Source organism: Nannobrachium achirus, assembly GCF_963921795.1.
Source record: "Nannobrachium achirus genome assembly, chromosome: 10".
Taxonomy (NCBI): domain Eukaryota; kingdom Metazoa; phylum Chordata; class Actinopteri; order Myctophiformes; family Myctophidae; genus Nannobrachium; species Nannobrachium achirus.
The window spans coordinates 35,817,016-36,047,121 of record NC_137819.1 but is presented as its reverse complement, the minus strand read 5'-3'; the positions used below and the strand labels follow the sequence as shown (position 1 = coordinate 36,047,121).

At 41.1% G+C, this 230,106-nt stretch overlaps 18 protein-coding genes across 25 annotated transcripts; 5 read left to right on the top strand and 13 right to left on the bottom strand.

The window, feature by feature from the left end:
* Positions 1-2,610: 2,610 nt before the first annotated feature.
* LOC308293012 (ATP-dependent clpX-like chaperone, mitochondrial) lies at positions 2,611-5,289 on the top strand (the record flags this gene model as incomplete). The annotated part of the gene is made up of 2 exons (XM_080735437.1): positions 2,611-2,665; positions 3,920-5,289. 2 exons carry the CDS (start codon positions 2,611-2,613, stop codon positions 5,287-5,289), a joined length of 1,425 nt encoding a protein of 474 aa, XP_080591563.1.
* Positions 5,290-6,863: 1,574 nt separating this feature from the next.
* On the bottom strand, positions 6,864-19,686 carry LOC308293011 (cyclic GMP-AMP synthase; the record flags this gene model as incomplete). The annotated part of the gene is made up of 9 exons (XM_080735436.1): positions 6,864-6,911; positions 7,660-7,906; positions 9,020-9,142; positions 9,270-9,369; positions 10,018-10,171; positions 10,885-11,015; positions 15,399-15,624; positions 16,162-16,409; positions 19,596-19,686. 9 exons carry the CDS (start codon positions 19,684-19,686, stop codon positions 6,864-6,866), a joined length of 1,368 nt encoding a protein of 455 aa, XP_080591562.1.
* Positions 19,687-22,366: 2,680 nt separating this feature from the next.
* On the bottom strand, positions 22,367-30,359 carry LOC308293253 (elongation factor 1-alpha-like). The gene is made up of 8 exons (XM_080735698.1): positions 30,187-30,359; positions 29,356-29,508; positions 26,473-26,652; positions 25,930-26,226; positions 24,657-24,807; positions 23,979-24,235; positions 23,472-23,706; positions 22,367-22,789 (listed from the first exon to the last, which is right to left on the bottom strand). Exons 2-8 carry the CDS (start codon positions 29,497-29,499, stop codon positions 22,665-22,667), a joined length of 1,389 nt encoding a protein of 462 aa, XP_080591824.1. The 5' UTR covers positions 29,500-29,508; positions 30,187-30,359; the 3' UTR covers positions 22,367-22,664.
* A 134-nt stretch (positions 30,360-30,493) lies between these two features.
* Positions 30,494-34,827, bottom strand: LOC308293254 (elongation factor 1-alpha). Its single transcript, XM_080735699.1, has 8 exons — positions 34,771-34,827; positions 33,786-33,942; positions 32,799-32,978; positions 32,323-32,619; positions 32,069-32,219; positions 31,574-31,830; positions 31,091-31,325; positions 30,494-30,953 (listed from the first exon to the last, which is right to left on the bottom strand). The coding sequence occupies exons 2-8, from the start codon at positions 33,927-33,929 to the stop codon at positions 30,832-30,834; spliced, it is 1,386 nt and encodes a 461-aa protein (XP_080591825.1). The 5' UTR covers positions 33,930-33,942; positions 34,771-34,827; the 3' UTR covers positions 30,494-30,831.
* A 9,025-nt stretch (positions 34,828-43,852) lies between these two features.
* LOC308292453 (sialin) lies at positions 43,853-58,013 on the bottom strand. 2 transcript variants are annotated; one of them, XM_080734786.1, is made up of 12 exons: positions 57,846-58,013; positions 55,023-55,122; positions 54,229-54,398; positions 52,045-52,262; positions 50,709-50,942; positions 49,039-49,213; positions 48,102-48,220; positions 47,849-48,010; positions 47,392-47,524; positions 45,765-45,912; positions 45,505-45,595; positions 43,853-45,175 (listed from the first exon to the last, which is right to left on the bottom strand). In XM_080734786.1, the coding sequence occupies exons 3-12, from the start codon at positions 54,311-54,313 to the stop codon at positions 44,999-45,001; spliced, it is 1,542 nt and encodes a 513-aa protein (XP_080590912.1). In that variant the 5' UTR covers positions 54,314-54,398; positions 55,023-55,122; positions 57,846-58,013; the 3' UTR covers positions 43,853-44,998. The 2 variants fall into 2 exon arrangements, with proteins under 2 accessions (XP_080590912.1, XP_080590913.1); XM_080734787.1 differs by having other exon boundaries at positions 54,229-54,394.
* Positions 58,014-58,579: 566 nt separating this feature from the next.
* On the top strand, positions 58,580-60,774 carry mycbp (MYC binding protein; the record flags this gene model as incomplete). Its single annotated transcript, XM_080734470.1, has 5 exons — positions 58,580-58,594; positions 58,960-59,032; positions 59,145-59,193; positions 59,846-59,975; positions 60,730-60,774. 5 exons carry the CDS (start codon positions 58,580-58,582, stop codon positions 60,772-60,774), a joined length of 312 nt encoding a protein of 103 aa, XP_080590596.1.
* A 1,209-nt stretch (positions 60,775-61,983) lies between these two features.
* Positions 61,984-63,444, bottom strand: gja9b (gap junction protein alpha 9b; the record flags this gene model as incomplete). Its single annotated transcript, XM_080735874.1, has 1 exon — positions 61,984-63,444. The coding sequence occupies one exon, from the start codon at positions 63,442-63,444 to the stop codon at positions 61,984-61,986; it is 1,461 nt and encodes a 486-aa protein (XP_080592000.1).
* A 4,638-nt stretch (positions 63,445-68,082) lies between these two features.
* Positions 68,083-75,032, bottom strand: srsf10b (serine and arginine rich splicing factor 10b). Its single transcript, XM_080735770.1, has 6 exons — positions 74,792-75,032; positions 73,091-73,194; positions 71,751-71,855; positions 71,187-71,367; positions 70,840-70,893; positions 68,083-68,842 (listed from the first exon to the last, which is right to left on the bottom strand). The coding sequence occupies exons 1-6, from the start codon at positions 74,854-74,856 to the stop codon at positions 68,620-68,622; spliced, it is 732 nt and encodes a 243-aa protein (XP_080591896.1). The 5' UTR covers positions 74,857-75,032; the 3' UTR covers positions 68,083-68,619.
* Positions 75,033-77,274: 2,242 nt separating this feature from the next.
* fabp10b (fatty acid binding protein 10b, liver basic) lies at positions 77,275-88,691 on the bottom strand. The gene is made up of 5 exons (XM_080734493.1): positions 88,631-88,691; positions 78,210-78,380; positions 77,793-77,965; positions 77,586-77,675; positions 77,275-77,415 (listed from the first exon to the last, which is right to left on the bottom strand). The coding sequence occupies exons 2-5, from the start codon at positions 78,277-78,279 to the stop codon at positions 77,365-77,367; spliced, it is 384 nt and encodes a 127-aa protein (XP_080590619.1). The 5' UTR covers positions 78,280-78,380; positions 88,631-88,691; the 3' UTR covers positions 77,275-77,364.
* Positions 88,692-88,753: 62 nt separating this feature from the next.
* Positions 88,754-109,696, bottom strand: slc9a1b (solute carrier family 9 member A1b). The gene is made up of 12 exons (XM_080734492.1): positions 109,019-109,696; positions 105,196-105,656; positions 102,009-102,259; positions 101,025-101,242; positions 100,546-100,742; positions 98,769-98,858; positions 98,309-98,379; positions 97,916-98,086; positions 95,448-95,562; positions 92,926-93,030; positions 91,572-91,644; positions 88,754-90,019 (listed from the first exon to the last, which is right to left on the bottom strand). The coding sequence occupies exons 1-12, from the start codon at positions 109,302-109,304 to the stop codon at positions 89,799-89,801; spliced, it is 2,259 nt and encodes a 752-aa protein (XP_080590618.1). The 5' UTR covers positions 109,305-109,696; the 3' UTR covers positions 88,754-89,798.
* Positions 109,697-112,611: 2,915 nt separating this feature from the next.
* Positions 112,612-126,995, bottom strand: cfap69 (cilia and flagella associated protein 69; the record flags this gene model as incomplete). The annotated part of the gene is made up of 23 exons (XM_080735435.1): positions 112,612-112,761; positions 116,309-116,392; positions 116,551-116,637; positions 117,048-117,245; positions 118,418-118,494; positions 118,712-118,849; positions 120,082-120,274; positions 120,461-120,542; positions 121,231-121,349; positions 121,538-121,650; positions 121,752-121,916; positions 122,862-123,093; positions 123,614-123,735; positions 123,851-123,899; positions 124,015-124,138; positions 124,241-124,418; positions 124,685-124,837; positions 125,118-125,216; positions 125,311-125,387; positions 125,499-125,608; positions 126,432-126,497; positions 126,691-126,750; positions 126,909-126,995. The coding sequence occupies 23 exons, from the start codon at positions 126,993-126,995 to the stop codon at positions 112,612-112,614; spliced, it is 2,763 nt and encodes a 920-aa protein (XP_080591561.1).
* An 805-nt stretch (positions 126,996-127,800) lies between these two features.
* Positions 127,801-142,948, top strand: kdm1b (lysine demethylase 1B). The gene is made up of 21 exons (XM_080734533.1): positions 127,801-127,945; positions 128,623-128,765; positions 129,151-129,272; positions 129,476-129,565; positions 129,832-129,943; positions 130,364-130,477; positions 130,810-130,848; positions 131,388-131,580; positions 133,726-133,910; positions 134,538-134,708; positions 136,157-136,231; positions 136,317-136,451; positions 138,881-139,052; positions 139,572-139,699; positions 139,825-139,956; positions 140,058-140,132; positions 140,352-140,468; positions 140,632-140,757; positions 140,853-140,975; positions 141,268-141,420; positions 141,624-142,948. The coding sequence occupies exons 1-21, from the start codon at positions 127,930-127,932 to the stop codon at positions 141,705-141,707; spliced, it is 2,505 nt and encodes an 834-aa protein (XP_080590659.1). The 5' UTR covers positions 127,801-127,929; the 3' UTR covers positions 141,708-142,948.
* A 448-nt stretch (positions 142,949-143,396) lies between these two features.
* On the bottom strand, positions 143,397-157,275 carry LOC308292681 (putative C-mannosyltransferase DPY19L4). Of its 2 annotated transcripts, none has more exons than XM_080735083.1 (19): positions 156,837-157,275; positions 156,054-156,269; positions 155,416-155,540; positions 155,236-155,326; positions 154,922-155,043; positions 154,269-154,414; positions 153,797-153,920; positions 152,834-152,968; positions 152,409-152,540; positions 151,373-151,474; positions 150,715-150,788; positions 150,161-150,319; positions 149,523-149,642; positions 148,882-149,002; positions 148,146-148,202; positions 147,925-148,007; positions 146,654-146,783; positions 145,859-146,017; positions 143,397-145,682 (listed from the first exon to the last, which is right to left on the bottom strand). In XM_080735083.1, exons 1-19 carry the CDS (start codon positions 156,913-156,915, stop codon positions 145,518-145,520), a joined length of 2,340 nt encoding a protein of 779 aa, XP_080591209.1. In that variant the 5' UTR covers positions 156,916-157,275; the 3' UTR covers positions 143,397-145,517. The 2 variants fall into 2 exon arrangements, with proteins under 2 accessions (XP_080591209.1, XP_080591210.1); XM_080735084.1 differs by having other exon boundaries at positions 146,654-146,780.
* A 568-nt stretch (positions 157,276-157,843) lies between these two features.
* LOC308292221 (uncharacterized protein) lies at positions 157,844-168,240 on the bottom strand. Of its 6 annotated transcripts, none has more exons than XM_080734517.1 (21): positions 168,108-168,240; positions 167,574-167,693; positions 166,501-166,587; positions 166,271-166,399; positions 165,324-165,437; positions 165,104-165,223; positions 164,679-164,783; positions 164,454-164,576; positions 164,051-164,155; positions 163,666-163,785; positions 163,181-163,282; positions 162,946-163,065; positions 162,451-162,591; positions 162,234-162,353; positions 161,445-161,585; positions 161,197-161,316; positions 160,766-160,888; positions 159,736-159,831; positions 159,310-159,420; positions 159,079-159,192; positions 157,844-158,472 (listed from the first exon to the last, which is right to left on the bottom strand). In XM_080734517.1, exons 1-21 carry the CDS (start codon positions 168,139-168,141, stop codon positions 158,189-158,191), a joined length of 2,529 nt encoding a protein of 842 aa, XP_080590643.1. In that variant the 5' UTR covers positions 168,142-168,240; the 3' UTR covers positions 157,844-158,188. The 6 variants fall into 6 exon arrangements, with proteins under 6 accessions (XP_080590643.1, XP_080590645.1, XP_080590647.1 ...); XM_080734519.1 differs by having other exon boundaries at positions 161,197-161,313; XM_080734521.1 differs by having other exon boundaries at positions 162,234-162,350.
* A 76-nt stretch (positions 168,241-168,316) lies between these two features.
* ints8 (integrator complex subunit 8) lies at positions 168,317-186,467 on the top strand (the record flags this gene model as incomplete). Its single annotated transcript, XM_080735038.1, has 28 exons — positions 168,317-168,428; positions 169,695-169,849; positions 170,321-170,495; positions 170,862-171,002; positions 171,491-171,562; positions 171,711-171,762; positions 172,133-172,315; positions 172,823-172,930; positions 173,513-173,665; positions 174,060-174,160; positions 174,440-174,581; positions 174,798-174,868; positions 176,705-176,880; positions 177,623-177,753; positions 178,031-178,141; positions 178,318-178,522; positions 179,072-179,193; positions 179,789-179,964; positions 180,947-180,980; positions 181,083-181,142; positions 181,260-181,321; positions 181,939-182,057; positions 182,346-182,449; positions 182,798-182,848; positions 182,943-183,016; positions 184,824-184,888; positions 185,980-186,023; positions 186,351-186,467. Exons 2-28 carry the CDS (start codon positions 169,696-169,698, stop codon positions 186,465-186,467), a joined length of 3,003 nt encoding a protein of 1,000 aa, XP_080591164.1. The 5' UTR covers positions 168,317-168,428; position 169,695.
* Positions 186,468-187,250: 783 nt separating this feature from the next.
* LOC308292595 (G1/S-specific cyclin-E2-like) lies at positions 187,251-191,957 on the bottom strand. The gene is made up of 11 exons (XM_080734979.1): positions 191,928-191,957; positions 191,756-191,813; positions 191,514-191,564; positions 191,008-191,156; positions 190,063-190,198; positions 189,676-189,822; positions 188,816-188,911; positions 188,388-188,522; positions 188,007-188,118; positions 187,706-187,863; positions 187,251-187,390 (listed from the first exon to the last, which is right to left on the bottom strand). Exons 1-11 carry the CDS (start codon positions 191,939-191,941, stop codon positions 187,292-187,294), a joined length of 1,155 nt encoding a protein of 384 aa, XP_080591105.1. The 5' UTR covers positions 191,942-191,957; the 3' UTR covers positions 187,251-187,291.
* A 9,464-nt stretch (positions 191,958-201,421) lies between these two features.
* LOC308293009 (scavenger receptor cysteine-rich domain-containing group B protein-like) lies at positions 201,422-209,638 on the top strand (the record flags this gene model as incomplete). Its single annotated transcript, XM_080735434.1, has 11 exons — positions 201,422-201,440; positions 201,937-201,987; positions 202,283-202,429; positions 202,705-203,019; positions 203,609-203,923; positions 205,043-205,159; positions 207,761-207,883; positions 208,090-208,158; positions 208,730-208,807; positions 209,199-209,309; positions 209,520-209,638. The coding sequence occupies 11 exons, from the start codon at positions 201,422-201,424 to the stop codon at positions 209,636-209,638; spliced, it is 1,464 nt and encodes a 487-aa protein (XP_080591560.1).
* A 17,723-nt stretch (positions 209,639-227,361) lies between these two features.
* On the bottom strand, positions 227,362-228,987 carry gdf6b (growth differentiation factor 6b; the record flags this gene model as incomplete). Its single annotated transcript, XM_080735433.1, has 2 exons — positions 227,362-228,281; positions 228,648-228,987. 2 exons carry the CDS (start codon positions 228,985-228,987, stop codon positions 227,362-227,364), a joined length of 1,260 nt encoding a protein of 419 aa, XP_080591559.1.
* Positions 228,988-230,106: the final 1,119 nt, after the last annotated feature.

Below are 230,106 nucleotides of genomic sequence, written 5' to 3'. Positions count from 1 at the left end.
ATGCTGGGGCTCGGATCAGTGCATGCTACTGCCTGACATGCCCGTACATATCACCACTGCTGCTGCTAGTCGCTATAGCTAGCTGCTAGATCGGACATCGTATTTACAAAACAACACGCAAGGCAGAACAATTTAACGAGCATGTTGGCAGTTTAACCAAGTTGTAGCCATGTCAATGTGATAATAATGTCCTTCCCGGCAGAACGTACATACGACATGAGAGAACGTTTAAACCAGAAACGTCTATGCGGCTGTTAGCCCCTGCTAATGTTGATTTCACCAAATATACTATGATGTTGTGGCCAAAATACGACATTGGGTCAATCGTGAGTGTCAACATGCACACGATGGCACATTCGTTATAAGCGAGTGTGATTTTATAACGCCGATGATTGTAGATTTCAATGGCAAATTCACGTAGCTCGCCTTCATATGATTGTACATATTACTCACCGCCATGTTTGATCACTAGAAGAGGACGTTACATTTCCGGCGCAGGGTATTTATAATGGAGTGTTCGCTACAAATATGCCCTAGGAAACTTCGAACTGTGTGCCACAGGTTCCACTTTACGCACAAGCATTGATAAACATTCCCAATAAATGTTGATTGATTGAAGACTTTATTAGAAGTTTGCATAGGAAAGGGTACAGTTTCATGACAGTACAGTTCACTGGTACAAGGTCTACTAAAAGGAGATCCTAGAAAAGACTAAGCTTATTTCCACAGGAAACCATTTAAGTATCTCATGACATATAACATTGAATGACGAATAAATAAAATAAAATGAAAGAACAAAAAAAAAAGAAAACAGTAAGTCTAAACAAACAGTAAGTATATACAAAGAAGGGTTCGAGTCTTTTTTTTTAGCAAGAGCTAACTCAAGTAAAATACACAGCAGTGGGCACTGGGCAGAAAGGAGACTGTCAGTTGAATAAAAGGTTGAGTGGGGCAGGGCACCTACAATTAAATTGGCTATTTTAGTTACATTTGCAATTGTTTCCAAAATGTAAAAATAATTTAAGAATAAATATATGCACATATTTGTGTGTGTATATATATATATATATAAATATAAATATAGACATATATATATATATATATATATATATATATATATAATATATATATGTGTGTGTGTGTGTGTGTGTGTGTGTGTGTGTGTGTGTGTGTGTGTGTGTGTGTGTGTGTGTGTGTGTACTGTGTATATTATAAACTAATGAGCAATATTGTCAAGATTAATATCTAGTCATATCTATATATTATCTAGGACAGACTAGGAGACCTAGAGTAGACATGACAAACCATTTACTTCAACCTCCAAATAATTATGACTGCTAGCTAATTCAAAAACCAAATTCATAAAATGTAAAAGCTTTGGAGCTTATGCCAAAGGCTACTGGGATAGGTCACAGGCACACCAACCAAAAGTGATTAAAGACAATGGCGTCATCACGCCAGTCTTGCCCAAATATTGAGTTGGGCACATACATACAGACAGTACCTATACATACAATACATGCAATACACACAATAATATACAATACATATTTGGGTAAATATTTGGGGACATAGAGACTGAGGCTGACCCCAAAAAATGCACAACAGACATAAATTGACCAACCACACAGATCTCCTTAGAGACTGTCCATGGTTATTCAAATGCAGTGTTTCTCAACCACTGTGCCTGGGGACCTTTGGTGTGCCCCTGAGAAGGGTCAAGTGTGCCCCTTGAAACTGCTTGAAAGCCAGTATTGTATTTATCATTTTAAAAATGATTTAAACTAGCCGATCTACAAGCACACAATGCCTCGCGGTACGAGGCGTTGTGTGCTTGTAGATCTGCTGTTTTCACTACTGTTGTGCGACGGCCTTGGATGATGAAGCAGGTCTTTACTTTGCGAAGAAACGTACACATTTGAAACTTGGAGATACAAGGTTTCTTCCCGACAGTGACGATATTTACACCCCCGTATTATGTTGGTGTGCCCATGGATTCTTGGGACATGAAAAGTGTGCCCATGCAGAAAAAAGGTTGAGAAACACTATGGTCTAATGTGTAAGGGTTAGGGTTAGAGTCAGACCATTCTCTCGAGACAGAGTCATGATAGCTTACGCATCAAAGGAAGAGGGACAACCCGAGTGGGCGTTCCCTTTTCTTTGACGATGGCTAGCCAGATTGGGATTAGACTAACCAATGGGCCAACCACAAACTTCAGCCCAGCCAATCAGATTTTCTCATACAAAACATGATAAATTGTGATGTTGTCAACTCTGGCTGACAACAGCCAATCACAGGGATTTGAATTAGGTGACATCATCAAAGTTATTTCATGATGCGTTGAATGGTAGAACTGTGGATGCAGCCAAATACTTGCTTTATTTCACAGCCTCACAGGGATTATGTTGACCTACACGTTTAGAACAGCGATGGGATTGTTTTTAGTCTCTTCGCGCATTCGTTTGCCCATTTTAGGTAGGCCATGTATAGGCCTACCTGAAGTGCCACTGACCAGAAAAGTGCCAGTGAGATCATTCTCAGAAACATCTGTGTATTTTTCATCAAGAGGCAAAGATGGTTTGGAAGGTGGCAAGAAATCGGGTGGTGAGATGAGGAAACAAGGGAGATCTGGTGGAAGCCAGCTGCGCTGTCCTAAATGTGGAGGTACTAACATCATTTTAATATCCTCAAATGGTTTTGTGAAATGTCTGAAATGCCATCATTTGATTGTTTTGCTGCCAGAGACTAACCCCAAGAAGAGTTCTGTCAATAGTGGCGTTTCCATAAAACTACTTTTTGCGCATTAACGGCTGATTCGCTAAATGTTTTTATGGAAACACTTCAATTTGCGAATAAACTTTCATTATCCGCAAAAAAGATTATACGCTTGGAGGAGGAGGATTTTGAGGCTTAATCGGATAAACTAAATGCCCAAAAGTGAATGGAAACGGGTCAGACAATACATTCGAATAAAGTATGACGTTCTGGTCCATATCGTCCTCCTATATAACACTTTCCCCCGCCGCTTAATTAACGTCCATTGTACAGCGTTCGTCAGAGAAAGACAGCTGCTGATCGACAGATCTCTCTCTCTCTCTTTCTCCCTCTCCATCTCTCCCTCCCTCCCTCTCTCTCTCTCTCTCACTCACACACATGTACAGGCGCGCGCACGCAGCCACCCACGCACACACTTTTCATACAGGTTTGTTTTATATCAGCAGAAATATATCCAGATAGTCCATAGACTGTAGAAAAATAGAGATAGTCACTACCAGCATGGGAACAGCGCACGGGTGACGGACTGACTCGCTATATGTTGCTCTTGCAAGTACACGCCCACTGCCTGATCTACAAACCCTACAACGTAGCGTGGAGGGACACAGTTTGATCTTGGAAATCTACTGTTCCGTGCGCCACACAGTCATACGACTAATCATAAATCAGGCACCATGGCATGAGAAGCAGACAGCACGCAGACCAGTTTAGCAGCGGAGACGGAGAGAGAGGGTATAAAAGTCAGAGAGAGTAACAGAGGCATGGATGGAAACGTGTAAAAGTGAACTCATCGTCAAAATGGGACACAAATTCCTTATTGAAGCGTTTTTTCCTCCATTGCGCGAAGCAATGCGATGGTGTGTTGTGTGGATAATACGTTAATGTGTTTGTGTGCGTGTGCGTGCGTGTGTTGCAAGGCGAAGCTCTCAGAACAGCCCCGTGACATTTTGTATTCATTATTGTGTCGCTTGTCGCTCTTCTTCTGCAGTTATAGAATGTCGTAGGACTGAAAAGGTGCGCCACCTATTGGTTTTCCAAACGAACTACTACCCTTATTCGAATGACACCCGCAAATGGAAACGGGCTAAATTCACTTAGTCTAAATGCGCATTTCTGATAATACGCTTCCCTAATGCGCTTAAGTTTATGGAAACGCCACTTATGACGCTGTTAAATTTGACTTTCAGCAAAAGAAACCTCCTCCGCCCAAAAAGATCTACGCCTACCTTGATAAACATATTATTGGACAGTCTTATGCCAAAAAGGTAATGGCGGTGGCTGTGTACAATCACTACAAGCGCATATACAACAACCTTTCTGACGCTAGTGCTCAGCTACAGCTGGAAACAGAGAGACAACAAGCCTTGACTCAGGTGCTGCTGGCAGCTGGGATACATCCCATTCCCTATGGCATAGGGAACATAGGTTACCAACACCTCCCCCAGGAGAAGAAAGGGATAGAGATCCTAGACTCCCATCCCACTGATATTAAACTAGAGAAGAGCAACATAGTACTGCTGGGGCCCACTGGGTCAGGCAAAACTCTCATAGCTCAGACGGTTGCCAAATGCCTAGACGTGCCTTTTGCCATCTGTGACTGTACAACGCTAACTCAGGCGGGTTATGTTGGAGAGGACATAGAATCTGTCATTTCAAAACTTCTCCAAAATGCCAACTCCTCTGTTGAGAAAGCACAACAAGGTATTGTGTTTCTAGATGAAATCGACAAGATCGGCAGTGTCCCTGGAATGCACCAGCTGAGGGATGTAGGCGGAGAGGGAGTACAACAAGGACTACTGAAACTCCTGGAAGGCACTGTTGTCAGTGTCCCTCAGAACCCCAAGAAGCTGCGCGGAGACATGGTCCAAGTAGACACTACAAACATCCTGTTTGTAGCTTCTGGGGCCTTTAACGGACTGGACAAGATAATCAGCAGGAGGAAAAATGAAAAGTCTCCACTAGGGTTCGGTGCTTCGCCTGTCATGGGTCAGGGCCGGGGATTGGCAGCAGGGGTTGCCAACAGTGCTGGAGAGTTGGACGCAGTGCGGGAGAATGTGGAGAAAGACCATCTTTTGAGGCATGTGGAGGCCAGGGACCTGTTAGATTTTGGAATGATCCCAGAGATTGTTGGCCGTCTGCCTGTAGTGGTGCCCTTTCATAACCTGGATGAGGACACCTTGGTGCGCATCTTGACTGAGCCTTGTAATGCTCTGGTTCCCCAGTACCAGGCCCTCTTCAGTATGGAAAAGTGTAAATTGATTGTCACCCCTGAGGCCTTGAGGTCCATTGCAAAGATGGCTTTGGAAAGAAAGACTGGTGCTCGTGGTCTTAGGTCTGTCTTGGAGAAGCTGCTGCTCGATCCAATGTATGACGTGCCACACTCTGACATCATGGCTGTAGTACTGAACAAAGAGGCTGCTGAAGGGAAATCTATGCCCAGATATATTAAAGAACAAGTGAACGAGTCTCTGAAAGAAAGAGAGCCAAAGCAGGCAGATGAGGCCAAAAACTGATTATGCTGAGGAGCCAAACAAAAATCGCACCCGTGCGAAGAGAGCGGTGCAAACGAATTCCTGCAAGGGCGCATGTGAAAATCAGTGTTGATATGATGTGTTGATATCAATATGACTTGTGTATGATGTCAGACTAGAGGCCTGGTCGGATTATATAAGGTTTTGTATGCTGTACATTTTTTTACATGGAACATAGATGAGATGAAGTTTCAATTTTGTTGAGGTCTCTGGGATATGGGATAATAACATGTCAACATAGCACGGACCAATCAAAGACAGTGAACGGTTCTAGTTTTTAGGATAAACGCGCTTTAAGCTTATGTGAGCTATGTGTTACCTGAGACCTGTGACAATAACCACAATCTGTGCGAGTGTGGTTACTATCTCAGATCAAAGGTAATATTCAGCTCGTATGAGTTGAATTTATGATGGTCCGTGCTGACGTTATGATTGTGGTTATAACACGGACAAATCAAAGGCCGTGAACGGTGCTAATTTATTTGTTAAACGCGATGTGAAACTGGCGAACCAATCACAAGCCTCTGTGTCCATGACATTATGGTCAAACTGGTGTTCGATTGGTCTGTTCTGTTTGCCAGACCCATGAAATGGGTAGGCCTACATAAGCAAATGTCGGTCCGGGTTTTCTATATAATATATGATGATGACATGATGATGACATGCCTACAAAAGGCATGATGTCATAAATGATGATGACAGACAGGGGGTTGGCAGAACCGGGGTCTGGCACAACCAGGTTGACCTGGTCTAGTTTCTTAACACATGACATCGTGATCAGAACATCTTTTGGTTGGTCCGTGCTGACGCCATGGTTAACATGAAGTGAAACATAGGAGCAGTTTGCACCGCTAAAAAAATACAGTGTACCTGTCCTGTACACAAATGTTTTTTATAATAGATAGAAGTGAATTGTATTTAAGGGGAACTTGTTACACCTGCACCTCCTGGTTCACTAACATCCTTAAGAATAGACAAATGTCCAGCCCAGATCTCATCTTCTCCCTGCTCATTTTATTGGAGGTTCTAAAAAGTGTATGATCCAGAGTGTGCAAGTACTGCGTTCGGTGGCGTATCTGTCACGTATCTGTCTGTGTTTATGCCCGTAGCCAATGAGGGACCAGCATTCTTGGTGATGTCACCATCAACAAGTGCGGCCTGATATAAATAACAAGGTGCGCTCTGCTGGCGCACAAGTAGGCCATACTGTACATGGCCATGAGGGCACAAGACGCAAGTTGGCACCTCGACAGAGTGCAGTCTAGTTCCGGACAGATTTGTTTCATAAAGGTATCGAAAACATTTTAGGAAAGGTTTTTACAAAATGTTATTTACGTTTTGTGGACACACTTTACATTTTTTAAGTTTTCTCGTTTCTGATCAAACAAGATCCAAATCCTGCTTGCCATTTACAAGGGATCAGCCTGGGATGAGTGAGGGATCATTTTGATATTTTGAATGTAGACTACAGAATTAACAAAAGTGCCATTAATTTAAATAAACCTCAGCAAAGTAGCATACAGGTAAAGCAACCATTTGAAAATAAATCTTAACCCCTAGCCGGCCCCTCCTAAGGCTCCTCTGTGGGTAGCACTCAGGTGTAGCTGAAAACAGAATTTCCCCCGCGGGATGAAGTTGGTCTAATTGTTATTATTATTATTATTATATGCATTGCAAGGTTGCTTTCCGTGCTAATTGGAATTCTTTATTATTAGGAATAACCCCTTGAGGTGAACCTCAAGGGGAAAGAAAGAAAGAAAGAAAGAAAGAAAGAAAGAAAGAAAGAAAGAAAGAAAGTCAACACTGCCATCTAGTGAACTTCTTTAGAGCATTTCAGGACTGTAGGTTTTAGGCATTAATATATTCACTGGAGTCAGAACTTCTATTCTAAGTTATCTTTATTGCATTTCTTGTTGGCTCTTAACTCATATTCCTGTGTTTCACTGTTGCTGCTATGACACTTGACTTTCTCCCCAGGAAACAATAAAGTTTTATCTTTTATCTCATATTCAAAAATACCATACTGTACCAAAATAAATCAATAAAAAGACAGATTAATATAAAGCAGCTGAAAATAAAACACAGACAAATCAACGTCAATGTAATTGTCAACTGTCTCTGATATGACAAAAATGAATAAACAGAACAAATGTATTTAATTGTAGAAAGTAATGGAATATTCATCTCGATCCGTTACACAAATAATAGGACAGAGCTCAAAATGATGACAAATGTCACAAGGATTTTCATCATGAACCCAATATTAAAACAATTGGCCGTGGCCACAATCTGGGGCTGTGAACTGGGAGTGGGAAGGCTGTGACTGGTTATACATGCAGTGGTTTTCACAACCAGTTCCACCAGTGGCATTGTGGGAGATGGCAGCTTTAGGAGGGGCAGGCCTTGTCTCTTCTGTTCCTCCAGTGCCTCAGTTAAAAAGGCCAGCGTTTTGCGAGGGAAGGTGGATGGCGAGAACAGATTGCAGCTTGGCACAAAGAAATGAGGGAGTAGACCGCTCCGGGCATGGGCCTGTAGGGCCCAAAGAAGAAATAGGAAGCAGGCAGGGAGCTGTTGGGGAGCCCACTGGGAGTCTTTGAACCTGAGGGGTAGGAATAGGTAAGTAGGCAGGTAGGTAAGCAGGTAAGCAGACAGACAGACAGACAGACAGACAGACAGACAGACAGACAGACAGACAGACAGACAGACAGACACACACACACACACACACACATAGGAACATTTATTATGGCAGCCCAGGAACTACACACACAGTAGCTGGTACCTCACACACTACACAGTATTCATAGTACTAGTAAGACGCCTCAGGGCGACATGCACGCCAATTCTTAGCCATCTGGCCAATGATGTATATCAGATCAGTTACCCATATATGGAGACCCCTGGTACACATATATGGAGATCCATGTACTGTATGGTTGGTACATCAAACAGAATCCCCTTTATGCCCATATATGGAGATCCCTGATGTCATCAATATTAATATTTAATTAACAGGACTTCATATGGGAATGCCCATATATGGAGGGAGACAGCCCATATCTGTGTGGCTGGTTCAGACAGGGATCTCCATGTATGGGCATAAAAGGGATTCTGTTAGAGTTGTTCCCATAACATCACAACATACAATCCCTTTTAGACATGGAGATCCCTATCTGAACCAGCCACACAGATATGGGCCATGTCTTGGCCATCTGGCCAGTGATGTATCAGGGACCTTCATACGGTATGGGCATAAAAGGGATTCTGGGGAATACCCATGGACTTTTACATAGGTGATGTCACCTGTGATATCATATACCGGTATATGATGTGTCAGGGGAACCTGACACAACATGACATGACCTTCAGAGATACACGGATACGTGGACAAGATGTGCCGGTTTTCATAGTAAACTAAATGCTCTACATATACTCACACATACAGATACATGTGTACACAGACACCCACACGTACACAGAACACGCACGCACAGTATAACATTTAGACTTAGGTAGTAATATGCAACACAGCACCTATAACAAAGGCACCTACAGTACATGGAGCATTTTCTCATGTTGCTGCAATGTCAAAAAGTCAAAACCCAATAGAATATGTACCAATCCTGTGTTTCTTACTGCTGTTGCTGCTATGACATCTGGATTTCTCACCTGATCGAACAAGGTTTATCTTATCTTATCTTGGACATGGTACCTTATGGATAAGGTGTGGAGGAAGGCGGTTTTCCCGTGGTAGGAGTGGAGAGCATCCAGCTCATCAGGGAAGCGTTGCTTCAGTCCTTCAATCAGACACTTGAGAAGCTTGAAGCACTGTTTACTGTTGGAGACAGGAAGAGAAGACTAAGAAGAAGACTAACCACAGTGAGTTGGGAGCTATGTGTGCAGCCTTTGTTAAAAATCATATAAATAGACCCAATGACCCACGCAGAGCGCATGAATCTCACCGACAGCATTTGGTGGCAGGTGTCTCACAGCAGGTCTTTTTGTTACCATGGGACTTGATTATATCTTTCTCAACGTGAGAAAATGATATCCTCCAACTCTCTAATAAAGGAAGACAACAAACAAAATCAATAACTATGTTCTGCCCGAGGTTCCATCTGATTCTTCCTAGCAAAGGTATGAACATAAATAAACTAGTAATACACCTGAAACACACATGCAGTGACCTGAATAGGAAACTATTCTGTATTTTTTGGTGTAAAATCACACTTGCTTTAGTGCTTTAGTTAAATAGGATCGATGCATTTGTGAAGGATGAAGAAATTGTCTAATGTGAATAAATGTTTACTGGTTCAAATCCTTTGTTGATTCTGGGAGAATTGCTTTGGGGATAATGAACAGAGACTTGCTCAAAGTGCCATTGAGTAAGACTCAGTAGCCACCAGTAAAGGACCATGGTTGATCTTGGCAGCTCTCAGTTGTGAAAATGGCTTTTTCTGAGCGTTTATTTGACAAATAGTGGAGAGAGATGGGAAACATATGAGAGAGAGAGAGAGAGAGAGAGAGAGAGAGAGAGAGAGAGAGAGAGAGAGGGAGAGCAGGGGACTAGGGGAGTGACATGCAGCAAATGGTCTGGCCTGCTCGGATAGAACCGAGCACTCGCCACTAGGTGCCAGTCCCGGGATCAGGCTAAAGGGACGCCCAAATACCTCTAATTTCTAAGAGATAACAGTAGCAGATTGGTCAAACCTTTGGCTGCCTCACTGAGGTTGCGGCCCTTAGGTCTCTTAGGTACAAAGTAGCAGATATTACTGGTTATAACGCGTCGGGCCTTCTTTCCTAACCAGTTGTCCACATCAGGGCCATTGCGAAGATCAACAGGCCAGCCCTGTGAAGGGTGGATCTTCAAAGCACAAAGAATGTAAATTACTGTTCCAAAGTAAAATAACTTTATAATTTTCCTTCATTGTCACCCAATTTACACTTGCGTGATCTTGTCACTGCTGACTCCTACTGGTTGATCTTTGGACTGGTTGATCAGAGGCATGGTATTGAAACCACATGCCTCCTCCGATACATATGGAATCACCCACCTCTTTTCACCTGCCAGTAGAGAAACACTAGAGAAACACTGTTCTACATGGCCTCCTGGTGAAGCTAGCTTCAGCAGGAGGCCATGCAAAACAGTGTTTCTCAAACTTTTACATGTCAAGGTCCCCTTAACTCTGACAGTATACAAATGTGTACGCTGTCAGAGTTACAGACTTGTATGGGTCAATTTAGACCCCCATAAAGGGACCCACAGAGTCCCTGGAATCCACTTTGAGAACAACATGTGGAAGAACACCCTTTGTCTTATAGTTCAACACCACTGCTTACAGACACCCTTGACCAACCCGTAGGAGTCAACTCAAGTCCAATTTATTCATAAAGAACATTGAAAACAACTCTTGTTGACCAAAGTTACCAAAGATAATTACTCTACATTCTAAAACATTGTTACAGATTAGATTTTAATTTAATTACACATTTAATACATTTAATACATTACAATTAATACATTTTAAAATAATAACATTTCATTTTACGTATAGACCCCAACACCTTAATCCTCACCCCCATAGCAGGAACCACATCCACAGAGAGCAGCTCCTCACTGCGATTATTGACCTCAAACAGAGACAAGGTCACAGCTGGAGAGTGGATCCGTTTTCTGTTGACCACCCAGTTATAGCATTCATGAGGCACTAGAAACAAGGGGCAAGAATTGATTCACAGAATTGCAAACTTTGGAGGTGTAGCAGATTCAAAAAAGGATAACATATTACTGTTCCTTTTCCCTGCCTAAGAACCCCTTTTATGCTGAATAAAACACTGAAAATTGGAGGTGTAGAAGATACACAAACAAGTACACAAACCTTACTAATGGTAATCTATCTATCTATAAATGCGAGAAGTCTCTGCGTGTGTGTCTGTCTGTCTGTCTGTGTGTGTGTCTGTAATCCGCGTATCTCGAGAACCGTTCGTCCCACCGGCTTCAGATTCGGCGCGCGCGTTCCCCGCCGCGGCACGGAGTGCAGTGCCGGGTCTCGACCCGACCCGACGCGCGGTTTTCCCGAACCGGCGCGAAACGTTCGGAATCTCCTTATGCGGGGTTGATTGTTGACATCAGGCTGTTCCGGAGGAAATCGGCGCAAGCGCTGACTCATTGTGACATCACTCATAAAAGGCTCTGACATCACGTACGCCACATGAGTCAACAAAAAATCTCTGAATATCTCCATATATAGCATATATGGGCATAAAAGGGCATAAAGGGACACAGACAGACGGATACAGAGATCTCCATAAATGGGCATAAAATGGACGCAAATGGCATATATGGGCATAAAATGTACGCAGAATCACAAAGATCTCCATATACGGGCATAAAGGGACACAGACAGACAGATACAGAGATCTCCATATATGGGCATGAAATGGACGCGAATAGACAGATATCTCCATATATGGGCATATATGGGCATACAATGGACCCAGAACTATATCTGCAGTGATCTCCATATATGGACATAAAATGGACGCTGACAGACAGACAGACAGATAACAGATATCTCCATATATGGGCATAAATGGACACAGGCAAACAGATGGTCAAAACGGGTCCTATGACAACAGGTATAATGGGGTTTGCATTAAAGGGCGGGGCATTCATTCCCTATTTACATCGTTCCCGAGTTGGCCAGGTCCAGCTTCTAGTAATGATAATAATGATTGCGACCGTAGGTCGCATTTACTACCAAAACCTCCACGGGCTGTCTGTCAGTGAGTCAGTCAGTCCGTCACACTTTTGCCCTGCTCATATCTCCACAACCGTTGCCCCCATCCATGCCAAATTTTGCACACACACTCCTTGACTGCCAAACTACAACCTCCAAGGACCCCCGGAGCCCCAGGGACCCCCAGGTCCCTGGGGGACCCCCAGATGTAAAAAATGACCAAATGTGCTCACACGTCACACTTTTTCCCTGCTTATATCTCCGCACCCGTTGACCCGATCCATGCCAGATTTTACACACACACTCCTTGCCTGCCAAACTACAACCTCCAAGGGCCCCCGGAGCCCCAGGGACCCCCAGGTCCCTGGGGGACCCCCAGATGTAAAAAATGACCAAATGTGCAAAAATGACCAAATGACCACCCCAACGGGGCTGCTCACGGGGAATTCCCGGGGACCACCGACTCCTGGTGCTCCAGAACGGATGCAAAAGTGGTGGCGCCCCCAGTGGAGGACCCCCTGCCACTGCAGCGCACATAAAATGCCGTAACTCGGGCTAGGAGCGTCCGGGAGAGCCGGGGCCGGTACCTATTCGTCCGCCAAGGCAACGCGGAGACCCCACCCCTCATTTCTCACATGGCCCTATTCTAGCGCCACCTTCAGGCCGATTTTTAAAACACATTTTTGGACACTGCTCCTACAGTTTTTGCCCTAAAATCACGAATATCACTACACAGCATGTCTACACTCATGTCATCAACATGGATCAGGAAGATTTGGGAAAAACAAATTTTTGCCCTATTTGTGGAGATAAGCCACCTACGGTCGCTTATCTCCCGATTAGGGAGTCTTACTGGTAATAATAATTATAACTAGAAGCAGCGCTCTTCCGAGCACAGGTCTCCACCAGGCCAGGCGTCCTGGTGGTGCTACTGTATAATAGGCCAATGTAAAAAGGGTGGCATATGTTCTTCACCTTAGACCTTTCATTGCAATCTAATTGCTAAAGTCTACCTGCTGGTGGCGCTATAACAGGCCAATGTGAAAAGGGTAGCATTTGTTCCTTGACATAGTGGGAATATGTGTGGCAAATTTCACGGTAATCTCAAGCTGCGTTGATGATTTGAGGCATTGATGATTTGAGGCATTTTGTTCAAAAACGGAGCAATCCTGCAAACTTTGGAAGCTAATATTAGCCAATCAGGATAGAATATGAAATATCAGACGGATCAGACTTGATCACATGACTATAGAGATACTGTGTACCTATTTGTGTTATTTTTGGATAAAATCTGAAGGAGTAATATCCAAAAATGTGTTTTACATAAGATGGCCTCAAACGTGGCGCTATAAAAGGCTGATGTGAAAAATGCAGTGAAAAGGTTTTTCCTTGGCCTCTAGGGAGTGCGCTTACAAAGTTTGAAACTGATCGGTGGAGTTATAGGTAAAACCACAAATCGGCCTGTTATAGCGCCACCATGAGGCTAATTTCAAAAATTTGAAGTGGCATTTCTTCCTCGACCTAGTGGGAACGTGTGTGCGATTTCATGATATTTGCACTTTGCGTTAAACTGATCGGTGGAGTTATAGGTAAAACCACAAATCGGCCTGTTATAGCGCCACCATGAGGCTAATTTCAAAAATTTGAAGTGGCATTTCTTCCTCGACCTAGTGGGAACGTGTGTGCGATTTCATGATATTTGCACTTTGCGTTTGGGATTTGAGGCATTTTGTTCAAAACGGCTCAATCCTACAAACTTTGGAAGCCAATCTTAGCCAATCAGGATGAAATATGCATGATCCGTGTCGATCACATGACTGTCGAGATACTGCCTACCGATTTGTAGGATTTTTGGACAAAATCTGTAAGAGTAGTGCACAGAAATGTGTTTTGCGAACATCGGCCACTAGGTGGCGCAAGAAAAGGCCCATTTGAAAAAATTAGGGCAGAGGTTCTAGATTGGCATCCAGGGAATGTGTGTGCTCACTTTGGCAGCGACCGGGCCAACGGCGACTGAGATTAGGTGCACACAAACCTGCGAGGACACACGGACGGACGGACGGACGGACGGACGGACGGACGGACGGACGGACGGACGCACGGACGGACACACGGACGGACGAAGGGGAAAACATACTCTCCCCCATGCCTTCGGCTGGTGGAGACAATAATAACCAGTAAGACGCAGAAGGTACCCCCTGGTACCCATATATGGAGATCCATCACAAATATGGGCTTAATATTGATGACAGGGATCTCCATATATGGGCATAAAAGGGATTGGTTCGCCTGGCATCACAGGGATCTCCATATATGGGCATAAAAGAGATTTGGTTCCCCTGGCATCACAGTGATGTCAGAGTGTGATGTCAGAGCGTAAGACAAGCATTAGCCATACATACAGACAGTCACCATGTGACAGGTTCTGATTGCGACCGTCAGGTCGCAGTTACTACCAAAACCTCCGTCAGTCAGTCAGTCAGTCAGTCAGTCAGTCTGTCTGTCTGTCCGTCACGTCACCCTTTTCCCCAACTCATATCTCTGCCACCGTTGCCCCAATCCATGCCAAACTTTGCACACACACTCCTTGCCTGCCAACCCACAACCTCCACCCCTCCAGGGATCCCCGGAGCTCCAGGGACCCCCAGGAACCCCCTTCCGCCGCCGCCAAAAAGTGCAAAAATGACCAAATGACCACCTGTTCACAGGGAATTCCCAGGGACCACCGACTCCTGGTGCTCCAGAATGGATGCAAAAGTGGTCGCACCCCCTAGTGGAGGACCCCCGCCACTGCAGCGCACATAAAATGCCGTAACTCGGGCTAGGAGCGACCGGGAGAGCTGGGGCCGGTACCCACGCGTCCGCCTCGGCAGCGCCAAGAGAGCCGTCAACATGAATCTGTCCCATATAGCGCCACCATCAGGCACATTTTTTCAAACACATTTTTGGACACTGCTCCTACAGATTTTGCCCTAAAGTCACGCAAATCGGTACACAGTATGTCTACACTCATGCCATCAACATTGATCTGTCCCATATAGCGCCACCATCAGGCTGAATTTTTCAAACACATTTTTGGACACTGCCCCTACATATTTTGCCCTAAAATCACGCAAATCGGTACACAGTATGTCTACACTCATGTCATCAACATGGATCTGTCCCTTATAACGCCACCATCTGGCCGATTTTTTCAAACACATTTTTGGACACTGCTCCTACACATTTTGCCCTAAAATCACGCTCGCTTATCTCCCGATTAGGGAGTCTTACTGGTACTAAACTATTCAAATCCAGGGCTTTTCATCTGACTTTGCAAGGAGGTAATAATTAGATCAATAATCAGAGAACCTTGGTAGGTGCGGAGGAACTTGCGGACCAGTCGGTGTATCTCATTTAGGAATTTGCTTGCTGAGATGGTGAGTTTGTTCTCAAGCAGAAAGGCCTGCATGGGACTGTTTGTGGCCTGGGACAGATCGAGCTGGTAGAACAGGCCAGTTGAGTCGACCTTCGTCATTTTGAGGCGTGAAGTAGGCTGCATCTTCAGCATCATGTCAAACTCATTTGGGGTGTGTATCTGGAGAGGAGACAGAATTGCAAGTGGAGAAAACATTTAAGGTTGCAAATCTTATATTAACCTCCTGTTCTCTCTCAATATGTACTCTGTGTGTGTGTGTGTGTGTGTGTGTGTGTGTGTGTGTGTGTGTGTGTGTGTGTGTGTGTGTGTGTGTGTGCCCTTTTAAACCCTGTGTGTGTCAATAAACTCCACCCTTAATTGAAACAAGGATGATACTGCCCTAGTAACAGGTCTCTTGTTCACACTTTGTCTTTCGGGTCTATTGTCAAACTTGTCATGTTATACTCACACTCAAATAAACCTGACCTAAAAGAGAACAATACGAGCTCTAATCCTGTTTCCATGAAAAGAAAAGAAAAATGGATTTCCATGCCATTCAATTCTATTTTAGGGCCGGCCATGTACATTTTTTCTATTTCATTTTGAGACAGGCTATTTGCCTACTATATTATACATCATATTAGAGTAACCTGATAGTCATAAGTTTCCTTCCTTCTTGCTTCATAAAATCAATAATGCTTTATAGAGTGCATGAACCTTCACGATCTCAAAGTAGCTGCCAGCATTCAGGAAGGCAGGAATGCATGACTGAAAATAAGGCTGGTCGTCATTTTTCTTCAGGAACTTCAGCAGGTTGGTACGGAAATCTTTGATGATTCCTGCGGCCCACTGGCGGTCTCTCTTACGGATCCTGAGGTCTTGGGCGCTGAGTCTAATCCAACGGGCCAGCTCTGGGGTTATGGCCTCAACAGGCTCATATGCCAATGCCACACTCGTCTTCTCAGCTAGGAAGAGAAGCACAAAAACAAGCACATTTATTTTTTTTAAGATTTGTTTTTGGGCTTTTATGCCTTTATTGATAGGACAGTAGACTGACAGGAAATGGGGAGAGAGATGGGGAGTGACACGCGGCAAAGGTCATCCGGAATGGGAATCGAACCAGTGGCCGATTATCAAATCAAATACTTGGGGACTTTGACTTCCCTCCTTGGGAGTTCAGACTAGCAAGTTATCCTTGGGAGAAGGGACTTCTGAGGACGGGAGGACGGGAGGAGGGTAGTTCTGCTATTGGTATAGCAGCATACTCAATGATGTCACAGTCTCAGCTTGCTTCAGGGCATTCCACTGTTTCTTTGAATAGGCCTATATTCTGGGCAGATCTACGTCGGACGCATTCAGCAGTAGATCTGTTCTTTTGTTCCAACAGAGGATAAAATGTGCTCATTCAACAGTCATTGTGCACTTTACAACTAAACATATTAGAAAAAAAAAACTAAAAAAAACTAAAATAAAACACAACACTGGCTCTGTTCTTTCTTTCCTTTTTTCGAAATGTCAACCTACTGTTATACAGTATATTGTTTTTTAAAAAGCGTACAGAAATGTGCATATGAATATCCTATATTATTAGCCGAATTTTAAATATAATATAGCCCACTGTGTGTACAGCCCTGGGTGATTATCGTATTATGCCAATTCTCACGGAAATCTTACTGCAAGTGGCCAAAAATGTAATAATGAAAAATAAAGTCAGATATAACATCTAAGCTACTCTTCAATAAATGACTTTTCAGGGCTTAATTTGCATTGACAATAAAACGAAATATGAAATACTGAAACAGCAATTCATTTGTTCATTCAAGTGTAGCCTATATTAGGTCAATATAATTGTAAAATTGATTGATTGAATATAATGAAATTAAATACTGCAGAGTATTTTAAGCATCAAAGCCAACAGTAAAAACAAGTTGTGGGAGATTGCACATACTGTAGTGTAGATGGTGCTGTTTAACAGTTTATTGACAGAGAAGCAAGAGAAGAAGAAATGGTGAAAGGCATTGTGGGTAATTTGCTATGAGAAGTCTGTGCAAAGAGATTCTATAATCTCTTTGGTCTGTGCAAGTCTTGTCCAGAGCAGACTTGGTAAAGTGGGAGGATCGGGGCGGATCAAGTCTACATCCTGGTATTTTGCAAAGAAGGTCTCAGCAAGAAGAGTCACCAACGTCATTTTCGTCATTTTAGGCTCCATGGGACGCCGCCATGACACTTTGGGTGGCGGAAGTGCCACCCAAAATAACATTAGCGTCACTTCCGCCACCCAAAAGTGTCATGGCGGCGTCCAGGCGGGGTCCCATGGTGTGCCAACTTCCGGGTGTTGTCCCTTCCTGCCTAACCTTCCTTGGTATTTTGTCTCTACTTGCTCAGATGCAGACTTGAGGATTGGAATGGTACTTGGCAGCGACTGATGACGTATCACAAGTTCACAAGGAGGCAAGTAGAGACAAGTAGGGATATTGAGAAAGACCCAGTGTCATTGCCAGGCATCCATGCCTATGTGGCAATACCTAAGTGGTATGCACCTGGACCAGTAGGCCAGCGGGCACCCCCCAAAAACCAAAAAAACAAGCAATTTATAATGCTTATGCTTAAACTTTTAAGGGGGCATTGGGCCTTGCTCAAATACAGTAGTCAAAGGTTGGGCACAACAATGTGATCATGAACAATTATTTGTTCGTACCCTCTACTACAAAGTTCTGTGTTTGGGTTTTGCATTTATACAGAAAATCAGTTATCTTCAATCAGTGCCACGGACATATGTCAAAGTATTGATTAGCCCTCACTGTTTACTGTATGATCAATCAATCAATCAATCAATCAATCAATCAATCAATCAATCAATCTTCATTTGTCACATCACATTACATGTAATATGGGTGAAATTCTTGTTTGTGCAAACCCATCATTCCAGTGAAAAACTCCCGATGCACCTGTATCATTTGCCTGGTCGGAGGTGTGGCAGTGGTTTGAACAGATCATGGCTAGGGTGGTGGATGTCCCTGATGTCCCGGCCGGTCCAGGCCGGCCATTAGGAAAAAAATGAAAATAAAATGTCGGCCTTCGTTCCATTTTGGGGGCTGGGCGGCCAACAAAGTAAATCGTCACTGTCGGGCAGAAACCTTGTATCTCCAAGTTTCAAGTTGATACATTTTTTCGCAAAGCAAAGCCCTGCTTCATCATACAAGGCCGTTGCACAAAAGTAGTGAAAACAGCAGATCTACAAGCACACAACGCCTCGCGGTGCGAGGCGTTGTGTGCTTGTAGATCGGCTGTTTTCACTAGTTTAAATCATTTTTAAAATGATAAATACAAAAGAAACGGTTTTGGAAATACAAGTTTTCCACCCGACAACGACGAAATATAACTCATGTACAGTAATTGGCCCACTGGCTTGTCATGATCTGAAATGGCAAATTTTGAGTAGCAGCAGCGCTATAGAGAGAGATCGCTCTCTATAGCGCGCAATGATCCAACCTCTCCAACTCTTTTTTTCCGGGCTGAATCAGGGGCCCAGCATGTCCCTGGATCCTGGGACCCCCAGGGGTGCTTTGGGTGGGTGGTTACAGGGCAAAATCCCAGCAGGGATTACATGGGTTACAGGGGTTACATGGCCCCCAGCAAAATCTGTAACAGTTGAACCACTTGAACCTTATTTTATTACTTTGGCTATTCAGAAATAGCTGACCTACAAGCACAACGCATCGCTACGCCCAGCTTGTAGATCTGCTATTTTTGAAAATGTTAGAAAATGTGTGAAACGTGTAGAATAATTTGACACCCTTTAAACCCTATACTTACTTAGTAATTTAAAGTTTATCAAATGTAATGTTACTGTGCTTAGATAAACAATCCAAATGATTATATATTATTACAATTAGAAGAGGATATCTGTCATAGATTTTATTTCAAAAGTAAACTTCCTTATCCTGTGTAAACGGTTGCAATAAATATTTTCATAATAGCTTGTTGCAACTTGCTTGTCAGGACAACACAAGGTTGCTCTTTAAAAAAGATAGAGCTTCTAATCTAACTTCTGACATAATTTTAGTACTTTATATGTTACTTATATGGAGTCAAATAGACTCAGTTTACATGGTTGCAAGCTGGTACAGTATACAGTACATGGCACCTACCCTCCTCAGCCTCACTACCCCGGCTTGGCTGAAGATCTTTGGGTGCAGAGGAGTCTTTGGCTCTCCTCCGAGGTGGGACTGTGCTGCTCATGGTCCTCTGTAAACATGAATGCAGGCATAATAAATATTACAGAAACAGACTAATTACACAGGACATTTTGAAAATGACTTTCCAAGGATTTCCAAGGAGGAGACATCACCTTTATCTATTGCATTACATAATAAACTATACAAACAATAGAACTCAATAAATAAATACAATACAAATATTTACATTCAACGATTAAAGCGACCCTCTTCAGATATGAGACACAATACTGTCCTTGTGTACTCTATTCTAGAATAGTGATTTTTGAAATTTCCTGTATAAATAACCTGTGTCTCATTACATTAATTTGATATCCCCCTTTTTTATTTAACTCATTCATCGTTTTCATTTGTAACATGATGAATCAACAACCTTCTGCAGCTAAATGCACTCACCTCTGTTTTTTAAGCTTTTACAACAAATAGTCCATCAACAATCCTTAGATTAATATTCCAAACTCTGGGCTGCTGCGTCTGCTAGCGTTCACTTTCATTTCTCCAAAGATACCTGGGCAGGTAGAAAGTGCTGCCTTATGTAAATGAAGAACGTTAGTCTCGCCCACCCAGCTGTAATCAGCTATCAGTCAGCTCCTTTTCCTATTCGTCATTCACAGATCTGCTGATCATTATATTACACAGCCTCAACCTTTTGACCAGAGTCTGGCATAGGCTCAAATACGTAAGCCATTTACCAGGAGAGGGAGTGGGTTGTTGTCTGATTTACCACTGTTTCAGGGTTGTGGCACGAGGCGAAGCCAAAAACCCACAACCCTCGAATGGTAAATTGTCTTTTTCTACCACTTCTACCATATAATTGAAAGAAAACACAGTTGTAACTTGCAAGTTTATTTAGTTATACAACTGCAACACAACAGTGGACGGGGTCCATGAGCCAACTCAAGGTTGTTGACTGATTTACCACTGTTTTAAGCCAATCAGAATCCAGTATCTGAACATGTGACCACAAAAGTGGTAGAATTGTGATTTTATGTCTGTATTGCAGTTGTACTATTGTATCCCTATGGGAGGTTTTGCTTAAAGTTCCCTGATGCTTTGCTTAGCTTGCTTAGCAATCATGCATTTACAAAATTCAGAGAACATTTTTAAGTTTAACCGTATTCCATTTGTTGCAATAAATGGTTAAATCTACTTTGACGTGAATGTTCCTGACATCACCTTGACAAATACCTTGGTTGGGACTTGGGGGGAAGCCTAGAAGCTTTAGGCTATACACAAAAAGGTTTGGCCACTTTTTTAGAAATGTGTTATTCAGTATTATGACCAGTTTTATGTATGCATTGCTTTTCTTATGTTTCAATTATTCTACTTGTCTACATGGCTCCTGCCATTGAGCTTTAAACTATGATGCCCCTTGCTTCCATTTTCATTTCTGATGAAAGATATGCTGTAATGCAATGATGAAAATGAAAGCAGCTGTTCATGCTGTTGTTAATTATCTTCATCTGCAGATCTATCCAGAACCAATTTGTCTACAATGTACCCTGGTTTAGATCAGCCCTGCCTTATAGATGTAGTCATGACCTGACCCTCCTTTGTCATATTTTCTGAGAATCAGAAATATTTCATACGCTTGTGTCTTACTTACTAAAGTGCAAGAGGCATGGTGACACAGGGTGGACTTTTCGGTCCTCAGACCATCATCAACACTGAATGGAAGATCTTTTTTTTTAAGATTTGTTTTTTATGCCTTTATTGATAGGACAGTAGACTGACAGGAAATGGGGAGAGAAAATGGGAGTGACACGCAGCAAAGGTCGTCGGGATCGGGACTCGAACCCGCGACACGCTGTCAGGAATCAGAGCCTATGTGGTATGCGCCTGGACCGGCAGGCCAGCGGGCGCCCCCATGGATCTTTTGTAAGTAAAATACTTTATTTTTGCACTCAAAGTCTCAATATTCGTCCCTTTATGCCCCTAGGCACTGTGTGTTTTGGTCTGTGTGGGTGGGTGTTTATGGGGTGTGTGTCTTAAATGTAAATTAAAACATTAAAAATGTTGTAAAATAAAGAGAAGAGAAGTAAGAAGCTAGAGAAGAGAAGTAAGAAGCTAATGCTTTGTAGAGTTCTGTTCGGTTTTGCCTATTTTGTTCTTCATCCGTGTGGTTTTGAAGCTTTTATATTCAATCCATTCTGTCCTGCTTCTACTACTTCTCCACAGATACCTGGTAGACAGTTCCGCCCTACTTTAAATATCCAGGTTGTATTAACCTATTGATTAACTGCTATGAATGTGAGACCAGTTGTCCGTAACTAAACTGTCACTGTCAACAGTGACAAACACAAGCACATACAAACACATGATGAGAGATCAAGTTCTTGTTTGTTTCAAACCTGGTTAATGCATAGGAGTGCTATGCTTGATTGATGACGTACTTTCCACCTCAACACTTCCCCTTTTAATTATTTATCCACTATAAAAAATATTTTAATTCGCTGATTTCGCTCAGCGTGAGTGATTATTCATGGGAGTGAAAGTGCTTTACTAGTAATAGTCCCTTGGGACATTTTATGATTGTGCTATTGTCTTCAATGTGCTTGCAGTGAGCTGTTCAGAGATACACCCTTCTGTGAGGATCTCAGCAAAGTATTAGTTAGAAAGGAAAGTATAACAGGTATCAAAAAAGTCAGAACAACTTCTTGATTTGGCAATGAATGATTCAAGAATTTATTTTTCTTTTGGTTTGGCATAATTATCATAATTATCGTATTCAACATAATCATGATTTTCCCGAAAGCAGACGGTTGGTTGAAACACAAGCCCTCCTTTCCTGCGGAAACTCTTGCGGTGGGTTTTGATCAGCATAAGCCAGTCCTTAAGTAGAGAGCCGTGCCACAGGGACGACGGTGGCGAGTGGACGGAGGAGGGCGGAGGAGGAAGATGAGACGGAGGAGGAAGATGAGGCACCGCCTGCCACGGCTGCGGCGGAGCCACGTCTGTCAGCTGGACGTCCTGCACGACAATTCATTTGGTCTTTGCGGCCTTCTGTGCAGACTTGGTCACCTTACCACCAGATGCAAGCTTCTTGTCCACAGCCTTGATGACGCCGACCGCCACGGTCTGCCTCATGTCACGCACAGCAAAACGACCTGGAACCGGGGGAGGAGTGGCAAAGGGAGGACACAGTCTTCATTAAATTCTGAGAGTGTACAAATGGAACCGAAATGGTCCATAATACTGAATAACAAAATATAACACTCAGGATTTTACAGTGTAAGAGGCCATTGAGTTAGGGTGCGTGTTGATGTTTCCGACGCGCATTACTCCGACATTGCGTTCGTCCGATTCTCCCCATTACTAAACCTATCCCTAACCCTAACTGCACGCGTAGCCACCTAGTCGGAGTAATGAGACATCTGACTGATGTGTGCTCCCTGTGTGGCGTTGTTCTGACGTGTCATTAGTCCGACGTTGTGTTCGCCGTGTTTCCCCATTAACTACCACGATCTCTAAACCTAAGCCTAAGCCTAACCCTAACCGCACGCCGGACTAATGGGACATCGGACAATCGAAATGTCCTGAGTTAATTCAGGGAGAGTGTTACTAAATGTTAGTGTATGTTAATTCTATTCAGGGCAATTATAATAACTTCTGTCTGACTGATCATTTCTAATTTGTTTAACTAGGATTCAATATGCACCTAGAACCTAGTATACTTGGTATGGATAGTCCTAGTGGATAACTGGACCTCTAGCCATGCTACCGTGGTGGGTGTTATACTTAACAGACTCAAGTGGGCTCTAAGGGACAGTTATGTAATAATGTACTCACCCAGGGGAGGGTACTGGGCAAAGCTCTCCACACACATGGGCTTTCCTGGCACCATGATGATGATAGCAGCATCACCGGACTTAAGGGCCTTGGGGTTGTCCTCAAGCTTTTTGCCGGAACGGCGGTCGATCTTCTCCTTGAGCTCGCTGAACTTGCAGGCAATGTGAGCAGTGTGGCAATCGAGCACAGGGGCGTAACCCTGGGCGATCTGGCCAGGGTGGTTCAGGATGATGACCTGTGGAGGGAGGAAGAGAGAGAGCACACGTGTTTGTTGGGAGGAGAATGGGAAACAGAAGAGGAGGTGAAGGAGGAAGAACCGGATTCGATTTTTACTTCAAACTTAAATCACATTAGATGAGACACAGTGACTCATAATCTTTTTCTACTCACTACTCCTGCAGGGTACTCTACTTTTTTCTTTTTTTATCATTTGTTGTCTTCTCAAACCTCTTCTCAAACCTCACCCCTTCCTTCTCTAGCTGTCATGTTCCTATTCTCGGGATTCACCTGGGCAGTGAAGTTGTCAGCCTGAATGGGAGGGTCGTTCTTGCTGTCGCCAGCCACGTTGCCACGACGGATTTCCTTGACGGACACGTTCTTGACGTTGAAGCCAACGTTGTCGCCGGGGGTGGCCTCGACCAGGGTCTCGTGGTGCATCTCCACGGACTTGACCTCAGTGGTCACATTGGAAGGGGCAAAGGTGACGACCATACCGGCCTTCAGGATGCCAGTCTCCACACGGCCCACGGGGACAGTTCCAATACCTGAGGGAGACGAAAGCCCAAATGAGAAGGATACAGCAGATGGGAGGCAAAGGAGAATGACATCCAGGATTCTACATAATGTGGATCCATAGACAGCGGTCCACTATCACTGCACATGAATGTAGAAGTAAAGCAAGAGAACGCCTTACATTAAATCTATATATGATGTCATTATGGGAAGACCGTGATAGAAGTAGAATATGTCATATATATGTTTCAGTTAAACTAGACTGTCCTGCCACAACTGAGAGAGAGAGAGTCTGTCTAAATGACATTGAATCATATTTTTATTTTAGAAAAAACTGTCTATCCATGGGATATTTTGTGCATTATTGGTTAAATCCAAAATAAATTAAGTATTGACCACGTAACATATACATCTTCAAATCAACCTCAATTAACTACTGTATGTTTACTTTACCGCCAATTTTGTAGACGTCCTGCAGGGGCAGGCGCAGGGGCTTATCGGTGGGTCGGGAAGGGGGCAGAATCGAGTCCAGTGCCTCCAGCAGCGTCACACCAGCGCCACCGCCCTCCTTACGCTCAATTTTCCACCCCTTGAACCAAGTCATCTGTTTCACAATGGAAATAATTTGGTGTTAGTTTAGTTTCTTCCTACATTCCAAGACAAGTTAAACTTTTGACCAGTTAAACGTTCAAATCTCTCAACATTTCACCTTGTCGATGGACTCGAGCAAGAGACATGTCTGATGTCATAACGGCAACGCTGAGCCATTTCCCATCACACTACACACATATTCCTACTGATAGGCTGTAAGTGTCAGAGAGAGACCCTGCAGAGACCTGGCATGTGATGTTCAAGGAATGACAACTACAACATGTTATGTAAGATATGTGTCAGAGAGGAAGAGGTGGTAAAATTGCAACCTTTCCTTTTTATGTCAATCCTCTTACTGCATTATCTACTGGTTATACATTATGGGATTGGCAGCAATTCCCCTCTTTTTTTCTTTTTGGTACTTTGGTACCAAGGTAAGACCAACGCAAAGTACTTAATATTACACCTTGAAGGGTGCTACAGAATAGTGTGTATAGTCTCAATGTACAGATTATTGATTTTCTTGATATTATACTGTTTAGATTGAGGATTGGTTCTTTGTTTACCTAGATCACTATTTCTATGCATTTGATGTATTACCTTGTGTTTTCCTTGCCTAATTTAAATTAGTCTGGATTGAGAGCGAAATTGTAAATTGTAATTTGAAGAACCAGGGACACCATCACACTGTCTTAATTTGCTCAATTAAGGTTTAGGATAATAGGCAGCATTTTGGTCAGGGATCTTCTTCAGGCATAGTATATGCCTATGAAAAGATCCTTGACCAAAACACTGTATAATAAATCTTTATCTTTAAGTATTTTATTCAGGACATTTTTTATATTTGAATACATATGCTGAGTTTTCGGGGGGGCTGTAAGAGTAACTTTAACAAACCATAAATAAATAACAATGATTATCTTTCACTATGCAAAGTAAAATGTTTTGTCAAAATTTTAAAAGCAACACAAATCTCCTGCTAATCATAATAAATTATGTAAAAAAATGTACACCACATTAATCTGTGTTCAAAGTTCTATACTTGGTTATTGAAAGGCCTGCTATCATGTTACATCTTCCTTTTTGTGACCCCGCTCAGATGAAAGGTCAAACTCAGCCCATAGTGTTTACTCACATTGCTGCTAGGCTCCAGCATGTTGTCTCCATGCCAGCCAGAGATTGGCACAAAGGCCACGGTGGCGGGGTTGTAGCCAATCTTCTTGATGTAGGCGCTCACTTCCTTGGTGATCTCCTCAAAACGCTTCTGGCTGTAAGGGGGCTCAGTGGAGTCCATCTTGTTGACGCCAACAATAAGCTGCTTCACTCCCAGGGTGTAAGCCAGCAGGGCGTGCTCGCGAGTCTGACCGTTCTTTGAGATACCGGCCTCAAACTCACCAACACCACCAGCGACGATCAACACAGCGCAGTCAGCCTTAATAGGAAAATATGAGTTGGAGCTTAGTGAGAATCTAGGTAGATTCAAGTCGGTTCTTGAATGACTAGGACAGCTTATATGAAATACTGAATGGAAACTCAATTGTCCATTAATGAAGTTCTAGCTATGGTCTGTACCTATGCGTCCTAACTACAGGCTACTTGTAATTGTTTCCAATTTAAGAAACAGAATACTGTGACTTGGTACAATATCATCCTAATGTATTTGAAATAAAGTGTTCACCTGAGAGGTACCAGTGATCATGTTCTTGATGAAGTCTCTGTGTCCGGGGGCATCAATGATGGTGACGTAGTACTTGGCTGTCTCGAACTTCCAAAGAGCAATGTCGATGGTGATACCACGCTCACGCTCTGCCTTCAGCTTGTCCAACACCCAGGCATATTTGAAGGAGCCCTTGCCCATCTATAGAACGATGATCACAATAGCAAGGAAATAAAAAATTGTAAAACAGGAAAGGCAATTAAATGGAAAGCTCCAGAACAAGAACAGTTTCTCCTCCCCCCCCAAAAAGCCTGAAATATTGTTTATTAAACTCCCATTCCACCATAGAGGAAGTAGATGAACCTAACTAGCCCCGAAAGAAAAAATAAATAAAAAAGGAGTGTTGGGAAATTCGAAAATCATTATTATACCAAACTATGTTAATTTTCCTCATTTCTAAATGGACAAATATTGGATAATTCTTAAAGGTGATACACCGTGAAATTTCACTTTTCCTATTTTAAAACCTTTTTTTGGGGTCCCACTAGCACCTTCTATCCTCACAAAGTCCCATTTCAGACCGATGTGTCTTTCTCTGGTTTTGAGAAGGCGAAGGTTAAAAGTATCCCACGGGTTCTCAAAACAGGCTGTTCAGATTTGCTGCCGATTGTGACGTCATCTGCCGATTGTGACGTCATCACAAAAAAAAAAAAAAAAAATTGGGGGGGGTGGCGCAGTTCAGGCCAAAGGTGGTACTGCAGCTGAAATGCTCTGAGAGCCATTCAAAAATGAGAGAGGCTCTCTATTCAGGAGTGGTAATTTAGCCTCAAACCTTTTGAAAAACGTTTTTGGGACATAAACAATATGACATAAATACTTTTTAAATGCATGGTGTATCACCTTTAAGTGCCTAAAATGCCAATATTAAAGGAGTAGTTCACCCCCAAAATGACTTTTTTTCTATTGATTACTCACGCCATGGAGACTAGAGTTCAATAATATTTTTAGTTTTTTGTCGCATTCCTGTGACAAAAATGTCATAACAATAAATTTACCCCCATTCGTTCCGGATGGGGACCCGTTTCGAAACGGGTCCCCATCCGGAATCAATGGGGTAAATTTACTCGAATCAAATTTTTGTCTTAGGAATGTGACAAAAAACAAAACATATTATTGAACTCTAGTCTCCATGGCGTGAGTAATCAATAGGAAAAAAATCATTTTGGCGGTGAACTACTCATTTAATTACTCTAGGCCAACCTTGCATACTACTAACATTATTTTCCCCACTGGATGCAGATTAAAGGTCCTGTTTTTTCTAACACATTGTCATTAGAAAGCAACTATAGCCCAGACTGTTATGATCTCTTGTCAGATTGAAAATAATTCAATTAGTGGTTTTGATACATCATCACTGTATATTTACATGTTAAATATAGATTTGTGCAACAATGGATGATATTCATATGTAGGCTATGTTTCTAGCCTAAATCTTTCATAAGAAAGAGATGTAATTAGTTGTGCAAGTGAAGTGAGGTAAGAAACCTTAGGAGGGCTTATAAGGAACCTCACCAATACATTTACTTAAACTTGAACTGTATAAACAAAACAAACAAAAGAAATACACAATTAAATTAGTTTGATGCATTATGCACTTTTAAAACTATAGAAACTATTATCAAGGCTACTTATGAGATATTTTCCTTATATAGCTTGTTACGTCTGTATGTAATTATTAGGCTTTTATTAAAGGTGCCTCCCAGAAACATGAATGTTCCAATATATTTGTACCTGAGTGGCACTGTGATGGATCATAACAACCTATTACTCAAGTCTGTTTCTTGTTCATTCTGTCTTTGTCTCTCTCTCTCTCTCTCTTGCCCTCCACTCTCGTTCAGAACAACAATTGATGTACTTTTGATCTTAATTATGCAGTATTACTTTATTTGTTTATTTATTTTTGTGTCAGCTTGTTGGCACTGGGAAAAAAATGTATGTGAAAAAGAAAACGTTACGTAATTGTGTCTGAATAATCCCGTAAGGGATGGGCTGCGAAAGGCAGCCAGACACGAAAATAAAATCATTCATTCATTCATTCATTGTACCAATAAGAAACAAATAACTCAGCCTGACAGTGATATTACACTGTATAGGCTATACATTCTCCATTTTCAATAGTTTTTATATTTTGACTCTTGCTTTGGCAATGTAAACATATGTTTTCTCATGCCAATAAATCTCCCTTGAATTGCACTGAAATTAGACTACTGGCTCTACTCAATTTTCAATTCAATTGAATTTCAATTCTAAGGAGCTTTATTGTCATGAGAAAACATACGATTACATTGCCAAAGCAAGTGTCAAAAATAAAATAAAACCCGTTGAAAAGGGGGAACATACAGGCCTATATACAGTTACTCATTGTTTAATAATAAATTGTGTATTTCTAGGCAAATCTATCTATTTTCCAATAGTCTGCTCATCCTATTTTCTTCCTTAAATATATTTTCATAAAATCATAACGGATCTGCACTTGCCTAGTTGATTGTGGTCCAATTTTAGCAGATAAATAATGGAGGAATCGTTTATGATCGAGTGGATTTGCGTTCCTATTTTAACTTTAAAATTGGTTTAAAAGTACGGGTCAATTCCTAGTTTCGACTATCTTCTTTTAACTACTTAATACAATGTAAAACTATTTATGATGTACATGTATTTTAAGTTTGGACCATTTAAGTGTCAGAGCATGCTTTGTCCAGTGGGTGGCACTCGTGTCAAGGCAATGACACAGCTTCCATTCACCACGCCCGTTTCTCTCATATGGCACTTTATACCGTACATTTACTTTAATGTATAATTACACATGGAATAATGGCCACGGATAGAAGGCCCATACAAACCAACCTCGGCGGCTTCCTTCTCGAACTTCTCAATGGTTCTCTTGTCAATGCCTCCACACTTGTAGATCAAGTGACCAGTGGTGGTGGATTTGCCAGAGTCGACATGGCCAATGACCACGATGTTAATGTGGATCTTTTCCTTCCCCATTTTGATTTACTGGAAAGAAAATACTTGAGTCAGTCATCGTGCTGTCTTTAGGGCCCAGCTTTTAATAACGCTATAACCCAGACACGTTCAATGAAAGAATGTTCTATCATATTCGATGCTGTCATGCGGGAGGGGGAACTGGTGACTCATGCACCATGTGCTCGGTACCGGCGTCCATGTTGAGTCGGTGATGCAGCGCCGCCATGTTGTCTGCAGCAGACACGCGCTCGGTGACCGAGCAGCCGGGTGAACGCGCGTGCATGCAACTCAAAGCCACTATATTGAGCAGAGGCGAAAATGGCTCGTTTGACTGACGCAATATCATACACTGATACAAATCTGATTCAAATGAATACACAAACACATCGCATTACCGATCTAAATGAAACACACGCTGTAAATGGAATATAATGGCTTGGATATACCGTTGTCAATAAGCAAGCATAGCAAACCGTTATTCAGCTTGACAAAGAGCACACAACATGGTTATGACAAGGCACAATAAACCTATACAAAGCTTAAGTCACTGATGTAGCTTTAAAACAAGCCATGTTTATACCAGCAGCAGCAGCCAACAAAAGCCCAATCCCATGAAAATCTCAGCCTTTAAAATACCACAGCCAACAACAAACGCACATATTTTAATAATCAGTATAGCCAAATTACAAAAGCCCAGATTTTACTGACCTGTGCCCAGAGACAGTTAACGGATTGTCCCTTAGACCGGAGGAAAAAAGGACAGAATATGATCTGGGATGAGTTTTTATAGCAAGCCGAGGGAGGGCTGTGCATTCTGGAGCTCTGCTGTCAGACTAGAATAAGGGTGCTATTGGCTGGTAAAGTGTGCCCCCACCAAGGCGATTGGACACTAAGGAACACTTCACTGTCACAGATAACATGTGGTTAAAAACAGCTGCAAGTTAGGGTGGACAAACCAAGGCTAGTCTGAGACAAAATCCTCACCTAAAAGCATAAGGAGAAAGGTAGGTCAGAATAATTTTTCAAATACTTTTATTAGTTACACCAGCAGCTTTTCTTTCCAAATTTGTGTGGCATCAACATCAAGAACAGTTCGAAACCATTTGCTGTAACTTAAACTTTAAACTGAAAAGTAGGCACTGTCATCTTGTTGATTCAGGTGAAGACGACGATGCCACAATGTTGTAAATTTTTCCAAGTTGTTGTTCCTTTCCTGCGAAAACTTTTTCGATGAGTTTTAATCAGCATTAACCAGTCCTTTAGTAAAGAGCTCAGGTTCTTTTTCTGGGAATCTTCGGCAGGTTGATAAGCTGCAGGCCCTCCAACCCGAGGGGCAGCTGACAAGAACAGAATTCACTTCTTAGCGACCTTCTGTGCAGACTTGGTCACCTTGCCACCAGTAGAAAGCTTCTTGTCCACAGCCTTGATGACACCAACAGCCACCGTCTGCCTCATGTCACGCACAGCAAAACGTCCTGTTGGAGACAGGGGAAAAGTTAGAATAGGGAGAGCGACATGTACCCAGTTAGGTCGATTTCTTGCTACTGCTTAACAGGTGAAGTGTACATGCAGCAATAACCAGATGTGATGTGTACACACAGCAATAACTTACCAAGGGGAGGGTACTCGGAGAAGCTCTCCACGCACATGGGCTTCCCAGGGATCATGTCAACAATGGCGGCATCACCAGATTTCAGGGCCTTGGGGTTGTCCTCAAGCTTCTTGCCGGAACGGCGGTCGATCTTCTCCTTGAGCTCGCTGAACTTGCAGGCAATGTGAGCAGTGTGGCAATCGAGCACTGGGGCGTAACCCTGAGAGATCTGGCCAGGGTGGTTCAGGATGATGACCTGTGGAAACAAAGTCAAGTGGTTAGATAATGTACAAATTTTAGTCATTTGTTAGAGGTAGTGCAAGTGATATAGAAGTTAGTTAAAGCTCTATAAAGAATTCACATCTTATAGTTATCTTTAAGTGAGGACATAGTAAGCGGAAAACGGGACAACAAAAATTAAGCGGCTTAATTGGTACCCTTTCCTGATTACCACCAGAACATTGCCCCATTTAACATTTTTAAGTAATACATCTTGCCACCAACCTGGGCAGTGAAGCTGCCAGCCTGAATGGGAGGGTCGTTCTTGCTGTCGCCAGCCACGTTACCACGACGGATTTCCTTGACGGACACGTTCTTGACGTTGAAGCCAACGTTGTCGCCGGGGCCGGCCTCGACCAGCGTCTCGTGGTGCATCTCCACGGACTTGACCTCAGTGGTCACATTGGCAGGGGCAAAGGTGACGACCATACCGGCCTTCAGGATGCCAGTCTCCACACGGCCCACGGGTACAGTTCCAATACCTGATGACAACAGTTTATACATTACACAAGAAATTAGTACCGAGTGTCACCGTGCACATTATATTTTCACTTTATGCCCATTTAGGCCCGACCTATGTTTTCTGAAAAACGTCAATTATTCAAACGTACAAAAACAAATATGTTGCTACATACAAATATGTTGCTACATACTGTACAACCCCAATGTGTGTTCCCAGCCTGAATGGAATAACTTAATAGCATATCAGAAAACACTTACCGCCAATCTTGTAGACGTCCTGCAGGGGCAGACGGAGGGGCTTCTCAGTGGGGCGGCTGGGAGGCAGGATGGCATCCAGAGCCTCAAGCAGGGTGGTTCCGCTGCCATTGCCTTCCTTGCGCTCAACCTTCCAGCCCTTGAACCAAGCCATCTGTTGTACAAGGGAATAACTTAGTGTTAGCTTCTTCCTACATTCCAGGACAAGTCATTTTAGTTTTAAGACAAGTTAATCTTTTTAATCTCTAAAATGTTACCTTTTCACTGGCCTCCAGCATGTTGTCTCCATGCCAGCCAGAAATTGGAACAAATGCCACGGTGGCGGGGTTGTAGCCGATCTTCTTGATGTAGGTGCTCACTTCCTTGGTGATCTCCTCAAAACGCTTCTGGCTGTAAGGGGGCTCAGTGGAGTCCATCTTGTTGACTCCAACGATGAGCTGCTTGACTCCCAGGGTGAAGGCCAGCAGGGCGTGCTCGCGGGTCTGACCGTTCTTTGAGATACCGGCCTCAAACTCACCAACACCACCAGCGACGATCAGCACAGCGCAGTCAGCCTGAACATTTAAAAAAACATTTGTCATTAGAACAGTGCTCATCTGAAGTGCACAGCTCCTACCACTGAAAATAAACAATGACACCCAAGCAATATCCTTGTGCATTAACTCCTTACTACTAAACTAAAATAAATGATTTAAGCACAAATGTTTCAACAGGTTTAAGGGTTTGTCGTCACCTGAGAGGTACCGGTGATCATGTTCTTGATGAAGTCTCTGTGTCCGGGGGCATCAATGATGGTGACGTAGTACTTGGCTGTCTCGAACTTCCAAAGAGCAATGTCGATGGTGATACCACGCTCACGCTCGGCCTTCAGCTTGTCCAACACCCAGGCATATTTGAAGGAGCCCTTGCCCATCTGTAGTGGTAAGTAAACAGGTTTGATCATTAACTAGGCTGATCAAAATCATGCACCAGAATAAAACTACAATAAATAATCTGTCAAGTTGACGTTGAATTCAGTATACACAGCATCACATTCAAATGTTTTCTCCATCACTACATAATTATGGCAGTCATTCCAAGTATTTTTTGAATTCTAACATGAGCACATGTCAATGGGGTACTGGTTAGGGCTTCACCTGGACCAAATCTTTTTTAACTGGCTTTGATTACCATCACCTTGCAATAAAACCAGCTGGATGACAGGATGGCAACGTTTCCATAGACTAGACATTACTGTAAATAATTCTCTAAATTACAATATAATTTCGGAGAAATCTGTTCATAGAACAATATCTCATTAGCACAAATTCTCATTTTACTCATAACATAGCCCCCGATTGGTAGTAACATTTCCCATAGTTCTTAGTACAAAAGCCAGCTGTAGAAAAATACTGTGAAATGCCAATTGTTAAAGTATAAACATGTTCAAACTTCTAATTTCATTCAATCAAGTTCCAAGTGTATAAAAGTGGTAAAACTGGTTTAAAAGTAATCATATCCAGACAGGCTTGAGGCCTGGGGCTGCACTGAACAAAGTGCACCGCCAGTTAACGCGCTGCTCGCGCAAGCCCCACCCCACTTGCGCGCACTCGATACCCAACAGTCCCACACCCTTGTGCCGGGCTACTGGGTACAGAAAAAGGCATGCTGGCGTCGCCATCTTTAATTTTAAAGTGTTGCAAACTTTGACACAGCGAATCGAGATAAAAAGAGCGCTTACCTCAGCGGCTTCCTTCTCGAACTTCTCGATGGTTCTCTTGTCAATGCCCCCGCACTTGTAGATCAAGTGGCCGGTGGTGGTGGACTTGCCGGAGTCGACATGGCCAATGACCACGATGTTAATGTGAAGCTTTTCCTTTCCCATTGTTGCTTAGTTTCTGTAAAAAGGGGGGAAAGGCCCATTGAGTTTCATTTACACAACCGCCACACATACTCGCTTTCATTACGGTTAACTAACAGACAATATCCCGTTAGTTGGCAGCCATGTCACAGCATTTGACCGATTCACTTGTAAAAACGTACAAAAAAAACAAGCCACCCAAAGCCATTGGCACGTTTTAAATGATAAAACAGGGCTCAATACGTGGATGAGTAAATGTTCTAGTTTACGGGGAGGGAGGGGTGAGTCACAAACAAGTGGTCGCTAGCGGACTGCTAGGCCTCAGTCGGCGACAGGCCAGGCGAGACACGTGTTACTTCATGGGCCACGTCGTTTTAAGTTACACAAAGATTCCTAAATATTCACACCACATACCGGACCCAACACTTGTCACGTATGACTTTATGCAGTAACAGTTGTTCAGAGTTTAGAGGAAAGACATTCCGTTTAAGCATCCTCTTGTTCATCGCTTCCAAAAGCGCCTTTGTTCCATTTCCCACTGTCTCCCCTCCCCCATTTTAGCGGTTTTCCCCACAAATCTTACAACACATAACTACTCAAATCAAACTACACAATAATCTCCCGGTGTTCTCGTTGTTAACAGTTTAAAGAAAAAGTTAAGGAGAAAAATAAAATCACGTCCATTCAAAGCCACAGGTTAATTTAACCATTACATAACCGAGAAGTCCACAAGTTTAGGAAAAGAAACAACCAAAAACATTACGTTTCACAAAATCGTCTAAAAGTCGCCCGGGAACGACACGCCAACAGATAAAAGCTTCCAATCACGCTCCAATTAAAAATAGCATCATCATGGCAGACTCACCGGTGTTACTAGTTATTCACACGGCCACAGCAGCTGCCCCTAGCCAGGTAACAGAAAGAGGAAGACAAAATGCTAGAGATGCAGCTTTTATACACGGGGAGGCGGCCACGGCAGGGAGCACCCCCCTCAACCCAACCCGCAAATCACACACATTCCTCACAAAAACGTCATCACGTCGTATGACCCGAAACATGTCACTTTCGGCATTTTATTACGCAAAATTAAATACATCTTCATGTACATGCCACAAAGTAAACGGATAGCTTTTTGTGGGTCATGGATTAGAACATGTATACAACAGAACTACACAACTGAATGTTGTTAAACTACTTTTTGGCTTTATTTTACCCTCACTTCCTTGTTGTTCTTCTATTGATGTTGTTCTAGAACGTCGATGATCAGCTGATCTCTCAACGCTTGAGGAGACCACTCTGATTATATGGAATTCATGATTTTCCATCTGACTGATAGAGTGGTTTATTTTATTTTATTTGCGGTTCAACAATTTTCCACTCCAATGAAATTGAGTTGTTTAGATATGACTGATCAAATCATTATACTTCCCTACAAGCCTTGGGGAGTGTTGTCAATAAGCCATTATGTGTATCTGGCAGGGTCTATAAGCAGCTTGCCTTGTAGACGCCTCAGACTAGTAATTCTCCAGATGACCCCTCCAGTCTATATAACAAGATTATCGAAATCCTGAACATTAAGTTAACAGTGCAGTTACCGTTGTTTCTAGTCTACCATATTATAGGCATTCACACTGATCAGTTTATGAATTTTGAATACTTAATTACTAGTCAGAAATGTAAAAAGCATGATGGTGCAGTAATAAGACATTTAGGCACATTTCATTCATTTCACTCAAAACCATTGTAGACAAGGTCAAAATGAATTATCCATTATGCCTACAGAAGATGGAGAGATTGTTGTGCAGACTTTCTTGGCTTAGGCCTATAATAATTTTCTTTCAGGTGGACACAGAATACCTTTAACATACATAGTGCACACTCATAACACTCATAGTGCAATTGGGATGCCTTGCTCAAAGGCAGTTAATGGATGGAATTTGTTGAGTTAACCAGTCAGAGTCACAGTGACTATAAAATAACAAAATAAAATGTAAATGTTTAGTGGACTGCACCCCCGTTGAGAGATGAGAGATAAGGGGCAGAAGGTCAAATTAGGCAGCCTGTAGCTTGCTCTTCGCCAGCACAGTGTGATACCCGATATACATAGGCAGCTGGAATCACTGCGCTGAGTGTCTCTGGTCCTCCTTGCAACACAGACAGACACACACACATGCACAGGCACGCATGCACGTACATGCACAGGCACGCACGCACGTACACATGCACACATACTCTCTCACAGTGCTGCTATGAGTACTACTGACAGTGACGGACACTTAGTATACACCACAATACAAACATACACAGTCTTTTCTGTCATGCAGTTCAGGTAACAGGCACTCCAGATTGGCAGTTGCTGCTTTCAATCTAGTACTCACTGTGTGAGAGAGAGACAGAAAGATGGACAGAGAGAGGAAGGGAGAGAGAGAGCAAAGGGGAGGGGGTGAAGGGGAAATAAGGAGGGAGACATAAACAGATAGCAGTGTAGAAACAGAAAGGTGCGTATACTGTATGACAAGCTGTTTCTATCTCCCGTCTTTAAGAACAAAATGAAGACAACACGTGCTGACAGCTGAGGTACAAAGGAATGCAGCGGAGCCACCTGAAACAAACTGGAGGAAGTGGAGAATGGACACATTCAATGTAAAGGTAATGTGTAGTGCGTTTGCAAATCATGCAAAATATTGCAGGAATTTAGTTAAAGTGATCCCTGGCTAATACGACAAATATGCCTTAATACATTATAATTGTCCTCTATAACTGCAAAGTAAAATTAAAAACAACTTAAATATTTTATTTCTTCTAGAAATAGCTAATCTTTCACTCAACAGGGGAAATGCCCGTCACAAGTTGATGATGTCATAAATGTCATGTGTGATCTATCCCTATGGAATTTATGGCATGCATGTGAAAATAAAAACGAACTTAATATTTACTATGGTTAATATGAGCATCAAATCAATATTTCAAATGTGTTTTTTGCACATGCATGCCGTAAATTCCATAGGGATAGATCACACATAACATTTATGACATCATCAACTTGCGACAGGCATTTCCCCTATTGAGTGAAAGATTCGTTATTTCTAGGAGAAATACAATATTTAAGGTGTTTTTAATTTTACATTGTAGTTATAGAGGACTATTATAATGTATTAAGGCATATTTGTCGTATTAGCCAGGGATCACTTTAATACCCATGTCAACAGTAGGTAAAGTCCATGTCCTAATTATGGTAATTATATGGATTCAGGTACAGCAGCTACTATATACAGCAATGACTGAGTTGGAGGTAACGGCTGAGCAATTACCTCAAAGCTACTTATTTTGACAGACAAATGACAGAGGGCCTCAGGTAAAACTGGAGGCCAGACACAGTCTGAAGATAACTTACAACTTCTTAAGAAACATACCTGCAGGCACTTTAACAAGGAGGTTTGACCTTAGTTATTTGTTTATGTGGAGAGGTGTCAACTGGTGTTAACAGGTGCAGGGAGCTAAAATAACGGAAAAGGGCTAGAAAGGAAAGAGGAAAGGGGCATAAAGAGAGATGTTTATCTTTACAGAGAGTGAGGAAAAGGTGACACTGGAAATAGTTTGTCTGGTTAGCCAGAGTGACAGGGAGAGGCATGCCAGCCTACAGAGAGGTGGGGCATAACATTGGCAGTAGACCAGAGTGAGCTCACTCACAGTGTCCTGGAGGGCAAGCAGGCAGGAAGGCACGCCAAGCACGCACGCACGCACGCACGCACGCACGCACACACACACACACACACACACACACACACACACACACACACACACACACACACACACACACACACACACACACACACACACACACACACACACAAGAACAGGAAGGTCGCAGTGGAGTGGTTAGGGGTGGGGGTTAACTTGAGCAATGAGTTTGGCCAACCGACTCTCTCACACACACACACACACACACACACACACACACACACACACACACACACACACACAATTCAATTTTCAATTCAAAGGGCTTTATTGGCATGAGAAAACATATGTTTACATTACCAAAGCAGAAGTGTACACAAGGATCTCAATACAATACAATCAAAACAAAATATGTACAATTGATGGGAGTTTTCATGTATCAAGGTTACTCAATGCAGACAGTGCAGGGATATTATTATACACAATGATTAGTAGTCTTTAACATAGTTGAGTTCCATTTGATATATTTTATCACAGCAGCTCACGAATCTTGCTGCTGTGTTTGCACATTGTTGTACATCACCCAGCAGATATGGGAGTTTTTTGTTTTGTTTATCATTGGTCACTCTCCTTGGGTGGTTATGATCTGTGGGAAGTATGTGTCTCTGATGTCTTAGTACAGTGGACAGGCGGTTAGGAAGTGTAGCTCAGTTTCCACTTCATCAGTTTACACGCACACACGCACGCACACGCGCGCACACACACACACACACACACACACACACACACACACACACACACACACACACACACACACACACACACACACACACACACACAGGGCATATGCTTTCCCTGTCACTATTATACTCAGCATGCCTGATAGGCCACACCACGCACCAGCATTCAACATCACACAACCTTTGTTCCCGAGCTTAACTTCACAGGTATTGGAAAAGTTGATAAGATACTCATGACTTGTTTCTCACAATCAAACTGAGAGACAGATTGGCACATTCAGAAGCTTCACTGTGTGCAAACTATGTCAACTAATAAATGTTTCCATACCACAGCAAAACGGATTATTTTTACAGTAGTTTTTGTTTAGGTAACTTTAGTTGTTACATTGTTGTCTGGTCAGGAGTTATGTTCAACAGCTGTAGTAGTGATGCGTGCTGGGGGTTTCGCGTGTGAACCGTGACGTGTGAGTCTCGACAACCTGAATGGCAGCTCTTCCTGGCAGGACGTCAGTGATGAGTCATTGAAGGGTGGTGGTTATAGCAACCAAAATGCAGGCGACATAAATACGTACTACTGGCTGTAGTAGTTTATCCCCACCCTTTGTGTGTGAATGGGGCTGATGTGTATTATAATACACCAACAAGCATATGGCAGAATTATAATCAACAACCAAAATCACCTTCATTTATCAGTTACTATTTTACAGTGTCATCTTTTGGCTTACATTCTTATCAATATCCACTTACGTCAACATAATAAATGTTCAGAAGACAGATTCTCAGTACAAGCAAAATAGCAAACAATAGTAAGTAGTGCTATATACTCTTATAACTGTAGTGCTGTGCCCAGTGCCACAGTAATCATGTGGCCTTAGAATGATCTTTTAAGACAAAAGTGCTTGGATAAGAAATAGAGGACAAGAGAAAAGAGGTATGAGGATACCATCATACTGTCGCTTTCGGACAGAAACCTGGTATCTCGTGCATTGTTGTTCATAAATTACCTACCGTACTTCGTCACACTACAGTATGATGGCGCGTTTTTTAAGTAAAAATGAGGGTGGTTCAGTGTTCATGGGTTTTTATGATTAAACAAGAACTTGAGACAAAATACATTTGGCTCCATTGGAACACAAGTCTACTTTCTGGCCTTGACAGCCCAAAGATCCAAACAGAAAAGTTGTATCTGATTGCATTTAACGACATTAAATTCACTTTGCCACTCACTTTGTTACTCAATTCGCCATTCACTTCATGCATGCGCATACCCTCTATTATGTGCATTGCGACCATAGGTTGCAGTTTAGTTGCGACCATATAGGTCGCAGACTCGCAGTTTAGTATGTGAACGGTCACAGCTTGTCCGTATGTATCTCTGTCTAAAGGTGTCTACACACCAAACAGCCTACAGGAGACTCCTTCTGACTGTACACAGACTGCAAAGAACTGCAAAAAACTAAGCACTTATTTTTTTTTTTTTTTTTTTCAGACGACGCCGACTGTAGTTACTGTATGGCAGTGGTGCCAGGTCTGCTCCTTATAAGCAACGTTGATCCTGTTTTCCTATAATGTTGCTAGTTGTGGTGGGTTGCTTTTGTTTGGGCTTGTTTCTGAAGTGTAGTTGCTTATTTGGCCTTGCTTTCAACATTATTTTATAAAATAACTAATGTAATAGAGTTCAGAGGTGAAACTGGTCGCGCTTTTGGGCTTATTTTTATAGACCTGGTCGCGTATTTCACTCACAGAATCTGGCAACCCTAACCCGGCCGGAGGCAGCTCTGTTCTCCGTGCAGAGGAGGAAAAAAAAGAAAACAACAACACGGGCACTTGATGGACTATTACTAGCCTAGTAAGCCTACTACTAGCTTTGCTTTGGATCCGATTGGAATAGGAATTGAGAGTTGAGATTGAGAATATGGTATTTAGTAAAAATATGCGACGGGAAAATGTCTCTGGCTTGTTTTGGCTTGGTTTTGGAGCAGTAGTAAACTATTCTACAACTCCCTCAATCTTACCGACGGCGAGGGGCGACTGAACAAAACTGAGCAAGTCCAGTTTTCCAGTTTTCGGTCGATAAGGTTCCCGACCCGCTGCCGAAAACCTGACGATGAGCTCCCGTTCGGCAACAGACGCTTTCCGCCGCCTTCCGCCGCCGAATCGTCGCCGAATCTGTGCGGTTAAAAGTGGCCTTATGACGCCTGACACTGTGGTTCTATGGGTTTGTCGCTCTGACATCATCTCTGACGTCACTGTGATGTCAGGGGAACCACTCTTAACATAATGGGTTTGCTGCTCTGACATCACGCTTTGGCTTCACTGTGATGTCACACTAACGGAATCCCTTTTATGCCCATATATGGAGTTCCTTGATGTCATCAATATTAAGCCCATTTCTAACAGGACTTCATATGGGAATGCCCATATATGTAGGCCACATCGGCCACCACACTAACTGCTGGTTCTACAGACAGGGATCTCCATGTATGGGCATAAAAGGGTATGATGTCAGATGTCATACATCATAGGACTTTCACATAACGAATAACTGAGTAAGCATGTTTGGGCTCTTACAGCATATCTCCATATACAGTACATGGATCTCCATACAGTATATGGATACCAGGGGTCTCCATATATGGGTAACTGGTCCGATATACATCACTGGCCAGATGGCCAAAAATTGGCGCGACCTTTAGGGCGAGGTTGAATGTCACCCTGAGGCGTCTTACTAGTATACATTTTAGATAGAAGGGTTATAGGGTGCATGATGATGACAAGTTCATTCAAGTTTATACAGGCAGACCTTATAGGACTGTCAATCACATTACCAAGTCAATATAGGGTGAATGCAAATCCCATCCTACCCAGAAGCAAAGTGTAAAATACAGAGTACATTTGCAACACAGAGAAGGCCCTCCTCCGTCTCCTGTCCCCTGTGGCAATCACATCGTAAGCAAACAGCACAAGATAGCAGATGTTCCCTTTTAGTGACAGATCTAATTGTCTAGATGGGTCTCGGGCTGAGAGTTAAAAGAGAGTTAAGAAGAACATTTTAACACTTGCAGAGTGGGTTGCAACAACCCACCATACTGTAGGAAGACTCACACCTCAGCCTGGGGCATTGCCCCAGGCTGATAAACAAATATGTATAAAACGATTATGTCAAAGATGTGGAGGGAGTGGAGAAAACAAGAATCCATGCATGAATGTATTCAGGAAAAAACATAACAGTTTGTAGGCCTACTTGAGCACCACATAGGTAATATAAAAACAGAGAATCAAGATTATGGTAAAATAATTTATGTTTGAAAGAAAGGGGTAATCATCTCTAAGTTTAATCAAATAAATAAAACAAAACAAACATGAGTGAATGTATCGTTTCAGGACATAATAAATGAAAGGGCTCTTGGTCGATAAAACTGGATCAGCACTCCTCAGACAGGCTTGATTAACAAGGCCCAGTGGTCTGCTTTATTTTGAGGGGGAATGCAAAACCAGAGAATCAGCAGCCATTGCTGTGCTTCTCCTAATAGTTTTATTTCCGTACATTTGACGATGTGAAATTGTTCTGCATGAACATGCAGACAACATTTCTTTCTAATTCATTTGCAAATGAATTAGAAAGAAACTGAAAAAGACTATATTGTTTACATGTAATTTCTTAAATATCTTAAAGGAGTAGTAGGAATAGTAGGCTTTGTTCTATTGATTACTCACGCCATGGAGATTTGAGTTCTATAATATGTGTTGGTTGCATTCCTAAGACAAAAAACATATAGGCCTCTGGCCTACAATAAATGTATCCCCACTGATTCCGGATGGGGACCCAAATGCATTTGGGAGTGGGACTGGGTCCCCATACTATACATTGTTGAGCGGTGGTCACAACGCTCCTATACGTGGCCGTGTGTGTGGGTCTGTCTGTCTGTCTGTCTCCGTGTCCGTAGCCTGCAGTAACCTTTTCTGACCACACATGTTAAGGGAGGGGCGCTGTTGCACACACACACACACACACACACACACGCGCGCGCACACACACACACACACACACACACACCACCGCTCAGTTCACACGAGTGTGATTTTTGTCTTATGCCGACAAATACAAAAAAAAACATGATTTAACTCAAGTCTCTATGGCGTAAGTAATCATAGAAAATTAGAAAACGTAATTTTTGGGGTGAACAACTCCTTTAATAACAGGGTTTACCACACAATTAGTAGCCTAAAGGGTATTTGTTTAACTTGGTATTAAAAAAAGGTCGGACAGTTTAGATTAGAAATGCTCTGAAAAACATGGGTTGCAATTTATAATGTAACTGCATGATGACCAGTAGTAGCTGATAAGGAATGAGTCTGTGCATGCTCCACATTTTACAGTCTTGTAAACTCATGGGTAAACCCGCCTTAACCAGGGGGGGAATAGTGTTATTTTGGCGAGAATAATCTAGAGTAGCACTCGACTCTGCATAATCTGTGGTGGAATGATAACACTGGGGCATAAACCGGATATAAATTACTGGAAAGTACACAGGACCTGCGCATAGAGTTATAATATATCGGATCTGCGCAATGAAAAACCAGACGGAAAGCTGACGCGGTGTGCCATGGCATACATAACAGGAACAGTAAAAAAAACAAAACAAAAAACACCCCCACACACGACTGACCCTGGTCATGTACATCCGGATCACTAAAATCTGATGCAAGTTCCACTAGCCTATCAAGAGCCGCCCAACATAATAGTCATCTACCCAGCTAACGCTACCTGCTGGATGCAGAAAGTATGATACTGTAACAGTGGACCCCGGTGCCCTCTGGTGGCCATTTAGGCATATAGCCTTTTAAGCACAGGGCCCATTGGGTTTTGATGCCATAAATGCATTAACTCATTTTACCAGCCTATTCTGAACTTACAGTGTACATCTATTATATTGATAGAATTTCATTGAATTCTATTAAGCCATATTGGGATATTGCGACCAACCAGAGAAACACAACTTTAATGTGGTTTTCTTTGTGTCCCACGTGAACACTTTTGTGATGTTTTACGCATGACGCGTTGCAGGGATTTGTAGAGGTGACCAGTGCTATGTTCACACATGTCCCCCAAACAATGAAAGCAAAGCATCTCGACCCTGCTGCGGGAATTCCATACAAAACTGCTGGCAACAGAGAACACAGGGATGAGAATTTGGCTCATTGGAACACTTTCCATGTACATGGCCTTCTAGAGTTGAGCATGACTGCAGTTGAAGAGCCTACTTCTGCATTTCACTAAGTGCTTTACTAAACAAGTGATTGAGCAGCACTGTAAACAAAAGCAAAATGTGTAATAGGATAATAGCATGACAACACAAATCTAAAATAAATAATAGTATATAATTTTGCTACGAAGCGAATAGTAATGCAAGAAGATGGGCACGCACACACACACGCACACACAAAAAAAACAAGAATACATTTTTGTTTGAAAACGCACTCACTTTAAAAGTATAAACTTTTTTCCACAATAAAATAGAAGGCATACAAAAACGTTGCACAACATTATAATTCCAGTGCATTGACAAACTATTTGAATTTGAATCCTGAAAAGTAACAGTTTTGTACTGATGACAGATGATTTGTAGAATCAGACTCTTAATGGGTTAAAGTACAGACACTGCGATCGATTAAAGCCTGGCACATTTCAAGTAAGAAGAGATTAATTCTTGTTTAGAAATGAATACAGCTGTAAACATGGCTGGTTGACATTGCAATGCAGTGCTTCTCCCTGGTACTTTCAGGTTTATTGTTTGAGAATAAAACTCCTCCTCTCAGTGAGGTAAGGACATTACAATGTTGATTCTCTGTATCCAAAGAGGAGACCAAAAGTTGTAGAACATACAAAGAAATATTCCTGATTGTACCAGCCGTTTTAAAAGGTTTTGTACTGTTATACAGTATCGGCAAGTATATGCAACTATTAGTCCAGAATGCAGCAAAATTTAGCATATAATAATAATAATTTAGCAAATACCATTTGCTTTAAAACCATTTTGTGTATAGTGAGAGAGAAAGCTCCTTAAAAAACAACGACGTCACTGAGAATCTTCCCATCATATATCTTCCATAAACCGTATACTAGTGCAAAGCACTCCTGGTCAATACATGTAAACAAATATTATATACTCAGTTTGATATGTAGAGATGTACCGATACCATTTTTTCTTTCCCCGTACCGATTACAATACCCATAACTTGCATATAGCCTATAGGTCGTTACTAATAAACCATCCAATACACTATCCGATATCCTTGTGTAAAAAAAAAGAAAAAGAAAACTGGTCCGTTTGTGGGTGCCTGAAAAATAATAATAATTGAGAACTGATCCAGGAATAAATAAAAATGCCATTAATAACTGTTAAAGTGCTGCTACAAGTTAGTAAAATAATAATGTAAATAGTACAGTAAAATAATAATGTAAATAGTACAGTAAGAGTATAAAACAGTAATGCAACATCAGCTGAAGCAATGAAAATATATTACCATTATGAAATATCATCATGTGATAAATGACGTGGTATCGGATCGACAGACTGGCATTTTGGGCTGTATCGTCAGCTTTTTCGATACTGGCACATGGGTATCGGAACAACTCTACATGTAAACAAATATAATATACATAGTTTGTCATATGTCGCCTATATTCACAGTTCTGTTATTCTTCCTCTCTAGTTCGGCCCTGTCTTCCTCAGTTAGGGCCCACGCCTGGATCTCTCCACTGCCAAAAATGGTGTAAAAGACGCCACCGAATGCGTTGACGACTGCCGCAACCCAGAACACATTCCTCCAGCCTGCAATGGAGTGCTATCAACAGGATAGGATATAACAGGACTATTATAGTTTATTATAGGACATCTTCAAAAACATGATGCGACACATTGTTAACTTGAAGATCAGTTATTTTTGGCAAGCTACAGAACACCATCATACTATCAAGTATAAATTAGGCAGAGTGTTGCTTTTCAATGACTGCATGTTTATTGGCCTTTCTGTGTCTTATGGTCTTACAGATGTATCGTGTGTTGTAAATGAGAACATAAACGCATGTGTGTGTATTTCAGGTCAATACCTCATGTCTGTCTGCTTGCTATTATAATTCTAGTTGTATACTTATATGTATTCGGGTGTCTTACGTTTTTGGTCAGGTAGCCTGTAACAACAGGTGCCACAACACCAGGAATGGTCCCAAAAGTATTAGTGATTCCCAGAAGAACACCTGCATACCTGGAAAGGAGTGAGGAAGTTCAAAGTGATAATCAACCATTTGGAGGGGAAAAGCAACATTTAAAAGATTAATGATGACAGTAATTGTTATGTGCTCTCAAGTTACACTTGATAACATCTTCATTTAAATGTAAATGTACAATTGAAATGTTTCTATTATGATACAGACCGAGGTGCGATGTCTATTTGGTTCATGAAGACTCCTGCGCCACTGGTTCCTCCGATGGTTGTGCAGAGGGAGAGGAAAGTGACGGCCAGGATAGCACTGCAACCGGCATAGGCCACGGCAACCAGGAAGACCCCAGGCAGCAGGAGACCTGAGCAACCATCCAAACAGATGGAGACATATAAAAGAGACGTTGAGAACAACATGCACGTCCACTGCTTTACTGGAATCCAAAGACCCCAAAAGTACATCCAAAAAAAGTTAAAAAGGAGTACCACACACAGTCACACACCTCTGCATTGTGTGCCTCTGCTTTTTAGACATCATGTAAAACTAAGACTAAAGACTAAAACACTGAATCAACTTTATTGTCACATCACTTATGGATGTAAAAAGTGGGTGACATTACTGGGACAGTAATAAAGAGTAAAATACATAAAGTACTTGATATTTCTTTTTGCAATGGATAGACAGAACTACGGAAGTCAGTATTGTTTATTGTGCAAGTGGAAAACACATCCAGCATATAAAAAAGCAGCAGGTATATCAAATAACAGTATCATGAATCACAATATTTTGTGCACGATTGAAGTGGTATGGTTAAGTTAAGGAATGGTGATATAGCATATAGCATATTCCTGAATGCAGGGTCCCCATACACTGTACAGGAAGGGAAAGTTAGTTATGTTCCAACACTGCTCATCTGACCAGAGAATCAGCAAATATGCCATAGTTTGTAGCTTTTGACAGTTAAATAAGATTACAAAATAATCTGTGTGATGGGTTGATACAGGTATGAGGCTCAGGATAGGGCCAAGTGACAAGGCCACTTTTCAAACAAGCATGTCTGTGTGGCATAATAAAATGCTGCAATTTAACCATTTTGAACCTGGTGTCCCCATTTATGGCATGTCATGAATAGGAACATAATAGGCAAAACATGTATAAATAGCAAAAATGGCAGATCTGCAAGCTTGTACATCGGCTAATTTAATCATTTGTTGTATGTATATGCTATATGGCTTTAGTGGTTAAAAGAAATGGCTAAAACAGTGTATTCTGCTGTGCATTTACTTTCTAGTTTCTCATTGTTCTACACTTCACGTGCAGCCATGTTGCAACAAAGCATTGTTAACTTTGTGTGGAAAATAAACAGAGGGGAGCCAATTCTGCAGTGCAGTCAGACATTCTTTTCCTGTTGCTCTGCACAGGAAAACAATGTCCAGAGTAAAAACCTATGGACGCCCTTACATTGCCACTTGGTTAGGGTTACTTGTTTTTTAAATAATCTTTAAATAACCTGTTGAACTTTCTCTTAACGTTCCAAGCCTTTTAAAAGAGTTGATAATACAGAAACATACAAGCTCCTTTACTTATTTATTTCATCATTTTACTTGTTATAATATTTTTCAGTGCAACTGTAATTCGTAGGGAACTAGCACAAACTATTTCACCCACTCCTGAAGTTCAATGAAAGCAAACAATAGCGTATTTGTAACAAATGCCACAAGGAGGCGGAATTCTTCAATTGAAATCTTAAATTCCATTTGTATATACAGATGGGAAGTTAAAAATGAAATGGTGCATACTGAAAGTGCTGAAATAATAAAAGTAATAAAAGTTCCCTTGCCTGTGAGTGTAAATATTTTGCGTACAGCGGTGACGCTAAGCTGCTTTCTCTCTATAAGGCTGTCTGCTGCAAGACCTGAGAGCACAGAGAGCAACCAGGCACCCAGGTAAGGCACTGCTGACAGAGAGGCATTCTGAGGAGGGTATGGGAGAGAGGAAGCATGAGTGGAGGAGAGAGATAGATAGAGATTAGAGAGAGAGAGAGAAAAAGAGAAAGACAGAGAGAAACGTATTATTCCTCCATTTGTGCAATTTACGCATCTATTATTATTTAAAAAAAGCACTAGCATTACCTGCAACCAAGCTTTAAATTAAACACAGCTTTTAATCATATACTGTACATACACAAACCCTTTGGGGAAAAAAGGTACGTAATGTTTAAACCTCATAATGTTTCTGAGCTTTAGAGGGAAATGATCTGTGTACATTCAGAGAAAAACAAAACATTGTTACATTACCGATTTAAGATCGAAGTGCAGCACATTGTTCATGTAAGTGGGCAGGGAGGTGAGCAGGGTGTAATACGCCCAGTTGTTGCACATCTGTGCTATGATGATCGCCCACAATGGCACAGACAGCATCATGGGTAACAGCGGCATGGACCAGCCATGACCTGTGCCCTGCAGGTTGGGGTTCGTTCAGTTTTAAAACATTTCGAATTTAAGAGTATTTATTACCCCCCTCCAATGTTTATGGTGACTTTATGGGTACCTGTGGGCCAATAGAGTTGATGATATACTCTCTCTCTTCCTCGCTGATCCGACGGTGGCTGCGAGGGTCATCTGAAACCAGAATAAACCAAAATACAGCCCAGAGACAACCAGCACCTCCTAAAACAGAGAGAGAGAGAGAGAGGCCTGTTTAATCATAAACAATGTCTTTGTAATAATCACATAAAAAATCCAGAGGGTTCATTTAATTATGAGTGTGTAAAAATCTACCATACACAAATTAACACTGTACAGATTGTACTGTGTATTAATGTGGAAATTAAAATTAAATTTAAAATTAAAGAAAATATATATATATACTGTGTGCATATGTTCCCCTGTTTGTGTGTGTGTGTGTGTGTGTGTGTGTGTGTGTGTGTGTGTGTGCATGCGTGCGTGCAGAGGGGGCCTGGCACATAGCCATAGCCTACATATGCGTTCATTGAAGGAAGTTTACATGCGTTTGCTGCCGTCAACCCATTGTGCAGAGAATGTTGTCTGTTGTCTAAGATAAAACAGCTGACCCAAAGTCGCACAATTAATTATGGATTAGTATTCTACACAATGAGCACTGAAAACCCTAGACGAAAATGCACTGTGTTTTCTGTGTATGTAATAAATGCATGTATGGAACTGCAACTCTACTAAGGAGTGTCCTGTGTGGTTTGTGTAGGTTCTCTAAATCAACAAGCTCATGCAGGTTTATGGCTTCTTCACTGTGAAATTATTCTAATAAGTCTTTGTGTTGTTATTTATCATTTCAGAGAGAGAGAGAGAGTGTGTGTGTGTGTGTGTGTGTGTGTGTGTGTGTGTGTGTGTGTGTGTGTGTGTGTGTGTGTGTGTGTGTGTGTGTGTGTGTGTGTGTGAGTGAGTGAGTGAGTGAGAGAGAGAGAGAGAGAGAGAGAGAGAGAGAGAATTCCCGAATTCCCCTCTCTCACCACATATGTAGAAGACAGCAGGCCAGCCCAGGGTTTGGCAGATATAGGCAGTGATGGGCAGAGCCAGAAAGGCCCCAAAGTTGGCCCCTGCACCAGACAGGGTAATGAGGCGGGAGCGCTCCAACGGTGGGGCCCACCGTGCCCACATCGCCATCATGGCTGGGAATGTCACGCCCTGCAGAGAGGGCGACAGATAATAAGACCACATCAAACAGATAAGCAAAACTATTGTATTGAGGCTGTCAGTCTCTTTGACATGTATGTCACTCAAATCTGTCCACCAGGGGGTGCTGAAAACAAAGCACATCTATGCAGTGTACTGTGCACACCACACAATTTCTTGACCTGACATGATGTTTGGTAATAAGTGGTAACAGTCTGGACTGGTTCTGCTGTCTGTCGGCAACGTTGCATCACGGATTCGCGCCTTTTGCGGGAAATGTAAAACTCCGCGATGGTACAGATTTAACCACATATGGATCCGGACCCGGAGTAATTATAACAAAACACACCCGCTCATATAATTCCGAAGTATATGATGAGCCGCTGAGCTAATTATCAGCTATTCTTGTGTGCCTCGTCTTGCTGTTGGAGGATAGGCGGTGTGTGTGTGACTGTGTGAGAGTGTGTGTGTGTGTGTGTGTGTGTGTGTGTGTGTGTGTGTGTGTGTGTGCGCGCGCGCTCGCGTGTGTGTGTGTGTTTGTGGGTGAGTAGTCAACAGTCAAGGTGTCCTCTTCACATGGTTGCGACGTTCCTTTTTTCCCGTTTCCTGATACAATATTTTTCTCATTGGGACACATAGTTTGAGAACCGCTGTCATAGAGCAGTGGAAAAGTAATTTTCCTCACTACTGCGCCTACGATTGACAACAGTGGCCACGGGTACTTCTTGCTACGGATACATCTTGTATGTTCAGTCCGTCCAGTTGGGAGCTGTACGGAAGGGTCCGTGTACGGACCTAAATCATCCGGACGATTACGTACTGGCAGTAAGACCGTACGTACGTAAAACGGATGAAACGGTCCAATTCTCTCTCACCCTCCGTTTCTTGTGTATTCTTGCGGTCCTTATGTACTACTATGCATGGTACTACACAGGGGAACTGTCCTCCATTAAAACATCTCACACACCGTCCCCCGTTATTGAATCACCAATATGTAGAAACCTTGGTATCATTGAAGGTCCCTGTAAAGCCAATTAAGGGCCCTTGAAATCAGCCTAAAGTTTTTACCATATTTAGAACCAAGGTAGAAGCGAACAACCGTAAAAGAATAGAGTTCGCACACTTCCTCAGAGGAAGAGCCACTAGGCTCAAAATGTCATGCAAATGGTGGTAATAAAAAAAAATTTCTTTGGGAGCATATTCTATCATTCAAAACGCGCTAAAGTTGGGGCAGCAGTGGCCTAAAGCTTAGAGGAGCACACTTGCTGCCAGAAGGTTCCCGGTTCGGCAGTGAAGGGCACTTCAACAGCGCTGAAGTTCCCTTGAGCAAGGCACGGAACCCCTAACTGCTCTAGTGGAGCTGGTCAGTGGCCAACAGCATAAGACTGGGGTTGTACTGGTCAGCTCCCAGGTTTTAATGTGTGTGTGTCTATGTCCAAGTGCTTGCGCTCAGCTACTACCCTGGGTAAAGAAAGAAAAAAATAAGGTACTTCACGGTTTTTCTTACCTCCCCAAACCCCTCCAGGGCTCTTAGGGCAAACAGCCAGTAGGACCCCCACTGGGCGGCCAGCGGGGTAAGGATGGTGAGGGCAGCGGTGCCTAGCACCCCTACCCCCAGGAAGAGACTGCCCCCATAATGACCCGACAGGTAGCCCCCTGGTATCTGCGTGCACAGGTATCCAAAGAAGAATGCTCCCAGCAGCCAGCCCTGGGTCTCAGTGTCCCAAGAGTACTGGGGAACCTGGGAGAAAGCGGGAGATGCAATGCTTTTTTTTAAATATATTTTTATTGATTATTTTTTACATACAATAAACATACAATACAATACATATACTCACATACATTCACTCACATTCACACACACATATACCCCCTGCACATGTTATTGAAAATAATAATACAAATTAAAATAGATAACTTCTTTCTTCCATTTTTTTTCCTTTCTTAACCATATGTTGTTATTACAGTACATTTACGTAGCTGTCTCCATGGCACCCACATACATCCCCCAAAACTGTTCGAAATCACTCCGTCTACCCCTAACTATATATGTCAACCTCTCCAGCCTGATGGAATTCAAGTTCTCGGTGCCACATCCTCAATGTTGGGGCTTCCACACTTTTCCAACATAATGCCACAGCTCTTCTAGCTTGAAGAAGACCAAAGTCAAACATTTTAATTTGAGATGCAATGCTTAAGAGAGTGACCATGAGGGCGAGGAGATGAATTTGCTCCCAGTGGTGGAAAAAAATACTCACATCTTTTACTTAGGTAAAAGTATCAATACTGCAATGTAGAAATACTCTGTTACAAGTAAAAGTCCAGAATTCAGAATGTACTTGAGTAAAAGTAGAAAGGTATTGGCATAAAGATTTACTTAAAGTACCAAAAGTAAAAGTACTCATTGTGCAGAATGTCCCATTTCACAAGTTCATAATGTATCCAAATATTTTGAAAATAGCAGATCTACAAGCTCACAATGCGCATTGTGAGCTTGTAGATCGGCTATTTTCAAACTCTATATAGGACTGAAGTGGTCAAAATCTATAAAGTAACTAGTAACTAAAGTTTTCAAATAATTGTAGAGGAGTAAAAGTACAATATTTGCTTTTAGATGTAGTGGAGTAGAGGTAAAAGTATAGAAAATTGGAAATACTCCAGTAAAGTAACAGTACCTCAAAATTGTAACTTAATAGTACAGTACTTGAGAAATGTACATAGTTACTTTACAACACTGTTTGATCCTCATCGGGAAATAGAAAGATGAAAAGGATGAGAGAAAATAGCAAGAGAAACAGAGCGAGAACAGACAGTAATGTCACATATCCCCCCAACACTCATACCCCATCAGGCTGGTCTGGGGTCTGGGTGCTGTTCTCCTCGTGTGGAGGTAGGGGACACTCGTGGACTATGGAGCTGTTGGCGGCTGGCTCCGATTCGGTGGCGTTGACCATGGCCACCATGGCGACGCTGAGGTTGACGCGGAGACCGTAGACGACGGCGAAGCCGAAGAACATCATCATTGCCAGGCCGAGGCGAGCTGAGCAGCACTGGGGAGGGACTGATATGGGCAAAAAAAATCATTTTAGATTTCAACCACTTGATCCATTAGTTTATACTTTGACTATTCAAAAATAGCAGATATACAAGTCACTTTTTGCCACGTAAGGCCAGCGCTATGAGCTGGTAGATCTGCTATTTTTGATATTCTTTTTTGGTGCAAATGTTTGAATATACGTATATATTTTTTAATGTTTTATATAACATTTTTAACTCAAATCTTTGCTTCTCCCTGGTACAAACTATTTTGAGATGGGTTTTGTGACCAAAATCATCATTTTGGGGGTCTTTGACATTAAAAGGTTTTGAGCGCCACTGATATAACCTAGCAATATTAAGCTTTCAGAAAAAAACTTTTAGAAGACATTTGTAGAATTGGCCATAGGTCTTAATGGGTTAAGGTGCAAGAGACTGGTTTGGGGATTGGAGATCCCACATCAACAGGGTCAATGACATCATCATGAGTGCGTCGCCAAAAAAAGGATGAATGACTGAGTATACTTCAACACCACTAAGACTCCCTAATCGGGTGTTAAGCGACCGTCAGATCGCATACACAAACTTTAGAAGGCAATCGTAGCCAATCAGGAGGGAATATGGGTAATGGGACAGATCCATGTTGATGACATGACTTTTGAGATACTGTGTACCGCTTTGCGTGATCTTTGGGCAAAATCTGTAGGAGCAGTGTCCAAAAATATGTTTTGCAAAAATCAGCCTGATGGTGGCACTAGAAGAGGGCCATGTGAAAGATCAGGGCTGGAGGTTGTGGTTTGCCAGCCAAGGAGTGTGTGTGCAAAGTTTGGCATCAATAGGGCCAACGGTGGCAGAGATAAGAGTAGGGACAAAAGTGTGACGTGACGGACGTGACAGACGGAGAGACAGCCGGTGGAGCTTTTCATAGTAACTTGCGACCGTCAGGTCGCAATAGTGTTAGGAGGACACTCTAAGTTGCCTGAATAATTTGAATAATTGACATTATTACACAGCTTTGTTGAATGCTTGATTCTGATTGGTCAATCGCTGAAATCAACGATGTGATATTTCTAACAGAACAATGCCTAATCAAAGGCTCAGAGCGCCGCCTGCTGCACTGCAAGAATTTTAAGCTGTTTCCAACATGACAGCCATGTAGACACACAGTGTCATTTACAACTAAACGTTGCTCTCAAGAATGTTTTTGAAAACATTTGAAGCGAGAAATAGACGATGCAGTAACCAAATATGGATTCTATTTGATCAACACTTCCTTGTTTGCCAAGGCGACGTTGCGCTCGGCGGAAGCCCAATGCTGTAAGCAAGGACATATTCTGTTAGTGTTTTGTTTTTACTTTTGGGTCAATGTTAATGTATTTATTTAAAAAGAATAAATGTGTGACAATAACTATTGTACTATTGTATTATTATTTTTGTCATGGAAGTCATGGATCATTTGCTTGAAAAGACACCTGCCTCCTGCTCTGACTAACCCAAAACCACAACAAACCCTAAATATCTATTCTGCTTTTCCTTTTCCTTTCTCTTTTTTATACTTCTCTTTTTTACCTTTTATTTTTTTAGAGTATGTCGTGCAACCGTCCTGGGGATTGATGGTGGGGGGAGGGGAAGGGTTTTTCATTTTCACTATATCTATGTTTGCTCTGTATCTGTTATATACTGTATGCAACTTGAGACTGGATACCCGCCCTTGGGCTCTATTTAATCTGAAAAACGTAATAAAAAGATTTGGGACTCTGTCGAAGTGTCCTTGGGCAAAACACTGAACCCCACATTGCCTCCAATGAGTCGGACGGTGTCAGCTTGCCACAATTGGTGTGTGAATGTGGGAAGTGAGGACGCTGGCGTCGACTGTTCGCCGCTTCACCTCCCAATGTATGAACGAATTAACCATTGTAAAGCGATTTGAGCACTTGGAAAAGCGCTATAAAAATGCAATTCATTATTATTTGAAAAGAAAGAAAACACACCTGCAACAGTCTCAATGAGGGGCTCAGTATCTTCACTCTCTCCCAAACGGGCGGAGGTGGTGGAGCACTCATCCTGTGGTGCCATGTCAGTTGGTCAGGGAGGAACACAATGCTAGACTGGAGCATGGGTGGATGGAAGTCAACAAGCTATCCTGTCCATTAAACTCTGTCTGAGACACAAATAGGAATATAAAAGGGTCAGGAGGATGATGGGATCAGAGCGTTACGTTGAATTTAGTCCAGGTCAAGTCACAGACACATTCACAAAAACATACTGTATAACTTTAAAAATACAAAATAAATAAAAAGCTTATCTTTATAAAGAATAGGCCTATGTGCTGATTATAAAAAAACAGATATGCAGAAATATAAACAGGTACATGCCTTTTAGCATAGTAAAACCTATTTTTGAGGACATGCGCACACTTATGCACACACACTTTTGCTGAGCCACAAAAACAGGATCACATGCTGAGCATGATCAAGTGCGCGCATGCACGCACGCACGCACACAAATTGAAAAAAGTGATACAAGATTAGCAAGTGGCAAATCAATGTGCAGGTCAGGTCAAGTGAAATGTCAGGGAAAATTGAAAAGGAACTGAAAAACAGATCAGGCTTACACTGCGAAACAATGATAAGGTCTGTGTATACAATGTTTTAATGTGTCAGGGAAAAAGTATGTCACAAGATGACTTAGATCATGTGGATGGGGGGGGGGGTGTTAGAGAGAGGAAAACACAGGATGACAATGTTAAATCATTAAGCTAACATTGAACCACATGAGAACTCACTTTATGCTATTGATGTCCAAAGTTACTGTGGAGGAGTTTCATGGTGAAAAGTGATGAAGAGAACCGTTTTGGCTGAGCATGTGCCTCACCTGACTGCAGGCTGTGAATTTGCACCAACACAAACACAAAACGTGACATAAAAATAAATATTAGCACAATGAAAGAAATCTTAAAGGTTCTCAAACCTTTTTAGTCTGTGACCTCCAAAATAAACATATTTGAACTGGGGAGTGGGGTGGGGACCTCCACCCTGAAAAGCACTTGGATTTGTAGGTATTACATTTAATGTGACTCGGTTCCACAGATAAATATTGTACCACAACGCCTCGCAGTGCATGTTCGCCTCTTGCTTACTTAATATTTGACAGTTTGGCCAGTTTGGTATTAAAACGGTCTTGAACATCCTTAAATTATCACTTTATAAATGTGCAGATACCCTGTATATGCTTATGTTGGTCTGTTTACCGTTGAGCGAGACGTTTATTTACATTAAGCTAATCATCTGGGGACCCCAGAAAATAATTTCGGGGCCCGACCACAAGTTCGAGAACCACTGGGGTAAAGTAACAGTCAAAAAGACCCCGACATGGATGGTACAAGGATCCTCTTGAGCTGCTGTAGTGTGCAGAGAACCAGCTCATGGCTTTAGTTGAGGTATTCAAAGCATCTGTGTGGAATGAATCACAATGTGCTGGTCTGTCTGCAAATTCTGGGATTAACTGAGCATACCGGACGGTGTTCCATAGCCGTACTCTTATTAACCACATGGACCCTATCATCCCTATTCTGGGATCTAGGGTTGGGATCCGTTAAGATTCGAACGATTCTAGTTCCTCTCGCTCTCTTAAAACGGTCTGATTCCATAACGATCTTTTTGGATAAAGACAAATTCAATCATACAGGGTATTGCATGCTGCATATTATTATAGTTGTTCTCAAAGTGAGGTCCAGGGACCCTCTGGGTTACTTGAGGGGGTTCCCAAAAACTCTCAGAGTCAGAGTTATGGTGCTTGAAATTTAAAATTTGAGAACCAGTCACTCACAGACAGTGTAATAAGACGAGGTGATGGATCTCAAGGGGTTTATCCTCGAATCAAATTTCAATATGAACCAGAGGAAGACTGTCACAGTTGAAACGTTGGTTGATTTGATTTGAATACATTCTTTCCACGTGGCTGAGAGACTCATTCTTGTCAAACAAGAAAAAAGGTAGGAACAACAAATATTTCACATTCCTGTGTGTTCATACTAGTGATCTGTTGAATACTCAATGTCAAACTCAAAACAATTGTTTCCGTGTATGAGTGGATCATCAAAATAGGCTGAAGAAAATCCAGAGTGAGGCTGTTGGATTGCATGAATGTACATCATTCATTATGTCTCTTTTATATCTAAGTAAAGAGGCGGTCGATTGCATTAGAATGGAATAGTGTTTTCACTTTAGTGAAAGTGCAAGCGGGGTGACATTTACCAAACAAGGACAATCCAATTGTTCAGGTGTCTACTTTGTATAATATCAAAGGTCAGCAAACAAAACTGACACACAGAACAAATTACTTCCCTGTTCAGTCACAGTGGATTCATTATCCAAGTTAGTTGGTCTTTCCAAAGACAGAATTTACCCTTACGCATTTATGTATTTTTCACCTACCCATTGTAAAAGTTCAAACTCATATTAAGTATTTTCTTAGGCTGTGTTACTGGATCTCGGTAAGCCTGTGTGTTTAACCATTTTATTTGTTCTTGTTTGGTAACAACAGCAAAGTGTCACACAGAATACATGTATACAATGCGATACAGTATACATTTAGATAGCCAGCTTGACTGAGAAACGTTCCACAAATTTAGTTGGCTAAAAACTAAATATTTCAAGACAACATTGAGCAAAAGAGACAATAAGGGCACGATCACACCTGAATAATATTCTACCTATGGCAGTGGATTCTGTCAATGCATTTCAATGGGATTGGAGCATAAATTCACAACTGGCAGCAAACCACTCCATTCCCATTGAAATTGAGACCCCCAAATGTAGTTGACCGTGTACCAGGAACTGTACTGTCCTGTACCTTTTCCTATGAAAACCTCTAATAAAATCCTCAATCAATGAAAATGCATTGGCAGAAGCAGAATCCGCTCTCGTAGGTAGAATATTATTCTGGTGTGACTGTGACCTTGCCCAAAGAGAAAGAAACAAATGGTTGGACAGATTTAGCAACATTATGTCCCCAATAGCAGAACTGAATTTAAAGTGATTTTAAGTGAAACAATACTATGACCAACTGGATGCAGGATCCTTTTGACAACTTGGGGACAACTTGGGGAAGTCAAACTTAATTAGCTTTTTCTATTTCTCTTTTTGCTTGCACCCAAACTTAGTTTAAAGTGTGGCACCACAAAACTACCAGCTGGGAGATCTCTTCCGTGAACAGAAGTGCAAATAGAAACTGATCATTTCCCCTAGTCTAAAAGTCAATATTAGCAGGCCTTAAATATAAGTCACCACAACCACATTTCAGGTATCCATCCATAACATTTTATAATAAAACAATAAGTAGCATTAATAGCCAGTGATCTCTATTGGGGTCCTTTCACAGTCTACAATTTTAAAATAATAAGGCAGAAACATATATTAAAACCGAGGACACGTGATAACAGGCAGCTGTCTTCTGGTTCTGGAAAAGCTGAAATCATAGGCTGAAATAACAGGTTCAGTGTGGGTCTTACCTAACCTCGCCTCACCAGGCTTTCCTGAGAGAAAGGGTCTTACCACACTTACATGGCTGGGGGACAACTGAAAACATTGTATACTTTGCTAATTACCTTGGCTTGATATGTCTTTTCAGTTTAAGTACGTGGGCTCCGGCATGATGGTCGTTTTGCCCCGTGGATAAACGTCAAGTGCAAAATCTTCCCAAAAAAATCTCGGTTTATATCCATATCATCTGGCGACTGAAAAGGTACTGTCTCTATTATAACTATGACTGTCTGTCTGGCTAAGCTATTCTCACAATAACACAAGAGCAGGAAAAACAACAGTCACGTGGGCTAAAAGTTGATTCAAAGTGTAGATCTTTAGATTACATGGACACACTGTTCTTTCCACTTTGAATGGATCGGTCGTTCCCCTTGTTGTACAGATCAGTATGTTGAGCTGTGACGTTCTAGCATGTGATCATTTGGCTCCGCCTCCCCTTTCCTTAGAGTTTTTGCATCATGGTGATGGGACATGAAGGACATGACATGAACCAATAAACGATTTACTTATAATTTATTGATACGCACATACGGTGTGTTTTAATATATTGTACCAATGTAGCCCTGCCATATATGGCCGTCATGTTAATTTCAGGGCTAGCCTAGTACCAATGAACAGAAACAATATTTCTCCTCTGTAACCTCCAAGTTTTCATGTGTTGCTATAGCAACGACCCCACGCGAGGCGGTGCAGTGGTGTAGCTTTGCAGAGTCGCTCGGTTCTTTTGGCGTCGTTAGTAAACTACACTTACCGGTACTTTACTTTGATGACTGTTTAGCTCACGTGCGTAGCATTTATAATGGCCCATTACAGAGTAAGTATTCCTTCAGCTCATATTCGTAATTACATTTTGAATTGTGCACCGTTTAAAGCTATAGGCCTTATCGGCTATTCTGCACTAGTGCCATATTAATGTGTAGTCTAGTCATTAAGTCTTCCTCTAGGGTAGTAGTCAAGAATGACTGTCTATCATCATAGATGTATTTTATCGAGTCTGACTTTTACTTTCGTATCTATGCAAATCAAATGTCAAAATCTATCAAATACATCTATGATATAGTCTTGATCCAAGGGTTAATGAAAGCACAGTTGTTTCAAACCATTTGCAGCACCTGTGAGGCTGTGTCAAGAAACTGTCAGCAGTAATAACGCCTATAATGAACCACATTTATGTTCCAGGCAGCAGATTCTAAACGTGAACAATTTAGAAGGTACCTGGAAAAATCGGGGGCCATTGACAGTCTCACCAATGGTACGTATGTATTTCAAAAATGTAACAAATGAGTTGATGACTAGATGGTGCATTATGATGCATGCCATTAACTGTATCATCTTCATGTTCAAATGTATTTTCTTTTTTGCAGTACTAGTAACCCTTTATGAAGAGCCAGACAAACCTAATAATGCTCTGGAGTATCCTTTTCTATGTTGTGTTGCACACATGGCAAGTATCTAAAACAGGGGTGGGAAAATTTGATGATGGAGAGGGCCACTATATTTTTACACTCCCTCCAGTGGGCCACATTGTCGGCAGAAACCTGTTATCTCCATATTTTAACTTTTTTCATAAATGAATGTCACCCAAACGTAGCAAAAATATCCGATCCACAAGCTCCAAACGCGACCTGTTTTCAAATAGCCGATCTCATCGCCACGTTGTGAACTTGTAGACTGGCTATTTTAACTATTTATTATTAATTATTTATTTCATTTTTCTTCTCCAAAATTTTAAAAAATGGCAGAAGGTTTAGGCCTTGCCCTTGACTAAAAAATAATGACATTGATAAATTAAATTACAAATATTACCAAAGTATTCTGAGGAACCCTTGGACTTCAAGGCACCCACTTTGAGAAACCCTGCACTAGATGGCCACCATTTTCAACCACCTTTATCACAAATTATTAAAAATAATAATAATAATAATAACATGGATGGCTGCATGTAAGAATCGAACCACTTTTAACTGGGGATGTCAGTGCCAACAAAAACAATGACCCCATTGATCAAATAAAGAAAGGAATACATGTACAGAGAATACATGGTTTGACCTTCACTCACACACAGTTTCATAAAGCTTCACCTTGGAGCGTCAGGTCCAGAGCCGGCTGATGTGCAGACACTCCGCATAGAACTGGCTGAGCTGCAACAGAAGTGTGACATGCTGCTGGACGAGAACAAAGAGCTGAGAAATAAGGTGACCAGTGGTGTAAAGCAGTGGTTCTCAATCTTTTCAGGCCACGACCCCCAAAATAATAATATTTTAACTGGGGACCCGGACCCCCCGCCCTGACAAGCACTAAGAGTTGAGGCATTACATTTTGTATAACACGGTTCTATTGTGAAAATAGCTGATCTACATGCAAGGCGTTGTGAGCATGTAGATCTGCTATTTTCACAATCTCTGCCTCTAATATTTGACAATTTGGCCAATGTTTAATTTGTCATTTTAGAGGTATTAAAACGTCCTTAAATTGTCACTTTAGAAATGTGCAGATACCCTTGATACACTTAAACTTTATGTTGGTTTGTTTACTGTTGAGTGAGAAAACAATGTTGCACAGTAAATTAATCATCTGGGGACCCCCCAAATAATTTGGGGACCCCTCTGGAGGTCCCGACGCTCAGGTTGAGAACCACTGGTGTAAAGTAACTAAGTACAATTACTTAAGTGCAGCACTTAAGTACAATTTTCAGGTATTTTTACTTTACTTGAGTATTTCCAATTATTTTACTTCACTACATCTTAGATCCAAATATTGTACTTTTACTCTACTACATTTTTCTGAACACTTCAGTTACTATAGTTACTTTGTAGATTTTGATACAAATCATACATTACTTTTACTTTCAACCACTGAAGGTGACAGTTCTTCATTAAGTAAAAAAGAAGAAAAAAAGTACAATGGCTCAATTAGTCAAACACTTATGATTGACACTTTTTCCTCTAGCTTTTGCAGTATGAACCCATGCCTGAAGAGGGAGCTGAGGAATAGGAGGAGAGGCCAGGAGCTGCTCAGTCATACATAACAAAACACATTTCTGATGTATAGTGACTTGTAAAATCAAATCACTGCGGATTTTGGACATTTGTTCTATTATACTATTACTGCTTTCCAATAATAAAATAATTGCCTTGCAACATGTAATCATGGGTCGTTTTATGAGCAAAAAGTACAACAGTTCATTGTATTCATTAAATAACTTGCAAGATTGATATCAACTGTGTGGATTGATGTCAAGTAAAAATAACACATTTTCAGATAAAGGCAACACATTACAAATTAACAAACAGCTCAACCTGATAGGGAAACCAACATCTGAGCAGAATCTGAACACAATGTACTTACATTTTCAGTCCAGTTTCAATTCAAGTTCTGAATTTAAGTATACGTATAACCATCAACAACGCCAAATATTTGGATACTTTGCCTATAGGTTTGAATGGCAGTTTTCTGACAGTTAATATGTTGTGTTTTATAGTGTACTGTTTTGTTGAATTACTTGAGTGAAATTGAACAGAATTGCATAAAACAGGTAAACAACTACTGTAAGAAGCCGTATAGACTGTTTGTTAAAAAGAAGTTTACAACTCCATTTGTAGAAGAAAGTTAATGCCTACAGCAGTCAGGGATCCCAGGAAGAGAGTTTAAAACTGTTGCCATAGGAAATTATAGTGATGGTGAAACACATGCCTTCCAGTGGGAACCAGACTCAACGAATAGTATTGATGTGTAGACTAGAGCATCATGTTATGTAACAGCCAATTGCCGCCTAGAGCTGATTTGCAGTTACATGGATTTTATTTTTCAGACATCCATTACTCTCTGGTACTCTTTCATTTTTACTGACTAGGTGCATGCAGAGGTCAGCTTGATCTCTGTAATAAAATCCATACATATATGTAACAAACTTTGAAACAAGATACAGCTGGCCCAAGACAGTCATAATGTGGTTTAAGTATGAGCAACGTAGATTAACATATATTTAATAAAATCTGTTTAATAACTGGTTGTGAGAAGTATAGCATAGTGTGTGTAGTGCAATGCATCCAATGTTAACACATCTAGTGTCCTGTGTTACATAACAGCCTACTGGTGTCCTTTGGAATGTATGGCACAGCAAAACGACTAGTATATATACTGTAGTATCCAAACAGACATTTCAGAGTTTCTGGTGTCATGATAACACAAGTTATTTCATGTTTAGATCTGCAGGTCGTTTTGCCTGCTACTGGCGCTGCTTGCTAGCGATATTCTGCGGTTGGGAGAAGAGCCTATGGGACTGTTAGTCTCACGACTGTGTCGTGAGACAGTGCTCAGCTCTCCCGCTGAGTCTGGGCTCTGTGGTCTGCTCAGTCTTCTGAAGTCCAATTTAGAGGGCGTCCTTGTTTGGGGAGCCACATAGATGCTTCGAGGCTTCGTGTTTATATTCCCAGTGCAGGAGTCCCCACTGTCTGAGCTGTTGCTCTCCATCACTGTTGAACATTGCCATGTTGGACTGACCCTCCGTGACTTCCTTGCGATGCCTGTCCGATTAGGGCCTGGGGAGGAGTCCACTACAAGGAGCGTGGGATAATCCGTGCTGCCACACTCCAGGTCACTGTGATGGGTGAGAGACTGCATGAGGTCCTCTGGCTTTTCCTGTTCGTCCACAGAAGGTGGAGACCGTGTCTCACTGCTGGTGTTATTGGAGTTGCTGTTGTGCTCAGCAGAGCTCAGAACGACCTCCTTACTGTCCTTGTGGTCGTCTGAGCTCGGCTTGGCATCAGGGTCCCCCTGAATCGGAACAAAGGCAGAGGAAGCGTTTAATAGAGGGAAAGTAGGGCCATTGCCCTGCTTTTCCAGCAGCAACGTGTATCCACTTGGTGCTGTAGGAATAGTAGCCTTGTGGCTCACAGAAGGGCCTGTGGAATCAGGGTCTTCCTTGAGGTTGCCCTTTTTGACCTTCTTGAACTTCTTGTAGCTCAAATGCACAATCTCAAGCAAGCTGAGGAAGAGGGAGATGCAGGCAATCACCTGCATAAACATCATGAAGACTGATTTCTCTGTGGGCCTGGAGACATAACAATCTACGACATTGGGGCACGGTTCCCTCTCACACTTATAAAGAGGGTCCAGGTGTAGTCCGTAGAGGATAAACTGGCCCATCATGAAGGCTAACTCCACCACTGAGCGAGTCGCAATGTGAGCCACGTAGGTTCGCAATAGAGACCCTCTCAGTGGTGCCTTGTTGATCTTGCCCTGATCCATCTGTCTCAACTCACGCTCAATCCGCCTCCGTTTCTCCACCAGCTCCACATCCACTGATTCAAGTTCCCGACGCAGGGCCACTTTCTTACAATGGCGCTCCTTTTCAAGGGCCCGGAGCTGGTAGATGGCATGACCCATGTACACCAGTGAGGGAGATGACACAAAGATGACCTGTAGCACCCAGTAGCGGATGAGGGAGATAGGGAAGGCTTGGTCATAGCACACATTGCGGCAACCAGGCTGCTCTGTGTTGCAGATGAAGTCCGACTGCTCGTCGTTCCAAACATCCTCTGCCGCGACGCCCAGCACCAACATCCGGAAGATGAAAAGGACGGTGAGCCAGATCTTGCCAACTATGGTGGAGTGGATGTGCACCTCCTCCAAGATCCCACCCAGGAAGTTCCAGTCTCCCATTTTCAAGCGGGAAGTGCTGTAGAAAAATATAAATTATACAAGAAAAATGTATATCATATATAATATAATTGTAAAATTATAACACAAAACTGAACATCAGAAAAACAACATTCTTTATTTTTGAAATATTGATTTTACTGAGAAGTATTGAGTCTGGTTAAGTCACAAAACAATTTAAACTGAAATATAAAAAGCTAATAGAATCAGTGATGCCTTTCATAGACAAATTAGAAGAGAAAGAAAAGGAAAAAAAGAGAGGGGACTAAACCATTATCCCAGGCAGAATGTGCCTTTTAATGCTTCTGTATTTTATTGACCTGGACAAAGCAATAAAAGAAAGCAAAAGCTTATACCATTATCTAATATCAGCATCTCACCGCAATGTCATCTGCTAATCAATGAATATTGGCAATCATTAAATGTGATCTGTAATCATTACAAAATTGTCTAATGGACATAATGGTAGCCCATGATGTAATAATTCTTGACTTGTTTTGCATTGCTACTAGAGGACGGGAAAAGGACATCTTGTATACTATAACTGACAGCTGTGGCCTAATTGCAGCACCTACTCCAAAACAGACTTAGAAATGTAAATTAAAATGAAACTTACCTTTCATTTTGGATATGAATGGTCAAGGCATTGCAACAAAATCTGCCACTGAATACAATCGTATGAGCATTGTAAATGCTGTAATTATCCTCTTAGAACACTAAAAACAAACAATTCTAATGATCCCTGTGATCCCAGGCTCCACTGCTGGTGCAAACTAGAAAAACAATGATCCCTGTTGGCTGTAGTTGTTCACAACTTATAGGCTGCACAGAGAAATCAATGGTGTGTTCTGTTGCCAATTGCCATGTACCTTGCAGCAGCAGGCCTACGGATGCTCGGTCGCCGGAGGTGGCCCTTTCGAGTCATTGGCGCGAAATGTGCCGCCAAATATTCCATGCCCTCTGTGGTGTGGTGGGGTGGGGTAGCTACTGGTGGGGTTCCTGCAGTTGGATAGATATGGATAGAAATGCTTCTGAAATGGTACACCATGCCATACACATTATTAATATTTGACAGAATTCCACATTAGCATATTAATGGCACTTCCCCAATGTTCCTAATAGTTAGGATATGTTAAATGCTAAAAATATGTATTTAATTACATGTTATATGATTGCAACTGTATAGGTCGCAGTTTTTTATGTGAACGGTCACAGCTTGTCCATATGTATCTCTGTCTATAACGCCTGACACTGTGGTTCTATGGGTTCGTCGCTCTGACATCACTGTAATGTCAGAGGAACCACTCTTAACAGAATGGGTTTGCTGCTCTGACATCACACTCTGGCTTCACTGTGATGTCACACTAACAGAATATCTTTTAAGCCCATATATATGGAGTTCCCTGATGTCATCAATATTAAGCCCATATATCTAGGACTTCATATGGGAATGCCCATATATGGAGGCCACATACCACACTAACGGCTGGTTCTACAGACAGGGATCTCCATGTAAGGGCATAAAAGGGTATGATGTCAGATGTCATAGACATCATAGGACTTTCACATAACAAATAACTGAGTAAGCATGTTTGCAGTAAATGGATCTCCATATATGGGTACCAGGGGTCTCCGTATATGGGTAACTGTCTATTTAAAAATGGCAGATATACAAGCTATACAATCTTGTAATTTTTGGAAAATGTTGAATTCTTTAACACAAATCCTCTCTTCTGGGGGAGGTCCCTGGCACAAAAACAATCAGGCCAAATATATATATATATATATATATATATATATATATCAACTTGGGGGTCCACTGGTCTACATTACATCTGTTATACAACAACATGTTTATATCTAAACAAGTTACAGTGATGGCACAAGTACTTGTGTCTCTGCTTGTGCCTGAAGTGCAGTCAGACAGCAGGGGGCAGATTCATTGTTTATCTTTGGTGTGGTTGTATTTCATCTCACACACCTATGTTCCTGAATTTAAAAAAAAGCTTGGCAAAATGTGTCACCCAGGCTCATGACACCAGACAAGGTTGAAGTAGCCACAATTCAACATGTGAACCCCAAAAATCTAAATGGACATCAGCATTAATAGCATTCCTGACAATAGCAAATACAGTATACTTTAAAGGTTTTATGTATGCTAGAGCTAGAAAACAATAAAGACCTGATATGTTACGCCTTAATTTAAAATAAAACCTTTTCTACTGGGAGCTACAGAACAGTGTGCAGACTTTTCTTGTTCTCCAGGAAAACAATAAAAACATAAATATGATTTCTTACCTTGAGGTAATGTCAGGTTGAAAAGCCAGCTAAGGTTATATACTTTTAGCACGATCTTGACTTTCCCTTCATAAGTGAAATAACACAACCCATCACTGTCATACCACGTTTCCATGGAGTAATTTCTGATTGCTTTGATGCAGCTGTCATATATAACCACAACAAAGGCTGGGAGACCACCCACCACTTATGTCCATCATGTGCATTAGGCCACTATATTCTCGCATATATTCCTGCATAAGACCAGTCAATGTCAATCACTAGATAGTCAATCAGTTTCCCATATATTTGAAAACCTGCTTCTGTCCACCACTTACCATATTGTAGCTGGCATGCATGTGTTATTATTCACATCCAATCCCCGAATGGACATGTTTAAATATGTTATATATAAAAAAATATATATATATATTTGTAATTTGATTTAACAATTAACAATGTGGTTGCCAATTGAATCAAAAGCACTGTGCAGTATTATGAATGCATACGTTAGTATGTGTCCCTAGAAGGAATCAAACCTAGCAGGTGACAGTGGAAATGGTAGTACCTGTTGAGCTACACACAGAACCACAAATTGCTCCCTTTCCTGTCAGTGAGGTGGATGTGGCCTGAGCTTTCCATTATGTTGTTTTTTTATCAATCACACAGAGACTTGATCATTCCTTGAACACTTGTCTTGAACCCAATATACTTTGTTGACTGGGTCCCCAGTGGGCTATCTTTGCACCCCCCCCCCCCCAACAACACCTAAAATAGCAGATCTAGTAACTCATAGGTCCTATTTTTGCAAAAAAAAAGGGATATTTCACTATCAAAAAACCTTTTTTGGTCATTTTAGCGTCTAATCAGGCTTTCATGAACACCCTGAACATATTTGAATTTGCTCGATTCAATATAGTGTAAAATGTTGAGGCCCTCCAGGGTCTCCCCAAGTCCCCATACACACCCATATTAACTTCAAACTCCATTTTAACCATGATAGATTCATTAAAAACACCCATTATTATTTTGGTGACTCCCTGATAAGTGAGCAGGCTGTGTTTTTTCCGATAACCTTTTTCATTTATTTTTAATAATTCCTTTTTGTATTACATTTTTTCCATTTTCCCAAATAATTAAAAATAAATTAAAAAACGTTATCGAAAAAACACGGCCTGCTCACGTATTAGGAGGGTATTATGAGGCACCAGAAAAAAATAATGGGTGTTTTTAATGAATCCATCATAGTTAAAATGGTGTTTGAAGTTACAATGGGTGTGTATGGGGAGCGGCCCTGGAGGAGGGCCTGAACAAATATCTAAAATTGAATTAAGCAAATTAAAAAATGTTCAGGGTGTTCATAAAAGCCTGATTAGATGATAAAATGTCGAAAAGTATTTTGAAAGTGAAGTATCCCTTTAAGCTAGTTTGACATGCCCAGAATAGGGATGTGAGTGTTCAAGTGTTTAAGAGAATTTGAGACCTTCAGTGTGTTCTAGGCATGCTAAAGGAACTCCCAACAATGAACCAGCACATTGCCATTCCAGTTTTTTGATCATTGCATGGTTTTCAATAGAACGGTCGATAGGGCATGTCCGATTGTGTACATGGTTGATTTACTGTGAATCTAATCAAGTCATTCCTCCCAGCTACTCTGCTTTGTATTCCATTAACAGAAAATCAATTGCATGGCTTGCTTGGAACAAACTCTATAGGTTGGTTTTCTGAAGGCATGCTCACTGCTACTCTACATTCTTAAACCAGCTACGCTTCAACAAGGTACTAAATCCACACCTACTCCATTGGCATTGCTCAATGACCAACAGTGTGCATGTGTCATAACATTTTAGAATACAGATGTGCATGTGTCATAACATTTTAGAATACAAAAGTAGAGTCTGCACACTCCTATAGAGAAGTGTACCCTCTTAATGGAAGCATGATCCAGTGTGCCAGACTACCTTTCTAATATTTAACACCTTCTTCTGTCGAGCACCAGGGATTTTATCATTTATCCACACTTTCCCATTTCCATTACATTTCAGGCATTAGGCGGACACTGGCCTTTAGTTTATTTGTAACCCAACTAATGGAATACAAATAAACTACATTCCATTGTAAAACACAAATGAGAGCATGGCCAGACCTACACAACTGCAACAAACGTTCATGTTTCTCTAGATTTATTTTTGAATGAGATTAAGATTCTATAGAAAAGTTCCATATAGACAAACCGCATCAAGTACAAATAGCAATAGTGTTCCTCCTCATATCATCAACCTAGGTCCAGGATAAAGCTTACACATCTGTATCAAGTTTAGAATGTATATTGCAAACCAAAAACTTTGATGCCACAAATGCGTGTTCCTGTACAAGAAATGCATTTATTGCTTTTAAAATAATGGCATTTTATAAAAAATAAAATAAAAATAAAAGTGAGTAGAGCGTAAAACATGCAAAAAGTTGACATTTATTTAGGAAACCCACTGATACAATCATTCAAGTAAACATGACAGAGAAAGCTTTCCCTTTTCAGAATATCTGATGCTTATACGTCAGTAAGAATTCCTATTCGCTAAACCACCATACATGGAATAAGCTACTGAAATATTTCTGATAACCCTTTCAACAAATCTTAACCCAAAAGTTTTTCCTAAAATCAAGGTCAGGACCAGCATATTCAACATGGCTGAACAAAATTCACATGCGGTATCAGTGGAGTGTCACATTCCCCTTACCCAAAAAAAGAAAAAGAAAAACTAAAAAAAAAAAAGAAAATCTCAATCTCAAACAATATTTCTTTTTTTTTGTTGCCAAATGACCAGTCCTTTAACAAAGCATATCCCAGCCCCTTCCCCTGACTGATCCTCGGAAGGATTCCGCATTGGTTTCCCCTGCTGCCTAGTGTCCTCCTGACTTGCGTCCTGTCCAAGAGCGGGACCGAGACCGTGAATGAGATCTTGATCTTGACGCAGACCTAGACCTGGAACGGGAGGGCGATCTACGCACTTCCTGCTGGGGCCTGTGAGCCGCTGGAGCCGCGGGGACCTTGTCTCGTGGGGGACTCTGGGACCTGGAGCGGGATCGAGACCTTCCTCTGTAGCCTTGAAGCCTCTGTCTTTGACTGAAAATGGCGTGACAGAAAGACAGTTCCCTTATCAATACTATTAATATACCGGTAGATACTGCTTATTATAGCTTCGGTAGTTTTTAACTGAACTCTTTTCAGTTATTTTTGATTACAGGGCAAGAAAACAATTCAGTGTCAGGAACATGGCTTTATTATTCTCTTAAACTATTTAAATAATTCGAAATTTGTGTGCAAAACAGTTATAATTCTGCGTGATCACGACGCACGGTCGCAGCGTGTGTATGTCTGTCTGTGCCCGTGACTGCTTCCACACAGAACTGCGACCAGAAACATGTAATTAACATTAATAACTTGGTGAAATTAGCGTGTGTGAATGAATGAATGATTTTATTTTCGTGTCTGGCTGCCTTTAGCAGCCCATCCCTTACGGGATTATTCAGACACAATTTACATAAAGGTTGTTTTTTTTTCCAGTGCCAACAAGCTGACACAAAAACGAATAAATAAACGAAATAAAGTAATACTGCATACTTAAGATCAAAAGTTCATCAATAGTTGTTCTGAACGAGAGTGGAGGGCAAGAGAGAGAGACAAAGACAGAGTGAACAAGAAACAGACTTGTGTGTGTGTGTGTGTGTCTGTGTGTGTGTGTGTCTGTCTGGTGTGTGAACTTCCTGAAATGTAATCATTTCAACTGCTGCGCGGATTGGATCTTCGTTAGACCCACCCCCACACCCTGCACTCATTGGAGAAGCCGCAATTTCGGATCGGTAAACTGCCGATTCATTTACTCAACACCAGACCAGAGTCCACTCTGAGTGTGGGCGGGCCACTGCCGGGCCAGGGTCTATGGGCTGGAACCAGGCTATTCCTTTTCAGGATTCAAATTCAAAGGTTCGTGCCGCGGGTTGAGCTTGTGGATCTGCTACTTTTGACATTGTAGTATGATGAAGTAAGGCTTTAATTTACAAGACAACGCAAAGTTAATATGGAGATAAGGTTTCTGCTCAACAGCAATGAAATATAACAGGTTTTTCAGAAAACTTAAGATTTAGAAGACATTCATAGAATCTGAGTTTTAAACATTAGAACTGGGTCCGGATGGCATCCCTATGCATAGGGATACAAATTAGACAACAAATTGGGATGTTATGACGCACAGTCGTACTGCGGTCATTATCATTTAATGATTTTGCGTACTTGCTCTCTTCCCCTCGGTCTGTTTCTGTCCGACCCCGTCCGGTGTGTTGAGTCAGAGGGCAATTAGAGGATTGCTAGTGGCTGGTGACTGGCTGTGTGTGCATTCTAACTGCAAGTGTGTGTCTATCTCTGTTGTATTACCCTCCCCAGGCTACGCTAACTCTCCACGTGCTTTACATCGTCATCAGTTCTGGCACTCCACGGCTAATGGATGGACAAATCAGATGTCCAGAAACCACTGCCAGCTGCTGTTTTCATAGCGTGCTAGAGCATGTGCGCCTGTGTCCAACGCCGTTTTTTTAATGTGTTATACTGGAGTAGTGTGGAGTCTGAAAAAAAGTCTTGTCCATGTCTGTCCAGTAGATGTCAAACGGTTCAGTTAGTCCAGTTAGGTTCCTCCTACCTTGGTTTTTGAAACGTGTCGAAAATAGTTAATGCAACATTGTATTGCAAAATCTAAAATCTGCAATTCCCAACTTGTACATAACCGAGAACTGCTGCAGCCTAGTTTCCAGCACTGTTTTAGTTATTTTCTTATTTGGCTCTGGCTATGTTGTACCTTATTATTTTATGTCTTAATAAATTAGGTTCTCCCCTTCTGCCTCTTCCCCATACATGCTTAGAAATATAACAGGGAATACAAAAACAAAAACAGTACTGCATACTAATTGTGTGTCTAAACATACAATCAACTAAATATTAAACTAAGATAATACTTTTCTGTCATTGTCTAAACTTTCTGGCACTCAACAAAACGCCATGTATTCATAAATATAGAGATGGGTGCTGCTAAACAAATTACATCCAATGGAAATTATTAGCAGGCTCACTTTTCATCCTCTCGAGTCCTGCTTCTCTCTCTCCTTGGCATCCTTCCACGAGAGCTAGAATGAGGAAGAGAGGGAAAGAAAAATAAATCAGACACGCCCCTACCTATACAAACCCATAGTAACCCCAAACTTTATTTTAACCATGATGGATTCATCAAAAATACCCGTCCTTGGTTCTGGTGACTCATATTGCCCTCCTAATACATTAGGGGGCCATGTTCTACCTTTTTCATCATTGATGACTTTTTTGAAATTTATTGTTTTAATTTTCCCCCAAAAAATAAATGAAACAAGTAATTGTTAAAACGGGTGAAAAACACATGACAAGGCAGTAAGAGAAAACTCACCTTCTTGGACTGTCGGAGCGTCTGGGCCGGCGTTCATGGGAGCGGCTGCGTGAGCGATGGCTTCTCTCATAGCTGCGGCTACGCGAACGTCTACGGCGACTGTCTCTGTCGTAGTCTCTGTCATCGTACCGTGAGCTGCGTGGAGATGGAGATCCGTCCTTTGTTTTCATCTGACCTGGTGCTGTTGAATAACATTGGGGATGAGGAACGAGTCAACCAAAGGGCAAAAACATACTGTACACCTTGAAGGAGTACTTTCTTCATTCACTGTTAAGGTTGAGCTACGAGTCAAAGACACCACTAGGTAGGTAAATGAAATAGCATTTTTTTTGGGTCAAGTAATCCTTTAAGGAAGCACTTCAACCCATTTTCAACCTATCTTCATATAATTGGTCCTCACTAATGCTCATTATAAATATGGTACCATTTTTGTCTACTCAGTCTGTGTCTAAGGGTTGAAAATGGGTTAAGTCAAGTGCCACCACTATTTTTATGTTACATTCACAGGGGATATACAAGTGTGGGCTATATATAGACTTAACATAAATGAATAAAAATGCTTACTCTTTCGGTCACCCTGTGCAAACTGGATTTCGATCTGTCGACCAGACACCCATTTCCTGTCAAGGCTGTGAAGGGCATCCTCTGCATCTCGCACATCCTCAAACTTGGAGTTCTGTTAAGGGTTCTTTGTCTCTTTTTGGGGGGATATAATCATGCAGGCCATACAAATCTAAAGAAATACTTAAGGACTTCTCTTATAAACATTGAGCTCTGCTCTTGCGCAAAATGAACAAACAATACATGGGAGAAATGCAAGTTATTCTCATAATTATATTTTAAGGATCTTATGGAGTGGAGAGTCTGGAGACTTGTCAAACAATTTGTTTGCTCATTTGGGAGAGAAGTCATTAAACATTCAATTTGCAATGAATATATGCAACAAAGAAATTGAGGAATACAAGGTAAACTTGTACAAAACACAAGGTTAGCAACATTTTTGAACGGGAAAAGGCAAACATTAAATAAAACTAATGGCGCACCAGTCTACAAACATAAAATATGTGGATTCAACAAATGCATCAAATAGAATTTTCAATTTAAATTGTGTCCAAGACGATATACTGGCAATGGATTGTCGTCAAATGTGTGGATTTGTTTAAGGATACAAATTAATATCGTGTTTGTTACCTTAAACAACCTTGCTTGACCTTTGCCTTTCATCTTCATCTTTACTTTCTTTAAAACGACTCTCATTGGGACTTGGAGTTTCCTGCTTGTTTATTCGTCTTTAACCTCTTTTCCTCATTCTTTTGACGCCATATCCAAGCCTTTTTCCTCTTCATGCTTTAAATGTTCTTTCTTTAAACTCCCCCTCACACTGTTTCTTGTATTTTGACATCCTGAAGGTCTGTGTGGATTCTCTGTACAGCTATTCTACATGGCTTTGTTCTCTGTGTGCGCCGAGCTCCACAACAGGATGCTTTTACTGTCTCTAAAGCAACAACAGAACAGAAACTTTAAGTTAGAGAGGCCGATACAAAGACATACATGACACATACTTTACAGTTAAATGATGGGTTAGAAGAGTGGTTCTCAAATGTTTTCATGTCAAGGACCACCAAATTGATTTGCATTTAGCATCAGTACAGCATATTTTTCCAGATTCAAAAATGTTCACCCATTTTTAACAAAATAACGGATCTACAAGCTCACAAAATTTGGAACCTGTGTGGGATTATAGATCAGCTATTTTTGAATAGCCAAACAGTATAAAATGGTTTGAATGGGGACCCCCCCTGGAATCCCCTCTCAAGGACCCCACTTTGAGAACCACTGGGTTAGTAGAAAAACATCAAGCAACATTTCAAGTCTTTTGTTTTCATTTTCAAGGAAAGGATATTGAATGTATGCAAATCCTCTTGGTTGTCGTGTATAGAAGTCAAGCGGGATGTAGACATCGACTATCGGCCCATAGCGGCCAAACTCACGGCGCAAATCCTCAGGCCTGAACATCCGTAAATAAAAGTTTGATTCCAATTACCCACAGAGACTAAAAGCTTTTCCAAATGCTACAGTGATTCCCAAACTTTTTAGCTCCAAAAGAAATGTTGACATTTGCCTGGGACCCAAACTAGTGAAAATAGCAGATCTACAAGCACAATGTGTCGCTTGACGCCACGTTGTGAGCTTTTAGATCAGTTATTTTCTCAACTTCTTCAAATATTTATTTTCTGTTTCTTGGTTTTTCTTTGATTTCTTCATGAAATTATTGGGGGGGGGGGGGGGATACATAAAAAGGGACCCACCCAGTGTTGGGGAAACACTGTGGTTTAGTGCAACGGTTCTCACCTCAGGCCCTGTGGCCCAAGAAGACTTATCAAGGCAGCAAGGACACCAAAGGGCAATGGTGGGAAAAGTACTCAAATGTTTTACTTAAGCACAAGTATCAACACTGGAATAGTGTAGATGTACACTGTTACATCTACATGCAAAAATAAAGAATTCAAAAATTACTTAAAGGACGACTTCAAACTATCTTCACATAATCGGTCCTCAATGGCTTCCACTTTAACATTGCAACTTTACAGGAATAGAAAGCCTGCATTTTCTATTAGCTTGGATTCTCCATCGATGATGTGACAAGAAGCTGGGTTTCTGACCTGCCCAAAGCCCTCCTCTGAGACACAGACCGAGTAAAAAGAAATTATGCTATTATATGATGAACATGAGTGAGGACCAATTAAGCCTATATTATGAAGATAGGTTGAAAAGTGGTGAAGTTGTCATTTAAGTTAAAAGTACAAAAGTATTGGTACCAAAAGCAGAAAGTACTCGTTTGGCAGAATGTCCTATTTGAAGTTAAACATTTTTTGAAAATAGCAGATCTACATCATGTATGTTTTGTAATAATCAAAATCCACAAACTAAATAGTAACAAAAGTTGTCAAATAATAGTGGAGTAAAAGTGAGAGTTCGGGAAATTGGAAATACTCAATGTAAACAAATACCACTACATTGTACTTAAGTAAATGTACTTAAATACTTCACACCACGTTCAAAGTGGGGAAGGGGGCGTAAGGACGACTCAAGAAGACTGGGGGCCCCAGTGGAGAACCACTGCACTACTACTACTGCAGCATAATATTAACAATACATAATAATACACCATAAAATAAAACCTGCTTAAAACGTTGCGTAGCTTATCTCGAAAAACAACAACAAAAGTAGACGTTCATTCATGGGCAAACACGCAGTGCAATGTGAAATATTTTCCAAGTCTACCGTTCGTTAGCCTTGTGCACGCGTGCAATGCTAAGTTACCGAGCGTGCTAGTCTGTTGTCTGTTCATTTAAACATTTTACAACTCATAGTCTCATACATAGCTTCAAATTACAGATAGTTTCTGGCATAAAGCGACAACTGTAAACACGCGCGTTGCTTTACAACAACAACAACACGTTGCACTGGTGCTGGTCAGAGGTAGCTAATGCTAACGGAACAACGTTAGCCGCATCAAGCTAACCTACAAGTAACACACTACTTTTACTCCTGACTTTAGCAGCTCGAGGTGAGCTGGTTTTCCTGCTCAAACGCAGACTCACCTGGAATCGTCAGCGATGTTTCTGACGAAGAGGGACGAGTTTGGAGGCCTCATGTATCTGGCCATGTTTGTATATATTCAAACCTCCGTCTCTAAGAACTAGTTTACTGGACTAGTTTAACAACAGCTGAGGATAACTTTAGCTAACGCAAGAAAAGAGGGGGGAGGAAACTAGTAGGAAGAACCGGGCATGCGCAGTATTAACCAAGTGAAAAAGAAAATGGTGACGGTGGCAAGGGGAAAAAAAGAACATCACCGCCCTCTACCGGCAGCTCCACCGTCTAGTGCTCCTCAACCTTTTCAGGCCGAGACGAGACCCCCAAAATAATCACATTTTAACTGGGGGCCACCGGCCACCACCCTGACAGGCACTAGAGTTGAGGCATTACATTTTGTATAACACAGTTCTATTGTGAAAATAGCAGATCTGTATGCCCACAACGCCTTGCAACATTGTGATAATGTAGATAGGCTATTTTCACAATTTTCCGGTATTATATTTTACAATTTGACCAATGTTTAATTTGTCATTTCAGAGGTATTAAAAAGCCCTTAAATTGTCACTTTAGAAATGTGCAGATACCCTCTATACACCTAAAGGGGCACTCCACCACTTTTCAACCTATGTTCATATAATTGGTCCTCAGTGCTCCTCTTTTTTTATTTTTTCTCAGGAGGGCTGTGGGCAGGTCAGAAACCCATCGTCTTGTGACATCATCGATTGCCAATCCAGCTTATAGAAACTGCAGGCCATTGTTCTCGCGATAATAAAAATCGAAATATTTAAAAAAATATATTGATTAATTTTTCTGAACTTCCCACAGCTCTCCTAGGAGACTTGGACTGAGTAGGAAAAAAAATTGTGATATTTTATCATGAACATTAGTGAGGACCTATTATATGAAGACAGGTTGAAAAGTGGTGAACTACTCCTTTAAACATTATGTTGGTTTGTTTACTGTTGAGTGAGAAAACAAAAATAATTTGGGGATCCCCCTGGGGGTCCCGACCCATAGGTTGAGAAGAATACCACTAGAATAGTGGACACCAATATTCTTGCTGTCTCCAGGGATTAGAGCAGTGGTTCCCAAACTTTTTAGCTCAAGACCCAAAAGAGAGACTGCGTTTGCCTTGGCTTGGACCCAAACTAGTGACAATACAGATCAACAAGAACACAATGCTTAGCTTGTAGATAGATTTGTTAGTTTTTTGTTTTTAAAATGTATACTATTATTATACTTATACTTTTAAAGAAAGAACATCTTATCTTTTGAAATATGTATTTTTAAATGTAGGAAAAGAAAATGGGATGTTACTCGAGTCGTGACCCATAATAATCGGTCTGTGACACACAAATGGGTCCCGACCACTGTTTGGGAAACAGTGGATAAGAGGACTAGATGAATTGCAAAAAATGGTAGGATAAGTGGCCTTGGGAACAAATCCTGTGGCCTATACAGTAGGTCGACCTATTTTCTGTAGCAGGGGTCTTCAACATGGCATGTGAATCTATAAAAAGTGTGTGGGGGTCCCTGCTTCATTTCTCTCTCAACTAGGGGTCCTTGGCCTGAAAACCTTGAAGACCCCTGTTCTGTAGGTATGTAGCATGAGGCAGCTTGATGTACAAGTAGCCTACAGCCAATCAACCCTTAATTCTGTGTGCTAAAGGAGGCACTGGGTGGGTAGGGTACCATTTTTGAGCGGTGGTCACAACGCTCCTATACGTGGCCGTGTGTGTGGGTCTGTCTGTCTGTCTGTCTGTCTGTCTGTATGCGTGTCTGTATGTAGCCTACAGTACCTTTTGTGACCACACATGTTAAGGGAGGGGCGCTGTTGTTCAGGCCAGGCCAGACACACACACACACACACACACACACACACACACACACACACACACACACACACACACACACACACACACACACACACACACACACACACACACACACACACACAATATATATATATTTGTTTTGCTGTTGCGCAGCCTCCACGACCACCGCTCAGTTCACACGGGTGTGATTTTTATAGTCTTTGGTGTGACAGGACAAACACTCTAACCACAAGACCACTGAGCAGGTCAGAAAACCTAAATCTCTCATGGGACATAGGTAGGTACTGTAGGTAGGTAGGTACTTTATTGATCCCAGAGGGGAAATTCAAGCGTTCCAACAGCTCATAAAGACATCAATCATTGTATGACCACTGACAACTTGGGTTCATTAGTTGCTCAAATCAGGTTAAACTTATTTGCCTGCCAAAGCCAATTCAGAAGCTTTGCACTTTTTTTGTTTCACAACATCACTGCAGATTTTTTGTAATTTTATTTTCTGTATTTAGGGACTGTCATATTTTATAGATACACTTTGTTAGGTAGGCTATTACATTTAACACATTGAAGAGATCTGCATTTATGATCATCTTTTGTTGTGTCAGTCAGAAGCAAACAAAAACATTACAAAATCTTATGAGAACAATGGGCAGTGTGATTTTACTTTACTTTATTTCAGTATTGTTCTGACAAAACATCAACCCGGCAAAGGACATGTCTTGGGAAGAAATTAGGAGGATGCTTCAGATCCGTTTGCTTCTCCTGACAAGGGTTACAGAACCGGCTGTGAGAGTCTGTGAAGGTACAGACACATTATCACCATCAGCCCTACTATTTCAACATTTATGTAAATGGTTATCTTTCGTTCCTACTAATAAAATAAAATCACACCACCTGAATTGAGTGGCATGGAAAATATACAAAACAATCCATCACGATTGAGTGAATGCTGCAAATCTCTGACCTCAACCATATCCTCTCCTTGGATCTCTCGGACTGAGGTGAACTTCTGTGTTTCAGTTATGAGCTTCCCATTATCTGCTCTCATGGTGCACTAGTGACCATAAACATAACGTCATGACAAATATAGTTATAATGCTTTCTGTGAACAGTCCTTAATTCACATATTTTGCTTGATAATATGCATACAGGGCCAATTAGAATGACTCACCATCAACTTTCTCCCATCAAAAGCAGTAACCTCTGTCTCTTTGCCAAGAGTGAATGAGGTATCTATGGTGCGGAGAGGTGTTGTCACTTTGATAGTGAATTCACCACCATTCTGCTTTATCACGGTCACAGGTTTGATGTCCCTACTCATCTTGATCACCATTTCAGGAACATCTTCATGAGAAATAAATAATTACAATACGCATTATGTATAGACTGGTAAAAGTCAGAATATGCTGGAACAAGAGATCCAATCTAAAGTGCTATATCCATTTTGGGTGTACTGTATGTATTCTGAAGGTCAGACATTCCAGGCACTTGTTTTTCAAACTGCCTGCATACAAAGTACTTTTTCAAATGGCAGATATCTCAATTTGTAGCAAAACCCATAACATATTTGATATTTCATAGTTCTTACCCATTGCTTTGAGGAACTCCTCAAGGTTGTCATCAGAATATAACTTCCATGTGCCACTGAATAAGTCCATGTCTGCTGGTGGCTGAGGAGCTGTCTGCCTGCATGAGGATGCTGTCTCTTTGTTAATCCCACCCCAAACATGTGGTTGTCATGTTAGGGATTTCCAATTCCCTGTTATTTGAGATACATTTCCAATTAGATCTATATTAGAGGTAGCCACCATGGATCTATTTGAAGTAGTCGAAAGCTTGTTATCAGAAAAAGGTGTATTACAGTATGGTTTAATGCATGCACATTTATGGTAGATATTCACATATTTTATTGTTGTTTACATAAATGGTGCATTATCAGGGACGTGCAGAGAATGCTAGAGGGGCTGAAATTTCTAAAAGGGCCTTTGGTGAAAATATTGAAAATAGCAGATCTCCAAGAGACGCGTTGTGAGCTTGGAGGTTGGCTACTTAACCACACTAAACTAAGCACCAGTAAGACTCCCTAATCGGGAGATAAGCGACCGCCAGGTCACAGTATACACAAAGAGGCCTGTAAGTGGCATTGGTTCCACCCACAAGTTTGTACGGCAAATGGTTGATGACTAAAGCCAAATAAAGTTTCGTCCAATCAGAGGAGGGGGTGGGGCAAAGTTAAACCAATTAAGGTGAAGGACTCTTAATGAAGTTAATTGACACCACCCGCAAGTGTGTACGACAAACAGTTAATGAGTTAAGCCAAGTAAAGTTTGGGCCAATCAGAGGAGGGGGTGGGGCTAAGTTAAACCAATTAAGGTGAAGGACTCTTAATCAAGTCAATTGAGACGACCCACAAGTTTTACGACAAAGGGTTGATGAGTAAAGGGCAAGGCAAATAAAGTTTCGGACAATCAGAGGAGGGGGCGGGGCAAAGTTAAACCAATTAAGGTTAAGGACTCTTAATCAAGTCAGTTGACAGCACCCACAGCTTTGTACGACAAACGGTTGATGAGTAAAGCCAAATAAAGTTTTGGCCAATGAGGGGAGGGGGCGGGGCAAAGTTAAACCAATGAAGGTGAAGGACTGTTGGAGCAGCAGGAGTGGGTGGTCCCCGGGAATTCCCCGTGAGCAGCCCAGTTGGGGTGTTGATTTGGTCATTTTTGCACTATTTGGCAGCGGTGGCAGGGGGTCCCTGGGGGTCCGTGGAGGTCTGGGGGTCCTGAAGGTTGTGGTTTGGCAGGCAAGGAGTGTGTGTGGAAAATTTCACATGGATAGGGGCAACGATGGCAGAGATATGAGTAGGGCAAAGGTGTGACATGATGTGACGTGACAGACTGACGGACGGACTGACAGACAGACAGCCGGTGGAGGTTTTGATAGTAAATGCGACCTGACGGTCTCAATAATCAAGTGAATACTGGAGATGTGGTGTAATGGCATGGATTTCTACACAGAGATGGCAATTCTTTCAACATAAGATGCTGCAAGTTAAGGAGAGTTTGGACAAGGCGATTCTCTTCTTCAGGTATGGCATGGAAAGAGGGCATCTGCACTTCTTTCACCATAGTGAAAACGGCATTTATCTGGAGAGGGCACTTTTTACAGAGGGGTAAAAGGGCAGGGGCTCAAGCCCCCTTTGATGTCTATGTGTGCACGTGCCTGTGCATTATCATACTAAGGGGATTGTGTTTTTAAAAGGAGTTAGTGGTATTTGTAAAAAGAAAAAAGCTCTATATTCCAATCTCTGCTCATTTCAACATTTGAAAGAGTGTGTATGAGCACAGCTCTCTCTAGGTCGTCCTCATCGTTGCTTCTGAGTCGAAGTGAGTCGACTGAGTTACTAGGGCCCAAGGTGGAGGCCTGGAGGGGCCTTAATTATTTTATACTTTAGCTATTGAAAAATAGCAGATATACAAACTCACACTGCGGCACCGAGTGCCATGCTGCGAGCTTGTAGATCTGCTATTTTTGAAAAGTTGTGAAAATGTGTGCAAATCTTTGAATATTTGTATTTTTTAAGCAAACATTTGTAACTCAAATTTTGCTCCTGGGGGGTCCCTGAAACTAAATATTTTGAGATGGGAAACAGGTTTTTCAAAAAACCTTAGAAGGAATAGCAGATTTACAAGCTAGCAGCGCGGCACTCCATGCCACGCTGTGCTATTTTTAAATAGTTAAAGCACAAAAGAATGCGTAATATAATAATGCGTTCCCTGTCTAAATGGGTTAAACCCCCTCCCCCTATGAAGAACATTCATGGCGGGCCCGCAGTGAATCCTTGTACCCAGGGCCCAGAATGTGGTGCGACACCCCTGCTGCCACCCAGTGTTGCTGTTCACATCACACGGGTGTGATTCTTTTCTTTCATCACTCAAAAATGTACTTGTTTCTCCTGTATGGGTTCTCAAGCTTAAAGAGGTGGTGCCATAGTTTTGTACTTTTTCTGTTTTTCATGTGTCTAGGAGCTTGAAAGTACTTCATTAGACCCCCTGATGTGTTTTTGCCAGACCCATGAAATGGGTAGGCCTACATAAGCAAATGTCGGTCCGGGTTTTCTATATAAAGGGTATATATGATGATGACATGATGATGACATGCCATAAAAGGCATGATGTCATAAATGATGATGACAGACAGGGGGTTGGCAGAACCGGGGTCTGCCAATGTACCATTAAATTTATAGGCCCAGAGGGTTGGCAGAACCGGGGTCTGGCACAACCAGGTTGACCTGGTCTTGTTTTTTTAAATGATGTATTCTCTTAGTATTTGTTTGTTTTCTCTTGGAGGCTGCCACCTTATGGCCAAAAGTGTCAGTTAAAAAACACAGATACTGTGACACCCTTAGTATCAACTCCTCCCCAATTGCCATTCACCCAACACTGTGGGGTGTGGCTATACCAGCTGGGTCACCACCCACCATGCCATCCATGCATACTTAATGAACTGGGGGTGTGGCCACATAAAAACCCAATTTTAACTCTTTCTGTATACTTTTTTGGAAAAAATCTTCCTCCTAGTATAATCATAATACCTGATAATCATGTTTTAGAGGGGGGGGGGGGGGGGGGGGGGGGGGAATCATGGCACCAACTCTTTAAAGAAATAAAAGAGAGTAATTGTATTGCTATGTTGTTACAGTTACTTGATGTACTGTGGAAATGATCCTAAATATAAGCTCATGAACTCATAATCACCAGATTCTAACTCAACTACTGAAGGTAAATAAACTCTGACCCCTTCCCATCTCACAACCTGCTATCACTCTCACTATTAGACACACACACACACACACACACACACACACACACACACACACACACACACACACACACACACACACACACACACACACACACACACACACACAACTTACCATCTCAACACGCACACACACACACACACACACACACACACACACACACACACACACACACACAAACACACACACACACACAATGTCAGCACAATCAAATAAAATCACTGGCAAGTTATTTTTAAACTTTGACATGATTTTTTATTTCAGATACACAAATTAAAGCTTCCCTTCACTTTACAAGTCTCGAACAAGTTTTAATATAAAAATACATGTTTTGGCACACAAAAAGCAACACATTTCAAGGCAAACACGTGAAGAGCAAGGGGTTAGATTTTAGTAACTACGTAGTTACCAATACTGTGCAAGCAAGATGGAAATGTATTCTATACGCGGCACAATGATTTGCACCTTTCAGTCCAAAATACAATATCTTCCATTTTTAAAATGCAATATCTGCAAATGTATTACTGTATGTAATATTGTTGAAAGCTTGTGAACGTGAAATACAGAAAAGTGCAAAGCTTCAAAACAGTTGTTTGGCAAAAAAGGTTTGTTTTAACCTGATTCAAGTACTAAAGGGGTTGAGTTGACCTACTTAGGCGTATAACAGTTAACTGAACAAATTGATTTCATAAATCATAAAGAAATAAATTGAGCAAAATAATCAAAATGTTAAAATACTGAACATAGCAGATCTACAATGCCCCAGTTGCCTTAAAGTTAAAGTTAACAGCCCAGAACAAACTAATTAGGGTCGCTTGGTCTTCCTCCTCGGGCCCACCTTACCGATCATCACCACGAAAGCATGGGGTGGCTCAAAGTAGCTGACAGAGTACAGCATCTTGCAATGGGCCTGGTGTACAAGATACACTACACCTCCAAGATACCCATGTACCTAACAAACTACTTCCTAAAGGCCAAGGATGTCCACGATCACAACACCAGAGGCAAATCCACTAATCATGTTCAACATAGATTTAACACTAAACAAGGCTCTAATTCGTTCTCCTGCTATACCACCAACATGTGGAACGCCCTTATGTAAGCCTTAAAGGAGTGCAAATCCCTAGCCTCCTTCAAAATTATTATGAAAAGTCACATTCAGGCGGCTGCTACTCGAGACTTGTAAATAGACTAAGCCCCCATGCCCCCCCCCCCCTTTTTTTCCCCTTTTTCTGCTTTTGTAATTGTTGTTATAATTTTTCTGCTTTTGTAATTGATGTTATCCTATGTACAGTACTATGTTCTATCCGTCTGTCTTTCAATGTTATATGAGATACATAAAGTGGTTCCTGTGTAAATAAGCCGTAAAGCTTACTAGGATCTCCTTTTAGTTGACCTTGTACCAGTGATTTGTGCTGTTATGAAACTGTACTTTTTTCTATTGCAAACTGCTAATAAACTCTTCAATCAATCAATCAATCAATCAATCAATCAATCAAGCTCACAACGAAGCATTTGGAGCCTGTAGATCTGCTATTTTTGGAGTTAGGCCATAGGTGGTTAATCAGGGTAATTGATTTAGTAGATTATAAAGATCTATTTGTAGATATATAAACTAGTAAGACGCCTCAGAGCGACATGCAACCTCGGTCATGCCAATTCTTGGCCATCTGGCCAGTGATGTATATTGGACCAGTTACCCATATATGGAGACCCCTGGTACCCATATATGGAGATCCATGTACTGTATATGGAGATATGCTGTGAGAGCTCAAACATGCTTACTCAGTTATTCGTTATGTGAAAGTCATATGACTTCTATGACATATGACATCATACCCTTTTATTCGCATACATGGAGATCCCTGTCTGTAAAACTAGCCACACGGATATGGGCTGTCCTGTCCATATATGGGCATAAAAGGGATTCTGTTAGTGTGACATCACAGTGAAGCCAGAGCGTGATGTCAGAGCGGCAAACCCATTCTGTTAACACTTTGACTGCCACAATGTTAAGGGTTTTAAGGGTATAACCCTTGCCACCATAGACGGCCATTCATTTTTGACGGAATAAATTGAAAATGGCAGGATGTACGAAAATTGACAAAAATTTCAGAGAATATAGAGTCGGAACCTTAGCTTTCACCATAAAAATTTCGTCCTGCTGTGGTGTTCTGCTGTGGAGAAACCTGAGGGAGAGCGAAAGCTGTACAGATGAAAAAGGAGCATCAGAAATTTACTTTCTGAGATAATTGAGGTCAAAGGAAAAAAACTTTCAGAAGCCCTAGAAACAAATTGGTAAATGGTACAAGAACACACAGTACCTCTAAATGAAGAACAGGGTACCGGCCATAATGCTGTAAAAAAAAAGTTAAAAAAAAGTTGTACCGTGGTCTAGTTATAAGGCAGGAAAGTGGAAGAAGCCAGGAGACTGACAGAGGCTCTTTTTTCATCTTCCCAGGATGAAGGAGAGACAGAGTAGAATCCACTGTGTTTTGACCTGGGATTTTTTATTCAAGCCTTCAGTTAGACATCAGACATCTCAAAAATAAAGATAAAAACTCTGATAAAGATAAAAAAAAAACTTTACATTGCTGTTTCACTTCAGTATAGTTGTAGATGTGTTCCATTGCAATCATCATTTTAGTCACTTCAAACTAAAACGGTCAAACTACCCTGAGCAATTCAAAGTCATAATACATAAAATTAAATAAAAATTGATGTACATTCATATGGAAATGTTTGTATTGACAAAGTCAAGCCAACTGCGACAAACTTCACCATGTTAGAATCCAGACCAGGCAACTGCAAGTAAGAGTAATTATGAAAAAAAAAACATAATTACCATAAGGTATATATAATTATTTGCTATACATTTTATATACACAGGTACATATATTTCCAAAATAGCAGATCTACAAGCTCATAGCCCGGCACCGCGCTATGAGCTTGTAGATCTTCCATTTACATATGATGCCTAATAGCCGATCTACAAGCTCATAGCCCAGCAAGGCACTATGAGCTTAGTATTTTCATGGCTCTCCTTTTAGTAGACCTTGTACCAGTGAACTGTACCGTCATGAAACTGTACCTTTTCCTATGCAAACTTCTAATAAAGTCTTCAATCAATCAATCAATCAATCAATCCCTTCTTTGTATTTACCTACTGTATGTTTTTATACTGTTTTTTATTTCCCCCTTTTTTCCTGACTATATCTACTGCATAGTACTGTGTTCTATCCGTCTGTCATTCAATGTTATATGAGATACTGCAATGGTTTACTATGGAAATAAGCCTAGTCTTTTTTTTTGATGACTCTATCACTGACTCTCAGATCGAAATTGACAACTACTCGGTCATCCGAAATGATAGAAACAGATTTGGTGGTGGTGTATGCATGTATGTTCATAACTGTATTAAGTATATCCCCCGCCCTGACCTACAACACAGCTCTTTAGAAACTGTATGGGTGGAAGTGATTCTTAAGAAAGCTAAAAACATACTAATCGGTGCCATCTATAGACCGCCCGACCAAAATGATTTCTATGAGTTACTGGAGGAGAGCCTTGCACCGGTGGACAATGTTGAAAAATACATTATTGGCGATTGGAACACAGACATGCTTCGTAAAGAAGCTCCTCTATTCAAAAAGTTCAATAAGCTATGTAATCAACAGGGTTTCACTCAGCTCATCACCAAGCCAACTAGGGTTACAGATAACTCTCAAACCACCATAGATCTCATTGTAACCACAGACAAATCTAAAGTCTCCGCGAGTGGGACTATTGAATGTGGTGGTCTAAGCGACCATGATATCATTTACTGCACCCGCAAAATACATAAGTCCAAAGCTGACGGCCACAAAACAGTTGAAGCTAGAAACCTCAAAACCTACTCTAGCGAAGCCTTTAACCACAAACTGGAGAAATCTGACTGGTCCCCAGTACTAGCTAGCACTCAGGTCGATGAAGCCTGGCTAGGCTTTAAATCCATTTTCAACACTACCCTAGACGAAGTGGCTCCTTTGCGTAGGGTCAGGGTTAAAGCCCGCTCACAGCCATGGTGGAATTCGGAAATCTGTGAATCAATGAAACTCAGAGACAAAAAATACTCTGAGAAACGCAAATATAATCACAAACTCAAAAAAGGCCCCAATAAACACCTTAAAGCCAAATTAGAAATAGTCAGTTTAGAGGCTAATAAACTGAGAAATCGGACAACCTCCTTAATCCTTTCTGCCAAAAAAAACTACTTGGATGAGAAAGTTGAGGAAAACATCCACAAACCACGAGACCTATGGAAGCTATTTAAAACCCAGCTAGGCTGTGGTGCTAAACTCAGATCCATAGCCAGCAACATATCCATCCAAACTCCCATAACCCTCCTCACGGATAGTCTTGATGTAGCCAAAAATCTCAACATCTACTTCACCTCCATGGCCAAAAATCTGGTCAATAAACTGCCCGCTCCATCTGGGCTGTTTGGTGTTAGGCACATCTTGAAATTCTACAGGAACCTTGGGGTATGCAAAGACAACTTTAAACTTACCACGGTGTCAACTGATGAAGTGTTTAAAAAACTGCGCACCCTACCTCAATTCAAGGCCGCTGGCCATGATAAAATTGCCCCCAAATTTCTCATAGACTCAGCTGCCACCATTGCCCCAATCATTACCCATATTATTAATCTATCTATCAAGCAGGGTTATGTCCCCCAGGACTTCAAATTAGCCAAGGTAACCCCCCTGCACAAAAAAGGCAGTAAACTTGACCCTGGCAACTACAGGCCAATCTCAATCCTTAGTTCCATCTCTAAGGTAATGGAAAAAATTGTCTATGAACAGGTGGCTAGATATCTTGAAGAGAATAAACTGATCTACGAGTTCCAGTCTGGCTTCAGAGAGTCCCATTCCACAGATACATGCCTCATCTATTTGAATGATTACATCAAACGTGAAATTCACGATGGCAAATATTGTGGCATGGTCATGCTGGACCTCCAGAAGGCATTTGACACCGTCGATCATTCTATTCTGATCGAAAAACTCAAAGCTATTGGTCTTGATAGCACAGCAGTGAGATGGATGCACTCTTACTTGGTGGGGAGGGAACAGATGGTGGAAGTCAACGGAACCCTGTCCCCCCCCCTCCCAGTAAACTGTGGAGTACCTCAAGGGAGTATACTAGGACCACTGTTGTTCTTAATATACGTAAACGACATGTCATCTGCTTGTGACTGCAATCTGTTTCTGTTCGCGGATGACTCGGCTCTCCTAGTCTCAGGCAGAGACATTTTGCAGGTTGAAAAGGCCCTTAACTGTGAACTTAACAAGATCTGCACCTGGCTCAATGACAACAGACTCTCAATTCACCTAGGCAAAACTGAATGTATCCTCTTTGGATCTAGTCAGAAACTTAGCCTAGTTGAGAACTTCACAATTAAAGTAGGTGACACTGTGATAGAAAGAAAAAACCACATCTGCTACCTGGGTTGCATCCTGGAGGCTAACCTATCCAGTGAAAAAATGACCACCAAAGTAATCAATAAAGTCAATCAACGAATTCGCTTCTTGCAAAGAGTTGCCCCACTGATCAATATTAAATCCCGAAAGACACTAGGAGGTGCTCTTATTGGGCCCCTCATTGATTACGGAGTCCTTGTCTGGTATCGCGACGCCCCAGCTGCCTTAAAGCTAAAGCTCCAAACAGCCCAAAACAAACTAATTAGGGTTGTGCTTGGTCTCCCTCCTCTGACCCACCTTACCGAGCATCACCACGAAAGCGTGGGGTGGCTCAAAGTAGCTGACAGAGTACAGCATCTTGCAATGGGCCTGGTGTACAAGATACACTACACCTCCAAGATTCCCATGTACCTGACAAACTACTTCTTAAAGGTCAAGGATGTTCACGATCATAACACCAGAGGCAGCTCCACTAATCATCATCAGCGTAGATTTAACACTAAACAAGGCGCTAACTCGTTCTCCTGCTATACCATCAACATGTGGAACGCCCTTCCACAAGCCCTAAAGGAGAGCAAATCCCTAGCCTCCTTCAAAATTGGTATGAAAAGTCACCTTCAGACAGCAGCTACCCGTGACTTGTAAATAGACTAAGCCCCCATGCTCCCCCCCCCTTTTTCTTTGTATTCTGCCTTTTGTATTTGATGTTATGCTTTTGAAACTGATATTATCCTAGATAAAGTACTATGTTCTATCCGTCTGTCTTTCAATGTTATATGAGATACTTAAAGTGTGGTTCCTGTGGAAATAAGCCTCGGCTTTCTAGGATCTCCTTTTAGTTGACCTTGTACCAGTGATTTGTACTGTCATGAAACTGTACTTTTTTCTATTGCAAACTTCTAATAAATTCTTCAATCAATCAATCAAATCAATGGATCTCATGATCTCCTTTTAGTAGACCTTGTACCAGTGAACTGTACCGTCATGAAACTGTACCTTTTCCTATGCAAACTTCTAATAAAGTCTTCAATCAATCAATCAATCAATCAATCTCTCTCTCCCCAACTTTCTCTCTTGTATCATGGCAGAGAGAGAGAGAGAGAGAGAGGAAGAGAGAGAGGAAGAGAGAGAGGAAATCTGAGCAGGCTTAGCAAACAACGTTGGCACCAGGTTACTTTTAGAATAAAACACGATAAAACTATAAAAATACAATGAGGATTACCACTGGGATTCTTTTTCGATCTCCATCTCGCTGGATTGGTCAGACTGCGACGTTTGCGAGTGACTTATAGTGGTTGTTTTGCTGGGATGTGTTTGTTTTGCACTAAATGGAGCATCTGTCCTCCTTTCTCACCAAGCTAAGCTAAAGAGGCGTCAATTGGGTATGGCAAGCTATGGCAGCTGCCATACCTTGGCTACAGGGGGAATATAATAAAATGTACTGTAATCGTGCCTGTTGTCAAGGTATGGTAACATGACTGGTGTCTTGCACGCGAGCCTCGCGCGCGTGAAAGACACCAGTCATGTTGCCATAACTTAGCTTTTTCTGAACTGACGCCGCTGAGCTAAACGCCCTGCTCAATCGGTGGTCCGCGCGCGGACCACCTGTTGTGATCCGAGATGAGCATAATCATCTCTCATCTCATGCTTGCTCTCGGAGCGACGTCGCGACCCCCCAAACACGGCAATACACCACTGTATCAATCAATCAATCTAGCAACAACCACTTACTTTATATAGCAGTTCTTTTCGCTGCGACGCCGCGGCTCGGTGGTCCCTGGTGGCCTGGTCGATGAACCATGACGATCCAGTAAAACTTTTCAGATCACATGTAACGCTGTAGAAGTAGTCCTCAGTAGTATAGTAAAGCACTAAACTAAACCCCCCCCCCAAACACATGCTGCTCCTTCCGTGAATGCCGTCCATCCAGCAATCCCAGGCCTGGGGAGGACGGTCATGTACCAAATCACCATGGTAACACAAGGTAACACAAGCTGATTGGCCACACAATGGTAACCATGGTGATTTTAGTCATTCCAGGGCCCAGGACGGCTGAATCCAAGCGTCAGTGATACATATGCTCCTAATCTTGTGTTAATTAAAAAAAAGACATTCCGGCGTCATATGACGCCGGTGGCAGCGCGGGGGGGGGTAAAAACGCGACGTCATATGACCTCCGTGGCGGTCAAAGTGTTAAGAGTGTTCCCCTGACATCACAGTGATATCAGAGCATGATGTCAGAGAGACAAACCCTTAGAACCACAGTGTCAGGCGTGACAGAGATACATACATACGGTACATACGGACAAGCTGTGACCGTTCACATACTAATCTGCGACCTACGGTTGCAATAATACAAAAAAAGAAAAACTAAAACTCTAAGATAATCGATAGTTGTATTCCTAGACCAAATCACAACATAATTAGCTGACTTTAATGGGTTTGCTGTGATTTTCAACCAGTGCATTGTTTGATGGGACAACCCATACAGTACTTCAACCAGCTAAAGCAAGCAGGAAGGATTTACAAAGACTATTTGTACCCAAGCTCAGCTTATTAAGACAAATAATGATGACCTAACAGCTATTTTCCTTGAGGGAAGCTACAAGATAGTATATATTAAAATCTAGAAACAAACAGTGATGCATGTATTCTTTTCTTGTACTGGATGATAAAAAAATATATTAACTTTTGAAAAAAAGGCATGTAAATTCAGATCACATATGATGGACAAACTATGATAAATTAATACGATTAGCTTTGACTCCCATTCAGATAAAGATATTAATACAGATGATTATCGGAGGAGCTCACGTAAGTTGTAGCAATAGCATTAGCTCATCCCTCATTGTCTTACTGTTGGCTTCAAGTATTTAAAATAATGTGCTTCATCAAGTCATTACTGATTTGGACCGGGGTCACTAAGGCGACGCAATAGCTTTAATTGGTCTTGGTCGTCCTTGTCTTCTGTTCTGTCTGAATCCCTTTTGGCATTGTCTGTGCTCTGGGGGGCTTCCTCCAAGACCCCAACAGTATCAGTTGGGCTGGGAGTTGGTTGAACCACATGGACATCGGAGGCCCCGTTTACGTAATCGTCATCAGCACTATAAACCTGATGGTCTGAGAGACAAAGAGTATGTAGTGATCGTTCTTAATAGAGATGCATTCCATTCTCTCAATCAAGGATGGGCATCGACCTTTTTAAGACTTGTGGAAAATAGCGCCTTTGATGGACAACTTTGTTTTTTTACAACAAGGGTTCATATTTTAGAGAAAAGAAAAGTTGAGTGTTAAAATGTTTTCATTCACTGCTTTCTCTGCATGTGTACAAGTGGCTAAATATGTCTTTTTAGACACAATAAGCTGGCGATTTCTTTATTACTATTGACAGTAACACTACCAGTAAAGGTGGTTGCACACTGCTGCGTTTTTCGGGCCGAATATCGGAGTGAATTTCGGAGCGCGCAAATAAAAAATCAACCTCACGTTATGTCAGTCACGTTTGCACACTGGCGCCCGTTTCGCGCACCACTCGGTCCCTTGCTCTCTCTATCTCTCTCTCTCTCCTTGCCCTGAAAAACGCATTTCGCAACGAAAAACGCAGCAGTGTGCAACCACCTTAAGACCCTAATCGGGAGATACACAAACTTTAGAAGGCAATCGTAGCCAATCAGTAGGGAATATGGGAAATGGGACCGATCCATGTTGATGTCATGACTTTAGAAATACTGTGTACCACTTTCGTGATTTTAGGCCAAAATCTGTAGGAGCAGTGTCCAAAAATGTGTTTCACAAAAATCGGCCTGATGGTGGCGCTAGAAGAGGGCCATGTGAGAAATCAGGGGCGGAGGTTGTGATTTGCACATCCAAAGAGTGTGTGTGCAAAGTTTGGCATCGATAGGGCCACCAGTGCCAGAGATAAGTGTAGGGGCAAAAGTGTGGCGTGACGGACAGACGGAGGGACTGACTAACTGACAGAGGGACTAGCCCCCATGAAAGATTGCGGTGCATCTTGGGAATGGGCTTATTGTGTCTAAAAAGACATATTTAGCCACTTGTACACATGCCCCCACCCACTGAAATCAAAATCGTTAAAATCGCAGAAACGATAGAAAGCAGTATATGAAAACATTTTAACACTCATCTTCTCTTGAGTTACAATCTGAATGATCCTGAGGAAGGTCTATGACCGAAAGGGCAATCTAATTGAAATTAAAGAACCTGATTTTGCACAGTTTCGAATGTGCAGAGGCTCCCTTTAATTTTCTTATCCTGCGCTAAATACATCTAATCTAATCTAAAATATGAACCATTGTTGTAAAAAGAACTAAGTTGTCCGCCTTTAACCATTCTTTTGTATTAAAATGGGGGCTTTGACAATGATTCCTTAGGGAAAATCTGGCCTATAAGATTACAGTATGTGCTGTAGAAGGTTGGGCCAATTTAATAAGACATGAAATTTAGAAAAGAATAAACTAAATAATGTACTTTACACCAGATGCCTACTGTCTAATCATAAGACCTTCTGAAAGTCTATGAATGGAAAATTACATTTAGACTCTTTGCCAAAAGAGGAGCATCAACTTTCTAGGCAGTTAAAAATGAAGGCCACCAGCCCACCACTAGTCAACATGGTCAAGCAGAACCACATGTACATGCATGCTGAACTGACCTGATTCAAAACGAACTCTCCTCACTGTGGGTACGGGGTCCGGAGCTTTATCTAGCGTGAGATAGTGACTCATCTGAAAGAGTGGTCATTATATTAGTGACTACATGTCAGTGCAAAGATTCACAATGAACCACATGCGTCCCTTATATTCTGGGCATGTCATAACAGGCGAACACTACGCGAAAATAGCAGATCTACAAACTGACAACGTTGTCACATTGCAATGTGTAGTGAGCTTGTAGATTGGCTATTTTCAGCAGTGAGATTTCGTGTAGAGGGGAAAAAGGAGAGGGGTTTACAGACAAAGAAGTATCTTCAAGGGATGAATGTCAACATAAACAGTGGAACAGAAGCAAAATATAGCCAGGGGATGTGTCTTTCTGCAAGGAAATACCCCTGCACAATAATATAGTAGCTGATAAAGGGAAATTACTGCAAAAATATTTATATACACTGCCCAGAGTCACATTATATTTTCTTTATATTTTTTATTTCAATTATGATGACTTTCATTTTCCATTTGTGTGATCATTTATGTTCAAAGAGATGTTTATTTTCATATTTATGGGATGGCTGATATTCCATTGCTGGGCGTGACCTGGCAATGATTGAGACCCCACCCAACAATCACCCCATCAGGCTAGACTGATTGGGGTGTGGACACTTACAAAATGTTTGCTGCACCTGGGCGCCCGAGGGCTGCCAGACCAGTGTGAAACACTGAGAGGAGAGGAGCAAGAGGATGTTTTCCCAAGACCTTGCTTTCTGAAGTCTATGATAGATTATTGCAGTTTAGTGGCTAGTTCTTTTGAAGACTACGGAAGACCACTGAAGGATATTGGATCTTTTCCATCTCCCTATTCCATTGGATGAATGAACAGTTCCATGGAGGTTTACTATACAGACCTTGAATCTGAGATCAAGAGGTGGTAAGAGGGGAATTGCCATCCCCACCACATAGACTGAGTTTCTTTTGTTTCTTTTTTGGACATTTAAGTTGAATTATCAATAGTGCCTGGACACTTAAGCTGAACAAGCTCCCCTTAGTTGAACCTTTTTGAGGACTTATTATTTGATTTTCGAGTAAGTAAATACTTTCTTATTTTAAGTTTTATTTGTTTATTTATTTCATTCATTAATTTCAGCAAATGCTATTTTCCTAATTACCTTTTGATTTATTCTATATTGACCCACCACCTCCCTCATTTTGCTATAACTAATGCTTCTGTTCATATAGTTGCAACCGTTATAATACATATATAAAAAATAGGAGTATTATTATTTATTTAAAACATCCTAATTCAAAATCACACTAAGATTAACGAAATGATTTTCTGTTGCCGTTAAAACGTACCCTCCTCCCCATCTCCGCCCTCTGCTTCCTGAAGCGAACTTCACTGACGTCTTCCTCTGCGTCAAACGGATCCACAAACAGGTCATGTCTGCTATAGGAGCGTAGCTGAGGAAAGATTAGAAGACATAGTAGTGTTTTAATTACCTTTTCAACAAATGCATTACATTACTGCGACTCAACTAAAAAGCAACAGTAATCGTTATGCTCTTTTAAATATGTACCCTGTATACAGTATACAGTACCAACTGATCTCAAGTCTTAAGTGGGTTCCAGACGATACGCGGTCACCGCCTCCTAGTAATTCATTTTCAATGAGAGGCGGGCAGCTATTTCGGCCATGCAGCGAAGTTTAGAGGCGGCGAGGCGAGCGGGCGCAGTCCTGTGAAAATCCCCGCGAGCATGCTCGTTTGTGCATGCGCACACGGGCGGTGAGAGATGGATTGTGTTCATCTTTGTGAAATACCGAGTGTGTTTGTGTCTCACTGCGGCGCGGCCACCGCTGATCCTAGCGGCAGCCCCCACGGCAACCGTGCCTCGTTTGAAGGGCACTTTATTGACCCTTTCTGAGGACTAATAGTACTATATAGTATATAGATTTATAATACTATAGATAGTATTATAAATCAAAGAAATCAAGCAAGTAACACTTGTAGTGGACATTTTATGCTGTTTTCTTAAAGATTTAGTTTTTGTCCTTTATTAGGGACAGATCAGCTAACACAGGGATGCTGACAGAATCCTCGCTAAAAACCCCAGGACAAAAATTCACTCGTCCTAGACAATTTGCCCTCCTGGCCCCCAAACTGGAATAAACTCCATGTCGCACTTAGAACTACAGACTCACTGCCTAGCTTCCGCCATGGACTGAAGACTCACCTCTTAAGACTCCACTTAAACCCATAGCACTACTGTAACACTCATTGACAATTGCAAGGCTTGCACTGCACTGTCCATTGGGTGTGAGGCAGAGTACTGAGAGATTGCATGCCATTCTCTCATGGCTCAGAGTAGAGGAGAGGTTGGCATGTAATTTAGTGAGTTTCTTTTGGAATATTTGTCATAGTAAGCAACCAGTTTGTCTGTACTCACAAATACAATATGTGAGAGATCGTCATAATCATGCTACCAGGCAGGCTACTAGGGGTGACATGGTTAAAGAAAAACCCAGAACAAATGCAGTATGCAGATCTGTAATGTATAGGGCAATTAATATATGGAACACGTTACCGAATATGATCACTGAAGCACCCAGTAAGGCTAGTTTTAAGAGACTCCTTAAAAGACATTTGACTAATTATCCTCATTTTAGTTTAAATTAATTGACCTGTAGTTGGTTTTATTGTCTTGAATCTTTTTTCTTGTAAGACTACATGTTTTTATTGTATTGTGTTGTGTTGTGTTATGTATTGTATTAATGTATTGTTATGTTTTTTGTGGACCCCAGGAAGAGTAGCTGCAACTTTGGTGGCAGCTAATGGGGATCCGTATGAATAAAGAATAAATAATAAAGAATTGACCATTGACCATACATGAAGCTAGTTAGTAGTTTTTAGGTTTTAGAATTTTTTTTTTTTTACTGATTTACTGAGGTGCATGATCTACCTGGTCCACCTATGTTATTGTTTTTCTAGACTGATATTCCTATGCATTTCTTATATTGTTGTTGATGTACTGACATATTATCTTGCTTATTATAGTGATCTATTACCTGCTTATTGTAAATCGCTTTGGATTAAAAGCGTCTGTTAAATGCCTAAACTGTAAACTGACAGTAGGCTGACAGGAAATGGGGGAGAGAGATGGGAGTGACATGCAGCAAAGGCCGTTAGTATCAGGTCTCGAACCCCCGATATGCTGTCAGGCAACACTGAGCCTTTTTTTTTTACATATTGTATTTATTATGGTGCTTGCAAAGTGTTATTAACATTTTAGCTTAAACACTCTCTGCATTCTGAGCCGTTTTCAGCTGCAAGGATAAATGACCTCTTCTGGCTGCTGGGGGTGCTGTTGAGGGAATTTTCAACACGGCAGCTTTTCCTGCAGTGTGCCTGACATTGAAAATTCAGTGAGAAAAGCTTCACCCGTGGGCTACTGCCCCCCCCCACATTATTTTGTGGTGTCCCCAGATGATTAGCTTAATGTCATTGTTTTTTCTCCCTCAACGGTAAAACAAACCAACACAGAGTATAAGTGTATACAGGGACATTTATTAAGTGACAATTTAAGGACTTTCAAGACCATTTTAATATCAAACTGGCCAAACCGTCAAATATTAAGTAAGCAAGAGTAGAACATTGTGAAAATAGATCTGCTATTTTCACAATATTTATCTGTGGAACCGAGTCACATTAAATGTAATACCTATACAATTCCAAGTACTTGCCAGCCCCAGTTCAAATATGTTTATTTTGGGGGTCACGGCCTAAAAAGGTTTGAGAACCACTGATTTAATTTGTACAGCGTTAATGATGTACATACCTTTTAAGTAAATTATTGAAGAGTTTCATTCATATGTCCCTTACCCTTTGTCTGGTCTTCTGCAGGTTGCCCCTAAGGACCTTTCGGATCTCTTCCTCTCTGCTTTTTGAGATCTTTGGTATAATCCGATCTCTTGGTTGATCTCTGGGCTGGATGTTCCTGCAGATACACACACCATACAGTACATTTTCCCTACGCGGCACAATCATATAAAACCATATATTAACTCATTGACTGCCAAGGCACGAGTTTCACGAGTTATTACAGTACTCCCAGGCTGCCACAGCCCGAGTTTCCCGAGTTGGAAGCCATTTTGAAAAAAAAAAAAAAAAAATTTTTTTTTTTTTTTTCAAAATTGTTTTTTATAAAAAAAAATCTAAAAATGCCTCAAATGTATTAGGCATGATCGCAATTGTGAAATTGCATGTTTAGCCCCATAACAAACACATCTTTCAAAATGTCAAAAATGGCTGTTTTGTCTGACTTTGAAGGCTTGTATCTCATGAATGCCTGAACGGATTTCCAAGCGGATTTTTTTGTTTGAAAGCTGTTAAAAAGTACTACACATATGGTGCATGATCTAGGCATGGGCGTGCACGATCCGTGCACTAAAAATTGATCCGTGCACTAGAAATTTAGGAAGGTGGCAGTGTTTGTTTTGTCTGACTTTGAAGGCTTCTATCTCATGAATGCCTGAACGGATTTCCAAGCGGATTTTTTTGTTTGAAAGCTGTTAGAAAGTACTACACATATGGTGCATATATGGTGCATGGGCGTGCACGATCCGTGCACTAAAAATTGATCCGTGCACTAGAAATTTAGGAACGTGGCATCCTGGTACTTGGCGGCCATCTTGAAAAGGGCATTCAATGAAACGGTACGTAAAATTAGTAATTTCTGGTTATGTGAAAGTTAGAAATGCAGGATTTTCATAAGAAACCAAATGTAGGTGGAGAAGATATTAGCCTCGCGTAGCCAGGCTTACTCATCTGCGAAGAGAAAAGCCTGGTTACGACGTGAGGCTGATACGTGATACGGCATAGAATGGTGCTACTTCCGCCGGGAGAATTTCACCGGAGGTTGTTTTTTCACAGTGTGGTGTATTCACGCTGGCGAAAGAAACTGTTCTACTTCTCCCGACCCTTTGGTTGTGCTCGTAATAAACAATATACAAACAAAAACATGGATTCTGTTTTTTCGCTGGTGGATGTAAACAGACCTACACTGTGTGACGTAACTTCCCTTAACCGCAGCACTTCCGCCACTTCAGTATGCAGCCCACAGCCACACAGTGGATATTGTGGCAAGGATGGGAAGATATAGGAGAAACGTCTTCCTACTCCCTCAACAGCTACTGTGCCATTCAATGACACACTAATAAGTAGTATATTCACAATTTCTCCAATTAACCAATTAAGCCCTGTTTTATACTTCTGCCCAAAATAGGTACTCCATATTGAAAGCAGTTAAGCCACTCAGTGCAACAGTAACAGAATTTACAGCAGTCTAGGAAGAGGGTACAACAGGACATTGCTGCTTAAAGAGTATCTATTATGTTATATGAACATCCCCTGGGAAAAACTAATATACCGTACATTTATTTCTAAATAGATCTTGCATTTGCTCTGTGTATGTCATTTTTGTGAATGAATCACCATAGTCAGTGTGCCATGGCTGTGTCAGATATTACGAGGCTACTTTCCTCTGCAATGAGCCAATTCATGTTGCATCTCCATTTCCAATATTGCTGACATCATCATCCGGCATAATGTGATTAGTGACACTTCTAGTGGGAAACTTGTGTAGACCACATATGCCAAATCCCAGCACTATGTTCGACTATGTTTTACGATTCGTCAGAGAGATAGAGACAAGAGAAATTAATTTTGACGTTGTAAGACAGTATAAACATTTTGCTACAAACACACTGCATTCATTGACTGATATCAAGTTGACGGATCAATATATATATCTTTTCGTTTTTTTATGGACGCAGCTGCAAGCTTGTAGATCTCCAATTTTTGAAAGATCGTGAACATTTGTGCAAGTCTTTGAATATTTCAAATCCTTCTAAGGTAAACCTGTTTCTATGTCAGTGGTGCTCAAACTTTTTCATGTGAAGGACCCCCAAAAGGATATGAATTTGGCCACAGACCCCCATCTCAAACTATTTAGTTCCAGGGACCCCCCAGAGCATAATTTTAGTTACAAATGTTCGCTTAAAAAATACATATATTCAAAGTTTGCACACGTTTTCACAACTTTTCAAAAATAGCAGATCTACAAGCTCGCAGCGCGGCACTCGCTTGTATATCTATATATAGCTGGTATATCTGCTATTCTTCAATACTAAAGTATAAAATAATTAAGGCCCCTCCACCTTGGGCCCAAGTAACTCAGTCCCACTTTTCCTCCCCTTGTGACGCCCCTGAGGGCATGCCTCCAGACAGAGCTCTGTTATGTACTCAGTGCTTTGTAGTTGTATTTGTAAAAGCCCATCTCTGCATGCTACCTCATTGAGACGGCCGCCAGCGAGGGCAACTTGGCTGAGCTTCCACTTTCCACTAGCATGATGGCCCGCTGCATCTCCATCTTGTTGTAGAAGGAGATCAGCTGTGGCTCCGAGGAGCGATCCCCTGCTATCAGCCACTTCTTCACATAAGTCTTGTTGAAGCGGTTGAGCCTGGTGACATGAGACATACACAAGTATAATTAAGCAAATTTATACTTTGTCACATGAGCATGACGCTCATTGAACATACAGTAACTGATTTGGACCTTTTATAGGTCAGTGACTCTGTCAGTCAACAAAAATAACCGATTTTCAGCTGAATACATGTCGCTGCAGTTGAAAAACCTGTTCAAGCAGTGATAATAAGAAAAAATATAATAAGGAAAAACATACTTTTCTTTCCAGTGGTGATGTCCATAATGGCCACAAATGCTTTCAATGCCTGTGAGCAGATTGTCCAGGAACTAAAGTAAAGAGAAGATTTTTATCATCAGTTATTTGGTCTGTTACATGGTGCTACTGTAGGTGAAATCTATACTGATGTCTCTTATCATGATCCAGGCAAGGAATTCCATTAATGTTCAAGCACTTCATTATTGATGGCTATCACTGATAGATTAACATAAATACAACATTTTGGTTCCAAACAGCTAGAATATCTCAATAACTATTGGCTCATTTGTAATAGAATTAGTTTTGCAGCCTCATGCTCCCTGGAAACTTTTACTGAAATATCATTGTGACCTAGTAGCCGTTTCTGTCACTATTAGGCCAAATGGATGATTTTGGTTGCCCTTACAGCTAACCTTTTATACTCTCAGGATTCGAGTAAGGACTCCACTATGTGCAGTACCTGAGTGTGAATTTCCTCATTAATGGAAGGTTTTTTCTCCTTCTTCTTCTTCACCGCCAACAGGTCAACCAGTGGCCTGATGGTCATACCCTGAGAACACAAATATGGATGTAAGGGACAAGGAAAGCATAACAGAAAAATTGTAAGAAGAGAACACTAGTAAGATGCCTCAGGGCGACATGCAAATCAGGGCAACATGCAAATTCACTGGCCAATTCCTTGCCATCTGGCCAGTGATGTATGTCTACGGAATGCCTAACCCACACACACACACACACACACACACACACACACACACACACACACACACACACACACACACACACACACACACACACACACACACACACACACACACACACACACACACACACACACACACACACACACTCCACATAAAATGTTCTTTTGAAACTTGTTGATGAACTAAATATCCTCCAGGTGCCCCATTCACAGCCAGCACAAAATGATTACTCTAGCATTTCTGTATGCACCAGTAACACTTGATATGGTCTCTATCAGTTGTTACACCACACACATCTTTATTCTATTAACTTACATAACATTGTAGTTATTATTGTATATAAAGGTGGTTGTTGCATTTTCCAGGTCCTAAATTAGCTATTGATTGTGTTCTGTCCGAAGGCCAAACTTACTTGCTGCAGGGCCAGCAAGCCCAGGGCTAAATGAGGTGGTAGCCCACTTCAAACTATGGTAGTCTGACCATTCTCTTGCTATTGGCTATCTCACAGGGTCTTAAACCTGGGCTATGTAGAGTGTGAATCTCTATTCATCTCTATGAACTGAGTACAATAGGACCCCAATGTAAACAAGCCATTGTGCTTTCTTGATTTTAAATCCTATTAGTTGACCGTGTATCTGAACTGTACTGTCATGTGCTTTGTGTGAACTGCTAATAAAGAATTCAATCAACCAATCAATCAATGAAAGCACCTCTTTAACCCTACCAGTGCCAGCCCCTAGATGGCGCCAAAGAATGCCAGGCTTTCTCCCATAGGCGAGCGCATTAGCATCCGGGGACTCACGTTGCAGTGACGCGCGTGCTCACGTTCGTGCACGTCATGGAAAGGTCCCGGATGATAATGCTAACAGAATAGCTATTCCCATTTTGTCATTTTAAAGATCATTTTTCGGCGATTTCGCCGTAAATAAACCTCGCGCCACATCCCTAAAAACACAATCCAGAGATATGGGCCTCCAAAGATGTGGTTTTTCATTGGATTCGGCGGCGATTCGCAGCTACGTTCGCGGCTCACGGCCGGCATGGCTTCCCCAGGATTTGGACCACTGGATTTTAAATTTAGGCTCAGGCTTCAGAAGGCCTCGGATCATTTTATTCATTTCATTAAAAATCCCGAACATGTTCGGGATAGGCACACTGGACTACGTTCCGGAAGCGGCGCTGAACATTCGGTGAACATTGGGGGTCTCAAAAATGTATTTTAAACCATTTTTAATGGAATATATCGTCGGACCATGTAAAATGGCTAGCTGGCTAGCGTAGGACGAGCCAGGACCACCCACGGCTCTACAAGCAGCTCAGGGTAAGTCAATTAATAAAAAAAAAAAAGTTTTGGATTGAACATATCCCGAACATGTTCGGGATAGGCACAGAATGAGTTAACAATGATAGATAATAAGTATTGTTGTAATTATGTTGAATACATCCTAAGTGAGACTTGAGATTTTAGTTTGACTTTTGGTGAGCCTTAGCCCATAACAATATATGAAGTAGCATTATTGTGGTCCCTCTCACCTGAACAAAGACTGTGAAGAAGATAACAGTGATGATGGCAGTGAGGAACAGGTTCTTCATTTTGCTGGTGGTCAGCAGGTACCCCAGGGAGAAAGCAATTGCACCTCGCAAACCACCGTAGGCAACGATGAACTGATCCTTTTTCGTCAACTTGACAATACGGAATTTATTAATGATGAACGTCAGGCCAATCACTCCTGAAATACACAAAACAGACGTTTATGATGCAACTAATAAATTAAACCACAATGTTTTAGCGATAGCCTTTTTTCCAACAAAAAAGTACATACTTAGCCAACAAAGCCAATACTTTATAAAACGAAAATAAAGGAAAATCTTGTCAATTGAAATCTGCTCAGGCTCAGCACAATAATGATAATATTATCATAATATTAAGCCTAGGCTAAGGTGGGTGAAGAATCATCTAATAAAGGCAGGACAGGCTAGAATAAAATATCCCTCTTTCAAACTGCACTGACCGAGTACTCTTGACAAAAGGCAAAGGACGACGGTGAGAATAACAAAGGTCCAGTTCCAGGTGTGAGGGCCAACAACCGTGGACACGCCCAGGAAGATGAATATGAGAGTCTCACTGACGCTGCTCCACATCTTTAGGAAGTATTTTATGGTGGTGTAGGACTTGTGGGAAATGTTGGCTTCCACGTATGGTCGCATCGTCACCCCACAAGCGATCAATCTGTACGGGGCACAGTCCAGGTACGTATAAATCACTTTTAATCAACGTTCTTTTACCATATTTTGTATGGGGCATAGCAGTGGGCGTCGAGGCATGGTTTACTGGTGCCACTAAAATAAATCTGCCATTAATTTTTCCCATAGAGATTTACAAAGATATATCAATTATTTTAAGCTTAGAATCAAGCCATCCAGGATGCTGGTGAATCGTGACACCTTTCATTATGTGAAAAGAAAACAATTAAAACCGCTAAACCAAGGGTCTTCAACAGGGGGTCCGGGGCGTTGTGAGCTTGTAGATCGGCTATTTTCGGCAAAGAGGTTTGGTGTACAAGGGAAAAAGAAGTACAGAGTGAAAAGTTTATTAAGTACTGACGGTTCAAGAGGTTAAATACCGGTATCTGAAAACACAAATTAACATGAATCCAAAATATACAGATCATCCTGCTGTCAAACAATGAAACTATCTGGAATCTATGAGAAGGTTGCTTCATCTCTCTCTCAACCAACGGGTCCATGGCCTGAAAACGTTAAAGACCCCTGCGCTAAACAAAGGGTATTTATTAAATGTAGTATATCATATAATTAAAAGAATTATAATAATTTCACAAAATCAAAGGTTTTATAGTCATGATTCACCAGGATCTTGGATGGCTTGATTCTAGGCTTAAAATAATTCATATAAATATTTTAAACTTTTTTCGTGGCACCAGTAAACCACGCCCACTGCTATGCCCTATTATTATGATCGTTCTACAATCACTTACGACATGATCCCTGACAGATGAAAGACCTCGGCGGAGAGGTAGGCCATGTAGCTGTAGAGGAAGACGAAGAGGGGCTCGATGACGCGGGTGTGCGAGGTGAAGCGGGAGGTGAAGGCACCCAGCAGGCCATAGATGGCGCCCACCATGATCCCGCCCAGCGAGACCACGAAGAAACACGCCACACCCAGGAAGGCATCGAGCAACGTCGCCTCCCCAGCGTGGACGAACTCTTCAAACAGGTGGTACAGAACCTGTTTGTAATTTAAAAATAGATATCAAATAAAAAAATAACTATTGTTATTTATTTAGTATACAAGAAATACAATATTTAAAATCAGAAGCAGCCAGCTTACATTCAGTCAAATTCCATCTACTGGAACCACTAGCAAAACACCTCTATACTTCTTTGGTACGACAGTGTTGTGCGGTGAGCATATAGACAAAGACGATCGAAAAGCCCTCAAAGCCCGAGGATATATTAGTCCAGTTCAACGAGCAACACCTTTGAACGTACAAACCTAGTTTTACCGTAATTCCTCCAACAGTCGTGCATGGTTCTTTACCGTATATGACACCCACACCCACTCACACCAGCAGCAAACTGGCTGAGGTGGAAAGTCTGGTGACGCGAGGTTACAAACTGGCTGGCAATTTTTAGAACCTACAAATGACATTATAAAAATAGAAAGGATTGCCCATCCAATTTCATCAACAACAACAATAACAATAGGCTAATAATAATAATAAATATTATTATAATACATCAATGTATTAATTTATATTAATAATATTTTTTGGAACAGATTCCATTCATTTGGGAACGGTAACATTTTTTGGGACGTTAGTCTGGAGCCCTGGTCTGACAGGTACATTTGAGAGGTTCAAAGCTTTTCTTTGTGGTGCTAAAGTACAATCCATGCATAGTCGAAATGACATTGGATGAGTGCTCCAGCTAGTGTCCTCAGTGTGTTCCTACTGACCGCGAGGAGATCCTGAATAGAAGTCTAGTCCTTTTGTTCATTTTTCTGATTGTGTTGCCATTATTTCACTTGAAACGTTGTCCTCTAAAATACAACCCAGGTAGGTAACTTCTTCTTTCCTTGTGATAGCATCATAACCCACTTTGACTGTGAAGTATTTGGCCTTGCAGAGGTTAATTCTGGATCCAAAAAGAATGGATTCAGTTTTGCCCAGGTGTAATGATAGTTTATTATCAGTGAGCCAGGTGCAGATTTTACAGCCAGAGTTCAGAGCTAAGGGCTTTTTCAACCAGCAATTCGTCCTTGCCCGAGACCAGGCGTGCCGAGTCATCCACGAACAACAAAAAATTGTAGTCACATGCTGATGGGCATGTCGTATATTAGGAACAGTAAAGGCCCTAGAATACTTCCTTTAGGAACGCTGGAGTTCACTGGGAGGGGGGAGGACAGGGTTCCGTTCACCTGTTCTTTCCCCTCCAGATAGGATTTAAAACCTGATTGCCTTCAACTTATCAATCAGTACGGAGTGATTTACAGTGTCTACCTCAGGTTTATGTAGTCGATCAAATAGAGTAGGCAGCAGGTGTCAGTGGAGTGAGTTCTGAAGCCAGATTGGAATTCGTACATTCTACTATTTATTTTTAATTAAGATACTTTTCGACCAGTTCATATACTTACCTCTCTATAACCTTCGTTAAAGAATATAGAATAGAAACAGGGAGGTAGTTGCCGGGGTCTAATTTGCTTCCTTTTTTATACAGAGGGGTGACTCTTGCTAGTTTGAAATCTTGCGGGACATGCCCCTGGCTGATGGAGAGGTTTGTTATGTGGGTAATGATTGGAGCAATAGAGGGGGTTGCATCTCTGAGAAATTTGGGGGCAATATTGTTGTGGCCAGTGGCCTTGTTTTGTTGTAGGGCGGTCGGTTTTTTAGACACATCAGTTGTCAGTCACCATGGTGAGTTTAAAGTAATCTTCGCGTACACCTGGATTTTTGTAGAAGTGCTCTACCCCATAAAGCCCAGAATGAGAGTGCAGTATGTTAACCAGTGTGGTGGCTATGGTTGTAAAGACATTGTCTAAGTGAGTATCTGTAATGAGCGTGCCATCCAAATTGATGTTGTGGATCCGGTTTTCAGTTTATTACTGCAGCCTAACAGTTTAAATATGTCTGTCCTCTGCAGTTTTAATCATGCTAGTTACCTTCTTCTTCTTACCTTAAAATATCTTTATATGTTAATTCTCATCTCATATATAATCTACTGCTATTCATATTTTAACCACACACCACATAATAAAACTGCCATTCAACAGTGCCAGTTTTCATTCAAAAATACAAGTTTCAAGTTCACAGAACTTCACACTACATTATGACACAAACAATACACACACGCATGCCATATACCACAAATATACCAGCAACATCCCTACTTGAAATCATTCACAGAGGAAAGTGCACAACAGCAGTTAGTTAATGGCAAATTGACCATGGCTTGTTTTGTAGGAAGGAACAATGGTGGCCTTAATTAAGAAGAGTAGCTTTCCATTTTGTAGTTTATATAATTTATGTAGATCTGGTAAAGAAGTCAATAATCTCTAAGACTAGGAAAGACAGGCAGACCTCAAGGCAAGTAGGCAACATACTCAAGGCCTTAACTCTTCTAACTCACAAAATGGACAATGCATGATCTCAGCCTTTACATTGTAGCAGGTAAAACTGATGTGCACAAAAGGGAAATACTTTTGCACACTTTGATTAAAAACAAAGAAAATGTGTGTGGCATTGTTATGCTTCATGACAGAGAGGTCAGTGTAGACTAGAGAGACAGGACATCCAGGGCAGAGAGAGAGGATAAACATGCAAGACTAGACAGTGTCAGGTTTGCACCCGGTTCCTTGCTCTCACACAAGGAGCATACCGGTAATGATCTTTGCACTAAATGGTTGAGCCAGCCCAGAAGACACTCCTTTATGTATAAATCTATGCAGAATTAAAAGTTCTTCCACCAGCAGTGCAGTAGTAAAGACTGGTGAACAGCAGTCGCTCTTTATTATGAAATATTGATCTGAGATATTTTGGAGGTTAGCCACAAAGGAAAATATGCTCGCAAACAGTCTGAAACAGTGATATTAGTAGTATCTCTGCATGCCTATGATGTCATAACAATATCCCCATGCTAAACGCAAATCTACCACCTGTCACTCACCACAGTGACGGCGTCATTGAGCAGCGACTCCCCAAACACCAGGATGTGAAGCAGCTCGTTGATGTGGATCTCCTCGAACACGGCCAGCACCGCCACGGGATCCACGGCCGAGATGATGGCTCCGAACAGCAGGCAGGACAGCAGGTCCACGCTCGCCAGCTGGCCGCCCTCTATCTGACACACAGCGTACATCATCCCCCCCATGAAGAACGTATTCCACAGGGTGCCCACCACGGCGAACACCAGGATGGTGCCCAGGTTTTCCGAGAAGGGCCGGATGGGCAGGAAATAGCCTGCATCGAGGATGATGGGAGGCAGGAGGTAGAGGAAGAAGAGCTGGGCGTCGAGGACAGGCGGCGTCTCGCCAACGGCTTTGATGAAGCCGCCCACCAGCAGGCCCACTACGATCAGCAGGCAGCTCTCTGGGACAATGTTAGACACCCGGGGAATCACATGAAAACCTGGAAAGAGAGGGAAGTACGAAAGAAACGATCAGACAGTTCAATTAGAGGTGAACATTTGGAACTTGAATTACTAACACAATTCTGTTCTAAAGTTCTAAATCAAGTCAGAACTCAAAATACACTGCAACTCTCCCCAGTGTAATAGGTGTATTTCAGCAGATTCAACTCTACTACAGTTATGCTCTGTGCCCCAACCGACAGAATTTCAGTTATGCTCTGTGCCCCAACCGACAGAATTTCAGTTATGCTCTGTGCCCCAAACTATTTAGTGTACTATAGTACTTGTCTGACTTTATTATTAGTGTGGTTGCCCTAGCGCAACCAGACTATAGTATTTGTCTGACTTTATTATTAGTGTGGTACTCGTCCGACTTTATTCTTCCAGATAAACTTTATTTTGCCACGCTACTTCTCCCACAGTTTTGGTGGCACACACTTGGGCCATATGTCAAATCGACCAGCTTCATCAGGAATCGAGTGCTTGCATTTTGCTAAAGAGATACATTATAGTTAATTAAAATGAATTCATTAGTGAAATAATGTTCTCCATTGACTTGAATGGGAAAATGCAAAAACTCCCAATTTCCCAGAACTGTTTGCCTCTTTCTTATATTATTTGACAATTTAGCCAATGTTTATAGTATTGTTTGTCGATTACTTTTAATTACTCTTTTTCTTTCTTTTTTCTTTCTTTTCTTTTGAGGTATTAAAATGTTCTTAAGAATCCTTAAATTGTCACTTCACTGTCATCTGGGGACTCCCCACAAATCATGTGGGGAGCACTGGGGACCCTCCTGGGGGTCCCGACCCACAGGTTGAGAACCACAGACTACGATTGTCTGACTGTATGTCTGCCTGGAGCTAATGACATTTTTGGAAAAAAGGAAACCAGCACTCACTTGGATAAAATTCTTATTATTATTTATTAAAGGGTTCAAAGGCCTTCCTTAGGTCTGTGGCCCGAAATGTCCATTCTTGATCCGCTGCAGGGGGGTGAACCCTTTAATAAATAAGAAGAATCTTATCCAAGTGAGAGCTGGTTTCCTTTTTCAAAAGTTCATTGTTGAAAGAACCGTGCACCCTGATGACCCCTCCAGCTTGTTCAAATGGCTGAACTCGCTGATGAGTGCTCCTCTTCTCCCTTTTTTAAAAGAGCCTGGAGCTACGTGTATGTCACCAAATACCAGGCCGATGTGTGCCAAATAATTTCTTGTGCACACTCTGCTAATGTAGGATCTCACCATTTTCTCTTCACATCTGTTCTGTAATTTTAGAAATATTTGACTTTTACTTTTTGTCAAATGAGGCTTGGAAGCCTCGGATTGCTGAAATGTACTTTCACAGCCACGCAGTCTATAACTAAGGAAGTGGGGCTGAAACCATGCCAAGATATGGAGTCATACATCATGGACAGACAACTGCTTAGATCCACATTAAGCCATGCTGTCTAGCCTTTTATTGTTTATTTAGCATCTAGGTTAAACAAAAATGCAACCAAGTAGGCCGATTCGATTGCTTTGGCACATCGGACAGGACACACACCCCTTCTGGACTATGATCAAATACTCTTTCCTGTGCCTGTCACACGGTGTCCGTTTCAGCTTTCCTTCTTAATAACAAGGGGAGTTTACTGCCAATTCTTCATATATATATATATATATATATATATTTTTTTTTTTTTTCTCCAAGAGATCCCTGCATGGCCAAAACAGCAAAACTATGACAAGAATGATTATGAAAGAATTATGTCAATAAGCAAAAAATAGAATCCCTATATTAAGTTTAGACTTTGTAAGGCAGGATAGCACGCAAGAGCCTAAACTTACATATTGGCTGCACAAAACAGACAGCTCCTTATTGCTGCCTCATAATAAATATTTTTAAACTCGTCACCAAGAAAGCCAATTTATTTTAGTGTTAAATCTACTTGTCAGTGTGGTTGCAAAGACCACAAAAGAACCGTTTGTCTTGCACTCTGATGATGAATGAGGCCTTAAAGTGTCCGTGACACGTGAGTGGGTATTTGTAAGACTGTCTACAATATTACTGTGATGTGATAGTGTTGTGTACAACGAGTCTTGTCCCCTCCTTTCCTCTTTGTTTTTGTACACTGGGGTCTTTGTTATCACGGAGAGAGCACTGGGGCAGGAAGTTGGACCGGCCCTGAGAAAGAACTGCTGGACCAATAGATAAGCAGAAGGACAGCTGCATGCATTCAGTTCAGACAGTGATAAACCACCAGAGCAACCTTTTCTGCGAATCACACCAGAAAAATGACATGCGTTACAGCAGGGGTCTTCAACGTTTTCAGTCCAAGAACCCCTTAGCTAAGAGAGAGATAAAGCAGGGACCCCCCACAACCTTCTCATAGATTCCATTTAGTTTCGTTGTTTGACAGCACAGTCATGCAGTGTATTTTGGATTAATGTCAATTTGTGTTTTCAGATATTTAACCACTTGAACCATCAATACTTAATAAACTTGACCTTTCACTCTGTACCTAGTCTGCTCTTTTTCCCCTCTACACCAAAGCTCTTTGACAAAAATAGCCGATCTACAAGCTCACAACGCCTCGCACTTGTAGATCGGCTATGTTTGGCTAAAGTTCACAGAATAGGGACACTAGGGTTCAAGTGGTTAATATGAAAAAGAAGAAAAAAGGTTTCTATCTCACAAAGATTTGGAGGACCCCCTGTAGTAACTCTGAGGACCTGTTGAAGACCCCTGCGTTACAGTAAGACCTGTCAGCAGACAGTCTGTAGCCTATATTATACAACATTGTGTCAGTGGAAAGGTTGTAATTGCAGTGGGGGCCCAGAAACTTAACCAAGAATTCAAAGGTCCTTATATGCTTAAAATGTACAATTTGTACATAAACAGGTGAGGCCCATCAGAGACCTCTAATAAGAAGATCCTGATCACACTAATTTCAAGTTGTTATAGGCTAAATAATTATGCTCACATAAGGGATGGAATTCATACATCAGAGGATACTTATGGAGATGTGTCCAGGTCAAATATAAAACCCTGGCAAAGGTCACACAAGACACGATATAGATGTGAAGCATGTTCAGTCCCTAAGGTGATCCATTTTAAACCTCTTGTGGACAACTGCTCCAAAGCCATGCCTTGTTGGCCCTTGTACAGTTATAACTATTCTATTTTTAGTCGATTGGTGCCAACTTTTTGTGCTAAAGCTGGATGACAACGCATGTGTTAGAATAATTATGATGGGCATACCACTCATAAACAGCCTTGCGTGCTATTCATCAATTTGGTAGACATTTTATAATTTTACAAATTATGCTAATTTTGCTACTGTACATTAAAAAAATATAAATAAATAAATGTGCACTCACCAAGTTTCATTAGCAGGGCGAGGAGGATCCAAAGTGAGATCTCGAAAGGGATTCGTACGTGGTCGTAGTTGAAGGAAAGGACGGGGAACGCTTTTTTATGATGGGTGACATTAGTTTGGTGATTATAGTCCTCTTCTGTGGGATGTTGACTTCCAGAGGTCTCGTTGCTTGGAGTATCACGACTTGCGGTGGCTACAGCGAGAAGCAGCAGAACAACAAGACACTGGACCGGTAGACGGACTCTCCCTGAGCCAGAAGGCGCCGTTAGGATTGAGAGCGCAGGCATTTCTGACTGATCTGACAGTTTAAAGCCCAGTCCTCAAAACGATCGTCCTCCCGAACAGCTGGAAACCAGGGAGGTGAGGATGATGAAGACTACACGCGAAGTGGTGACGATGCGCCATGGTGAAGCGCAGACTTTTCATAGGAGACTTTTACGCAAAGCCGCAAAGGCTCCCCCCGATTATCTTTGGGCTACACACCACGGCTGCTTTGGGAAAACTTATTATTTACTGTCGTGACCATTCTGACCCAGTAAATTAATTTTTGTGACACGCTGAACATTTCGTTTCTAACTGACATTTTTGGCTACTGACTGAATTGATGGAATTCACGCGCGCCTGTCAAATCGCTGTCCCCATGCGACGAGCTTTTACCCTCTGTGTTTCCGCGGCTGCAGTCTTCTGTTCAGTACTGTAGTCTGTACTAGACTGAGTTGTTGGTGCATTAACATAAATAACATCACACTGACTGACTACCAAAATGCAGCAGCAGCAGCAGCAGCAGGCAGCAGCAGGCAGCAGCAGGCAGCAGCAGCCAGCCGGTTTATCCACCGCTAGTGATAAGTGACCTCTGCTGGTGTGGAGGAGGACTGGTTAACATTTAGGCCTAATGGTTCTCAAACGTTTTAATTTCAAGGACACCTCTAGATTCAAACAAAGTCCAGTGCCATCATAACCCTTGACAATGTAATGTCTGTATTTTGTGCCATTTGTGATACTTGCTATTGTCTTTTTTTGTGTCTTTTGTCATGTTAAAGCATATGCTGCAAAACAAGTGGGGGTTCGACACACATTGTAGCCTATACTCAGCAATACAAGTAAGTTAACAGAACCTCAATAAAAAATATATTTTAAAAAAACTTGACAATAATAATAAGTTAATAACCTTACCTAATTTATTGCAATCTAGTTATTAGTTAAATGAATGAATCTTTTCACAAGTTCTACATCCTTCCTTTACATCACCTGCCAAATCAGTCCAGTCAGACTGTCCATACATTACTGTAGTAAAACCAGATTGGCCTAATAATACTAGGCTACACAACCTCACAATAAGGATTATGTACATTAACCACTTAACAAACAAAAAAAAGTTTGATTTGGAAAATAGCCTATCTAGGAGCTTCTGAGTTTGTAGTTCTGCTATTTTTGTAATGTTTTTGAATGTTTCTTCTTTTTCTTTTAGCATAATGACTTACCCAACATTGGAATGCCAGTGTTAAAGGAGTATTTCACCCCCAAAATGATTGATGACTCACACCAAGGAGACTTGAGTTTGACAATATTTGTTTATATTTGTCGCATTCCTAAGAATATATATATATATATATATATATATATATATATATATATATATATATATATATATTATTGAACTCAAGTCTCTATGCGTCAAAAAGTCATTTTGGGGGTGAACTACTCCTTTAAAGGGGTTAAAACATGGCTGCCTGGTTCCCACACAATCCCACAGCCTCAAAGTTCATCTTCTCACTGCAGTTGAGCTCTGGAAATCTCCTGGGAGTATGGAGACTAATGGATGTTTTGAAAATTGAGTTTTAGAGGAGCATCATGCATTATATAAGAACCTTTATGGGCCTTCATTCAGAGGAGAAGGAAATGGCTTGCTGTAAAGCATGATGACAGAATGGAATTGTGCTGCATAAGTTACTTAATAATTAAGTACACCCTGCAAGCACAAACTGTAGCTAATGGGTACATAAACCCAAACACATGTCATGTTGAAATGTAAAACAGCAGATTATGAATTTTAGTGGGAAACGGTAAATTATATCAGAAAAATTCAAAAATCTAAAAGAATTCAGAAACAACTCATCTGAGAGGACACAGCTGAAAGGCATGAGCATCAGTGTTGTTGATTTAATGCTGATAGTGTACAAATTGATCTGTAGCCTGGACCTGTTGTGATGTAATGTGATGTGATGTGAACCCAACATTTGTAAACAAACAAACAATATGTATGTATGTCAAATGAATCTATTATGCCATCAAAGCGGTAGCATCACTTGAAGACAACCCATAGACAGTCAACAGACGTGAAGACAACCCATAGACAGTCAACAGACGTTGATGAGACAATCTAAATATTGTGAGCTAGCTTTGAAAGCCACTTATCTATTTTATCAATACTTGCTCTACCAGGTGCTCAACCACAGGTTTTGGCCAGTCATTGCCTAGAGCAGCAGCAGGTGGGACATAATGGGGCAGTGCTATATAAACAACCACCTGGTATGTACAGTAACTGCACCACCTGGTGTTAGTGCTTTGGTTAACTCTTATGGGTAACAGTGTGGCTTCCTCCCTGCTGTGTATCATCAGAACCTCTGATAAAATCACTTCCCTTTGCTAATTTCTCTCACATGAATCACTCCATACACTTTGTGCAGTCATCCAGTAATGTGACAATATCTGTCTCAACAGCACTGTCCACATGGATGGTTCCATTGATGGGTAATGGCGTTGTGATGTTACATAAGTGTTTCAAAATGTGACAGATGCCAATATGTAAGATTCCCAAATTCTGCAACGTACACACTAATCATGGCATTTGAGTTTTATTTGACATTTCATTCATCAAAAACGATCACAAACAACAGTTATGTAAAAGATTATTGTTGTTGGGATAACGTCTCTTTACAATCTAAATCTCACTAAGGTGTCACATATTACAACAATGTTGTGAGTCAGTCCTTCTGGAGCCTTTGGTAAACAGAGGATTGTTCAAAATTGTGAAAATGTCAAGATAGAGTAAAAAGTGTAAAAGATTTACAGCTTGACCTATTGACATACAATTACAATAATCTGTGGAATAGAATTTCTTTGTGAGAAATATAAAAGAAATAAAGTAAACCTAGTAACTATCTTCAACATTTTGCACAACATTAAAACGTTTATGACGGGGCGTTTCAGTTACTGATCATCCTGATAGGACACTTTCTTTTTCCCTTTAAAACACGATACAAAGACACATCACCCTTTTTTCCCCATTTCACTTACTTCCTTCAAGTAGTTAGCTTAAAAACATCTTTTTCTCCCCATAACGTACATTACTAACACTTTCCAACACACAAAAACAAGCACTTTCCAATTCAATTATCTCTCATACCAATTCCCATTGAAACTTTGGAACAACAGAACAATTGGAAGTATGGAACTGTTACTTGAGGGGTAGGGCAGAGTTCTGGTAAATGTTCTGACCTTTGCAAAGGATTGCAGCCTGTATAGGTATTCTCTTCCTCTCTGTTCGTCTGTTTATCTCCCCCTCTTCCTAGTGGGCAGTAAGGGCCAAACTCTTCAAGTAGCTTGTTGTTTGAGATGCACCCTCTCCGCCATTTGTCTGGTGCTGTAGAATGACACTCCGATACCCACTGTGGCCATCGTCATGGCGATGGGGTTGATGAAGCTGCTCTGTGGCTGCATCTGGACCTCACCTGAGACCTGTCTCTGGAAATGGGGGAAGACATGCATATAATAATAACAATAATAATAAAAATACACATGACAAATATACACTTTATTCCAGTAGCTGAATGCTTATAAGGAGGATTGACTTGAGATGAGTGACAAGGAGGAACCCAGTGTCTTAAAGGAGAATTCCGGTCTAAATGGCTTTCTTACCTTGATTTTTTGTTAATTTGTCTCCAAAAAACTCGTCCTGATGTTATTTTATCAAAATAAGCATTATTGTCCATTTTGGCCGACCCGACCACAGCACAAAACGGGTGCAGCGGATTCTGCAAATCCGCTTATTTCCATCGCTTTAAAATAAAAATGTTCTGTATTTCTCTGCTGTTTATAAACACAGTAATACGGTAACATGCATAAATTCACGTTCGAAATCTCCTCTTGCGAGATGTCATTTTCGACATAAATAAGAGGTTGAAGGGTACATTTAAGTCTGATAACGACATGTTCATCATTTCAGCTATCCAGAAATTATTTAAAAATGTAATAATTTTTCCACTATAATTTCTATTCACAACTATATTTAAGCATCTTGAAGCCACATACTTTCAGTGGTCACTTTATTGGGTGTACACCAAAGTCACATAATGTACATCATACATTCTCTTGTTTAGAGCTGAAGAGTCTGCTTATTACTAACAACTGAGTTACAGCCACATGTGTCACTCTTTGTTGGAACAGTTTTGTTGGAGCAGGTTGTATTAACGATGTGATCACTGAGTGTTTATTTCACATAATTTAATATAGTGTTCAGTAAATCTATACTGTGTTCAATTTAGGGAATAAAGCCATGTCAAAACCTGCCTTGAATTTAGAGGGTTGTTGAGAGTTGGTATTGGATTCGTCACGTAGATCACATGGTTATATAATGTAACCTCCTGACATCAGCCCTTTATGAAATATTAATTTCCATGTGTTCCTGAGCTCTGCTCATTCACAGCATTACTGGAATTTTGCATTACGTTTGGCCTGAAGTTTTCCAAATACTAGTCCATCAATTTCACAAAAGATTTATGAGATTGAGATTGATGTATGCCAGCTTGGGTATTTTATTTTAATAATTATTTGCAGTGAACAAGAACTGCTACATTTATTACAAGCAGACACTAACCTGGAGGAGACGGAAGTAACCAGGTGTCAACCTTCCCAGTCTGATCATCATGTCTGCTGCTGGAGATCCTCACATGAACCCACAGTCCACCTGCACAGGAACCATTTTTCTCATCATTATCAGGATTCAGGACAACTATTCTCAATCTAAAACCAGTGTGAAATATAGCTGTACATGATACATCAGGAGTATCGGCTCAGAAAGTTGAAAGAAATTAAAATATGGAAGCAAGCTCTAAAAGAGTCATCATGCATAGCTTTCACCAGAAGATATGACAAATTCATGTATAAAACTAAGTATACATAGAAAAATTACAAAATAAATAGCATTAAAAACAATCACTTTGAGAAATCTGACTAGACATTTTGGTGTAGGCTATTATTAGGCATGTAGGTAGGCATATATAAAACAAACTGCATTCCAACACCATGTAATCGATTGTCGACTCTGGACTACCTTTAATCTTTCAACGAAAACACAAACTCCATTTACAGAAGTTGACAAGTTGAAAACCATGGGAAAAAGATCCAGAGGAAGCATGCTGGCTTCATCCTTACCTTCACCAAACCCCGCAGCTCACTACGTTCCCAGACAGACACCATGCGTTAGTCCCGAACAAACAGTGAAAGCCTGTTGTACTGAGGAAGATCCGATGTATCCCACTCCCAGGTCTTTTGTACAGTGCATAGAACTCACCCTGGTCCCATCCAATGGGACAGACACCAACGTTCACAGTAAAAGCCCTGGGGCTGTCGAAAGGGATTCGGTCATCCAGTCAGCAAATGGGAAGAGAGGAGAGAGGGGAAGACCTGCTTCTGTGCAGCGCGCTGCACGCATGATGGAATATGTGTGTTAATGTGCTGCAGCAGCTTATGTAATGTTAGTTAAACATTTTTGAAACAGCCATTCAAAAATGTCACCTAGTATGCAATTATCAAGCAGGTTTGTAATAGCTTGCTGTGACTGTCCTATACTGAGGAGAATTAACCAAAAATAATTACTGTGTTGAAATAAATTCAAAGTAACCTTTATTTGTATATTACATAAGGCCTTTCTATTCCTGTGATGTCACACAACAGTATATGGTCCCATGTTGTCTATTGGTAGCTACTGAATGAACCGCTTCATATGGCTCAGTTGTAGAGATTGGCTATTGCACTGCACCATCAAGATTGACAAAATAAATGAGTAATTTGAAGTCTAAAGTTTTTTTATTCCATTTCTGAAACAAATATTTTGTTTTATATCAGCCATCAGCCTACTTATTAGCTCTAACCTGCAGCAGACATACAGGCGAGCCTGGAGTCGTCACAAAGGGTGGTCAGGTCACCACAATGGGGGAGGGTAGACAACAAGATGCTGATTGTGTAAATTCTGACCTCATGTCTGCATCTGTTCACCCTGTCAGTTATCTCACCACACACAGTTTACAATAATTGCTGACAATGGACTTGAAAACACGGGCAAACAGTTTAATAATGGCAAAATATATCTGCATCTTCTGTCTTCTTCAATATAAAATTACAGAAAGTTACCACCATTATGCGAATAACCAAACAATAAAAACAAAAACATTATATCTCTGAATACTAGTGTTATATTGTTCTTATTTTAACAAGAATCTTTTTCATGTAACTCATAACTTGGTGCGATTATTCGTACTAATGCATTTACAGCAAGAAGACTTCAAGACATACCGTAAACTAAAGACACAAAATACAAAGGAGGTGCTTTTACAGTCCACTACATCCCTGATATTGATAGTACCAACTAAGTGATTGGAAGAATGTTTATTGCATTTTTTCAGAGTATCTAATAGCTTAGGGTGTGTGTGTGTGTGTGTGTGTGTGTGTGTGTGTGTGTGTGTGTGTGTGTGTGTGTGTGTGTGTGTGTGTGTGTGTGTGTGTGTGTGTGTGTGTGCACATATTGATTATTTAGTTGACTGAGACGGTGCTGAAGTAGTCAGGGTCCTGGGTTAGAGAGGAGACATTGTCCTGTGCTTGCCCATGGATGGGAACTTTTTCCAGGGTCAACTCAGTGCTGACAAGGGTCCCTCCACTGAGAGGAGCAGTGGTGTTATCTAAGTTCATTACTCGGCCACAAAATGTCTGAAAACACACACACACGTACGTACGCACACACACACACACACACGCGTGCACACAACACACACACACACACACACACACACACACACACACACACACACACACACACACACAAAACGTGGAATGTTTATATGTGGATATCTCAAGTTGTATCTATTCTAAACCTTAGCAGTAAAAATAGTTAGAGGAATGGGAGAAAAGTGATTAAGAGGCAACTAGCCTACACATATTACTTTTGAAAATGCATCTATGATCAATGTTAAATTAAACTGCTGTAATATTTATTGTGTTTAGTCTTTGTTGTTACCTCAGTAGGATGAAACACGGCATCCTTGTGCTTTGGTTTGGGTCTTGTGGATTCAGTGTATGTTTCCCTCTGAGATTTCACTTCCTAGAATGATAATAGGGCAAAAGGCTTGATGATTGTAATTAACTTCCCTAAGCTAAATGACAATAAACATCACACTGAAGCTATACTGTATAAACTGAATCTTTGCAAGCACAGATACAGTATATGATGTGCTCATATTGGTGGATGCGTGTACAAACCTTTAGTATTTCGTAATCTGATGTCTTGGACACATAATGGTCCCAGGACTTAGCCATGAGCTCCTGTTGCTTCCAATGAGACTTTATCTGTGATACAAACACACAGTGGGTTTTGCAAGAGAAATAAGGAACCATGCAGGTCTATGAAAACAAGCCCAAAAGAAACACATGAGTACTTTAACTTACCAGTAAGACATTTCTAAAGTGAATATTTAAGGGCTTTTTAATACCTCTGAAATACCTCTTAAACATTGGCCAAATTGTCAAATATTAGAGTCATAAATTGTGAAAATAGCCGATCTACGGATCTACAGGGAAATGCTCACATTGTGAGCACGTAGATCTGCTATTTTCACAATAGAACCGTGATATATAAAATGTAATGCCTCAACTCTTAGTGCTCATCAGGGTGGGGGGGTCCCCAGTTAAAATGTGATTATTTTGGGGGTCGCGGCCTGAAAAGGCTGCACTAATGAACATCTCTCATGGTCACTCACCTCTGTGTACATGGCGTTCTCCTCACTGATGTCCTCCTTCTCTTGGTGCTGCATGATGCGGAGCTGCTCTGCAGCCACCCTGCGGGCCGTGTCCTCCGTGATCTTAGAGATGGTGTCCAGGGCCTCCTCATCAGGGGTGACCGGTCTCACACCGTCCAGGGTCAATTCCCTGCCGATTTCGTCCCACACCTCTCCAACCTTTCATTTTTACAGCATTAGATTTTGGTTCAGGGCTATTTCACTATAGTACTAGTGCAGCTTTATTATTTCTAGATAAACCTTTAGCCAATGAGGAAGCAGCATTCTTGGTGACAGTCACCTTTATAGAGTAACCCCATTTTGACTTGAATGGGAAAGTGTAAAAATGGCAACCACACTCGCAATTTCCTGGAATTGCATCTTTCGAGTTTATTACTTGCGCCAGCAGAGCGTGCAAGTACTACTTTCTGTGCCGTCTGTTTCCAGGCTGTCTGTTTCCATCTGACAATACAAAGGCCAATGAGGGAGCAGATTGTTATATATAACAAGGCGCAAGTTGGCACGTGTTTTGCACGAAAAACATTCCTTTGGCTAAAAACAGCCCGACAAAACTATGGTTTATTGTTGAAAAGTTGAAGAGTCATCACTTTTCACAGTTTTCTGGGGTCCGTTTAACCGGTATGGGACACCAACTGTAGTGGCTGATAACACCAATTTAGCAGTGACTCAGGAAGGGTTATCATGCCAAAATATAATCTACAGATATAGAGCTTCTCAAAAATGCTAAGTAACCTTTGCCACCTTTCAGATAGCGACATCTCGTATGGCCCATGGACTATACCTACTACAGACAGCACTCATCACCCTACTTGCGTGCTCTGTCTGGTCGCACTTGTCCCTTGTTTCCCTCATGGGAGACCAAACTTGTACTTGGACAATTTTCCAAGAGGGAATCCCAAACTTACACCACTTTGCCATTAGGGAATAGCCATCTGGCCTGGGGATATATGATACAGCTTCAGGCATTACTACTTGTCAACCATTAGGTGTCCTATCCGAAAACATTTCTCAATGGTAGAGTAAGGAGACCACCTCCAACCACAGCAGATGTGCTAGTTATATTGTATTAGTCTACCATACAGATAATTTAATTAAACTCAGAGAGGGTACAAATGGTTCCACTCTCAGTTCTAAATCAGCGCTGAGGACTTGACTGTGCACATTTTACACGTATTACAATGTGACAGGATAATGAGGATATTGACACACATTGGTTGCTCAATCAAACATGTGATATTTTGTATTTTGTAACATTTATTCTAACCACCCATCCCAGAATATGAATCATAAATGCATGCCTGCATCATTGTTCACAGTGTTATAGTAACTACCTTAAAGTCCAGATATCGGTTGACGATACAAAGAGTGACGTAATCCTTTGTTGACAATCCCGGAAGGTCTTGAAAACCTGTGGGTATTTTGAAATAATAAAGCATGCATTGACTTGCAACAATAATTAGCCAATCATATCTAACTATATAAATGCAGCTCACCCATCTGACCACTTAATACGGCAGCCGGTCAGATGGGTGGGCCACGTGCATTTGGGGGGCCACTTGCAATATCCTCACAACCCACCAGTGGGCATTGGCCCACAGATTGAGGATCAGTGAATTAGATGTTACCTAGTTTACAGAAGATGGAGTAGATCTTGGCGCGCTGGTTCTCTGATACATCCATTACTGCTGCACTGGGTCTGGTGCCAGGGTAGGACACATGCTCTTCCTCCTCTTGGAAACAACTTAGGATGGGCTTCTTGGGATCTGACCATCAAATATAGACGGGTAGACCAATGATATTGAACAAACACTTTATATCAAATATAATTTTCCGAATGTCTGTCTGAGTGTCTGTCTGAGTGTCTGTCTGAGTGTTTCTCCTCAGTGGCTGGAGCAATTGATCTGAATCACCATTATGAACACACCTGACTGTGAAGCCCGTTTGTCACTTTCACAAATCATATGCTGTATATTAGCATTTTTATGGTGTATCTATTCTGCATCTAGCATGAGGCATATCTAATTAGGCATCTAGCATGAGGCAACATTTTTAACCCAAATCTTTGCTTCTGGGGGTCCCCGGAAGAAAACAAATGAGATTGAGATTGCACAGTACTCCTACAGATTTTGTCCAAAAATCATGCAGATCGGTACACAGTATCTCTATAGCCATTAAACCAAGCGGGTATTTCTTACATTAGTGCTCCTATACATATTATCATGCAAGTACCAGTTAAAGTTACTTTCCATCCCTCATATACTGTGTGCACAGTGCACAACCTATAACCCACACACTGCACATAATTTCGGAGATCATATCTTCGAACGGGTAAGGGCTAGTAGCAATGATTACTAGCATTCACAATATAGAGCTTTAACCTTTTAACAAAACATTTTCTAGTTTTAACTAAATAATCATCATTTACTCTACCGTTGGTCGTCATATTGGCCATCGTGGCCCTCTGGTTTGCGGGACAGTTAGTCTAACCCAGGGGTATTCAACAGGGGGTCCGGGACCCCTAGGGGGTCCTCAGAGTTACTACAGAGGGTCCTTAAAATCTTTGTGTGATAGAAACCTTTTTCTCCTTTTTTATATTAACCACTTGAACCCTAGCATCCATATTCTGATAACTTTAGACAAAAATAGCAGATCTACAAGCTTGTGAGCTATTTTCGGCAAAGAGGTTTTGTGTAGAGGGGAAAAAAGAGCACACTCAGTACAGAGTGAAAGGTCAAGTTTATTAAGTATTGAAGGTTCAAGTGGTTACATATCTGATATCACAAATTGACATGAATCCAAAATACACTGATGACCGTGCAGTCAAACAATGAAACTATATGGAATCTGGGGGTCCCTGCTTCATCTCTCTCTCAGCTAAGGGGTCCCCGGCCTGAAAACGTTGAAAACCCCTGGTCTGACCTTTAGGCACACGTAATAAAAAAGAATCTAAACCAAACCAAATGTAAACAAACCTGTTGACCATGCATGGACTGACCTGTGATCCGCCCATGTGCGTCTCTGCTGACCCTGAGCTCCGCCTCCTCCTCCCTCCAGAGACGCAACAAGAGGTGTGGTGCTGTCTGGCCCTGGTCGCCCCTCCAGGTCCGGATGTGAGAGAGGGTGTTGGGGTTATCACTGAGCTCTAGAAGAGTTGCCAGCACCACGCCGTGCACGCTCCTGGGGCTCGACTGAAAAGAGAGACATTCCGAGGATTCTAAACTGAAACCTCTGGAACTGCATCAAAGCCCCTGTGAACATTTGTCTGACGTCAATCCTGTTTCTGTGCGCTGTCAGTGTATATTATCAAAGCCTGACCCCAACACAACATTTTAGTCTGTATAGGCTGGTCCAGCAATTCGAAGAAAGATACTCACGTGGAGTAAGTCCAGCAAGAGAAATGCCCCTTCTTTGGCCAAAAAGTAGTCTTCGGTCGTGTAGCAGCCCACAATACAGGACCTGATATGACACAAAGCAGCATCAATCCATAACTACACTACACCACTGGGGAGTCAAATTTGTAGGCTATCAGTATTTGATATCATGGGAAAACCCTTGGAAAAACACATATATATTACACACAAAGTCACGTCATGTGGGTCTATACTGTAGTATCATCATCAGCATCGCTCACTTCACACAGGTGTGATTTTTTGTGTCATCCTGAGGGTCCTTGTTGATTGTTAATATATTATACTTTAATTCAGGGGTCTTCAACAGGGGGTCCGGGACACCTAGGAGGTCCTCAGAGTCACTACAGGGGGTCCTCCAAATCTTTGTGTGATAGAAACTTCTTTCTTTCCTACTTTAATACTTTAACCACTTGAACCCTTGCGTCCATATTCTGAGAACTTTAGCCAAAAATATTTTCGGCAAAGAGTTTTGGTGTAGAGGGGAAAAAGAGCGAAAGGTCAAGTTTTTTAAGTATTGGCGGTCCAAGTGGTTAAATATCTGAAAACACAAATTCACATGATTCCAAAATACACTGATGATTGTGCTGTCAAAAGATGAAACTATATGGAATCTAATAACAGGTTGTGGGGGTCCCTGCATCATCTCTCTCACTAACTAAGGGGTTCTTGGCCTGAAAACGTTGAAGACCCCTGAAATTCATTAATTGATTTATGGAAGTAATAGATGAACTGACCAGACACAGTCCACTGTGGAGAGGATGAGCCTGTTGTGTCCCAAACCACTGCAGAACTTCTCAGGGTTCATCTTCAGGAAATGCACTGCCATCTCAACTCCTTCAGTGCCAAACAGCTCCTAAAGCACAACAAAATAAGTTTCTCTTTTTAAGGTTAGAACAAAGCGTCTCCAATGACACAAAGATTAGGATTGGGTTTCTAATCAAGCTTTTAAATGTGTGTTGATTTCCACCTTTGCAGCTGGGCGATAAGTATCAGAGTAAAAATAATAATATGTATTTTCCCAGTTCATGTCCGGAGCGCTACCTTTCTGTGCAGGTCATTCTCACACAATGCTGAAAGGATTAGTTGAATATCGACTTTGATCTCCAAAGTCACATTGTCCTCATCAGGGCTGCTTTCCATTTGCATCAGAATACCTACAAAAATGAAAATACAATTAATTAACAACAACAAACTAATGTCAATCAAGATTACATTTATAATATAGTTTAATCACAGAGGATCTCCCACTCATTACCTAGAAGCTGGCTGATGGTCCCTTGATCACAGAGGTCCTGGTTGACAGTATCATTTCCCAAGGAAGTCATGGACCTCAACACCCTGATACAGTAGCACATCTGAACCTTCTTACTACCCTTCTCCCCAGTACTGTGGAAACCAGGACTCTGGCCAAAGGATGCATCTACATCAAACAGAACAGAGATGATGAACTGGAAAGATCTTGGTAGCCTTTGGCCACTCATCAGAGCCAGTGACTTATTTGTGTCTCACATAAACTTCAGAGTGAATTTAAACAACAAGGGAGAGTTATTTAGAATTCATAAACTAAAACTCTTGAATTAAGAAGGTTATCATCATAAAATGGTCATTAAGTGTAAATTGAAGGCCATCAAACCTGCATCAAAAACCTCAAAGGCACATGTTAACTAGTAAGACACCCTAAGGGCGAGAAGCGACCTCGACCTAAAGGGCGAGAAGCGACGTCGCGCTGAAACAACAGACTGACACAATATGTCCATATATGGGCATTGGACATCAGGGATCTCCATATATGGGCATAAAAGGGACACGGATATAATTAATTTGCAAGTGTGACTCGCGTCGTGGCAACCACACTGGTTACCATGAGACTGACACTACAGTATATGTCCATATATGGGCATTCCCAGATATATCGATGACATGAGGGATCTCTATATATGGGCAAATGAATTCTGTCTAGTACAGGTCAGCTATATCCATATCTGGAGTCCATGAGGTCGGATGTAGATGTATTGGCCAGCTGGCTCCATATATGGAGATCTAGGCGATGAGCTGGTCGAGTCATCATTGTGAAGTCAGGTCAGCTATATCGGTATATATAGGTATTGGCCAGCTCCATATATGGCTATGGAGTGTGACACACGCACGCACTCAGAGGATCTGCAGGCTATGGAGTGTGACACACGCACAGGATCTGCTGGTTTTCATACTAAATGCGACCTACGGTCGCAAATAATTGCTGGATGCATAGGCTTATGTAGGGATCCACCCTGAGGGATCAAACCGCCAAACTTTCGGGTAAAGCACAGTGTGCACACAGATGGGTCACCCTACCAAGATATACTCTTTTCTCCTTCATCCCCACCTTGTTCAGTGCACCACTCTAGAAGGAGCAGGAGGCAGTTGTTGCCCTTCAGGTTGATGTAGTCCTCCAGCATGGGAGGCGCTACCGTGGCTAGGGTGGCCAGGCCCTGGAGCAGCAGCTCCTCCTGCTGTGTGGAGGACCAGTGGCGCACGGCCGAATGGCCCTCTGAGGACGACATGGGAGGCTTCACCAGAGTTAGCAGAGCCAGCATTACACGACCTTCTTTAAAGAGCTGAGAAACACAGAGAGGGAAGCCAGAGATACACAAGATGGGAGTGACAAAAAAATGTATGTTCTGATTGAATATCAACACCACAAACATGACACACTGTAGAACACTGTTTCTCAAACGTTCAAATGTGATGGTCTCCCCTTAACTCAGATTTACAGACTTGTACAAGTCAATTTAGACCCCCCTAAAAGAACCCACAGAGTCCCTAAAATCCACTTTGAGAACCACTGGTGTAGAATACAAACTGAAGCAAACACCGACAGCACTGTATGTGTATCATGTCTGTTTTTTAATCCAGATACACTGAAATGTAAGGTAAATTGTAGACGGTGACATTTCTGTTTTGTTTCTATAAAGTCAGAAAACTGGAAATGATGCCAGATGTCCTAAACCCTAAACAGAAAATACATTGTTCCTACTTTTGGCTTTTACTTTTTCCTATTAGCCATTTTGGTCCACAACTGACCCATTGATTCAAACAATAGCACGTCATTGTTACAGTCTGAAAGCTCCAACTGACCTGCAGAGCAGACAAGTCCTTTGACAAGATGACCACCAGGTTTAACAGTAATTTCTTCATCTCAAAGTCTTCATTGTTGTAGGTCAACTTCAGGTTGCGGACCAAAGGGTTGTGACTTTTGACTGAAGAGACAAGATAAGTGAAGATAAGTTTATTCATTAGCCCACTGAAAGCGGTATACATTCTAAATAAATGTAATTACAATCACTGAAAATAATAAGAAAAAGGAAGCCTCACTCTCTGGATATGTGACAAAAAGCATGAGCTGCTTGGCAAACAAACTCTCCTGAAAGAGAAACACGTCAAACATACAACAAGATATAAGTGCAAAACAACTACAACAGTTCTCTGATCAGGTTATGTGATTGTCAATGCAATCATTATTAATGTGCTTTACTTACAATGAGTGGGCATTTGGGATTTTCAGCTACAAGTGTTGTGATCACGAGCAGGTCGTTTCTGAGTTGGAGGTCATGATGTCGTGAGCCATTCAGCAACAGGTGAAAAAATGCTTCTTTTAAAGTCCTGTGACATAAACAAAATGAACAAAATGGTAGAAAATGTTACAGACGACTTCACACATTCCCTTCATATAGTAAAACACATTACCCAAAATGAGACACATACACAATGCAGTCAATGTTGCTTAGTTGAGAAGTGACCTCTTCCTTGCAGTCTCTTTCTAGCAAGTTCCACAGGATTTCTGTGGAGCGAAACAGGATTTGTCCGGACGGGTCTGGCTCATTCATATGGAGACAGATTGTCTCTGCTCCCCGTGCGTTCAGTATTAACGCACAGTTCACATCTAGAGTGGAAAAATAAAACATGATTAAAGAGGTGTGATTAAAGCAGCCCATTGACCCAATGACATTGACAAAAGGACACTTAAAGTCACTGTTTTGATTGTTGCTTCAGATTGTTCTTAAGTAATAAGATGCTTATGCACTTGAGAGCTGACTACTTAATCTAATGAAGGAGGGAAATCTCTGTTGTTGGATTGACATGAGTGACAGACTCCAACTGGCCTTTAACTCCCCAACCTCTTGTGGAAGAATAAAAGCAGTTGTTCACCTGAGGAGCTGGAGAGGATCTGAAGTGTTTGCAGGACCTGAAGTTTCACCTCAGGCTGGTCCTCTAGTACAGCCATGGAGAGGACCATGGTCTCAGCCAAGCCACTCTGCTCCAACAGCTGGAGCTTGTAGCCAGCATTTGTGGGTTGGAGCCCTAAAGAAGGATAGCTAATAATCCCATCAATCCTATATGTGTGAGATAATACAGTAATTTTGTAATACACAAAGTAAGGAATCACTAAAGAAAGAAAGAAAGAAAGAAAGAAAGAAAGAAAGAAAGACAGAAAGAAAGAAAGAAAGAAAGAAAGAAAGGCAACAATGACCACAACACCACAAGAGCAAAGAGAGGGTCTCACTCATTGACAGTCTAGAGATTGGGTTAGATGTGACAGACTTGACAGATGTGACCACTGGCATTGAGGGCCAACCCATACCATCCAACAGTTGTTTGGAAGCCACTGAAGTATAGAACGATTTGACAGAGTCACAAATCTGGTGTCTCACTTCAGCATTTGAAATTCTCATCAAACACCCTGCAAAGTGAGAATAGAAATGTGTTGGTCTTGATTGAGCCTTAACAAGTCATTTTAAATAACTGCTCTAAAGAAACTCCTATCAGCTATATACCCATGTAGGAGAGGAATTCTTTGACATCACATGCATAAGTCAACTCATCTGATGTCTTCTCCTTTAGGAAAGGAAGCCTATAGGATTCAAGTAGAGGAGCAGCGTGAATATGATGCTTAGAGCGTGAACTATATTGATTCAGATTTGAATTTGTGGGTATGCAATGCATGACTCATTGAGATGCTTACCTGCAAATCTTTAGTGAATCACACAACACTGAGACATATTCAGGTTGGTCTTTCACTCTCTCAGCACAAATATTCAGAATCTTGGTCATGCAAACCAGCTCTCTCAAAAGCTTGACATAGTTGATTCAAGAAACTGTAACACTGAGTGAAAAGCTTGCAAAGCACATTGAAAGCCTGAGTTATAATTTGTTGTGCACAATGTCAAACACTATCTACAAGATGCAAATTGGAAGCAAGATGCCTAGTGAGCTTGCTCAGCTTGTAGATTGGCTATTTTTGGTGCACAACACCGGTGCACAACTAAGTGTAAATCACCCATAAGCCTACAGAGACATGATCATGACAGAGACAGGGCAATGAGTCACCATCACACAGTTATTTTCAGGGCGAGGAAAATGCTGACACAAAAAGCAATGCAATTGGAAATTGGGGCCTTGGGAATTATGTCCCTATGGACAACCCGACAGCAAATCTATTAAGGGCAAATTAACCCCTAAATGGATTTTGTAGAATTTATTTTAAAAACTGCAGAAGAGTAAAAACATGGCAGGCTTGTAAGCCACACTGCTGCAGCTAATGAGTGTGATAGATTTAGGTGTCCCCAGATCCATAGGTGTGCGAATTTGCAAGCCTAGACAGTGGTCAACAGTATTGTCACTGCGTGCACACCTAAATCTATCCAACACACTCATAATTAACTTTATTAGATGCAGTGCACTGCAGCATCTTACATCACGGTACTACAAGGTCAGCCATTCAGCCTGCCATGTTTTTACTCTGCTTTTAACTATAAATCAGTAAAGGGTTTCATCCCCCTTTAACGTACTATGTCTGAGGAAAATGTGATAACCCAATTTGATATTATGTTGAAAAGAAACTACCGTATATATGCTCAGAATTAGCACAGTTCAAGAATGCCGCTAGTAAGGATACAAATCCATTTTGGCATCTCTTCAACAGTTTCCTCAGTAGAAAAAGGTGCCTCTCCTTCAGGGTAACCTTTAACAAATAAACAATGAATTAATCAATCAATGAATTATTAATGCTTTATTTCAGATATGTCAGAGAGACAGGAAACCAAGAGCAGAAAAAGAGAAAAGACATGCATCTCAACAAATGTATTATTTTTTACAGAATAAGAAAATAAAAACAAAAAATAAAAGAAAAATAAATAAATTCTGTCTTCACTTACTGTCAAGGGATCCTCCAGGAGATTAATCACCTTATTGAGATCAAGGCTTTTAGTTGTGACCTGCAGAAAAGTAAGAAGAATTAATGGATGGAGTGAATGAATCTTCTTCATCACTTGGCAGCTATTGCAAACAATGAGCAGAGAAACTCATAAAATAAAAAGATAGCTTACACATTTCAAACAAGAAAGCAATAATATTAAGAAAGTGTAGGCTCTACCCCATACTGCTCCTTGTTTATTCCTCTTCGTCTGATGATCACCTGGATTTCAGGTTTTCTTCTTTGCGCAACTTTGCTTGAATCCATTTGCAGCTGACAAGTAACTTTTAGTTATGATGACAGTCTTAGGGGTAAAGCATAGCGAAAACATTTGGAGCCTTTTTAAAACAAAGTGCGATTTCTGTGTCTATAGCTGCCTTAAGTTTGCGTAAAATTATACGTATGATGTCATATACATCTTTATAGAGTATGTCGTCTTTCAGCTGTGCCTTTTCCAAGAGTTCTGTCTCCTTTTATGTGTTGAACAGAAGAGCGTCAGCGTATATCCGTTGCTAGGGTTACCGCTGTACGCAGGGGTGTGGACCTATTATAACTCTATGGTGTGGACGCACCAAATTCTGGGCCCTGGGTAGGCTACAAGGATTCACTCACATTTTGTGTTTGCCTTTAAACTATTGAAAAATAGCAGATAAAAATAAATAAAAAAATCGGCCACGGATAAAATAAATATCTGTGGCAGATATTTTTTTTTATCTGTATCTACCATCCACTTTGAATGGAAAAATATCTGGAGAAAGAGTTTTTTTTATCTGTTATCTGGCCCAGTGGGAATGGGCCTTTACGACCTATTCAAAGATTTGCGCACATTTTCACGACTTTTCAAAAATAGCAGATCTACAAGCTCGTATACAAGCTTGTATATCTGCTATTTTTCAATAGCTAAAGTATAAAATAATGAAGGGCCCCCTCCACCTTGGGCCCTAGTAACTCAGTCCCACTTTTACCCCCCTTGTGACGCCCCTGCCGCCGTACGGCGAGCAGTAGAGGACAAATCTCAACGCGCAGAGTAGAGCGCACCTCCTCTTCCTTTAAAAGACCGGAAGTGCTTATCTGGAGAGACAACAGCAGCGCATTGATTGCTCCTTATTATAAAGGGAGCGACTAAATTAAAGTATTCTTATCATAACCCGATCAAACATTCCAGTGAATCCTGCGTCGCAGAGCAAGAACACAGTCAGCTATGCTGACGGACGCAGGTTGAGTGTTGATGATATTGATATACCATGATATGCCATTGCTATTTTTCGCCATGCTTCACACACTCTTTGACAGTGTTATTGTTAGGCTGCTGCCTGGGAGTGGGACAGCTTGCTGCATAATATGTGCATATTTGCTGCCATTACCTTTTAAAGACAATAGTAGGCTAATGATGATGATAATGATAATAATTCGACTCACACCATATCAGGATTGGATCATTTGTTGTTGTTTACCACCACTGGACGTAATAAGGTTGCAATTTGACGTCCCTATTTTGGGACGAACATTTTTTGTTGTTGACATTATTTAAGAAATATATATATTTTTTTAAGATTTGAAGAAAATGGGGCTTAAGATCTTGTCTAGGTAATCATGTTATTATTTATGGGTACAAAGGACCCAATGCAAACAATCCATTGTGCTTTCTTGTGGGTTCAAATTGTACTGTCCTGTATTTTTCCTTTGCAAACTTATAATAAAGTATTCAATCAATCAATCAATCAATCAATCAATCAATCAATCAATGGAAACAAGCCATAGGCTTTCTTGGGTTTAAAATCCTCTTAGCAGACCAATTGTATTGAACTGTACTTTCCTGAGCTTGTTTTGCAAAATGCTAATAAAGTATTCAGTCAATCAATCAATCAGTCAATCAATGTCTTGGTTGTTACAGATTATGCTGGGACTGCCTCTGGTGCCCGGCGGGGCAAGAAGAGGAGCTCAGGGGACTCACCAGGAGATGGTCAGTCCCTCCGTGCGTCTGGAAGGCAGGTCAATGTTCGAGTGAAACGCACCAACAACCCTCCACCTGGGCAGGTAAACTATCATTACGCTGCATACCTTTTTTCCCCCCGATCATTTTATCTCAGCCAGGGGAAATTCAGTCAGTGTCAGCTTCATCCAGTTGATGGCTACTTACAAATGGGCCATGGTTATGATGAAGATTTGGGCCCGGGGGTGAGTCAGGGCCAGGGTTAAGCCGGTGACCTTCTGATTAGCAGGTGGCCTCTCTACACACTAAGCTCCAGCCGCTCAGGGGTGGGTTAGTTTTCAATAGCACCTGACCTGAAGGTTACCTCCAAACCCCCTTGGTTTTTATGATAATGCTAGTGTTTATTTACACATTACACAACTTGACAGTTTACACTACACGATAGCATTTACACTCTGGCGGGCCTGACACATTTCTCTTGGATTTCAGGCCAAAAGGAAAGCCACAGACACGGAGGAGGAAGAAGATCAATCCGAGAAGAAGTATAGGAAATGTGAGAAAGCAGGTTGCTCTGCCACGTACCCAGTGTGCTTTGCAAGTGCATCTGAAAGGTATCGCAGCTCCACGTTTTGTACAGGAGTGAACTCTACAAATGCCTTCTAAATCTGTAGTTCTCACACTTTTTCTAAATCTTTCAAAAATAGCAGATGTACAAGCCTGCAACATGGCACAAAGTGAGCGCTGTAAGCTTGTATATCTGCTATTTTTGAATAGCCAACGCAACTATGTCCTTACTGTGTTCTTTGTCTCTCAGGTGCGCCAAAAACGGATACACCTCTCGCTGGTACCACCTCTCCTGTGGTGAACACTTCTGCAATGAGTGTTTTGATTACTACTATAGAAGGTAAAAAGGAGATATGGAAATAAAGAGAATTCCCTTTAGCCACATTTAAAAACAGTTGATTTTGTGACAGATGATCTGAACATGCTTAATTTATACTTTGTTGTATAATGATGTGTTGTGCTGGAAATGGCAGATCTACAAGCTCACATTGCTTTTGCACCTCGACATGTTGTGAGCTTGTAGTTCGGTTATTTTGTCGCACAAGACCGGCATGTAACAAAGTAGGCTATAAATCAGGTTTTATGTTTCTGTTCCTAATCTGTCAGCCACAAAGACGGCTATGAGACCTATTCAGCCTGGAAGAAGGTGTGGACCAGTAATGGGAAAAGTGAACCCAGTCTTAAAGCGTTCATGGCAGATCAGCAGCTACCGTACTGGGTAAGAGCCGTGTGGTTTCTTTTTTAGCCATTTTAAACCTTCTATATTTTGTTGACTTGTTGTCCCCCAGGGCCCTATACTAGGCTTCCTCTTTTTTCCATCTACACTAAATATCTTCACTGAAAATAGCCAATCTATAAGCTCACAACGCGTCGCAACGTGATGTGTTGTGAGCTTGTACAGTAGATCTGCGTATTCCGACAAACAATCGCCCCATAATAGGGATGCTAGGGTTCACGTGGTTTAACACCTGACACATGTTCTGTCTAAACAAAATTCTCCATATTCCTGAAGCCTAACTTGTACGACAGTGTCATACTTATTTTTTTATTTCTTTTCATGCGATGGAGAATAACTTAACCTTGAGCCGTGTTTGAAGAGTGTGGTTCTAAATACACTTGGTTTGGACCTCTGTCTCAGGTTCAGTGCACTAAACCAGACTGCAGGAAGTGGCGTCAGCTCACCAAGGAGATCCAACTCACTGCCTCTCTGGCAGCAGCATATCGCTGTGGCATGAAGTTCAATAATGTCAAGGTAAATACACCAGCTCAGTGGCCTTGTGGTTAGAGTTTCCCTCTGAGTCATACAGTAAGGCTATAAAAATGGTACTCAATCCCTCCCTGCTTGGCACTAAACAGTAAGGGTAGGGTTGGGCGTAAGTCCCTTGCGACACACTACTGTCATGTCCAGGCCAGGAGTGTACTTCAAGCTGCCTCATGATACAGAAACAGGAGATATACTCCTGAGCCTATGGGCTTTGGAACCCTTGGTACCCAAAACTACTTAGATAAATACACATAAAGTGTTAACTGGCTGTTCAGCATAGTTCATGCTTGTCACAATGTGTGTCATGTTGATGCTTACAGAGTGAAGGGTCAGACCAGTGCTCCCAACCAGAGGACTTGGTGAGTGATAACCAAATAATACAGCTGAATGTGTGCTATTGAAATACATACCACTATAATTGAATCATACTGCTGTTTTTAATCCCAAGCAATGAAAATATCACAACTTTCCAGGCAAAGCACTGCTATATTATCTTTCATCTTTTGGTTCCAGTCCATGGCAGTTTTGTGTAACCAATAATGTTTTCATAACTCCTGCATCCACCAAAACATATTATACTACTGATGCAGTACTTTTACATGGTTAATGCTGGTTAACTACATTAACCCTGGCATCCCTAGTTTAGGCTTGTCAATGTTGGCAAAAACCTGACCAAAGTTTTTCATTTTGTATTTATATATATATATATATATTATTTTCTTACAAAAATAGCCAATTTATAAGTTCACACAACGTGTCGTATCATGAACCGCTGTGAGCTTGTAGATCGGCTATTTGAGCTGTTTGTTTTACAATGTATTTGTTTTAGGTCGAACATGTCCAAGACTCCAATGTATAGTATATAACTTGTACGTTTTGTTTTAACTGCATTGAATAGAGAGTGGCTGAAGTGATAGACAGCTGGTGGCATTCGATGCTGATCTTGCCACCACTGTTTAAAGAGAGTCCAGCCAGTCCGTTCCTTGCCGCCTACTACCCTGACTGTGTGGGCATGAGTCCATCAGGATCCCCCAGTAACACATCTCTGTCAGACCTGAGAGCAGAGCACTGCAGAACCGTCCAGCCTCAAAGTAAGTCTGGGACAAGAAAGGAATGGCCTAATTTTGACTAAAATGAATATGTCTGTCAGTCAGTTTATTTGGGGCTTTTCAGGTCAAATTGCGATGATTTTCTTACCTTCTTAACACATTCCCCGCCATTTTAACATACCTTCGTACTCTACGGTGCCTCTGGTCTCCATAGACTTCCATGTAATTCATAGTGCACGGATCATGCACACCCATGCCTAGATAATGCACCACGTGTGTCCACATTGCTCACAGCTTTCAAACAAAAAAATCCGAATGGAAATCCGTTCAGGCATTCATGAGATAGAAGCCATTATGTTTTCCTAAAATGTAAACAAAGATGGCTGCCATGTTTGATAGATGGGGTTGCTATGGGGGTTAAACATGCAATTTCGCGATTTCTATCATGCCTACTACATTTTTTGGGGTCAGAAAAAAAAATTGAAAAAAAATGGCGGAAATTCTCGGGACTATCGGGCCTGGCATGCAATGAGTTAATGTGGGCGCATGCGTGTCCATCGTGTACGATTGTGCACGGATCTTGCACGACGAGTGTGCACGCCGTTCAACGTTCACGGACGCAAAAAAACGCATTGAAAACGGAGCTACGGTTCTCGAGTTATCCCTATCAGTGTTTACAATGGAAACCAACTGTAAGAAACAGAGCTTCTGGGTTACTGGCCTAATCCCGGAAGTACAAACAAACTGGTGAAACGGCGATCAGCAAACGGATTTTGGATTGTTTAGAACCACAAATAAAAAGGTGTAAAAATGTCCGCCTTTTTTGGCAACTGACGCCATTGTTAAAAAAGGCGTAAAGGGCACTTTTGGCAGTTAGAAATAGCTTTTGGGAAGCCAAATTATTTCATTTTGAATTTCACGCAATACTTCAACCAGCAGTGTTCCAGCTCAACTTAAAGATATAAATGTCTCTCAATGACATGAGTAGGGAAGGAGACCACCGCCAATTACTGCAATTGTGTGATACATTGTATATTAACTCATAAGCTAAAAGTTATGGTTTTCAGCTTTAACACTGAGCCTTCTATATGTTTGGCTTTAACCTTAAGCAAACTGTGAAAAATATCAACTGAATGGCACTTGACTGTGCCATCTGTCATAATAGTAAGGTTAAGTTAGCCGAGTATTAGACCAATCTGGGAACTAAATCTAAATTAATAGCTTTCTTCACAAATGTGTTCATAAAGGTGTCTACTATCACCTCTGAACTTTCTCAATCACAACTCCCTTCGGAAACTTTTTGGGAGCCAATCAAAGTTGGGGGTATCAGGATGCCTGGGATTAAAGGGTATAAAATAAAAAAAATTGACAATATGAGCATATGAGGTGTGTAATTAGGGTATTTTTGGGCTGCTGAATCCATTCCAACCATTCGTTTTCAGTTAAAATGACTCCTTGGCCATAAAATAGAATAGGCCTAATTGGCTAAGGCTTAGCCAATCATGTCATTCGAGTTCACCTGTGTCCCGTTAGTCCCTATGTTTTAAGCCCTTTTGAGTGTTCCTTGTCAGATTGTTTCATGTTATCCTATGTGTCATGATGTGCGCTTACCCGCCTGATCTTAAATAGTTTTCATACTCCAACCATTTTTTAATTGCCAATATTATATGTCTCATGGCCTATTTTATGGCCAAGGAGTAATCTTTACTGATAACTAATGGTTGGAATGGATTCAGCAGCCCCAAAATACCCTAATTACACACCCCATACGCTCATATTGGCCATTTCTTATTTTTCCCCCTTTAATCCCAGGCCCTCGGGATACCCCCAACTTTGATTGGCTCCCACAAAGTTTCCGAAGGGAGTTGGGTTTGAAAAAGTTCAGAGGTGATAGTAGACACCTTTATGAACACATTTGTGAAGAAAGCTATTAATTTAGATTTAGTTCCCAGATTGGTCAAATACTCGGCTAACTTTCCCTTACTATAAATACAGTGTTAACCAAGAATTACCTTGTATATTAAGCATTTCTTTAAATACATTTCTTAAATGTATTTAAGGGTAAGTCTAACCATTACAAGAGAACAGCTTACTCTGAATATTGACTCCAAATTGTGCCATTAAATTAATCCATCCATGTGTATCTGGTTATATTTTATCCACTACAATAATGATTGTTCTCTTCAGTTCCAGGTATGTGTCCATACTTCCAGCCCTTCTATCAGCCCAATGAGTGTGGTAAAGCCCTGTGTGTGCGGCCAGATATGATGGAACTGGATGAGCTGTACGAGTTTCCTGAGTTTTCTCGAGATCCCACCATGTACCTGGCCCTGCGAAACCTCATTCTGGCCTCCTGGCACAAGGACTGTACGGTACAGTATAGATTAACAAATAATTACATCAAACTATTTCACATAGATTTTCCCCGTTGGCTGCATTTAAAGCTATACTGTGTAAGTTGCTCAACTAGTGGTAAGTAGAGGTATAGCAAGCCGTTTTTCGCCACAGACCGGGCCTTCAGACCACCGCATCCGCCTCGCCGAGACGCATCCGTAGAGGTCTCTCGTGTCCCCCTGCGACCAGGCATTGGGGAGTTACAGGCTAGACTCCTAGACCAGCGTGAAAAATGCTGTTGAAGCAAGCTTCCTGAAGAGACTCAGGAAAAACAGTCCCGGTCACGGCCACACGGGCTCAGTAGAACACATATAAAGAAAAGGCCTTTGGGGCTGAAATTAACAGATTGGGTGTTCTAAAACTTTAGCGATTTAATAGTTAGGACAATTTTAAGATTTGTTTTATTAAAAAAGTTACATAGTATAGCTTTAAACGTTTGTGCAGTCTTTGTGTCTGCTTCCTTTGCATGTAACCTGCTCTCCCTGTAGTCTTGAAGTGACCACTGGCATCCATTATGTCAGAAATGGCAACAGTTGAATTAATATATTTGAAACTTGACCAACAGTGAATAACACCTCTTTGTTTCATTTAATGGACTCTTTCAGGAGGTGCTGACTCCCCAGAAGTGCGCTCCACACGTCATCGTGCGTGGCTTGGTGCGTGTGCGCTGCGTGCAGGAACTGGACCAGGTGCTTCGCTTCATGACCAGGAAGGGCCTCATTAACACTGGAGTGCTGGCAGTCAAACAACCTCTCCTGCCTGAGAAATACCGCTCTGTGAGTGTTGACTCCTGTCATTTCTCACCGTCTTCTTCTTTTAGAGTAGCCAATTACTTTTACCCTCTTTTCTACCCAATTTAGGCCAATCAGGCCAATTCATTCCTCTCACTGCTGTTTTACCCTATACTGGCTCACCTGCCAGTGAGAAGCCCACACCGGGAGGATGTAGAGGGCCTTCGTTCTACTCCTCCCACTCAACATTACCTGCTGACAGGAACCGCCCCAGCCTGTAGGAGTGCAGTGACAAATATCACCCTCGCCCACGTGGCTTCCCTCCTCCAAACAACATTTGTGTTCGTATAGACACTCGGCCAAGCCGGATGTTTGGGATTCGACCCCCTAGACCAGGGATACTCAAACATCTGAACCAGTGGGCCACATTACAAAAATGTCAAGGGGCCGCGGGCCAGTTGATAAAATGACATTATTTGATAACTTCTCTCTTTTATTTGCTTTATTTCCAAGACAAGTGCAATGTGCATTATTTTATGGCTTGGAAATCCATGTATATTCAGTCAGTGACACAATTTGTAATCAAAGTAATTTGCTAAATTTTGCTCTCTTTTTAATACTTCTGTGCAATTAGCATATTCCACACAAACACTAAAACAAACTAAATTACATTTGTCTGCTATTTGTTTGGGTTGATATCTGTCTGCCTGCTATCAAGAGGGATAACATTAAAGATGGCTGAGCACATCTCTCTTTCAGTTGCTTCACAATGTTATTTATGACTTGGCCCACATTCAACAGAAATGGCGTTTTACAGAAAATAAACTTAGAAAATAGATACTTATGGCTAAGGAAATTCAAATAAAATCAAACAATCTAGCTACTTAAAAGATATTACCCAGACTGTTTAGCTACCAAATGGCTAATGATGCAGTTGTTAAGTAGAGCTACAGTACACCTCTCATTCATTGATTTCCTACAATGACGTTTTGGGTATGCTAATTAGTCAAACAGAGCCACTGGTAAAAAAAAAAAGAAATCTGCGAAAATCGGCAATTTCAGTGGCCACTTTCAATATGTTTTGGCCATTATCTCGGGAACGCAAGGTCCAATATGCTCAGTTTAAAGCTTGTTGGATGCGTGACTTCGAGGACATTAAGCTAGCGGGCCAGTCAAAATTGCGCCGTGGGCCGGAAGTGGCCTGCGGGCCGGAGTTTGAGTATCACTGCCCTAGACTCCGTTGTAGTGGGAACTGGGAAGGTACTTTACCCCTGCGCCACCTGAGCACTTTTCACCTTGACTTCTTCATGAAGTCATTTGACAGGTGTTGAGGTTTAATTTTCGTGCTTTGAAGCATCTCACCGATGGTAGAGTGACTTGTTTTGACGCTCAAACCACTTTTAGGTCAAACACCGCAAAGTATCTCTGTACATTTGTCCCTATACTGTAGTATGGACCCTGGTTGTAGTTTAATATTTTGCCTCTCTTTGCAGAAAAATGTGATTGTGATCGGAGCGGGGGCATCAGGACTGGCTGCTGCACGGCAACTGCAGAACTTTGGCACGCAGGTTAGGCTAGACTAAATTATCTTCCAGTACATTGGCAGATGGCAGCAATGTTCCCTAATCCTGTACAATATGAATGATGTTCCAGGTGGTGGTGCTGGAAGCAAGGGACAGAATTGGAGGCCGTGTGTGGGATGAAAAATCTCTAGGCCTCACTGTGGGCAGAGGAGCTCAGATTGTCAATGGCTGTGTAAACAACCCCATCGCTCTGATGTGTGAGCAGGTGAGACTGTTTTTAAACTCATGTTTGAAATCCTTTGAATAAAGTTTGACTTTACCCACCCACAGTAAGTGCTGGAGGTCAATTAAATAAATACTAGAAAGGTATGTTTATTTGAGCGCAAATCTCCACCAGGATAAATGCCCTAATAATGACAGTCAAAGGTTACAATTTGAAATGTCTTGTTATTTTCGCCGGCACCCAGTTGGTTTGCGAGTCTTCACCAAAGGAAGTAAGTGCTGTAATGTCATTAACATTATGGCTAGACAAGTTGACTGTCAATTGTACATGAAACTGAAAAGTAATGGCAAGTAGGATGAGTTGTTCACAGCTATTCTTGAAAGGTGGTAGACCATGACAGCATAGTCTTAGTATTGAGAGATCAGACCTGTTTCTGTGAGACTCTCTGCATGAGATAAAGACCAGTAAAAGAGTGCAGAGCGTAATATCAGAAAGAAATAGGGGGTGGCAAAAAGTGAGTCACCATTAGCCCCATTTCTAAAATGGCAAAAATAGTGGATCTACAAGTTTGTAGATGAACTATTTTTGTATGGGGGCGAAAAGAAAAATGTTCACCTATAATGACATTCCCAAAATCAGGATGCCCCGTTGAAATTGGTTAATACATTAATGGTTGCATTAAACAATAAAATGCTAATCTGAATTATAAAAGGTGTCACATATACTGTTGATGGAATGCGATGATGAAATCTTATTAATCTGAAAAAGAGTTGGGGACATTATGCATAAAACTAGAAAAATATTGTTCCTTCGAAACAATTGTGGGCTCGCTTCAAGCCAGAAAACAATGGCTATAAAAGCACAAAATGTCAAGATCGCAGGCAGTGCTCTCTTTGACGTTACTGACGTCAAAGATTGGTCCATTTTGTTCCAAAAATGTGTTGTGCAAAAGTTGACCCGCTGGTGGCGCTATAACAGGCCAATGTGAGAAGGTTGGTATCTGTTCCTTGACCTATTGGGAATGTGCTTGCAAGATTTCACGCACATCCCAGGCTGTGTTCATGATTTGAGGTGTTTTTGGCTTTGGACACTTTATCGCTGCTTGCAGCTATATTTATTATTATTATTTTATAATTTTTTTGTGTGCACTTCATAGGCATGTTAGATAAAGGTCCTTAGATTGCGTGTAGAATGTTTCATGCAAATTGCAAAAAAAATTGCAATTTAAGCGTTTTACAAACTGCTCAAAATTATATAGCGCCCCCCTTTGGCCATTTGGGGTAAGATTGGTTTCAGTGATATTTGAACTAACCCTCTAGACTATTTTGTCATGAAAATGTGACTTTGCTTGTATGTTTTAGAGGCAGAAGAATAATTTGCATAAAAATGCAATATTGTTTGAATTATTTAAAAAAGCATGTTTCAATGTTAAAGAAATCCGATCTGACAGATCTTTAGATATCGGTCCAAAGTTCATGTAAAAAAATGTTTTGTGCACGTGACGCGAAAATTCCAGAATAAAAGCGGGTTTACGCGTTTTACAAACTGCTCAAAGTGGCGGAAAATCGAAGGGCGGAGCTTACTTAACAACGACACAGATGTCTTCCGCTTGAGTCAAAGCACGCGTGTAACAAGTTGCATGTCTTCAAACGAAACGAGTCATGACTTATGCCCGTTTGAATTTTCAAACGCTTCGTATAGCGCCCCCCTTTGGCCGATTGGAATAAAATTGGTTTCAGTGATACTTTGACTAACCCTCCACATCTTTGCCAAATGCCATGAACGTGTAACTTTGCATGCATGATTTAGAGGCAGAAGAATAATTTGCATAAAACCGCAATATTTATTGAATTATTAAAAAATCATTATTTAACGTACAAACTTCTCACCACCTAGCCTGTGTAGATATAGGTTCAAAGTTCATGTGAAAAAAGTTTTGTGCACTTGACGCGAAAATCCCAGGAGGAGATAGATTTTTACTGTTTTTCATATAATTCCGAATTGTGGGAGACCTAAAGGTCAGAGGTCAAAAGTTAGAGGGTAAAAGTTGTTCGGCATGAGGAGACGCATAAGTGTATACAGGTTTCATGACTGTATGTATAACACAGCATGAGCTATACCTGTTCAAAGTTCGCACTTTCGAAGGCTTCCTACAGCGCCACCATTTGGCCGATTGCTGTAAAAAGTAATAGCACACGTCGCCACTGTAAGCTGAACACATTGATGTTTTTATTTTCATTTTCTCACTAAGTATGTAGGAGTAGAAAGGAACCGAAGTTCCCGTCTACTGTCTGACTGATAGATAAATAATGACAACATCTAAAGTGTGCTCGCCTGTTACAGGCGAGCCCACAATAACTGAATTTGAGGTTAAATGTGAACACTAGGGGGTAGCAGTTGCCTTCCCGATGACCCAAATGATGCCCCTGAGATACAGGCATGGATGCCATATTTACCTTTCTTGTGAGCAGATGGGTGTCAAGATGCACAAGCTGGGAGAACGCTGCGACCTCTTCCAGGAGGGAGGACGGGCCACTGACCCAGCCATCGACAAGCGCATGGACTTCCACTTCAACGCCATCCTGGACGTGGTGTCAGAGTGGAGGAAGGACAAGTCTCAGGGCCAGGATACCCCTCTTGGAGGTCCTGCACCGTCATTACTACATTATGATGATTCTGATTACTCTTTGTTCAATGCTTAAAAAAGAAAATTGGGTGCTCGGATGGCACAATCGTGACAAACAGTAATTGTATAGAACAGGGGTCTTCAACATTTTCAGGCCAAGGACCCCTTTGTTGAGCGAGAGATGAAGCAAGGACCCCCACAACCTTTTCATAGATTCCATATAGTTTAATCGTTTGACAGCACAATCATCTGTGTATTTTGAACCGTCAATACTTAATAAACTTGACCTTTCACTCTGTCTGCTATTTTTCCCCTCTACACCAAACCTCTTTGCCGAAAATAGCCGATCTACAAGCTCACAACAGCGTTGTAAGCTGGTTAATATAAAAAAGGGAAAAAAAACTTTCTATCACTCAAAGATTTGGAGGACCCCCTGTAGTAACTCTGAGGACCCCCTAGTGGTCCCGGACCCCCTGTTGCATTCCCAAGACCCTTTGCTCCTTATAATTAATGTGCCTGCATTTTCATCCCTACAGAGAAAGTCCAGGAGGTCTACAAGAACTTTCTGCAGGAGTCGGGCATCAGCTTCAGTGAGTTGGAAGAGAAAGTGCTTCAGTTCCATCTCAGCAACCTGGAATATGCCTGCGGAAGCACTCTGGACCAGGTTTGGTTAAAGATAAAATAAAAAAATCTGTATTAGTATTTGAAGCTGTTCAGAGATTATGTAAACTTTGTGAAATAGTGGTCTATGTTTTGTCTAATCCTTATGTTTTTAATGTTTTTCTGTAGGTGTCAGCTAGATCCTGGGACCACAATGAGTTTTTTGCCCAGTTCTCAGGAGACCACACCCTGCTCACCAAGGGCTACTCTGTAATCCTCCACAAACTGGCTGAAGGACTTGATATTCGCACTAAGTGTCCGGTTTGTCAGCTCTTAAAGTCCCTTTTCACCGGTCACTCTTACCTCTGTTGTTGTACAGTACATATTGAATATATTGTGATGTTTCTGTTTAACTGTTTAAGGTTCAGTCTATCGACTACTCAGGTGATGTTGTCAAAGTTACCTCCACCAATGGCTCTCAGTGGACAGCACAAAAGGTAAATGTGAGGTGAAAAAAAAATCTGAAGTGCTTTCCATTTTGAGATGGAATTACTGAATGAGGTTAAGGCATCATCTCTATTTTTCTATATTAAAAAATACCAGTGAAAAACTACTTCAACAGTGTCCTCCAAAATACATGTTAAATGCCACAAGCCGCATAGTGTTGTGTTGTGTAATAATTATTTTCTTTTGAACACCTTTCCCCCCCTTGTTAGGTTCTTGTTACAGTTCCATTGACTTTACTTCAAAATAACCTGATTCAGTTCAGTCCTCCACTTCCTGAAAGAAAGCTGAAGGCAATTCATAGTCTTGGAGCAGGGATCATAGAAAAAGTGAGTAATATTTTAGAATTTTCTAACTTGTGGCATCACCTTGCTATATTGTATAAATCCAGCTGGATGGTAAAGTTTTGGCAGAAGCAGAGTCTTTGCAGATTTTCTGAGGTACCAAAGGGAATTCCCTGCCATGTCTTTTAATAAATGAACTTTCCTGCAGATCGCTCTGCAGTTTCCATACAGATTCTGGGACAACAAGATCCAAGGAGCAGACTATTTTGGTCACATCCCCCCTAGTCCTGACAAGAGAGGGATGTTTGGTGTATTCTATGACATGGATCCACAGGTTTGAATGTTTTTACCTGATAAGCCATGTGACTAAAGAAACACAAAGGCTAATATAAACTTGTGCTCCTAATTTAATTTTTGTATCATTTGCAGGGGAAGCAGTCAGTCCTCATGTCTGTTGTCAGTGGTGATGCTGTAACTTCCATCGGGGAAATGGAGGAGAAAGAGGTGGTAGAGGAGTGCATGAAGGTCCTGCGTGAACTCTTCAAGGAACAGGTACCACCATCATATTGTGCGAATGACTAGACTAATCCTCATTTACAGTATGTTTAACATTTGAGTGACTCACTTAGAATGACTGGATCAGTAGTGTTTATACTGCATACAATGTTGAAATAATGCAAGTTAACTGAGGATGGATGTAGGGTAGAAGGCATATGTATAGTTTACTAGGCTTGATGTAGGGCTGCAGCTATAAATTCGTTCCTTAGTAAAGTAATTACCTGCATTCACTCACATGCAGTCAGTTTCTATTTGCTTACAATCTTATGTCTTCACTCGTAATTAGGAGGTCCCAGATCCTATAAATTTCTTTGTCACCCGCTGGAGCAAAGACATGTGGGCTCAGATGTCCTACAGCTTTGTGAAGACCGGAGGCAGCGGAGAGGCCTATGACATCATTGCCGAGGACCTACAGGGAAAAGTCTTCTTTGCCGGCGAGGTGAGCTTTTCAATTAACGTTGTCCTATTGTATGACTAGGGGTTTGTCCCAACGAACACAATTGGTCTGTTTGAGGGTGGGAAGGCAGGTGGGGAGGGCACATGTTCAGTTGGGAGCTGAACTGGGAAGCTTTTAAGTGCAAGTTTTCTATTGCAAGTGCAAGTTTTTTTCATGAAATTATTTCTATGGCTTTATATTGTCAGGCAACCAACAGACACTTTCCTCAGACTGTGACGGGGGCCTATCTGAGCGGGGTCCGAGAGGCCAGCAAGATGGCTGCTATGTAAACAACCTTCCCAGAGAACACTCCAAACACCAGCACAGACACATTGCACAGAACAAAAGCATCAGCCCATTCCCACTTACCGGACTGTTCCGCATGAAAAGAATGGACCTCTAGCCACTGTTCTGTACTCTGTACTGATCGTTATGACAACAACAGCCTCTTTCCAAACAGCAGGAGCAAAGAGGGCTTGTCAATATTGATACGTTCAAATCGTCAAAGCAGGAATTAAAGCACTTTTATTTTTCCCAAACTAAATACGGGGTGGTACATTTTTTATGACATTGTTTTGAAAGCTGCACCGTAGATTTTGTTGTTTTAATTTAACTCACTCTTTCGGTTCCATTTTTACACTTGGCGTTCAAATAACACTCAGGATTTTACTGTGAGAGAGACACATAATGGCTAAGCACTGGTTACAGTAGCTCTTTTTGACCCCCTGTGGTGTATTAAGGGTGATTTATACTTGTTTGAAAATAGCAGATCTACAAGTGCAAGCTTTTTAATTGGCATTCAACCATGTATAACACAGGCTTTCGAGTTGGTCTGACTATGCCCTAAAAGCACTTCTATTACTGAGATTATCATAACAATTCCGTTTTGAGTGATAAGGATTTATGAAACATTGGCATACTCTTAATTGTTCACAAACTAAAGATTATTTCATTTTGAGAGGTACGGTATATACCAATGATTTACACATTTTCCTGTACTGTAGGCTGTGTGTCCACGTGTTGGGACAAATTGTGAACTTAAATGGCTTCAAGGATAGTGGCCCCATAGTGTTTCTGCATTAGCACCTTTTGATTTAAAATGGGTCATAATTTTGTAACAGGCCGACTTTCCTATAAGGCTGATTATGTTCATAAAACACCAAACGGTTCACTTTCTCAGGGATGTGATCAGGACGACACCAAATTACAGAACACGAGAGAAAAGCAAGGGAATGGGACATCTTCTATATAAATTACTGTGTGTTGTCAAAACAACAAAAACTGATTAAAATCTGAGAAAAAAAAATCACATCCCTCTTAAGGAGTTGCTTAAGAAATGGTGTCCACATGTGGAATGGGACAATATTGAAAGTTGTCATCTTTGACGTTTGTTAGCTATTGAAGCTTTATTTGTATAGGTTCCCACATCTGTATGGCGTTTACACATTCTTTCCAAGTGTCAATACTTGCTAACCACGTTCTACCATCTTGTTACTATGCCTGAATATTTATCCTGTAAGTGTGTAATAAAAGGAGCTGTTAACTGCCATCATACTGTCTTGCTTCGGTACAATGCATAAGTACATGGAAAGTGCTAGAACACTGGACTGGCAAATGGAAAGTGCTACAACACTGGACTGGCAATGGTGCTTCGACACATCTCATCTGTGATCTATGCCTGCAATCCAAGGCTCTGTCCTCCTGTAGGGCCATCCATGCTCCGCTTTTAGTTGGTCATCCTCTCAACACAGTCAGTGGTTGGAATACTATAAACTAAAAGGGTGACCACCTAAAATAGTAGCTTGTAGTGGCTTGGTCAGAAGTCATCATAAAAATGATACAAGTAATTCAGAACTAGCCTTCACTACTGAAGGGGAGAATTAGTTATATTTTACACTTTCAACTAAATTAACAATGCCGATTTTACTTTGTACCTTTTATTCGTATGTAATTGGACATTTGTATATTTGATTAGTCCCTCAAAGCCAAGAAACTAAACATCAAAATGTATCAGGTCTGGAGTCTAACACTGTTAATCGACAACAGGGCATTTTGCTGGCCAGTGCATTTAGTTTACAACCAACAAATGTATTGCACGTCCAGTAACTTTCAACCTGACCACCGCAGGTATTTGTCTTGTGATGCTTTAATCATTCTCAGAAAATATGAAACAGATTGCCTCAGAATATAAAAAATAAGAATCATGTGTCAAAGTATAAATTAGGATTTACCGAGTGAGCACAGCTCATCCTGTTTGTCCATTTCCCCTTTACAGAACACACCATCACGCCACAGGCAGCAAACAATCACATCTTCCCAACAAAGGCAGAGAATACTATAAGCAGCAATCTTAAATCACACAGTACATTCTGTACACATGCGCTGCATTAAAAATAAAACCGATTAAAATTGTACAGAATCGTGGACATTAATCTCACACTGACATCCGCTTTCACATAATCCACGAGTTCCAGGAAAACAAAATACAGTACAGTGCATTGACATGGCATACTTGAACATATGTGATAACATGAGACCCAATAAATACAGTGAGAGTTTCTGACCAGGATGGACATTCTAAGAGAACCTCATAGAATGTTCCAAGCACAACACCCGATACTGCAAGGTCTGTATATGGAGATGTGACTCGAGACACACTTAAAGTGTATAATAAATCCAGTCTTGGCTCAGTGATTAGGCCAGGGGTGTCAAACTCTTGGGCAACTGATTTCTGGTCTAGGACTTAACAGAAATATGTAACTATCCATTTTCTTTGCATTTCATACTTTGTCAAGTGTATGAGTTTCCACCTGCACTATCCAATGGCACTGTTCTATGACAGTGTCTGAATGGCAGTGTTGATTTATGGTTATAATCAAGACCATAATGGTCTATAAATATACAGAAACATGTGATGTTACTGTTAATAGGGTTTGGCACTCTGTAACATAACCTTGAGTTTGTACAAATAGGACAAGAAGCCACAACAACTTAAGGTATAGTGACATTTTCTTCTTAAAATTAAATAGCTATTAAATAAAAGTTAAATAGCTCTACAGTTAAAAAGTTAAATAGCTCAACATTGTATAATGTTTGTTCAGTAACAGGTCTCCCATAATTCATACAGGATTAACAAGGTTTGGTCCAAATTGAATCAACCATTTTGTGGGATTTCCTGTCAAGGTGGCCGTGGGAAGCAAATGATGAGTGCAAATGCACACAGCATTCCCAATATGCATGTCTAGATTCACCTCAAGTGGTAGTACATCATTTTAAGTAATACAGGGATTTGGAAGGGGGGCAAAAGTGAGCAGAACTGGTACTCTTTTCTGACGAGTATCAGCCCAATTCTATATTCACAAGTCAGTCTCTAATAACTTTGCTCAACCCGTCTTTTGGGCAGCCCTTCATATTGGGGCAGTTTGTAGGTGGAGAACTCAAATCGTCTGCAATTGAATTCAAGCACTGTTTGTAAGCTGTTTTTCATGAATCACAAATAGTTCAATTTCCAGGTGTAGCTTAATTAAAAGAACCATTTGAGCACAGCAACTCTGTTCAACCAGTGAGCATGAGTGAATCTGATAAAAGAGCCTGAAATGCTGACAGGCAAGTCCATTGGCTGTCATAAAATTAACGGTTTTGATTACTAAGCTGGCATTGTCCATTTTTAACTTCTCAGTGATGTTCAAAGATATATCAGCACACTAATACTATAAATATCCCAAATTGAGCTGCATTAGTCACGTTGGTGTTTATAGTGAAAGCAATACATGACTTGACTCTCTGATTCGCTCTGCCTCACACGTTCTTCAGTGCAGCACTGGCACACAGGGATGAGATGCAAGTGTGGCCCTCGTGGTAGGTGATTTCAATGTACACACAACAGCCCCTTTGCAAGTGTGGCAGAGGCATGAGGAGAGCGGGTGCCACTCAAAGATAGAACGAGAATGGATGCGAATATTGTGTGTTCATTAATTAATACATTTCGTAATATTTTTTTTCCCCCTTTGTTACTCGTCCGAAAAAATCATCCCACGGACCAGTTGGGGCTCGAGGGTTTGACGTGGGTTTGACACCCCTGGGTTAGGCATAAACTGTAATTAGTACTGGAATGAGATGACGGAGTTCACTTTGTACACATGAAAGGAGCGGTTCCAGAAAACTCTGGTGAAGTAGTTTGTGTAAGGCGAATAGTTAGACTTTATCACTTGGCAGAACCTTCCGTGCTTGGAGAAAGAATATACCTCCCCTTTGTCATACACCACCTGATTGGGAGAGGAGGATAGTGACCGTCAGTGTTAAAAAGATATGGATGTCATCATTATGCAGTACCTCCTTTTGAAAAAGTTATGTTTGTTTATTAATTAAACAGTACTTGTTTGTCAAATATACATTCACTATTAGGAATGGGGGTGGTTACAGTAGATGTCTATATACTCACATGTCCATTTGCGACATCCAACAGTTCTTTGATCCTGCAGCCCTTGCTATGACTAAGCTCATTACAAAGTGACTCTTCAATGATCACATAGTTTGTCTTGTGAGAGGTCAGAATTTTGTAGACGTCCTCTGCTGACCTCATTGCATAAACTTGGTAGGTCTGTTAAGAATGGAAAAAGAAAAGGGTTTGGTTTAATAATTTGTAAATGTAAAAGAAAAGATGAGATATTAAATGACAAAAACTAAAATCTTCTTTGTGGATACATGTTCAGATACTGGATTCTGATTGGCTTAAAACAGTGGTAAATCAGTCAACAACCTTGAGTTGGCTCATGGACCCCGCCCACTGTTGTGTTGCAGTTGTAACATGTCCAAGATCAATGAAGTTACAACTGTGTTTTCTTTCATTTATGGTAGAAGTGGTAGAAAAGCCATTTACCATTCGAGGCTTCGCCTCGTGCCACAACCCTGAAACTGGTAAATCAGCCAACAAACCTCTCATGGTAAATGGCTTACATTCATCTCTTTCATCTCCATTTAAAAAACATATACAGTAGTACCAAGCAGGATATTCTCCCTCGAAATATGCCCTTATCTTAAAATTATCCTACTCAATCATTTGTGTTTTCAGAAATTGACTTATGCATTTGTATTATGTATTTCCTATTTCTCATTGTTCAGGACATTTATGGTGCCAACCTTTGAAACACCTGCAACTTGTGAAGGTGAGATTCTTTGAAATTGAGACTACCTCGTGTTTCTGTTGTTTTGCAAAAAAGGTGTGCGTGGTACTCACATCTTCACTCGTCCGCAGCAGGCTGTCTGAGTAAAGGGGCAGACTGGTCACAGACCACCCTGAACATAGCTTCACTGTCCCCAGCAGCTGAGGACTGCCAGCAAACACTGCTGCTATTGGAGCGTTTCTACTGTAAATAAGAGGAGAGAGAACAAACAGAGTGGGAGAGAAGACAAAAAGTATAGGGAAAGTACAGGTACCCATGTACACAAACATCTTTAATAATTCATATAATATCAATTATGAAAATATTGTATGTTGTTTATTGTTTATTGAATGGATCCCCATTAGCTAAAGGCAAAGCGACAGCTAGTCTTCCTGGGGTCCATATAGGATACATATCTATACTATAATTTTGCGAATGTCTGACTGAGTGAGTGAGTGAGTGAGTGTCTGTCTGTCCCAGCGTTTCTCCTCGGTGGCTGGAGCAATTGATCTGAAATCGCATCACTATCAGCATATGAACACACCTGACATAACTGTGAAGCCCGTTTGTCACTTTCACAAATCGTATGCTGTATATTGGCATTTTTATGGTGTATCTATATCTATTTAGCCTACAGTACCTTTTGTGACCACACATGTTAAGGGAGGGGCGCTGTTGTTCAGGCCAAGCACAATCACACACAAACCCACACACACACACACACACACACACACACGGGGGGGGGGGGGGGGGGGGGGGGGGGGGGGGGGGAGTGTGTGTGTGTGTGTGTGCAGGCGGGCGGGGGGGGGGGGGGGTTCTGGCCCTGTTACAGATGTTGTCCAAAAATCATGCAGATCAGTACACAGTATCTCTGTAGCCGTTAAACGGAACGGGTATTTCTTACATTGATGCTCCTACATCATGCAAGCACCAGTTAAAGTTACTTTCCATCCCTCATATACTGTGTGCACAGTGCACATCCCATAACCCACACACTGCACATCATTTTGGAGCTCATATCTTTGAACGGGTAAGGGCTAGTAAATATAAAAACATGAATACATAATTACAATGAAATACAAAAATAACATAATTTCAATACATAATATAAATTCAACAATGTCAAATTAAGATTCCAGTCATGTGGTCAGCTGCAACATATGTGTCTTTAAAGCATACTTAAAAGATAATTTGGTTTGCGTGAGATTAATATGAGAAGGTAACAAATTCCAGAATGACATTGATCGATAAATAACCTGTGTGGACTGAATTATGCAATAATGTTTAAGAAACAACAACCCATTCTTTCATGCCATGCATATAGTGGAGGAATTTGATGACTTACTTGATCCAAGTCATCAGCTCTACTGTATCTGGGTCATAGAACTCCTGAAGTTCATTCAGCTCTGCTAGGACACGTGGAAAGTACTGCAGAGAGAGGGGAAGGCAAATGAGATAAAGAAATACTGCCATTCTAAAGTATATCCACACAAAACTTGAATATTATGCAATGATTAAGTGAAACAACAATAAACTGAACAATAAAGATTAAGGATCAACCCTCACCTCTCTCCACAAACTGAAACCAATGATGGTCGGCACTGCTGTACTCAATATCAGTGCCTGCAGGGAGACGAAGAAGACACACTTAAAAGCAAGGAGGTGTCTTAAAAGTTTTTACCACTAAGCTAACCTGTGAGCTTGCTCAGGGGAGAAATTGAATTTTGATTGAAGATGTGTCAACCACTAAACAAATACAACCACTCCTATTGTTTAAGTTCTCACACTCTACCTTACAGATTAGTCAGGATTCACTCAAACGTTACATAGTATAGCTCAAGCGCCGTTTACACAGCTTTGTTTTTCTAGAGAAAACGTCAAAATAAAATGTCAGATAATGCTGTCCATTTAGACGACAACTGTGTTTTCTGGGGTTGAAAACACAACGAAGTGAAACCGCCTTTCTAGAGTGGACTTTTTTCAGAGGTCGCTCCAAAGAACCGCAGCGGTGGATGAGGTATCTAGCTTTTTATATCTATGGGTGGAAGTGTTTGACTGCTCTATTTGGCAGTGCATCACCTCCATCTAGCGACATGGCATGCCCACTACAACGTTTTAATCACTGTTGTGTCATTTTCTCTAGAGACTGTTGCCGACTAAACATGGTCTATGAAGCTTTAAGTCTGCTTGATGAATGCGTGAAACTGAGTATCACAAGCACAAAATAACTTTGATCACATAGGAATATTATTTGGCAGACATATTATATTAGACCACTAGAATGGTATTCAATGTCTCTCACCAGCACAACAGGATGAATGGACTTGAGTTTGAGCCACCTGAACATAGTCATCCAGAGGTCTGGAGAGCACACACCAAACGCAGTGAACATGCAGACGTATGGCGTCCATAAATACTTCATCCTGCATGACAAAGAAAGTTAACAAATAACCATTTTGTAATGACTGCATCCTGCTGCCACTTATGGTGAATATATCACATAACATATAGAGTCTAGACAATAACACACTGAAAATCCCTTTTATGCCTATATATGGAGATCCTTGTGATGCCTGGGGAACCAAATCCCTTTTATGCCCATATATGGAGGTCCCTGATGTCATTAATATAAAGCCCATATCTGTGAATGCCAATATTATAATCACTGTGATGTCAGGGGATCCAAATACCTTTTATTGCAATATATGGAGATCCCTGTGATGCCAGGGGAACCAAATCCCTTTGGTTCCCCAAATGATGGCCAAGACATGGTGCGCCCTTAGGCGTCTTACTGGTATATAATAATATTCACATTCTGTGTGGATGTACTTTATGACTGTGCTTTATTTGTATTATTTGTATTAGTAGTATTTTACTACACTTAATTGTATCTACATTTTCCCCCTGTCATAAATGAAGAGGATTGTCTGTGTATAAACATACCCCTCAAAAACCATAGCCAGTGCTCCAAACAGCAACGAGTGGAAAACATGATAGATGACCTCAGGCTGCTCCCCTATTCGCCCATCCTCAAGTTTGAGCTTGGTTTTCATTGGCTGGCCACTGAAAAAGAGTAAAAACATACAGTATTAACAAATAAATGTAATTTTGGGTAGGAGTGGTCTGATCAGGATTTTTGGGGCCGATACCGATCACATTATTTTCCTCAGCCAATGGCAACAAAACAAGAAAGCTAGCTCAGCTCAATCATTTACACCAATATGAGGTAATTGCAGATTCCCCCAGGTAGAGAAGACCTGGGGGAAAGGAATTCGCAAAGTTATGGACATGTATAATTATTATGGATAAGTATAATATAGTATGATATAATGATAGTTTTATTGATTTGCAAAGAAAAAAGAGAGTAAATGCTCATGATTTATTAACTGTGCAATGTTGTTTATTCAAAATTCACTCAATAAATCATGTTCGGTAACATTTAAATAACTTTTATCAAAAATAAAAACGTCTAAAGAAAATGGATATGAGCAGACAATGAGATGCAATGACACCCCAGTATGGTCATGTCATCCACATACAGTAAACAAGAACGAGGTCAAGGGTTCACTCCACATTCTAACCTGAGTCTTCTGTAGATGGTCTGCAGGGTGGACAGCACACAGACCAGGAGAACCAGGACGTAGAAAGGCAGCACGGAGGCCTGGGTCAGCCGCAGAAACAGGTCCTGGGTGGGGGTCTGGAATCCCTCTTGGCACAGCAGGTGGTTGGTGACAAAGTCACTTTAAGAGAAAAAAATATTTAATTAATTATTACAGATATAAAAATCCCTAAATGAGAGATACTGAGATGGATATTTATACGTTAGAGATGAACACAGAGTGGTAAAGAGACATATCATCACTGTCTGGAAGAAACCTTGTATCTCCAAGTTTCAAATTTGTATGTTTTTTCGTAAAGTAAAGCGCTGCTTCATCGCACAAGACTTGTGAAAATAGCAGATCTACAAGCACACAACGCCTCGCAGTGCGAGGCGTTTCACACATACAAGGTTTCCACCCGACAACGACGATATGTACAGTAATAGAAGGGGTGTACTGAATACTGATATACTAATAATGGCTATTTAACATTATGGGAAGACATGCAACATAAATCTCCAAATGTTGCCACTCACGTTGTTGAGATCAGCCCAAATTTCACTTCAAGGAACTTCAATATGAAGTCATCTTCACTGATTGGGAAAAGCTTCTGTGAATGAATACAAAGATTGGGAAAAGCTTCTGTGAATGAATACAAAAAGAGGTGCTGTTGAGCAGCCTTGAAATGTACATGCATGCACGCATGCGCACACACACACACAGCCTTGAAATTAATGGATACCACCGCTCAGTTCATATTTTTGTATCTAGAGCTGCACAATTATGAATGCTATTTGGATCACAGTAAATACTAAAAGCTATTAAAATTTAGGAATTTAGCCGACCCCAAAGTATCTTTTGTTTATACAAAAAGACACTTTATAACTGATGGTAGTATGGTAGTTATAATGTGTTGTTCCGCTGGCCTTATAATGCATTATGACCAACACCTATGATACACTTCATAAACATTGTTATGCATACTTATAAACATGAAAGAAGAGAGTTATGAAGCCTTATAAGTGCACTGCAATGCACTTATAAATGTGGTTATAATGAACTATCAATCCGACCTTAAAGTAAAGTGTTACCGATTTTCTTTACACCAAGATATTCTGTACAGACCGAGCTAGTCAGACTGCACCAACTGATGTAGCACAATATTAAATACAGCATTCCTGGTCTCAAGCTTACCTTGACCACATAGCTGAAGGTTATTCCTGTGGTAAAAACCAAGTAGAAATGCAGGAACAGTTTCCTCAATCTAGCCATCAGCGTCCCCGTCTTCATGTTTTTCTGAAATCAGAAATGGAATGGCTTTATGCACTTTTCACAAAGAATAATACATGCAATTTGCAAATGTACCGTACTTGAGGGTGGCTCAGTGCTAAGCACTGTTTCTCCCACATCCAGAAGGTTCTGATTGAAAACCTGAATATGTACAGTTTGCATATTGCCCACCTGTCCACGGAGGTTTTCCTCCCACAACAAAAGTAATCCATGTTAGAGACATACTCCTGCCAGAGCCCCTGAGCAAGATGCTGATCCTTGGGCACTGCTCAGAATTTCCATGCAGGGTTTTGCAGAAAATCTCCGTTAAGTTCTTTGCTTTTTTTTTTTTTTTACTTGAATGCTCATGCAATGAAACACAATATGTGTTACATCACTGCACATGAAAAAACAATAATTATACAGAGATTTGACTCGTTAACTAAGAAAATCTACCCTGAGGAAGGCTGAGGACGAAAACATGTTAGCTTGTTGTGTGTGTATCAGAGTCTTCGTCTTGTATGTATTCACTTTTTGAGTACCGATATTTCCACTTCAGTGGTTCTTTTTTTTAGTTGTTTCTGTAGATGAGCACCTGCTACTAAAGAAGCACTCAGAGGAAGCACACCTGCACCCTGTTTTGATGGTATCTGCGCACATCACAAAATGATGGTAGTTTTGTTGTTGCTAAGTCTAGACAGCAGCGTAATGATTTCTAACTGAATGATACAAAGCTTGATGGATTTTAAGGACAAATATGTTAATAGAAAAGAATGTATACTTCTGTGCACACACTTTTCACTGCTTTATTAATTAACCAACGTTTCGGTTACATAGGGACCTTCATCAGTTCCCCATGTTCAATAATAATATAATAATGCGATATGATTTATTGTTGACATGTCATCTGTCCATGTTGGTCCATCTACTGTGCAATGGTTGAGAGAGGAGCTAACTCTACCTGAAAGTACCTCGCGATCACTGAGCTTATCAGGAGGCTGAGCATAGGGGAGCTGAGTAGAACGGGATTCTGGAACTGGAAAATATAGGCCAGGAACATGGAACTGAAGTACACCTTGTGAATGTCAGCCATCTGTGCGTCATAGAGAGACATATGATGGCAGAGAGAGAGAGAGACACACAGAGACCGAGAGAGAGAGAGAGAGCGAGATGTAATTTAATTTCTCCAAATTAAGTGAAATACATGAGCCCTTTCAAGTCATAGCCTATGTTTAAAATGTTTACACAAGTCCTTATAATGAAAGTGACAACAACACATTAATATTATATCAAATAAAACATTTACATTCTAAACAGATTTGGTATTTTAATGAGTTACGAAATGTATTCTTAACAGGGTGGGGAGGAATGTAAGGAATTTATTACTTTCCGGGATGGAAGCAGGTCAAAGGAGTCGAGCAGGAAGAGAGCCAGGGCTTGAAAGAAGAGCACATAATGGCTGTGTTCCCAGACCAGGAGGAAGATAAATGTGGTGGCACTCATAGAAAGATAGCAGAACATCTAGAGGATGGAGGAGAAACCATTTTTATATATCAGTGTAATTATATAAAGTCTTCAAAGGTCATGTAGCAGTGGATACATTCTAATAACAAATCCATTTGAACATTAACACAACACATTTGTGCTTTATAAGATAATTCGGTTATAAACGTTAGAGTATTTCTCTCTTCCACTGTTATTTTTGGTCTTGCCATTGATGCACTACTTACATTAACCAATCTAATCTACAAGCTCACAGTGGGTTATGATGAGTTTGTTGATCTTTTAGTGGTTAGTGGATAGTGGTTAAGGGCTCGTACACACTGCACAAGTTTTTGCACCGATTATGCTGTCGCCGACCATTTTTTGGCGCTCGGCTCGCCGACAAAATCGCCGATCTGCTGCAAGATCCGACTTTGGTCGGCAAGGTTTTGCTCGTTGTGTGTGAAAAGCACTGCGAGAAGATGTCTATCTCTCTCTGTGTGTGTGTGTGTGTGTGCGCATACAGAGAGACAGAATGAAAATCATTTGCGTCCTGCCTCGCTGCACGCACATATCATGGCCACGGGAGCCTTTCAAGTTTTCGTTGGACATTGGAATAAAAATAAATGTTGGCTATAGGTCTCAGGTCTGTATCGCATCCTGGTGAAATATCTGTCAGTGTGTAATCCCTTGTCAGCGATCAATCTTATAGTGTGAAAACCACAACGATATCATGACAAGACAATTTAAAAAAAGTGCAGTGTGAAATACTTTAACAATCCAATAATCGCCGACCACTTAAATATTGTACAGTGTGTCTGAGCCTGAAGATAATAATAAATATAGTCAAGATAATGAGACACTCACCTCTGTGGCAGGGCTGATGTTGTTACTAAGGAATCCTGTCAAAGCTGCCACTTGACAGGAGAAGTAAGGCAGAGCCCAGTTCTCTCGCAGAGGAATGGCATAGTCCACTTTGGTTGCATCTGATCTGCGGGAAATAAATGGTAAAAAAAAAAAAGAATATATATTGTTGGTGTTAGTGAGGTAATACATGCATTTCAAATGGACACTTGATTGATTAGTCTGCATAGGAAAAGTTACAGGACAGTACAGTTCACCGATACAAGTTAAACTAAAAGGATAAACACTGTAAGAAAGCCTCTGGGCTTGTATCAATTGGGATCCTTTTTTAAACTCATACAACGTTAACATTTCACAGACTACATGAGTTATGGATATAAAGGACTGGGGCCAATAATGGAAATAATGAATGCTAGAAGTACAAGGGAAAATGTTTTTCCATAAAACAGGAATGAGGTTCTCAAATTCCACTCACCGATTGATGACATACCAGGCCACAGCCAGCATACCTGCTACCCAGCTACCACTCATCACCCAGCTACACACGAACAGGGCGGTGACATAGACAGCCTGAAGGCCTAACACTGCTCCGATGTAGAAATAAATTGGCTCTATCAAGTCCTGTTGGATGCAGGAAGAGGATAGTCTGATACCTCAAGAATTTTTCACACACAAAGCAAGCATGTACTGTACAATTAATGTCTACATTAGAAGCCACTTTTTCCTTTTCCTTTGTCAATTATTGTATAAGACTTATCCATAGTTTCTAATGGTACATGCATGCCATAGTTTCTAATGGTACACACATGCAAACATTTGGCTAATTGTGACTCATTCACCACAGTGTCACTGTCAACACACAGTGGGGGATGATTCTGAGCATTTTAGCTCTATAATAAATCTTATGGGTTAATAAAAGCTGTTCTATCAAAACCATTAGTATACATATCATCAATCTTTTATTTATCCTTTAGTTAAGGGTTTAAATCTGCTGCCGTACTGGGACTGCAGTTATGCACAGAGCCTACTGTCTTCAGACTGAGTACACGGTAATACTTTAACTGTTACCAATATTCTAAAGACACTATTCTGGATAGCCTGAGTTCGCTTGAGAGGCACTGGGCTGACCTGGCTTTCTGTGACTCTGTAGATGAAGCTAGTGATGACTTCTGGGTACAGGGAGAGCCGCTCCACTGCATTGATGGTCTGACCAGCAACGGTCCTGTTATCTACAGTTAGCTCATAAAACCCTGAAAAACACAAACAGGTAAGAACCCACACAAACTGAAAGAAAGAGAGCAGTGTGCATGTCAGTTCAGGGTTTCAAAATTAGCTACCTATTGGGCTATAAAGAGGTAAGATCATTCAAATTCAGAGGAGAGACACATTTATTGACATTTAGTTCCAGCAATATATATATATAAGAGAAGAAATGACTGCACCTCTTTCGAAAGTTGGTGCTGACAGCATGTGCTTGTAGTAGTAATAATAGAGACCACTGCCTCCCTGGAAGGTGATTTCACGCTCAAAATCCTGAGGTGCAGGACAAAAGAACAACAACATGCAGTCAACTGTGGAATTTGCTGTCAGGTGACTTGGCTGATGACAATAATGCAACCTACCGGTCTACTTGAAAACCAAAACTTCCTGTCATGGTAGGCCGAGAGGTACACAGCGTAAAGCATGCCACATGCAACCGCTGCCAGACACCCAAAGAACAGTTTCACCACCCGCTGAAGAATCACCGCTGAGAAGTGAAGAGATAATAATGATGATGACATGGCAGTGACATTGCCTGTTGTAGTGATGATAGTCTCGCGTGGCCAGACTGTTGCCTCCCACAACATTCAAATGCTTCTGTCATACAGTCTGGAGAACGGAAGCTCTGATCATAAGTAAACGATAAAGCGGAAGTGAAGCCTTCCCACTTGTTTTGTCTTTACATTTGCGCAAATGTGTCCTAATAAATTAAAATCATCTAAGCATAGCCTATAATAGCTTGCTGCTTAGCAGAAATAGAAATACAAATATATAGTTTTGCAAACGGAAATGCCAGCTTCTGTACTCGGATTTCGGGAGATATAGTTCCAGACGCTATACAGCATTCGGAGATAGTGGAATAGTTGTCTGGCTAAGCGAGACTATAGTGATGATGTCACAGTAAACGCTGTGTGGTTCTCAGAATTAGAAATATTGCTTTGAGAACTAAGTCTGGAATATTTTGTCTGGCATATACCTGTATATACACCTGCATACTTACAACTGGAGGTGCCCCTGGAACTTTCAGCGGTCAACTTGTCGCTGGCGGTGACCTCTTCTTTAGGTTGAGCGTCCTCATTCTCCAGCTCCTTGTCATCCTCATCCTGCACCTTCAAATCCTCCTCGTCCTCATCTTTCACCTCTTTGCCAGCTGCAGCAGCTGAGTCACTTCCCACATCCTCCTGTGGGTTTACCCCCAACGGACCTTCATTCACACCTGCACCACAGCAGAAACTGTAGTTCAGGGACCTTTACTACTACGACGAATCAAAAGTATTTTCATTAACCCAGTGGTTCTCAAACTTTTTCATGTCAAGGACCCTGAAATTGACACGTATTACCCCGCAGACCCCCATTTGAAAAGATATACAAGGGACCCCCATATAAGAGAAGATTTTACAGATTCTCAACCATTTTAATTTCGACGACCCCCAGTTTGACATGTTTAGGCTACATACCCCCATTTCATAATGGCATTATTTCTATCTCTGGGACCCCAACTTATTGTAAAATCAATGCTAATTTAACTCAGAGAGTGTACACATTGTGTCCATGTGTACACTCTCTGAGTTAGACCCATCAGGGTCCATTTGGTTCCTAACTATCATTTAGTTGAGGAGCTCCTGGAACTCCCTCAAGGACCCCTGGGGCCTGAGGGTCCCCGGGCCTCACTTTGAGAACCAGCGCATTAACCCATTTGGAACTCTCAAGTGTACACATACCCAATGGGTCCACTTGGTAACATGTGTACACTAAAGAGTTTAAAGGATTTTAGTCAACTTACATGTAGTGTGTGAGTCCTCCTCGTCTTCCCCTTCCTCCCCTCCAAGCTTCTCAGTTTTCCGACATCTTAACTCAGTCATGACTGGAAATTAAAGCCCAAGTCACCCGAGTTGACCAGACAACATCATGCTAGCTGGCTGCTCGTGTAACGCCTGTGTGGCTGGTGAGGCGAGTGCCTCAATAATGCTATGAAATAAACAAAGTGTTCCTCCAGGAAGGAAGGCAGCGGTTAGCTGCCTGCTAGCAGCTGCTGCCTTGTGGAAATGTCAAGTATAACCTGCTACGAGAGAGCGCGTCACGCTGTAACATTCAAGACTGCTCTTCAAAGCAAGAACCGGCAAAGCTGTGTTGTTCCCAGGCCTTTTACAAATCAAATAATACCATATCATGTGAAGATATGCATGATGTCTGGCGAGAAATTCAGATTGTGCTCCACAAAGTCAAAACGCCACTTTCTGGCACCACCAGGGCATGGCGGAAGTTGCGGATGCAAAATTGCAAATAGAACAGGCGAAGAAGAACTGAACAAATAAATAAAATAAACTTCAATAAATAAAATAAACTTCAAACCAGTTTTATTTTTTAATTTACAGTCAATGTTGCAGACAGACACATTTTGTCTTTCAGTTGACCGATAGCTTGAGTCACTTTGAAGTTAGTTACAATGAGATACCAATTATTTTTTATGTTGGAACTTTATATATCACAATCTTTTCACCAAGAGATTCAAAACAACAAAAATATATTTTTGAAAACCTTTAGCAGTTCTACCACCCAGTATGCTTTACACGTGCTATAAGCTCCACCATGTATTATTCAAACAAAGCAGAACAGTAGTTATAATGTACATTCATATGTATCAATGCTGATACATAGGTTTTTCTTACAGGCTATTCCCGATGACACAAAAGTAAATCAGGTAAAAGGCAAAGTAGAAACCATGTGTATAAAATGTATTCACACTGAACGTGAACAGAACCAATATAAGTCAATTAATACATTTATTGCACTTCAAATCAAAATATTAGAGATATATGACCATTGTAAGCATTGGACGGTATGAAAACTACACATTATGATTATTGTGGCAAAAATAGACCCTTGGCTAATTGTGAAAATCAAAATATACTTAAAACTTAAAATTACACTTAAGTTAACCACTTGAACTGCCAGCATCCCTAACCTAGGGGGAATGTTACAAAAAATGGCCGATCTACAAGCTCTCTGGCCATCATTGATTTGGAGAAAAAACACAAATGACGGTGAAAACTATGTATTAAATTATATATATTTTAGGCCTATATTTTAATAGAACACTATGTAGCAGATACCTGTACTCATTTTTCATACAACTTAAGTCACGACTTCAATGTTGCATTTCTCCAATATTACCCTTAAGATCATGGTAATTTCTGGGTGTTTGGCAGTACTCTTCTTAAAGTTAATCAAAGGCTCATCATCAGAGCTGTCACTTGATGACTTTGGAGACACGTGAGAGGCAGTCTTCATCACGGCAGTCTTCTTAATGTTTATCAAGGGCTCATCATCAGAGTCACTTGATAATCTGAGTTCCAAGCTCTCACCAGCATCATCATTCTCATCATTCAAACAGGAGGGGTGAGAAACACTTGATGACTCTGGACAAATGAGAGGAGACAGTATCAGATAAAAAGTTAGCCCTAGAATATTTGATCTTACATACTGTACATTAATTGTATTCCAAATACACAGCCATAGATCGGTTATATATATCCGTGCATACTTATCGCTGCGGGATCAATCTCCTCCGCATTACGAGTGTACTCACCCAATGATTCATTCCTAAGACTTGGAGTTAGATATTGTCCTCTAGTTTCATATTCCTTTCTGCCAGAAAACGTGTGTTTTCCACATCTACACGGACGACATTCTCTCTGGGCCAGGGGCCCAGATTGAGTGCAGGACTGAATATATCAAAACTAGAGGACAATATCTGACTCACAAGTCTTAGTTAATTATTGGGTGAGTACACACAAAGTACGGATAACATTTACCGGAATGTCACAGAGGTCAGTCTGCTAACCGGGCGCTGATATGACAATCTATGGCTGTGTATTTGGAATACATTAAATGTATGTAAGATTAGACAAGAAAAACAGCAATGTGTTCAAGAGGTCATCCAATAATACCAAACTCACATTTCTATGCCATTCTCACAACAATTATATGTGTGGGAATTTTTCAAATGCATTCTTGTCTCTTACCCAAAACAGTACTCCTCCTTGCTGGTACAGAGGTCCTTACAGGTTTCTCCTGCTTGCATTTCAGTTTTTCCAAAGGCACATCGTCATCTGAACTGCTATCTGAACACAATGATACTAACATAATGGAAAAGGTGAAGTCATAAAATTAGTTCATGTTGAATTTTTCCCCATTTACTTATGGACACAACAATAATATTTACTAAATGTTACAGTATATCCAACTGGTCAAACCTTTAGTTTGTGTTCTCCTCTTGTTGCACTTCATTTGAGTCCTTTCTTTAGAAAGAGCCTTAGTTGTTTTCTTTTTCACCAAAGGTTCATCATCTGAGCTGTCACAATGTTCTAGACATGGAACAATAATACATTATATTTGGGAGGAAAAACAAAACATGGGCAAAAAGAAATTAGATGTGAATGCAAAGTAATTGAGAACAGTTCTCATATTAATATGTACCCTGTTTATGTGGAATAATAGCTCTTTTTATTTAAGGTAGTTTTTCTTGATGTTACAACAGATGCCGCTCTCTTTTGTTGTGTCTTACGTGTCACGGCAAGTTCACTTTGTTCATCATTTGATGCTGTTTTAAATATCTAATATTACAGATAATTATAATGTTTCTTTTTTGTACACTCAGAACACTTATGCTGTAGTCTCACCTTTCTGGCCTCTTTTGAGAGTTGTTGGTTTCCTCCCAGTTTTGTTGGACACTTTCCTCAAATGTTTCTCATCTGAGCCATCTTCCTTAGTCAAATCTGAAATGGTTGGATAAAACAGATATTTACAAATAGGCCCCTTTACCTTTCCAAAAAATAAATCCCAGAAGATATCTAGTCTCATATCACAATGTCAATGAGGTATGTGCTTTTATGTTAAATGTCAACCTAAACTACAATATTCTGTAGTGATCTCCTCCCATCCAAGCCATGTACGACTAACACTGTGTCAGCAAAGACCGTTTGGTAGAGCATTTTTTTAAACAAGAATACAATCTTACTTATAGAACTATTTCAGCATATATAATAATGAAAAAACATTCAATGTATCAAAATAAAAATGAATTAGTATAAGTTGTAATTATTCATAGTAAATAGTACGTTTTTAATACTTTAGTTGCCTCACTACCTTTACTATCAATTGACAAATCTACCATTTGGTAGAGCATGTTTTCAAAAATGATTTGACCATTATTAGATTTATTTTTATTGCATCAAGTTACATATTCATGTTCAGTCATCTCTGAGATAATATGTAAAATAAATCATCCTATCTTTGAAATTCCTGCAAAACAGCACCCAGATGTCAGGAGTGAGTTTGTCGTGTTTGACTTCCTCTGTGCCCTGAAGTGGATATTCTTGGCCATAACACCTCAACCAAATGGTAGAGATGGCTCAATCAGGTTGAGTTAAGTTCAGCATTGTTTTCAAAGAGAAATAGTCCCAAAAACATCCCAACCACAGTCTGTTTAAGATGTTGCCGCATGGGAAAGGACTACGCAGTCTCAAAGCTACTGGAAACAGACAGCAAAAAAGCTTCTTTCCACGCACAATCAGGCAGATGAACGAACTGTTAAGAATGAGAATGATCCAGGGAAAAGGGAAACGCTAGCCAAACAGATTCACACAACAACACAAAACTTTGAAGAAAGGGTCTGTAATAGTTCAAGCAATAAATTATAGACTTTTGTACCTGCTGTCCTTTTCATCTGAGAGTTGCCATTGCTGCTTTTCCTCTCAATATCACTAGTTGCTGATTTCTTTGCAAGAAGAGAACTTCTAACGTTTATCAGGGGTTCATCTTCGGAACTGTCATCTGATTCATGCAACACAAAGAAACGTTATTGTAGCAGGTGCAGTACTGAAGGCTTGATGCAACAGGTGAGTTATTTATGATTAGCGGTAGAGACCCACAATCACAGGTTTATGACTGTTTTGCACAGTGGTCAGTAGCTTCATGCCCTGGTGCAAAATCCTTCATCTAATTTTTATATATATTATTAATCTGATTCCCTTTGAATCATGGGTTTAAAACGTGTGCCAGTGATACCTTAATTACAGACAACCACAAGGCATACAAGAGACATCATACAAAGTATAAATAAATGCATATAAAATGATCACCTGTTGTCTTATTTTCTGTGCAGTCCAGTTTTTTCCCATTGCTCTTCGTCTTTTGTGCTGCTGAAGACGTCTTTGTTTTCTTTATCAAAGTCTCATCATCTGAAGTGTCTTCCATCGCTGCTAATAACAGAACACACACACACACACACACACACACACACACACACACATCAGTATGATACCATTCTCGTAACATTTCTAGGTGTGTTCAATAAGGTTTCATAGTCCTTTCAATTCTAATTTCTTACCCAAAACAAGATTGCTCCTTGCTGGTACAGAGTTTTTCCTTACAGGTTTCTCCTGCTTGCATTTCAGTTTTACCAAAGGCACATCATCATCTGAACTGCCATCTGAGCACAACACGATACGGTGACGTGACCGCAATGGAGCTATCATAATGGAAACGGTGAAGACATGAACATAAAATTATACTGGTAATCATGGCATTATGTTGTTTGGGTGCATGCAAGCGGTCAGCAAAATATGACTGCTCTGTTCGCCCCCTCTTCATTCAATGATACCCGCCGGTGAACAGCTGACTTTACTATTACCACCTGACTGACGTAGCCACCAACACCACGTGACCGATTTGTGAATAGCGAGACCAGTGAAACCATAACAACCCATTAAAATCTCTATACCTGTCACCAACATTATACAAAGTAATAAAACCAGTAAGACTCCCTAATCGGGAGATAAGCGAACGTCACATCGCATACAGAAACTTTAGAAGGCAATCGTAGCCAATCAGGAGGGAATATGGGAAATGGGACAGATCCATGTTGATGACATGACTTTAGAGATACTGTGTACCGCTTTGCGCGATTTTATGCCCAACTCTGTAGGAGCAGTGTCCAAAAATGTGTTTTGCAAAAATCTGCCTGATGGTGGCGCTAGAAGAGGTCCATGTGAGAAATCAGGGGCGGAGGATGTGATTTGCCATCCAAGGAGTGTGTGTGCAAAGTTGCCAACGGTGGCGTGACAGACGGAGGGACAGCCGGTGGAGCTTTTTCAGTAAATGCATGTAAAATGATCACCTCTTGTCTTATTTTCTGTGCAGTCCAGTTTTTTCCCATTGCTCTTCGTCTTTTGTGCTGCTGAAGACATCTTTGTTTTCTTTATCAAGGGCTCATCATCTGAAGTGTCTTCCATCGCTGCTAATAACAGAACACACACACACATCAGTATGACACCATTCTCTTCTAACATTTCTAGATGTGTTCAATAAGCTTTCACAGTCCATTCAATTCTTACCCAAAACAGGACTTCTCCTTGCTGGTACAGAGGTTTTCCTTACAGGTTTCTCCTGCTTGCCTTTCAGTTTTACCAAAGGCACATCATCATCTGAACTGCCATCTGAGCACAATGCGATACGGTGACGTGACCGCAATGGAACTATCATAATGGAAAAGGTGAACAGAAGACATGAACATAAAATGAGTCATTCTTAAATCATTGCCCGCCACATGACAAGTTATGTTTTTTTAACGCTGGATGCCGATGTTCGCTAGCCTATGGGTCACCAAATATTTTCTGATTCCGGGATCGTCATGATGTAACTGGAAACAAGCCTTTTTGATGTTGTTTTTTTTGGGGGGTTGGGGGGTCGCCCCTTTGGAAAGTGAGCGGGCATATTGTTATGCCATAGAAAAAGATTCAAAATCTCAGTGTGTTTTCAAATGACACTAAAAAGTATACAAGAACAAGAGACATCATAAATGTATAAATAAATGCATGTAAAATGATAACCTGTTGTCTTATTTTCTGTGCAGTCCAGTTTTTTTCTATTGTTCTCAGTCTTTTGTGCTGCTGAAGACGTCTTTATTTTCATTATCAAGGGCTCATCATCTGAAGTGTCTTCCATCCCTGCTAATAACAGAACACACACACACACACATACAGCATGATACTGTACCATTCTCATAACATTTCTATGTGTGTTCAAAAAGGTTTTATAGTCCATTCAATTCTCTTCTATTCTTACCCAAAACAGGAGTCCTCCTTGCTGGTACAGAGGTCTTCTTTACAGGTTTCTCCTGCTTGCATTTCAGTTTGACCAAAGGCACATCATCATCTGAACTGCCATCTGAGCACAATACGATACGGTGACGTGACCGCAATGTAACCATCATAATGGAAAAGGTGAAGACATGAACATAAAATTAGTAATCATGGCATTATATTGTTTGGGTGCATACAAGCGATAAGCAAAATATGACTTCCCCGTTCGCCCCCTCTTCATTCAATGAAACCCGCCGGTGAACAGCTGACTTTACTATTACCACCTGACTGACGTAGCCACCAACACCACGTGACCGATTTGTGAAAGGCGAGACATTGGGAAGTGAGCGGGCATATTGTTTTGCCATAGAAAAAGATTAATAATCTCAGTGTATGTTTTCAAATGACACTAAAAAGAAGAATACAAGATACATCATACAAAGTATGAAATGCATATAAAATGATCACCTGTTGTCTTATTTTCCGTGCAGTCCAGCTTTTTTCCATTGCTCTCCGTCTTTTGTGCTGCTGAAGACGCCTCTGTTTTCTTTATCAAGGGCTCATCATCTGAAGTGTCTTTCATCCCTGCTAATTACAGCGTACACGTACGTACACACACACACACACACACACACACACACACACACACACACACACACACACACACACACACACACACACACACACACACACACACACACACACACACACACACACACACACACACACACACACACACACACACACACACACACACACACACACACACACACACACACACACACACATTCTCATAAAATGTCTATGTGTTCAATAAGGTTTTATAGTCTATTCAATTCTCTTCTATGCTTACCCAAATCATCATCATCATCTGAACTGCCATCTGAATCCCTTGCACCATTGCGCTCATACCAGCTCGGGGGGCGCAATACGATACGGTGACGTAGCCGCGATGGAACTATCATAGTGGAAAAGGTGAAGACATGAACATAAAATGAGTCATTATTAAATCATTGACCACTACGTGACGAGTTATGTTTGTTATGCTGAATGGATGGCGCTGTTCGCTAGCCTATGGGCCTCCAAATATTTTTTGATTCCGGGGTACGTCGCCTGATGATGTCATGACGTAACCGGAACCAAAACAGCCTCATTGTTTTGCCATGGAAAAAGATTAATAATCTCAGTGTATTTTTTCAAATTACACTAAAAAGAAGAATACAAGAGACATAAATGAATGCATATAAAATTATCACCTGTTGATGTCTTATTTTCTGTGCAGTCCAGTGTTTTTCCATTGCTCTCCGTCTTTTGTGCTGCAGAAGACGTCTTTGTTTTCTTTATCAAGGGCTCATCATCTGAAGTGTCTTCCATCGCTGCTAATAACAGAACCCACACACACCAGTATGATACCATTCTCATAACATTTCTAGGTTTGTTCAATAAGGTTTATAGTCCATTCAATTCTCTTCTATTCTTACCCAAAACAGGACTCCTCCTTGCTGGTACAGAGGTCTTCTTTACAGGTTTCTCCTGCTTGCATTTCAGTTTTACCAAAGGCACATCATCATCATCTGAACTGCCATCTGAGCACAATGCGATACGGTGACGTAACCGCAGTGTAACGATCATAATGGAAAAGGTGAAGACATGAACATAAAATTAGTAATCATGGCATTATATTGTTTGGGTTCATGCAAGCGGTCAGCAAAATATGACTTCCCATGAACTGTAAAGCCTTATATATTATGAATCGAATTCCCTTTTGAATCATAATGAGTTTAAAACTTGTGCCAGTGATACAGTACCTTAATTACATTGCCATGGAAAAAGATTAATAGTGTATTTTCAAATGACACTAAAAAGAAGAATACAAAGTAAAAATAAATGCATGTAAAATGATCACCTGTTGTCTTATTTTCTGTGCAGTCCAGTTTCTTCCCATTGCTCTCTGTCTTTTGTGCTGCAGAAGACGTCTTTGTTTTCTTTATCAAGGTCTCATCATCTGAAGTGTCTTCCATCCCTGCTAATAGCAGAACACACACATACAGTATGATACCATTCTCATAACGTTTCTATGTGTGTTCAATACGGTTATGGTCCATTCAATTCTCTTCTATTCTTACCCAAAACAGGACTCCTCTTTGCTGGTACAGAGGTCTTCTTTACAGGTTTCTCCTGCTTGCATTTCAGTTTCGTCAAAGGCACATCATCATCATCTGAAGAACTGCACAAAGGGACTATAATAATGCAAAATGTTAAGACATGACCATCAAATTAGCCATTATTAAAACATTTGATGCATGGAGACACACACAATAACAGGTTTATGAATGTTTTGCACAGTAGTCAGTAGCTTTGCGCCCTGCTGAAATATCCTTGAGCCCATATTTGCTGCTCTAGAATGTCATGTAAAGATAGTATGAACTGTAATGCCTTATACAGTGAGTTCACTTGTGTCAAGCTCCGGAATAAAATAAAAACTGGCCAAATAAGCTCCACTATATATTGTAAGTTCAACATTTCGATCACACTCAGCTATTCATCAGATCCGAGTGTGATCCAAAGTTCAACAATAAGCAGTGGATTTCGTTTGGCCAGTGTGCAGACCTTATTTTTATTTTATGCTTTGTTCTCTGTCCTGCACCTGGCACATTTGGATGTGTGTTCAGCACCCTTCCCAAACTTCTCTGGACTGGAATGTCAGATAAATGTGAAGTGTAATACTTTATTGAAAGATAGAATGCACCATTCATGAAACAATACATTTTGCATACAACGGTAGCCACAACCAGACTCGATTAACCACCTCAGTAAACCGTTAGTATAACAGATCTGAGTTAGACTGTACTTGGTACCCCAAAAATAGCCCATCTACAAGCACATAGCATGCCACGAATCGATGTGTTGTAAGCTAGCTAGTAGAGCAGCTATTTTTGGTAAGCTTCCTCTCCAGAATAGGGATGCTGGGATTCAAGCGGTTAACTCCTCAATTGACACTAAAATGTTTCATTTGATTGAAGAATACAAGAGACAGTTACAAAGTATAAATAAATGCATGTAAAATGATCACCTCTTGTCTTGGTTTCTGTTCCATTTGTGCAGTCCAGTTTTTTTCCATTGCTCTCTGTCTTTTGTGCTGCCGAAGATGTCTTGGTTTTATTTATCAAGGGCTCATCATCTGAAGTGTCTTCCATCCCTGCTAATAAGAGAACGCACGTGCACATATTATACCATTCTCAAAACATTTCTAGGTGAGTTCAATAAGGTTTTATAGTCCATTATTGTCTCTTCTATTCTTACCCAATACTGGTACAGAGGTCTTCTTGACAGGTTTCTCCAGATTGCATTTCAGTTTTGTCAAAGGCACATCATCATCTGAACTGCCATCTGAGCACAAAGGACAACAATCATAATGGAAAATGTTAAGACATAACCATCGAATTGTGAATTATAATCAATAAATAATATGTTTTCCCCCTTTACTTATAACTAGAAGCTGCGTCTAGTCGGCGACCTGGCCAACTCGGAACAATGTAAATAGGGAATGAATGCCCCGCCCTTTAATGCAAACCCCATTATACCTGTTTTCATAGGATCCGTTTTGACCATCTGTCTGCCTGTGTCCATTTATGCCCATATATGGAGATATCTGTATCTGTCTGTCTGTCTGTCTGTCTGTCTGTCTGACCCGTTTTGAACATCTGTTTGCCTGTGTCCATTTATGCCCATATATGGAGATATCTGTATCTGTCTGTCTGCGTCCATTTTATGCCCATATATGGAGATCTTTGACCATCTGTTTGCCTCTGTCCATTTATGTCCATATATGGAGATATCTGTCTGTGTCCCTTTTATGCCCATATACGGAGATATCTGTCGGGTCGAGGCAAGGCCCCTGTATTGCACATATATGGAGATCTCTGTATCTGCCCATATGCCCATATATGGAGATCTCAGTCTGTGTCCCTTTTATGCCCATATATCTGTCTGTGTCCCTTTTATGCCCATATACGGAGACATCTGTCGGGTCGAGGCAAGGCCCCTGTATTGCCCATATATGGAGATCTCTGTATCTGCCCATATGCCCATATATGGAGATCTCAGTCTGTGTCCCTTTTATGCCCATATATCTGTCTGTGTCCCTTTTATGCCTATATACGGAGATATCTGTCGGGTCGAGGCTAGGCCCCTGTATCTGCCTGCAGTGATGTCACAATGACTCAGCGCTTGCGCCCGGCACTGCAGTGATGTCACAATGAGTCAGCGCTTACGCCGATTTTGCATGCCATTTACTAAACTTGTTATATTCATAATTTTCTTATGATGGTTAGTTAGACTTCCTACAATAAATATTTTGCTTATTTTTTTTTTACCACTTTTGTCTTTTCCCAAATTATTGTTCAAGTCCATGGTTGAGCTCTTTGTGGCTTCATGCAATGGGTTTTCATCTTTTTGTGGCTTCTTTAGAAAGGTTGTGAGGGGTACATCATCGTCTGTGAAGTAAGAGACATGATTTATCAAACACTTTGCAGATAGCAAGAGTAAATTCCGAGGCTTCCATAGAGCCGCAATATTGGTGAGTTTGACGTCGTTTAATACAATCAGATAGCAAAAAAAAACGTTTTGATGTATTGGCTAGATTCATCCGATTATAAAAAAAATCTAGTGTTGCAATTTGCGGCTATGTCTTCTCCATGTCAAATAGATATACTTCAATCGGACAAGGATACAGTTACAGTATATGAATTTCCCTCCATTCTATTTTCAAACGCGTCCCTTTCACACGGTAGGGAATGGCCGCACCGTGTGTGGCACCAACACAAACAGCATTTGTCAACAAACACAACTACAGCTTGGTTAAACATGCCAGTAAAGTGTCGATAGCAGTTCAATTGTGTCTCGGTTACCTGATGAGTCGTCTGTAACGCCTGTGAGGTGCATTTTGTTTTGGTTACGCGCGACGCGTTGTCAGAGATAATTATGATAATTTAAACTCCATAAACCGCTGAATGTTATTTTACTCTCCACTCCGTGTTGAATATGGCGCGAATGGCGTGACGAGGACGGTTATGATGCGTGATGATGATGACGACATCAGTGTGAGACGGATCCGGAAATACACTGGAAATACAGACAGAGAAAGAAAATAATGTGATATCAAACAATCTTTTGAGTATTACAGACTTTATTGTTACTGTTTCCACTACTCATTCATTTTGCCTACCAAGGTAAGATAATCGACCAGGCAATAACGCCAAAGACGATCAAACTAAAGCTATAATGTTGGACATTTCTTAACGTTGTGTCCCAGAGAAAGAGAGTGGTGGTGTTGTTCTGCATGACAAAGGAGCTATTCTTTTCATAACTTGTTAGATCATTGGTACAAGGTCAACTAAAATGAAACTCAGGTAAGCCTTGCGGCTTGTTTCAATTGAGACCCCTTTCTTTAACTCATATATAACATTGAATGACAGACAGATAGAACACAGTATATGCAGTAGATGTCAGAAAAAGAAGGAAAAATACAAGCTATACATTCTGTTGGAGAAATGATAAAATACACCCCCAACCATGAATTAAATGGATTACAGCAATTAAATTGTTGATTAATTGAATTCATAGGACCACAATGGAAACCACTTCACCTTTTGCATACTGTTAGTATTCAATCAATAAAAAATAAAAAAGCAATTCCCTATTAGATATGGATTTAGTGTCAAACATCATATTACTAGTACGCTGATTTCTGGTGATGGGTATTTATTTGACATATTTGTAGCCAGGCTTTATGCAGGTTAAAGGATATTTTTAGGAAGTTAAATATTCTTTAGTTCCCTATTCAGTTATTTTATCTTGCACTATTGAGCACCTTGGCACAACAAATTTAGCCTGGAAACCAATCAGATATCCCATTGCAAAAAAAAAAGAAAAAAAAAGGCCCTTGGCAGATTTGGTCTGGCATTGTGATAGACCTTGGAAATGAAGGCTCCACACAGAGATTCCAGACTAATATCTGGAGTAGGCCTATTACAGAGCGGGGATCGCATTCTCGCACACATCGCCACTGCAGAAATGTCAGATGCCTCTCGAGAACTCCATGTATGTGATCTGCCTCAAATCGCCTCAAATACACCTTGGTTGGTGGCCAAGAAACAACGACAAGTTTGTGCCCTGTTTAGAAGCTCTGACCTGACGGTCGCCACTCGCCATTAGGGCGTGTTAATTGTATATCTATGTGATATTTGTCTGGCCACCCATGCCAGGCTACTACATTTTCCTGTGGGACAAATACCATCCGTCTGTCTTTCAATGTTATATGAGATACTTAAAGTGTGGTTCCTGTGGAAATAAGCCTCGGCTTTCTAGGATCTCCTTTTAGTTGACCTTGTACCAGTGATTTGTACTGTCATGAAACTGTACTTTTTTCTATTGCAAACTTCTAATAAATTCTTCAATCAATCAATCAATCAAACCATTGATCTTCTTATCCACAGTATGTCTGTGCACCAGGTTGCCATGAGTTCAGAGGCAGCAGACCGGGTGGCAGCAGCAACTACTAGCAGACCCAGTACTCCAATCCAAACCTCCTGGTTTGAGTTCCTACTGGATGGCACACTGCTGGAGAAACACCTCCAGAAGGAATTCCCAGGTAAGATTTATTTTTTAAATTCTACTTTATATGTTCATGAATTGAATACCAAGGACCTCCAACGGAAACAAGACCACAAGTGCTTTTTTGGGGTGTTCCTTTTAGGCATGGTGTTTTGACTGTACTTGTACTGTACTACATTTCTTGTTTGAATGTACTTGTACTGTTCTTTTTGTCTAGACCGCATTGTTTGTCTGAAACAAATCTTTGCACCAAAAATTGCCGACCCACAAGCTTGTTCCGATGAGCTGTGAACTTGTAGATTTGCTAACATTCCACACATGATGGTTGCTGCGATTCAAGTGGTTAACTAATGGATTGAAATTACTTTATTTTTTGAAATAAATTAATATATACAGATCTCACTCTCTTTCTCCCTCTCTATCTATAAGTAAAATGTTAAATAAGTTACACAAATTGTGTACAGTACACCCTGCAAAGTATCATGAATATTTGCAATTTTCCCCATAGACCCAACCAACGTGCAGCTGATCATCCAGTTCCTAGAGCAGGCCTCCAAGCCGTCGGTAAATGAACAGAACCAAGTACAGCCGCCGGTGGACAACCGCCGGAACCGCACTCTGAAGCTGTTGGCGCTCAAAGTGGCAGCATACATGAAGTGGGACCTGGACACACTGGAGAAAGGGTTAGCCTGGTTTTGTTTGGGTTTGCCCAGTGCAAAATATCTTTTAAGTATTTGCCATTTTTTGCATTTCTGAATGCATGATCTGTCATTGGTCGGTCTAATTGTCCATATACAAAGTGTATCTCCTCCATATTTCTAAATATGTATTTGGCCACAGACACCCATCTCCAAATATTTAGTTCCAGGGACCACCAGAAGCAAACCTTTGGTTAAAATGTTCGCTTTAAAAATACATATACAGTATTCAAAGATTAGCAAAAAATAGCAGATCTACAAGCTTGCAGCGCGCTGTGAGCTTGTATATCTGCTATCTTTTAATAGTTAAGCTATCATCACTATAGTGAAGTGTTGACTCTCTCCTCTCAGCTTAACCATCCCTGTGCTGAACATGTTACTGAATGAGCTGCTGTGTGTGAGCAAAGTGCCCCCAGGGGTGAAACATGTGGACCTGGATCTGTCAACTCTGCCCCCCACCACCGCCATGGGCGTCATCATCTACAACCGTTGGTGAGTACAGCCTAATTTATACTTTGTTGAGTTGTCGACTGACCGCATCATATGACAATAAAAACTATTTCCTAAATAGTAGTTTTGAAATTCCTTATACTAAGTTTATACATAGTGTAATTTAGGTTTCAGGGACAGTTGTCCCATAGCTTAATCACTTAAATATACTGTACTTCACAAACAACACTGATCTATGAGCTCACAATGCGTTACATTTGTGTTGATTTTTTATTTTATTTTTTTAAGAAAATATTTTCACATAATATAATAAATAACATGCCCAAAATAGGTTGCCGTGACTTATGATTTCAAACCACAACTACTTGGTTTGGTGTTAAGATTTTTGAGGAAAAACAAGAAGCTAAATTCACCGGACAGCTTGACTGGGACTTTTAATTATCAGTACAATGCTATAAGAAATACATAATGTTAAATATATCTTCATTTTGACTTTCTGATTACAATATATTTTTCTTTTTGTCATGAAGGGCCATCAGAACGATAGTGCTGAGCAGTTTTCCTGAGAAACAGAACAAGCCTGGGCCGCACCAGATGAACATGTAGGCCTTTTCAATTCTCCTCTCTACTTTTAGCTTCTCCTTATTCTTTAAAAATGTTTATGCAAGAGTCACACGAAAAGGGCACACTCTAGCCTGAAATACAATTACAAGAATAATGTCATCGATGTGTCACTGTTGTATTTCCCAGGTTGAGTATTGTGCAGCAGGAGAAAGAAATGACAGAAAATATCCTCAGTGTGGTGAGTAAACAACAAACTGAGCTTTACTAACATATTCTTTTTCGGTCTTGTAGGTAGGGTTGGCCAATTAGTTCAAAATATAAAGATAAAAAATAATAATTGTTCATTAATCGAGGCAAAAGTTTTAAATAATCATACCATATTGCCCGGCCCTGGGACATACTAGTGTCATGTCCAGGGGGTGTACTTTTACATCAAGCTGTCTCACACCACATAAACAGCAGACAGGCTCCTGCCCTATGGGCAACATAGATTGGCAAGGCTTACTTACTTTACTTACTTATATCGCCCAGCCCTACTTGTAGGTATGGTTTTGCTAATTTGCTATACTCAATTCTCCATCATGTTTTCAACATTTCGACCCCTTCAGCTGAAGGAGCAAGCTGCTGACTCCATCAGTGTCTTGGAGGGTGCGCTGAGGCTGAAGAAGGACTTCTACATCCACACACTAAGGACACTGGACCTGCTGGCTGCTGAGGCCGGCACCACCAACGGAGAGACTGAGTCGTCCACTGCAGGTCTCTGCATCAGTGCCGAGGAGCTACACTGTCAGGTTAGATCTACACATGCTAGTGTTTCTCAACCTTTTTAAATTCATGGACCCCCAGTTTGATATGCATTAAGCCTCTGTTTCTCAACCTGTGGATGATGATATTGCAATTGGGCCCCTAAATAACTGACACATGATTTTAATAATGTAAAAAAAATAAACTTGAAATGTTAGTTTTCATTGTGATACACACACAAACTTCCATTGATCCCAACCGGATCCCATTCATACCGGTTGATGCTTTTATTCTTGGCCAAAGAAATACCTTTTTGAAAGATAATTACACCATTTTATCACCACATTATTATGTAGTATACAATTACTGTATCTGTATTTACTCACGAAGCAAACATGAATACGAATTAATTGCACTAAATAAATGCTCCCGGTGTGTAAGGACCTTAAGAGATTTTTGCTATAAATGATGCATTCTGAATGTGTTAATTAATGTACTGCAATTCTGGACAAGTTAATCAAACCTACCCTTGATGTAACCCTTATCTTTAACAGGTGCATTATGACTTGGGAGGTATTTACTTCCAACAAGGCTGCACAGACCAGCCGGCTTATGAGAAGGCGCGGGAACACTTCAGACAGACCAGGGAGCTGTTACAGAAGGTATAGTACACCCATGTGTTCATTCTGGGTTTGGTAATGACCTTTACTAATTACAAAACGTAACCTTTGTGTGGCCCCAGGAAGAGTAGCTGCTGCTGATGTAGTACTACGTAGTAGTTAAACAATTAAGCTGTCGGAAACAATGGTTTGTCTTTAATGCAAGGCAGCTTAATTTACAAGTACACCTCCTGGACATGATGCTAGTATGTCGAAGGGACTTGTCCCCAGTCCAACCACCTGAGTGCCAAGCAGGATGGCATTGGGTAAAGGTTCTATAGTCTTTGGTATGACTCGGCTGGGGATTGAACCCATATCTCTGTCTCAGGGCGGACAATAACCACAACTCCACTGAGTGGTTGTTAAAGTAACTTGCTCCTAAATGATTCTAAATCTTAAGCAAATTCATTACAACGATTAAACATTTTTGATAGCCAATGGCAAATACATTTTAATTATGGGTTAGCATGTGAACTTGGAAGATCCCTGAAATTAAATATAGAATGCTTTCCCAAACATACTGTAAAGTGTTATCCCACCAGTAGGTTTTTGATCTCTCAGAATGTATCTTTATCTGACTTTTAGCTGGACTCAACTCTCCATGTGCACCTGGACGAGAAGCGACTGGCTGGCTACTGGAATGCCTGTAGGGCCCTGACAGGAGCCTTAGACCCCAGTGACTCACATAGCACTCCCTATGGACAGATCAACAGCCTGATCAGGACACACAACTACCAGGTCAGAACAGACTGACAACAGACCTGCACCCCCTTCATTTCAATTTCATGCTCAACACTTGATTTGTCTTTATATTGAAAAACAAATGAAAAACTCAACAAATACTCATAACAGGTAAACACAGGATATATAAAACATGAACACATTTAATGATATATTTAACTCATTGACTGAGAAATGTAAAGAAAAGAAAAACTTTACTGAATGCAATGTATATTCGCAAGAGTACTTTGGACACAATAAATGCATTGTAATGCTGCTACAGATATAGTTTGACAAATGTGTATATATACTTTATTATACTGTATATTCTGGTCAGGAATGTCTAGTGCTTTGACATTGTTCTGAATTTTAAATTTTAAATGTTTTGTCATTCTTTCAAACTCCCCTCTAGGCTCTTATTGAGGCCTTCATCAAAGACAATTTGTCTCGCAGCTTGCCAAACCACTTCAGACAATCTGTTCTCAGGGAGTTTCTGCATAAAGTCCAGCAAGGGTGAGTTAACCATCATCACGCTATTCATTGTAGGGCATGGCAAAATATCAATATTATATTGATATTGTCTATTGTGATATAAGATTAGATATAGTTTTGGATTATTAAACAGCTTTCAAATACTGAAATAAACATTATCCTTTCACCATTGCTAAACCATAAACTCTGGAAACTAATTATTGTATTAGAATTTTTGTTGATTAATTTGTACAGCCCTAATTCAAACGCTGATTAGTCTGATTTTAACGTTTTATAATGTTGATTTGTTGCTGTGTGCAGTGACAGGGGCCTTGAAGAGGTGTGTCACAAGCTGTGTGTGTGCAACTCTGTGCGAGACGCCTTGGAGGGAGAAGTCCTCAGTGTGCGTTTCCAGCAGCTGCTCCTGAGACCTAGCAAACGAATGGTGGACTTCATACTGGAGGTACAAAGTAACCAATTTCCCACCATAGATTGAATTACTTTACCTACTGGGGAGTTAAGCCTGAGTTATACTCAGTTGCAATGTCAAGTGGTCTTAGAACGTTCTGGTGAGTCAGTAGGCAGGAAGTGAACAACATACGCTCAGGGAGTCTTGGGTTTGACTTGGGTCTAAATGAAAGAGCACATTTAATTTAAATGATATTTCTTCTCCTTGCAGGTGTGTACGCGATCACTGGAGAAGGATCGTCCGTCTGAAACCTCCAGAAGAAATATGGCCAACTTTATGAAGTGAGTGAGTTGCATCTCTTTTGGTGTAGTACTGTACTTTTAACCTGTTAACAATCCTGTATAATTTGCAAAAAACGCCTATACACAGCGTACCCAAAGTAAATTGATTGTAGTTTTAAAACCATTTGGAGTAATGCATTGGGCATGGTCTCATTTTGAAGGAAACATTTTGAAGTTTTACCCAGAAATAAATAATCACTCTGTGTGCAACTGACATTGAGTAATGCAAGTTTTAACTTACTGGAATAGCAGGTTTTTAATCCTCGCCTAAATATGTTCAGTAAATAGATGCCTGCATAACACTGTTATTATCATATAGGAGCTGAAAAACACAATGTGGACACATTTTGAAGCCTTACCTAGCCCAATTTCAAAGGACATGATAAAACTACAGAATATGAATATTTTACACGTTTTACTAAGTGTATGTTTATGCGTTTTCATTTGGAGACATTTGCATATATCATATAAAAAGGTCAAAAAAGGGCTAATAGACTGGATTTTTTTTATTTTATTATTTTATTATTTTAATTTATTTATTATTATTATTATTTAATTTATTTATTTTACTGACAGCCCTAACACTCTTGGTCTGACATTCGGCGCCGCTGCTGCGTATTTACGCACGTCCAGTAGAGCCGTTAAGGTCTTTGCACATTGCTGCGTTTTTCGGGCCGAATATCGGAGTGAATTTCGGAGTGCGTGAATAAAAAAATCAACCTCACATTATGTCAATCACGTTTGCACACTGCCGCCGGTTTCGTATTTATTTTCGGACCAGGGTTGATTTTTTCCGATTTTCGCAGCTGTTGCACTGAGTCCCTTGCTCTCTCTCCCTTTCCTCTCTCTCTCCCTGGCCTACAGCTTTCGGATTTCCAAAACGCAACGAAAACACGCAGTGCAGTGTGCAACCACCTTTACGCAGGGTTTTTTGGGTATAGTTCACTTCAGCCAAAATAAAGTAGACACATTTTGTGGAGAATTTCATTGGCTATAAGAAGTGCCAGTCATCAGAACAACCTGCTGCCATTGGCTGAATATATGAGCCAGGAAACGGAGTCATGGACCTCCTCTGAGAACATACTATTGGTTGCTATTGGGCGACTGGGAGACGACTGAGACAGGACTAGAAGCTCCAATTGGGTGAAATGAAGTGTCAATCATTGTGTGGAGCTTGGAGGCTATTTTAATAGTATTCAGTTGTAAAACTGAAAACCTGAACTAGAGTTAGAAGCAAAAACACGTGAAAGATTGTCATACTCTGACATCACGCTTGTATCCATGACTATAGTTGTACAGAGGTTTCTTGGCAGAAAATGTGGTTTGGACTATGTACAAACAATGGATTTTATCATGTTTACCCTTCCTCTACACAAGAACATCATTGTTGTGGAAATATATGATGTTGTTGGAGTACAATCCAACTCTAAACGTGAGTAGCAGCAGATTTATGAATATTTGTTTGTTTGTTTATGTCGGACTTCTGCGTTGTTAGCGGCGTGAGTTTCGGTGCTATAATCAAATGGTTTGCGGATTCGGAATCACAAGAATCTTAGCTTTAAAATGGTATACAGCTTGGCAATGCAAGTAACACAGAGGCTTGTCTAAACGTGATTGTTTGTCAACAAACGGCCGGCGGGCCCACACCTGTTAAGAGGTTAAACACCTTGTTTGTTTTATTTGCCATGTCTTATTGTTTTTGTTTTATTTTCCCAGTGCAAATAATGTAAACACTTAGCATTGCATTAAGACTGTCTGCAACATATGCAGATTTGCATATTGCATGCATATTTATTTATTTAGTTCCTACTTGGCTAAAGTGTCCCTTCCTTTCAGGACCTTGTGTGAGAGCCTAGAGGAGCTTCCTTTGGTGTTCATGGTGTCGTCTCACAAGCTGTTCATGGAGCTTCTGAAGGAAGAGGAGAGGAAGGTCCTGGTGGAGCAGATGAGGAAAAGGTCGGCCACTATCAACCTCAGCGCCAAGCCCCTGCCTTCTTTCTATGACATACCAGGTACCTCCGAGCCCCTGCCTTCTTTCTATGACATACCAGGTACCTCCGAGCCCCTGCCTTCTTTCTATGACATACCAGGTACCTCCGAGCCCCTGCCTTCTTTCTATGACATACCAGGTACCTCCAAGCCCCTGCCTTCTTTCTATGACATACCAGTTACCTCCGAAACCATTGCTTTCCTTCTATGACCTCTATCAGGACAGGACAAATTAGATGTCCTTTATTATCTACTAGGGAAGATCATTTTGCTTAGGGCGGTACTGACGAACATTAAATACATACACCACAGTTAAGACACCACAGTAATAGTGGTGAACATTTCAATAATGAAAAACAAGATTTCACCCCAACGAGACAACAAGGAATGTGGACACATTCCATTTTTGTTTGCTGTAATTGTAGCGCATGTTGATAGTCTACACAGTAATATGCATTTTGTTTACAGCAGGAGCACTGAATCAATTTATTTGATAAAGTCACCCCTGCTCCAAATAAACACACACACACACACACACACACACACACACACACACACACACACACACACACACACACACACTCATTGTACATTGTACAGTAACAAATGAATAAATCTGACCGGTAAAGACATTTTCCCAGGACTTGGGTCCTGAGTCACCCTGCCTGAGTTTATTGTCCAGTAATGCCAGGCTCACTGCACTGTACTGTTATCCTAACATGCGTGATCCTGGTACTGACTGCACGGTGCTCTTTCTTTCCAAAGCCTCAGCCAGTGTGAACATTGGCCAGCTGGAGCAGCAGCTCATCCTGACCTTGGAGCCACGGAGGATCAGACAGATCCTCATTGAACTCCACGGCATGGCCGAACGGCCCTTCTGGAAGGTCAACAGCAAGGTAGGGGGGCAACAAATCCATGCGCACAAGATCTTCTATCGCATCACGATGATGAAACATGGGATTTTATAAAAGTAAATGAAAATAAAGGCACAACCTTAAAATAAGCTTATATTCTTAGTTGGAAGACTCGAAATATCACTGGTTCAAGATAAAAGCAAGATATTAGATATAGTGCACGCCATGCTGAAGTAGATCTCTGCTAAACAATACACACAATTTATTCTTCTGTGGTTGTTTTGTTAAAATGCCAAGTTCTCCCCTTTTGTGTTAACAGTGGGAGGTTCCTTCAGCCTACATCACTGTGATCCTTGGCACCAAAGACAACCTGACCAAGGACCTGGTTTACATCCTCATGGCCAAAGGCCTCCACTGCATCTTAATAAAGGTCTGTTTGAAGAAATGATAATCAGATTATCTTATTATTAACACAACATTGATCTTCTGGTGGTGTCTTGTGTGGAGTGCATGCTTGCACAAAAATCTTTCTTTTGCAAGAAATACATAAAAAAATAAAACATAATACTGACTTATTCCTGATCCGATCCCAATTTGAACGGGCAGGACTTCGCTCATGCCAGGCAGCTGTTCTCGGCATGTCTGGAGCTGGTAACGGAGTTCTCTCCCAAGCTCCGGCAGGTGATGCTGAACGAGATGCTGCTGCTGGAGGTCCGAGCACACGAGACGGCGGCGGCCGAGGGCAGCAGGGAGAGGCCGCCCCCTGACCTGGTCAGCAGGGTCCGAGGGTACCTGGAGATGAGGATACATGGTGGGTGGACTTTATGGTTTCACACCTATGGGACGTGTTTAACCACTTTAGACCTGGAATCCCTATTTTGGGCATGTCCTTATAGGCGAAATGCTTTCATATTTTTTCGAAAATAGGAGATCTACAAGCTCACAGCGTTTAACGACGAGTGGCAAACTTGGTAGATCAGCTACTTTCATTATTCATCGTACGACAAAGTATATAGAGCAAACCACGTGAGATCTACAAGCTCACACAGCGTTGGTTTGTAGGCTTGTAGATTAGCTATTTTCGCCGAAGAGACTTGGTGTAAATGGCAAAAACTATGCGTCCAAGGATAGAGCCTTTGGGGACCAAAGTCAAGTACAGTACATAGGATCTAAATGGTTAATAATTTAACATGTTATACTGTGACATGATGGAGACGGCATCATGGATTTTCTTTGTTTTTTTGTGCTTTAATATCTTACTGTACTACGTGCTGTTTACATTTCTGACTAATAAAGTATTCAATCAATCAATCATCGTTTACGCGGTCTCACCCCTGATGGTTGATGTGTTTGTTTTCAGATGTGCCTCTGCGTCAGGTTGTTGGGGAGGAGTGCGTTGCCTTCATGTTGAACTGGAGGGAGAACGACTATCTGACTCTGCAGGTGCCACAGTCTCTGGTGATGAACAACCCTTACGTTAAGGTGAGCACGCATTCTTTTTCCACTGTCTTTGACCATTTTTATAGCACTCACTTACAGTACACATCATGCAATGATTGGTCTTTGAGAAACAAACTTAGAGCCACCACGCAGTCTTGACAAAACAAAACTTGACACCCCTTTGGGCGACACGATAGCCAAATGGATACGGCACATACTGTACCACGTGGGTGCAAAATGACTTCTTCAGCATATTCCCGGTTCTAAACCTGGCTGGCCAGATAGTTCGCTGTGTGTAAAGCAGAAGTGAGAAAAAGTTGGGTCTGCAAACTACTGCTATATGGAGTACATCTACAGAGGAAGTGCAGCTTATGTTGAGGCTGCTTTGATTCTAGAAAGATCTCACATTTATAATGATGACCAGAATCAAATGACCAGTGAATGATCACATGTATTTAAAGGTCTGGTTTTGAAAATGTAGTGAAATTTATGAATTATGTAACTGGCTCATGACTACTGTATCGTGGAATCTTCCTCATTCATCCAGTCTAACAATGAATTGTCACGTCATCAAGCTTGGCTGCTTGATTAATCTCTTATCTGATCCCAGATTGACTTCCATATTTTCCCCTGATAGCTCGGTCAGCTTCTGGCCTCTACCTGCAAGGAGCTCCCAGGTCCTAAAGAAAGTCGGCGTACGGCCAAAGAGCTGTGGGAAGTGGTGGTGCAGATCTGCAGCGTGTCACTCCAGCACAAGAGAACAAGTGACGGCCTCATTAAACAAAGGGACTCCAGTATGGGCATCCTGCTCAGGTATATCCTGATTTAAACTTCGTTAAGCACTGGTATCTTGTGCTTTAAATAGCCAGTCTACAAGCTCACAGCGCGTTGTTATGTGGAAGAGCGGCTATTTTTGACGAACAACACCGACACGCAACAAAGAGTGAATGAAGCAAGAGGCTGATGTGTACCATTTTCTGACATAATATATAGGAATATTTTTGCGTTGTAGTTAGTTTGGTGCTTTGCAGAATCCACACTACATAATCTAGGATTGGTCATAATTTTGATGATTATGGAATTAATTTATTCGTGGTCTCTGCCTAGTAGTATGTTTCAGCCCAATTTGTTTTGGCAATTTTGGCACCCTCTGGTGGACAAATGTACGGATTGAGTGGCATACATACTAATTAATACATTAAGGGGGATATTTTACTGCGATTAAAAGGTCTCGAGCGTATTGTCAGATAGTGCGCTTCGTTTGGGCTGGTGTGATGGCTCATGTGAATTCTGGTGAAAAACTGTGGTCTCGCTTCACTTACAAGCGTGCCAGAGTTTGGGTTCACTGTTGGTGTGAATGCAATCCACATCAAATGCAGGAAATGAACCAAATCATGTGGCATTGTGCGTTGAAGAATTTGTAGAAACAGGGGGAGAAGGAGGCATTATTACAGCATCATATTTGTTGTTTGGTGCGATTCCTTTGGTGGACAAAGTGCAGCGTTAACGCAAACTCACAATGTTGCAACTTCACCCCACCCAATCGCACAGAGTCTACCAAACGAATGGTGTGAATCTGCCCTAAAAGTGTTCTGCATTGTTTTATGGTTCTAATTAATTAATACATTTATTAATTAATGTATATAATTGGGGAAAAGGTCAAATTGAAGCATTTTATGGTACTGTTCATGGTACAAATTGTTAAAACAATTATTTGTGTTTGGCACATTCACATTTGTGTTCATACTATCTATTACAAATAAGTCCATTCTGTTGTTTGTGTCTACCTGTTTAGGAGTAAATTCATCACTTTCATCAAGAAACTGAGGGTGAGTGCGGTGCTTGATGAATGTATTTTATATTTGATTTAATGAATATGTTTTGGATGATGAGGAGCAGTGGAATAATGTGTTTTCTTAATTTTCTTACAGGAGCCTCTAGTGCTGACCACCCTCATCTCCCTGTTTGTGAGGTTTCACAGCATAGTACGGGTATGCATCACACGTTTATGGCCAGCCTACCTCATCTTAATCTAGCTCAGCTAATTTATGCTTTCGACAGCTTTATTAATTGTAAATGTATGCATTACCAATGGTCTGTTGTTCCAGGATGATATCGTCAATGAGGTGACAGCAGAACACCTCTCCATCTGGCCGTCTTCTCTCGCCAAGTATGAGCTTTTCTCTCTCTCTCTCGTTGCTCATCTGAACGTTATGCCATTAGGTGATATCTTTATCATTACTGCCGGACAGAAGTGTATCTCCAGTTCTATTCCCCCACACACACACACACACACACAAATTAATGCATTATTATTGTGGTTGCCTCGCAGGGCAACCAGACTGTAGTTCTTGTGTAGCTTTCTCATCATCTGATGTAACCCAATCAGACTACACAATACCTTGATATCGTGATGTCATCCTTTTCCCCCTCTCTGATTGGCTCCCCATTAGAGTCAATGGCAACCACACTTGCAATTTCCAATTGCATATTTCTAGTTTTATGTCATGCAAACACTGTCATGGTTACTACAGTATAACGCATCGCAATGAGACATTGTGAGCTTGTAGATTGTCTATTTTCGCTATTTTGCTAAATTTTGAAAGTTTTCACCAATAATTGATGCCAAGAAATAGGTTGAAAGGGCTTGTGACTAAATAATGACAACATCGGATCCAATGGAACACAGGTTCATTCTTTCCCCTTTATTTTAAATGGTAACAATTTTGGACATCCTATGTTTCCACCCGACCGAAAATGTAAAATGAGATGTGTGTGGCTTCCCAGCATACAGGCTGTGGATGTGGAGGCGGTGGCTGTGACAGTCAAAGAGCTGGTGTCCTATGCGCTCACTTTGAACCCCAACAATCAGTCCTGGCTCATCACACAGGCTGACATCTACTTTGGTAAGAAACATGTACTGCACAGCACGTTCGGTGTAGGCGTTTAATTTGTTAGGGTTTTAAGGCTTTAATAAATACCTCTGTCCTCTTACTACTTTGGTGGAAAATTATATTTATTCCAGTGTCATGCGATCTTGGTGGCCAGTCATCACATTGTAACTGTGTAACGACTAGAATGTCAAATATGGAATGTACGCCTTATGGAAAGGGATGACTTATGAAAAACATTAATTCAGTGTTTTATTAGTTGGTTAGTTGATCCACTTATGTTTTTGTTGAATCTCTCTTCAGTGACCAACCAGTACTCTGCAGCCTTACATTTTTACCTCCAAGCTGGTGCAGTGTGCTCTGACTTCTTCACCAAAGCGGTGCCCCCAGATGTCTACACTGATCAGGTACAGTTGCCATCGTCCTTTGCACAGGTGACATATTAGGTATCCAACAAGGGCACTTTCTAGCCAAAACTTTGTAGGGCATGAATGTTTGATCTATCGTGTAGAATAATGGTGATGTACACGGTTTGGGTGATTTTATATACTGTTGCACTAAACCCTATGACTGAATGACTGTCCTCTAGCTGTCAAGGCTTTCATTTTAGTCAGTTTGTGTTCAAAGTGGAAGATTTGGGATCCTACAAAGATTTGTTTATCCATCAATAATTAACAAATTAGAGAATTATGGATGTATCCTTGCAGCTTTATTTTTACTGAACACAATCACCAGCCTGTGACCCTTTCTTACAGGTCCTGAAGAGAATGATCAAGTGCTGTTCGATGACAAACTGCCACACACAGGTCAGACCCAGTCAAAGATGTCTCTCCCACCCAGATTCTCTTGGTTGGTGATGTTTAACCACATGCTGTCCTTCTCCTCCTGTTTGATTGTTAGGTTGCTGTCCTCTGCCAGTTTCTGAGAGAGGTGGATTATATGACGGCATTCAAAGCTCTTCAGGAACAAAACAGGTAATTACATTTTCTACCCTTAAAACCTTGTCAGGTTTACTTATTTACCGGTATTTGGGATTTATCTTTTTGGTAAGTCCATATTTAAAACCAGCAGCTTAACACTTGGGGAGCCAAACTCGTTCAGGGACGAGTTATGGCCACTAGGTGTCCCCCTGCCACAGGAAGTTATCTCGTTCACAGACGTGGCAACAAACAGTTAACTTTTTGAGCCTGCAGCTGCCCTTTGAATGACCTGAGTGCATTACGTCACCCAGTCAGTGCAGGCAGCCCCTCTGGGCAAGACATCACGGAAGGACTTAACATTGCTTTAGATTCTACTTTGAAACATAAGAACGGCTTTATCTAAGAATGACATGAAAACAGCCCCATGGAAGCAGAGAGCTGATTGTTTTCACGGCGACACTTTACCGCGATTTTACCGCGATTTTTGGATTTTAGTTTCGCGAGCGTTTGTAAACAAATGGATTATCCTCCTCAATCTTCTCTGGACACGCACGTGCACACGCACAAAGCTTGCGAGGCACGTCAAAACAAAGCGTAAGTCAGTGGCAGCAGCAACAGCTATAAATGTTATAAACCTTAGCAGCCCATGTGTTAAAGGTTACGCAGAGTGGACACTTCATATCAGATATACAAGCTCACATGTTGCTATTTTTGCACAACACCATTGCATGACAAGTATAAAGGGTGTAAGTACATCATTGCGACCGTAGGTATCATTTACTACCAAAACCTCCACAGGCTGTCCGTCCGTCCGTCTGTCTGTCTGTGAGTCAGTCACACTTTTGCCCTGCTCATATCTCCACAACCGTTGCCCCCATCCATGCCAAATTTTGCACACATACTCCTTACCTGCCAAACTACAACCTCCAAGGACCCCCAGAGCTCCAGGGACCCCCAGGTCCCTGGGGGACCCCCAGGTGTAAATAAATGTCCCTCTGTGAGTGACACGTCACACGTCACACTTTTGCCCTGCTCATATCTCCACAACCGTTGCCCCCATCCATGGCACATTTTGCACACACACTCCTTACCTGCCAAACTACAACCTCCAAGGACCCCCGGAGCTCCAGGGACCCCCAGGTGTAAAAAATGACCACATGTGCAAAAATGACCAAATGACCACCCCAACGTGGCTGCTCACGGGGAATTCCTGGGGACCACCCACTCCTGGTGCTCCAGAACGGATGCAAAAGTGGTGGCGCCCCCAGTGGAGGACCCCCTCCACTGCAGCTCACATCAAATGCCGTAACTCGGGCTAGGAGCGTCCGGGAGAGCCGGGGCCGGTACCCATTCGTCCGCCAAGGCAACGCGGAGACCCCACCCCTCATTTCTCACATGGCCCTCTTCTAGCGCCACCTGCAGGCCGATTTTTAAAACACATTTTTGGACACTGCTCCTACAGTTTTGGCCCTAAAATCACGCAAATCGCTACACAGTATGTCTACACTCATCCCATCAACATGAATCTGTCCCATATAGCGCCACCTTCAGGCCGATTTTTAAAAACACATTTTTGGACACTGCTCCTACAGATTTTGCCCTAAAATCACGGAAATCACTACACAGCATGTCTACACTCATGTCATCAACATGGATCAGGAAGATTTTGGAAAAAAACATTTTTTTTGCCCCCGATTACTGGTGTAAATCATTATGTAAATCAGAGAAATCAATTTAGATAATCATTTAATATGTTTTAAATATGTTCGATAATTCAATACTAAAAAAGGTTTTCAATAGAATAATCTATAGTTGTATTCCTAGACCTACAAGTTCTCTAATGCACATTTTATTTTTGCAGTCATGATGCCATGGACTCACTCTATGACTACATCTGGGACATCACCATCTTGGAATATCTCACACGTATCCTTAATGAACTTAAAGATCATTTAAGAATAATACCACTTAGGATAACTGTACCAAATCTTGGGAAAATCATCCAAATATAATGTTTTTAGGATAGGATCTCTATACATAGTAATATGTTGATGATGCCTAGTTCATTGACTCAACAGTGTATAATATTGTGTGTGTATAACAGTGTATAGTATTGACTTTGACCTCTAAGGAACAATTGCTGTATTGACTTTGACCTCTAAGGACCTTCCAGGAAGAGTGCTCATGTGCGCCTTGCGGTGACACGCTTCCTAGTTTCTTCTTTTTTCGCACTGATTTTTGACACTGCACTATTAGGTTGTTAGTGTTGGTAGTTTCTGAGTATTTTTGCTTTGTTTAACAATGACAGTGAGATACTTGTTTGCACTAACTAGCATTGACTGCTATGGTCTCTTTTGCAAGACACTTTATGTATATATACTTATATATTATTCGCCCCCTCTATTGATGCACCTTCTCCTTATTGTCTCCACCAGCCGAAGGCTGAGGGAGAGTATGTTTTCCCCTCCGTCCGTGCGTCCGTGCGTCCGTCCGTGCGTCCGTGCGTCCTCGCAGTTTGTGAACAGCTAATCTCAGTCACCGTTGGCCCGATCGCTGCCAAACTGAGCACACACACTCCCTGGATGCCAATCTAGAACCTCTGCCCCACATTTTTCAAATCAGCCTCATGGTGGCGCTATAACAGGCCGATTTGTGTGGCCTGGTTGTTACCAGCTAATCTCCGGCGCCGTTGGCCCGATCGCTGCCAAACTGAGCACACACACTCCCTGGATGCTAATTCAGAACCTCTGCCCCACATTTTTTAAATCAGCCTCATGGTGGCGCTATAACAGGCCGATTTGTGTGGCCTGGTGGAGACCTGTGCTCGTTGGTACTGTACTGCTCTTGTCTTTGTTTTTTTCCCCTCTTATCTATCTTTCTTACGTCTCTGTAACTTTGTAAATAACTGTATACTGCTGTGCTACTACTGGACAACTAAATTTCCCCCTTGGGATAATAAAGGTATCTATCTATCTATCTATCAATATACTTTGTTGAACCCTTAACTTTGTGTTCAGATATTCACCATAAAAGGGGTGAAAGCGAGAAGAGACAAATAGCTGTAAGTCTTTTTTTTATCTTCATATAATCTATGATGGTGATAATTAAGCAGCAAACCTTAGTGCAGACCATGTATGCTCCTCGTGAGCCACGTGGACCCTATCTTAAGAATAAACATTAAATATGCCTTAAACATAACATTGTTTATGGGCATTAGCATGTGAAAGGGATACATATTTGACTGATACCTGATACTGATACCTAATGCGATAAGTAATCATCTCAAATTAGTCATTACATTGCAGCTTTCACACATAATTAGATATCGTGTACTGGATTGGAAAATCGAGGCCTTAGGGTTGAACGTACATGTAATTATTCTTTTCAGGTAAAAGCGATTGGTCAGACGGAGCTCAATGCCAGTAACCCAGAGGAAGTACTACTATTGGCTGCACAGAAGAGGAAAAAGAAGTTCCTTCAAGCCATGGCTAAATTGTACTTCTAAAAACATACAGGACCACTTGTCTGTTGGGAGAAAAAAACTGTACATTTTATTTCATTTGGTAAAAAATAAACATTTTCAAATAAATACATATTTTTTTAATCTGTACAAATGTCCATACATGTTTAGTTTCCCTCTATGGGCAAAACTAGTAAACTCCCTGAGGTACACATTAAATACCTTGGCTGGCTTTATTAACAAATCATAAATAATATGATAAGGCTATAACTGAGCATTCTGTCTTGACAGATTTGTATTTTTTCCCCTTTTGGCAATACATACAGAATTCATAGTAAATTAAATAATGCAGAAATTGCACCACTGAAATCAAGGAATGTCAACTACACATTCGAGTCACAGCAAACAATGCATTTTTGATCAGATGAAAAAAAAAATCAAAAGTTTTAACATATGGAATACTTGAACATTTTTACAGTGAAATGTATAGAACATCAGGCTGCCATTGTTTACCTTTAGTAGATTCACTTACCAAGAGCAGCTTACAGACACTATGCAGTGTCTTCAAAGACACATTGCTGTAGTGAGACCTTAAATATGGGGCCCTTTATTGCTTTAGCTAAGATGACATCCATCCAACCAAATACATCCATATTCACTCAGGGTGACTCATTCGATCCCATTTATGGAGATTCAGAATCCTAGCGCCAAGTAAAAACTTCCTGTTCAGAAGGGTCATTTAGCTGATAACAGCAGCCCTTTCTCCTTCTCTTGGCCACCAACTATCCTCGTAGTCGAGTTGTCCTGTCTGGACCGAACTGAGTTAAATCCAGTCCAGTCATTCTTGTTCTATTTAACTTTTCCAATTGTCAGTGTGCAGTAGACTTCTCTGTACTGTTGGGTGGTGTCAGGAACCCCTGCATCACAGGGACAGGGCGGCTCAGTTTCTCCCTGGTATCCGCCTCATCCTGAATTGCATACAAAAGATTGTTTAACCACTTATGCCCTTTATATTTCACAGTACGCTGAAAAGCGTTTAACCATTTGTTATATATGCCCTGAATAGAAGAGAATGGAACACCCAAAACTGCTTCAAAACACACAAATGTTGGCGCAATGCACCAGTATAATCCTTGACATATGCTGCTTATACTGTTGGTGATAAACAAAGTATTTATTTATTTACTGCATACTAGTATTACATTTGTAGACAGTTGTGATTTCATCATAGCCAATTTGATTAAAATGCAAAATCACAAAAGTATAAAACAAGGCTTACTCACCAGCATGGTCATGTAGTCTGCATGTGTCTGAATGTTGTGTCTGTTGTAGTGTTTCACGTTAATAAAATCCTTCAACATGACTTCGCCATAACGTGCTACCGTCTCCACAAAGGGAGCCATCCAGTCAACACAGGGCTCAATGACATCCCATGACAAACCTGAGGAGAGTAAAATGTGTTCAGTTTAGGGTTGTGTTCAAAGACATGGCAAATGGTGCAGTCTTTGTTGAAAGAAATGAACAGACGTGCACAGTCTGCACAACTTAAGGTGAATGTGTATTCTGATTCAATATTCTGCTTACGTGAAACTTCCTCAACGGTTTCAAACTGGACGAAATGGCACAGCACTGATGCAGCCAACACGCTGTACTGGAAGTCCAGTGAGTTTATGTTGAGGACACACAGATCTAAAAGCTACAAACAAAAATTGAGAGACAAAAGTGACGGGTCAGATTTGAACCAACAACTTCACTACAGGCACATGACATGTCCTTCACATCCCTATTAAAGTTAAACATTTGAGCAAGCATTTGAGCCATGTGCACAAAGCGCAAGTTGGCACCTTGTCTAGTTTTTTTGGTTTTGGCAATCAGTTAGTTTTTATTTTTTAGAAGCCGAGGTAATTATAAATTAGTATGCATTGTGAGTCATTTGAGCCTACTGTTCTCATCATATATACATACCCGCGTGACTTGCACATAGATTTCCTGTGGAAACTGAGGTTCTAGAAGATCAGAGTTGCTGTTCATTGATGCCATCTGCATGTAAAGTTTTAGCCATGACACGGCAGTCTCTGGACAAAGGTTCCAATTTAATGCCTGAAAAAGCAACAGAAAGGTAGAAACATGAAAATATGTTGTGCGATTTATGCAAACTAATCCTCTCATTCAAGTAGACTTTGTGCAGGACCACTGGAGATAAACCAGTTTCAAAGAAAAGAGGTTGCACAGCTCGTAGCCACAATGCATTATTTGACCAATGTTTCGACACAGTAGATCTTTAGGCCAGGGTATCGAATGGAAAACTGCCACACAAAAAGGAACACATGCATTATACTGTAATGCTAAATGAAAGTTAAATCACATTGTGGTAAACTAACTGAGTATATTACCTTCAAAATGATCAGTTCCATTTTAAGAATGTCATATTCCAGGCAGGCCCCATCTGTCACAAATGCCAACTCGGCCAACTTGGGAGGATATATTTCCTATGGGTAATGGGAATATAAAATGAGTTACACTTAGCATCACAATTAAAACACTTGCATATGCTAATGTTTTTGTTGTCTTGATGCATTGTCACTAGTAGGCAAATGAGTCACTACTGGATACATATGATTGTTTCAGCTGATGGCCTGCTGAGTGGCGTCTTGCGGATACCCAAGCTTGTACAAGTTCCTGTCCCCCCCGAGCCCCCTGTGATTGGCTGAACCGGAGGTAGGGAGCGCTCCATTGTAGTCACTTGGACCGTGCAGAGGAGGTGAATAGAATGCGTTTATCGTGGGCTTTTTTATGCCCAGGCCGTAAGGCCTGGGCATAAATATAACGATTGCATTCACCACGGCTTCGTAACTCGCGCAGCCGGCCCTGGCCCGCTCTTCGCGGGCACTCGCGCCTGCAGCGCTCGGGCGCGAAGAGGTCCGCTGGCCTTCGCGCCGCTTGCAATGTCGTGGACAATAACTGAATGTCGTGGACAATAACTGTGACATATAACCATAAAACGAGCGCTCCCTTCCTAAACACGCTTGGTAATCTGCTAGACGCTGCTGAGTGTTTAGAGCCAAGCTGAGGCAATGTGTGAAATGTAGAAAAGTCTTGAAAATACAGTGTAGTCCATTTTTTGGGTGAAGTGTACTCTGTTTAGCAGACATTAGCAGAATAGCGGCGATTAGAGCCATTCACGGTCCAAGGTAGTTTCCAAAAAGCATACTGATAGTTGTCTGAATCGGTTTTCATACATGCAATAGCTTACCTCCATCTTTGATGCAATGAACAGACAGGTTATGCCAATAAGTTGCAGTCTGTCTTTATCGATGTTGTCTTGACTCAACATGAACCGGTCAAAGTAGTCCTGTGCCAGGTACGCAGTCTGTCGATGCAGGGAGTAAACTTCACTCACCTTGGGGGGAAAAGAATAATTATAAAATGTAGTTGTCTACAGCCACAATGTCATCCTCCACAAAACGATATGATACATCAATAAATAAGTAATGACCTGATATTAATCATTTTAAAACTAATCGTGTTAAAATAAGTACAATAAAAAACCCTTGACTCTAAACTATTAAAATGTGGTTGCTAGAAAAGACAAAGGCATTTAAAACCTAGATAATTACAATAAGTCATCTTTTTCCTTTACCTCAAATAACCAGTCCAGAAGGACTGATCTCATCCTGGGCGCTAATCTGGGGTGCAGCTGCATGAAGCTCTTGCTGTGAGTGTACTTCTGTTCCTTGCCCAACATCTTCTCCCACACATCGTCAGGTGAACCCCAACTACATGAATGGGGGGAATATTATATTAATTCCAAACGTGCAAAACAGGACCTGCTCTTTTTTCTGTAAAACTAATAAAGTTCATAAAGTTAACATATTGTAAGTATAACTAAATGCATTTGAGTATAACAAAAAAATGCCAGTCTACTAGCGGAGAACACGCCACATTGCGACACGTTTTGCGCTTGTAGACTGGCTATTTTTTAGCTACTTATTCGTGACAGTACAATGATGGAGTGGGACATTAATTTACGAAATATGGAGATAAAAGGTTTCTGTCGAAAGCAACAGTATGCAATGTGGCCCCCTGGAGTGAGTGTGGAAATACAGTGTCCCCTAAATATAATGTCCATGGGAGGCTCTCTCCATTCCGACATGTCGCCACTCCGAAATTGACTTCTTATTGTCGGAGTGGCGACACTCCCATGGGCCTAAGGTTTAGGGTTAGGGTTAGAGATAGGGTTAGTGTCGGAATGGAGACATGTCGGAAAGGAGACATGTCGGAGTGGAGAGATGCACTCAATGTCCATGTACAGTATTTGCTAGGGAGTTACTATGTTTACTTATCCATAATAATACATTTTCCCCTTAAATCGTATTGTATCGCCATGAATGAACCAATATTGTCCATGTATCGTCAAACATGTATCGTGGTGTGTATCGTATTAAAATGTATTGTTACAGCCCAAGCAATTAGGCTTACATTTACCACCCGCCCAAGTGAGAAACAATCGTATTTAGTGTCAGGAAGACCTGGAAAGGAACTGTTGTGACAGTAGGACGTGAGCCGGTGTTACTTTGTTATTCACCTGAGCAGTGGGAGGGGGCATGGATGTAAGCGATTGTCTCTGGTTGTGAGGCTCACATAGCTGGCCTCGTCACTGGGCTTGTTGACACTTTTCTCAGGGGTCTCAATGAGAATACAGGGATTGGCGACACCTTCAAGTACCAACTGGTTCTGAAATGGAAATTATGCTTGTTGAGAGCTTTACAAGAAAAGCCAGAAGAACATTTGAATGACATTCTTATCTATAGACAGAGTAGGAGCCTAATTTCTCTAATTAAATTGCCACCGCGGCTAGTCAGTGGATAGCCACTCTGGAAGTGTATTTTAAATGAATTGAAATGAATCCTCTAAATGACTAATTTCCAAGGTAAACAGTCTAGAAGACGATACAAACACTCAGGCGATAGCTAAAGATTTTGCAGTATTTAGCTAATGACTGATAAACAAGCAATAGAGGCATACAATTAGAACTGAGACAGGACATTATCGTGTATATTTGTTTGAGTCTTAAAGTATGAATTGCCCTACCTTCTCATTTTGACGTTTTGACAAGGGCTGGAGCTTTTTTCTGTTGATCTGCTGAAATGAACAGTTACATTATGTCACACACAACATATTACCTGTTGCACATACAATAATTGCAGCAGAAATGTTATTCCTAGTGGGTTAAAGCACAAATTACAAATACATTCACATTTCTGTGTCCATAAAATGTTCATGACTGGGTATCAGGTAAACACATCAATCTTTAATAAACTAAGTATTCTTACCTTTGTTATCTTGCCTTTCTGAATTGGGGCATTTTCAGATTTTGAGTGCATGCGACCACTGTGGGGACAGATTGCAGTTCATTTTAAGTATAGGCCTACTACACCAATTGTCAAAGGTTAGTGTTACAATATTATTACATTACTATATAAATGTAGCAGCTGTAGTCATTACCTTCGTCTGGTCATGTTTATGGAGAGTGAGGCTTCTGCTTCTGTAAAATGAAAACAAACACAAATTTAGCATGTAGTCAATGATGTTGGTTGACAGTAAAACACCAGGAAGTGTAACATCTTGTGCTGGCAGTATTTCTAGCTTTCTTGGTTTCCATACAAATTACACTTCATTCTAACCCAAATACAGTTGACATAACTTACTAGACTAGAACATAATACTTAACTCACTGTTTCAGGAACTGTGATATTTAAAGTGTTACAGCGCATTTGAATGATAGACGCGCCAACAATTAGCGCGTAAACTTGACAGGCTCAACAAGTCCTACCGGCTAAAATAAAACCTGACTCAATTAAAACAGTCTGTGAGGCCTAATCACACTACAAGCGGTAGTCCTGTCCACGGAATTATTCAATTACACAACAAAAAGTGACCAAATACCGCACAAAGGAGCTTGTAATGATAGCCTAGCTCCCTCCAAAAAGTAGGCAGCAGCTGCTGGACCAAGAGGCACAGCGCCAATAACACAAAGACCACAGGAGGAGATCATATTATATTCACACTGGAAGCTACTACGTGCTTATCTAATGTTATCTGCCCCGTGCCCCTTCATTAATGAACGTATAATTACAAGTGTATTTAAACAACCATATTCATCAAATCAAAAGTAGAAGCTCATTGAGCAAATACCAGCCTGAAGTAAGACTGTACACACACTTTAAAAAATAAAAATATATATAAACTAGTCTCAGTCTCATCTTAAACGCCACCATTCTATCTATGGTATGTTAAACAAGGCGCGTGCTAAAGTTAACACTAGCTTGTTAAATAGCTAACGTAAATAGCAGAAGCCAAAGTAGCCTTAAAGATAACTATAAACACATCTACAAAGCAAAAATAATGACAACAGACCGACCGAGCCCATATATAACGTTGCTATACACACCTTTACAGTGCCGCATTCAAAGAAAACGTGGTAATAAACCGTGTGCAACAGTAAACATGAACAGTAAACTATTGTATAGTGTAGTACTAGTGATAATATGATTGAGAGAGACCTACCAGCTGCTGCAGTTCAGTCCAAAATGAGAGAGACACTGAGAGAGAGAGAGGGTCTGTCTGTTTGGCGCTCGCGCCAACAAGTGTGTGACTGACTGCAGTGCACAGCGCCGCCAATATCCGATCTACAAGCTCACAGCGCGTCGCGGATGATATGAGTTGCGAGCTTGTGGATCGGCTTAAAGTAGTGCTCGAGACGTTGCGCATGCGTGTCAAAAACTACCACTACAAATGTCAAAAACAGTCGAACTGTGTACCTTTTAGTTATGTTATACCTCTATGGCGTGTTAACATGATACTGTAGATAAACTGTGACAAATATGCATATACATCATTTGTAGTAATCCAATGGCTTTTTAATAACGCTTGTATTACCTGGATTCGTTTCAACAGCCATAAATAAGCCGAACAGCTTACTAGGATCTCCTTTTAGTCGACCTTGTACCAGTGATTTGTAGACTACTGTCATGAAACTGTACTTTTCCCTATGCAACCTTCTAATAAATTATTCAATCAATCAAACAAACAATCAATCAATCAATCAATAGCTCTGTGGTCCATAGCTTAGGTATTTAGTTATTGGATAACTCGCGGACCAGAGCTATTAAATTATTATTTATTGCTATGCTTTATGTACACAGGAAAGTGAAACCATGCACTTTACACGTTTGAATATCATGTTTATTCTAGTCCAATGGATTTTTACAAACAGGTCTCACTCACACACACACACACACACACACACACACACACACACACACACACACACACACACACACACACACACACACACACACACACACACACACACACACACACACACACACACACACACACACACATGCACACACACACACACTCACTCACTCTCTCTCTCTTTCTCTCTGTCTCTCTCTCTCTCTGGAAGCCTTCGATGATTGGACCTTGATTAGTAGGTCAACCAATAGGAATGGGCGTTCAACACATGAACACAACGTGCGTTTGGCTCTGCATGTAAACAAACTAGCAGAGAGAGACAGAGAGAGAGAGAGAGATAATGTGATCCAGACACTTTCACGTTTCTTTATTCTACTTTCCTGTACGTACATATATGTTTGAATATTCTGTTTGCTTAGACAATGTAAACCCAACCGTTACCTTATGCGATGTGATGCGCGAACACTGTACGATAACAGAGACCGAGCAAGAGATTTTGATAGAGCGGGTGTTCGTACATGAGCGGTTCCATGGTGTAATGGTTAGCACTCAGGACTCTGAATCCTGCGATCCGAGTTCAAATCTCGGTGGGACCTGATTTCTTGCCTGCCCCCTACGAAGTACAACAACACCCAATTGTGTATTTGTTTACGTTTTTATGTAAGTTATCTTTGTTATACAAAATAGCACTTTTTCGGTTTGTATATGTATTTTAAGTTCGTTTTTGTACTCGGCCTACTAGACTGCAATGTTTTCACGTTTCCTTTATTATAGCAGGCATATTATGCTTAACTGTTAGTAGCCTACACACATTTTCTTATTTTCTGTCTGTTTTTTTAGTATTTTATTAAGTGATCTCGTTTAGGTATCTTTCAGTTTTCATGTAGGTGGCAGGCCTTCAAGGTGAATTTTTTTCTTTCTCCTCACAGCTCCAAGTCCAAATATGGACCAAACACTAACTAGTATTGAGACAGGTTACACCCATGTGCTCACTCTGCCCAGTGTCCACTAGAGGGTGCTGCGGTTCAACTACAGTATGGACAGAAGGGATTTTTTTTCTTCTATTTTGCATAATCTTTTCTTTTCGAAACTAAAAACGAACAAGACACTGTCTGTGACTGTGTCTCAGAGAGCAACATTGGTGTCTTTTACCATCTGGTGAGTATACGTATTAGGGCCTACTATCCAATCCTTAGGGCATGCATGACAAAATGTCCTACATTAACTTACACATCTATTTTGAATTTGGGAGCTAAGATTTGAGTTAGTTGCAAACCAATCTCTCCAATCAGAAACATGTTGCTGCATGCGAAGTAAGTATTAGACCAATGCATTTGGACTTACTATCCTTAGGGCATGACAAAATGTCAACTTAAACATTTTGAATTTGGGAGCTAAGATTGGGTGGGGTTATTGCAAACCAATCTCTCTAATCACAATCAGAAACATGTTGCTGCATGTGAAGTCACACTGTTGGATCCCATAGGCGCACTTTCATGAAAATAATTGGCCATGGATGGCATTCACCTCAGCTGAAGATGGCATTCATGAGTTTGTATTTCATTGATATCCTTCGGTGAATGAAATCCATGTTCTATGCTCCCAAAAGCCTGATTAGAAGATAAAAGACCAAAAGTTTTTTTGAAAGTGAAATATCCCTTTAAGGTTAAAGGACGACTTCACCAACAGTGACATCATCGTTATAGGCTGATTTTTTTAACAATACTTTTCAAAAAATATTTAGATTAGATTAGATAGACCACATGAGACTGACACAATATGTCCAGGGGAGAACGGGGTAAAATGAACCACTTTTCACTTGAGCTGCCCTGTAAGCAAGAAAAAGTGAGATGGCAGTAAAATCAAAACATCTAGACATATTTCAGGATGTCTTCTATCATTTGGAATTATGAGTAAGCATCTATGACAAATGCCAGGGCCATAAACATATGCCTTATTAAAAAAAAGTGGTCATGTGGCTCAATTTACCTCAGGTTAGGGGTAAGTTGATCCAAGTCAAGGTAAAGGAGGTGACCTAGCTCTGGTCCATCCGCAGATACAATGGTTCACAACCTGGAAATAAGCGGCGGTCGAGTTGGATGCACTTTATTTCATGCCAAAAATAATGTATTTTACAGAGTGGGTGGGGTGCTGAGGGGTTCACCACCGCGGAGAATAGACTTTCAACAACGCAAAACTACCTTTGTTTTGGTGAGTAGTGAAGTAGTTTTGTTTATTTTGACTCAAGTTGAGCGCTCGTAGGGGCTGAGAAAACGCGGTCTATTCATTTGCCGACGGGTCTGTCAGAGCACGCGATGGACCAGAGCTAAAGGTGACCCGCATGATATTCTAAACTTTAGCAGTTTGAACTTGAACAAATAATGTATTTACTTATCAGTAAATCTAATTTATTTTCTTATGGTTATTTAAACAATAGAAAACCAAAAAGTTTTAAATTCAGAACCTTTAAAATATTTGCAATTATTAATATAATATTGAAAACTTCTCTTAAATGAGTGTATTCATCATTCAGTGTAATTTGAGTAGCAATACAAATTATGATCATAATAGGATAATTGGTTCATTTTACCCTGGGACATTTGGTTCATCTTGCCCCACAGCAAGATGAACCATTTTGACTAAAAATCAAGGTGAACCATTTTGACTAAACCTGGCTACAAAACCTATTTGAAAACAGTAGGCTATGAGAGCTTCATGGCTTTACAGGTTTTTAGAAATTGGGTCAAAAGAAAACAAACATGTTAGTAACTTACAACTGACCCTAGTTTTCGTATTCACACGTTGTATACATACTGTAGTATATATTGTTCATTATAACATTTCAAGTAGGCCTAATGATTCCAGTGTATGCATTTGGGTTGCATCCTGATACATAAATTTGCAGAGTATCAATTAGAGATGCGTGGCCTCATTTCCTCTCTTGCTCATGTCATATGGGAAGTGTTGGAGGTGGTATCATAAAACAACACAATAACACAGTGACAGGAAGCCACAGTTGGTATTAACTTTCAGCAGCCTCTACGGGAAGAGTGGCAGCTGTGGCACACGCCACTAACACTAGCTCTAACACTTTTACAGTAGTTGGTTTCAATTGTAAGCAGATGGAGAGCAGAAGGAGGCATTTTCTCTGAATTGACCACAAAAATGAAGCTGATTCATTTTATGATTGTCCAAGTGGTCTATCATTGTCAAGGTAATGACAATTGGCTTTATACATTTTTAACATTTTGTACGTTAGAGGCATTCATTGATGGTTCATTTGACAAAATTTGATTCTGTGTGGTCTAATTTAGAACATGATTTTGTAATGATATGCAGATACTGGTTGTACTGTATGTATTTTATTCTATTTCCCTTAAAGAAAGAAATCTGCCACCTTAAATCACCACCATGTGATGTACTACTGACATACCGTATATTTGAACTTTTATATTAAATGGTGACACATACAGTATGAATTATGAATTTAAATCTTCCAACCAGGTCCTGTACAAAATTGTCTGTGAGATAAGCTGTGGCAGGTAGCTTTTCAAATGAGTAAAAAGTTAGACTTTATTACAAGAAAAAACAAAAGGGGGAGTGGGAATAGGGAGGAAGCAAATGTAAAATGCAGTGGTGGAAAAATTACTCACATTTTTTACTTCAGTAAAAGTATCAATACTGGAATATAGAATTATTCTGTTACCAGTAAAAGTCCGGAATTCAAAAGTTACTTGAGTAAAAGTGCAAAAGTATTGGTATCAAAATTTACCAAAAGTAGAAAGTCCCATTTCACAAGTTTTCAAATGTATACAAATCTTTTGAAAATAGCAGATCTACAAGCTTGTAGATCGGCTATTTTCAAAAGGCCAAAATTACATATATCGAAGCATATATCGGAGTAGGAGTAAAAGTATTGGAAATAAGAAATATTCATATTAAAGTAAAGTACAAATTCCTCAAAATTGCACTTAGTTACTTTACACCACTGGTACAATGTATGTACAAATATTTCACATCATTGGGTTTGAGTTCAATACTTTTATGGCTGGGCCCTGAGCCTCCTACTTTGGTCACGATGCTCCAATGCAGTTAACCAGACAGTTCCATATATTACTCTGGGCTGTAATGTACTCTGGTTATTGCTGATGAGTCAAATACAATACAGATGGCCGCACTTTATCCAGATACATGTATGCTAAACATATACCGGTACATTGATAAACAAATTCTTTGTGGTTTGTCATAACATGAGCTGTCTATCCAAGTTCCCTTTGTTCACCAGTGCTGCATTGTTGTTACCAATGAGAGAAATACATTTCTATTTCCAACCGGAAGTCACTATCACGCCAAAATATGGCAAAGGTCTGCTACTGGGTTGTGTTACTGTAATGGAACGACCAATTGAGTGTTGTCTCATGTTCTAGAACGTCTTTTGAGTGACCATTAGGTTCGTGTGAGGTTATAGGGGTATGGTAGGTTTATATGGGACCGTCGGAATGGACCCCTTTGCAGGAAGATGGTATTTGTGAACTAGAAAGATGAAATTGGAAATTGTAAGTGTGGTTGCCGTGATGCGAGTCACACTTGCAAATTGCGTTTTACCATATGTGAATTTTCCCCATTCAAGTCAATGGGGAAAATTAATCCACCTATAATTTAATGGACATAGGCCTATATGGAGATCCCTGATGTCATCAATATTAAGCCCATATCTTGGAATGCCCATATATGGACATACTGTGTCAGTCTCATGTGGTCTACTATGACGTGGTCTATGCCGTTGAGTGATTTCCAACAATACTTTTACAAATAATAACCTGCCCTGAATTCGCACTTTGCAGATAGAAAGAGGATAATTCAAGCTTGCCATGCAGCTGCAATGTTGGTTTAACGTTGTTTAACACAGTCAGATTGTTGTTGTTGCAACTCTAGATTCAACATACAGTATTAAAAATAAGTTGCAAGTTGCGGCTAACTTAAACCCACATCTCAAACAGGCCAAACTACTCTTCAGAAGGAGTCAGATGGAGACCATACAACGCTAAATGGTGAATTTAGTGGTAAGTGATACATTTGCTCTATCAATCCATTGTAATAAACTGAAATAATATTCTCTCTCATGCCTAATTACTCCGCCTCAAACACTCTTCAATCTGCTTGCATTTAGACATCTATGATGTCAGTCATCTCCATATTTGGGAAAGGTTACATTTTTAACTAGAAATACTGTTCCTTCGAAACAGTGTGGGCTCGCTTCCAACCCAACAAATAGGATACTTTAAGGTACAGTACCTTACAGTATTGTACTGTACCTTACTATACTGTACTGCACCTTACTGTACTGTACTGTACTGTACTGTACTGTACTGTACTGTACTGTAACTTACTGTACTTTACTGTACTCTACTGTACTGTACTTTACTGTATTCTACTGTAACTTACTGTACTTTACTGTACTCTACTGTACCTTACTGTACTGTACTCTACTGTACCTTACTGTACTGTACTGTACCTTACTGTACTATACTATACTGTACTCTACTGTACCGTACCGTACCTTACTGTACTGTACTCTACTGTACCTTACTATACTGTACTTTACTGTACTCTACTGTACTTTACTGTACTCCACTGTACCTTACTGTACTTTATTCTACTTTACTGTACTTTATTGTACTTTACTGTACTCTACTGTACCTTACTGTACTGTATTGTACTTTACTGTACCTTACTGTACTGTACTGTACTCTACTGTACCTTTCTGTACTGTACCTTTCTGTACCTTACTGTACTTTACTGTACTCTACTGAACCTTACTGTACTTTTACTGTGCTCTACTGAACCTTACTGTACTGTACATATTCTATGTGTTCTAGATCTACATTTTTGATTCTGTGTTTGGGAACCAGCAACTGTCAAATGGACTCCAACTGTAGTGGAGTATATTGAGTGCATATACTGTAGGCTAACAATCCCAGATCACATCTGTCCTCCACTATGTCTATAACCAAGGCGTTCTTCTATGTGGCCACTCCAGACTGAGGAGTGGAGCATGGCTTTTATTGTGTTTGTGGATCTGACTTGGAAATGCATTGGTTTTGATATCTCCCTGACAACCAACAACAACCACTAATATGGCTGACTGTCCCTGCGGGCTCTAGGATATATGGCTATGGGATTTACATCCCATCGCCCGGACTTGATTCTTGATCACAGCTGTGTAATCAGTAGAGTGGAGAGGGACATTTATTTATAGTTTTAACTATAACTATAGTTTTATACATCACACAGCTTAGACATTTGGATCAAATCAGAGAGCAGACCTGTGTGAACGCAATGATATAGATAGCATATCTGAAGTGTGAACACTGCAGCCACAGCGCCTTAACATAAACATGGGTCTATTATCCTTCTCTCCACTCTGTCCCCACTCACTAAACCCATTGGAAATGCATTGGGTGCTTAAAGTTAAACATTTTTATTTTTTTATATTTATACTACAAAACATTTCAAAACCAAAAGTACAAGCACACGTGTCCTCAGTAAGCTGAACACATAAAAATTTGAATGGTGTTGAAAGGTGTAAGCGTTTAAGAGATGAAGCGCGCCAAAGTTTTGAGGAGATACTGACTGACTGACTGACTATAAATAATGAAGATAACATACGTGCGCTCGCCTTCCAGGCGAGCCCACAATTAAAGCCAATGGAGAACATGAATTCATGAATAAATGTATATAAATTATATATAGCATATCTCTTATTGAAATAATTACATTATGGCCCAAGCGTGTGTGGGAGGAGTAGCGCAAATAAAGCTTATCTAGAAAGATGTAAAGATGGATGGATTGTTGCAGGGGCAAACAGACTCTGAGCTAAAGCCTTTATCATAGTCCAAGGTGAAGAGCTATCACCTCACCGTGGTGTAGTTTTCTAGCTATCACCTAAAAATGTATAACAAAGCCTAGGTGATAGCTAGAAAACTACACCCTGGTGAGGTGATAGCTCTTCACCCTGGACTATATAGAGGCTTAAGAATCGTAATAACTGTCGTCTGTCCTACCTTTGAGCCTCTCAGTTGGATTTGACCTTGAAAAGATGTTTTACTACATTTTGTGATTCCTTAGTTGAGTAGTTTAAAGTAGAATATTTTACAACATCAAAATGAAATATCTCTAAAGATATCCTGCAGCTGAGTACAAGTGCTGTTACTTTCAATATGTTGGTGGTGTGGTTTTATCCACATTGCATGAAGGCACTGAATACTAATTTATCAAGATGACTCTTGGTCAAGTGGTTATTTTGAAGAAGTCCCACATGTGGTTACATGCATAAGAGCAACCCTCCGGCTCCTACAAATCACACTTCAAATCAAGAGCCATGTGACTCAAGAAGGGATATCAAAATGACATTGGTTGTGAAGAGTCGACTTAGTGGTTTTGTGAAGAAGTGTAATTCCCCTGTTTAATTAAGCACTTAACCCTAGCCGCAACTTGAGATTGCTCTAGATTTTTTTAGTTGAATCGACAGTTGCAACACCAACCATTGACAGAAAAATCTGATTGTATTAAATGATATTAAACTCATCATCATGGCAGCTGTACGGAAAGCTTATCCTCTTTCTATCTGCAGTGTTTTGTTCATAAAAAACACTATAGAAATGTTATGAGTTACTTTCTGTCAAGAAATTTCATGCAGGTGATTCTTTTTGTTGCCTCCTCCTGCTGCCTCCTGCATTATGTGCAATTTCGAAACAGGTACGCAGGGCCAACGACTTCCAACGACACTTTTAAAAATAATAACCTGCCCTGAATTCGCACTTTGCAGATAGAAAGAGGATAATTCAAGCTTTCCATGCAGCTGCAATGTTGGTTTAACGTTGTTTAACACAATCAGATTTTCTGTTTGGATGTACAGTAGGTGCTGTCAATGGTTGGTGTTGCAACTCTAGATTCAACATATAAAAAATAATCTATAGAGTTGCAAGTTGCGGCTAACTTAAGCCCACATCCCAAACAGGCCAAACTACTCTTCAAAAGGAGTCAGATGGAAACCATACAACGCTAAATGGTGAATTTAGTGGTAAGTGATACATTTGCTCTATCAATCCATTGTAATAAACTGAAATAATATTCTCTCCTACTCATCCCGCCCCAAACACACAATGCAACGCTTCAATCTGCTTGCATTTAGTTAAGCCACAACCTGACCTCAATCTGTGCAGACTCTCACCAACTGTTAACTGTGTCACAGGATGTGGAGGAGATGAGAGCAAATGCAAGGTGCAAGTCAAACTGAGATATTGTAGCAGGGCATGACCTCACTGCCGCAACCTTTGGCATGCAATGCAGCATTTTGCAGTTGAGGGTTTTTTTCACCAATCTTTCCCCAATGCACTTCGACTGCATCAATGATTCAAAATGATGATATCTATATACTACACAGACATATGTACACACAGACACGTTCTGGAAGAACTATCTCTCAAATAATGCTTCACAACTCAAAATTAAGTCCACGCCCTCGCATTAGTGATGGTGAAAAGTTCCATTTTGGAATGCTGAAATAGCATTAAACTCGTCGTTCTATTTCTCCACAGCTGCTGAGTCCTATGTTGTCCTAGAGATCATCATCAACAAGTGTTCGTGGTCTCTTGGTCTTGGAAGTGGTGATAGTGACGTATTGCCACTTACAGTGGAGAGCAGAGACACGCTGGCTGAACAGATCTGCCAGGATCTTGGCTGTGGTGGGTTTAGTCACCTGAAGGAAGACATCTCAACAACCAATGCCACCTGCCTCCAGGCTTGTGTGCACAAGGATCATCAACTGAATTGTTCCAAGACCATAGAAATAAATTGTACTGCAATCTCGGAAGTTGTTTGTGGTAAGGATGTCTCTGTCTGTGTGTTGCTCACTGCTTATCTGCAAAATGGGCTTGCATCTGAAATACGGCTAGTCTTTACAGACACATGCCAAACATTGATTTGACTCATTCTCCCTGACTTCCGCGTGTGCCCGCAGACCACCAGTTTGTGCGGCTGGTAGGCGGAGCAGACCGCTGTGCCGGTCGGGTGGAGCTGTGGCAACGAGGTCAGTGGGGAACGGTGTGTGACGACCAGTGGGACCTGAGGGAGGGACATGTGGTCTGTGCCCAGCTCGACTGTGGCTATGCCCTGAATGTGACTGGGCAGGCCGGGTCCTTTCCCCAGGGCAGTGGTCCTATCTATCTGGATGAACTGAACTGTACGGGTGCTGAGGGGAACCTGTGGGCGTGCCCAGCCGTAGGAGAGAGCCATGATTGTGGGCACAAGGAAGATGCTGGGGTGGTGTGCTCAGGTAATGTATACTCACCCACACGCAATTGTAAATACTTTTGTAATGTACTATAAAGTATGAGCAATTCAGTAGTTCAATTCAAATGTTATGAGAACAGAGCATGGATGATGTTCCGTATGTTTAATTGTCTTACCCTTTAAAGCAAGGGGTTCAGACCCCAAGTGGGGTCCCCAAATTATTTTGTGGGGTCCCCAAATGATTAGCTTAATGTGAAGAAATGTCTCACTCAACGGTAAACAAACCTACATAAGTGTGTACAGGGTATCTGCACATTCATAAAGTGACATTTTAAGGACTTTCAAGACCGTTTTAATACCAAACTGGAAAACTGTCAAATATGAAGTAAGCAAGAGTCGAACATTGTGAAAATAGCAGATCTACATGTGAGGCGTTGTGAGCATGTAGATCTGCTATTTTCACAATATTTATCTGTGGAACCGAGTCACATTAAATGTAATACCTACAATTCCAAGTGCTTGTCAGGGTGGGGATCCCCAGTTCATATGTTTATTTTGGGGGTCACGGCCTAAAAAAGTTTGAGAACCCCTGCTTTAAAGTATCCCCCTTAACTCCTCCTACGTCTGTACAGAGATGAGAGCGGTGAGGCTGACTGGAGGTGCTGATCGCTGCTCTGGTAAAGTGGAGATCCACCGCAACGGAACTTGGGGAACGGTCTGTGACAACTGCTGGTTCAAACAGGAAGCCTCCATGGTGTGTTCCATGTTGGGCTGCGGGGAAAAGGCAGAAAAGTTCACTCAGTTCAATCCTCCTTTGACACACAACAACCAACCATTGTGGTACTATGCGTGTGGGAAAGAGCACAAGGATCTTTGGGAATGTAGGGAAATTGTCAACAACAAAAACCTCTGCAGCGGATTAAGAGCAGCAGGTCTTATCTGTAATGGTTAGTATGCCAGTTTGTACATTTTACATACTATAAGAACTCAAGCCTATTGTAATTTGCATTGTTGTGAGCTAGTACAGTTGTTCTCAACATTTTCAGGCTGTGACCCCCCAAAATAATCATATTTGAACTGGGGACCCCCCACCCTGACAAGCACTTTCACATTTATCATACAGGTTCTCTTGGGTTTGCTGTAGTGGCCACCACACCTGATACATCATTAATAACCACTCGGATGACTGGTAAATATTTTACTCGCCTGAACCATGTCAAATAGAATAGAAGTACATTGTTTTATCCTACTTTGGCAGAGCCAAACAAATTTCGATGGACAATCAAATGTATTCTCATTTTAGTATACTGTGTTTTTTCATTATTCTTCTGTTATGACAAGCGAAACTCCTGTTTTTATGCGAGAAGATTATAACTATTTAAACACCACCCATCTAGTTACCCTACTACACAATAAGTAAGATGACTTGGGCCTGAACTAAGTAATAATGCTAATATTAACTAACTACTCATGGACGCAGATTTGTGAATACCATCTACTAGCTTGTTGTCTATTATGATAATATAATTTACAAGAATAATACATCATTTTGTGATTTGTGACCTTTTCATTTATGTACTTTGTATCTCTCCCAGCTGACACAACTACAGACCGTCCAAATGAAAGCTGGTTTTCAACATCATTGTCTCCAGAGATCCTGGGGTGCATCACATTGTCATTTATTCTCCTCATCGCCCTGATTGTAAATGTTGTGCTGTGTCACAGTCACAGAAGAAGAAACGGTTTGTCCCACTGACATGAACAATTTCACCACTTTGATTGAATCTCATCATATGATTATGTTATGTGACATGTGCATAACTTAATTTGGCAATTTTATCGTAATAATCTATGGACTACTAAGCACTATATTGGAGACAATACACTTCTCATGAAACCCTTTCACTTTCAACCTGACCTCCGTATTTTGGGCAAATGTTCGACCCCAAAAATCGAAAGAAATTCAAACGAGAAAAGTACTATTAAATTGGGTTTATAATTATTATTAAATTAATCAAAAATAGTGGAAATATTAGATCAACCATGTCCTTTGTTTTTGTCTGTAGCTCTCATACTTCAACAGAGACACCCCAGCCTACAGATGAGCTCTGTACATCAGGCAAATGACTACAGAGAACCTGTTGACCTTGTCAAGGTCACTACCAATCCAGTGGAGGGAACCGGTGAGTCAATGATGATGGTTAGACTCGGTAGACCTTACATTGAAGTGTATGGTGCTGTTCTTTTTGAAACCATACAATATGGCAGGAAGCTTTGCGAGTGAAAATCCTGATTTGAGATTGTTTGGTTTACATTGTGACCTTTGTTCTGAGTGAAGAGACTATCTCTCCAACCAACATATTTCATATGGGGAATGACCCCACCTCATACATATAAAATATGTTAGATAGTCTCGATACGATAGATAACTTTCGGTTACATCATAACCTTTGTGTCGCCCCTTTCCTGCGTCACAGGAGGACGTTTCACTTCTCCTGCATGGATCTGTCAATTAACTGCTTTGTTTGGGTCACATCACTGCTGATTTATCAATGTAAACTTATTCTGCTGTTCTGCTGGTAACAGGAACGCTCACCCCGAATCACTCTCGGCCCCATTTTTGGAGCAGTCCGCTCGCCCCAGCGGCGGACCACACACCCTGCTTGAGCGCTGCGAGCTTGTAGATCTGCTATTTTTGAAAAAGCTACCACTACTCAAAGTACAAAATATTCCCTTCATTTTTATCTGGTGTAAACCAGATCTTTAAAGAGATCATTTTCTGGCGAGACATTCAGGCGACCTATTTGCCGATTGGCTGTCCAATGTCACATGGTAACCGAGCTAGTTTCATGATTGGAAGCGGCCCTCCAAACGATGGGATGGGGGGTACTGCATTAGGGCCAATAGCAGGGGACTTTCCCGCTCCTCCAGGCTATGGAATCCTAGACTGGTGTAATGAAATATTTTGTCCAGCAGGGAGCACCATTCCTTCACACTTCACAGGTCAGGCCCTATAACTCTATGGTCAGGCCCTGTGGTCACACATTTCTGGACACCAATATCTGTGTAACATCCATGCATTTATACAACTGCGAGTCTGCCGCTGCGTGCTTGATTTGGCTGTACTTGTTCATCAGGAAACATGCTCCCTCGTCGATTGGATTTTACAAAACAGACCCGCGTCGTCACATTGAATCCTGTTTAAGAAGAGCTTAAAACACAACTTTCTAATGTTACATTCATGACGTGAGGAACGCTAAAGTCGTCTTGGTTACATAGTAGGCTATGCGAAAATAACAAAGCTCAGAGTCGCAAATTCAATGATCGCTGCATCAGCACACACAAAACACGGGCGTGAGAGAAGTAAATGAATGAAATGGACATCACGTTTAGCCGATTCAACGATTCCAAAAGTCATACGATTGGAAGTTATTGCTACATGCGGCTACATGCGTCTCATGCTGGTTTTGTTAGGCAATAGCCAGGGTCCAGGGAGTGCACAGAATTTTAGAGAGGCATGGGCTGACATTTCTAAAAGGGCCTTTTCATACGGATAAAAGTTAAGGGCTCAAGCCCCTTTTGCTGTATGTGCGCACGTGCTTGGCGACCAGCGCGTCACATTACAGACTTATCATTTCAATCCGTTTCTTTGCAAAAACACATTTCTTTTAGAAAACATTTGTATTCTTGTTTCTCCCAGTGTTATGGTTTTTAATGTGTAAATATAGCACTTTATTATGGGGAAAAACGTGTGTAGGCCTATTTTCCTTTTTTAAATCGCTAAAATAGCGCATTTTTGAACACATTTCCTTAACGGTTAACGGTTAATTAACTGATAAGGCCTGACGGTTATCGGTTAAGAAAAAATCTCCATTTGGCCATCCCTAGACATATAGCCTACAGTAAGTTAGAATATTATGAAATATACATGAGAAAGAACACCAACACTAACTTCAACACACCAATACACCAGATTTTAAATTGACTGTGTGTCGATTCTTGTTTGAGCTTTCTTTGAGCACAAATAAATTCAAATTAATTAAGGGAACATTTTGTTCCCTTCATTTCTTTGAGCAGTATATGTTTCTATGTCAGTCGTGCTCAAACCTTTTCATGTGAAGGACCCCAAAATTATATGTATTTGGCCATGGACCCCCATCTCAAAATATTTAGTTCCAGGGACCCCAGAAGCAAAATTTGAGCTACAAATGTTTGCTTAAAAAATGCATCTATTCAAAGATTTGCACACATTTTCACGACTTAAAAAAAATGGCAGATCTACAAGCTCGCAGTGAAGCACTCAGTGCCGCGCTGTGAGCTTGTATATCTGCTATTTTTCAATAGCTAAAGTATAAAAAAATGAAGGCCCCTCCACCTTGGGCTCTAGTAACTCAGTCCCACTTTCACCCCCCCTGGGTGCACCGTCTGAAGCGAACTTGAGCCACGAGAGTGTCGATGTCAAGCGTGGCCGAGTTGGTTCTGGTGGCCAGAAATACAGGTGGGTCCGACCGTTCCGAGGCCGCCGGATTTGTGGACTTTGGTGGCCAGGCATACAGTATAGGCCTACGTGTGTCAGACCGTTCTGACGTTGCTGGATTTGACCCGGGCGAACGTGTTTTGGGGTGAAGGTTCTTGTATTCATTCTGCTCAATGTGATTCACTCCCACGGAGATGAATGTTTTAAGTGTACCTGTCAATTCAAACTTGTGTGCATTCATTAAGCATCTATAAACATCCTCATTTAGTGATTTCATTCCCCACCCCCTCACTTTTGTTTTATAAAGTCACTTCCGATCCCAGACGTCTTTGGACCCAGCTTAGTAGTGTTGACAGCACATCACTAGACACAGACTATGAGCCATGTGACCCAAGCAATGAACCATCTGTCCACTTAACCACCTTTCGAAGTGAGCTACATTCTTTTATTTCCTTCCTAATTTCTGTTTGTTTTTCACCCATCGTTTTGCTACTGTGTTATCATTTTTTATACATTTCTTTCCAAAATCTAAATTATACCGTATACCATTATATTAGCTACTAGTGCAGTGCTTTGTGTGTCTGAACGCCTGAGCTTATTGAAGCTGTGTCGTCATGTGCGTCACTTTCCATCCAGATTCTCAGCGATACGGGCAGGACACGAGAAACCCTTTGATGACAGCCCTCAACAGCCTCTCTGAGGAAGGTAAAGCCTAGTGCAGGCTAAAGATGTGACTAGACTGAACATTTCTAAGCCCGATTCATACAACAGTGTCTCACAAAAGTAGTCGATCAACATGCTCACGACATGTTGTGCATGCGACACGTGGTAACCTTGTAGACCTGCAATTCTTGGCGTGCTTAATGAAAGGAAAAATGGGGATGTCGTTGTCAGTATGAATAAGAATAGAATGTTTGATTTTCTGACAGCCCCAATCTAAATGAATGAAATAAACCTGAATGGCAAACATCAATTCCACGGATTGGTATTAATCATCGATTACATCTTAATGTCATATACTGTATTTAAACAAAGAATAATTATGTCCTTTCAGCTGCTGAACCTAGAAATGCTGTGTCTGGATTCCTAACAAGCCACAATAACAGTTCTCTGATAGACGACTATTCTACAGTTTTAAGAAATCCAATCCAAAACAGCAACCCAAGTGGTAATATTTTTACCTCCATATCTTCTGCAAAACCATATCAGTATACATCATACAGAAAAATTGTAAACCACAGACATACAGTATTTGTTTTTTTCTAAATAGTTGCAGAGGACTCATTTGATTCGTCCAGTACCAGCTCTGGGGAATCCTATGAAAACGGAGATGTGATGCGTATGGAAACTCCTGGTAAGATTCCTTTTCTATCAATCTATCAACATCACACACAAAAATATGTTTGGGGTTCTGTGGGATGTGTCCAATGATCTGCAAAAACATTCTTCTCAATGTTGTATTCTTTTAATTGCTATTTCTTTGTTTGTTTCAGACACACACGCACGCACGCACGCACGCACACACACACACACACACACACACACACACACACACACACACACACAAAAGGCCCCCACACCTACCGTATATTATTGCAGCATCTATCAAAAAAGTTTATTTTTTTCTCCAGTTGGTTATCATGCCATTGGGGATCAGGGCCTATTTGCTGAATGTCCATGTCAGGCAATCAGTAAACATCCAAACTTAACATGATTGGTTGTGAATGGGTGTATTCTCTGTGCAGGGATAACAGAATACCAGTCCTCTGTCTACCCTAATACCAGTGACAAAACACACAGCTTCAACAATGACCAGCTCCACTCTGCAAGCCAGATAATTAACTGTCAGGATCCAGGTGAAGAAACAATTTATGTCAGATAATTAACAAAAAATAAGTTATTGTGAAATTATTATTATTATTTATAGTTCCTATTTATAAATGTCTTATTTACAAGTGCTCCCACTATTACGTGTTTAAGCTTGAATAGATCTTATTCTGTTTCCTATTTCTGTTTTGTCTTTGCATTTTAAAGATTCCCCTGATCTGTTCTGTGCCAACTATTAGGAGTGACGAATGAAGAGAATGAAGAGGATGAACAGGATGATCCACTGTATTCTCCTGTGAGTCCTGATCCTGTTTCCTGTGATTCCTCCACAGAAGAGGACTATGACGACGTAGGATAGTGCTAGCAAACAGTGGAGGTAAACCCACCTGGTGGATATAATTATGGGATGTATGGACTCATAGTGACATTGAAGCCCAGAGGAACACCATGCTATCTCTGTTTTGCTTTTACATGTGCTATACAATCCCAGTGAGACTCCAAAAAACAAAAAGTAGTGATAGTCGCTTTATGTACATACAAATAGGCCGATTCTTGCAAAACACATTTTTGGACACTGCTCCTACAGATGTTGCCCTAAAATCACGCAAAGCAAATCTCTAAAGTCATGTCATCAACATGGATCTGTCCCATTTCCCATATTCCCTCCTGATTGGCTACCATTGCTTTCTGAAGTTTGTGTGGTCGCTTATCTCCCGATTAGGGAGTCTTACTGGTGAATAATAGTAAATTCTATCGTTTCCACTTTTTATCAATTAAAATACAGTAGTACTGATATTTGATATTTGTATCTGACACTTTTACATTATCTATAAACTCTAAACCTGTGGTTTTCAACCCTTTCATGTTAAGGTCCATTATTTATTCGTCATTTGAGTCCGACCACCATTTGTTGAGATTTAGCCTCTCAGACCCAAAACGTATAATATTTTGTTATCGTTGGTTAGGATTTTGTCCACAATTCCATGCTGTATTACAGTAGTCAAACGTTGATCAAAATCATTTCTACCAGAAGGTGGCACTATAAGTCAACAGATCCCTGCAGCTTCAAGCACTTTAGCTGGACTTTCCCTTCATGTAAATAACAGAAATAGCTGGTAAAACCATGACATATCTAACATACCAACATTTTCCTGTATTAACTGTATGGGGGTGGTCGGTCGGTGGATGTGTGGGGTAGGGGTGAAATCAAAAGTACTTAAGAAAAGATAGAAAGAAAAAATAAATAAGAAGCTTTGAAAGAGGAGCTTGACAGTGACTGGGTCCTGACTGAGAGCCAACATAAACCGTCACCATGGCTTGAAACCAAACCTGGCACCGGCCGCTCCTCCGCATCGTCCATTACACATCTGCAGCCCAGCAGCTGCGGGGTATCAGCCCCTGCGTCTGCCTGGATGATTGCACGATCCATTGTGATGACTTGGTTCTTTTTGGGGGGGAAAAGTAAATATGACAAATTGATTCAAAGTTTCTTTTTTTAACCACTTAAGCCCTATTTTATGCTTTGGCTATTTGAAAAAAGACATTTTGAAAAGTTTGGAACATTTGTTAAATCTTAAGGGAGGTTAGATGGTAATGGTGAATCTTAGATAAACAGTGTTAGGGTTTAACTGATGGCATGTGAGCAGTGGTCGTTGTGAATTATGCATCAGGCCAAAAAGAAAGTCTGGTGAGGAGGAGAGGATGAATATGTAGGAGGCAATGTAGGAGGAAATAAGGGAGGGGAGTGAACCCATACGTCTCACTCGTCCTTTTTCGCTCACAGCTTTACATTGAGATAAACAGATGAATTAAGCGACCGATCTTCTTATGAAACCCAATCTCTCTAACATGCCAGAGAGCCGGGTACGTTCACCAGCAGCCCACCCACCACTTAACAGGAGATCTCATCTCAAAGCACGCAAGTGTGATACATCACAGACGCTCCCTGCGCTCATACTCGTGTGCTGGGTTTACTTTCATTTGATTCCGGCGCTGACAGGTTGATAAAGAATTTTAAGGAACTGCAGATTTACGGCAGCGACTCAACATCAAGGGGAAGAAATTAAGTACTGCAGTATTTCAAGGAGCTTGTAGTATTCCAGGGATCAAAAGATTAGACCCTCTCTTTTTTACTTTATTCATTACATCAATTACACACAAAGGATTACAGTTCTATAAGTCCATAAGTTGCTTAGTGTGTCTAAACAACAGATCCTGCCCTGTTTTGAACTTTTGAACTCTGGTACAAGAAGTCTGGAAATGATGTTGTGCAGGTAGTGTCTGAATGAAGACAATAAACAGTATATTCACTACAGAGACCAATACAGTTTGGATTCCACATTTTCATTGTTCATTTCCAAAAAGGAATTGATCCCATATTATCCACTTAACAGGTTAAATAAAGATAAACACACATGTATTGATCTTATGGGCTGACCATAAGCTGTATAGGAATTCTTGAGTTAGGCTACTGGGTGAACAAGGTTTTAGTGTTAGTCTGTGCAAATCCCAAAAGTCTTGACTTAATGCTTTGCCGGTGTTCGTTTGTGGAGTGGCGGAGGCACTTTTTCTTTCTTTCTTTTTTTATGGAATATCTATATTTGTCTGTCTGTGATTAGAATGCCATCACCAAAGTGTCTGCAACCTTTCAAATACAGTTATCAACTGGATCATTAATGATGTAAGCTAAAGCGGCTCTGTCATTCCACTAAAACAATGGGAAGAAAACATGTCTGCTACAGTAACATGGTTATATAGTCAAAGTGTCTTACTTCACTATGACGTTGTTCCTTTGGCTCTTGAATTATCCTTTGTATTGGCACCCAACACTGATTGTCGGGAGTAGGTTCTGGGGTGGACTATTGCCAAAATAAGCCAGTGAAGTCATCCGTTTAGGCAGAACCACAGATGGTGGCTATGGACTCAAGTTAAGAAAATCCACTGCAGCTCATTAATCAAAACATTTTCTTTGGCCTGGAAATAGCCAAAGATTTATACAAAAGTCATTACATTCAACCAGTATTTCTCCCTGCCTTCGATGCAGATCAGTAACCACTGATGCTTGAATTAGCCTGGCACAGCTATAGTTTACTGTAGCTTTCACTGCATGTTGTAAAATGGCTTTAGCGCATGCTGGGCTGGCTCTGGGCTGCTTTGGTGCAGCCTGGTAATAGTGTTGATTACTTATCACTCATTAGGTTGCTTTCACTGCTACCACTAAGCCCTCATCAGGAGGACTTGGGCCAAGTGACTGAATAGGGGCCCTGATCCAAGTCACCTTTAAGTTCAGCCGCCCTATGTGGGTTTCCATGGGTCAGTGCATTGCTGTACATGCTGTGTGCACTCACGGAGAGGCCCTCATTCCCTCATTTCCTGTGACTACTGTACCAGACACGTATTAGAAAGCACGGGTGGTTATATAAAGTTTACACTGTTTATCATACACCGAAGACGGAACTCTCGAATGAAATGCTCAAATTCCTTTGTGCCGCCAACTTGGGGTTTATTTGAGCCTATGAAGAAGAGAGGACTCTCAGAATTAGACTTACTTAAACGTTGCTTTGTTTTAACAAGGCACCTTTATAAGTCTGTATAAAGAAATGAAGCTCAACTTGAAAGGCGGCCTGGCAGTGTGATGTTTAGGTCATTAACCTTTCTCCTTAGCACCTTGCTGCAGTTAACAGTCCCTGGCTGCCTGTCCACCAAGACACATTCAGTGGCCCACTAATCAGGTCAACACCCAGAATTAAGCTATGCTTTAAACTTGGTCAGTGGTGCTTGGAGACCATAAAGAATACTTCCGTTTGAGTGTCAATGGAGCCAGTGGTGCTTAAAGCATTATTTATGGGAGAATACATTGTGTGTTGTCAGTGTTAACCAGTCTGGTCACTGGGGACCAAAAGGTCATCTAGGCTGAAGAGTACAAGATGTTCCAGTGAATGATTTTGCAAGATCTCCAATGCCATTATTAGAACTTAATTGGTACGATTATTTCAGTGGCAGCAATTTGACACAAACACTACCAGGTTAATGATGCATACATACAGTATTCATCAAGTTCCACTTCCGATTCCCGAGCCCGATCCAAAGTAAGAATTTATGGTTGCGTTTTCTTGTTTGTCTCTGACCAGATGGACCGAGGTTTATTAGTGTGTAGTGCATGTTGTTGGACACTGTCACTAACATATAGCTCTGTGTGGCAATCACTCATTCAGGGTCAGTGCCATCAATCTTACTCTGCAGTGAATAGCAGATGGGTTGCCATAAAATGAGCCTGTTTGTCGTGTGCGGTTTTCAGTGGAAGAAGAAGAAGGCAAGCATGGAAACAAAAACTTGCAGGGACAATTTGTGTGAGTGTGGGTGGGTGGGTGGCCCTGTTGTCTTTATCACAGTACGTAACGTTGGTTGGATATAGTTTCCACATGAATGTTTATTGTACATTATAATATGATGATTAATGAGATTCCTGAAGGCAACATAACAACATATTAAACAGGGTGACAAAGCAAATAAAATGGGAACATTTTCCCAAAGCAAAAAGATTCATACACCCCTGTTTAAGTTTTAACATAGGTGAGCTGACGTCATTTGTTACTGGGTGAAATAATTACACCCAATCAAGCGTCAGCCCTATGTATGGACTGAATCAGTGGACTGACATGTCAAGTGGACTGTGACGTTTGGCAGAGCTGGGCAGGCGTCACTAAATCAGAGGACTTTTAGCTTGGCAAAGGAATTATGCGTTTAGGGGGTTTCCAGTGCTGTAGGTCTGTTCTGTAACGTGGGTCAATGTAATTCTGGACCTGTACCAGACCTATTAAGACCCATTTATAGCTTACTTCGTTGTACAACGGCGTCGCAGACCGAAAAGAGCTGATCTCGGAATGGAATGCGACACGTTGTGAGCTTAAAGATCTGTTTTTCTTGGTCGTACAACGAAGCATTATGGCTCTGCCTTCTGTTATTATCAGTACATGTCACTACATTTCTGATAGGCCTACTACCTACCTACATAATACTTTGTATGTATATATATACTAGGCATGCGCAGTACAGACGGTGGTATCAGTGATGTCAGAAATTTGGGCACTGTTTCACCCGTTTATGGCCATATATGGTGTTCCGTGTCCTATGCTCATATGGTGTTCCCCTGGGGCCAAGCCAGAATGTGTATAGGGCACACTGGTGCAGTGAACTCAACTCATTTGGCAGAGTCAGCACATTGATGCCAGGTGAGGGCTCTGCTTGGGTATGAGTCACCCACATCGTTACGGCAACACACCATCGTCATTTGTTTACCGCCTGCCCAAAGCTGGGTCATAAATTACTGGGTCTTAACAAATAATGTAATGCAATTGGAAGGCGTTTAGTGCAGCAACCCTATGCTATGTGGCCAAACGCTCTTCTCCCTGGAGAAGAATATCAGAATGGGAGTCGAGATCACCTTATTTGCCAAGTACACCAGCTGTGGAGGATCCTTTCTCGGTGGCATTGTTGCAGGAACATGGGAACACATGCTGTGCGATAAATAGCCCGCTGTACATACATACATGTGTCATGTGTCATGTGTGTGTGTGTGTGTGTGTGTGTGTGTGTGTGTGTGTGTGTGTGTGTGTGTGTGTGTGTGTGTGTGTGTGTGTGTGTGTGTGTGTGTGTGTGTGTACTGTTTATACTGTATTGTTCAGCATTTGATCATAATGTACACTGCAACCAGGCAGCAACAGGGACGTGCAGAGAATGTTAGAGAGGCAGGGGCTGACATTTCTAAGGGGGCCTTTTGGTGGAAATATCGAAAATAGCCAACCTCCAAGCTTGGAGGTCGGCTATTTTCTGTGCTTGATACCACACTGAACTAAGCATGGACTTCTACACAGAGAGGGCAATTCTTATTCTCTCAACATAAGATGCTGCATTCAAGTTCAGGAGAGTTTGGACAAGGCAATTCTCTTGAATGCTGCTTTCAGGTATGGCATGGAAAGGGGGCATTTGCATTTCTTTCACCATAGTAAAAAACTGTATTCATGGTCTGGAGAGGGCACTTTTTACAGACGGATAAAAGGGCAGGGGCTCAAGCCCCATTTGCTGTCTATGTGTGCACGTGCCTGGGCAGAAAGCATGCAGCGGTGCATAAGGGAAGCAACCAATGTTTTTTTACTGACTCAGATGGAAATGCATGAAAGAGGTGGTGAACACTGCAGCGCGGACGTGGTTTCTGAGGTTGAGGTGGCGTAAAAACATAAAACGCAGACTGTCTCACCTCGGCCACAATTAAGGAGAGAAGCAGCTGTGAGAGAGAGAGAGACGAATGTGGTCAGCGTATTCTTGATTCCATCCACGCCGCCTAAGAAGTGTGTCATCTCTCACAATGAGGTCACTGTAAGATGGATGGTAGGTGGTGTATAGATGACTGTTTGAGTGAGCTCAACTAGTGCCGCGTTGAGGAGGGTAACTGTGTGTGTGTGTGTGTGTGTGTGTGTGTGTGTGTGTGTGTGTGTGTGTGTGTGTGTGTGTGTGTGTGTGTGTGTGTGTGTGTGTGTGTGTGTGTGTGTGTGTGTGTGTGTGAGAGAGAGAGAGAGAGAAGAAAGAACATGATGGAATGACAATACAAACATGCAGTGACAGAATAGGGGATAGTAAAAGAAGAGAAACAAAGCATAAAGACAGAAAAAGAAAGGCATTGAGAGAGGTAGAGAGAGAGGTAGAGAGAGAGATTGAGAGAGAGAGAGAGAGAGAGAGAGAGAGAGAAAGAGACAGAGTCTCTGTCTGGTCTCCATGGCTCCAGCTTAACCCCTAGATTCCCCGCATTCCAGCCCAAAGTCAGGCACAAGTCTTGCCGCTGGTCCGTTTAAGGTGATTGACGTTATTTGCTACCATTAGGCACTACTATGTAATTGACCTCTGACCCTCACAAGTGACCTGTTGAAACAGCTTTAAACCAGATCGCCTAATCTCCATGGGAAAGCCCTCCATCCAGACTTAAGGCCCTAAAAGCGATCAACACCTTAAGGTGAAGGAGGTGAGTCCAGGATCACTGGTAGCAGAACTCACCTCCCCGCCCACTGAGGCGATCAACACAATGGGCAACCATATAGTCTGTTCCTATGAGACTTCCCGTTTTAAATATTTATCTTTATGAGAAATGTGTTGCAGTCTTGGAGAAGGGAGAGATGACCTCTTGATTGATTGATTGATTATGATTTTAATCCGCCAAGTGGGAAATGATGTGTGTGCACAGTAGACAAGCCAATAAATATTAAATACTGTACTAAACCGTAGAATAATACATAGACACAATTAGACTGTCTATGTATAGACTATGTGTAGACTATACACATTCACATGCACACATGCATACAGTACATGTACTCACTCGAACTTTACACTCACTTACAACAATACTTCCATGAGTCTCAGCGGGGGAAATTATATACAGTATTGATATACAGTATGGAACTTAAGAAATTAGGCTTTTGTGACCTCATTGCCAGATTTCCTCTTAGTGCTGCCTATATTTTTCAGGTAGACCTTCAAAAATATTGACAGCCTTATCACAGGCCAGTAAGTAAACAGGGGAACTTTATTGCGACCGAAGGTCGCAGTTTAGTATGCGAAAAGGCACATGCTGACTCTGTCTAAATTGTCTGTCTGGATGTGTACACTTTTCTAAGGTCTATGGGTTTGCCGCTCTGACATCACGCTTTTACATCACTGTGATGTCATGGGAACCACTGTAACAATATCTTTTACGCCCATAAATGGAGATCCTGTCATCAATATAAAGCCCATCCATATCTAACAGGACTTCATATGGGACCATATATAGAGGAAGACCGCCCATATCTGTGTGGCTGATTAAGACAGGGATCTCCATGTATGGGCATAAAAGGGATTATATGTTGTGATGGCATGGGAACCACTCTAACAGAATCCCTTTTATGCCCCTATATGGAGATCCCCGATGTCATCAATATTAAGCCCATATCTAACAGGACTTCATATGGGAATGCCCTTATATGGAGGAAGACAGCCCATTTCTGCGTGGCTGGTTCAGACAGGGATATCAATGTATGGGCGTAAAGGGATTGTATGTATGATGTCAGATGTGATAGACGTCATAGGATTTTCACATAACGAAATAACTGAGTAAGCATGTTTGGGGTCTCACAGCATATCTCCACATACAGTACATGGATCTCCATATATGGGTACCAGGGGTCTCCATATAGTATGGGTAACTTGTCCGATATACGGTACATCACTGGCAACCTCACCCTTTAGGGCGAGGTCGCTTGTCGCCCTGAGGCGTCTTACTAGTTAGAGGAACACATGCGTTGTGGGAGGTCCGCTTGCCGTGGCGTTGGTGCCAATCCCACAGTGACCTCTCCCAGGCCATGTGCCTCTCAAATCCAAATATGAAAAGTGGCTTACAGATTGAGCAGATCAAAACATGCTTTCATCATCCCGCTGTCGCACAGTGGCCGTTTCTGCAAAAGAGGCCTGTTCAGTTTGGCACGGTGGAAATCCACATAGATGTAAACAGTAAACATTATTGTTGAATTAAGATAACATTAAACATTGAAGATGTGTGTGAGCAGAGGTGCAGGCAAGACCTTTCATTGCCAGTCCCCCGACCCCAACCCCTTTCTACCTACCGTACACTTGATCTAGTTCTTGTCTTTCATAATTATTGGATAACATTTGTCAGACTGGTATTTGTTTCTTTTTCCTGACACAATTCTACAAATCACAGGGGATATACAGTATTATATGTTGTATTATACTGTAGCCTTGAGACATTTATCTCTCACTATTGGTTGCTGTAAATCTTAGTCATATCTGTACAATGTCAGTATGTTAATCTAACTCTTTTCACTCAGAATGAAAAAGCCTGTATATTATTATTTCACTCATATAACAGGACTTTGCAGTGTGGTAAACTAACCTAATCTTTCAAATGCACATTATTTACAAATGGATAAAGCCTGATTTGTACTTTGTTGCACTGCTTTGCTGGAATACATGATGCATCTTTTTGGTTGAAAGTCAGTTAATTCTTCTCTGCAAGTGACATGGTTGTACAATAAAATATAAACAGCCTTAAGAGTAACAGCTAACTGCCAACTACAAATGTGCTGTAAAATGCTGAATGTCTTCAGTAAAAGGCTGAATAGCAGTTTCTTTCCTGAGATAGGCCGTTGACCACAGTGACTTTACTGTTTACTCTCTTGATGCTCCAAAAATGCTGTAATTTACCCCATTAAGACCTGGGGCTATTCTACAAATGCCTTCTAAAATCCTATCAGTTTCCTGAAAAACCTATGTTGCTATTATTTATCTAAAATCTATGGGTTCCCAGTTTTAACAGGGTCAAAAGGCAAATGTACATTTGCTGAAGAAAAAAATACACTTTTTACAATCCTCATTTCCATTCTTATTGCTCCTGGCGTGAATGCGTTCCTCGTCTGGTTGGTTTTACGTTTTCTGTATCTATTTCTTTTGTTTATTTAGTATTGCTTGCCTGTGTGGAAACCCCTCAACATACGCTGCAGTTTATTCACTCAACGTCAGCTAAAGTCAAATTCCCTGCCATCAGAGCTATTTCCTCTAGGAGTTAACGTACATTTGCTCAGACAGCTTAGAAGCAGTAATTGGAAACAGAAATCGTGTGTAGTTCTGAGTTACAGTAGCCTGAAATGTGTTTAAGGCTACGTTCATTTTTCTTTTGTACCAGGGGAGGAATTAGACGCATTTATGGATACATTCCTTTAATTAAGCTTTTTGTTTGACTTGAAGTCTGTTTTCTGGGAAACATCGGTGAGTCTCTGTAATCCGATGAAACGTTGAATTTGATGCCCACCGTAAGAAATATTATTTTAAAACTCACACTTTCATCATCATCCAAGTTTAAACTTCAACCCAAAGTTTATGTATGTTTCTTGCAAGAATGCATGGGAAAAGTGCCCAAATGCCATGACAGACAGACTGAATGCTTATATACCGGTATGTCTGTGTGTCAGTGCGTCTGTCTGTGTATGTCTAATGTCTTGTGTGTGCATGTGTGTGCGTGTGTGTGTGTGCGTGCGTGCGTGTGTGTGTGTGTGGCATAGCAGCGGGGGCTTTTCCTTCTTGTCAATGGAAAACATTAGTGTCACGGACCCCCACTCCTCCCCAGCCCTTTCCCCCTTGTTTAATTCAGTCCATCAACACTTCCTCCTCCAGCCTGTTAGTGTCACAGTGCATTTCCTCTTCGTCCTCAACCAGCCCGGCTCACCAGAAATGGCCCGGTTTTGGGTTTCCCTCAAAAGGCAAAAGGGCTTCAAAGTCAATAACTGCTTTTTGGATTTTTATTGACCCAAAGACTCATTTTTCTTTTTTTAAAACCACACAAAATACCACTTACCCACTTTTTTTTTAAAGGGACTATATTACAGTAAGGGAAATGATTATGGTTGGGGTTCAAGCCTGGCGTTGCACCTGCAACTAATTCATTTTTTTTACTAAGGTGCTCCAAAAATGTCCAGCCTTCATCACCTTTGGAAGATTCCTAATATGGCAAAGCCACGTTTGATCTTCACACCGAGACGTAAAAGGCTCTCCAGAGGTTCAACCCAACCAGAAAGGGCAGATCTCTTTGAATCAACGACACACATCCTATTTAGATAGGCAGTCAACAGGGGCTAACTGAGCCGACCGATGCTTATAATCCGGGTGTGTCGTGTGTTCCCACCGCTCTTGTTGGTGGGAAACGGCAGAGAAAAAGCAGACAATCTGTTGATAATCAAATGGCCAATGAATGCTTCTGTGATGTTGTTGGCGGAATCGACTCACTAATGGTTTGCCTTGTGTCCTGTGTCATTTCCTTTTGATGCGGACGGGCAGTGATGATCGGTGATGCGGGGCCATGTGTGGTGGTAGTATACAGAGCTCACAGCAGGCACTTTTAATTACCGGGGGGAGGCTGATTTCACTGTGGAGCCCAACTCATCTGGTTCGCATTTCCAGCGCAGACTGACTGTAAAACAACACTACCACCGCCTGTCACCGAAAACCCGGCTTCTAATGTACAAAAGAAGTCCAGACCCCCTGATTATCATTCGGTCTCCGAGCGTGCTGAACGAGGGGTCGCCCTGTTTTTGCTTAAGAGCCCACTCCCCCCCTCCTCCAACCACAACTGTTTAAGTATCACTCTCCACACGTAAAAAAAAAAGAAAATCTAATGTCAAGTGCACATACTATACACAATTTTGAGGCAAAATCAGAGCCAGGTGCTTTCATATGAGAAGGTTCATAATGCAGAGCTATTACAAACATCTGCGTGTCCTGTACTGTATGTCCTCATGGCTCTGATCCCTGTATGACAGTAAAAGGCTGCTGGGCCAGGCGAGGGAACACCCTTTATAACTCTACCGGTTTGTTCTGTTGCCAGCGCCGTGAGTGATGGGATGGCTCGCTCAGGGACAGGGAGCTCTCTTTCCCTCTATCACACACGCACACACGCGCACACGCACGCACGCACACACACACACACACACACACACACGCACACACACGCACACATGCACACACACATGGGTCTTCAACAGGGGTTTTGGGACCCCTAGGGGGTCCTCAGAGTTACTACAGGGGCTCCACCAAATCTTTGTGTGATAGAGACCTTTTTTCTCCTTTTTATATTAACCACTTGAACCCTAGTGTCCATTTATTCTGAGAACCTTAGACAAAAATAGCAGAGCTACAAGCTCACAACGCCTCGTGCTGCGAGGCGTCGTCTGGTGTGGCAAAGAGGTCTGGTGTAGAGGGGAAAAAGAGCAGACTAAGTACAGATCTACTGCTCTACTATATCTTTAATCTGGTTCAATCTGTCTTTCTGTGTCTTCCTTCGTTATAGTCACTCTCTCTTTGTCCCTCTTACGCTAGTGTTCCTTATATTCACTGTTTGCCAGTGTCTCTTTCTAGGCTTTTCGCTCCCACCTGCCCCTATTTCCCCTTTGTCCTGTTCCCTATGAGTGCATTCTGCTGCTTTCTCTCTCTCTCTCTCTCTCTCTCTCTCTCTCTCTCTCTCTCTCTGACTCTCTCTCTCTCTCTCTCTCTCTCTCTCTCTCTCTCTCTCTCTCTGTCTCTCTCTCTCTCTCTCTCTCTCTCTCTCTCTCTGACCGCGTGCTCTCCCCATACCCTCTCAGGTGGATCAGTGAGAGCAGAGCAGGGCCGAGGCCCAGCTCTATAAAACTTCACCATTATGAGGTGTTGTGGATAATGCGTGTCTTTAAGATATCGCAAAAATGTGGATCCGTGCCCGGCTGCCCTCTCATGAAACTTTCACCCCCGGTTACAATGTGGATCCACGGGAAAGGAAGATAAAGCATGGGAAAAACACACGAGTAAAGGAGTCGAGCTCAAATGTGTTTTTTCATGGAGTTTTATAGTAAAATAGTACATGCATGTCAGTGAAAAGATTTAGTTAGTGTTGCAGGATGTCTCTCTGTGGACACTGAAATGAGTAGAGTTGTGCATTGCTGAGCTCACCCCAATTCATCCTTTTTACAGTAATGAAAAGGATGAAGCCTAAATCACTTCCGTGGCACTCGGCGAAATATAACAGTTATTTTTGTCGAGAGTCACAGGGTTGTACTAGATTAACGTATATATTATGACATGTAAATCAGCCTGCAGCAAGCAATTTCCTTTTGTTTAAATATAAGTCACCTTAAACCTTTCACAAAAAAAAAACAGTTTTAACCAACAAATATCACCAACCAACAAATATCACCAACTTTAAAGCATCACTAACTGAGTTACTAGGGCCCAAGGAGGAGGGGCCTGGAATTATTTTATATAAATTTTAGCTATTGAAAATAGCAAAAGTACAAGCTCGGTGCAGCGCTGCAAGCTTGTAGATCTGCTATTTTTGAAAAAGTCGAGAAAATGTGTGCAAATCTTTGAATATATGTATGTTTTAAGCGAACATTTGTAACTCATTTTGCTTCTGGGGGGTCCCTCCCTGGGACTTAATATTTTGAGATGGGGGTCCGTTGCCAAATACATATCATTTTGTGGGTCCTTCACATGAAAAAGTTTGAGCACCACTGACATAGAAACATAGGGTTTTCAAAAAACCTTAGAAGGATTTGAAATATTCATACACAAATCTTCACGATTTTTCAAAAATAGCAGATCTAGCTATTTTTCAATAGTTAAAGCACACAATAATTGAAGTGAATCCTTGTACCCAGGACCCAGAATTTGGTGCGACACCCCTGCCAGAGGGGATATGAAAAGACGTAGATCTCTCCCGTCTAGGGATTCAGGTGATATTGAAGGTGATGGAGGCATGGCAGGTTGGTTTAAAGTCTGGGATCTGTTTGGGGAGGGGCGGGGGGTGGGCTTCAAGACGACACTGTTTGCCAAGTGCGTTGACCCATGAAGGACAGCCTTTATTCTGGGATAAGACAGAGTGCCTCTGGCCTCTTGGCTTCCAAAATAGTAGACCTCCTCCTCCGTCTCCTCCCTCTTCATTATTGGCGTTTTCTCACTCAGCTGTGCAGCCCCTCTCACTCTCAGTGAAAGCCAAGAGCTTCTCGTGAATCTGATTTTCCTTCCCGTTCTTGGGTGCCATTTAGGTTTCCTACTGCAAAATGATGGAAATGTGTAGAGCCTGACCGATGGCAGATGTTTGGGTCCGAACCTGATTTTGAAGACTGCCAGACCACTGTTTACTGATGTTTTGACAGATATAACTGTTGTATTAACTGTTGTTTTTAAATTGTTGTTTGGCGACCTTGAGTGACTTGAAAGGCGCCTTATGAATAAAATATATTATTATTATACTTAAAAAAAATAGTGAAATATATAACAAGCAATACATATTAGCAAACAAATAAATACAAATAAAGAAAAATAACAAGAGTAGCTGACAGACATGTTGTGGGCTTGTACATCTTTACTATATTTGATAGTGACAGTGGAGAGAGAGACAGGATATGGCAGGGTGGGGAAGGACGCAAAGGTTCTTGGGTCAGATTGCACAAGGACCCTGGCCGGCTGTACAAGGAGTCTGCTTTAATTGGATGCACAGGTGAGCCACTGGGGTGCCCCAGATGTGCTATTTTTTAATAGTTTTGAAAAACCTGCCCAAAACAGGGATGCAAGGTTGAAATGCTGCATTAATTGCTAGTCTACCGATGTCCTCAAAAATACAAATAGGTCTACTGGCCGATATATCGGTTTGGCTCTACTGCATAGTCAACATTGCAAAAAAGGTCTTGGCTTTTATCCTCTGTCCTCCACATCTGCGCCAGTTACCCGTGGAAGGTGCGGAAATCTTTCTTGCGGAATTTCAAGTAGCAGCTCTGGTCCTCAGGGGTTCATTTCATTAAGCACACACAGAGGAAGAGGAGGTGTCACTCTAAATTACTCAAAAAGTAGCTCAGAAAGTGCACAAGTGCTTTGTTAGTTTTGGAGGGCAGATCATTAATATTCTGATGCATGTCCAAAAGTCTTCCCACTCAAAAATAAAAGTGCTACTTTAGCACACAAAAAAATACCAGTAGAAGTACAGTTATGAAATTGATATTCAGGAATGGTTCCAACAGACTTATTGTATCTGATGTGGGAGGTTGAAAGTTTCAACGTTTTCAAAGTTAGAGGGGCTGTTATACTACTATACTTGTGAAAAGTAGATAGTAAAGAAAAGAGTAGTTGTAACTAATTACTTTCCCCCTCTCGGTCAGTGCTTTGAATCCGATACCATTTAACTCCTCTGTGGAAGGATTTCCCAGTCTAAAGCCCTTCAGAGGCAAGGGTTTACTAGAGCAAATAGAAAGGTCAAGATGATGGGACATCACTTCTGCCTGTGACTAGAAGCTAACAACAGAAACGCGTGTAGGAAATATACTGTGTCAACATTTAATGGAGTTTGTGTTTTGTTGTGCCCTGAGATCCCTGAAGAAATATGTTTGTGAAAATCCTATTGCATTTTACATCTTTATTTAGGTTTTCGATTCATGGTTAGACAATTTAAGAAAAGGCCTTCCATTTCCACTAAAATATGATAAACTATATTATATTAGTTAGTTAGTTATTTCAATAGAATCCAACAAAATAAATAATTTCACTTTTCTACAAATGGTCACTTTTGAACAGAAGCCTTATGTCCATATTTCATCTTTTCATGTTTTCTTTCCCCAATAACATTTAATACATCACTTCGCCAGACAGTGATGAGCTGTGTGAAAATGGTTCATCTACAAGCTCACCATGCTATTTTTTGCAACTTTTGAAAAATGTTTGCCCATGTTCACTCAAAGGCACCGAAAGTGTTCTATAAACATTTAACCAAAGAAATGTATTAACAGATTACTTTTTCCAGTTCCCGAAAAGTGGCGGGGTTTGGACATACAGGGATTCCACCACCACAGCGACAAAATAATACCCCAATCTCGCTGTGAAACACGAGGGAGAAAAGGCCTCCAGATGCCCCCATAGTGCACAGTGCATTCCAGTCTTTTGTTCCCCAGTGGCTGTTCAGGGCAGCTGTTTAAAACAGCCTCCCACCACTTTTATATCTTACCTTGTTGTATGGGGCCCGGGTGTGACAGGCAACGCACAGAGAGCATCACATTCCTCTCCCTTGTCCTCCCTTTTGTCCCCACTTGATTGCCGCCGCTGTTCTATGGGTATGTGTACGTTGTTGAATGTCCACAGCTCCACTGAGACAATGGTGCCACTTCACCTTTGACCCCCAGAGGAAAAGGCATGCTTAATCTGATGTTAAGATCCTCCTCAGCCATTGTATGCATTGCCGGGGACCAGTGGTGGGCATTGCATCTGCCCACCAATGTGTTTGCACCCCCCCTTACAGACAGACACACAAATCCAGCCCACCCATGGCTCTATCCAGTTGTCTCCTGACCCTGCTTTCACCCCAAGTGTCATTTATGTTACCCATCCCTTTATGTGAGAAAATCACTTAAGCCCTATATTTAATATAAAAAAAAAGAAAAAGAAATCTTTTCCCAAAGATAAAGAAAGGAAAATCTGATCTACATGTTCACAACGTGCTGTATATTGAGAGGTTGCAGATTGGCTATTTATTTTTGGCATTTACAAACTCAAGGGCTTGCAATAAATAAAAGTTTTTTTAATAGTGTTGAGTGTGCGGAAGTTGCCTGTTCATTTGGTTCCCTTTGGCTCCAGCACCTGCGTTTATCAAGTGCGTGTATTCTACTCAAATTGCTCTGGACAGGAAATGTTGATGGCATTAGCTATCTGATATGTTTACAACACTTCATAGTGTCAATAGTTTATTGGTTTGATTGAGAGGGCAGGTAAAACAAGCAAGCATCAGAAGATCCAGCAAATAGGTTTGGTTGGGTGAACTTTATGTTTATGTGTTTATGGCAATGCTGTTACAACTGGACTGTAATGGTGAAAGACAACAGACAGATAAGGAAGTGACAAAATACATTATGTTATAATGTTACACAGTAAGATCTTGAAGTGTAAAGTGTAAAAATGTATCCTTACACACACCTTGCGAATTAAATGTACACTTGATTTGACTGTGTAAAGTGTACATGTATAACTAAAACAAACAATGAAGACACAATAACTTACATATATTTCAAGTTACTTTAATTTATTTATCTATCATACATATTACACACAAAATGTCTATATTTAAATTGACTGGCATAAAAAATAGTATCATTTGGTTAAGCAATTTAATTGATTATGTAACTTGGGTTATAAATTGAAAATTCCTCATCTAAAAATAAGTCAAACTTAAGGTTTACAACTGTAACTTAATAGGTACAGCAGTTCCTATTTAGCTTGATGAAGGGTGGCAATGCTGAAATTACATTACAAAATATAAACAATTGGCATAAAGTGGCTTTTGTCCTTTATGAGGCAGTCTGTGTAATATATTAGTTTCAGATTTCAGTGAAATTATGTAAAATACAGACAAGAGGCTAAAATGAGAGATACAAACAGTTAAACAATGGTGTAGCCTGCGATCATAACAAATATTTATTTTGTGAATAGTTATTTCCAATATTTTTATCTGAACAATAGTGGTACCATTTCACATTGTGTGACTAGTATTTTATACATATTGTGGATGCCTCTCTAAAACATTCACAACAGCTGTATTTGTATCAAGTGTCAAATACGTGCAGTCCTGAAATTGTAAAGTAATAATACTGACAAAAAGAAAATGCAATAACTTATTTGTAGAACATAAATTATAATCTTCACATCTAATATTTACATATCGTAACTTTGAACATCAGTGCATTCAGAACTAAACAAACCTTTGCGTTATAACAACAAGAAGTCAGCTGGCCTTGGGAGGTTTGTTAATGAAACATATTTTAATTGGTGCTTCATCTGGACAGGGCCTCACATTCTGTCTAGCACTGAAGTATACTCCCTGAGTCACAGACCATGTCAAGTGCTTAAGATATTCAATCGAAAACTTGGTTAGGTCAAATAGTGTTTGAAATACTATGTATTCATTTTGGAAAAATTAGCTTTAAGGCATATACTGTCCAATCCAATCAGTAACGGCGTTATAAGGTTGGCATCAGAAATACATATTATGACAACTAATATCCTTCGCAAAGGAGGACAAATTGAGGTCTTGTTGCTATCAGGTATTCTTGAGTGTTTATTTCTTTTTTCAACTAATTCTTCGAAAGAAACTATAAATGTGCCCATGTGTTTACTGTACACCATTTGGAAGTGAAATAAATCAATGGTTCAAGTTCACCATTAACAGTCTGTGATCAATTAGCAAAGACTTAAAATGTGAACTATATACCTTCAATTGAATTAATGGGAAATAACTAAAATGCATGAGGTAATAAACATGGCTTAATTGACAAAATATTTAAGAAATGCATCTGATTGTGGGAAACTATTAGTCCAAGCCCAAGAAGAAAGTGAACCAGATCTGGTGTCAAGTGAAACCTTCCCACCAAACATGCCGTGATGGACTTTGGGTTTCACTGGACTATGGAGCCATGTTCCCAAAGAGGTGGTCAGCATAAAGCATTGCTATAACCATAACTGGCAGCTCTGCTACTACCTACAACCACATGACTCCACCACCATGTCCTCGTACTGTTTGTAGACCACGTTGTTTCCTGAGTCAATGTAGAGGATGCTGATGGGGCTGAGCTTGGATGGGGCGCAGCAGCTGGGTGGCATGTTGCTGGGGTTCATGGAGTTCATCAGGGTCTGGATGATGGCGTGGTTGGTGGGCTCCAGGTGTGAGCGGAGCGGGAAGTCGCACACTCCCTCGCAGTGGTACGCCTCGTAATCCAGCGGGGCGATGATCCAATCATCCCAACCCAGCTCCCTGAAGTTGACATGCAGAGGCTTCTTGCTGCACCTCGACCTCGACTTCTTGCCATGCCTCTTCCCGTGCCTGTTTTTCGACCCTGACGATGATGACCCCGCCGTCCTACGACTCCTTTTGGCTTTGCCACGTGGGACCCTCTCTTTTGCCCCCACTTCTGCCTTTCTCCCCAGGCCTGGTGCTCCCATCACATCCCTCCTCTCGCTGTACAGAGTCTGCCTCTTCTTGGACCTGGTGAACACCACCAGGATGGCCTTCTTCTGCTGGGGCCGTCCGTGCCGGTGCAAGCCCAGGAGCTGCAGGTCCAGCTCCCTCTCGGGGTTGTCCAGCATGGCCCGGAGCTCCAGGCAGAAGTGCTTCCCCTGACTCAGGACCTGCCGCTCTTTGAATATCTCCCACACGTCTAGCACCTCCCATCTCAGCCTGTGGGAGTCCTGGAGGTCCAGCGTCTTGGAGTCGAGCAGCTGCTGCGTGCGGCAGGACAGGAGCTGGAGTTCCACGGGCTCGGTTTCAGATATCCTGAAATTCCCAGACACTTTGGTGTATATCCTGAGCTCGGCTCCCAGCACCTCGGCTTTGTCGGAGAGCGTTGACACGTCGAACAGATATTGCTGTCTTCGCAGAGGAGAGAGTGGGAGGTCATCTGTGGAAGGCATTATAAGCAAATTCTTGGTCAGATGGATTCTCAAGGAAGATAATAATGCACATGCCATCAAGACAGTTTGAAACCTAAAAAAAAGACAACGATTTAATTGTTGTCCAGATTAATGTAGGCGACTGAAGTTATGTAAAAGTTGGTACATAAGTATTTATGGAATGAAAAGCAGTCCCACCTGTGCATGCACAGGAAGGACACGTACACGTGTGCGCGCGCACACACACACACACGCACGCACGCACGCACACACACACACACACACACACACACACACACACACACACACACACACGAGCCAAATGATCAAAGATCGTCAGCCAGCCAGGGCCATGATAATCATACATAGCCTACCTTGGCCAATGTCCACATAACTTGAGATAGTGTTGGCAGCCTTTGACGACCGAAAAAAACTTGCGTTCAGTCCCAGTTTCTCTGCCGTGGAGAATGTCTTATAAATAGAGAGCATGTAGTCGTGAGGCTCAATAATGTCTTTGTTGTGCGGATGCCCCTCGCTGGATGAAGGTGTGTAAAGCTCTTTGAAATATTTTGACGCGCCCTGTCCATCAAGCAGCTTCGTCACCTTGCTGCTCCTCTGGGCAGACGGGAGGAAAATGGCAAGTGTGTGAAAGCATGGACTTGCCCATGCAAATATAAGAGCCGCATAGAGTGTGGTTATATGATGGAAATCCATTATCTGGCTCCACCGGCAAACTCTTCTCTGTTGCAGCAAGAGATAATGCCGAGTCGTGGCCGGAGGGACCACGCGGGCAAGGTTGAAGCTGGACTCTACATCCACTCGCAGCAAAGTGCGGATCTGCAAAAAAGTATGCACCTCTCCACGCACACAGTCTTAAGTTAAAGGGGGACGAGAACACGCCCACCTTGTACTGTTCTTGTAGACCTAAATGGTGGGACCAAATTAAGGCTGTAAAACTAATTGTCCCATTGTTGCTCAGAATGCTCACTCTCACTGTCATTCTCACGAGGGGAGGCAGATGTTCAGGCGATGACAGTGCGGAGAACGCTGTGAAAAGGGGGCATGTCAAAGCTCAGAGTGTTTGACATGCCCACCTCCCAGGGTGGTTTCCTTATCTTGGCTCGCTCGTGCACACAAGACGAATATCTAAATTATAATTAGTTTTAGTTTTTTCCATAATGTAACATTTGCAATTGATTGATTGATTGAAGAATTTATTAGAAGTTTGCAATAGAAAAAAGTACAGTTTCATGACAGTACAAATCACTGGTACAAGGTCAACTAAAAGGAGATCCTAGAAAGCCGAGGCTTATTTCCACAGGAACCACACTTTAAGTATCTCATATAACATTGAAAGACAGACGGATATAACATAGTAATTAATGGTTTCCATTCAAATGGAGCTTCACGCTTCAGATCCATCTATCACGGCATTTAATTCATTGTAGGCTACCTTGCTTAATTCACAACACAAGACCAGCACAAGGAGTGGTGCGCCCTCCAGCGACTCTCGTCCAAAAAAGCAAGTGTTTGACAACATCTCGCCAATCACGTCGCCTTCATTCAGCACCATGGACAGAGACTTCATCACAAAACGTAGCCAGCCTACTCTTGAAATGAATACACAACGAAAACATATATATATTGACTTGAATTTATTAAAAATAGAATTTATTTAAAAGATAATCCTTTTATTTGCAATCAACAAGATGAGATGGATACAAAAAACAATCTTCTTTGACAGATTTTAAACTGACTATTGCACACAAAGAGGTAGTAGGCCTATGTCAGAAATAATTTAGCCCATCTGCAATACATTTCAGGAATCTCTGT

What these genes read in the sequence shown, in the direction of transcription:
- LOC308292221 (XM_080734517.1), bottom strand. Translation starts at nt 168,141, where the DNA reads ATGCACCTCACAGGCGTTACAGACGACTCATCAG. An exon ending in AAGGAGGAGTCCTGTTTTGG is followed by an intron (nt 164,577 to 164,678) that starts GTAAGAATAGAA and finishes TTCTGTTATTAG; the next exon opens with CAGCGATGGAAGACACTTCA. An exon ending in AAGGAGCAATCTTGTTTTGG is followed by an intron (nt 161,317 to 161,444) that starts GTAAGAAATTAG and finishes TTCTGTTATTAG; the next exon opens with CAGCGATGGAAGACACTTCA.
- LOC308292453 (XM_080734786.1), bottom strand. Translation starts at nt 54,313, where the DNA reads ATGGCACCACAGGATGAGTGCTCCACCACCTCCGCCCGTTTGGGAGAG. An exon ending in CAAAATATTTACACTCACAG is followed by an intron (nt 45,913 to 47,391) that starts GCAAGGGAACTT and finishes ATGGTTGCTCAG; the next exon opens with GTCTCCTGCTGCCTGGGGTC. An exon ending in CAAATAGACATCGCACCTCG is followed by an intron (nt 45,596 to 45,764) that starts GTCTGTATCATA and finishes ACTCCTTTCCAG; the next exon opens with GTATGCAGGTGTTCTTCTGG.
- LOC308292681 (XM_080735083.1), bottom strand. Translation starts at nt 156,915, where the DNA reads ATGACTGAGTTAAGATGTCGGAAAACTGAGAAGCTTGGAGGGGAGGAA. An exon ending in GCCTGGTATGTCATCAATCG is followed by an intron (nt 153,921 to 154,268) that starts GTGAGTGGAATT and finishes TATTTCCCGCAG; the next exon opens with ATCAGATGCAACCAAAGTGG. An exon ending in CCTTCAGCTATGTGGTCAAG is followed by an intron (nt 150,789 to 151,372) that starts GTAAGCTTGAGA and finishes ATTCATTCACAG; the next exon opens with AAGCTTTTCCCAATCAGTGA.
- LOC308292595 (XM_080734979.1), bottom strand. An exon ending in TGCCCCCTCCCACTGCTCAG is followed by an intron (nt 190,199 to 191,007) that starts GTGAATAACAAA and finishes CCATTCATGTAG; the next exon opens with TTGGGGTTCACCTGACGATG. An exon ending in TCTATGTGCAAGTCACGCGG is followed by an intron (nt 188,119 to 188,387) that starts GTATGTATATAT and finishes TTTTGTTTGTAG; the next exon opens with CTTTTAGATCTGTGTGTCCT.
- slc9a1b (XM_080734492.1), bottom strand. Translation starts at nt 109,304, where the DNA reads ATGCCTGCGCTCTCAATCCTAACGGCGCCTTCTGGCTCAGGGAGAGTC. An exon ending in CATCTGTCAGGGATCATGTC is followed by an intron (nt 101,243 to 102,008) that starts GTAAGTGATTGT and finishes TGCCCCGTACAG; the next exon opens with ATTGATCGCTTGTGGGGTGA. An exon ending in TGCAGAAGACCAGACAAAGG is followed by an intron (nt 93,031 to 95,447) that starts GTAAGGGACATA and finishes ATCTTTCCTCAG; the next exon opens with CTACGCTCCTATAGCAGACA.
- LOC308293253 (XM_080735698.1), bottom strand. Translation starts at nt 29,499, where the DNA reads ATGGGGAAGGAAAAGATCCACATTAACATCGTGGTCATTGGCCATGTC. An exon ending in TGATCACTGGTACCTCTCAG is followed by an intron (nt 26,227 to 26,472) that starts GTGAACACTTTA and finishes TTTCCTATTAAG; the next exon opens with GCTGACTGCGCTGTGTTGAT. An exon ending in GGACGTCTACAAAATTGGCG is followed by an intron (nt 24,236 to 24,656) that starts GTAAAGTAAACA and finishes CGTCTCCCTCAG; the next exon opens with GTATTGGAACTGTCCCCGTG.
- fabp10b (XM_080734493.1), bottom strand. Translation starts at nt 78,279, where the DNA reads ATGGACTTATTCAGTGGCACATGGAAGTTATATTCTGATGACAACCTT. An exon ending in GGAGTTCCTCAAAGCAATGG is followed by an intron (nt 77,966 to 78,209) that starts GTAAGAACTATG and finishes TTTCTCATGAAG; the next exon opens with ATGTTCCTGAAATGGTGATC. An exon ending in AAGGAGAGGATATGGTTGAG is followed by an intron (nt 77,416 to 77,585) that starts GTCAGAGATTTG and finishes GTACCTTCACAG; the next exon opens with ACTCTCACAGCCGGTTCTGT.
- LOC308293254 (XM_080735699.1), bottom strand. Translation starts at nt 33,929, where the DNA reads ATGGGAAAGGAAAAGCTTCACATTAACATCGTGGTCATTGGCCATGTC. An exon ending in GGACGTCTACAAGATTGGCG is followed by an intron (nt 31,831 to 32,068) that starts GTAAGTGTTTTC and finishes TGTTGTCATCAG; the next exon opens with GTATTGGAACTGTACCCGTG. An exon ending in CTGGCAGCTTCACTGCCCAG is followed by an intron (nt 31,326 to 31,573) that starts GTTGGTGGCAAG and finishes TTGTTTCCACAG; the next exon opens with GTCATCATCCTGAACCACCC.
- kdm1b (XM_080734533.1), top strand. An exon ending in CCAGGATACCCCTCTTGGAG is followed by an intron (nt 139,053 to 139,571) that starts GTCCTGCACCGT and finishes TCATCCCTACAG; the next exon opens with AGAAAGTCCAGGAGGTCTAC. An exon ending in CTCAGTGGACAGCACAAAAG is followed by an intron (nt 140,133 to 140,351) that starts GTAAATGTGAGG and finishes CCCCCTTGTTAG; the next exon opens with GTTCTTGTTACAGTTCCATT.
- srsf10b (XM_080735770.1), bottom strand. Translation starts at nt 74,856, where the DNA reads ATGGCCAGATACATGAGGCCTCCAAACTCGTCCCTCTTCGTCAGAAAC. An exon ending in CGCTCCGACAGTCCAAGAAG is followed by an intron (nt 70,894 to 71,186) that starts GTGAGTTTTCTC and finishes TCCTCATTCTAG; the next exon opens with CTCTCGTGGAAGGATGCCAA. An exon ending in AGGACTCGAGAGGATGAAAA is followed by an intron (nt 68,843 to 70,839) that starts GTGAGCCTGCTA and finishes CGCCATTTTCAG; the next exon opens with TCAAAGACAGAGGCTTCAAG.